Here is a 288,358-nt window from a genome sequence, read left to right on the forward strand (position 1 = left end):
TGTTGAAGGATGAAAAGAGAAGGAAAGATGCAAAGAGGAAGGGAGGGAGGGGAGGAGTGAATGGAGTTGCTCTGCAATGTCTGGGAATGGGAAGCATTGCTCTACTTTGGCCGTTTCAGCACTCTCCTATGCAAGCAGCCATGGCAAAATGCTATAACATAACACAGGGCCGGGCGCGGTGGCTCAAGCCTGTAATCCCAGCACTTTGGGAGGCCGAGACGGGCGGATCACGAGGTCAGGAGATCAAGACCATCCTGGCTAACACAGTGAAACCCCGTCTCTACTAAAAATACAAAAACTAGCCGGGCGAGGTGGCGGGCGCCTGTAGTCCCAGCTACTCGGGAGGCTGAGGCAGGAGAATGGTGTAAACCCGGGAGGCGGAGCTTGCAGTGAGCTGAGATCCGGCCACTGCACTCCAGTCCGGGCACAGAGCGAGACTCCGCCTCAAAAAAAAAAAAAAAAAAACATAACACAAATGCATTTTATACACATAGCTACGAATTATTTTAGCATTAGTTACAAAGTAGTATCTACTGCTGGGGCTCAGAAAATACTACCTCAACAACTTTGAGCAGAAAGAGATTGGGAGGACCTCGGAAGCAAGACAGTCACCCTGACCTTCCCCTACCTTTCTGTGTGAGAGCTGGCCATAAAGAAAAGAAATTCTCTGACCTACCTTCTGTGAAAATAGGTCATAAGACCCTCATTCCAAGGTAGGTTCTGCCCCATACTTTTTTTTTTTTTTAAGACAGGATCACACTTGGCGCTACCACAGCACACTGCAGCCTCGAACTGCCTGCCCCATACTTTAGGGAAAGGAATCCTACACAGAGAGGTCAAGAAGAATCTGAACAGACAGGCCTTTCTGGGTTTCCCCTGCTCGATCTATTACCATTAGATCACACCCTTTTATCCAATCACATTTCTATGCTGCTGTTTATTCTTCATCAAACCTAAGCATAGGAATAAACAGTTTTCCCTGGGTCTTTGGGTCTTCATTTCTGAAGGCTCCTGTGTCACAAAAAACTTTGATAAAGTAAATGTGTTATGCTTTTCCCTTGTTAACCTGTCTTTTGTTATAGGAGTGTCAGCTGTTACCCTTATGGTGAATTAGGAAATGTGTCCCACACTGGTGCCCCTACACCACAGGGTTTCTTTAGACCTTAAGTATGAGAGCCTTATGTAATGTCAAAAGCACTACACAAACATGGTAGCAGTATTAGTAGAGTAGTACCCCTTCTCCATGGAGGATATGTTCCAAGAGTCCCAGTGGATGCTCGAAACCATAGACAGTACTGAATCCTATATAGACCATGTTTTTCCTATACATACATACCTATGAAAAAGTTTAATTTATAAATTAGACATCGTCAGGAAACAACAGGTGCTGGAGAGGATGTAGAGAAATAGGAACACTTTTACACTGTTGGTGGGACTGTAAACTAGTTCAACCATTGTGGAAGACAGTGTGGCAAATCCTCAAGGATCTAGAACTAGAAATACCATTTGACCCAGCCATCCCATTACTGGGTATATACCCAAAGGATTATACATGCTGCCATAAAGACACATGCACACGTATGTTTACTGCGGCACTATTCACAATAGCAAAGACTTGGAACCAACCCAAATGTCCATCAATGACAGACTGGATTAAGAAAATGTGGCACATATACACCATGGAATACTATGCAGCCATAAAAAAGGATGAGTTCATGTCCTTTGTAGGGACATGGATGCAGCTGGAAACCATCATTCTCAGCAAACTGTCGCAAGAACCGCATGTTCTCACTCATAGGTGGGAATTGAACAATGAGATCACTTGGACACAGGAAGGGGAACATCACACACTAAGGCCTATTGTGGGGAGGGGGGAGGAGGGAGGGATAGCATTAGGAGATATACCTAATGTAAATGACGAGTTAATGGGTGCAGCACACCAACATGGCACATGTATACATATGTAACAAACCTGCACGTTGTGCACATGTACCCTAGAACATAAAGTGTAATAAAAAAATTAAATAAATAAATAAATAAATTAGACATAGTAAGAAATTAACAATAACTAATAATAAAATAGAACAATTCTAATAATATTTCAGCATCTCTTCTCCTGCACTGCAGGCCCATTATTAAGCAAAATAAGCGTTGCTTGAATACAACAACTGTGATACTGTGTCAGTCAATCCGTTAACTGAGAGGGCTAAAGCAAATAACAGGCAGGCAGCCAGTTGCATCTGCAGTGTGGATATGCTGGAGAAAGGGGTGATTCACGTCCTGGGAGGGAGACAGCAGGATAATATAAGATTTCATCACACTATTCAGAACAGTGTGCAATTGAAGACCAAAGAATTTATTATTTCTACAATTTTTCATTTAATATTTTCAGACTGCAGTTGATCTCCGATAACACACTGCAGGTAGCAAAACCACACAGAGGGGGAACTACTGTATTGCTGTTTTTGCAGCAGCAATAATAGCTAAGACATAGAGAGTGCTTACAAAAACATGTAGACACAGTTTTAAGTGGTATACATAACTAAATTAGTTCATTTAATCCTTACAACAACCTTACAAAGTGGGTTCTATTTTATCCTTATTTTACATACAGGAAAATGAGGCACAGAGAGAGGTTAACTGCCCAAAGCCACACAATTAGGAAATGGTAGAGTGAGGTTTTAGCCAGTAATCCTAACTCATAAATCTGTGTGCTTCACCTCTGAGTCTCTTGAATATAATATTAGTAATAGAGGAATAGTAATAAGAATCTGATCTGGTAATGCAGTCACGGGCTACAGAATGACATTGCAGTCAATGATGAACCGCATATACAACAATCGTCTCGTAAGATTATAATGGAGCTGAAAAATTCCTATCACCTAGTGATGTCTAGCTGTCATAAAGTTGTAGCACAGTTATTATTTTTACAAATTTAGTGTAGCTTAGGTGTATGGTGTTTCTAAAGTCTATACTAATGTACAGTTATGTCCTAGGCCCTTACATTCACACACCACTCACTCACTGACTCACCCGGTGATATAGTCTGGATGTTTTCCCCTCTAAATCTCATGTTGAATTATAATCCCCAATGTGGGAGGTGAGGCCTGGTGAGACGTGATGGGATCTTAGAGGCAGATCTCTCATGATGTGGTGCTGTCCTCGCAATAGGGAGTGAGTTTTCATGAGATCTCGTTGTTGACAAGTGTGTGGCTGCAGGGAGCCATGGCTCACACCTGCAATCTCAGCACTTTGGAAGGCTGAGTTGGGCAGATGGCTTGAGCTCAGGAGTTTGATACCAGCCTGGGCGACATAGCAATGCCCTGTCTCTACAAAAATAAAACAAAATAGCTGTGCTTGGTGCTGCGTACCTGTAGTCCCAGCTACTCAGGAGACTGAGGTGGGAGGATTACTTGAGCCTGGAAGGTCATGACTTCAGTGAGCCAAGATCATCCCACTGCACTCCAGCCTGGCCAACCAAACAAGACCCTGTCTCAGAATGAATAAATAAAATGTAAAAAACATAAAAAGTGTGTGACACATTTCCCCCCACCCCCCACCACTGTCTCTTGCTCCCACTCTTGCCATATAATACACTGGCTCCCCCTTTGCCTTCCACCATGATTGTAAGCTTCCTGAGGCTTCACCCAAAGTCAAGCAGGTGCCTGGTACCATGCTTCCTGTATAGCCTGCAGAACTGAGAGCCAATTAAACCTCTTTTATTTAAAAAGTATCCAGTCTCAGATTTTTTGGGTTTTGTTTGTTTGTTTGTTTTTAGACAGAGCTTCCCTCTGTTGCCCAGGCTGGAGTGCAGTGGCGTGATCTCAGCTCACTGCAACCTCAGCCTTCTAGGTTTCTGTGATTCTCCTGCCTCAGCCTCCCGAGTAGCTGGGATTACAGGCACATGCAACCACACCTGGCAAATTTTTTGTATTTTTAGTAGAGACAGGGTTTCACCATGTTGGCCAGGCTGGTCTCAAACTCCCTACCTCAGGTGATCCATCTGCCTTGGCTGCCCAAAGTGCTGGGATTACAGCCATGAGCCACCACACCCAGCCTCAGGTATTTCTTTACGGCAATGCAGTAATGGCCTAACACACCCGCCACATTCCAGTCTAGTAAGCTCCATTTATGGTAAGTGCTCTATACAGTTCTAACACTTTTAAACTTTTATATCATATTTTTACTGCACCCTTTCTGTGGTTAGATACACAAACACTTATCATTGTGTTATAATTGCCTATAGTATTCAGTTCAGTGACATACTGTACAAATTTGTAGCCTAGAAGCAATAGGCTATGCCATATAGCCTAGGTGTGTAATGGACTATGCCATCTAAGTTCGTGCAAATACACTCTATGATTGATGTCTGCACGACAAAACCACCTAACAACACATTTCTTGGGATGTATCCCTGTCATTCAGCAAGACATGACTGTATATTAAGTGTATACAGTAGAAATAATTATTATAACCCCATTTTGGATAAATTCTACTTTAAAGTAACAAACATCACTATCATACATTGTAGACACTGATATTATTTTTAGATTCATTTTCACATTTGAGAAACCGACCAGCAAAAAAAATCCTCCTGCAGAATCACTGTTTCTATAGATTAATATTAAAAATGAAACAAAAAATATGAAGACTCTGCACCAACTTGTAACAAGAAAATAATGAATTTAATCCAAGATCTTTATTTTTTTTAAACTGGTTTTTTTTAAGTAGTAAATCCCTTATAACCTTTCAAAGACATTGGATTAAAGGGAGATTTATCTTTTTCTTTAAAAACAGTTTGTATGTAAAAGTTTGGAAATTCCCCAGCTCTGGGTGATAAAAGGTTCAGGTTTACACAAATGTATCATTCTTTGAATGTGAATTAATTATATCAAACATTAAATAATATGAATTTCAAGGTATTTTCTAGGTAAAAATATCAAACCTGCATATTAGCATCTTTGAGACAATTTAGCACCAATCTTTGTTGTATTTGCTATCATTGTTTTCCCTTCAATTAAAATGTTTTCCTATTTTATGATTATTGATTTAGATTTTATCTTCTACAAGGATATTAATTTTAGTTACATGATCTTATATCAAGAATTATAGAGTTTAAGTTACATTAATGTCTTATACCATAAGACATAAAAATTGATCTTTTACAAATTTTTCTTTTGCCAATTGCTGTGTTTCTAATTTCTTTATACACAGCCTTAACTGTTTTTAATAAACCTCAAAAATATCAATATAAACGTTAGAGCCAACACCAAAACTATGACAACAGAGTATGTTTTTCAAAGAATCAATGACTTTGACTAATAGAATAGAAGCAAGAGAATAGAAGCAGCAATTACGAGGTACCTGGAATTGCATTCGATATTTTAATGTATCATCTTATTTCCATGATTCTTGAAGTGTGGCTACTAGTGCACCTACATAATCAGCAGGGTACTTGTTAGAAACAAAAATTCTCAGACCCACCTCAGACTTACTCAATCTGAAATGCTGGAGGTGAAGGCCAGCAATCACAGTTTTAACAAGTCTTGTAACAATCCAATTTAATCTTCACAATGACTCTTTGAAATTAATACTTTCTGCACTTTATAAACAAAAGTTAACCAACATTCCAATGGTACAAAAAGAGAGAGGCAGAGAGAGGGATCCAATTGTATGCTGCCTATAAGGGACACATTTTAGATTTAAAGACACAAACAGGTTAAAAGTAAAAGGATGGACCTGGCACAGTGGCTCGTGCCTGTAATCCCAGCACTTTGGGTGGCCTAGCGGGGTGGATCACCTGAGGTCAGGAATTTGAGACCAGTCTGGCCAACCTGGTGAAATCCCATCTCTATTAAAAATACAAAAAAAAAAAAAAAAAAAATTAGTTGGGTGTGGTGGCACATCCTGGTAATCCCAGCTACTTGGCAGGCTGAGGAAGAATTGCTTTAACCCAGGAGATGGGGGTTGCAGTGGGTGGAGATTGTGCCACTGCACTCCAGCCTGGACAACAGAGTCAAACTGCATTTCAAAAAAAAAAAAAATGAGTAAACGGATGAAAACAATACTATACATGGTATACAATTAATAGCCACAAGAGAGGTGAAGTGGGTATGCTAATACCACACAGAACAGAATTTAAGACAAAAAAGTATTACTAAAGACAAAGAGTAGCATTTATAGTGATTAAAGTATACATTCATCAATTTATAACAGATATAACAATTATATACATCTAACAACTGAGCCCCAAAGTATGCAAATTTAAAGAATTAAAGGGAGAAAGAGACACTTCAAAAGTAATAATGGAGGGCCGGGAGCGGTGGCTCACGCCTGTAATCCCAGCACTTTGGGAGACCGAGGCGGGCGGATCACGAGGTCAGGAGATCAAGACCATCCTGGCGAACACGGTGAAACCCCGTCTCTAATACAAAAAAATTAGCCGGGCATGGTGGCAGGCGCATGTAGTCCCAGCTTCTAGGGAGGCTGAGGCAGGAAAATGGCGTGAACCCGGGAGGTGGCAGAGCTTGCAGTGAGCGGAGATCATGCCACTGCACTCCAGCCTGGGTGACAGTGTGAGACTCCGTCTCAAAAAAAAAAAAAGTAATAATGGAGGATTCAAAATCTCACTCGGCCGGGCGCGGTGGCTCAAGCCTGTAATCCCAGCACTTTGGGAGGCCGAGACGGGCGGATCACGAGGTCAGGAGATCGAGACCATCCTGGCTAATACGGTGAAACCCCGTCTCTACTAAAAATACAAAAACTAGCCGGACGAGGTGGCGGGCGCCTGTAGTCCCAGCTACTCGGGAGGCTGAGGCAGGAGAATGGCGGAAACCCGGGAGGCGGAGCTTGCAGTGAGCTGAGATCTGGCCACTGCACTCCAGTCTGGGCGACAGAGCGAGACTCCGCCTCAAAAAAAAAAAAAAAAAAAATCTCACTCGAAAATGGATAGAGCAACTAGATAGAAAAATCAACATGGATAGAGACAATCAGGATAATACTGCCAACAATCTTGACCTAACATTTACAGCAAACTCCAGCCAACAACAGCAGAATAATGCTCAAGTGTACATGGAACAATTCCCAGGACAGACCATATGTTAGTTCACAAAGCAAGTCTCAGTTAATTTAAAAGAACTGATATCAGCCAGGCACAGTGGCACACACCTGTAGTCCCAGCTACTCAAGAGACTGATGTGGGAGGATGACTTGAGAGCAGAAGTTTGAGGCTGTAGTGCACTGTGATGATAGTGCCGATGAACAGCCATTGCGCTCCAGCCTAGGCAATTCAGCAAGACATCATCTTTAAAAATAAAAATAAGAATAGAAAAAATTGATATCATACAAAATATATTATCTGACTATAAGGGAATTAAATAAGTCAAAAACAGGAGAAAATATGGGAAATCTACAGATATTTAGAAATTTTAAAATGTACCTCTGAATAACCTATGAATCAAAGAAGAAATAACAAGAGAAATTAGAAAATATTTTGAGTTGGATAAAAATGAAAACCTGGGCAGGCATGGTGGCTCTTGCCTGTAATCCCAGCACTTTGAGAGGCTGAGGTGGGAGGATCACTAGAGCCCAGGATTTTGAGACCAGCCCTGGCACATAGTGAGACTTCAACTCCACAAAAAAATTAAAAAATTAGTCAGGCATGGTGGGTTACACCTGTAGTCCCAGCAACTCAGGAGGCTGAGGTGGGAAGATTGTTTGAGCCTGGGAAGGTCAGGCTGCAGTGAGCCATGATCACAAGACTGCACTCTGGCCTGAATAACAGAGTAAGAAGAAAGAAAGAAATCAAAAGATAAAAAAGGAGAGAGAGAGAAAAGAAAGAAAAAAAAAAAAAGAAAGAGAAAGAAAGAAAGAGAGAGAGAGGGAGGGAGGGAGGGAGGGAGGGAGGGGAAGAAAGGAAGAGAGAAAGAAGAAGGAAGGAGGAAGGAAGGAAGGAAGGAAGGAAAAAGAAAGAAAGAAGAAAGGAAGAGAGAAAGAAAGAAAGAGAGAGAGAAAGAAAGAAAAGGAGAAGGAGAAAGAGAAGGAAGGAAGGAAGAAAGGAAGGAAGGAGAAAGGAGGGAGGGAGGGGAAAGAAAGAAGGAAAGAAAGGAAGGAGGGAAGGAAAGCAAGCATTATATATCACAACTTATGAGATCATAATTTAAGTTTATCACAGCTTAAATCAGGAATAACTAAAATGTGTAGAAAAGCTAAATAAACCTAACAAGTGAGCCTGGGAGGTGGAGGTTGCAGTGAGCTGAGATTGCATCACTGCACTCCAGACTGGGAGACAGAGTAACTCTGTCTCAAAAGAAAAAGAAAAAGAAAAGAAAAGAAAGAAAATAAGTAACTTAGAGGAAAGAAAATTTTTGAAAAAAGAAAAATGTTACTAAAATTGACTCAATAGAAAATATTAATATACCCACAGTAAAAAAGAAATTGAATTTGTAGTTTAAAACCGTCCCACAAAAATAAAGCTCAAGCACAGATAACCTCACTGGTGAATTCTACCAGACATTTAAAGAAGAAAGAATATCAATCCCTCATAAAATCTTTCTCAAGACAGAGGAGAAGCTTTTCAACATATTGTATGAAGTCGATATTACTCTGATAGCAAAGCCAGACAAAAATATCACAAGAACAATACAGACCAATATTCTTCATGAATATACACACAAAATCTTCAACAAAATATTAGTGAATCAAATCCAAGAATATACAAAAAAAGAGAATGCACCATGACCAAGTGGTGTTTAAACCCAAATGCAAGATTAGTTTAACATCCAAATATTAATTCATATGATACTTTACTAATTAGAACTAAAAATGCACACACAATCGTCTTAATAAATGCATGAACATCACTTGGCAAAATCCAAGATCCATCCGTGATTTTAAAAGAAGACTATCAACAAATAAGAAATAAAAAGTAACTTCATTGCTCTGATAAAAGAAATCCATGAAAAACCTAAAGCTTTCACCCTACTATACTATAGTGAATGAGGCAAAGATGTCTGCTCTCATCACTCCTATTTATCATTGTACTGGAAATTCTAGCCAGGGTAATCTGTCAAGAAAAAAAAAAAATGAATGAATGAACAAATAAAATACATAAATATTGGGTTAAATCTTTATTTAACCCAATTGGGTTTAAATGCCACCTGGTCATGGTGCAGTATCTTGTTTATATGCATGAGAAAGAAAGAGGTAAAAAAAAACTCTTTATTCGGGCCGGGCGCGGTGGCTCAAGCCTGTAATCCCAGCACTTTGGGAGGCCGAGACGGGCGGATCACGAGGTCAGGAGATCGAGACCATCCTGGCTAACACGGTGAAACCCCATCTCTACTAAAAATACAAAAACTAGCCGGGCAAAGTGGCGGGCGCCTGTAGTCCCAGCTACTCGGGAGGCTGAGGCAGGAGAATGGCGTGAACCCGGGAGGCGGAGCTTGCAGTGAGCTGAGATCTGGCCACTGCACTCCAGTCCGGGCGACAGAGCGAGACTCCGCCTCAAAAAAAACAAAAAAACAAAAAAACAAAAAAACTCTTTATTCATGGGCAATGTAATTGTGTATGTAGAAAATTCCAAAGAATCCACCAACAAAGCTATGAAACCAATAAGTTCAGCAATGTTGCAGGACAAAATTTGAATATACAAAAGTTAATTGTACTTCTAAATATTAGATATGAACCCCGAAATAAATTTTTAAAAAAAATTTCATTCACAGTGGCATAAAAAAAACAAATACTTAAGAATACATTTGGCCAGACATGGTGGCTCACACCTGCAATCCCAGCACTTTGGGAAGCCAAGGCGGGTAGATCACTTGAGGCCAGGAGTTCAAGGCCAGCCTGACCAACATGGCAAAACCCCATCCCTACTAAAAACACAAAAATTAGCCGGGTGTGGTGGTGCTCACCTGGAATCCCAGCAACTCAGGAGGCTGAGGCAGGAGAATCCCTTGAACCCAAGAGGCGGAGGTTGCAGCGAACTGAGATTGTGCCACTGCACTCCAGCCTGGGTGACGGAGACAAACAAAAAAAAAGAATATATTTAACAAAAGACATGAAAGACTTATACAAACAAAATGTAAAATATTGCTGAGAAAAATTAAATATCTACATAAATGGAGAGATATGCCACATTTATCAATTGGAAGACAAGATTATCAACATGGCTATTCTCCTCAAATTGATCTAAATATTCAACACAATCCCTATCAAAATTCCAACAAGCTATTTTACAGACGTTGACAAGCTGATCCCAAATTGTAGGCAAAAATGCAAAGGATTCAGTATAGCAAAATAATCTTGAAAACAAAGCAAAGCTCACACTACCCCATTCCAAAACTCTCTATAAAGCTATTGTAATCCAGGCAATGTGGTTGGCATGCAGAGAGACATTTAGGTTAATTAAATTAAGTTGAGAGTCCAAACATACATATTTTTGGTCTATAGGTTAAAACTAAGACAAATGTGCCACGGCAACTCAATAGGGAAAGGATCATTTTTTTTAACAATTGAAATCTATGTACAAAATAATGCATTTAGACTGCTAACTCACACAATAACACAAAAATTAACTCAAACCTTAGCCCTCAACATAAGACTAATTAAACATAAACTAAAAATTCTTGGAATAAAATATTTTGAGAAAATTTGCATGGCTTTGGGCTGTTCGAATTTTTTTAGATACATCAAGAGCATGATCCATAAGGAAAAAAAAAATGGAGACAGGTTCAAGATGACTGACTAGAAATATTATTTGCCAGTTCTGCTCAGAAATAAGACCCAAAATTACAAACAGATTATCATAATTTGAATAGAATATCAACGAGAGAGTACGAGAACCCAGTGGAGAGCTCATGGGGAAAAATAAACTGAGGCACAAAAAAAGAAGGAAGGGGCCAAGTCGGGCCATCAAACGTTATCTGGAATCCCTGAGGGGCCTGGCATTGGGTGGAAAGGGTAAATGGGAGGCTTTGGGCTCCCCTCACCTCTATGGCAGACTGCTGGTATATAAACTGTAGGAGAGCTCCTCTGCCCTCATGATCCCAGACACCAGTCAGGGCGGTGATTTGGGGACTTTTTAAGGGCATTACACTAGACAGTGATCTTTTGCAGGGGCACTTGCCCTTTCCCCAGACTCGAGTATCTGCAGCAAGCTGCCATTGTAGGGGTGCAGCTATTGGGGGACTGAATTCTGCCCAAGGAACCTCAGCCCTTGTGTTTCCACATCCTGGGAGCTCCCACAGACACTCGCTAGCACTCGCTAGGAGGCCGGTAATGGCACAGTAGTGTCTGCACCCAAGGGAGCTTCAGGGTTCCCAGCCATCTAACCCTCCGTGGAGTGCTACTCCTAATGGAAGGGAAAGTGCACCACACCAATGGGACAGCTCTTGGGACAAAGGAAACCAAAGTGTATGTCTCCCAGTACCCAAAAGCTCCCTGCTTGGGGCTTTGATTGGCAGCTCTCCTTCTGGCAGACACACTCCATGCTGGGCTCTGCAAGTGAGGAATGAAATCCCATTTTACCAGTTGAGCAGCCTCAGTACTTGAGCCTGACATAGAGAAGGAGACTTCTCATCTCTCTCTGCTCACCACTGCTGATGCGACTGTTGCTGCCACCAAGAAACTGGCACCAGCAAGCGGGGAGGCAGCCTGCCTGGGCCTGTGAGGGAAGACTGCATCCCCAGGGGCAATGTGACCTCTGGGCCCAGATTAGCAAGAAAGGCAGAACCCCTTCCTCTCTCTGCACAGAACTGTGAAGGAGAACAGGAGGGCCAAGGAGCTGTGTGTTTGGGACTGTGGGGAAGACTGCACTGCAGCCATTTCCAGCTGGCACAGAGGCCTAGTGTTGAGCCACAAGGTAGGCATCTCCTACAGTTCTGGGCTACATTGCAGCATAGTAATAAACAGCTGTGTCTGACCAAACTGAATATCCAGAGCATCTGGATGGAAACATGACAGGGAAGTAGATTACACTGCTGCATGCTGAGGCCATGGTACTAGGACAGCCCCTATCTGCCCTGCAGAGAGCTCAGCATGTTTCACGAGGGGTCCAATGACTCCTCTGCCACCTTTGTCAGGGTTGGTGCTTGCACCCACCATTGGAGGACCAGAGGGCAGGCCTGCCTGGTCTACCGCTACCCAACTTCATCATCACCTCCCTGAAGATGAGCATGGAGCGCAGGCCACTGTGGTTTCACAGACCAGTCCATTGCCAGAAGCACCAGAGAGCTTCTCCCAGTAAACAAAGATCTCCCCGTTAATAAAGCATAATTCCTACTGCTACTGCTGCAGCTAGCTGTTACCTGCAAGTATCAGTAACTGACCTGGAGGTTGAACTACACAATCCAATACAAAATATGCTGACACAAGTGCACAGTGCTTGGGAATGAGATAAGCTTCTCAAGACCTCTGCAACTCCAGTTCTTCAGGATGTCATGAGCCTGCTCACATGCCTAATACACAACTACTACAACAAACATTTGACAAAGTCACCACACTGAGGCTATCTATAAAGAAGGAATTTATACAGCATTTTGCCACCGAAAGCATCCAGAAGCAAAGCCGAACAACCCCGCTCAAGGTACATTGCAGTCACATACTCAAGGTGAATAAAAAGGAGTTGTGTCCCAATGACAGTAAATTCAAAAATAACAAGAAATGAATTTCTTCAGATGAGAAAGAGCCAGCATAACAATTCTGGAAGTATGAAAAAACAAAGTATAACAGTAACTCTCCAACAGTGCATTCTAACCGAAATGAAAATTTTGTTTTGTTTTATACTTTTTCATTTTTTATATTTCCAAATGAAATTTTGGAAATACAAAATAAAGACTTCAAAATATTTATTTTAAAGATGCTCAGTGATATCCAAGAGAAATCTGAAAACCAATACAAAAAAAAATCAGAAATTCAATTCAGGATATGAATGAGAAAAAGAACTTCTGGAAATGAAAAATTCATAGAAGGAACAACAAAATATAGTTGAAAACTTCAACAATAGTCCAGGTGCAGCGGCTCATGCCTGTAATCCCAACACTTTGGGAGGCTGAGTCAGTGGATCACTTGAGGCCAAGTGTTCAAGACCAGCCTGGCCAACATGGCAAAATCCCATCTCTACTAAAAATACAAAAATAAGCTGAGCATGGTGGCACATGCCTGTAGTCCCAGCTACTTGGGAGGCTGAGGCAGGAGAATCACTTGAACCAAGGAGACAGGGGTTGCAGCAAGCCAAGATCATGTCACTGCACTCCAGCTTGGGTGACAGAGCAAGACTCTCTCTAAATCTAAAAAAAAAAAAAAAGAAAAAAGCTTCAACAGTAGACTAGACCAAGCAGAAGAAAGAATTTCAGAACTTGAAAACAGAGCTTTTCAATTAATTCAGTCAGACAAAAATAAAGCCAAAGAGGATTTTTTAAAATGAACAAAGCTTCCAGGAACAATGAGACTATGTAAAATACCTGAACCCAGAAATCATAGGTATTCCTGAGGGAGAAGAAAGAGCCAAAAATTCGGAAAATCTATTTGAGGATATAATTGAGGAAAACTTCCCTAGTCTAGCAAGAGATATAGACATGAAAATATTTATATCTCTGAGATAAGCCTCAGAGAACTCCAGGAAAATACATTGCAAGAAGGATTTTTCACTATGACATTTAGTCATCAGATTGTCTAAGTTCAACATGAAGGAAAAATTTTTCATATCAGCAAAAGGAGAGCAGCTAATCACCTATAAAGGAAATCCCATCAGACTAACAGTAGACTTCCCAGTAGAAACCCTATAAGCCAGAAAAGATTGAGATTCTATCTCAAAATACTTAAAGAAAAAAACTATCAAGCCCAAATTTCATATCCTACTAGAATAAGCTTCATAAGAGAAGGAGAAATAGTCTCTTCCAAACAAGCAAATACTAAGGGAATTTGTCACCCACTACACCAGTCCTACAAGAAAGGCTCAAAAAGTTCTAAACATGGAAACAAAAGGTCAATAATCACCATCATAAAAACACATGAAAGTATATAACTCACATGTCTTATAGAGCAATTACACAAATGAAGAAAAGAAAGAAATCAAATGGCAACGTGACAGAACACCAAACCACAAAGACAAAACAAACAGAGGAAAAGTAAATAAAGAATTTGCAAAGCAACTAGATAACAATTACCATTATGACAGAGACAAAACTTCACATACCAGTATTAAACTTGAATTTAAATGGATTAACTGCTCTATTTAAAACATTCAGTTTGGCAGAAAGGATATAAAAACATGAATCAACTATAGGTGGCTTTTAAGCAACTCACCTTACTCATAAAGACACCTATAGATTGAAGGTAATGGGATGGGAAAAGATATTCCACACAAATGGAAACCAAAAGTAAGCAGGAGTAGCTATGTTTATATTAGATAAAACATATTTTAAATCAGAAACAGTAAAAAAAAAAAAAAAAGAAGTTCATTATATAATGTTGAAGGGATCAATTCAACAAGAAGACATAGCAATCCTAAGTATGTATTTAGCCAACACTGGAGCACCCAGATTCATAAAACAAATATTACTAGACTATTGCACTTTAGACCAAATGGACCCAATAGACATTTACAGAGCATTCTATCTAACAACTGCAGAATACAAATTCTTCTCATCAGTACACTAAACATTCTCCAAGAAGACTATATATGTTAAGCCACAAAAAAGTTTCAATAAATTTTTAAAAATCAAAATCATATCAAGTATCTTCTCAGATAATAGTGAAAAAAACTAGAAACCAATTGCAAGAGGAACTCTCACAATTATACATACACATGGCAACTAGATTACCTGCTCCTGCACAATCTTTGGGTCAATGACAAAATTAAGACGAATTTAAAAATTTTTTGAAACAAATGAAAATGAAGACACAATATACCAGAAAAATCTGGGGTACAGCAAAAGCAGTGTTAAGAGGAAAGTTTAAAGACTTCAATGCCTGCATTAGAAAATAGATCACAAATTAACAACCTAGTGACACATTTTAAGGAACTAGAAAAACAAGAATAAACCAAGCCCAAAGCTAGCAGAAGAAAAGAAATAACAAAGATCAGAGCAAAACTAAACAAAATGTGGACCAAATATATATATATATACATATATATATACACAAAAGAACAGTAAAATGAAAAAATGGTTCTTTGAAAATATAAAACAAATTGATAGATTGTTAGCTTGACTAACCAAGAAAAGAGAAGATTCAAATCAATCAAAAATGGAAAAGGAGATATTACAACTAACAAAGAAATGTTAAAGATCATCAGAGACTACTATGAACAACTCCATGCTCACAAACTAGAAAACCTAGAAGAAATGGATAAATGCCTAGAAATATACAACCTCCCAAGGTTGAACCAGGAAGAAATAGAAAGCCTGAACAGACCAATAATGTATAGGGAGATTGATTCAATAATAAAAATTCTTACCCCCCCCAAAAAAAACAGGAGCAGATGGATTCACAGCCAAATTCTACCAAACATACAAGTCCTGAGACTTTCCTGAAATTGCTAATCAGCTTAAGGAGTTTTAGGGCTGAAACATGGGGTTTTCTAAATATAAAATCATGTCATCTGCAAACAGGGACAATTCGACTTCCTCTTTTCCTAATTGAATATCCTTTATTTCTTTCTCTTGCCTGATTGCACTGGTCAGAACTTCCAACACTATGTTGGATAGGAGTAGTGAGAGAGGACATCCTACTCTTCTGCTGGTTTTCAAAGGGAATGCTTCCAGTTTTTGCCCATTCAGTATAATATTGGCTGTGGGTTTGTCATAAACAGCTCTTAGTATTTTGAGATGTGTTCCATCAATACCTAGTTTATTGAGCATTTTCAGCATGAAGGGCTGTTGACTTTTGTCGAAGACCTTTTCTGCAACTATTGAGATAATCATGTATTTTTTTGTCATTGGTTCTGTTTATGTCATGGATTATGTTTATTGATTTGTGAATGTTGAACCAGCCTTGCATTCCAGGGATGAAGCCAACTTGATCGTGGTGGATAAGCTTTTTGATGTACTGCTGGATTCAGTTTGCCAGTATTTTATTGAGGATTTTCACATCGATACACAGGGATATTGGTCTAAAACTATCTTTTTTTGTTGTGTCTCTGCCAGGCTTTGGTATCAGGATGATGCTGGCCTCATAAAATGAGTTAGGGAGGATTCCTTCTTTTTCTATTAATTGGAATAGTTTCAGAAGGAATGGTACCAACTCCTCCTTGTATCTCTGGTTGAATTTGGCTGTGAATCTATCTGATCCTGGAATTTTTTGGCTGGTATGCTATTAATTATTGCCTCAATTTCAGAGCCTGTTATTGGTCTATTCAGAGATTCAGCTTGATCCTGGTTGAGTCTTGGGAGGGTGTATGTGTCCAGGAATTTATCCATTTCTTCTAGATTTTCTAGTTTATTGGTGGAGAGGCCAGTGTTTGTTTAGATGCTAGAGAAAAAGAAAACTCTTGTGGCAGTTAGAATATAGTTTATTTTTTTAAGTGTAGTAGTAGTTTGCCTGGCATGGTCTTAGGTCTTGTTTGTAATTTGATGTCTTACAGATACAGAGTACATTCTGTCAGTCTTATCATCTCTATTTTAACAAAGGCAAAATAAAATAGTATCTTGGACCATCACCACTATAGCAAAAGCTTGTCTGTAAAGGATTTTATTTCTCCTTCACTTATGAAACTTAGTTTGGCTGGATATGAAATTCTGGGTTGAAAATTCTTTTCTTTAAGAATGTTGAATATTGGCCCCCACTCTCTTCTGGCTTGGAGAGTTTCTGCCAAGAGATCTGCTGTTAGTCTGATGGGCTTCCCTTTGTGGGTAACCTGACCTTTTTCTCTGGCTGCTCTTAACACTTTTTCCTTTATGTCAATCTTGGTGAATCTGACAATTATGTGTCTTGGGGTTGCTCTTCTCGAGGAGGACCTTTGTGGTGTTCTTTGTATTTCCTGAATTTGAATATTGGCCTGCCTTGCTAGGTTGGGGAAGTTCTCCTGGATAATATCTGGAAGAGTGTTTTCCAACTTGGTTCCATTGTCCCCATCACTTTCAGGTATACCAATAAAATTTAGATTTGGTCTTTTCACATAGTCCCATATTTCTTGGAGGCTTGGTTCATTGTTTCTTTGTTTTTGTTTTTGTATCTTTTTTCTCTAACCTTCTCTTCTCACTTTATTTCATTAATTTGATCTTCAGTCACTGAAACCCTTTCTTCCACTTGATTGAATCAGCTATTGAAGCTTGTGCATGTGTCACAAAGTTCTCGTGCCATGGTTTTCAGCTCCATCAGGTCATTTAAGGTCTTCTCTACACTGTTCATTCTAGTTAGCCATTCGTCTAACCTTTTTTCAGGGTTTTTAGCTTCCTTGTGATGGGTTCGAACATCCTCCTTTAGCTCGAAGAAGTTTGTTATTATTGACCTTCTGAAGCCTACTTCTGTCAGCTCATCAAAGTCATTCTCTGTCCAGCTTTGTTTGGTTGCTAGCAAGGAGCTGCAATCCTTTGAAAGAGAAGAGGCACTCTGGTTTTTAGAATTTTCAGCTTTTCTGCTCTGGTTTCTCCCCATCCTTGTGGTTTTATCTACCTTTGGTCTTTGATGTTGGTGACCTACAGATGGTGTTTTGGTGTAGATGTCCTTTTCATTTATGTCGATGCTATTTCTTTCTGTTTGTTAGTTTTCCTTCTAACAGTCAGGTCCCTCAGCTGCAGGTATGTTGGAGTTTGCTGGAGGTCTACTGTTTGCCTGGGTATCACCAGCAGAGGCTGCAGAACAGCAAATATTGCAGAACAGCAAATACTGCTGCCTGATCCTTCCTTTGGAAGCTTCGTCCCAAAGGGGCACCCACCTATATGAGGTGTCTGTCAGCCCCTACTGGGAGCTATCTCCCAGTTAGCCTACATGGGGGTCAGGCACCCACTTGAGCAGGCAGTCTGTCTGCTCTCAGAGCTCAAATGACATGCTGGGAGAACCACTGCTCTCTTCAGAGCTGTCAGACAGGGACACTTAAGTCTGCAGAAGTTGTCTGCTGCCTTTTGTTCTGCTGTGCCCTGCCCCCAGATGTGGAGTCTATAGAGGCAGTAAGCCTTGCTGAGCTGCAGTGGGCTCTGCCCAGTTCAAGCTTCCCAGCCACTTTGTTTACCTACTCAAGCCTCAGCAATGGCGGATGCTCCTTCCCCAGCCAGGCTGCCATCTGGCAGTTCGATCTCAGACTGCTGCGCTAGCAGTGAGCAAGCCTCCGTGGGCATGGGACCCACCAAGCCCGGCATAGGAGAGGATTTCCTTGTCTACTGGTTGCTAAGGCCTTGGGAAAAGTGCAGTATTTGGGCAGAAGTGTCCTGTTTTTCCAGGTACACTCTGTCACGGCTTCCTTTGGCTAGGAAAGGAAATCCCCTGACACCTTGTACTTCCCAGGTGAGGTGATGCCCCACCCTGCTTCAGCTTACCCTCCGTGGGCTGCACCCATGGCCAACCAGGCCCAGTGAGATGAACCAGGTACCTCAGTTGGAAATGCAGAAATCACCCGTCTTCTGCATTGATCATGCTGGGAGCTGCAGACCAGAGTTATTCCAATTCAGCCATCTTGGAATGGACTCTGTGAATAATATATCCTGTAAAGGATTTCTAATCAATAATTTTTTAAAAGCACTTTTGAAATCCAAAGGCAAAAAGACAAATTACTCAATCTAAAAATAGGCAAAATACTTAGACATTTCACCAAAGAAAATATATAAATGGCCAACGTGATAGGAAATATTAGGTGTCAACTTCATTGGACCAAGGGATGCCTAAATAGGTAGTAAAGTATTGTTTCTGGACGTGTCTGTGAGGGTATTGCTAGAGAAGACTGACATTTCTGTTGGTGGGCTGGGAGAGGAAGACCCACCCTCAATGTGGGTGGGCACACTAGCCATTGCCAGAGTGGCCAGAATAGAACAGGGGGATGATGGTGGGATAAGTTTGCTTGCTGAGTCTTTTGGCTTTCTTTCTTCTTTTCATGCCAAATTGTTGCTTTTGTTCCTCCTGTCTTTGGACATTAAACTCCAGATTCTTGAACCTCTGCACTCTGGGACATGCACCAGCAGCTTTCCAGGCATTATCAGATCTTCAGGCACAGACTGAAGGCTGCACTGTTGGTTTCTCTGATTTTGAGGCTTGTGAACTTGGATTGAGCCACTACCAGCTTGTCTCTTTCCTTGGCTTGCAGATGGCCTATAATGGGACTTCACCTCATGATCATGTGAGCCAATTCTCTCTAATAAACTATTTCTTATGTATACATATATCCCATTCGTTCTGTCCCTCTGGAGAACTCTGACTAAAAGAGATGTTGGTGCCAGGAGTGGTTCTAGAGGAAGAGAATTTTAAGGGTGAAATTCCTTAGTTGGTTTTGTGGTTTCTGGAGTTGGCTCTCTAATCTGATTAGACCTAAAAGTGCTAAGGACTCTACCTTTTTTCTCCTAATTTTACTTTAATTTCTGGGATGCATGTGCAGAACATGCAGGTTTGTTATATAAGTATGCATGTGCCATGGTGGTTTGCTATACCTGTCAACCCATCATGTAGGTTTTAAGCCCCTCATGCATTAGGTTTTTGTCTTAATGCTCTCCCTCCCCTTGCCCCCTACCCCCCAACAGGACCTGGTGTGTGATGCTCCCCTCCCTGTGTCCATGTGTTCTCATTGCTCAACTCCCACTTATGAGTGAGAACATGCAGTGTTTGGCTGTCTGATCCTGTGTTACTCTGCTGAAAATGATGGCTTCCAACTTCATCCACGTCCACGCAAAGGGCATGAACTCATTCTTTTTTATGGCTTCATGGTATTCCATGGTGTATATGTGCCACATTTTCTTTATCCAATCTATCATTGATGGGCATTTAGGTTGGTTTCAAGTCTTTGCTATTGTAAATAGTGCTGCAATAAACATACGTGTTTATATGTCTTTATACTATAATGATTCATAATCCTTTGGGTATACATCCAGTAATGGGATTGCTGGGTCAAATGGTATTTCTGGTTCTAGATCCTTGAGGAATTGCCACACTCTCTTCCACAATGGTTGAACTAATTTACACTCCCACTAATAGTGTAAAAGTGTTCCTATTTCTCCACAGTCTTGCCGGCATTGGTTGTTTCCTGACTTTGTAATAATCACCATTCTAACTGGCATGACATGGTTTCTTATTGTGGTTTTGATTTGCATTTCTCTAATGACCAGGGATGATGAGCTTTTCTTCATATGTTTGTTGGCTGCATAAATGTCTTCTTTTGAGAAGTGTCTGTTCATATTCTTCTCGCACTTTTTGATGGTTTTTTTTTTCTTGTAAATTTGTTTAGGTTCCTTGTAGATTCAGGAAATTAGACCTTCGTCAGATAGGTAGATTGCAAAAATGTTCTCTCATTCTGCAGGCTGCCTGTTCAGTATGATGATAGTTTCTTTTGCTGTGCAGAAGCCTTTTAGTTTGATTAGATCCCATTTGTCAATTTTGGCTTTTGTTGCAATTGCTTTTGGTGTTTTAGTCATGAAGTCTTTGCCCATGTCTATGTCCTGAATGGTATTGCATAGGTTTTCTTCTAGGTATTTTTGGTTTTGGATTTTACATTTAAGTCTTTAATCCTCTTTGAGTTAATTTTTGTATAAGGTATAATTTTGTATACTTTTGTATAAGGTATAAATTTTGTATAAGGTGTAAGGAAGGGGTCCAGTTTCTGTTTTCTGCATATGGTTAGCCAGTTTTACCATCACTATTTACTAAACAGGGAATCCTTTCCCCAATGCTTGTTTTTGTAAGGTTTGTTGAAGATCCGATGGTTGTAGATGTGTAGTGTTATTTCTGAGGCCTATGTTCTGTTCCATTGGTCTATAAATCTGTTTTGGTACCAGTACCATTCTGTTTTGGTTATGCACCCTTGTAGTATAGTTTGAAGTCAAATAGCATGATGCCTCCAGCTTTGTTCTTTTTGCTTAGGATTGTGTTGGCTATACTGGCTCTTTTTTGGCTCTATATGAAATTTAAAGTAATTTTTTCTAATTCTGCAAAGGAAGTCACTGGTACCTTGATGGGAATAGCATTGAATCTATGTATTACTTTGGGAATTATGGCCATTTTCACAATATTGATTCTTCTTGTCCATGAACATGAAATTTTTTATGAGGACAGCATCATCGTGCTACCAAAGCCTGCCAGAGATACAACAAAGAAAAGAAAATTTCAGGCCAATATCCCTGATAAACATAGATGTGGAAATCCTCGATAAAATACTGGCAAACCTAATCCAGCAGCACATCAAAAAGCTTATCCACTACGATCAACTTGGCTTCATCCCTAGGATGCAAGGCTGGTTTAACATACACAAATTAATAAACATAATCCATCACATAAACAGAAACAATGACAAAAACCAAATGATTATCTCAATAGATGCAGAAAAGGCCTTCAATAAAATTCAACATCCCTTCATGTTAAAAACTCTCAATAAACTAGGTATTGATGGAACATATCTCAAAATAATAAGAGCTGTTTATGACAAACCCATAGTCAATATCATACTGAATGGGCAAAAGCTGGAAGCATTCCCTTTGAAAACCGGCACAAGACAAAGATGGCTTTTCTTACCCCTGCTATTCAACATAGTATTGGAGGTTCTGACCAGGGCAATCAGGCAAGAGAATGAAATGAAGCATATTCAAATAGGAAGAAAGGAAGTCAGATTGTCTCTGTTTGCAGATGACATGATTGTATATTTAGAAAACCCCACTGTCTCAGCCCAAAAACTCCTTAAGCTGGTAAGTGTCTTCAGCAAAGTCTCAGGATACAAAATCAACGTGCAAAAATCACAAGCATTCCTATACACCAACAGACAAGCAGGGAGCCAAATCATGAGTGAACACCCATTCACAACTGCTACAAAGAGAATAAAATACCTAGGAATCCAACTTACAAGGGATATGAAGGACCTCTTCAAGGAGAACTACACACCACTGCTCAAGAAAATAAGAGAGGACACAAACAAATGGACAAAAAGGACTCTACTTCTAAGAGTACGTAGAGCACTGATAGTCCTTGGCATGCATTGTTTACAGAGTTATACAAAATAAATGCATTTGATACTCCTGATTCGCCACTACTGAGAGGCAAGGAGTTTAGTGATGCTATACATGGTACCTTTGAATGTTTGCAGAGAACCAAGGAACATAATGAAGTTGGTTGGCTGCTCCTAAGTTTGCTGGACAAAGTGGTGAAAGAAAAAGATGAGCGGGGCGCGTTGGCTCAAGCCTGTAATCCCAGCACTTTGGGAGGCCGAGACGGGCGGATCACGAGGTCAGGAGATCAAGACCATCCTGGCTAACACGGTGAAACCCTGTCTATACTAAAAAATACAAAAAACTAGCCGGGCGAGGTGGCGGGCGCCTGTAATCCCAGCTACTTGGGAGGCTGAGGCAGGAGAATGGCGTGAACCCGGGAGGCGGAGCTTGCAGTGAGCTGAGATCCGGCCACTGCACTCCAGCCCAGGCGACAGAGCGAGACTCCCTCTCAAAAAAAAAAATAAGAAAAGAAAAAGATGAGCTCAGAGATTATATATCCCAGCTCCAGAAGTGCATACTTAACCTCAAATCTTCTAAGATTGCCCTGGGTGAGAGTCTCGTCTTCTGTAGAAAAAGGGCTGAAATTGCTGAAAATAAGACCAAGCTCTATCATGTGAGTGGCTGACATACAATGAAAGGCATACGCTCGGCCGGGCGCGGTGGCTCAAGCCTGTAATCCCAGCACTTTGGGAGGCCGAGGCGGGCGGATCACGAGGTCAGGAGATCAAGACCATCCTGGCTAACACGGTGAAACCCCGTCTCTACTAAAAAAAAATACAAAAAACTAGCCGGGAGAGGTGGTGGGCGCCTGTAGTGCCAGCTACTTGGGAGGCTGAGGCAGGAGAATGGCGTAAACCCGGGAGGCGGAGCTTGCAGTGAGCTGAGATCTGGCCACTGCACTCCAGCCTGAGCGACAGAGCCAGACTCTGTCTCAAAAAAAAAAAAAAAAAAGAAAAAAAGGCACACGTTCAGCCTCACCAGGTGTCTACTGATAAAGTGAGGCTATTGACTCGGAAATAATGGAACCCTACAATGTGAGATGGGGATGTGTGGAAGGACCTTGATGAAGCTGGAGACACTAAGTTCCTGAATTCCAGTGAGTTGTTTTTTTTTCCAGAGGAAACGGCCTTCATCTCCCTCACAACCCACTCCCCTGTGGAGGCAACATCCCCTCCCTCACCCAAGCTGCTATCAGCCTTTCCACCTTTGTCTGAGATTAACCCTGCACTGGCTGAGGCAACAGTGATGGCCTCCCCTGAGGCAGTTGCCAGGCAAGACAATGCTGATTCTCCTCAGGACCCACCCCAACACCTCTCTTTGCTTCTAGACCTGTAACTAGACTCAAGTCCCAGCAGACCCTTAAACATGAGGTACAAAGTGTGACCCATGAGGGGGTGTACTATACTCCAAAATAACTACTTGAGCTTTCTAATTTATATAAGCACAAGCCTGGAGAACAGCTGTGGGAATGGATATTAAAAGTGTGAAATAATGGTGGTAGGAACATAAAGTTGGATCAGACTAGATTTATTGATATGGGCCCACTAGGCAGAGATTCTGCATCTAATGTTGCAGATCAGGGAGTTGTGTTTCTGTTTTTGCTTTGTTTTGAGATGGTGTCTCACTCTGATGCTCAGGCTAGAGTGCAGTGGTGTGATCTTAGCTGATTGCAACCTCCACCTACCAGGATCAAGCGATTCTCCTGCCTCAGCCTCCCAAGTAGCTGGGGTTACAGGTGCCTGCCACAATGCCAAGCTATCTTTTTTTTTTTTTTTAAATTTTTTAGTAGAGCCAGGGTTTCACCATGTTGGCCAGGCTTGTCTCAAACTCCTGACTTCAAATGATCCACTCACCTCACCCTGCGAAAGTGCTGGGATTACAGGCTTGACCCACTGCACCCAGCCAGCTAAGGGAGTTTTAAGAGGTTCTAATAATTTACTTATTGGTTAGTTGAAACGTGGATCAAAAGAAGGCCCACTGTGAGTGAGCTGAAAAATGCCTGATCTCCCTTGGTTTAATGTAGAGGAATGGATCCAAAGGCTTTGGGAGACTGGAATGCTAGAGTGGGTTTTTTGACTTTAGACCTACTCACCCCAAACAGGAAGATTCAGAAGACATACCCTTCACCAATACCTTGTGAAACAGATTTGTGAGGGGAACACCAGCATCTTTAAATGGTTCTGTGATTGCTCTTCTCTGTATGCAAGATCTTACAGTAGAAACCACAGTTACTCAAATGAAAAACTTAAACACAATGGGAATAATTGGATCCCAAGTGGCAGGAGCCAAGAGGTAGCACTCAATCATCAAGGCAACGTGGGAGTAGTTACCGTAATGGAAAGCACAGGCAAAGCCACAATCAGAATATTCTGACCCACGCAGAGCTCTGGTATTGGCTAATTAATCATGGCATTCCTAGAAGTGAAATCGATAAGAAGCCTACTATGTTCTTAATTGATCGGTAAAAAGAAAACTTCCAGGTCAAGTAGACAAAAGTCTAATTTCAATTATAAAAGCAGATAATCGTGGCCTTCAATCAGTTTCCAGACTTGAGCCAGTTTACACACCCAGAACCCCTTGAATGAAGAAGAGGCCAGGTCCCTTTGAGGAAGGACCCCACTCTACTACTGAAAATTTATACTGTTAATGTTTCTTCCATCCTTTCCCAAAGAGACCTCTGGCCTTTCACTAGGGTAACTGTGCACTGGGGAAAGGAGAATAATCATACCTTCGGGAATTACTAGACACTGGCTCTGAACTGACATTGATTCCAGGGGATACTTGGCCTTCCAGTTAGAGTAGGGACTTATGGAGGTCAGGTAATTAATGGCATTTTGGCTCAGGTCTGACTTATAGGGGGTCACAGACCTGTCCTGTGGTCCTTTACCCAGTGCCAGAATTCATAAATAAATAGACATACTTACCAGCTGGCAGAATTCCCACACTGGTTCCCTGACCCGTGGAGTGAGGGCTATTATGGTGAGAAAGGCCAAAGGGAAACCATTATAGCTGCCTCTACCTAGAAAAATAGTAAATAAAACAACAATATTGCATCCCTGAAAGGATTGCACAGACTAGTGCCACCATCAAGGACCTGAAAGATGCAGGGGTGATGATTCCCACCACATCCCCAGTCAACTCTCCTATTTGGCCTGTTCAGAAGACAGATGGATCTTGGAGAATGATAGTGGGTTATTGTAAGCTTAACAAGTGGTGACTACAATTGCAGCTGCTGCACCAAATGTGGTTTCATTGCTTGAGCAAATTAACACATCTCCTGGTACCTGGTATGTAGCATTGATTTGACAAATGCCTTTTTCTCCATTCCTGGCCGGGCGCGGTGGCTCACACCTGTAATCCCAGCAGTTTGGGAGGCCAAGGCGGGTGGACCACGAGGTCAGGAGATTGAGACCATCCTGACTAACATGGTGGAATCCCATCTCTACTAAACAAAATACACAAAAAATTAGTCAGGTGTGGTGGCGGGTGCCTGTAGTCCCAGCTACTCGGGAGGCTGAGGCAGGAGAATGGCATGAACCCAGGAGGCGGAGCTTGTAGTAAGTCGAGAACACACCACTGCACTCTAGCCTGGGCGACACAGCAAGACTCCATCTCAAAAAAAAAAAAAAAAAAACCCAAAGTAGCAACCACTCTGACTTATTGGAGAGACATTTGCATGTCAGGGGATGGGAAATAAACCCGACTAAAATTCAGAGGCCTTCTACCTCTGTGAAATTTCCAGGGTTCCAGTGATGTGGGGAATGTTGAGATAGTCCTTCCAAGGTAAAGGATAAGTTGTTGCATTTGGCCCTTCCTACAACCAAGAAAGAGGCACAGTGCCTAGTGGGTCTATTAGGATTTTGGAGGCAACACATTCCTTATTTGGGTGTGTTACTCCATTCCATTTATCAAGTGACCTGAAAGGCTGCTAGTTTTGAGTGGGGTCCAAAACAGGAGAAGGCTCTGCAAAGGTCCAGGCTGCCGTGCAAGCTGCTCTGCCACTTGGGCCATATGAATCAGCAGATCCAATGGCACTTGAGGTGTCAGTGGCAGATAAGGATGCTGTTTGCAATGTTTGGCAGGCCTCCATAGGTGAACCACAGTGGAGGTCTCTAGGATGTTGGAGCAAAGCCCTGCCATCTTCTGCAGATAACTACTTTCCTTTTGAGAGACAGCTCTTGGCCTGTTACTGGGCTTTAGTGGAAACTGAACGTTTCACTATGGGTCATCAAGTCACCATGCGACCTTAACTGTGTATCACAGCAGCATTCTATCATCAAATGGAAGTGGTATACACGTGATTGGGCTCAAGCAGATCCTGAAGGCACAAGTAAGTTACATGAAGAAGTGGTTCAAATACCCATGGTCCCCACTCCTGCCACCCTGCCTTCTCTCCCCCAGCCTGTGCTGATGGCTTCTTGGGGAATTCCCTATGGCCAGTTGACAGAGGAAGAGAAGACTAGGGCCTGGTTTACAGATGGTTCGGCATGATATGCAGGCACCACCCGAAAGTGGACAGCTGCAGCACTATAGCCCCTTTCTGAGATGTCCCTTAAAAACAATGATGAAGGGAACTCTTGCCAGTGGACAGAACTTCGAGCAGTACACATGGTTGTGCACTTTTCTTGGAAGGAGAAATGGCCAGACATGCATTTATATAAACTCATGTGCTGTAGCCAATGGTTTGGCTGAATGATCAGGAACCTGGAAGAAGCATGATTGCAAATTGATGACAAAGAAATCTGGGGAAGAGGTATGTAAATGGGACTCTCTGAGTGGTCAAAAACTTTGAAAACATTTGTGTCCCATGCTCACCAAAGGGTGACCTCAGCAAAGGAGGATTTTAATAATCAGGTGGATAACCTGCTCTGTGAATACCACTCAGCCTCTTTCCCCAGCCACCCCTATCATTGCCCAATGGGCTCATGTTCAAAGTGGCCATGGTAGCAGGGATGGAGGTCATGCATGAGTGAGAAACATGGACTTCCACTCACCAAGGTTGACCTGGCTATGGCCACCACTGAGTGCCCAATCTGCTAGCAGCAGAGACCAGCACTGAGCCCTTGAAGCAGCACCATTCCTCAGGGTGATCAGCCAGCTACTTGGTGGCAGTTTGATTACACTGGACCTCTTCCATCAAGGAAGGGGCAGCAGTTTGTCCTGACTGGAATAGACACTTATTCCAGATATGGGTTTGCCTTTCCTGCACCCAATGCTTCTACCAAGACTAAAATTCATGGGCTCATTGAATGCCTTATCCACTTCCATGGTATTCCACACAGCATTGCCTCTGACCAAGGCACTTCACAGGCAAAGAAATATGGCAGTAGGCTCATGTTCACAGAATTCACTGGTCTTACTATGTTCCCCATTATCCTGAAGCAGTTAGCTTGATACAGAATGGTGGAATGGCCTTTTGGCATCCCAGTTACAATACCAACTAGTTGACAATACTTTGCAGGGCTGGGGCAAAGTTCTCCCAAAGGCTGTGTATATATGAAAGGGAGTTTATTAGGGAGAATTGGTTCACACAATCACAACGCAAAGTCCCACGATAGGCTATCTGCATGCTGGGGAAGAAAGAAGCCAGTAGTGGCTCAGTCTGAGTCCAAAAGCCTCAAAACCAGGGAAGCTGACAGTGCAGCCATTAGTCTATGGCTGAAGGCCCAAGACCCTTGGCAAACCACTGGTGTAAGTCCAAGAGTTCAAAGGCCAAAGAACCTGGAGTCTGATGTCCAAGGGCAGGAGTAGCAGGAAGAAGCATCCAGCGGGTAAAGTTATCCCACCTTCTTCCTCCTGCTTTGTCTTTGCTGTGCTGGCAACCGATTGGATGGTGCCCACTCACACTGAGGACAGGTCTTCCTCTCCCAGCCCATTGACTCAAATGTCAGTCTCCTCTGGCAACAGCCACACAGACACACCCAGGAACAATACTTTACCAGCCATCTGGGCACCCCTCCATCCAATCAAGTTGACAACTAATATTAACCATCACAGTACTGTTTCTTTCAGAGCCAGGATTCAAGCGTCCAGGAATAAAGGGGTGGAAGTGGAAGTGGCACCACTCACAATTACCCCTAGTGACCTGGCTAGCAAAATGTTTGCTTCCTGTTCCTGCCACATTATGTTCTGCTGGCCTAGAAGTCTTATTTCCAGAGGGAGGAATGCTGCCACCAGGGGACACAACAATGACTCTACTGAACTGGGTAGTTAAGATTGCCCCCTGGCCACCCTCCTCCTACCTCTAAGTATACAGTGTTAATTGTAAGAAGTTAAGGTTAAGAAGGGAGGTACAGTGTTAATTGAGGTGATTGACTCAGACTATTAAGATGAAATCAGTCTACTACTCCACAGTGCAGATAAGGAATACAGAGTATGTCTGGAATACAGGCGATTACTTAGGGCATCTCTTACTGTTACCCTGTCCTGTAACTAAGGTCAATAGAAAACTACAACAACTCCATCCAGGCAAGACTACAAATGGCCCAGACCCTTTGGGAATGAAAGTTTGGGTCACGCCATCAGGTAAAAAATCGTGACCAGGCCAGGCGCGGTGGCTCAAGCCTGTAATCCCAGCACTTTGGAAGGCCGAGACAGGTGGATCACGAGGTCAGGAGATTGAGACCATCCTGGCTAACACGGTGAAACCCCGTCTCTACTAAAAAATACAAAAAATTAGCCGGGTGAGATGGCGGGCGCCTGTAGTCCCAGCTACTCGGGAGGCTGAGGCAGGAGAATGGCGTAAACCCGGGAGGCGAAGCTTGTAGTGAGCCGAGATCGCGCCACTGCACTCCAGCCTGGGCGACAGAGCGAGACTCCGTCTCAAAAAAAAAAAAAAAAAAAAAAAATCGTGACCAGTTTAGGTGCTTGCTGAAGAAAAAGGGAATACAAAAAGGGTAGTAGAAGAAGGTAGTTATCAATCCCCACTATGGCCATGTAACAAGTTACAGACATGAGGACTGACTGTCGAGAGCATTTCCTCCTTATTTCATTAAAAATATGCTTGTGTAGATATACCTGTACTAAGGAAATATCTAAGTACAGGTATACATACCTGTACTAAGAAAAATCCTAATGGTTTCACAGTGAGTGATAGAGGTGGCATTTAAATTCAGGCCCACTTGCTTTCAAATATGTGTTCTCCTTTATGATTACTTAATTGCCTAAAAATAGATCTTTTGGATTTGGAGGTAGCTGAAAGGTAAAATATTTTAGCAAAAGGTACCCTCCAATACAATTAGTTTGTAAGGCTTTTTTCACATTTTCTTGCCGAAATATTTTTCTTTAAAATTGTGATTAGTCAATGATTATTTGCAGGTTATTATCCTTTATTTGCTAACTTTACTAACAGAAAGTCATTAAAATTTTTTAAAATTCAAAATGTAACACATTTTAAAGTGATAGGTTTTCTTTTATTCAACAAAAGTAACAGATCATATCAGCAATCTAGTCATCCTGATTTCTACTCTTTACATTGTCTAGAACTTCTCGGAGTCAGAACATCATAGCTGAAAGTGAGTCACCTTATCCAACACCTGCATATAACAGGATCACCCCCATACTAATTCCACTGAGATTTTTATCTAGCACATTTTTCTACACCTCTAATGATCCTGGCTTAATAACTAAACACAGTAATATATCAGAAAAACACAATTCCTTTACAAAAAAAAAAAAAAAGTTTCCTGTATTTCACAAAGCAGAGCAAAGCAAATTTCTAATCTCACAATTGTGACACTCATTCCAGATGGCCTTTTCCTCCTTTAAAAGCTTTCAAAAGTTCCTTACAGAAAAGTCTTTCCAATGCTTCCCTCCTATACACAGCCTTTGCCTAGCTAAGTCCTAGTCATCACCCTTCTGGTCTTAGTTTAAATGTTACTTTATTTACATATTTGGGTTTGGGTTTTTTTTTTTTTTTTTTTTTTTTTAGTATCATGTGCACACTAGAGGCAACGCACTGCGTTGTGCTGGATTTTGAGGGGTGAGAGAACAAGCATGGACATAATGTTACTTTATTTATATATTTGGGTTTTTGGGTTTTTTTTTTTTGTTTTGGTTCTAAGTACTACGTGCATACTAAAGGCAAGGTATTGCGTTGTGCTGGATTTTGAAGGGTGAGGGAACAAGCATGGATATCTATCCTTTGAAAGCTTCCGGGAAGTGGGGGTAGGGACAGAGAAACATTACAATTTAAAACCTATTTATAACGATATAATTATAATCACTAAAGGGTAAGTACTATGGAGGAAAGGTTCAGATTACAAAGAGAAAGTCAAACTGGGGAATCTAATTTAAAATGAGATGTCTCTGAAGGCCTCTTGGTAAGTGACATTTAAACTGAATCCTGAAGTATAAAGAATAACTATTGTGAAGGGCGAAGAGAAGTGTTGACTAAACCAAAACAGTGAGGAGACACTAAAGCTTGGGAGGGCCAGGAAGTAGCCTAATACGGCTCAAGGACAGTGAGCAAAATGGAGAAAGGCATGGATGAAAGTGAAAAGATGGTCCAGGTGCTCGGTGGCTCACACCTGTAATCCTAGCACTTTGTGAGGCCAAGGGGGGTGTGAATCACTTGAGGTCAAGAGTTTGAGACCAGCCTAACCAACATGGTGAAACCCTGTAACTACTAAAAATACAAAAAAATTAGCCAGGCATGCTGGTGGACACCTGTAATCCCACCTACTCGGGAGGCTGAGGCAGGAGAATTGCTTGAACCTGAGAGGTGGAAGTTGCAGTGAGTTGAGATCACACCATTGCAGTCCAGCCTGGGTGATGGAGCGAGACTCTGTCTCAAAAAAAAGAAGTGAAAAGATAGACCAGGCTTGTAGGCCTCCTTGAGGATATCTAAATTTTATTTTATTTTATTTTATTTTTTTATTTTTATTATTATTTTTTTTTGAGGCGGAGTCTCGCTCTGTCGCCCGGACTGGAGTGCAGTGGCCAGATCTCAGCTCACTGCAAGCTCTGCCTCCCGGGTTTACGCCATTCTCCTGCCTCAGCCTCCCGAGTAGCTGGGACTACAGGTGCCCGCTACCTCGCCCAGCTAGTTTTTGTATTTTTAGTAGAGACGGGGTTTCACCGTGTTAGCCAGGATGGTCTCGATCTCCTGACCTCGTGATCCGCCCGTCTCGGCCTCCCAAAGTGCTGGGATTACAGGCTTGAGCCACCGCGCCCGGCCTAAATTTTATTTTAGTACAATGGTAAGTCTGTGACTGGTTTCAAACTGGTAAATAACAAAATCTGATTTACATTTCAAAAAGATCTCTGCTATTACTGTGTGAAGATTGGATTAGGCCAATTAAATTCAGAATGTTTAATCCCCAGATCCTTTTTTTTTTTTTTCATTTTTCTTTAAGTTCCAGGATACATGTGCAGAATGTGCAGGTTTCTTACATAGGTATACATGTGCCATGGTGGTTTGCTGCACCTATCAACCCGTCATCTAGGTTTTAAGCCCCACATGCATTAGGTTTTTGTCCTAATGCTGTCCCTCCTCTTGCCCCCAACCCCCAGACAGGTCTCAGTGTGTGTTGTTCTCCTCCCTGTGTCCACGTGTTCTCATTGTTCAACTCCCACTTATGAGTGAGAATATACGGTGTTTGGTTTTCTGTTCCTGTGTTACTTTACTAAGAATGATGGCTTCCAGCTTCATCCATGTCCCTGCAAAGGACATGAACTCATTCTTTCTTATGGCTGCACAGTATTCCATGGTGTATATGTGCCACATTTTCTTTATCCAGTCTATCACTGATGTGCATCTGGGTCGGTTCCAAGTCTTTGCTATTGTAAATAGTGCTGCAATAAACATACATGTACACGTGTCTTTATAGTAGAATGATTTATAATCCTTTGGGTAAATACCCAGTAATGGGGTTGTTGGGTCAAATGTTATTTCTGGTTCTAGATCCTTGAGGAATCGCCACACTGTCTTCCACAATGGTTGAACTAATTTACACTCCCACCAACAGTGTAAAAGCATGCCTATTTCTTCACAGCCTCGTGAGAAATGAGAGAATCACTTGAGCTCAGGAATTCGAGACCAGCCTGGTCAACATAGTGAGACACCACCTCTATTTAAAAAAAAAAACAGGGACAGTCTGGATCAGGACACTTTTCCATTAACATCTTTCTGTTGAACCACTGAAGGGACAATATTAACTTTGGGTAGGTGCTGGGGTCTGGTAACATCTTTCTTTCTTCCGAATTTCTGGTGCCCTCTACTATCTCCCACTTGATGGAAAGATAAGTAAACTCTGGATCACTTCCCTCAGGATGACATGGCCTATGATGGCTGTCATGCTAATAAACGTTTTGTTACTGTGGATCACGGTTTTGTTAGTCGTGGGCCCCAGATTTTTTTTTTTTTTTTTTTTTTTTTGAGACGGAGTCTCGCTCTGCCGCCCAGGCTGGAGTGCAGTGGCCGGATCTCAGTTCACTGCAAGCTCCGCCTCCTGGGTTTAGGCCATTCTCCTGCCTCAGCCTCCCGAGTAGCTGGGACTACAGGCGGCTGCCACGTCGCCCGGCTAGTTTTTTTTTTGTATTTTTTAGTAGAGACGGGGTTTCACCATGTTAGCCAGGATGGTCTCGATCTCCTCACCTCGTGATCCGCCCGTTCTCGGCCTCCCAAAGTGCTGGGATTACAGGCTTGAGCGACCACGCCCGGCCCCCAGATTGTTTTTTGAGCATGGAGCAGTATCAACAAGCTGGCATCCTCAGGGCAGTGTCGTTTGGTAGGAGTTCTGACGTCTGTCACCAAAACCAAGGGGCTGCTCCTCAATGATGCATCTCATCCTAGAGTGGGAGATTATTTCTCATTCAATAAACAGTTTCGACATTAACGAGAACACCAGCATCAAAGAGCCACATCAGAAACCAGTATGTGTTAAGAGCCAGTGATTACTAATAATTCAAAATAATTCTGGGAGTAAAAGTAAAACGTGTTTAGTTTTCCATCTCTTCCCTGAAGTCTTACAGGAAGCTTCTTAGTGTTCTGTTTTTGATTTTCTCACATTGAGAGATAAGAATGGGAGAAGAGCAAACATCATCATGTTTATATATCGTTAGAAGAAAGCAGAATTAGAATAATTGAAGATATAAAATATCTACTTTGCATGGGAAAATGTCATGTCTAATATCTGCTTTAAAATAATTCAACAAGAAGGAATAAAAATAAAGTTGATGATTATTGAAATGGGATGTTGGGTTTATGGGAGCTCATTAGACTATTTCCTATTTTTGATGTATTTAACATTTTTTATAATAATAAAAAGCAAAAAAGAATTCATATGGATTGAAGAAGTGAGGAAGAAGACATTCTCTGACACAAATCTGAAAGCATAAATTAGTACAATCTTTTTTTTTTCTTTTTAAGACAGTGTCTCACTTTGTCACCCAGGTTGGAGTGCAGTGGGGTAATCTCGGCTCACCGCGACCTCAACCTCCTGGGTTCAAGCAATGCTCCTGCCTCAGCCTCTCAAGAAGCTGGGAAAACAGTCATATAACACCACACCCTGCTAACTTTTGTATATTTTTTAGAGACAGAGTTTCACCATGTTGCCCAGGCTGGTCTCAAACTCATGAACTCAAGCAATCTGCCTGCCTCAGTCTCCCGAAGTACTAGGATTACAGGCGTGACCCACCATGCCCGGCCTTGCACAATCTTTTAAAAAGTAATGTGGAGGTATCTATTAAAATTTAAAATGTGCATACCTTTTGATTTATCATCCCAGTTGAAATTTAACCCACAGAAATAATAACATTAATATTTATGTATAAGGACATTCACTCTACTATCACAATAGCAAAATATTGGACACATAAATATTTATTAAATAGACCAATAGTTAATAAGACAAAAAAATACCATAGTCATCTTAGTATATACAAGTGTCAGAGGCATCTGAACTAGAGCAACTCCATCATGAATAGGGGCTAGGTACAATGAGGCTGAGACCTCCTGGGCTGCATTCCCAGATGGTTAAGGCGTTCTAAGTCACAGGATGAGATAGGAGGTCGGCAAAAGATACAGGTCAAAAAGACACTGCTGATTAAACAGGTTGCAGTAAATAAGCTGGCTAAAACCCACCAAAACCAAGGCTGCGATGAGAGTGACTCTGTTCATCCTCACTGCTACACTCCCACCAGTGCCATGACACTTTACAAATGCCATGGCAACGTCAAGAAGTTACCCTATATGGTCTAAAAATGGGAAGCTTGAATAACCCACCTCTCGTTTAGCGTATGATAAAGAAATAACCATAAAAATAGACAACCAACAGACTTCAGGGCTTCTCTGCCTATGGAGTAGCCATTCTTTATTCCTTTACTTTCGTAATGAACTTGCTTTCACTTTAGGGACTCTTCCTGAATTATTTCTTGCATGAGATCCAAGAACCCTCTCTTGGGGTCTGGATTGGGACCCGTATCCAATAACACAAGATAATGAGTACACACAAGATGAACATGTATGTACTACATGGCTCATGTTAGATCACTAAACGATGTTTTTAATTGCAAACCAGTATTATTGGCATTATGCATGTGTCCATTATATACCGATGTGTATAACTTCGGGGAAATGTTGAGAAGGATACATATTAAATGTAGAATGGTTAATGAAGTATGGGTTTGCTTTCATACTTTACTGTAAATACTTTGTATTTTTTTAAGTAGTAAGATTACAGGTGGGTTTGTTTGTTTACCCAAGTGCAAAGCTGAGCGATAAACCCAAGCAGCCTGGCTCCAGATGCCTGACTTTTAGCTACTCACTAAACTGCCTTTAACTGGCACAGTATACACAGTGTGAACTTCATATTCTTAGAATTTTATTTTTAAGGGGAGTTGTGCTTATTTTTTTTTTGTCTTTTTTTTTTTTTTCCTTTTTGTGGAGAACGGGGTCTTGCTGTATTACCCAGGCAGGTCTCGAACTCCTGGGCTCAAGCTATCCTCCCGCCTCTGCCTCCCTGAGAGCTGGGATTACAGGCGTGAGCCACCGCGCCCGGCTAGAATTTTATTTTTAAGGGGAGTTGTGCTTATTTTTTTTTGTCTTTTTTTTTTTTTTCCTTTTTGTGGAGAACGGGGTCTTGCTGTATTACCCAGGCAGGTCTCGAACTCCTGGGCTCAAGCTATCCTCCCGCCTCTGCCTCCCTGAGAGCTGGGATTACAGGCGTGAGCCACCGCGCCCGGCTAGAATTTTATTTTTATTTAGTTCTTCATACATGTCTTCATCTCTCCTATCATATTCAGAGTGACTATATGTTTCTGATTCCAAACATCCCTTACCATCCTTGCATCAACAGTGTCTTCTGTTTCATAAAGTATTAATCCATAACATTGCAGGCCCTGTGTATGTCCCTTAGAGATCTATTTACAAAAAAAGAAAGAAAAGAAAGAAAGAAAGGAAGGAAGGAAGGAAGGAAGGAAGGAAGGAAGGAAGGAAGGAAGAGAAAGAAAAGAACAAAAAAAGAAGAGCTACTTAACAGAACTTTAACATAAATCCCTGTAAATTGTGGTGCCCTTGAAATTACAACTTAGTTTGGTCATGTAGTTAAGCCAATTATTTTGAAAATGCTACCAAAATGTTTAGTAAGCAACAACCCCTCTGGCCCCCTTTGCCTGGTTTCTTTGTCACTGTTTGGAGCTTCTGTTTAGAAACACAATAGCCTCTTTGTTACAGAGCCACAGGTAAAAAGTACTCATGCTCAAAGGTGACAGATTCCTTTCAACATTAATCCCAGGATGACCACACCCCACCCTCCAGAAGTTCTTAGTCTATAAAGGTTCTCATGCATATGCCTGTTAAAACCAAGTTCTTTTAGCCTTGTTATTGTCTTTCTTCCCACCTCCTTTGCAACTGCTTTTTCCTTAAGGCATTTTATTTAAGTGGAAACACTAAGTTATATAAGAGAGGCAAGGAACATTTTCTTGCCTAGCCAACTAAAGAAATCTTCTTGAAGTAAATTGAGATAGGATTAGTGAAAAAGGGCAAATCTTCTGCCAAAAAAAGCAAAAAAATTGTTGTTAATATATTACCCAGAATTAATTAGATGGGCAGTTTAGCATCAGCATATTACTAATTTTTTTCCTTACCTCCAGCAGCTTTTAGAAGACTGATTTACCAAGCATATTTTCTGTCCAAGCTTTCTTTCATGGAAAAGTTTGCTTTACCTAGACAAAGCACATGAAAGCAAATTAAAGCACATGTAAGATTAAGGAGGTTCTTGCTTGCTTTCAAAGTATATTTTTAAATTATCCTGGTCTTTTCTATTCAAAAGCTCTGTGCATCAGGCATGTTTACTAACATGAATATGAAAATATTTCTGCTCGTAAACTTCAGTGTAAAACTCCACAGCAGATATGATTAATTTTTTAAGACTGATATTGGTCTTATTTGTAACTTGTAGAATTAACTCTGCACCAATAGAAAACCCCATGCACATCAGTATGCAAATGAAAATGATGGCTATCTTAAAATCTTCCCTAAAAGAAATATGCCCCCAAGTTAGCACATACAGTGATAGATACCATGATGCCCAATAATACGTACCAAGTTCTTTCATCCACTAAAATTATTTAGAATTTTTCCACCCAGGCAAAATGAATAAACAAACTTTTATCTGATCTTCATATTGAATAATTGAGAAAAACTGCCTACCATGGCAGCCATTCCCAATAAGGACTGTGATGATAATTTGACCTCAAAAGAGTACCCCATCGACCCCACTTGTTCCCCATTTGTTCCCCACCTGTTCCCTGGAATGGTCACCATGGAAAACTTTCCACCTCTAACATTGAACAATTCTTCTGTTTTGAAATGATTCCAACTGCTTTGCCCCTTTATGGCCTATCAACTATTGCCAGATGAACTCAATGACCACTCAATAAAATTCTCCCTTGCTTCTAAAATTCCTACTTTAATAAATGCTTGCCAATCAGAGACTTAGTATTTTCTTCACACACTATAAACTCATACTTGTCCAATACCATTGAAAACCTGCTGAAATAAAACATTGCCAAGGGCTTTCTTGCTACAAGTTTATAAACAAATAGACTTTGTTATTTTTGCCTCATGCTTAGTTTTGTCTTTAAACATAATCGTATGTGATAGATATGTTAAACCATCTCCTAAATATCTCTGAATCCATCTTTTTCTCCCCATCCCCACTAATATTCTTTTTACTTTTGAGATGGAGTTTCACTCTTGTTGCCCAGACTGGAGTGCAATCGCGCTATCTCAGCTCACTGCAACCTCCGCATCTTGGGTTGAAGCGATTCTCCTGCCTCAGCCTCCCAAGTGGCTGGGATTACAGTGTAGGAGGACGAGCCGCAGACAAAACTCCTCAGACGCCCAGTTAAGAAGGAAGGACTTCATTTGGCTGGGGGCATCAGCAAGACTCCTGTCTCAAAAGCCGAGCTCCCCGACTGAGCAATTCCTGTCCCTTTTAAGGGCTCACAACTCTAAGGGGATCTGCATGAGAGGTCGTGATCGATTGAGCAAGCAGGGGGTAGGTGACTGGGGGCTGCATGCACGGGTAATTAGATCTGAAAAAACAGGGTAGGGATTTTCACAGTGCTTTTCTATACAATGTCTGCAATCTATAGATAACATAACCAATTAAGTCAGGGGTCGATCTTTAACTACCAGGCCTAGGGTGTGGCACTGGGCTGTCTGCTTGTGGATTTCATTTCTGCCTTTCAGTTTTTACTTTTTCTTTCTTTGGAGGCAGAAATTGGGCATAAGACAATATAAGGGGTGGTCTCCTCCCTTAACAGGCATGCACCACCACACCTAACTAATTTTGTATTTTTGAGTAGAGACAGGGTTTCACCATGTTGATCAGGCTGGTCTCGCACCCTTGACCTCAAGTGACCCACTTGCCTCAGCTTCCCAAAGTGCTGGGATTACAGATGTGAGCCACCGCACCCAACCAGTACTAATATTCTTATTATGCATCATCTAGAATGAGAATTAGTCCAGGAAGTGATCTCTTTGCCTCCAGTGTCCTTGGATTCATCCTTGTCCTGCTGACAAAGTATCACTGGTAGAAAGTAAATGCATTCACACCCTTCTCTAATTTCAATGGCATCCCCAAAGCTAACTAACGTAATAATGCCCAAATGCTTTCCAAAAGGCTTGCAGTAGTAGTAGTAGTAGAATATTCTAATGAAAATAAATTAATACGTGTTAATTTATAATAAGAGTTTCCATTAACCTTGACAAATACTCTGAAAGGTAGAAAGGTTTTGTTATCACAGCTGAGAAATCTAAGATTCAAGGACGCTAAGTGAAATTACCCAAGGTCACTTAGCCAGTAAGTAGCGCATCCAGAATCTAAAACTGCGTTTATCAGACTGCAAAGCCCATGCTTTCCTGAATGCCCTCCCCAATAGCCATACTGAATTCTTTCCATTCTTTCAATAAGCTGTGCTGGCTCATACGTCCTTGTCTCTGTACATGCTTCTATCACTCTCATCTTCTGTGAAACTCTCCCACACCTTCACTCTCCCCAGGCAGGGATGACTGCTTCCTCTCTCTATTGCTGCTTTAGCTGAAACTTGCCTCTTTCATAATCTTCATCACACTTCAATATTATGTAAATAATTCCTTACATGGGCATTTCTCAAAATTGTAAGCTCTTTGAGGACAAGGCGTTCTACTCCATTTCCCAGTTTTACAAAAGTGTTATTCTGACATACCAAATGATATAGAATTTTCAGAGAATGGAAAAAAACTTGATTTTTTTTATATCTCATTAAGGCTCTTCAGCAAAGAAAGGAAACGGAGATGATAATTAGTTATTTCCTCAGTGAGTTAGTTTGAAGACTAAATCAGTGGTTCTAAAACCTGCTGTATACTGAAATTCCCTTAGGAGATTGGGATAATGTGAATCTCCAGATCTTATGCCATATCTTGTGATTCATAAATTGTATATAATTCTTGATTCTATGTGCATGTGGATAGCCAGGGGGATCTACTAAGCAACTAGATTTGGCTACCACAGAATTTAATGTTATAAGCTATATAAACACTCAGTATAATGCCCAGTCCATGGCAAATGCTCAATAAATGTTATAATTTAAATGATAACACCTTACAAATGTCATACTACTTCACAATTTACAAAGTATTCACACAAGAATTATTCCATTTGATCTTCAGAACAATACAAGTGATATGGTTTGGATCTATGTCCTCACCCAAATCTCATGTGGAATTGTAATCCCCAAAGTTGGAGGTGGAGCCCAGTGGGAGGTGACTGGATCATGGGGGCAGATTTTTCCGCTTGGTACTATGTACCAAACTCATGAGCAAGTTCTCATGAGATCTAGGTGTTTAAAAGTGTGTGGCACCTCCTCACCCCACCTTCCTCCTGCTCCAGCCATGTGAAGATGCCTGCTTCCCCTTCACCTTCTGCCATGATTATAAGTTTCCTGAGGTCTCCCCAGAAGCAGAACCTGCTATGCTTCCTATACAGCCTGCAGAACTGTGAGCAAATTAAACCTCTTTTCTTTGTAAATTATGCAGTCTCAGGTATTATTTTATAGCAATTTTTAAATTCTTTTATTTTATAGCAATTTGAGAATGGACTAATACAAGGGTCAGCATTATTCTCTCTCATCCCAAACTATTCAGTAGAATGTAATCACTTAAATGCTGTCTCCTTCTACTGGAATGGAATAGAAAGATGAAGACCTCTTAAAAATAAAACTTTCTTGGGAGGCCGAGACGGGCGGATCACAAGGTCAGGAGATCGAGACCATCCTGGCGAACACAGTGAAACCCCGTCTCTACTAAAAATACAAAAAACTAGCCGGGCGAGGTGGCAGGCGCCTGTAGTCCCACCTACTCGGGAGGCTGAGGCAGGAGAATGGCGGGAACCCAGGAGGCGGAGCTTGCCGTGAGCTGAGATCTGGCCACTGCACTCCAGCCTGGGCGACAGAGCAAGACTCAGCCTCAAAAAAAAAAAAAGAAAAAAAGAAAATAAAATAAAACTTTCTGCCGGGCGCGGTGGCTCAAGCCTGTAATCCCAGCACTTTGGGAGGCCGAGACGGGCGGATCACGAGGTCAGGAGATCGAGACCATCCTGGTTAACACGGTGAAACCCCGTCTCTACTAAAAAATACAAAAAAACTAGCCGGGTGAGGTGGCGGGCGCCTGTAGTCGCAGCCACTCGGGAGGCTGAGGCTGGAGAATGGCCTAAACCAGGATGGCGGAGCTTGCAGTGAGCCGAGATCCAGCCACCACTGCACTCTAGCCTGGGCAACAGAGCAAGACTCCGTCTCAAAGAAGAAAGAAAAAAAAAAAAAAAAAATATATATATATATATATATAAATGAGCCAGGCATGGCGGTGTGTGCCTGTAACTCCCGGCTACTGGGGAGACTGAAGCATGAGAATTAGTTGAACCTGGGAGGTGAAGATTGCAGTGAGCCGAGATCCTGCCACTGCACTCCAGCCTGGGCGACAGTGAGACTCTGTCTCAAAAAAAAAAAATCTTCTTTTTGGGAACATTTTTGATCAAAAGATGGGTGACTATAGAAATAAATTTTGTGTTTCAATGGAAAACTATGCGTCATTTACGGCACATCCTTCCTGGTTATCAGATTCCAGCCTAGTTCATGATCTTTGATGTCTTTTTCAGGTCTCTGTCAATTTCAGATAACTGATAGATATGCAAACTCTGTCTTGTCTGTCAGAGACTTAAGTGACTTCCAACCCTCACCCTGTGAAAAAATCAGTTCTGGTACCTACCCATAAATTGGACTGAATTTGGTTACCTTGCTCAAATAGTTAATCCTTACCAAATTTTTAATTCTTCTGGTTTCCTTCAATATCTGGCTATAGTTCTTCAAACTAATGTTTCCAATTTTTCTTCCTTTTGCCTGACTCAGAGTCATGGAGAACTAAACCTGACTGCCCAATCTCTGGGACTTTAGGCTCCCTTGCAGTTGACCCTTTCCACGGAATCTGAAGAAGTCCCGCGAGTTAAACAATGTTCTGATATAAACTTGGAAGAACCCACCACTGCAGCAACCCATGAGTAAGCTGGATTTCTCCCTGGACAACCCATTGTCTGGACCACTAAGGAATTCCAGTGAATTCCAGGAATTCCTGGGTCAAGCATACCCTTAGATGAGATGCAACCAAGACTGTGGACATCACCAACAGCATTGACAACCTATCTTAAGAGCATGAAATGCAACAAGCAATGCTGTGTACCCAAAAGATTTTCAACAACCTCTTGGAATCCACTGAACTAGTACCCTCAGAGTTCAACTCCTAGTTCTTTACTATAATACAACTTTTTATCCTAACATTTCTCTTTTTCCTTTTAGGCATCCATCTATTGCAATGCCCAAGCCTTTAGGCCTCCAGGATCCTAAAATAATCAACATTTTCTACCACCTCTTAACAGATGGTTTAACCAATTTTCTAGGAAGGATACCAACAATAATCCTTGAGAGACTACTTCTTAGACCCTTCATCAACATTTGGGAAGTTTATAATCAGCTCGAAGTTGTTCAGCAATGAGTGACATTCATTTATCTTGAACAAAAGGACAATTGACAATGTTGAATTTTATCTAAGCCTGTGTACCTGGAAACCCAGACAGTCAGGATCCCTTCTCTGACTCTTTTGTGCTCCAAGAAATGACTAACCACGAACAACTACCCTGCTGTCTGTTGTGTGCTCTTAGTTAAGACCCATTTTGGCCAGGGGTGGTGACCGGTGGATCACTTGAGGTCAGGAGTTCGAGATCAGCCTGGCCAACATGGTGAAACCCTGTCTCTACTGAAAATACAAAAATTAGGCAGGCATGGTGGCACCTGCCTGTAATCCCAGCTACTCGGGAGGCTGAGGCACGAGAATCACTTGAGACTGGGAGGCAGAGGTTGTAGTGAGCCGAGATTACAACACTGCACTCCAGTCTGGGCGACAGAGTGAGACTCTGCCTCAAAAAAAAAAGAAAAAACAAACAAACAAAGAAACAAAAAACAGAGCAAGCAAGCAAACCAAAAAATCCATCTCCATCCTTCCCCAATGACTTCCCTGTTTATTCAACTCTTTAAAATCCTTCCTCAGGCCGGGCACGGTGGCTCACGCCTGTAATCCCAGCACTTTGGGGGGCTGAGGCGGGCGGATCACGAGGTCAGGAGATCGAGACCATCCTGGCTAATATGGTTAAACCCCGTCTCTACTAAAAATACAAAAAATTAACTGAGCATGGTGGGGGGGCGCCTGTAGTCCCAGCTACTGGGGAGGCTGAGGCGGGAGAATGATGTGAATCCAGGAGGCGGAGCTTGCAGTGAGCCGAGATCACGCCACTGCACTCCAGCCTGGGCGACAGAGCGAGACTGTGTCTCAAAAAATAAAAATAAAATAGAAATAAATAAATAAACAAAACCCTACTTATTTAGGGTTCCTCATCAATGAATAATCTCCCAATACAGTCCAAATATAATAATCTCTTTAATTGTCAGGTGCTTCTTGTCTTTCGTGATAGGGTTGATTGCATGCATTGCGATCAAAATTGTGGTAGAGGGAGTCTTGCTCTGTTGCCCAGGCTGGAGTGCAGTGGCACAATCTCAGTTCACTGCAACCTTTGCTTCTCGGGTTCAAGTGATTCTCTTGTCTCAGCCTCTGGAGTAGTTAGGACTACTGGAGTAGCTAGGCACGCGCCACTACGCCTGGCTAATTTTTTGTGTTTTTTGTAGAGACGGGGTTTCTCCATGTTGGCTAGGCTGGTCTGGAATTCCTGAGCTCAAGTGATCTTCCCGCCTCGACTTCCCAAGGTACTGGGATCACAGGTGTGAGCCATCACACCTTGCTGCGGCTTTAAAGAGTAGGAAAATTATAGCTCTGCTTCACAGAAAGGCCACTAGCTTAGAAAATGTTAATTCATCTGTATTAAATTCACATTTTTAAACACTTTTTGGGTTATAGGATCTGTACCAAATAAGGAGGAGTGGCAGTAAAAACACAATATTATGTTTCTAAAATTAAAGTAGACCCTGAGGATCTAAAAAATATATATATCTATACACATATATGTATATTCCCTGAGATTAACAAACAATAACAACAAAAAACCCAAGCACAAACTGGGTGCCAGTGAGTCTCAACTAATTCTGTGCTATGTTGGATAATTGCCTGCTATAAGCTGTTATATTAGACACTATAATTGAAGTTGAATTAATCGATTTTGAGATGTTCAAATTAAATTCCACTAAAAGTCCACTTTGAAGTGGAGCGTTTTGAAGAGCCACCTACAGAGGTAAACAAATATAGTCAGAACCTCTACATGCATTTGATCGCCCCAAGAGTCGCCACACAGACCTTCTTGCCTCATCATTGTAATAAATCTATAAAATAATTCATACTGCCTGCTTTTATTTGGATTTCTGATCACGTGACCATGAACAAAAAAACTCGTATGATTTTGAACTAAATAGTAGACAGCAGATGTGAATCAGAGCCAGATGCAGGTGCTGAGTCTGTGGTTCTAAGGACTGGCACTATTTCATGTCTGATTCCAGTAAGACACACAGTCCAATCCAAACTCCTGTAGATATCCTCTAAGCATTAAGTAAGAAAGAAGCTGTGATCGCTTTACCAAGCTGTAGAAAAACCAGAAACAGGGTGAGCTTGGTGGTGTGCATGTGTCCCAGACACGGGACATGAAATACCGAAATCTGGAAGGCACCAAATGTTATCACCAGCTGCTAGTCACTACTGCCATTGTCTTCGTAAACAACACTAAGGAATGATTTGATAAGTGGGAGGCAGCCTGGAGGTTGTAGAGCCAGTGAGGAGGCAGCCAGTAAGCATTTCAGCTCCACAGAAACTAAACTAGATCTTTGGATTTGAATGAAACAATAATATTATTTGAGAGACATCTAAAAGGTAAATACAAATTTTTAATGTGCCCATTTTTGAACAAGGGCTGGGGTCAAAATTTATGGTAAAATCATTTATACTGCTTGAACAAAGTAAAAGGAAATGTATAGCACAGTATGAGAACACTAAACCATAATGTCAAAAGATGTGAATGGGTCAGTACAACTTTAGTGTGTTAAATGGTGTTTAAAGAGTAGGAAAAGGGGCAGTGTTAATGGATTGAGGCCAGAGAAGCAATCATACAAGAATGAAGAAACCAGATAGGACTCTAAGACTGACAAAGTGCAATGTTAGCCTGTTTGTTCTCATAGTAAGAGGGTAGACTTAGCCTTTTGTGCTCACTTTCTGAATTTTGTGTGTTATGTAGGAATGCTTCTGACCAATTCTTGCAGGGAAGACCTAAGTCTAAATTATACTTTTCAGTTTGTGGAAATGGATGAAGCACTTAGAAAAGAACAAGTATATCAGGTGGTTTTTAAAATTAAAATATATTCTCAAGAGCAAGGAAAATTCATATTGAGATGGTTTTCTCATTTGCATTTAATTACTTCCTATAAAACCTTATAGACTGTAGGAGATTTTTTTAATCATAAAGAGATTTTCTTTTTTTTTTTTTGGAGATGGAGTCTCGCTCTGTCACCCAGCCTGGAGTGCACTGGTGCGATCTCAGATCACTGCAACCTCACCTCTCGGGTTCAAGCGATTCTCCTGCGTCAGCCTCCTGAGTAGCGTGCCACCACACCCGGCTAATTTTTTGTATTTTTAATAGAGACGGGGTTTAACCGTGTTAGCCAGAATGGTCTTGATCTCCTGACCTCGTGATCTGCCTGCCTCGGACTCCCAAAGTGCTGGGATTACAGGTGTGAGCCACTGCGCCCAGCCAATTGTGACCATTTTTAAAACCATTGCCCCAAACAGCATAATTAGTCTGTTATATTTGTCCCTTGCTTAATAAAAATAACTAGTTTGAAAGAGTGAAATATGAAAATATTTATCTTAAAAATCAACCTATAAGGCATTTGGTGTAATAGAACTTTTTTTCCACATCTACCCTTTAAATTCAATATATCTATTAGTATAGTAAATATTGATAAAGTGAGGAATTAAAATATAGTTTAGAGATATTTCAAGTTAATTAGAAAATTAATATCTACTTGTCTTTTGTGGTTTTTTAGTCTATTCTATTGTACCTTATGAAGTTCTGTTTAAATTCTACACAGGTATGGGCCATGCCTGTATTGCTCAGGAGTGTATCTTTAGCATCTAACACAGGATGTGGCACTTAGGCACCTGAAAAATATTTGGTGAATGACTGAATATTTCCAAAAGAGAAAAGAGTAAAAGGATTGCATTTTGAATAACTCTTTGTCTTAGATTATTTGTGTTGGTCAAACAAAATACCCCAGACTGGTAATTTATATGTAAAAGAAATTGATTTCTCACAGTTCTGGAGACTGGGAAATATAAGATCAAGGTGCTGGCAGGTTTGGTGCCTGGTGAGGGCTGCTCTCTTCTTCCATGATGGCAACTTGTTGCTGCATTCTCACATGGCAGAAGGGGTGAAAAAAACAAGGGGGGCAGAAGGGATGAACAGCTCCCTCACACCTTTTACAGGTCACTAATCATTTATGAAGGCTCTGCCTTCTTGACTTATTCACCTAAAGACATCACCTCTTAACGTTATCACACTGTTAATTAAGTTTCAACACAAAAATGTGGGGGACACATTCAGATCATAGCACTCTGAAAGATAGGAATTTTGCCTTTTTCCCTCCCTCCCTCCTTCCCAACCTTCCTCCCAATCTACCTTCCTTCTCTCCTTTTCTCCCTCCCTCCCTCCCTCCCTCTCTTCCTTCCTTCCTCTTCTTTTATCCTTCCTCTCCCTCCTTCCTCCCTGCTTCCTTCCTCTTTTTTGTTTTAAAGGAATATACATTAGGTGATCAGGAATAAAATTAAAATAATTTTGTGAATGAAATTTGTGTCCACCTAATTATAAACTTTGATTAAATTTGTATATCATCTGACAAGTCAGAAACATTTTAGGTATTCCACTCAATGTTAACAGAAGCAGAAACATTAAGAAATGCCAGTCATTCCAAACAGAGGAAATTAGTAGACACATTAACAAAACCAATACACAGTATTTTCTCTCTTTTTTCTCTCTCTCCATATTCTTACTATCTAGTCAGAAGACAGTCAATTGAGGATTTTTTTTTTTCCATTTTGTGTTGCTAAAAAGGAATATCTGAGGCTGGGTAATTTATAAGGAAAAGAGGTTTATTTAGTTTATGGTTCTACAGGTTGTACAAGAAGCGTGGTGCTGTCATCTGCTAGGCTTCTGGTGAGAGCTTTTGTGCTAAGTCAAAACATTGACAAGAGAAGGTCAAAGGCAAAGACGGCATGTGTGAAGAGAAGGTTCAGTTGGAGTTTTCTAATGTCTGAGGGAAGAAAACAACAAATCAAGGAAGGCTTGCAAATCCAATAAGTCTGTGCAAGCATTTGACTATTACTTACACATCTGATAAATTTAAACTCGAGGGTTTACTACTGAATTATTTTAAAATTTGAAATAATGTTCATGAACAAAGAATTTTATAATTTTTGAATTAAAGTTGCAAGTCTAACATCAGTCAAACTTATACATTTCAAATTAAATCCATAAGTCTAACAGCATTTAAATTTATTTAGATGTATTCTTTTAAATATTCCATATTAAATCACAAACTAAATTTTTTGGATTAGCACAGAAGCAATATTGCCTGCCCACTCATTCCCATCTCTGACGTAACTCGTTAGAACTTAGGGACTTTATACAGATACAGTTTCAAAATGGATATTGACACTACTACTTATAGGATTTTCCCCTCAAGCCCCTGTTTAAAATTCATTTTACTGCAATGTGACTTTTTTTTTTTTTTTTTTGAGACAGTTTCACTCTTGTTGCCCAGGCTGGAGTACAATGGTGCGATCTCTGCTCACTGCAACCCCCGCCTCCCAGGTTCAAGTGATTCTCCTGCTTCAGCCTCCCAAGTAACTGGGATTACAGGCACCCACCACCACTCCCAGCTAATTTTTTGTATTTTTAGTAGAGATGGGGTTTCACCATGTTAGCCAGGCTGGTCGTGAACTCCTGACCCCAGGTGATCCACCCGCCTCAACTTCCCAAAGTGCTCGGATTATAGGCGTAAGCCACCATGCCTGGCCTTTTCACACCTTTTAATTGCCATGTTTAAATTGTTGAGATTCTGCACTCCTATCAGAATTACAATGGATTTCTTTACTACCTCATTTGACATGAAACCTATTGTATATCTTTTTTACATGTCTCACTGACTTTCTATGTTCATTTATTGAAAGAGATTACTCAATATATTAGATGTAATTCTTAGTATTACTGCTAGGGTGCCCTGCTGGGACTTCCAGAAGCAAAAATTTGGAAGAATTTGCTCAACTTCAGCTTTCTGAAGTTGCATGAGCAAGCGAGTAGGAATTGCAGAATTTGGCATCACATTTACAGCAGCATCTTTTTCTCATTCTTTTGGTGCTCTTGCTTTTTGCAAAATAAAGGTTTAGTACTCTCTTGGCTGAATGTAGATTTGTATCTTGCCTAAAGATGACTCTTATAACAGTGTTGATTACCCAACCAGCACTCTTTATTTTCTCCTCCTAATGACCAATGGCTCTAAATGCCATTTAAACAAACTAGAGATCTGATTACCCAAAATTGGGAGTGATCATATGCAATGTGCCATTGGAAGAGCAGATGAGTTTTTTTTCAGGCTAAAGAAAGTTTTATTTTATTTTATTTTTTGAGACAGAGTCTTGCTCTTTCGCCCGGGCTGGAGTGCAGTGGCCGGATCTCAGCTCACTGCAAGCTCCGCCTCCCGGGTTTTACGCCATTCTCGTGGTGTTGGCCAGGCTGGTCTCAAACTCCTGGCCTCAAGTGATCTGCCCAGTTCGGCCTCCCAAAGTGCTGGGATTACAGGCATGAGTCACGGCGTCTGACCCCTACCTTTTTTTTTTTTTTTAGACAGGGTCTCACTATGTTGCCCAGGCTGGCCTCAAATTCTTGGACTTAAGTGATCTTCCCAGCTCAGCCTCCTGCTGAGGACTACAGGCATGCACCACCACTGTGCCTGCTAAGATTATAGATTCTTCTTTTTTATTCTTTTTTTTTTTTTTTGAGACAGGCTTTTACACCCAGGCTGGAGTGCCAAGGCATGATCTTGGCTCATTGCAATCTCTGCCTCCTGGGCTCAAGTGATCCTCCCACCTCAGCCTCCCGAGTAGCTGGAACTACAGGCATGCATCACCATGCCCAGCTAATTTTTAAATTTTTTATGGAGACAGGTTTCACCATGTTGCCAGGCCAGTTTCAAACTCCTGGGCTCAAGCAATCCACCTGCCTCGGCCTCCCAAAATAGTAAGATTATTCTTTTTTTTTTTTTTTTTTTTTGAGACGGAGTCTCGCTCTGTCGCCCAGGCTGGAGTGCAGTGGCCGGATCTCAGCTCACTGCAAGCTCTGCCTCCCGGGTTTATGCCATTCTCCTGCCTCAGCCTCCCGAGTAGCTGGGACTACAGGCGCCCGCCACCTCGCCTGGCTAGTTTTTTTTTGTATTTTTTAGTAGAGACGGGGTTTCACCATGTTAGCCAGGATGGTCTCGATCTCCTGACCTCGTGATCCGCCCATCTCGGCCTCCCAAAGTGCTGGGATTACAGGCTTGAGCCACCACGCCCGGCCAATAAGATTATTCTTAATTGCAAAATAAAACTGGTCTAATTAGATTTGACTTGATTATTTATATAGATGTAGTAATAAGAATAACTTATCATTTAGACCTTTCTAAATTTGCTTTACTGAATGTTTTCAATAAGGATTTGAGAATTAGACTTTTAAAGGCTTATTGAAGCTAGAAAGCTAAGCCAAGAAGCTAGATTTCACCTGCAGAGGCTATAAATTTAGGAGAATTCTTCTCTTCTTGGGTTTCCCAAATTATCTTCAGGCTCCTGGGCTTGCTGGGAAATAACTTTTCTCTCTTATCTATAAGGCTAGAATTACTATAAGCCAGAAACCAGGCCAGTTTCTCAAGAGGGCTATGTAAGCACTAGGTCCACAAAGTCAACCTTACTTCCTTAAAAGTGCCTAGTGATATTAATAAAAATAGCATCATTCTCAAATATGATGTTCCAGGCCAAGATCTTGGTTGCATAACCAATACTTCTAGTTATGTCCTTATAACAAGGACGACAGACTCATTTTCAACCTATCCAGATAACTGTATTGCCATTAGAACAAGAATACTCGGGCCGGGCGCGGTGGCTCAAGCCTGTAATCCCAGCACTTTGGGAGGCCGAGACGGGCGGATCACGAGGTCAGGAGATCAAGACCATCCTGGCTAACACAGTGAAACCCTGTCTCCACTAAAAAATACAAAAAAACTAGCCGGGCGAGGTGGCGGGCGCCTGTAGTCCCAGCTACTCGGGAGGCTGAGGCAGGAGAATGGCGTGAACCCGGGAGGCGGAGCTTGCAGTGAGCCGAGATCCGGCCACTGCACTCCAGCCTGGGCGGCAGAGCCAGACTCCGTCTCAAAAAAAAAAAAAAAAAAAAAAAAAAAAAAAAAAAATACTCAGTAACAGTTTCTGAATTTTGGAGTGGTCGAAATGGAAAAAAAGATCATTTATAAATGTTTTTATTTTATTTTATTTTATTTTATTTTATTTTATTTTTTCTGAGACGGAGTCTTGCTCTGTCGCCCAGGCTGGAGTGCAGTGGCCAGATCTCAGCTCACTGCAAGCTCCGCCTCCCGGGTTCACGCCATTCTCCTGCCTCAGCCTCCCGAGTAGCTGGGACTACAGGCACTCGCCTCGTCGCCTGGCTAGTTTTTTTTTGTATTTTTTAGTAGAGACGGGGTTTCACCATATTAGCTAGGATGGTCCCGATCTCCTGACCTCATGATCCACCCGTCTCGGCCTCCCAAAGTGCTGGGATTACAGGCTTGAGCCACCGCGCCCGGCCAATGTTTTTATTTTAAAAAGCAGAGCCTATTAAATTGTTATGAGTTATAGATAGCTTAAGAGAAAAGCAACTGGTTTCTTATATTTCCGAAAACTAGAACATTAAAGCATCAACAATACTCCAAACACAAATCATAATTATCTCTCATCAGTTCACTCCTTTCAGTGTAATTCATTCATTCCAGTGTAATTAATTCCCGTACAAGAATTAATGCCCAGTTTTAGATTAGTAGCCTCATGAGTCCACCTACTTCTTGAGTGGCTTCTGGAAATACCTGAACATTCCTGACTCAGTCTGCTGGTATGGTCTGAAAGTTGTTTAAGTGATACCATCAAAAGTCTGTACCTCAAAACATTTTCCACAGCACATGAGACAGTCCCTCTTTGCTGAAGATGAAATATTTAGGCCTGTAGTTGATTATAAGAGCTTTCAGAGGAGCATTAGAGAAAAACAAAAAATCTGTCTATTGATGTCCAAAGATTAAAAATGATCATGGTTAAATTATTACTGATAATTTTCAAAAGTGGAAGATCTGATGGGTGTTTTTAACAAGAATAGTGCAAGTGAGAAGAACATTTGGGTATTTCTGTGTTATATAAAACAAGATAATAAAGTCAATCCAAAAAAGTATTTTAGACAAAATACAAGCATAATGATGAAGCCTACTTTCCAAAAAGAGTGGCTATTACATTTAATTTATACATATGGATATGCATGATCTTTATGAAGAAAAAACTCCAGATATAATAATCCTGACATATACTATGCCATGACTATGCCAAGCACATATTTAGAATACATCAAGAATATCAAGTAAAAGGATTCTGTAAGTCTAGAGTATGTCCTAATCAGAAGATGCTAGATTCAAATTAAAGAAGTACAGTTGTAGCCAACATTTTTTAAATAACCAAAATTATGACTAACAACACTATACTGCTGCTTTTTTAATATGAGGCAAAGCAGCACCAGGACTCTGATAAACAGAAACATACCACGGACAGTAAAGGCACGGACAATTCTCCAGCAACTTCCCATACAGCTTACAATTTCTGAAATATTTGTATTAATAACATTTTACCGTTTAATCTAGGGAAGACTAATCATAACTTCCTACTTAGCAATTGCCCCACCCCAAGTTCCATTTAGCAACTATGGGCCAAAAATGAATAAGGACTCTGGGGACTCAAAGGTGAGCAAGACACAATTCCTTTCTCCAGAGATTCTTGTCTTACAGTGTAGTGGGGAAAATACACTAATAGGAGTTACAAGAAGCACAGACTAACCACTCTGTGCCCAAACTCAGAGTAGTGAGAAGAATGAGAAAAGGAAAGGTAATGAAGGTGGGTTATGTATGGCTTTTGGAGAAATGATCCCTAAATGATTTTATGTAGTTTGAAGAATGAACAGGAAGAGTCAAAGGGTATCTATGTAGACTTCTCTTAAAAGAGTTTCATGGTGTGAGTAGATAGAAAGGTGATGAAGGTATAGACAAGAGATGACCAAGATCCTTAAAGAGACAGAAATCAAGAACACAATTTAAGAACACTGAAATACAGGCTGGGCACGATGGCTTACACCTGTAATCCCAGCACTTTGGGAGGCCAAAGCAGGTGGATCACTTGAGGTCAGGAGTTCATGACCAGCCTGGCCAATGTGTTGGAACCCCATCTCTATAAAAAATACAAAAATTAGCCGGGTGTCATGTTGGGCGCCTGTAATCCCAACTACTCATGAGGCTGAGGCAGGAGAATCTCTTGAACCCAGGAGGCGGAGGTTGCAGTGAGCAGAGATTGTGCCATTGCACTCCAGTTTGGGTGACAGAACGAGACTCAGTCTCAAAAAAATAAAAATAAAATAAAATAAAAAGTAAAATAAATAAATAATAAAAAGGAACTCTGAAATACAAATGTGAATTTTAATGTAAAGTGATAGGTAAATTCCTCCCTAATAAGTAGAATTTCCCCAATAATGATGTCCTCTGCCAAGTGTGATTCATACAGTAATTAGAGATTTGAAGATTGGCTATAAATGTTTGAAATAGTTGCCAAAGAAAACAGGAATGAAAAGAATAGTGTCCAAAGACTGTAAAAGCACTTTCCATTGGCACTGATCCCCACCATGTATTGTAGAGATAATATTTCTGGAGACGCCAATCAGGTTCCACATTGGAACCTTCTCTAGCAGGGCCACAAAGCCATTGTGTTGAGTGGAGAAGGCAGATTATGGATGAGTAAAGATGTGAGACCTGGAGTGGACTAAAGAGACACAAATCTAAAGAGGAATCAAAAGAGTGGAGGGCTCTGTGCAATTAATAGTAAGAATAATGGGACAGGCTAAAATAGCTGGAAGGATAGGACCACCCCAGCTCCTAATCTGAACCTAAACTATTAAACAACTCATTTGTTATATTAAATCACTTAATCCTTGCATCCACCCTCTAAGATGAAGTGACATATTTTAGAAGCCACAGGATCCCTGATCTTATACAGAAAATATTCTTCCTAGAAATTTTTATTAATTTTTTTTTCTTTTTTGAGATGGAGTCTCACTCTGTCACCCAGGCTAGTGTGCAGTAGCGTGACTCAGCGCACTGCAACCTCCGCCTCCTGGGTTCAAGCGATTCACCTGTCTCAGCCTCCCAAGTAGCTGGGATTACAGGCACCCACCACCACGCCCAGCTAATTTTTGTATTTTTAGTAGAAATGGGTTTTTGCCATGTTGGCCAGTCTGGTCTCGATCTCCTGACCTCAGGTGATCTGCCCACTACAGCCTCCCAAAGTGCTGGGATTACAGGCATGAGCCACCATGTCCGGCCTTATTTTAATTTTGTATTGTAGATGGATCTGCTTCTACAGTAAAGCCTTTTATAGCTAAGGATTAGGGTAATTTACTCAAACATGATTTAAAAAGTTTATTCATTCTCCAGCAAAGTCTTGGTAAAAAAAAGTTTATTCAGTACAACACTGATTAATAAATAAATAAAATGTGGTATAACCAATGAAATATTATTTGGGGATAAAAAATAGTAAAGTACTGATGCATGCTGTAGCATGGAAAAACTTTGGGAAAAAAGCAACACGTGAAGTAAAAGAAGCCAGACACAAAAGGCAACATATATATTCTATTTATATGAAATGTCCAGAACAGGCAAATCTATAGAGACACAAAGTAGATTATGGCACCTAGAGCTAGCGGAGAGAGGGAGGAGAATGAAGAGTGACGAGGTTTCTTTTAGGGGAGAAGAAAATGTTCTACAATTAGATTGTGATGATGGTTGCACAACCTTGTGAATATATTAAAAAATATTGAATTGTACACCTTAAATGTGGAAATTATATGGTATCTGAATTATATCTCAAAGCTGTTTTTTAAAAATTTACTAATTTCATGTTTAAGGGACCTAAAATGTACTAACAACTCAAATCATGATAGTTATTAACAATTTAGTAACCCGCTAGAAAATATTTCAGAACCTGTATCTGTTATTCCAAATAATTGTTATTAGTCATATTACAAGAAGATGGGAAATTGGTCATGTACCTGATTGATAAAGAATATTTATTTAAAAAAAAACTATAGTATTTTGGTATAATGTAGACTGGCCTTTTTTCTTGGAATTGTATTACTGTAGGATTGTCTTATAATTGATTTATTTCATGGTGCTTATACTTCCGTAATTCAAATGATTTAAAACCAATTGTATTGAATTTTGCTCTATACTCATATTTTAATGTGACATTGATATTTTGGTCCTCTATTTGGTCCATACTTACAAAATCATGCAGTTATTGGTATTTTAATTATAAAACATTGCTGAATCATTTCATCAAAGATTAACAAAATTCTTCACCATGGATTGCTAAACATTAAATTCAATGTGTGGCACCCTTACATGTTTGGATAGATTATCTCGTTATTTCTTAAATCGGCCTTACATTCTTCTTAGCAGCCTTTGTTTTTTGTTATTAATTCATTCAACATCTTGTATTGAGTACCTCTTATGTGCCAGGCACTGGGGACATGCAGCGAACAGACACTACCTCTGGGATGTAGGAGTCCAGGAAAGATGTATAATTGAATAAATAATTGCAATAATAGGCATTGTGGCAGCACTTACTAAAGAGCCCTTAACAGGTATAGAAATCAGGCTAAGGCATTTCAAGGAAGGTGATGGCAATGTCAAGACTTGAAAAATGAATAAAAATTAGGAAGGCAATGAATAGGGTAGTTCAAAGGGATAATAAGCATATTAAAAAGTGCAGAAATCAGTGACATAATCAAGCTTCAAAGGTAACGTTCAATAGTTCAGAGTGGTTTAAGAATTGAGTGCAAAGGAGGAGATACGGCTACAGAGAGCTAGACAGGTTTTGAAATGCCTAATAAGCTGATTTAAGGAATTTGGATCGTCTAAGGGGAATGGAAATCTTGAACAGTCTTAAGCTTCAAAACAAGATTAAGACCTGTGTTTTTAGAAAGACTAAATATCTTTAAGTACTCTTCAAATCAAGCAACTTCACAAATCCTTATAATCATGATTCCTATGAACCTCAGCTATTATTTCCAAATATTTGACATTTTTTCCCACTTGAAAAAGAGCTATCCCAAAGGGATAATCTGTCCCTTCCAGTAGCAACCAATCAATTTGCAAGTGGAGGTCCCTTGGCTGAGAGCTTCCAGGTGCGCTAGATCAAGAAGAGTAAGAACAACCATTTTTAAAGCTCCTTTTCATTATGCAATGTTCCCTCTGAAGAGATAATGGTATGTTTGCACTATGAAATATTATGTAATCATTAAAAATAAAGAATTAGAGCTATTGACACAGAAAGGTTTCCAGGAAGCATTTCTGACAAGAAATGCAAAATGCAGAAAAGTGTCTCAGCAATCAATCTTGCAACCATAACATCCCACTATATATGTATGTGTATATTAGCATATGTATTGTACATGTTTATATTTGAGTATGATGAACATTTATCACAGTACCCAAGCTGAGTAAAGTTTCTCATTTCCATTTGTTTTATATGTATGTATAAAATATATATTTATATATCTTTTGTGTATATGTTATATATATATTTTAGATAGGGTCTGGCTCTGTCACCCAAGCTGGAGTGCAGTGTGGTGTAGTCTACACTCACTGCAACCTCTGCTTCCCAGACTCAAGCAGTTCTCCTACCTCAGCCTCCTGAGTAGCTGGAACTTACAGACGTGTGCCAGCACACCCGGCTATTTTTTCTTTTTCTTCTCTTTTCTTTTTTTTTTTTTTTTTTTGAGACAGAGTCTCATTCTCTAGCCCAGGCTGGAGTGCAGTGGCGCAACCTCAGCTCACTGCAACCTCTGACTCCCAGGTTCAAGCTATTCTCGTGCCTCAGCCTCCTGAGTAGCCGGGATTACAGGCACGCACCACAATGTGCAGCCAAATTTTTGTATTTTTAGCAGAGGCGGGGTTTCCCCACGTTGCTCAGGCTGGTCTTGAACTCCTGAGCTCAGAAAATCTGCCTGCCTCGGCCTCCCAAAGTGCTGGGATTACAGGTGTGAGCCACCACACTGGCCCTGTTACATTGTTATATAGAAGCATGTGTAATTGCACAAAGCAAAACAAAAAGAACCCCATCAACCAACTCCCACTAGGAACCTCTGCTTAAACCCAGGTTGCTTAAACCTGGGTTTAAGCAATTCTCCTGCCTCAGCCTCCCGAGTAGCTGGGACTACAGGCGCCCACCACTACACCCAGCTAATTTTTTGTATTTTTAGTAGAGACGGGGTTTCACCGTGTTAGTCAGGATGGCCTCGATCTCCTGACCTCATGATCCGCCCGCCTCAGCCTCCCAGAGTGCTGGGATTACAGGTGTGAACCATCGTGCCCGGCCTAGTCTTGATGTTTAGTGAATACTCATACACACTGAAGTTTTCTCAGTGTTGCAGTTTGGCCTCCCTGGGAAGCTGACTCTGAGTTGGAGGGTGCAGGGAGTTCATTGAGAAATGCTTTGGGAAACAACCACTATGGGATATTCTTGCAGAATTGTGCTGAACTGAAACAAAAGAACATTTATATTCACACAGTAGTCAGTCATCGATGTGGGCTTTCTCCTCCCCACACACTTTCACTTTGCAGACGGCAGGTCTACAATCTTTTGAGGGAGAATGCAGCTGGAATAGGAACAGCAGCCAGAAGGACTTAGTGCTTCAGTCGTGAAGTGAGGAATGAACAGAACATGTATCACAGTATCTACTACAAATCATTAGCATTTTAGAAGGAATAATGATTTAATATACTTATTTATTCTACTTAGTGCTTTTATCTTAAATTCCAACTTGTTTCATATTAATCACATTTATTACTATTATTAAGATTCAGATCATTCTACAGATCTAGTAGTTAAATATATATTGTGGTAGCCAGCCTCCATGGTAGCCCCCAGTGATCTCTGTCTCCCAGTTCTCTCACCTATGTATCGTTCCCACCCACACTGCACTAGGAGTAGTCTGTGTGACCACTGGAATACAGCAGAAGTGATGGCATGTCAGTAATGACGCTCAGTTGTAAAAGACATTGCAGCTTTCATTACTCTCTTTTCAGATCCCTTGTACCGGATGATGATGCTAGCTACGACAGGCAGGCTCACTGTTGAGGACCTGTGGCTTGCTAATAACATTAATAAGTTTGGAAGTCGATCTTCCAGTCCTTCTTGAGTCTGGACATGACTGCAGCCTCAGCCAAAAACTGGAGAACCCCTGATGCAGAACCACACAGCTAAGTCATTCCCAGATTCCTGATTCTCAGAAATGGTGCAAAATAATAAACATTTGTTGCTTTAACCTGCCTGATTTGGTGGGTAACTTGTTGTGTGGCAATTGATAACTAATACATATATATTTTTAATTATTGAAATATTTCTACCAAATTTCTGGAACTCATGAAGGTATAATTTAAACCAGCTAAAATAAATAAAAGAGGATAAACAATGGAGGATAATTAGGATATTAGAACATTTATGACTATCATACATTTTACTTTGCTAGAATCTAGGTACCTGTACAGGCAAAGGAATAGTAAGATTACTGTAGAAACAACATGTATTATATACACCTTTTCTTATGTCCCATATTAACCCAAGATAATTAAGCTGGTTTAAACATCTGAGGGTTTCTCCTTTTTTCCTTTTTTTTAAAATTTTTTAAAAAAGTAATAATCATGTAGAAACTCATCTAGGGCTGACTGTCTTCTAGCTTACAATTTATAGAACACAGAACATCTACTTTTATGATGCTCAACAGTCTTTGGGAATTAGTCTTAACAGGTGTGCTGCAAATGTCTATTTCCAAGACAACAACGATAACTACATCAATTTCAAACAGAAATGTGTTAGAATAGGACTGTATGTCAATATTTGTTGAAAACTTAAAATAATCATGAATCAACAACCAAAAAGACAAGATTTAAAGGAAACGGGCCTAACAGATATTATCTAATACTATTACATAATTTTTCCTAAGTACACTAAAAATTGTATTTTGAGTTTATATCACTTAAAAAATTAATTTTTAAATTATTTGATTATTCTTACATCATTGGAGGACAGACAGTTTTACAGAAACCACAAGGAACATGAAAACAAAAAATGTTTAAGCAACAAACAGAACTATAATAACTTTATAAAACTTGGAATAACTTTAAAGAGTTTGCAACAGAGCCCACCTAAACATAACTTTTTTCAATTTCTAAGAATCATTCAACCTAATGTTTTTATTTACATATGAGTAAATGAAAGTAATAATAATGATAATATTTTACTGAGGGCTCATATATGTCAAGCAAAGCTCCCACCTAAGCATACACCCCCTCTCTTGATCTTTTCAATTTTGCCTTCCTTTTCTTTCCAAAAGCAATGATCACTTTCTAATATACCACATAATCTATATCATTTATTAGTCTAGTGTTAGGTTAAGTAATTTACCTGCTCCCATGGAGCTTGAGCTGGGTTTAGATTCTAGATTTCCTTACACCTATTTGAGCCTATTTGAGACCGTCAACAAATGTGTGCCTACTACGCACCACAACATAATCTATCCATAGGCCAAATTGCTTCTTTTTTTTTGAGACAGAGTGTTGGTCTGTCATGAAATACTCCCGGGTTCAAGCAATTCTGCCTCATCTTCCTGAGTAGCTAGGATTACAGGCGCCTGCCACCATGCCCAGCTAATTTTTGTTTTTTTTAGCAGAGATGGGTTTTCACCATATTGGCCAGGCTGGTCTCAAACTCCTGACCTCAAGTGATCCCCCTGCCTTGGCCTCCCAAAGTGCTGGGATTATAGGCAAGAACCACCGTGCCCTGCCTCCAATTGACCCTATCTTACTGAAAATATAAAAATTTTTAAGGAGAAAAGTGCTTCAGAAATGATTCTAAACTTTTTTTATTTTCTTAAAGAGAGTGTATTTAGAATATGAACCCATATTAATTATTAACTATTTCATGACTAAAATACATATTTTATTGTTTGGCTACTCTAGATATACAGAAATGTGTGAAATACATGCCCCTTTCAGGATTAGTTCTTTTATCTTAAAATGTTATGTTCACAGTTAACTTGTGATTAGGGACTGGAATTCAGGCAGAGTAAAGACCTGTTTGGTTTGTGACTCATACTATATAGATTTTGGGTGGTTTGGTGCCTGTGGCACTTCAGGCCTGTAATGGCAAATCATTGCTGGAATGATGATTTTTTCCCCCTCACTTTTGAAATCCTTCATCAAATGGATAAATACACTTAAATAACATAACTTATGTAAGCTAAATATTGCAAAAATAGATATGGGGTTATGCTGTTAATATGCATTTCCCAGAGTTTTTACAAAAGATTTACATTTAACTAATTACATTTTGATCTCCGTTCTTCCTTACAATTTAATCCCCAAACTCAGCCCCAAATATCAAAGGTGTTTGTATACCAAATTGTTCAAAGTACGTTTATACATTTCCAAATTATTTCTCATTTAATCCAGTTAAATTGTGTAAATTTAAGTCTGAACGCAAGTTATTCATTCCTTCGTTCCCAGAATATTTATAGAGCATCTGTTTCAAAAAGCATTTCAATAGGCTGTCACAGAGCTTAGAGTCTATGGGGGTGACAGAGAATTATACAAGCAATTATGACACAGTGATAAGGACACACAATAGGAAAACACTGTATTCTCTGAACACTGAGAATGGCTGAGGAAGGGCATGAAAGACAATCAGCTGGGTGAAGGTGGGTGGAGAAAAACCACCTTCAAAGAAGAGTGCCGTTCACCTTCAAAGAAGAGAACGGTATATGTTTAAAGGGTGAGAGTGTTGCATGGAAGGAGCAAAAGTTCAGTATGGATGGAGTTGGTTGGGGAGGGTCATAACTGAACATGAGACTAGAGAGAACCCAATTAATTTTCTTCAATACAGAGGCTTCCTGTCTATTTGTCGATGCTTCAAATTCCATTACTTTGCTCACTGGTTTGCTGATGATTCAAACTCGAGCCTTTCATTACATAATTAAAAATTAAATTTAAACTGCAAAGACACATGGTAGAAATAGCTGCTGAAGCATTAATAACAGAGTATGCCTTTAGCTCAGGCATACAGGTGAGTCTAGAAGCTTAAAATTGGGGTGCGAATTTATGAGGGCCAGAACGTTAGCCTTTTATTACTTACACCTTGGACAGATAGATTTCACACTCGTCTTCATCTTCTTTTCAGAAGACACAGAAACATTCATAACTGAATGTCTATGTGCAGATACTGGTTCCAGTTGGAAAGTCTTATCCCACCTTCTTTGTTTGCCCTATTTCAACACATTCTTTCAGGACCCAGCTGAATTACAATCTCCTTAATGAGGCATTCTCAATTTACACAGTTAGTTGTATGCCTTTTGTGCTACCAAAGTACATCATTCATACCTTTGTAATAGCATTTACTTTGTGGTAATATTCTGTTAACAAGTCCATCTCCTTACTTAATGACAAACTCCTTCTCTACAGGGACTAGATCTTATTGTCTTGGTATCCCTAGCACCTAGCATTGTAACTAGCCTATCAGACATAAAACTGCTGGGTGTGGTGATGAGTGCCTCTATTCCCATCTACTCAGGAGGCTGAGGCAGGAGGATCATTGGAGGCCACAGTCTGCTATGATGGAGTCTGTGAATAGTCACTGCACACCAGCCTGGACAACATAGTGAGGCCATGTCTCAGTCAATCTACTGAAACGTAAATCAAATCAGTGGCTAGCAGGGACTGGGGAAGGAGGGGAGAAGACTGATGATAAGACAAGAGGATGATATAGACCCTCTTGATATAGATATATGTCTCAGGGGATATATCTCAGGAGTGATATATCTCAGGGGTGGCAGTGGTTATATGACCATGTATATTTTTCAAAACTTATCAAACTGTTCACCTAAAAAAGGTAAATTTTACTGTATGCATGTTATACACCAAAAAGCATGTATCATAAAAAAAAAAAACTGCATAGGAATAAGGGAATAAACATGAATGAATGAAAGACACAATGAAGCATTTAGCTGAGACTTAATTTCCTTGCTAGGAGTGCTTACTTTTTTTAAAGTAACATCTGAAACCAGGGCAATGCTTAGCACCAACAGAACTTTAATGGTGGGTATTTTAGGTACACCAGTGAGATTTCTGAATACAGGCACTTCTATAAATTCTTTACATTATTCTAATTTGGCTAAGTATAAAAGTTACTGGCCAATATCTATCATTCTGAGACAACTTTGGTATTACTTCTAATACAGTATAAGTCATTTATAATTCACAAAAATAAAGTATTCCTTTTGGTATAGTTAACTCAAAAGTGCTTTTCCAGTAAGTCTCAGAGATATATTAAGAGAAGACAACAAGTGTGCTACAGAAATTTCAAATGAAGCCAAACTCTGAACATGTAGAATTTATAAAATATTTTGGACCTGGTGCGTGGTAGCTCACATCTGTAATCCCAGCACTTTGGGAGGCAGAGGCAGGTGGATCACTCGATCTCAGGAGTTCAAGACCAGCCAACATGTGAAACATCATCTCTACTAAAAATACAAAAATTAGCCTTGCATAGTGATGCATGCCTGTACTCCCAGCTACTAGGGAGATTGAGGCACAAGAATCGCTTGAACCCAGGAGACAGAGGTTCCAGTGAGCCAAGATAGCACCACTGCACTCCAACCTGGGTGAGGGAGTGAGATTCTGTCTCAAAAAAAAAAAGAAAAAAAATTGCATTAATTTTGTGATCTTTTTACATGTGCCTTAAGATGATCTATTTATCAAGTTATCCTTAGACACCTTTAAAACTGTGGTAATCTGACAACAAACTAAACCAATGTTGAGTTAGAGTTGTGATGGGTTACTAACCTGTTTCTCTCTCTCTAAAGACTTAGGTTTAAATTTGTCTTAGGACATAAATTTAAATGTTTACTATTCTAATTTAATCACCAGTGAAATGTGGTGTCTATGCAGGCATGCACATACAGCACCCTCACCTCTCACGAATTTCAATCTCTGCTCAGCGATGTAAGGATATTCCCCTACATAAACATAGTACCATTGTTACACCTAAGCGTATGAACAATAATTCCATAATATCATCTAACATAGAAATGTTATTTAAATTCCTCCAATTGTACCAAAAATGCTTTTTTACATTATAAAAATATTCCTAAAAGAAAAAGTGAAACTTGAGGCCTGTGTCGAGCATCATGGTACATTACCTGAAGCAATGTCTAGCAGTACATATAATTCACAGTTTTTTCATTTCTTCTTCCATAATTTTCTTTTTTTTTTTTTTATTATACTTTAAGTTCTAGGGTACATGTGCATAACGTGCAGGTTTGTTACATATGTATACTTATGCCATGTTGGTGTGCTGCACCCATCAACTTGTTAGCATCCATCAATTCATCATTTATATCATCTATAACTCCCCAATGCAATCCCTCCCTCCTCCCCCCTCCCCATGATAGGCCCCAGTGTGTGATGTTCCCCTTCCCCAGTCCAAGTGATCTCATTGTTCAGTTCCCACCTATGAGTGAGAACATGCGGTGTTTGGTTTTCTCTTCTTGTGATAGTTTGCTAAGAATGATGGTTTCCAGCTGCATCCATGTCCCTACAAAGGACGCAAACTCATCCTTTTTGATGGCTGCATAGTATTCCATGGTGTATATATGCCACATTTTCTTAATCCAGTCTGTCACAGATGGACATTTGGGTTGATTCCAAGTCTTTGCTATTGTGAATAGTGCCGCAATAAACATACGTGTGCATGTGTCTTTGTAGTAGAGTAATTATAATCCTTTGGGTATATACCCAGTAGTGGGATGGCTGGGTCATATGGTACATCTAGTTCTAGATCCTTGAGGAATCGCCATACTGTTTTCCATAATGGTTGAACTAGTTTACAATCCCACCAACAGTGTAAAAGTGTTCCTATTTCTCCACATCCTCTCCAACACCTGTTGTTTCCTGACTTCTTAATGATTGCCATTCTAACTGGTGTGAGATGGTATCTCATTGTGGTTTTGATTTGCATTTCTCTGATGGCGAGTGATGATGAGCATTTTTTCATGTGTCTGTTGGCTGTATGGATGTCTTCTTTTGAGAAATGTCTGTTCATATCCTTTCCCCACTTTTTGATGGGGTTGTTTGTTTTTTTCTTGTATATTTGTTTGAGTTCTTTGTAGATTCTGGATATTAGCCCTTTGTCAGATGAGTAGGTTGCAAAAATTTTCTCCCATTCTGTAGGTTTCTTCTTCCATAATTTTCAAACCCAGCATTTTCTACAGCACCCCGGGGCAGTTGGAAACAGCTTATGTTTATTTTCCAGTCTTAGTTCCACTTCTTTCTTACCAGCTAAAACATGGGCTAAGTTACTGCCATGTAAACTTTCCAAGAGTCAATTTCTTCATTTATAACTGAAGAAATAACATTGTCATGATTACAGTCAGGATTTAATGAAATTATAGATGTCTTTTATAAACTTAATATACTCCATTATTTTATCCTGGATTCTTAGGACATGGACAAATCGATAGCTTTGTTGTAACTAGTCATAGCACAAGCCTGTCTACTGGTAAAATGAAGGGTGAATATGGGGAAATTTCAGAGATTGTTGTAGCTACGTCAACATATATTTATTAAGCACTTACTATACAGAAAGATAGAATAGTAGGCACCTGGGAAACAATAAAATTCCTGCTTTCCTGAACTTATTATAGTAAGTATTTGTGTAAGTATTATCCCTGCTTTACAGTGAGGAGCCAGGGCTGAGGAAAAAAATAAAATATATATGCCAAGTAGTTACTTCATTGGACTCTATTAGGACCATATGTGCAATGTATTTGTAAGTGCCCAGCATAGTTCTTGGTCTTACAAAACTACATTAAGGCCAGGCACAGTGGCTCATGCCTATAATCCCAGGACTGTGGGAGGCTGAGGCAGGTGGATCACCTGAGGTCAGGAGTTTGAGACCAGCCTGGCCAATATGGTGAAACCCTGTCTCTACTAAAAATACAAAAAAAACCAAAATAGCTGGGAGTGGTGGTGGGCATCTGTAACCCCAGCTACTTCGGAGGCTGAGGCAGGAGAATCACTTGAACCTGGGAGGCGGAGGCTGCAGTGAGCTGAGATCTCACCACTGCACTCCAGCCCGGACGACAGAGTGAGACAGGGTGAGACTGGGTTTCAAAAAAAAAAAAAAAAACTACACTAAAACATCATCTAGGGAAAAATTAGTGACCTTCCAAGCAGGTCCTCACCACATGATAACCATGACAGCTTTGTAGTTCTGGAAATCCTGATTGACGGTTGTTATTGTCCAAAGTTTATTTCATCATCTCCCCCAAGGTAGCTCCTCCTCCTCCACTTTTTTATTTCCTATCTCAGGAAAACCATCATCCATCTACATCGCTGTGCATTCCAGAATTCTCCTCTCCTCATAATCAATGCCCCCTATGACATCTCAAACTATCAGCAAATCCCATCAATTCTATTTTAATAATTTGTTTCCAAATTCATCTTCTTCTCTCCATCTCCATTAGCACTGCCCTAGTCTAGATAACTGTCATGTTTCCCTTGGAATATTACAATGATATTCTCTCTCAACTTTGGGTGGCCTTTGGTCTGTCATTTGTTTTTGTTTTTTTCAATAAAATTATTTGAAAAGTTGAAAAATAATATGATTGGCTCCCACATATCTCTCAGATTCACCATTTAACATTTTGCTAAATGTGCTTTATGCCCCTTTTTCTCCATATATACATCTGTAAATTTTTTCCCCTAAACTCTTTGGGTTTTTTTGTGGGGGAGGGTGTTGTTGTGGTGGTGGTGTTTATTTGTTTGTTGAGTCACTCTTCACCCAGGCTGGAATGCAGTGGCGCGATCTCAGCTCACTGCAACTTCCCCCTCCCAGGTTCAAGCAATTCTCAAGCCACAGCCTCCCGTGTAGCTGGGATTACAGGCGCATGCCACCATGCCCAGCTGAATTTTTTGTATTTTTAGTAGAGATGGTATTTCACTGTGTTGACCAGGCTGGTCTCCAACTCCTGACCTCAAATAATCCACCCGCCTTGGCCTCCCAAAGTGCTGGGATTACAGGTGTGAACCACTGCGCCCAGCCCGCTAAACCCTTTGAAAGTAACTTTGGCAATATCTCTACCCCTAAATGTTTCAGCATGAATATCTAGATAAAGACATTCTCTTACATAAGCATAGTACCATCGTTACACCTATGCATATGAACAATAATTCCATAATATCACCAAACATACAAACTATATTTAAATTTATCCAATTGTCCCAAAAATGTTTTTACATTATAAAAATATCCTCCTTCTCCCATGTAGACTCCAGTAAATGTCTACACATGGTGTTTGGTTATTAGATTTCTTTAATGTCTTTTCATTTAGAATAGCCATTGCTTCCAACATTTATTTGTTTATGTTTTTCAAACTTTGCCTTGTTTGACAAGTTCAGTTTAGCTGTCATAAAATGTGCCACATTCTGATTTTGTCTCATTCCTTTCTTTTTCTTTTTGAGACAGATTCTGGCTCCATCGTGCAGGCTGGAGTGCAATGGCACAATCTTGGCTCACTGCAACCTCTGCCTCCTGTGCTCAAGAGATCTTCCAGCTCAGCCTCCCAAGTAGCTGGGACTACAGGCATGCCCAGCTAATTTTTGTAATCTTTTTGTAGAGACAGGGTCTTGCTATGTTGCCCAGGTTGATCTTGAATTCCTCGGCTCAAGCGATCCGACAGCCTCAGCCTCCCAAAGTGCCCAGATTACAGGCATGAGCCACTACACCTGGCCTGATTGCTCCTTTATTATGTTATTTAACTTATACTTATATCTCTTGTATTTCCTGTAGATTGGAAGTAAGGTAGAGACCTAACTAGGTTATTCAAAATATTTTTGGCAAAAATTTTGACAACAGTCAGTACTTCTGTAGTAGTTTGGTAGAGATGCCCTAACAAAGTTCCACAGACTGGGTGGCTTAAACAGCAAAAACTTACTGTCTCACAATTCTGGAGGCCGGAAGCCTAAGATCAAGGGGTTGTCTGGCTTGGCATCTTCTGAGGGCTTCTCTTTGGCTTGTAGATGGAGATCTTCTTCTGGTGGCTTCACATTTCACATGATCTTTCCTCTGGGTAAGTCTGTGCCCTAATTGCCTCCTTTTTTTTTTTCGAGATGGAGTCTTGCTGCATTGCCCAGGCTGGCCTGCAATGGCGTGATCTTGGCTTACTGCAACCTCCACCTCCCGGGTTCAAGTGATTCTCCTGCCTCAGCCTCCCCAGTAGCTGGGACTACAGGTGCATGTCACCATGCCCGTCTAAGTTTTAAATTTTTATTAGACAGGGTTTCACCATGTTGGCCAGGCTGGTCTCAAACTCCTGACCTTAAGTGATTTGCCCACCTTGGCCTCTCAAAGTGTTAGGATTACAGGCATGAGCCACCATGCCCAGCCCCTAATCTCCTCTTCTGATAAGGACACCAATCATATTGAATTAGGGTCTACCCATATGATCTCATTTTTTCTTCATTACCTCTTTAAAGGCACTGCCTCCAAATATAGTCACATTCTGAGGAACTGGGTTAGGACTTCGACATACAGATTTTGGAGACACATACTTCATCCCATAACAACTTGTTGCTGCATTGAATCAGGGGGCATATAATGTCAAATTTGCCAAATCTCTCCATTGTAAGGATTCTCTTCGTAATTAGTAAATCATCTGTGGGATGAAAACTTGAAGACCTTCATGTGACTGTCTTGTTCCCCACCATCCTTTCACCCATGAATTTTGCCATCCATTAATGATCCTTGCCCAAATTATTATTTTAAAGGGGCAAAGCAGTGGTTTGCCAATCATTTCTCTCTACATGTGTTAACTGTCATTTTTTCTGTAAAAAGAGGCCTTCAGTTGTTCTGCATTCCAAATTAATATTTGTACAACATCAGTCAACTTAACTATAGCTGCCTAAAAAACTATTGATATTTTCCCCCGCCCTGAGGATTAAGTACAAACTCCTTTACATAGCCTCTCTCTCTCTTTTTTTTTTTTTTTTACAGATTAGCAGTTTTTTTTTTTAATTCATCCTCCTCCTCTTCTTCCTCCTTGTCCTCTTCATCTTCCTCTTCTACCTCTTTCCAGGCAATTTTAGCAGGACTCTGCACCATCAAACTTTCCTTTATACTTACAGTCAGCAATATCCTTCTCACATACTTCTCCTTCAGCTTGGCTGCCTTAGTGATGTAAGGCTGCTGTCATTTAAGTTATTCCACATCTCACCCAGCTTTTCTTGCCACATCTCCAATAGAGATGCCAAGGTTTGCGGATTTGATCTTGGGGAGGAATTCTGAACAGAATAGGAAGAACCCAGATGGTGGCCTTTGGGAGCATTAGGTTCCTTCTCCTTCTTGCCTCTCTTAGCTGGTCCATAATCCTTCATTTTCTGATCATAGCGTTCTTTATCCACCTTGGCCGTTTCATCGAATTTAGACTTCTCTTTCCCAGACATCGTCTTCCACCTCTCGGAGCACTTCTTGGAAAATTCTGCAAAATTGACAGGGACCTCTGGGTTTTTCTTCTTATGTTCTTCTCTGCACGTCTGCCCAAAGAAGGCAAAAGCAGAGATCTTGCCCTTTGGTTTCTTGGGGCCAAGAAACCAAGAATATATTGTTCGCTAGTCTACATAACCTCTTAAGAACTTCAGCCTCTTCTCTCCTTGTCTCTATTTTACCTTCTTTACTGGTTTACTTCTACTCATCTTTCATAACTCAGCTGTCACTTTTCCCTGGCTTCCACAAAAATTGTAAGAGCGCTCTAGCACTATACTTCCACTATCATAGCATATTTTGTGCTATTTTGTAATTTAAGGTCTTCTCACTGACTGAGCTATCTGAGGAGAGGAATCTCATAAGTCTTGTTTATTCTTACATATCTCAGCATCTCTTATAGTTCTGGGCACAGAGTAGGCCCGGAATAAAGATTAAATTAATTGGCCGGGCGCGGTGGCTCAAGCCTGTAATCCCAGCACTTTGGGAGGCCGAGACGGGCGGATCACGAGGTCAGGAGATCGAGACCATCCTGGCTAATACGGTGAAACCCTGTCTCTACTTAAAAATAAAAAAAAAAAAAACTAGCCGGGCGACGAGGCAGGCGCCTGTAGTCCCAGCTACTCGGGAGGCTGAGGCAGGAGAATGGCGTAAACCCGGGAGGTGGAGCTTGCAGTGAGCTGAGATCCGGCCACTGCACTCCAGCCTGGGTGGCAGAGTGAGACTCCGTCTCAAAAAAAAAAAAAAAAAAAAAGATTAAATTAATTAATGGGAGTTAGGCACCATATACAAATCCATGTACACTGTAATTTATAAGTGATTTATGAAAATTTGCAAGGGTAACTTTTAGTTTTTTAAAAAAGTAAAAAACTTTAGTTTTTAAATTGGCAAAAATTGTATATATTTATGGTATACAACATGATGTTTTGACATATTTATATATTGTGGAATGGCTAATCAAGCTTATTAACATATGCATCACTTCACATATTTAGCATTGCTTTGTGGTAAAAACACTTAAAAATCTACTCTCAACAATTTTCAAGTATACAATATATACAAGGAGAATTTTAATTAAAAGTTTTTTTTTTTTTCACTTTATTTGCTTTCTGGGAGCTTAATTCCTAAGTAAGAAAAAATTCCACTCTAAAAATAAGAATTATTTAGGTAGTCCTAGCTATATGCCAGTCCTGGCCCTAAGCATGAATTATTTCAAATTTAATTCACAGAAATCCTTTAGCATAGGTACTATTTTCCCCATATTACAGATGAGGGAATTGAGAGAATATCACACAGCTAGTAAACAGAAGACATGGGATTTGCACTCAGGTGTCTCTAATTTCATAATGACTTTGTAATTTAGAAATTACTTTTTTTTTTTTTTTTGTGGAGGTGCCAGGGAATGAACGTGGGACCTCACACTGAAATTACTTTCTTAAGAGTTCATTTTCCTCATTATAGCTGACTATAAATGTGTCATTTTATGATCATTTGTGGAAGCCCATGTTTTTGATTCAGTAATACTTCCACCTTCAAGAGAACAGACATGTACAACATAAGGCATTTACACTATTAGCAAATACCTAAGTAGGAACAGTCTAGACAACATACGTTGTGTAAAAAATGTAAAATGTTAACATGTAACTTATTCCCAGAACTGTGATTTGATTACATCTAAGTAGATATGGCAGTAAGAGAATTTTGAATTACGTTTAATGTTTGTGGAATTTTAAATGATTGAAAAAAGAAATAATTTATTTTCTCTTGGAATCTTTTTGTAAAGACCATTTCAAGAAGAAAAAATGTATATGTACAGGATTAGGGTGATTACAGTGATCCTGTTTGAGTTAAATATATTGTGAAACATGACTTTTGCGAAATGACACATACAAGAGGATAATTTTCAAGATAAGAGTTACTACAACAAAGATAAATACCACAAGTAGCCATGTGATGAAATTTGGACATAGATATATGAACTTAATGACTCAAAGTATCAAACATGATCCTGACATTGTGGGTACGTACAACAAAATGGTGACTATAAAGGAAAGGCGTGATGGCTCATGCTCGTAACCCTAGCACTCTGGAAGGCTGAGGTGTGCTCAGGTGTTCAAGACCAACCTGGGCAACATGGCAAAACGCTGTCACTACTAATAATGCAAAAATTAGCTGGGCATGGTGGCATGTACCTGTAGTCCCAGCTACTCAGAAGGCTAAGGCAGGAGAATTGCTTGAACTTGGGAGGCAGAATTGCAGTGAACCTAGCCGAGATCATGCCATTGCACTCCAGCCCGGGCAGCAGAGCAAGACTGCCTCAAAAAAAAAAAGTGACTATATAACATAATGAGGAAACTGAATTGCAAGGCCACTAGAAGAGAAAATGTAAAATCTTGTGTATATGTGAGCATGAACTCAACTTGCCAGTTGAGAGTATCCTGAAAATTTAAGATATGCATAAGCAGAAGAAAGAAGGGATAACATACGATTTAAAAATCAGGTGAAAAAGAGATACAGGCCAGGCACGGTGGCTTATGCCTGTAATCCCAGCACTTTGAGAGGCCAAAGCGGGCGGATCACAAGGTCGGGAGTTTCAGACAAGCCTGGCCAATATGCTGAAACCTTGTCTCTACTAAAAATACAAAAAGAATTAGCTGGGTGTGGTGGCGCATGCCTGTAATCCCAGCTACTCGGGAGGCTGAGGCAGGAGAATTGCTTGAACCTGGGAGGTAGAGGTTGCAGTGAGCCAAGATCACGCCACTGCACCCCAGCCTGGGCGACAGAGCAAGACTCTGTTTCAAAAAAAAAAGAAGAGTTACAATATGGAATTTGTTCTTCAAGTTCTAAAAAATCAAGCATGATGTAATTTATTTAGAATTTAAATCCTACTTTTTTTTAAGAAAACAAATTATGTTAGCAAAACATGGCAGATAGTTACCAAACCAGAAGTATGAAAATTTTCAGTATTTTTCAGTTTCCTAAATTGGTAATGATAGTTGCTAGAAGTTTTAAGTTTAAGAAGGCACATATATGGATGTAATCACCATGAATTCTACCCGAGTTATGAGGATTATGGACATCTTTGTCAGAACTTCTTAATGTGAAACTCACAGAGCACTAGGGTTCCATGAGCCCCCTGAAATTATGTGCCACCTGTCATGTGCATATGCAGTTTTTTGGAAGGGGTTTGTGACTTTTTAAAATCTGGATTCCTAAAACAGGTTTATAACCATGCCCTCTACCTTCCCAAATTAAGAATCATTCCTTAAAGAAGTATTTGCTTACAAATTGGTAATATTTGGCTTACTTTCTTGTCACCAAGGAAGAAAGATTTTTAATTTTATGACTTGGCATCTTGTCTTTTCCATTTTATATTCACGTGTGGGAGATAAGATTAGTTTACACAAGTTTCCATTACCAACTAGGTGTGGTTTACATTTCTAAGATATCAAGTTAAGAAAGGATCCAAGTTTACAAATCTCATTTTTAATCTCTGTTGCTGTTCGTTTTTTTGTTTGGTTTCTTAATCAACTCAGTTCAATTTTGGAAGGGCTGCTGCTTCCTCAAACTGCTTCATGGTTTTATTTTGGTAAGTATGAAGCAAAAAGAAATAACAGTAAAATTCCCACAGTCTTTTCTCCCATTTAAGAAATTTGAGGATTGTATCAAACATTTTCACTGAGCCCATTTAAAACCAACAGGAAATTAAAATGATTTTTGCAGCCATACATAAGTATTTTAATTTAAACGGTGAATTCTGTGGGGCGTGGTGGCCTATAATCCCAACACTTTGTGTGGTTGAGGTGGGAGGATTGCTTGAGTCCAGGAGTTCAAAGCCAACCAGGACAACACAGTGAGACACTATGTCTAGAAAAAAGTACAAAAATTAGCTGGGTGTGGTGGTATGCAACATTAGTCCCAGCTACTCAGGGGGCTGAGATCGGAGGAGCTCCTGAGTCTGGGAAGATCCAGGCTACAGTAAGCCATGATCACTGCACTCCAGCCTGGGTGACAGAGTGAGACCCTGTCTAAAATAATAATAAAAGAAAAGAAAAAGAATAAAAGAAAGGTGAATTCTATCCCAATAGGGACCCTTGAAGCAATATTTTATTCTAACCACATTTGAGTTGCCCTGCTGACAAAATTCTATTTTATGGTCTGTATTCTAGGAAGTTTCTCTTCATGGCCATGTTTAATCCCATAAAGCCCTTTAACAAAAATTAGAAATAATGATGCTTTTTTATCATTCAGTGGCTATTTCTAAAGAAGACATGCCTTTAATCTCATTTACACTCCTGAGAAAGAAGAATTAGACACTATTGTGGGAAATAATTTTTATGCAAAGGAAGATAGAGAAAGTATGAGGACACAAAGTATATTAAAAGATGATTTCTAGACTGAACTACTCAAAACTTGACAAAAAGAGCATAAGATTTTCAGGCAGTTTTTGTGTATGGGGATTTTAAGATAGAAAAAAGAAAACATTTTAATTTTAACTGGAAGAATTGTTACACTCAAGACAAAAATGTAGAAAATATTTGGATATGTTTCAATTATCTAAAACTGCATGACAAACCACTCCCAAAATTTAATGGCTTAGAACAATAGCCATTTTATCCTATCTCATGATTTTGTAAATGCGCCAGGCTTGCTAAGTAATTCCAATTTATACTTTTTTTCTCATTTACTAGTTGGAATACTTTTATCAAGAAACACTTTCCCTTACCTCTTCTTCAATTACCTGGTAAAAGTCTTCAAAGAGTAAAGACAGGATAAAGCTTGATTCTTTCCATCTGTTTATCAGTTTTCATGATAATAAATTGTTTTCCTTTCATCCTCCAAAGTCAACCAGTTTAAAGAAAAAATCAGTAAGAACTCCTGGATTTCAACATATTTGATGGCTTTCAAATCACTGCAATTTTTAATCACATTGAAGCTCAAACTGACCCATCTTTGGCCCATAGGAACCTCAAGTTGACCTCTGAATCCTTTTGACATGATATTAATGGCCTTTGATAATTTCCTTGCTTTTTGGTATAGGAAGATATTTCAGTCTCACCTTGTGCATTTTCCATTGCATACTGTAATCTGCTCTTTTTCCAAGAAGTCCAGGTTTCTGTTAGCAGTAAATGATATTCAAAGAGTATGATCATGGTGCTAGGGCTGTGTACTGGGCTAGTCACTTCCTAGGCCTTTTCAGTGGACAAAGATGGGAAACAAACACATATTGTGTCTGTGTGTATATCAAATCTCATTAAGTTCATATTGATATTTCCAATTTAAATAAAACACCATTCCACTTGCACTCTAGGGTGTGTACTATAACCTCTCTCTATTACATCTCTATTTCCTTTCTTCTACTCTGAGAATTGTGGTTCTCAAAAAAAAAAAAAAAGAAATAATAGAATTAGAATATAATTATTAATTTGCTTTACCCAACAATATACACACACTGGTCTCAGAATAGCAACACTAAATACACTTCAACTGTTTTACTGAAAACCACTTAAACATTTTTTTCATATGTTCCTGTCATTCTTTGCCTTTTAGGAGGTGAACCTTGACAGATCATATAACCATTATAAACTGTACTCTCTTTCTTTTAAACATCATATTATCTTTGTTCTGCAAGTAACTATGTAGTTAATACTCTATACCTATCCTTACAACATTGTCTCTATAGACATTTCGGTTTTGTGAAGCTTATTCTCTGATAGATACCTCAGTAGTACTCATGGAAACAATATCCGCAGAATTTTACCTGATGTTAGTAGTGTGTGCCTTTATATTTGGAAGGCACTTATGCTTGATATAAAATTCTTGAATCACATTTTATTATTTTAAATCCTAGATGTTCAAGAAACTTTTTTATTTTCCTTTAAAATCTAAATTTTAATAGAAATGTCTTAGGGTTGGCCATCGTGTTGATATGCTTAGCTAAATAATGTGTTCTTTAATATATAGTTTTAAATCCTTATAGTTTTCAGGAAATTTTTTTTTGAATTATAGTTTTTAGTGATTCTACTCCTTTGCTTTGGTTTTCTTCTGTAATAACTCCTATTATAATTATATTGGATCTTCTTTATCTTCAATAACTATTTTTTTAAATCTATTTACCTTTCTATTTCTATTTTTCAAGTTTTTTCCCTTTCCACCCTATATTTCTCTAAAGGCGTCATCTGTTATGTTTGCCTGTCTATCTGTTAGGTCTACTTTAATCTCCATTTCTAAAATATATATATATTTTTTCTCTTCCTTTCTTGAGATCTGTCACCTCTTTTCTGAGATTTATGAACTCTGATTTATGTTGTACTTTTGTGACATATATCACTTGAATGGTAGTTTGCCTTACATTTTATTTCTGATTATCCGTATGCCTATACAATGTGACATATATCACTTGAATGGTAGTTTGCCTTACATTTTATTTCTGATTATCCGTATGCTTATACAATGTGACATATATCACTTGAATGGTAGTTTGCCTTACATTTTATTTCTGATTATCCGTATGCTTATACTATTTATCTAGCTATTAATATCATTAATTCACACAACAAATATTCACTGATCCTCTACTATGTGCAGGCATTATAGTCTGAAGTTGAGCCACAGTAGCCAATCACTAGATAAATGAAAGAGAGATAAAAGCTTATTGCTTTATGCAACTAAAATTTTGTAGTTTGTTATGCAACAATAGCTGACTAACACAACATATTTATAATCATTAAGTCATGTGTTTAGTCTCAACAGAATGCTTTTACACCATGAATTCACCATATTGAAATTCTCATTTTGACATTGTCAGCTGGATTTATGTCTTTAGGAATATTTTAAGGAAGATATATTTTCAGGAAATTGAAAGTTTGAATTTTTTTCTTCCACAAATGAGTATTTGTGATCTAGAAAATTATTGAGTCACAATCCTTTTCCCCAAATCCTTATAAATGTTGCATCATTACTTTCTGACATTTAACAAAAAAGCTTTTGCTTGATTTCTTTCCCTTTGTAGGCTGTAGATGTTTTCTGAAAAATGCTTGCAAGACATTTTTTAAATTATTGAAATTAAAACAAATTCTGCAGGATATTTTTATGATATAGTCTCTTTCAATAGATTCTGCCTGGACTTCATTAAGCTCTTTCACCTACAGACTAAATGAAAGCCCATGAACATTTTCTATCACGTTTTTCATTATTTCTTTTTTTTTTGGCATGTGTAGATGAGTATGTATGATTGTTTACACCTATTATTCAAAGGTTCACTCTCACTTCTCTGAATCTTATATTTATCATTTCTTCACATTTCATTGACTTCTTTTTTTTTTTTGAGATGGAATCTCGCTCTGTCACCAAGGCTGGAGTGCAGTGGCATGATATAGTTCACTGCAACCTTTGCCTCCTGGGTTCAAGCAATTCTCCTGCCTCAGCCTCCTGAGTAGCTGGGGCTACAGGCATGTGCCAACACGCCTGGCTAATTCACCGATTTCTTTTTTTTGTTTGTTTGTTTGTTTTTTGTTTTTTTTTTTTTGTTTGTTTGAGACGGAGTCTTGCTCTGCCACCCAGGCTGGAGTGCAGTGGCCAGATCTCAGCTCACTGCAAGCTCCGCCTCCCGGGTTTACGCCATTCTCCTGCCTCAGCCTCCCGAGTAGCTGGGACTACAGGCACCCGCCTCGTCGCCCGGCTAGTTTTTTAAGTAGAGACGGGGTTTCACCGTATTAGCCAGGATGGTCTCGATCTCCTGACCTCGTGATCCGCCCGTCTCGGCCTCCCAAAGTGCTGGGATTACAGGCTTGAGCCACCACGCCCGGCCTAATTCATCGATTTCATCTATTGTCTGCAACAGATCCTTCCTTCATGGCTCTCAGAATAAACTAACTCTACCAACACCTTGATAGTAGACATCTAGCCTCCAGAACCATGAGAAAATAAATTTCTGTTGTTTCAGTCATCCAGGCTGTTACTATATCAGCGCTAGCAAACTAATACATCTCCTTAAACTTCTACTTCACTTTCGAAGAAACCCCCAATCATGAATCATTATAATTCTCCCAGGTCAATAAAGGTTGCAGAAAAATCCTACCCTTAGAACTGGTCAAGAGGGGTCCCTATCCTGGTCTAGTGCTTTAAAGAGCAAAATCTAGTTATTTCCAGCTATGCCCTGCCCTAAAGGAATCTTTGGGGCCAAGAAGACATGTTCATTCAGAACTTGTGCCTTCACTTTTAGACAATAATTTGAGTACCTGGTCCCTAAAATTCTTTGCTCACACAGCCCCAAGAAGTCTAACAGTGACTTTTCCCGAGGTCCTCCCTACAGAGGGCAAACAGTGATTTCAGTATCTATAATCCTAGGGCAAAAATGTAGCCAAAAGGCCCCAAGGTCCAAGAGGTGACAAAGGAGTAGGAGAGCAGTAAGTCTGCCAAATAACATACAAGACAACTTGTTAAATTTGCGTTTCAGATAAACAACAAATAATGTCTTAGTATCAATTCCAAGTATTTCATCAGACAACTTTATACTAAGAATATATTCATCGTTTATTTAAAATTCAAATTTAACTGTACGTCCCTTTTTTAAAAAAACAAATATGGTAACTAGTTGGGGGCCAGAGTTGGGTGTCCATATGCTGGGCATCTATATGCATAAGCACATGGCCCATTATGATATTTCTGATAACATTAGTATCAAATTGAGTATGAAAAGGTAACACTAGGAAGGCAGGATATATGAGCCAACCAGTTCTCTTTCATTAACCCATATTCTGACACAATAGAAATTCTAAATTCAACTTGGCTTCCCTGGTATTTTCAAAATAGGAAGAACATATGTAACTTTTACATTTTGTTAGCTATATTTATAATGTTTGAATATTTAGACATTTTTTATTTATGTGGTTCATTTTCAATCTTGTCCCAGCCATAATGTCAAGAGGTGGTACTGTTGCAGAAAAGCACTCTAAGAGTCAATATTATTGTTAATCACATTTAAAGAATGATGAAACTAAGACTTAGAAAGGTCATTCAGCTAGAGGAGTCCGTTTTCAATCTCAGATCTCTCTAAATAGAATCAAATTGCCTTCATCACCAAAAACAATTTACTACTTATAAGTAAATATATTATTTTTTTCTTTTCTTTTTCTTTCAATCATGGCTCACTGCAGCCTTGATGCCCCCAACCCACCTCCCCCCACCCCCACCGCCAGGCCAACATGGCAAAACCCCATCTCTACAAAAAATGTAAAAATTAGCCAGGCATGGAGACAAGTACCTGTAGTTACAGCTACTAGAGAAGCTGAGATGGGAGGATCACTTGAGCCTGGGAGGTCAACGCCACAGTGAGGCGAGACTGAGCCACTGAACTCCAGCCTGGGTGACACAGTGAGACCCTGTCTCAAAAAAAAAAAAAAAAAAAAAAAGAGAGAGAGAGATGAAGTCTCCCTTTGCTGCCCAGGCTGGTCTTGAACTCCTGGCCACAAGTGATCCTCCCACCTCAGCCTCCCAAAGTGCTAGAATTACAGGTATGAGCCGCTGTGCCTGGCCATAAGTAAATATATTCTGATCATATAATTGAATATGCATGCATAAACGAATGCATTTCATGGGATACTAATGACAGGTATAAAGGAAGTCTTAACTGTTCAGGCTTTGACCTTGAGTTTTATGGGCCCAAACACCAGATTTTATAAATGTGCCCACACTTGATAAAACTGTGGGTATGTGTTGTAAATATACAATTCACAACACTGACTTATGAAACAGACTGCCAATTTAAGTTTACAATGGCTAACGTATCTGGCAGAATGATCATTTGTAGCAATTCCTGTTTATGGGAAATGCCAACCAGAAGATCAAATTATAACTCAGAAAATTGCTTGTCTAATGTTGGAATAAAGGGAGTGTATCTTAGTTGTTTTTTTGAGACAGGGTCTCGCTCTGTCACCCAGGCCAGAGTGCAGTGGTGCAAACATGGCTCACTGCAGCCTCGACCTCCCAGGCTCAGGTGATCCCCCTGCCTCAGCCCCCGAAGTAGCTGGGACTACAGACATGTGCCATCATGCCTGGATAAGTTTGTATTTTTTTTAGAGATGGGGTCTCACTATGTTGCCCAGGCTGGTCCCAAACTCCTGGGTTCAAGCGATCCACCAGCCTTGGCCTCCCAAAGTGCTGAGATTACAGACCTGAGCCACTGCTCTTAGCCCAGGAGTATACTTTTTTTTTTTTTTCCTGAGACGGAGTCTCGCTCTGTTGCCCAGGCTGGAGTGCAGTGGCGCGATCTCGGCTCACTGACAGCTCCGCCTCCCAGGTTCACGCCATTCTCCTGCCTCAGCCTCCCCAGTAGCTGGGACTACAAGCGCCTGCCACCAGCCCGGCTAATTTTTTGTATTTTCGTATTTTTTGTATTTTTAGTTGAGACGGAGTTTCACCGTTTTAGCCAGGATGGCCCCGATCTCCTGACCTCGTGATCCGCCCGCCTCAGCCTCCCAAAATGCTGTGATTACAGGTGTGAGCCACTGCGCCCGGCCAGGAGTATATATTCTTAAGGTAATATTTCCATCAAGATCGGTGAATTATATGCAAAAGAAAGGAAATCAGTATATCGAAATGGTATCTGCATTCTCATGTTTGTTGCAGCACTATTCACAACAGCCAAGATTTGGAAGCAACTTAAGTGTCCATTAACAGGTGAATGAGTAAGAAAAATGAGGTGCATATATGCCATTAAAAAAAAAATGAGATCCTTTCATTTGCAACACGGATGGAACTGGAGGTCATTATATTAAAGGAAATAAGACAGGCACAGAAAAATAAACTTGGTATGTTCTCATTTATTATATTTTGGGAGCTAAAAAATTAAAACAATTGAACGCATGAGAAACAGGGTAGAACAATGGCTGGGAAGGGTAGTGTGGGGCGTGGGAGGGCCTCGGTGGTCGGTGAGCATGGTTAAAGAGTACAAAAATACAGTTAGAATGAATAAGATCTAGTATAGCACAACAGCATGACTATAGTCAACAACAATTTATTGTATTTTTATTTTTATTTTTTGAGACGGAGTCTTGCTCTGTTGCTAGTCTGGAGTGCAGTGAAAAGATCTCGGCTCACTGCAATCTCCGCATCCCAGGTTCAAGCTATTCTCCTGCCTTAGCCGCCCCAGTAGCAGGCGCCCGCCCGCCACTACGCCGGCTAATTTTTTGTATATATTTAGTAGAGACGGGGTTTCATCATGCTGGCCAGGCTGGTCTCGAACTCCTGACCTTGTGATTCGCCTGCCTCAGCCCCCCAAAGTGCTGGGATTACAGCCGTGAGCCACCGTTCCCGGTTTATTGTACATTTTTAAATGACTAAAATAACTGGATTGTTTGAAACACAAAGGGTAAACGCTTGTGATGGATACCCCACTTACCCTGATATGATTATTACACATTGCATGCCTGAATCAACATATCTTATGTACCCCATAAATATGTACCTACTATGTACCCGCAAACATTAAAAATTAAAAAATTTTTTTAAATAAATTAATCAAATTCCACTCTAAGAATAATCAAGCCGAAAGTGAGGAATTACCTCAAATGCTTTGAAGTGGATTCTTATCCCTCACTAATTACCTATACATTTGCAGGTCTCGGTTTCTTTGCTTTGTAAACATAGGCTTCTTATAAGGACTGGGATTATACACTTAAAATGCTTAGCACAATATTATTACTATTATGCTATCTACATTATAGATGAAACACTACAGATTATAATACATACAATATATGCTAACTGTATTATATATGTATTTTGTCATTATGCTATTTACTATTGTTTTATTTGATAACTCTGTAGCTAATTTAACAGGACAAAGGTACAGATCAATCTGGCCCTTACAAGCCTACACAGACGGGTACGAATTACCATGACAACAGCGCGCGCCTAGACATTTTCGGCTCGCGCGTTGTTTGGGAAGAAAAAGCCTAGGCTGCGTGTTGCGTCATCATTACGCGCTCGTAAGGTCTCTCCGTGCTGTTTTGGAAGGTCCCGGCACGGCTACCGTCGGCCCACGCCAGGAATTATTTTTTTATTTTCAACCTTTGTTACATAGCTCTGAGGCTACAAGATCGTAAGTACTGAGGGAAGAAAAAACAAGCGAGCGATTGAACGTTAAAAAGATGCCTTAGCATACCTCTGAACCTCTGAACCTTCCTGTGTGCTCTTAATCCTATCAGCTTCCTCTCAGCTGGGATCGCGCCGCGTCAACTTCCGGGCGGGTGCCCGCCAGCACGGCCTCCGCCGCTCCCCTTCTTTGGCCCCTTTGTGTCCCCGCAGTGTCGAGGCGCGAGCCCTGGCAGGTCCTTTCTCGAGGCAGGGGGCACGGTAGCACAGGGAGCCTCTCTTTGTGGGCGGGCGCGAGGCCCGCTAGGGGGTTATACTGGGGAACGTGCCTGCGGGTGCTGGGGTAAGAGGAGGTTGCACGAGGGTCAGCTCGTGGTTTCAGTAAGGAGGGGCGGGCGGGGGAGGCGGACTAAAGGGAGTGAAAAGCAATGGAAATTTTTAAAAGATACTCTCGTCCACCTTCTAATCGTTGTGGCCTAACAATGAAGCGCAGCCATAATAGTCCTGAGCCACTGGCATGTTTGCGGGCCCTTTATTGCCTTGGGAATAAACTGCTGTGGCATTGTATATTATATTGTTTTCATGGTCTTTTTTCCTTCCTTTATTTTTCCCCTGCAGATAGTTCATTTAAAGCCCCCATCCCTGCAAGGTGGTGGTTTCTATCAATATGAATCTTTTCAACCTGGACCGTTTTCGCTTTGAGAAAAGGAATAAGATTGAGGAAGCGCCCGAAGCAACCCCTCAACCTTCCCAGCCTGGCCCTTCTTCACCAATTTCTCTTAGTGCTGAAGAAGAGAATGCTGAAGGGGAAGTTAGCAGGGCAAACACTCCTGATTCAGATATAACTGAAAAAACAGGTGAGTTACAATGTTGAAATTGATGTAACATCAAGGACAGTTTTTAAAAGATGAAAGGCAGAAGGGATTAACATTTTTATTCTTGATGTCATATATATTGATGCATTGTCCTGCGGTGTGCCCTTTTAAATTCAGCTTTGGGACTGCCATAAGCACCATGTACCCTCAACTGAGCATCCATCCGTTGTTGCTTCACTTTTATATGAGTTCTTGGAATATGGCCCCATGGTGGAAGTTGAAATTAGAATTTAGGTCATCCATAGGTCAGAATGGTTGCTTCTGGAAGAGCCATGTAAGTGATTCAGTTCTATGATAAACTTTGAGGCTATTTGGCCAGACAGTTTCATTCATTCCAGTATTCCCTTAAAATATTGATCATCTGCGAGCTAGACATTGAGCAAGGTGCCTAAAGACAACCTCTGTACACAGGGAAGATCAGATCACATCAAGTTATTGCATCCACCTGACTTCCTGGATGTCCTCAGAATGCAAATGAGTAATTGGTATTCATGGTGAATGGACGTTTTTAACCTCATCAGCAGATTGTCAGAGACAAAAGGATTTGAGGATAAGCCAAAAATTAAGATTTCCACTCGAATCTATGTTCATTGAACAGTTAACTATTAGAGGAATATATTTGAGCTCTTGTTGTATTATAGCCATAGTGATAAGTGCTTCACATTCTGTCATTTAATTTGCACAATAATCCTACAAGATAGGTATTACTGACATTGAGGTTAACGTGAAATGAGATTCAGAGCGGTTATTAGGAACTTGGTAGAGCCTGAACTCAAGTCCTGGCAGTATGATTCCTGAGCATAAACTCAATAGTTACATAGTTTCTTACGAAAGGTGAAAGGAATGTTAGAAGTTGTATTTTAATATTTATTTCAGTAATGTCTTTTTTATGCAAAACTATGTTTCGTAAACAGCTTTTAACCTAAGGTAGACTGAAAGATTGGTAACACCCACGTTTACCCTTGGTATCTTTTTGTTTGCTACTCTTCTCCTTAAATGTAATATCATGATTGTCATCATTGACAGATCCTCTACAAATTATCATTAGAATAACATTTTTAAATACTTTGGTGTCATTGGAACTTGGCGGAATGATTTGGTAGATTGGATTAGGAGTCAGATTTACAAAGGCTTTGTCTAAGTAGTTTTGCATTTAAATGCTATAGAGAACAACTGAAGGATTTTAAGCACCAGGATTTTAAACCCTGTGTCCATTCTTTGAATAGATACTTGACATCCAGGTATTTTCATGCTTTTCCAATGAATATATTCATCTATTTCCTCTGATTAGACAGGGCAGACAGGCCAAGGTTTTTACACGGGATTTTGAGTCCATAGAAGCTTATGCTTTTTCATTTTTGTTAAATATGGGACATTGGACAAGTCACTTGAAGTTTATGATCCACAATTTTTTATTCTCTGAAAGTAAAAGCCATTTATAAACTGGATTTCAGTGGAATGTTTTAGTTATTTATCAGTATTGGTCATGTGAAATCTTTAATTTCCTTTATTGATCAAAAGATATTTTTCTGTTTTAATTTTTTCTTTTTTTTTTTTTTTTGAGGCGGAGTCTGGCTCTGTCGCCTGGACTGGAGTGCAGTGGCCGGATCTCAGCTCACTGCAAGCTCCGCCTCCCGGGTTCCCGCCATTCTCCTGCCTCAGCCTCCCGAGTAGCTGGGACTACAGGCGCCCGCCACCTCGCCCGGCTAGTTTTTGTATTTTTAGTAGAGACGGGGTTTCACCGTGTTAGCCAGGACGGTCTCGATCTCCTGACCTCATGATCCGCCCGTCTCGGCCTCCCAAAGTGCAGGGATTACAGGCTTGAGCCACCGCGCCCGGCCTTTAATTTTTTCTAATGAGACCACTCATTTTCTCTTTATTGGGACTTTTTTCCATACATAAATTCTGCTTAGAAACTGAGATTGCATTAGGAATTACATGGTCAGCCTTGATGGCTTTGGGAAATAAGAAAACTAAGTTTGTTCTAGGAATGTTGAGAATTAATCCTTGTAGGAGTGGAGCACTTTGCTTTAATAAAAGATTGTTGTAAATGATACTATGACCTTTGGAGAATCTTGAAAACTGAGAAGTTTAGATTTTACATAGTAAGTATTAGGTATCCATTGAAGACGTTACAGATTGAATGAGGAAATGATGAAAAAGTTTTGAAAGTCAGTTTAGCAGTAGTGACGAACGAATACACACTGATTGAGGGTAGGGATTGAAGGGAAAGAAATCGTTTAGGCAACTCCCATAATCTGAGGTTAATGATAGCTGTAGAAATGGAGAAGAAGGAGATAACGAGAGATTTCAAAGTAGCTAAGGGCAGGGTTTAGATCCCTGATAGGAATGAGATAAGATGAATGGTAAGATTTTTATGCGGGGTGGCTCAAGCCTGTAATCCCAGCACTTTGGGATACAGAGGTGGGCAGATCACCTGAGGTCAGGAGTTCAAGACCAGCCTGACCAACATGGTAAAACCCCGTCTCTACTAACAATACAAAACTTAGCCAGGCATGGTAGAGCGTGCCTGTAATCCCTGCTGCTTGGGAGGCTGAGGCACAAGAATTGCTTCAACATAGGAGGCAGAGGTTGCAGTGAGCCTAGATTATGCCACTGCACTCCAGCCTGGGGGACAGAGTGAGACTGTATCTCAAAAAAAAAAAAAAAGGAAAATGTCTTTAAGAGTTCAAGTAAGACTCAAAGGTCCCGCCAGGCATGGTGGCTCACCCCTATAATCCCAGCACTTTGGGAGGCCGAGGCGGGCTGATTACCTGAGGTCAGGAGTTCAAGACCAGCCTGACCAACATGGAGAATCCCAGTCTACTAAAAATGCAATATTAGCTGGGCATGGTGGTGCGTGCCTGTAATTCCAGCTACTCGGGAGGCTGAGGCAGGAGAATTGGTTGAACCCTGGAAGCAGAGTTTGCGGTGAGCAGAGATCATGCCATTGTACTCCAGCCTGGGCAACAAGCAAAACTCCGTCTCAAAAACAAAAAAACAAAAACAAAAAAACAAAGTTCCTGCCCCCACGTGCTAATTGAGCATAGGGTCTAGGGGGAACTGAGGAAGCGGGGATTCAGAATTGAGTGTTGGATCTCTGGAAAGTACAGGGTACTGAAGTTAGACTTTAAGGTCGGTACTAGAGATGAAGACTGGTGAATTACGAGTAGGATATGACTATTGACCTTACTTTAACGTGGTAACTTTTCATACTGCCATTTTGGGATAATGCTATGTTAGTTTATTTACAGTAAAGTGTCAGGTCGAACTAAGTTAGCTTACAGGACAGAAATTGTATGTAGTCGAAATTACCTGTAATTACTCTTTTTTGACTAATCCTGTTATTTTATCTAGTGAGTTGACTTCATTTCCTACGACCCTCCTTCAGTTACTGTGCCACCACCACATAGTTTCTTGAATCTGTCAAGCAGGGTCCCATTTTGCTCCTTCCAGTTTGCTCTCTTGCCTGGAAAACTCTTCCTGCTGATATTTGCATATGATTCAGATGCTTTGTTTCATTAAATCTCAGTAAAATGTCACCTTTTTTAGAAGACCTTCTTTGATCACCCTGTGAAATAGTCACCCACCCCAGCCCACCCTACCCCAGCTTTACTGTGATTTTTCTTCATAGTGTTTATCACTAGCTAACCTTTCATTATATAGTTGTGTATCACTAGCTAACATTACATTATATAGTTGTGTCTCCCCTGTTAGAATGTATGATTCATGAGAGCAGGACCTTGTCTGTCATGTTCACCTATTTATCTTCATTGTTCAGGGCAATGACTGGCTTGTAGTAGGCCCTCAAGTGCATTGAAGTAAAGATTATTGCATGATGAGTGGGTTATTAATAGTACTTTATACATTTTTTAAAATTTATTATTTATTTGTTTTTAGACAGTCTCACTGTGTTGCCCAGGCTAGAGTGCAGTGGCAGAATTTCGGCTCGCTGCAACTTCCACCTCCTGGGTTCAAGTGATTCTCATGCCTCAGCTTCCCGAGGAGCTGGGACTACAGGTGCCTGCCGCTATGCTCAGATAATTTTTGTATTTTTTTTTTGAGACGGAGTCTGGCTCTGTCTCCCAGGCTGGAGTGCAGTGGCCGGATCTCAGCTCACTGCAAGCTCCGCCTCCCGGGTTTACGCCATTCTCCTGCCTCAGCCTCCGGAGTAGCTGGGACTACAGGCACCCGCCACTTCGCTCGGCTAGCTTTTTGTATTTTTAGTAGAGATGGGGTTTCACCGTGTTAGCCAGGATGGTCTCGATCTCCTGACCTCGTGATCCGCCCGTCTCGGCCTCCCAAAGTGCTGGGATTACAGGCTTGAGCCACCGCGCCCGGCCAATTTTTGTATTTTTTATAGAGATGGGGTTTCACTGTTGGCCAGGCTAGTGTCAAACTCCTGACCTCAAGCGATCCACGTGCCTTGGCCTTATAGTGCTAGGATTATAGGCATGAGCCACCACGCCCAGCCCTATACATGTTTGTTTATTATTGTTATTTTTTTTGAGATGGAGTCTTGCTCTGTTGTCCAGGCTGGAGTGCAGTGACACGATCTCGGCTCACTGCAACCTCCGCCTCCTGGGTTCAAGCAATTCTCCTGCCTCAGCCTCCCGAATAGCTGTGACTACAGTTGTGCACCACCACACCCGGCTAATTTTTGTATTTTTAGTAGAGACAGGGTTTCACCGTGTTAGCCAGGCTAGTCTTGAACTCCTGACCTCAGGCAATCTGCCTCCTCGCCCCCCCAAAGTGCTGGGATTACAAGCGTGAGCCACCACGCCCGTATTTTAAAATATGACCTTAAAATAGTCCCTTTAGCCATCAAACATTCTTTGGCCATGGTTGCTTGAGGCTTCTTTTGGTACAGGACATCCTCCCTAATGCCCCTCTAAATCCCAACCAGCCTTTGGATTTGAGGGCCTACACTTAACCTCTGCCCCCTGATTTATTTTACTCTTCTTGGTGCCCAAAGTTGTCAATGATTGTTATTTACACATTATTTCTCCTTTTTTTCTTTGACTTTTGGGAGTACAGTGAGTTTGGAGGGATTTGAAATAATGGCAGGTGAAAGGGAAGAGAGATCCTACTATATTTTATGAATAAAGAATAAAAATGAGTGAAGCCTGATCCTCCAAGAGCACCAGGAGAAAATGGTATGTAAATATATAGTTAAAATAGTATGGTGTGATAAAACCATATAATAGGGCAAAATACTAAACAAAGTAGAATCACTATCTATAATTCACAAATGATTAAATTATCCATTCTTCAGGGGAGGATCACAAAAAGTCACAGAGATACGACCTTTGGAGTGGACTCTAAATAATGAAATCATTGTTTACTGGGGGAACAAATGACGAGAGAGTTGAAAATATATGTTGCCTTGAAGAGTCTAATATGTGTATGGAGGGTCGGGGGGATTATAGAACAGGAAGTTTTAGACAATATAGATGAAACCGAAAAGATAGAAGTGTAAACTGTTGGGTTGTGAGGGGCCTTTATATCCTGTATCAGGGAAGATAGATCTTACTCGGTACACATCATAGAGCATTTCATTATGGAAAGGTTATTAGTGAAGCTGTTGAATTAATTGAAGTCTCAATGTAGGGAAATGACTGTAGAGATGACAGAGGAGGCAACTGAGGGGAGTTGTAAATGATATGCATTTGATGATATTAGGTGATCAGTTGAATGTGGAGGATTTACAGATAACTCAAATGTTCCTTGCTTGGACAGCTGGAGGATTGACACCATGGACTGAAGTAAGAGGTGAGTTTAGGAGAAAGATACTAAAAAGTATGCTGTGTTTGCATTGTCCATCCTGTTTTAGTACCGAGGTAGTGGATGGTTGAATATTAGAGTTTAGAGCTCAGAGAGTGGTCTAAACCTTAGAAGTCAACTTGAGGCTCATCATTATGGTAGTTAACAAAAAATGTCCTAAGCAGAGTGTACAATAAAAAACATCATTTGACAATGAGCAAAGGCAGGAAAACCAATGAAAAATTTGGAGGATGACTAGAATAGTCATAGAAAATGATAGTGTCCTGGATACCTAAATACCTAGTTTGGTATTTAGTTGTCCACTAACAAATCCTGTAGAGAAGTCAAGTTAAGTGGGGCCTGATCAGTGACCAGTTTCCTTGGAAATTAAAAGTAACTACCAGCCTTTAACAGTTTCAGTAGAATGGGTGATGAGATAGAGATTATTCATTCAGGAAGAGAGAAATAGGTAACTTGACTGGGAAGCAACGTCAAGAAAAGATGTTTCAGGATTATTGAAAATTGAGCGTTTTTTTGTTTTGTTTTGTTTTTGAGCCAGAGTGTCACTCGTTTCCTTCCTTTTTAAGATGGAATAATATTTCACTGTTTGCCATAGACAAATTTTACATTTTTATGCGGTCAGCTTGTTCATCTTTTTCTGTAAGTCTTCTGCATTCCCCATTACCACACTATAAATATACTCCAGTCGCCCAGGCTGGAGTGGCAGTGTCAGGATCTCAGCTCACTGCAATCTCTGCCTCCCATGTTCACACCATTCTTCTGCCTCAGCCTCCCAAGTAGCTGGGACTGCAGGCGTCCGCCACCACACCCGGCTAATTTTTTTTTTTTTGTATTTTTAGTAGAAACCCAGTTTCACCATGTTAGCCAGGATGGTCTCAATCTCCTGCCCTTGTGATCCGCCCACCTTGGCCTCCTAAAGTGCTGGCATTACAGGCATGAGCCACTGGATCCGGCCGAGCATGAGCCACTGGATCCGGCCGAGCGTGTTTATTAACCAAGAGCAAGAAGCTAGTGGAAAGGGAAGGACTGAGGGAGGGAGGTATCTGAAGAGAGGCATCAAGTGATGGGAACTGAAGAACAGTTGGGCTGTTTAACTGTGCAAAAGAATAAAGACATATTTTACCTGGGGGGAATAATTAAAGGAGATAAAAATAAATGGGTTCATAGATTATTGTGGCATTGGAGGAATGGAGGAAAGTTTTAGTGTATGTTTGATGAATTTATTTTTTTTTGCTGAAATAGATTTAGTCCTCTAGCATGGTTGCCTCTTCAAGGTGGTTGTCCTACTGAAAGTAGCACTTGTTCGTAAGTGAGAGACATTTTTAAAACCATACCAGTCGTCAAAAGGATTTCTTGAGAGTATTACTCTGCCACATACAGATTGTATGATCGTGAGTAAAAAGTCAACTGTTTGGATCTTACTCTCTTTTCCTGGCTATGCTTAGTTTTCTGTATTCCTTGCCCACATTAAAATGGTTATTATCCTTTGAATGATGAAACTGAATGTATCATTTTAGCTTCGTAATTCCATGACCATTGAGCAATACTCAGTCTTTTTGTAGGTATCTGTGGCCAAAATGTGAATCATCGTTAAACCTGTAGATAGTCATTCTGGTTTCTTAATGTCTGTTAATGTTAACTGAAAAGCAATACTTGGTTAAAGGGTTAGTGCTGAATTGTTGTAACAGAAAGTACAATAAGTACTCAAACGTAAGTAGGAATCTTAAGTGCATTTTAAATGTACATTTTTTTGGCTGGGCACAGTGGCTCACGCCTATAGAGTCCCAGTACTTTGGAAGACCAAGGTGGGAGGATTGCTTGAGACCAGGAGTTAAAGACCAGCCTGGGCAACGTAGTGAGACCCTGTCTCTACAAAAAATGAAAAAATTAGCCAGGCATGGTGGTGTGCACCTGTAGTCCTAACTACTTGGGAGGCTGAGACAGGAGAATTGCTTGAGCCCAGGAATTTGAGGTTACAGTGAGCTATGATCACTACACTGCATTCCAGCCCGGGCAACACAGTGAGATTCCCAGAATCTCCCAAAAAGGGGGGTTGGTTGGGACAGGGGGATGTAAGTGTTATTTTAGTCATTGCCACTTCACCCTACAGAAAAATTTCACTGGTTTGTATCAGACTACATCTTGGTTTTCTGATGTCTGCTTTTTCATACCTGTCTAAAATATTGCAAACTTTTATTATCTTTAATAGGCTAATAGGCAGAAGTATGTTATTGTTGCTTTTTCTTTATTTTTAAGGTTAAGTATGTTTTCATAAATTTACTGGCCATTTGGATTTTTTGTGTTTCTTTATGCTTTTCTGTTTTTCTAATAAATGTCTCTTTCTGATAAATTATTTGTAAGTATTTTTTAAATTCCATGTGTCTTAGTCTGTTAGAGCTGCTGTAACTACCATGGACTGGGTAGCTTATAAACAGTAGAAATCTACTCTGACAGTTCTGGAGACTGGGAAGTCCAAAATCAAGGTGCTGCAAGATTAGGTATCTGAGGGCTGTATTCCTAGACCACGATCTTTTTGCTGTAACCCCATGTGGCTGAATGAGTGAGGGATCTCTTGGGCCTCTTTTACAAGGGCACTAATCCCATTCATGAGTACTCTGCCGCCATCACCTAATGGCCCTTCCTCCTTCCAGCAAATGTCACCAGCTAATACCATTACCATAGTAGTTAAGATTTCAATATACCGTTTTGGGGAGTGGGGCACAAACAGACCATAGCACCCCCTTTGTTGTTTGCCTTAGAAAAATTTTACATTTTTATGCGGTCAGCTTGTTCTTCCTTTCCTCTAAGTCTTCTGAATTCCCCATTGCCACACTATAAATATACTCATTCATATTTTCCTCTAGTATGTGTGTTAATTTTAAAAATTGTGATAAAATACACATAAGAAAATTTACCGTCTCAACCATTTTTAAGTGTACAGTTCATTACATTCAGTTCAATACATATACATTGTCATGCAGCCATTCTCCAGAACTCTTTTCATCTTGTGAAACTGAAACTGTATACGCGTTGAGCAACTACTCCCCATTTCTAGATTCCCCCAGCCAGCCCTTGGCAGCCACCGTTTACGTCGTCTTTTTATGAATTTGACTATTCTAAGTATCTCATTAAAGTGGAATCATCACTTAGCGTAATCCATCCGTGTTGTAGCATATATCAGAATTTCCTTCAAGACGGAATAATATTTCACTGTGTGTATATACACATTTTGTTTGTCCATTCATCCATCAGTGGACACTTGGATTGCTTCCACATCTTGGCTGTTGTGAATTGTATTGCAGTGAACATGAATGTGTAAATATATCTTTAAAACCCTGCTTTCAATTCTTTTGGTTGTGTATCCAGAAGTGGTATTGCTGGATCATATGGCAATTCTATTTTTAATTTTTTGCGTAACCTCCATACTGTTTTCCATAGTTGCTCCACCATTTTACATTTCTGCCAACGGTGTAGTGTGTTCCAGTTTCTCCACATCCTCTCCAAACTTGTTATTTTCTGTGTTTTTGATAATAGCGAACATAATGGGCATGAGAAGTTTGTATCTCACTGTGAGTTTTGTGTTGAATTTTAGCTTTAAATCTCATCTGAATTTTATTTCATTATAGGGACTAAAGAAAGGATGATATCGTTTTCTCCTTTGTTCATTATTCACCAGTTACCAGTCAGTTTTTCATTTATTGAAAAATCCTTTTTCTTGCATTACAACGTCATCATTATAGTCTAAAATTCCCATGTCTGTTTGCATCTTTGGGTCTGTTAATCTGTTCCTCTAATCTTAATTTACTAGATTATTTTAATTTGTATGGTGTTATATATTTGATGTATCTTAGATTTTGATGTGTTTTTGTTGTTGTCGTTGTTTTCTCTTTGACCTGAAAGTTGTTTAGAAGCAATTTTTATGGGATTTTGTCCCTCTTTAAAAAATTTCCAACTGACAGAAATTTTGCTTGCATATTTTTATTAACATTTACTTCTAATTTCACTGTTTAGTGACCAGAGAATGTGGTCTGTAGTATTTCTTCTTTGGGGGAAATCAGATTTTCTTTGTGGCCTAATATTAATTTCTGTAAAAATTCAAGGGTGCTTGGAAAGAAGACATAATCTAAGTACAGATTTAATTATATGTCACATAATAGATGAGTTTTATTATATCTTTGTTTTTCAAACTGTGGATCATTAACATTTATTGTGTCATAAGATCAATTTCTTGGGTCCTGACTAAATATGTATAACTACAATTTTTAATGGAGTAGAACAAATAGAAAATTACCAAAGTGTATTGCTTATAGTAAGAACTTCTCACATTTTCTTTTAGTTACACTTGCAAATCTAACAATCTGTGTGCTTAGGATCATAATCTGAAATATGTCCCTTACAGTGGGTTTCAGTCAAAAATGTTTGAAAAACACTGTTCTATATCTTGGTTTTTTTTGTGCTCTTGCTTTATTAAGAGCATGGAGAAAAGTTAATGCCTCGTATTTGACTCTTGACTCTTTGCCTTATATATCCTGCAATGTTTATGCATTTCATTATTAGTATGGAGTTGAGATACGTCAGTTATATTTTTATTGTAGGTATAAAGTCTGTTATTTAGAAGTCCCTCCTTTGGGTTTTACACTTTTGCCTTGTTCAATATTAATTGCATGACTTTCTTTTCCTTTACATTTTAATTAATTTTTTTTTTTTTTGAGACAGAGTCTCACTCTATCCCCCACGCTGGAGTGCAGTGGGGTGATCTCTCTCACTGCAACCCCCACCTGGGCTCAACTGATCCTCCTGCCTCAGCCTCCTGAGAAGCTGGGACCACAGGCATGCACCATGCACAGCTAGTTTTTGTGTTTTTGGTGGACACAGGGTTTCACCATGTTGCCCAGGCTGGTCTCAAACTCCTGACCTCAAGTGATCCACCTGCCTTGGCCTCCCAAAGTGTTGGGATTACTGCACCCAGCCTCCTTTATGTTTCACCCTTTCTTTTGGCTTAAATTTGAAATGGGATTTTTCCCTCATTTCATCTTAGAACGATGTATTAGAAACTACTTTTTAACTTATATTTAGTGTATTACTTTTCTAGAGTATTTCTTAGAGAGTTTGATTCATCTTTTGTTAGGATACTAAAGGTATTTTCCTGTCTACTATGATATGCAAATTAAGACTACAGATTTTATAGTCTATTGTTTTGGTAATAACTCTTTTGAGATGGTGTCTCGCTCCGTCACCCAGGCTGGAGTGTGGTGGTAGGATCATGGCTCACTGCAACCTCTGTCTCCTGGGTTCAAGCAGTTCTCGTGCCTCAGCCTCCCAAGTAGCTGGGATTACAGATGTGCACCACCATGCCTGGCTGATTTTTGTGTTTTCAGTAGAGACAGGGTTTCACCATGTTGACTAGGCTGGTCTCGAACTCCTGCCTCAAGTGGTCTGCCCATGTCGGCCTCCCAAAGTGCTGGAATTACAGGTGTGAGCCACTGTGCCTGGCCATATTTTGGTAATCTTCTAGGAGGGCAAATATATGATGTTTTTTAGTTGGTATTTGAAGGAATTGCCTTGAAAATCAATTGCCATGTGAAGGATTGAACAGGCTAGAGCAATACATGATTTGAATATCAGAAATGGCAGGGATTTATAATTCTGTAGGACAGGTGTAAAGGTTTAGATGTTTTTATTCTATTTTGGAAGATTGCCTTTGTTTATGGATTATCAAATTAATTTAAACTATTTCTATGTGAATTCATAATCTCCCACTAGTGATTTTTTGTTTGAAAGAGGCTTGATCTTGGACCATTGAAAACGTAAAACCAGTGGCAAGCTTGAATGCTTGTTTTATGGTAGACTTAGATACGAGAATGGGTAAAGGGTACTGGATAAACTTGGAATATAAGATTGTCTTCTTTTATGCATACTACTCATACCACTAGTGGGAAATTTCATTTGGAATTACTCCCTAGGGCCATGGAGTCTTCCTGCGTATGCTGATGATGTAGGTTCCCATTACCTTTGGTAATAAGAAATATCTTTAAAACAAGTTAGCCTTTCCTATTGTTTTTATATGAAAGGACAGGCTGTTTTCTCTCCTGTTCATTTAGCATTTTGTGTATTCTCTCATTGCACAAATTACGCTTATAACATAGTTACTCATGTACATGGCTACTTCACTCCTATTTCAAAAGGGCAAGTTGAACTGTAACTTGCAATTGTTTTGCTTTAATATCCCCCACCTCCTGGTACAATGCCTTAAACACAGACCGTATTCAGCATATGTCAGAAGTGAATAGTAGCAAATGTCTTTTCTTTATAACTGTTTCTGCTTTTCCCTGTTCTTTCCTCTGTTTTTGTAGTTTTCTTTTTTGCTTCCTGTCTCCTTTATGGTACTACTTAAAAGTACTTATTTGCTTTAAATTAAAAAGCATCATTGCAGCAGGAATATCTTTTTAGCCATTAGCTCTTAGCTATTTTGCTGTTGCTTACTTCTAAAACTAGTTCAAATAAACAAATCTTGTGTTCAGCACCATTCTAATTCTGATTATTGACTATACCAGTAAGTTGATATATTATAAACAGCTTTTACTGTATCCCATCAGTTTCCTTGTTTTATTTATTTATTTTTATTTTTATGTTTTTGAGACGGAGTCTCGCTCTGTTGCCCAGGCTGGAGTGCAGTGGCGTGATCTCGGCTCGCTGCAACCTCTGTCTCCCAGGTTGAAGCAATTCTCCCACCTCAGCCTCCCGAGTAGCTGGGGCTACAGGCGTGTGCCACCACACTTGGCTAATTTTTGTATTTTTAGTAGAGACAGGGTTTCACCACGCTGGCCAGATTGCTGTCGAACTTCTGACCTCAAGTGATTTGCCTGTCTTGGCCTCCCAAAGTGCTGGGATTACAGGCATGAACCACTGCGCCCGGCCCTCATCAGTTTTCAGAGTGTGGTCTGTGAACTTTTCAGTGTTCCCTGAGGCCTTCTGAGGGTGTCCACAAGGTCAAAACTATTGTCATAATAATATTAAGACACTGCTTGCCTTTTTCACTATATTTATATTTGCATTCATGGTGCGGAAGCAATCATAGGTAAAATTACTGGTGCCTTAGCACCACGGAACAAGGCGAGGCTCTAGACTGTTCTAGTAGTCAGTTTTTCTTAAAATTGTGTAAATGCTGGTTTCACTTAAAGAGTCTTGATGAAGCAGTAAAAATTAGTAATTTTTTAAAATCTCAACTTAAGAGATGTCTTTTTAGTATTTTGTGAAATAAAATGTGAAGTACATATTACTGTATACTGTACAGCAGTGATCTCAAGGGAAGGCATTTGAGCAGTTGCTTTGCACTAACCAGTCACTTTTCTTTCCCAGAACACTGATTCACAAAGTATGGTTATACAAACCTAGGAATTTGGCAGATGTTTTCTCAAAATGAACGAAGTGGTACAAAGAAAACAACACAGTATGTATTGCCAGTGATAAAACCCCAGTTTTCAAAGGAAAGTTTGAATTTTGGAAAACTAGTGTCCACAGCTGTGAGTTTGACAGCTTCCAGATACTTAGACATTTCTGATAAGATCAATGGTGATATTAACGAAAGTAATTTTTTAATATAATATCATGAAATGTATCAACATTTGGAAGATGGAAGATGTGTATTACTCAGTGAACCAGTATGTTCCAAATGACCAAAGCACAGTGTTGGAAAATAATACATGGTTAACGGTTTTAATGTAATAGAATGCAAAATGTTTTTTCTTATGGTTCCTGATTCCACATTGCAACTAACTCTAAGAAATTACCACCTGTCAAGTTTGGGTTTAGTATCAAAGAAAAATATTCACAATAATCTAAAAAGGCTATGAAAATACCCCTCGCTTCTCCGACTACTTTGTGAGGCATAATTTTTTCATAAAATGAAATGAAAATAATGTATTGCAACAGATTAAAGGTAGAAACAGATATAAGAATCCAACCATCTTGTATTAAACCTGAGATTTTGACAAATATAAAATAGTGTCACTCATCTGACTAAATAAATTACTTGTGGTAGGGATATATAGTTTTCATGAAGATACTGTAGGGGAGCCAGAGATCACTTCCAACTCCCCTTTAGCTCTTATGTGGGCTCTTTTGGCTGAATCTAGAAACCAGATCAACACCAGGAGGATTACAAAAGAAAAGCATACCATTTTATTAGGTTTATATGTACATGGAGAGCTACCCGAGAGAAATCAGAACTGACCAAAACAAATGTTTTTTTACTTTTTAGACAAAGAACAATAAATTTGAGAAGAAATGATAGGCCAAAGGGGATCTGGCAATGGGCAGCAAACTTTTAGGGGAGTCACTAGGAGACAAGGGGGGGGTGTAAAACTGGTGGAAGATAAGTGTTACTTTGGTAAATATATTTAATCAGGTCTGTTGCAACCCCGAATTCTCAGTCAGTGGTGATAAGGGCTATAGTTTCCCCTTGGTACGGAGAGGGTACCCCTCCCAGAGGAGCCTCCTTGACTTGCTGCATGCAAGAAGAGACAAGTCAGCTACCCATTTCTGAAACTACAATTTCTCAGGTGTTGTCAATTCATATCAATGGTTTGGCATATTTCGAAATGACATCTTTCATGACTTCAATATATTATGTTAATATGTGAAATGTTTGGTTTTAGATAAATAAATATTTAAACATTCACTTTTAATTTTATTTTCTAGTATGGTAAGTATCAGAAATACAGCTGACTTAAGGAAAAACTATTTGGGACTTAGAGTACGAAGGGGTTCTGAGTTGAAGAAATGTTGTATCATAGCTTTCCCTCACCCTCCCCCCAGCCCAATTATACTATTTCCTCTGTTAATCACTTGCCAAGCAGGCTGTGAGGATGCCACTTGGTTCAGTACAGTCTACATGCTTAATGTATATATTTTGAGAGTATATTATTACATATCTGATAAATGCTAAGTAGTTGAATACATAATGGGAAGTAAGCCAAATTTTATTTTTTTTCTGTATTCTTTTTCTGTTCTGTTAACTAAACACATTAAAGGTTCATTTTAAAAATGGGGGCTGGGCATGGTGGCTCACGCCTGTAATCCCAACATTTCAGGAGGCTGAGGCGGGCAGATCACCTGATGTCAGGAGTTTGACACCAGCCTGGCAAACATGGTGAAACCCTGTCTCTACAAAAAACACAAAAATGAGCCGTGCGTGGTGGCAGGCGCCTGTAATCCCAGCTACTAGGGAGGCCGAAGCAGGAGAATCACTTGAACTCAGGAGGCAGAGATTGCAGTGAGCTGAGATCATGCCACTGCATTCCAGCCTGGGCGACAGAGCAAGACTCCATCTCAAAAAAAATAAAATAAAAATTGGTATGTCTTCACCATGTATTTTGTACTACAGTCTATGTGAGGGAGAAAAACAAAGAATAGGTCAATAAAAAGTCGTGTTCAGAATGTTCTAGTTCTCGTAATCCTCACTAATAAAATGTTAGGCCCCCCCCAACAGGTGAAAAGATTATTCATTTTTGATCTGCAGTCCACTCTACTCCCTCCTGTCTTCATTTTTAATAAAGAGCACGCGGTGGCTCACATCTGTAATCCCAGCACTTTGGGAGGCTGAGGCGGGTGGATCACAAGGTCAGGAGTTTGAGACCAGCCTGGCAAATATGATGAAACTCCATCTCTCCTAAAAATGTAAAAATTAGCTGGGTGTGGCGGCGGGCACCTGTAGTCCCAGCTACTCAGAGGCTGAGGCAGAAGAATCACTTGAGCCCAGGAGGTGGAGATTGCAATGAGCTGAGATCACGCCACTGCAGTCTAGCCTGGACGACAGAGCGAGACTCTGTCTCAAAAATAAATAAATAACCTTTCCAGCCTCTACCCTGGCCACCGCGCATTAGAGAGGCCGAGATGGCCAATGAGATTGCCAAGGCTCAGGTCGCTCGGCCTGGTGGAGACACGATCTTCGGGAAGATCATGCGCAAGGAAATACCAGACAAAATCATTTTTGAGGATGACCGGTGCCTTGCTCTCCACAACATTTCCCCTCAAGCACCAATACATTTTCTGGTGATACCCAAGAAACATATATCTCAGGTTTCTGCAGCAGAAGATGATGATGAAAGTCTTCTTGGACATTTAATGATTATCGGCAAGAAATGTGCTGATCTGGGCCTGAATAAGGGTTATCGAATGGTGGTGAATGAAGGTTCAGTTGGTGGACAGTCTGTCTGTCACGTTCATCTCCATGTTCTTGGAGGTCAGCAGATGCATTGGCCTCCTGGTTAAGCACGTTTTGGGGATAATTTTCTCTTCTCTAGGCAATAATGAAGTTAGGCAAGTTCCAGTATGTTAAATAACACACCTATTTTTGCCTGTGTATGGAGAGATTCAAGAAATAACTTTAAAACCGCATACATAATAGAAGACATCGTTGCATGGCTAAATAAATAAAAATAAAGAGAGTTTTTAAGGAAAACTGGACAATTCATTTTCTTGTAGCTTTTTTTTTTTTTTTAAGACAGAGTTAAGCTCTTGTTGTCCAGGCTGGAGTGCATTGCTGCCATCCTGGCTCACTGTAGTCTCTGCCTCCCGGGTTCAGGCGATTCTCCTGCTTCAGCCTCCCAAGTAGCTGGAACTACAGATGTACGACACCACTCCCGGCTAATTTTTTGTATTTTTTTTCTTTCTTTTTTTTTTTTTTTTTGAGACGGAGTCTTGCTGTGTCGCCCAGGCTGAAGTGCAGTGGCCGGATCTCAGCTCACTGCAACCTCCGCTTCCTGGGTTTAAGCAGTTCTCCTGCCTCAGCCTCCAGAGTAGCTGGGACTACAGGCGCCTGCCACCTCGCCCGGCTAGTTTTTTGTATTTTTTTAGTAGAGACGGGGTTTCACCGTGTTAGCCAGGATGGTCTCGATCTCCTGACCTAGTGATCCACCCGTTTCGGCCTCCCAAAGTGCTGGGATTATAGGCTTGAGCCACTGCGCCCGGCCTTTTTTCTTTATTTTTAAGTAGAGATGAGGTTTCACCACCTTGGCCAAGTTGATCTTGAACTCCTGACCTCAGGTGATCCACCCACCTCGGCCTCCTAAAGTGCTGGGATTACAGGCATGAGCCACCGCACCCAGCATCTCATAGCCTTTCTGAAGTGTCAGAAAGTAGGACTTTATCGTTTAAGTGTTCAATTGACATGCATTAGCTTTAGTTCCCATTTTTGATACAGTAAAGATCTAAATTTTTAGTTATATATATTTTTAGATTTGTGATTATCAGGAACACTTTGTAAAATCAGAGTCTAAAGTACCTCTGTACTTACTATATAGGAGTTTGGACTGTAATTTTGTTACTTTGTATATGATGATTATATGTAGGTTTCTTCATGTTTATCGCAATTAACATGGCTGTGACTTACTCCAATACAGAGTTGTTTGCTCAACTTGCATGCGATGTTTATAAAATTGTTCCTTTGGGAAAAAGTATGATTTGCTTTTTGCTATTGTTCCTAGGACTTCCTTGTAGGAAATAGAGAAATGTTTGTGTTTTGGTTCTCTCCAGAGCAGATAGTAGTTGTGTAATACTTGGTTATTTTTACAGGTTGTGTATCCCTTATCTGAAGTTCTTGGGACCAGAAATGTTTCTCATTTTAGATTTTGGAATATTTGCATATACATAATGAGATTGGGAATGGAACCCAAGTCTAAACACAACTGATTTGTATTTCACATACACCAAATTTGTGCATGAAACGAAGTTTTTACAGCATTTTTGATTATATGAGATCAGATGTGGAGTTTTCCACTCTTGGAGTCATGTCAGTGCTCAAAAGATTTCAGATTTTAGAACATTTTTTATTTCGGGTTTTTGGATCAGGATGTTCGATCTGTATTTACAGATATGGCTCGTGAGCCTCAGTAATGATCGTTATAATTTAGTGTTACAATTCAATGGAGGTGACTAAGAGCTTTAGGGTATAACAGTTCAGACTTTTGGACTTGGATTTCAGATCTACTTTCTCCTGTATGACTTTGGGCAAGTTGCTTTTTCTCTCAGGGTTTATTTCTCTCATGAGGGATATGTGTCCCTCATGATTGTTGTAAGGATTAAATGTTTGTTATATTTGAAGACTTGATAATGACCTACGAGAGAGTTAATGACAGCTATCATTTTTAACCTTTGAACTAAAGATTCAACTGGTTATTGCTTTTTAAAATTAATTTCCCAGACTAGGCACTATGTTTACTTTAATATGATTCCCTTCAATCTGATCCTTTCCTCCTAAAATATGTAAGGGTAAATGGTGGTTTTATTGGGAAAAGGGAAAGTAATATTGGAATTCACCCCTTGGAGAGAAGAGATCTTGGTGCAATACTTTATTGACCTGTTTTGAACAGACAGATGATACCAGTCACACTAGTTTTCTAGAACTTCCATAACAAAATGCTACAGATTCAGCGACTTAAATTTATTTTTCACAATTCTGGAGCTTAGAAGTCCAAGATCAACTTGGCATTGTTTTCTTCTTAGGCTTCTTGGCTTGTAAAGTGATCTCTTGCCTGCCTTGTCTTCAAATGGCCTTTCCTTCTTTTGCATCCCTGGTGTCTTGCTCTGTCGCCCAGGCTGGAGTACAGTGGCCGGATCTCAGCTCACTGCAAGCTCCGCCTCCCAGGTTCACGCCATTCTCCTGCCTCAGCCTCCCGAGCAGCTGGGACTATAGGTGCCCGCCACCATGCCCGGCTAATTTTTCTGTATTTTTCAGTAGAGACGGGGTTTCACCGTGTTAGTCAGGATGGTCTCGATCTCCTGACCTCGTGATCCGCCCGTCTCGGCCTCCCAAAGTGCTGGGATTGCAGGCTTGAGGCACCGCGCCCAGCCTCCCTTTTCTTAAAAGGACGTCAATCATATTGGACTCACAGCTCATCCTGTAGGCCTCATTTTAACGTAATCCTTTTGAGGGTCCAATCTCCAAATACAGTCACAAAGAATAGGGCCCACATGACCTCAATTAAACCTTAATTACCTTTTTAGAGGCCTTATCTCCAAATACAATTACATTTTGAGGTATGGTGATTGGGACTTATGAATGATGGGGAGGAGTACACAGTTCAGCCCATACACCACGTAAACATAAGAGCTAATGTTTATGGGATGCTGGCTATGTGCCAATTACTGAACTAAATGCTTTGCATATATAATCTAATTTTATATGCATATTAACTTTGTGATTATTAGTATCTTTTACAGAGGAGGAAATCAAGGCTTAGAGAACTTAATAAGATGAAGAGCTGGGATTGAAATCTTTTGGGCTATGGTGTTCGTGCTGTCTCAGGCAAAACCTAAGTGCTACAAAATAAAAGCACAAGAGAAAAGGATTAGAATATAAAACACAAACCTGTGTTTATTTTGCAATTTCCAGTGAAGTCTTGTTAGTAAACAACCTGTGAAACAGAAAATTTAACACCAGCCCTGGTTGGCGATTAAGTTTTTTCTTTAAAAAGTGGTGGGAATTTTGGTTTTTAGATTGGAAACAATGAATGAAATGTGAGATTTTAGCACGATTGTAATTAACAACAGATTTATTTTCCAGTTGCTCAAAACATTTTTCTCCTTTTTATTCTCTTGCAGAAGATTCTAGTGTCCCAGAAACTCCAGATAATGAGAGAAAAGCAAGTATATCATATTTCAAAAATCAAAGAGGAATACAGTATATTGATTTGTCTTCTGATAGTGAAGATGTCATTTCCCCAAATTGCTCCAATACAGTTCAAGAGAAAGCATTCAGCAAAGATACAGTGATTATTGTGTAAGCCGATTAATAATTTTATTGTATTTGCATGTGTACGAGATTTTCCAAGGAAAACCCTACCTAATTTGAGATATTTTGGTGACTTCCCCCCCCCTTTTTTTTTTTGTTTTTTTTTTTTTGCCCTGCCTGCCTTTCTTGGCCACATCTTGGTTATTTTCTCTAACTTAAAGACGTGGAGAGGTACAATGTGTGTGTTTTCTGGATAACAGTGATTTTTGGGGGGGGGAGGTGCGGTTAACAGTGATTTTGAGAACAGATACTTAATTTCCTTATTATAGAAGTTTAAAAGAATTATTTAGTACCTTTGATCACATATAACTGCTTTATGATTTATTCTTCAGTCCATGAATCAAGTCATTCTAACATGTTTATTGAAAACACTCTGAGCTAGACACTGTTTTATGATTAGGAATATAACAGTGAACAAACAGTGTCCTTTCTGCCCTCACAGCAGCTTCCTTTCTGCCCTCACACAGCTTATATTCTAGTCAGGTAGAAAAGTAATAAATAAAAGATGTAGTACGTCAAAAGATGAGTATTATGGGCAAAGGGAAGAGGAATAGGGAGCTAGGGTCAGGGAATGGTTTTTTTTTTTTTCTTTTTTTCTAGACATGGGGTCTTGCTGTGTTGACCAGGCTGCTCTTGGACTCCTGGCCTCAAGCACTCATGCCGTCTCGGCCTCCCAAAGTGCTGGGATTACAGGCGTTAGACACTGCACCTGGCTCGAGGGTCAGGCAATGGTTTTTAAAGAGCATGGTCAGAAAAGCCTCAATTGAGAAGACAGTGCTTGATTAAGAAGACAGTGCCAGAACAAAGACATAAAGGGGGTGAGAAAGTGAACCATGTGGGCCGGGCGCGGTGGCTCAAGCCTGTAATCCCAGCACTTTGGGAGGCCGAGACAGGCGGATCACGAGGTCAGGAGATCGAGACCATCCTGGCTAACACGGTGAAACCCCGTCTCTACTAAAAAATACAAAAAACTAGCCGGGCAAGGTGGCAGGTGCCTGTAGTCCCAGCTACTCGGGAGGCTGAGGCAGGAGAATGGCGTAAACCCGGGAGGCGGAGCTTGCAGTGAGCTGAGATCCGGCCACTGCACTCCAGCCTGGGTGACAGAGCGAGACTCCGTCTCAAAAAAAAAAAAAAAAAGTGAACCATGTAGATGTGGGGGAAAGAGTATTCCAGGCATTGGGAATATCATGTTCAGTGACTGTATTATGCCTGGTGTTTTGAGGGAGGGACATGATGCAGAGTGAAGGATCTGAAGTCATATTGTAAAGGATGAGATGAAGGATGGGCTTCATCACATTAGTTCCATAGGCTGTTTGGTTTTTATTCTGACTGAGATGGGAATTCCTGGGAGAATATTGAACAGAGAGGTAAAATTATCTGAGTTAGATGTTTAGAAGGTCTTAATGACTGTAAGGGAGCGGTAGTAAAAGCATAAATATTGTTGTAATAAGCCATCAAAAAATGATGGAGACGTAGATGAGGCTAGTGCCTGTGGGAGGGATAATAAATGGTTAGATTCTGGAATATACTTTTAAGGTGAAGCAAGAGAGGATTTGTTGCTGGGGATCATGTGGATTGGGAGATAAAGGAGTCAAGGGTCATCCTAAGATTTTTGGACTGAGCGTACTGGAAGGATGGAGTTACTAGGTACTCAGATAAAGATGGCTTTCTGGTGTGGGTGGGCAAACACCTTTTGAAGGAAAGTTAGCAATTCATTCTTGAACATGCTGTGATTGAGAACACTCCTAGACATCTGAATAGAGATGTCAAGTAGGTATAATTAGGTTTGGGACATTTGAGTTCTGGGGAGAGATTACATGTCTGAATTTACTAGTTGACAGAGTATTGGTTTGCTATTTAAAGCCATATGATTAGATGAAATCAGTGTAAGGAACACTAGTACAGTATAGCTGAAGAAGGGAAGTCCTCTTGGTTGAAATACTGAGGCTAGGGGAACTCTGGATTTTTAGGGTCAGGGAGATGAGAAGAAACTTGTAGAAGGTTCTAAGAAGGAGCAGCCATTGAGGTAAAAGGCTACACGGTCTTGTAGAAGTTAAGTGAAGATAAAGTGTTGTAAGAAGGAGCAAGAGATCAGGACTGTCTACTTCTGATAAGATGAGGACTTCATCTTAAAATGAACTTTTCACATGAAGCTGTGATAAACATGCCTCATTCTGAAATTTACTCCAAGGTAAAATGTAGGGAAGATCCTGCATGGTTAACCCTGAGGAAAATTGGCATATTTTGGGAAAATTGTAGAAAAGTTGCAAAAAAGTAATGCATTATCAACTCCCACAGTCTTTTCAGAATTACCCATTGATAGCATTTCCCCACAATTGCATTATCACTCTCTTCGTAAACAGCAATTATTACTGAACACTTTGCCTGTAGTATTTTCTCATTTATCTCCTAAAAACAAGGTCATTCATTCACTTGCATATTAACAGTAATATTTCAAACCCAGAAATACCAGTTAACACTAGTACAATACTATTATCTTATACACATTTCATATTTCATTTTGCCAGTTATACCAATAATGTCCTTTAGAGCCTTGCTACTCAAAATACTGATTTATAAATGAGGAATATGTCTTAAAATGCAAATCAGGTGCTGATTCCTTCACCAAGAATATCTTGCAGTGAAAAAAAAAAGACAACTGAACTAAGCAATGTGCTCAGTAACGTAGTTGTTCACGTTCTGTTGCTTGCTCCTTATGTTGTCATGGACAGACTACAGTTGGAGAACTAGCAGTCAGTCCCTGGACCGTATTTTCAGTAGTACTTTGTAGTAATTTTTTTTTTTACATTGGATTTAGTTTGTCATGTCTCTTTAAACTCATTTACTCTGAAACTGTTTCTCAGTCTTTTTTTGTTTCTCAGGATACTGACCCTTGAAGATAATAGGCCAGGCTTTTTTAGGATTTTTCTAAATTTGGATTTAACTAATGTTTCTTCATGGTTAAATTTAGGTTAAGTGGAAAGGATAGCACATACTACTACCTAAATGATCTTGTGTCCTCAGTGTGTCATATCACCCTGAGGCGTGTGTCAGGAGGCACATGATATCCATTTGTCCCATTATTGCTGAACTTTGATGACTCAATTAACATGGCCCCTGCTAGGTTTTGTCTATCAAGTTACCATTTTTCCCTTTGTAATAAGTAAGTTATCTGTGGAGAGATACTTTGAGACTGGGTGATAGTCCTATTCCCTAGCCAGCTTTCACTCAGTAGTTTTAGTATCTATTGATTTTTGCCTGATTAATTTATGATAATGATGGTTGCAAAATGGTGGTATACTAACCAGTGTTCTAGAACTTATACTTGTATTTGATAGTCTGTAAAGAAATGTTCCCTTTTCTCCCCATTTACACATTTATTTATGTGGTACAATAAATATCAAAATGAAATTATAGATGTGTACTTATTCAGTGGTTTATAATTTATTACTGTTATTCTTCATTTTGGTGCACAAATTTCTCAGTTTTGACAGCTGAGGGCCCCTTCAAACAGACTGTTGTGTTTGTGTGAGGGATTCCTATCATTTTCCTTTCTGGAAGAAGGTATTCCAGACTTGTACTTCTCCTACCTCAAGCCTGAAATTAAAATTAGCTATTTCTCCAAGTAGTTCTGGTTCTTTTTAGTAGGAAATGATGCTCGGAAATTGAGAAATTTGTTTTGTGTTCATTCTTTGCTGCTGATGAGGTAGGAATTAATGTCATTGCCCTTTCTGCGGAAGGACGTAGGAAATACTGGGGTGTAGGGGGTTGGAGTTAGGGAGAGAGAGAAGGAAATATGTGAAAATGTGTGTGTGTGTGTGTTTTTTAATCATTTGTTTATAATGATTCTGATAATTCTAATCTGTCACTACAGGGCTTTTCTTTGCCTCTTATTCTGTGTTGTCTTCTGACAGTGAGAACCCTGACTTCTACCAATGTCAGTGTATTTACTAATCTGCTCAGTCATCTAGTATGCATAAAATAGTTTTAGAATAGCTACACCCATACTACTTGACCATTAAGCCCACTAAGTAGAGTTTAAGATTTGTTTATAAGTTTTATTTTTGTCTTTAGATTGAGGGTATACAGTCAGTGCACTTGGATTATTAATTAGTTAATTTAAATGTTTTGTTATTCATTTGAAATACCATTAATTAGTTTGTATTCCTTTTAGGGTTTTTTACCTTGTTCTTTTCTTTTAAATTTTACTTTCAAATTTTTAAAATATGAATAAGATTCCAAAAATAAAAACTTTACAAAGAATGTACTCAAGAAAAGTATCACTCTCTCACTCTCTTTCCTATCCCTTCTCCTTTCAAACCTTAGAACTAATCAGTTTGTTTAGTCTATTGTCATACTTTCGTGTATTTTTTTCTTGTTTCTTACACAAAAGATAGCATACTACATGTGTGTATATTCATTTGTTCTTTATTTACTTAGCATTTATGTATGTATCTCCTGGAAATCATATCAGTTCTAGAAATTTTTACTATTTTTTGCAGCTCCATAGTTCTACATTGTGTGAACGTTCCTTATTTTATTCATTCATTCCCCATGTATGGGCATTTTGGTTATCAGTTTCTTAACCTTGACATTTATTGACATTTGGAGCCAGATAATTCGTTGTTATGAGGCGCTGTCCTGTACATTTAGGATGATTAGTTAAGTATCTCTGACATCACCCCACCAGATGCCAGTAGCATTTCCCTAGTCGAGACAATCAGAAATACCTCCAGACATTGCCAAATATCCTTTTGCAGCAAAACTACCCCCCGCCCAACTTTGAGAACCCACTGATGTAGATGCTAGAAACTCTGGCGGTAGATAAAATCTCCTAGGAAGCATTCATAGACAAGAAAGAACTGAAGACAGAGTCCTAGGCAGCTTCAGCAGTTGAAGGTGAACAAAGGAAGAAGAGTCTGTTAACGAGATTCAGAAGGACAGACTGAAAGGTGAAAGGAAAATTAGAAGTAGTGTTGTAGAATCCTTGAGGTGAGGGTGGGGCCAAATATTCAAAGATATATTTGTCAACAATGTACAGGACAACAAAGGAAAACTTAGGTAAGCTATGAAAAGTTTTTATTCCATTCAGCAGTTTAGAAGACATTATTGTCCTTAGTGAGAGCAGTTTCACTAAGTAGTTGTGCGAAAGAAATAAAAACAGTAAGTTTGACAACTCCATAAGAAAGGAGGTTGAAAATCAGTCTAATAAAATCTGTGAAATAGAGGAGAATTGGCTTTTTTTTTTTTTTTCCTGCTGTGTCCATAGTGCCTGGAAACCCTGGCACATGGAATTAATTTGAATTAATTAATGCAGTTTTGAGCAGATTGCCGGCTGGGGAGGAAGAGCTTATGAAGAGAGAGAAGATTCAGGAGAAAGATAGTAGATAGTTAAAGCAGAGTCTTATAGATGTAGAAGGGACTACTAGAATGCCTTAGCAGTGAGAGGGGACTTTGTCTTTAACAGGAAGGTACTTCTTTATCTTAGACTGGAAAAAAGAGCAAGTTGTCAACTCTGTTGTTCTTACAGGTTTTTTTCTTTTAAAGTTTCAAGCATGTAAGAAAATGAAGTAGTATATAATGAACACCTGTGTACCTTCTACCTGGATTTAACAGTTGTGTTCCATATTTGTTTATTGTGTCATCTATTACTATTTTTACCTGAAGTATTTTAAATTACGGACATCCCAGCATTTCTCCCTTATTACTGATTATGTATCTGCCATCTATCAGTGAACAATTCTCTAGTATCATTTAATTTGCACCTTATGTTCAGATTTCATGTATTTTATAGCTGATTTTTTTTAAAACCAAGACCTAAATTACATTTGGCTATTAGGCTTCAACTGTGTTAATCTAGAATGGGCCACTCCCGTTTTCTATTTCTCTAAAGAGATCAAGTCTTTCCTCAGAAAAAATAGGTTTTTCTTTTTCTTTCCTTTTTTTTTTTTTTTTTTAAGATGGAGTCTTGCTCTGTTGCCCAGGCTGTAGTGCAGTGGTGTGATCTCGGCTCACTGCATCCTCTGCTTCCTGGGTTCAAGCAATTCTCATGTCTCAGCCTCCCTAGTAGCTGGGATTACAAGCACCACCACCCCGCCCAGCTAATTTTTTTAATTTTTAGTGGGTGGAGTTTCGCCATATCGGCCAGGCAGGTCTTGAACTCCAGACCTCAGGTAATCCACCTGCATCGGCCTCCCAAAGTGCTGGGATTACAGGTGTGAGCCACCGCACCCAGCTGGTTTTTCTTTTTCTTCATGACATTATTTTCTATCACTTGTATTTCCTGTAGTCTGGAAGATAAATCCAAGCCATGATGATACTCATGGTCAACATCAATATTTAATACCACATGAGACACGTGAATTTGTTAGATCAGTGAGTCTGATCACTGGGTAAGCCAGAAGAGTAAATATTTTGGGTAAGCCAGAAGAGTAAATATCTTTGAAAGTGGTTATCCAGGGCAGGAATTATAGAGGGATTTCAACCTGAATGCTTTCATTTTCTCAGTCAGCTAAGAGGCAAAGTCAAGTAGGGAGCAGGGAATACAGAGAGGCAAAATGAAAATTCACAGTTGAGTACAACAGGAATGAGAAGTCTAGGTATAATAATGCAAAGGAAATACATGTGATTGTCTTCAAATTTTGAAGGACGGGCATAGTGATGAAGAGGTGTATTTGCCTCGTTACTTTAGAGCAGTTTCTCAGAGCTGATCTCAGGAATTCAACCTAGAAGCTTTTGAAATACATACTCTGGCTAGGCGCAGTGGCTCACACCCGTTAGTCCAGCGCTTTGGAAGGCCAAGGCAGGCGGATAGCTTGAGCCTAGGAGTTTGAGACAAGCCTGGGAAACATGGAGAAACCCTGTCTGTACAAAAAACACAAAAAAGTTAGCGAGGTGTGGTGGCAAGCACCTGTGGTCCTAGCGACTCAGGAGACTGAGGTGGGAGGATTGCTAGAGCCTGGGAGGCAAAGGTTGCCATGAGCCAAGATGGCACAACTGCACAACAGCCTGGGTGACAGGGAGTGGAACCCTGTCTCAAAAAAAAAAAAAAAAAAAAGCCACACATATTCCTGATCTTTGGGAATTTGCTTTTAGATGTTCTTAAGCATCACATATTGTACCATAAAGGACACAACAAAAATAACGTAAGTACATATAGAGAAATTGCATATTCTGGATATGTGTCTAAGAGAGCTATTCAGAAATAGAATTAGCAGCATAGCAAAGTCTGAGTTTGCTGATGTTAGGAATATACCTTAGTATAGACCCATCTTGCTTTCATTCTCTGGTCTCTAGCACTTATATTCATTTGTTACTATTCTAGTTCTGATCTCCAGAATGCCTACCATGTTTGAAAACCAAAATTTCAAAATGAGATTGTTTTGTCTAGGAAATAAATGAGTAAAATTTGACTCAAAATGTCTTTTATAAAGGATAAATATATAAAGTTAAATCGAACAGGAATAAAGTTAGTTGTTGTAGAATAAATCCTCATATGAAATACATGTTCTCTGTTTGCTCAGGAAATGTTTTGTTTCTGGCAGAGATTCCTTTATTGAATGGGACCTTTCTGATTTTAGCAGTTAGATCCTGATCACACCTAGGTAGGCCTGACAATTACTTTATCTTTGTATCCATTCAATCTTCATAATTTCTCAGGAGCAGCATATCTTCGTCTGATATGGAGAGTATTGGTGAAAGAAGATGAGTAGAGGAAGTGGGCTTGCAGTAAATGTGTGCGAATCCTAACAAAATAAATGCTAGAAGTTCGTTTTGTTCTTTTCCATCCCAGCTCAGGGTTGAGATTTTTTGCTGTGTATACTGACGTTGGTAATGTAGGTTTTTCACGTAACTACACTGAAATGGAAAAACAAAGTTCCCTTTCTGACAAGTGTAGATTACAGTTACTATTGAAAAGAACTGCAGATATGTTGTGCTATGTATATACATAGACTGTATAATGAAATAACATTAATGATACATTAAAAATGTTTTTTCCTCCTCTAAAAATATTTTTAGTTCTGAGCCATCCGAAGATGAAGAGTCCCAAGGCCTTCCTACCATGGCACGTAGAAATGATGATATTTCAGAATTGGAAGACCTTTCGGAATTAGAAGATCTTAAAGATGCTAAACTTCAGACTTTGAAGGAACTTTTTCCACAAAGAAGTGACAATGATTTACTTAAGGTTATATTCTCTTATAGTAATTGGTTATTGTAGCTGTAATGAGATAAAATCTCTCCTGCGTCCAGTGCTATAGTTAGTAGTGGATAGTCATTTTTCTAAAGATATCTTATGTTTGAAGATATTAACTATTAAAGGAAGTAAATGCCAGAAATTTATTGAAAGTCTTAACTTTTTGATAGATGAGGTTATTCATTTGTAAATAATGCAGTAACTGTAGCCTTAATAGCAAACATAGGTTGTGAGTTTTTTTGTTTGAGTGTTTCTAAAATGCATAACCTCCCCATTTCCATTAGAAATACACAGAAATGTCAGGAACCACTCCATAAAACTGTGACAAGTGTTTGCAGTGGCATTTAGTGCCCTGAAGCCAGCAATGCTAAACACCCTACGGTACAAAGGACAGTCCTGCGTAACTAAGGATAGTCCTGCCAGTAGCACTCTTGCTGAGAAATACTGATTTAACTACAGAAACAAAGTAAAGGAGTATGGTTGAACTGTAAAGTGATGTTAAGGTATCTCTAATTATAAGAGTAAAAAAAAAATTGACCAATTAAGTTTTAGGTAGAGAATAAATTTCTGAAGATTAATAAACAGTGTATTCCTAGCTCTGTCACTTATTAGTTTGATTATCTTAGGGGAATCATTTAATTGCAGGTCCTTTGTATTTTCCTCTTTGTATCTGTCATCGCTACTACCACTACCAGTTCTCCTCCCCACAATATGAGACTTAGGAGTTAACCATATCTGTATGGACTAGGCAGGTAACTTTTAAGTGGTAACTATAGAGTACATACTCTTTTAGAAAGAGGTAGCTGCTGTCTGGCTCCAGCAGGACATGGCCATGTGAACTATCAGTGATAGCCCATTTTTACTGGATGCTCACATTTTTCAAATAAAGCCATAAGGCTGGATTTTTGTTGAGGGTTAGTCACCACTTTAACAGCTATATTCCTATGCCTAAAATCACCCATTTAAAATGTACAGTTTAGTGGTTTTTACTATATTTAATAATGCAACTGTCACCATAATCTTAGTACATTTCAATGACACCCAAAAGAAACCTTGTATCCATTAGCAGTCACTCCAGTTTCCTCACTCTCCAGTTTTCGTCTCTGTCCCAGCTCCAGGCAACCACCAATCTATTTTTTTTTTTGCCTATTATTGATATTTCATATAAATGGGACCAAATATCTGATATTTTGTGACTGGCTGCTTTTACCTAGTGGAAGAGATTCATCGCTGTTGCAGCATGTACTTTGTTCCTTTTAATGCTAACTAATTTTAAAAAAGATAAAAATAAACATGCAGTTCAAGCCAAACAAAATATGTCTATGAACCATAGGTGGTCCTGTGCCTGCCAGTTTGAACTCTTAAGTGTAGATTACATTATTTTTATTCTATGTTATTTTTGACATGAATCCACTGGATTTTTCCCCCAAACCATTTTGATAACTGTCTTACTATTAGCTAAATGAAACTTTAGTGATATCTTGAGTCGGCATTTTCTCTGACAGCAGTGTTACTTATCTGCTAATGTGATTCTTTTTTTTTTTTTTAATGGAAACAAGTGTAGACCCAAGGGCTAACATATTTTAAAGCAGTAATAAAGATCTTCCAATAGAATAAACATGGAGTATTAAAATATTTAACATAAAGGGCCAAATCTCAGTTTAAAAATACTTTCACTTGATTGCCAATTTTTAATGTAGTTCAAAGAGTTGTTTTTTCTTGTAAAAATATCTTTCTCTGATTTTGTAATTTTATTGGAAAAATAAGATTGATATGCATAATTTCCCTGAACGTTTCATTAATCAGTATCTGAAATTGTGAAATTTAGCATATCACACACTCCAAAGCAGCGCACTCTCTTGAGGTAATCTGTATTTCAAGTGATCCCCTTCAGTTCTAGAGATTTAAAGGTAATGTTTATAAATTACTCAACAAAAGGTTTTAAATCCATATAAAAGAATTCAAGAGGTTGTGAAATAGTTCTAGGCTTGCTAAGAATGTGCTTTGGCTATTTTGAAAATGAAGAGGGGCCAATAGGATATATCTGAGCATCCAAGATTAGGAAAAATTAATGTGGAAGAGAGCACTTTGATTTGAGACTACTTGATTTAATACAAAAGGTACCTTATTTAAAAGTAAGATCTTTTTAAAACAAGTAACTCATTTGAAATATGGGAAGCTATAACAAGAGAAAAATAGGGGATTTTAGTTTCTTCTGAAATCTAAAATTACTGAACAGTGTATTAGAATGATGTCGTGCAAGTAATATATGCATATGTTCTTGAACAATTCAAACAATTCAGAAATGGAGTAAAATTTAAGAACCCTTATCCCATTTATCTTGAGCAGTATTAGATTTTTTTTAAAGAGTAGAATTGTCCTTTTTCTCCTAGAAATTAAAAAATTTAAAAAAATATAAATAGATGTCTGTCAGTCCCGTTTCCCCTTTCTGTCTCCATCTGACACGCACACATACACAAATGTGAGCATGCACACACATGCACAGAGTGCCTGCATGTTAAGTGTTAAGTAGGAAATTTTGTGTAAAACTTTGTAATTAAAATATAAAAAACCTGGAATATACTGTATATATGTGATTATATTTTAATTTTTCCTTTATAGTAAGGATGAGTCAACCTGATACATTGTAAAATACGCTTAAAGTTCAGACCTTTTACGTAAAACAGATTTTCTGAAAATGTATCATAGGACTTAATGAACTTAAACTATGACACACATACTTTCCTAACATGTTTATATTTAGTATATTTGTTTTTGAATATTTCAGTAACAATTCTTAAAGTGCTGATTTAAAACATTAATCTTTTCTCGTTCTGTTAGTTGATTGAATCAACAAGCACTATGGATGGGGCAATTGCTGCTGCCTTGCTGATGTTTGGTGATGCAGGTATGCCTGACTTAATTTTAAGCCTTGTCAATTTGTTGTTACATCGTAATAATAGTACCTTCTCATTAATATTGCTCCACAGTTTATCAAACACTTTTATGAATTCTTATAGGAACCTGTGAGGTATTAATAGTTTCACATTTTTTCCCTAGAAAGGAAAGAAGTTTCTCATTGATAATTTTACTGCTTTTCTACCAAATGTCATAACAGTGAAGTTTTGACAGGATATATTTTCTTTCTTTTTAAAGTGTAATTTCTAGTTGCATTGTGGTTTTATTATAGGTTTACAAATCTTAGTAGGAACATAATGTCTCAGGGAAAGTCGTAGCTGGTAATCAGCATTTCTTTTAGTAAATATTTTTTCATGTTTTGGGGCTTGGGATACAAAAATAAATGTATTTGAATGAGCTTGTAATATAGAAGCATGTCCAATTTTTTAATAAATGCTGTTTTTTTTTTAACTTGCACATACCAAAAAGAAAAGTAAAAATCACCTGACCCTACTAAAAAAGTATTTAAAGTAAATAGTTAAAGCAAACCCACACTTCGTTAACACCCTTAAATTATAACCACCTTTTATGTCATTCTCAGCTTTTTTCCTGCTTATATACACTGGCATACAACACACATACATTAGGTTACAAAATGTAAATATATTGGTTTGCATCTTTTAAAAAATCATTTAATAATTTGTCAGGGATAGCTTCACATTCCTCAGTGACTACCCACAGGATTAGTTTATTAACTGTTTCCCTATTAATTAGCACTTACGTTTTCATTATTGTAGTACTAAAGTAAACGTCCTTATACACAAATAGAACAAAGATTTATGTTATTTATGTAGGCTAAATTTCAAATTAGGATGCTAAAGCAAAGTGTTTGCACATTTTAAATTTTAATATGTATTTCCATGTCCTTTTGTTAAAGGTTATGCCAGTTTATGCTTTTATCAACAGTATGTTTGTGAATGCTCATTTTTTCTAAGTGGATTCTTTCTACTTTTAATTTTTTTTAAGTTTAAAATATGTACAAAAATAGAAAACAGTATGTGTTCCCATGGACCCATCATTCTTCAATAATTATCTACCTAATTTTTCTTCCACTAAGTGGATTGTATTTGAGTAGACGTCTACATAAGATTTTATTTTATCCATATGAAATATTTTAAATCTTTAATTTCCTCCAGTTTGAGCAAGGAGACAGTATTTTGTGGGTGCTACCTACACAAAGTATCAAGATACTTTTTGTCTTCTATTATTAATAGCTGTGTGACCATCAGCAGTGTTGCTGACTCTTCTTTGTTTCCTTAGCAGTAAAATAGTATATAATGCCAAACTCAGAGGTTGTTGTGAAGAACTAACAATGTATACTTCTTATTAAGGTGCCTGGTACATAGTGAGTGCATACCAAGTGTTAGCAGCTATTTGTTTAAGGGTCATCTGATGATTAAAGAAAAGTTACAGGAGAATGTTACATTACTGCGTCCCTAGCACTTATTTTAAAAGCGTCTGAGCTAGGAGTATGCCACTGCACTCCAGCCTGGGTGACAGAGCAAGACCTTGTCTCAAAAAAAAAAAAAAAAAAAAAACCTCCTGAAAAATTATAGGCTCAGTGAACATTTGTTGAGCTGCAAAATGCTTGAGAAGTTTTGCAGTTTCCCATACATTCTTGCTGTCACATTATCTCATTAGTCCATAAACATTTCATTAAAAACAGGTTATGGAATTACTTTATTCCACAGTAGCATCTAATCTGTTTTCTCTTGAGCAATTCATCTTACTCAACTTGTTCATTAATTTCACAAATATTTATTATGCTTCTTTACTAGGTAGCACAGGCTGTGGCTTGGGTACTGAGGCTACATGAGGAAACAAAATGAATACAACCTCTGCCCTCATAGAGTTTACAATCCTCATTAAATTTATTTAACTTCAGCTGAGTTTTTTCTTATTCCTCCATTGTACTTCAGATTATTTCATCTAAAAAAAAATGTTAAGTGGCAAATTACAAGGAAACAAAAATTTAGGATTTTCTTGTTTTTTAATTAAACTTCCATGCTGCATCATGGAAAAGACAGAACAATCTCATCAGACATCTTCATTTTTAGTGTAGTGCACTTTGAGGTAGTATATAGAATGGCAGCTTTGTCTAACCTTGAAGATAAGGTTAATCTTCAATATACTATGTCTTTAAGACAGGAAACTATACTTGCCATTTTAGGACAGTTTTCAACAAAAGACCTTTTCAAATACCTGTAAGTGATCTTTAACAGATCTGCAAATTGTGACAGTTCACATTTTTTTTTTTTTAACCACAAATTGCAGTCTTATAGACAGCTATCAGCCTGCATATTAAACACTAGGGATGTTTTTATTGTGAAGTTTTGTTTTTGAATATGAAATTACAGAAACAAAAAAAATGCATATCCAAAGTTTTTACTCTGCTTCACAAAGTAAGAGTACGAATTTATTGATGTTGTCAGGAGTCTCTCTAGCTGTTCTGTTGTGTTCTTTTTTTTTTTTTTATTTTGAGACAGGACCTCACTCTGTCACCCAGACTGGAGTGCAGTGGTGCAGTCTCAGCTCACTACTTCTGCCTCCCAGGCTGAAGTGATCCTCACACCTCAGCCTTCCAAGTGGCTGGGACGACAGGCATGTACCACCACGCCCAGCTAATTTTTGTTGTTTTAGTAGAGGTGGGGTTTCACCATATTGCCAAGGCTGATCTCAAACTTCTGAGCCCCAGAGATCCGCCCACCTCAGCCTCCCAAAGTGCTGGGATTACAAGCATGAGCTCTGCACCTGGCTTCTGTTCTATTCTTTTTAGGAAAGAATTCAGCATGTCTGGGTGATGTGGCAAAATTATCTGATTTGAAGCTTTTTTTTCAGACTTAAAATATTACATTTAGAATATTGTGGTTAGTATTTGTACTGACAAGAATACTGTGCTTTAAAATGTTAATAACATTCCATTTTATTTTGTAATAGCCATGTTAATGAAATGTTTAAGCTGACATGTATGTATTTCAACTTCATAGTTAGGGCTCTGATACAATTAATGCTGAGATCTTAAACCTTTGTAGTCTTTAGCAGGTGCTTTCATAGTAGCACAGCAATATATCTGACAAATTTGTTCTCTGAAAGCAAAAGTATTTAAGAAATAGGTAAATGTATACAAAATGTATACAAGCATACATAAGTAGCATATGTAGCTCAAGTTTATTGTCTTCCAATCATGACAGTATGCAGATTTCCTGTTACTGCTGTACCCTATGTTATAGTCTCTTGTTTTTACATTAAAAGCATTTGTTGCTTAAGCTCTCTGTATCTCTATCCTCATTTGGGAAATAAAAATGTTACCTACTTTGTAGGTTTGTTTGTAAAAAGTAAATGAAACAATAGTTTATAAAAGACCTTGCGCAAAGCCTGGTACATAGTAGACACAGAAATTACTGGTTTCTGTGATGGTATTCAGATAACTTACACTTGGTGGGGGTCAGCTTTTTTTCACTGCTCAACATTCAGCCACTGGGAAGAAACCCTCCTTCCTAATGTTGCTCTGTAGAATTACTCACTAATTTAGAAATGTGTATTTTTAGATTAAATAATGTGATGAATTATGAATAATGTGATGGTTTAATTTTAGATTAAATAATGTGATGGAAATAGTATTACAGTGATTTCTACTTCTGAAAGACTGCAAAGGATGTTGACTTTTTTTTTTTCAATTCGGTCATATGTAGAACAACAAACACTGGGCCTGATATCAAGAGAACTGTCTAGTAATTCATTATAATACATTTTTGCCTTTGTTTTACATTAAATTGATTTTTTTGCTGTTTCTGTGCAAAGTTTGAGTGTGCTGCTCTGCTTTAAAAGGTGGTGGGCCCAGGAAAAGAAAATTATCTTCTTCTTCAGAGCCATATGAGGAAGATGAATTTAATGATGATCAATCTATAAAAAAGACAAGACTGGATCATGTAAGTTTACATTTGAATTACAGTATCAAAATTGGCTGCTTAACTTTAGAATATATTGAGTTTGTGGATATTAGACCTGAAAATCCACCTAAATGATTTCCTTTCTTTCACAACTAAGGGAATTTATGTCTACATTTAATTTGTGACTGTTTTTGCTTTTTGATTTATCCAGTATGAAGCCTGTTTAAGCACAGACTATTTTGTCAGTATGAAGCCTGTTTAAGCACAGACTATTTTGTGTCTGTGGATATCAGACCTGAAAATTTGTCTAAATGAATCATTCTTTTCTTTCACAGCTAAGCCAGATAATTTATGCTTCTATATAATTTGTGACTGTTTTTGCTTTCTTTTAAATTTATCCAGTATTAATTGCTTATCTCTGCCCTCTTCGTTACATTGGGTTCTCTGAACTGTGTGCGTGTTAATCTCCAAATTTCTCCTTTTTATAAGGACAACAGTCAGATTAGGTCTCGCTCTAATGACCTCATTTTAACTTGAATATCTCACTAATGACCCTGTCTCCAATAAGGTCACATTCTGAGGTACTGGGCAGCAGGACTTCAACATATGAATTTGGAGGGGACACAATTAACCCATAATAGTGGTGTTTCCAGAAGCAGGTAGATAGGGAAGGCAAATTCATACTTAGAGTAGGTTATCTGTTACTGTGTCTTTCATGATGAATTATGAAGGTCTAATCATCCTGCCACCAGACAGTTGACTGAATCTCCCAAGGAATGGTGCTATAATGGGGACTCATTGTTGGCCTCTGTTCCTTGCAGGTTGAGCACTGACCGTAGCAGTAGCCAGATTAATCTTGGTGTAGAAAGTCTTACCTTGTTGACTTGCATGCACAGACTCAAACCCAGTTGCCATGGCCATTTGTAAATGGGCCTATTGAGCAGGCATTCAAGTGGCTGTGGACTTAACTGGTGTTCACAAAATGGGTGATCTTGTGTACCTGATCTTTAAAAATTTTCTCTGCCACATGTGCACCCTTGGCTGAACATTCACATGAACACCGTTATCCTTGTATTCTCTTCTCAGGATACCTTCTTTTTTTTGTTTTGTTTTGTTTTTGAGACAGAGTCTCACTCTGGCGCAGGCTGGAGTACAGTGGTGTGATCTTGGCTCACTGCAGCCTCTACCTCCTGGGTTCAAGCAGTTCTCATGCCTCAGTCTCCCGAGTAGCTGGGATTACAGGCATGCAGCACCATGCCCAGCTATTTTTTTTTTTTTTTTTTTTTGGTAGAGATGGGTTTACCCCATGTCAGCCAGGCTGGTCTCGAACTCCTGACCTCAAGTGATCCACCCACCTAGGCCTCCCAGAGCACTGAGATTACAGGCGTGATCCACCACGCCTGGCTGTATTCTCAGAATAACTTTTATTCTGAGATGTTCAACGATGTACCTCTTCCCCAGACTTCCTGGTTACCAGTTTTTCAGTCTTGTTCTTCTCCTTAGCCTCTGTCCATGATATATTGCTGATCTCTACCCCTGGCCGTCTCTTGATACACAAAATGGGCAACAAGATGTACTGCCCAAAGTTGTACACAGGGCTACTCTCTGAGTTGGGTTTATATTATAGCAGTTGTTCATTTGACTGGTTCTAAAATTACGCAAATCTTTTTAAAGTCAAGCCAGTTCAGGCTGGGTGCAGTGGCTTATGCCTATAATCCCAGCACCTTGGGAGGGCGAGGCAGAAGGATTGTTTGAGCCCAAGAGTTCAAGACCAGCCTGAGCAATATAGTGGGACTCCCGTCTCTGCCAAAAAAAAAAAAAAAAAAGGAAGAAAAAATTTTAATTAGCTGGGCATGCTTACAGGCAGCTGTAATCTCAGCTACTCGGAGGCTGAGGAGGAAGGATTACTTGAGCCCAGAAGGTTGAGGCTTTAGTGAGCCATAATTATGCCACTGCACTCCAGCCTGGGTGACACAGTGAGACCTGTCTCATAACAAACACATGAAGTTTAAAGATTTTTCCCCTCTTTATCAGGTAATAAAGAATTTTATCTTTTTTTTTCCGAGACATAGTCCCACCCTGTCACCCAGGCATGATCTCGGCTCACTGAAACCTCTGCTTCCTGGGTTCAAGTGATTCTCCTGCCTCAGCCTCCCACGTAGCTGGGATTACAGGTGTCCACTACGCTTAGTTAATTTTTGTGTTTTTAGTAGAGACAGAGTTTCACCATATTAGCCAGGCTGATCTCACACTCCTGACCTCAAGTGATCCACTTGCCTTGGCCTCCCAAAGTGCTGGGATTACAGGCGGGAGCCACTGTGCCCAACCTATCGGGTCATAAAGAATTTTTTATAATGCCTCAGGTATTGATTGAAGAAGGGGCGGCAGTGATGCAGAAGCAGGTACCGTGAGAGTCTGAGACACCTGCACGTGCAATTTATTTGTGTCTCTTGAACCTACTGAAGTCCAGTCTCAAGTATACCATTCTACTTGATGAGTTGCTGCTGCCAATGCTAAGGTTTAGGCTGGGTAAATCAGATACCAGATCACATAACAACTCGAGTCTCATGGTCATTTGATGTTCTGTGGTCAACTGTTCTGCTTTCATCAGGATTTATTATCAAGTCAATAGCTATTTCACAAGAATACGTCAGTCATTTTTGTTTTTAAAATGTGAATTTATTCCAGTGTTAATATATTAGAGAACGATTTGAGTATAATCCAAAATTTGCATGTGTTTATGTGCAGTTTTGCCCGTGAGAAATAGTAGGTGATCATAGAAAGTTGCTTCCAGCTGAACCAAGCTACATAGGAATGCATAAAACACACACGTTTCCAGTATCCACTGGCTGCCTCTTTTTACCATGTATATTATCCTGTTAGGTGGTGATGTGCTATTCTTTGACATTTGTGATCTTTTCTATTTGAAAAAAAGCACTCATTCAACATCCCAATCTTATCTAAGCATTCTAGTTCAAAAATGCCACACAGTGCATGCAGAGGGAATGTTTTGAGTATTAAGGAGAAGCTCGAAACAAGAGAACATTTAGAAAGAAATAAGAACATACGATAGATCCCAAGCAAGAGATATAAAGGAATCCACATTATGGACCATCAAAGATAATGCCACAAAAATAAAAGTGTATGTATGGCTGGACCAGGTTCAAGTGCTGGAAAGTCAATAAGAGCAAGGCCTAAAGAAACAGAAGAAAAGGAAAGATTGTCAAATATTTGGATTCAAGACCAAAGGGTGATAAACTAAGGGACAACCTTTCCCATATAGATCTTTGTAATTATATACACAGATCTAAAATAGAAGTCGCTGTACCCTGCATAAGTGGCTCCTTTTAGTGCTAGTAGTGGTTGCTTTAATGATTTCAAACAATGCTATAGTTTCCTAAGCCTTTGGCTGTCGGACATAACCATTAGTGTAGATATGAAAGCTGCAAAAGAGTTTTTCAGCAGTGATACAGAAGTAAATTGAAGAAGGCAGCTGTGCATGGTGTTAAATTCTTGGTTTTGATTAAACAAATAACCTGTTATGAACGCATGCCTTGAATAACACAAATATGAAAGACAGAAAACATGCTCTGGGATTTAAGGCTCCTAAAGGTGACATAACTAATATTCGGCACCAGTGCCAAATAGAGATTTGAAGCTGAAGCTGAAGCCAATAACACCACTCACCAAACTGTGAGCCTTTTAAAAGAAATTGTTAAAGTCAGAATTTGAGGATCATGTCAGGTATAGCGAAATGTATGGATGACTGCCCACATTTGCATTTATATTTTTACTTAGTTCTCTGTTAGAAAGGATGAATGCCCCAAAACATAAAAAAAAAAAAAAAAAAAACTTTAAAAATTCTTATAGTGTATCAAGCTCTCTCTCTCCAAAAGCAGATTTCAACCTATGTCACATTCTTCCTTTTGCCTCCAAAAACTACCTCCCTGATAATAGCCCCTTTTTAAAGGTGTGATAGCAGTGTTTATAGCTTACTATTTTAAAATGAATGTTTAAGATATTAATTGATGTTATCTAAGGCAGGGATGCAGAAGTGGTTATAGAATGTTGGAAGAGGTTTAACATTGCAATGTCATTGTTGAAGCCTGGAGTAATATACCAAGAGTGTTTGTGTTATGTGTGGCAGAAAATTGCCTTTGACTTGATTCTTTATTTTGAAGAATTTGATCCTTCAGAGAAATTTTAAAAGTTTAAAACAAGCTATATTGATCTAAGAAAACAGTTTGGACTTGGAGCAGTCAAAAATGAGGATGTTGAAAAGTTTCTGGGGTCCTATCCCGATGATCTAACTGTAGAAAACATTCAGCAACTTGCCGCTGATGGCTGTATGGATACAGAAGATGATGATGACAGTGATGATGAAAGTCAGAAGTCTGTATGCCATGACATAATACAAGTGATCAGTTGTTTTAAATGCTGTGAAAAAAGTTGGACTGCCTTGAAGATAATGGTTTTACTGCTGAAGATATTAGAATAGTCTTGTATGGCATCTGGACGAATTTGGAACCATACAGGCAGCTTTAAGTGTAAAAGGAGGAGGCCGACAGCACCACAGAAATTTTGTTTATTCTTTATATTTTAAATTAGTACAGCGGACATAACACAAGGACAGTGAGCTACAACCTTCTGTATCTGGTGTTACACATTTCCGTTCATTTTCAGATAACCCATCTTTTACCACTTCACAATAACTCATAAGCTGTAACCCTCCCAATGTCCACAAGCAAACTTCAGCTCATATTTATTGTAGTATTTATGTATTAACTATTTAGTGTGTGTAAAATTGTGGTATCATTTTTATTAGATTTCCTTCTCTTTTTATGTGTCACTGATGAAGTTTTTGACATTGTATCTCTAACAATTTTTCTCCTAACGGCTATAATTTTTACTTTAACAATTTTACATAGTGTAATTTTTGGAAATGCATGTGTCACAGCAAAAGTGACTCTGGTCAATAGAAGAGGACATGATGACCTTTCTTTAAAGCTCTGCAACAATTTTCCCATTGGGGCTTGCCAGAGACTTCATATGATATCCTTATCTGCAACAGATTCTTGGATAATCATTGCATCTGCTGGTGTCATGAAACCCAAATGGCAGAGTACCTTGTATTGCACTCTGGACATGGTACAGAGCCCTCTCTTAACCCAGGCCCCATTCATAACTGACAATCTTTTTTTAAATTTTTTTTGAGATAGAGTCTCCCACTGTTGCCCATGCTGGAGTGCAATGGCATAATCTTGGCTCACCGCAACCTCTGCCTCCTGGGTTCAAGCAATTCTCCCGCCTCAGCCTCCCGAGTAGCTGGGATTACAGGTGCCTGCCACCAAGCCTGGCTAATTTTTTGTATTTTTAGTAGAAACAGTGTTTCACTATGTTGGCCAGGCTGGTCGCAAACTCCTGACTTCGTGATCTACCTGCCTCGGCCTCCCGAAGTGCTAGGATTGCAGGCGTGAGCCACCATGCCCAGCCATAGCTGACAATCTTAAGAGGTATTTTATAAAATCAATCAATCAGTACACACCCGAATGAAGTATATCTTGCCTCCAGTGTGCAGTGAGCTCCCAATGTCCAAACACTCTAAAGAGGCAGATAGGTACAGCCTTTCTTTTCTTAAGAGTGGAGTTTGCGGCCGGGCGCGGTTCCTCAAGCCTGTAATCCCAGCACTTTGGGAGGCCGAGACGGGCAGATCACGAGGTCAGGAGATCGAGACCATCCTGGCTAACACGGTGAAACCCCATCTCTACTAAAAATACAAAAACTAGCCGGGCGAGGTGGCGGGCGCCTGTAGTCCCAGCTACTCGGGTGGCTGAGGCAGGAGAATGGCAGAAACCCGGGAGGCGGAGCTTGCAGTGAGCTGAGATCTGGCCACTGCACTCCAGTCCGGGCGACAGAGTGAGACTCCGCCTCAAAAAAAAAAAAAAAAAAAAAAAGAGTGGAGTTTGCAACATGCTCCAGACTACACTCCCATAAAAGTGGTGGGCCTCAGAGTGAGGATGGTTATTCCTTCACCCTGATATGTGGCATGTACGTATCTGACCAGTACCATTGGAAATACCCACTACCTGTTTGTCAAGTCCAGTCAACATGATATCTTCAGTATAGTGGATCAAGTGATACTCTCTGGACTGTGCAAAACCATCGAAGTCCGTGAGTACTGTATTATTTGAGAGAGCCAGGAAAGTTACTGTAACTCTGAAGACTGAAGGTATATCATTAAACCTGCCAAGGTAAAAACAGATTGCTTCCGTTTGATCTAATTGGGAAAGGAGAAAAAGCAAGTGCTTGATTGATAACTGCATAGCCATATTGATTTGCTCCAGCAAAAATACCACATCCTGTAAAGCAGCTGCAGGTGGAGTTTGATTGTTTATGATACTCTTAAATAATTCTCCCAAGACTCATCTACTTTTTGTATAGGTCAAGGAGGCATCTTACATTGGGATGAAATGGTGATGTCAATATCTGCAGTTCCTTTAGGACTGTAGTACTTGTTTACTATTGTTGTTTTGATTGAGAGGGACAATTCTAGGGACTTGGATTTGGTGTTTCCCGAAATAGTGGCCCATACCTCATGGGTCAGGGAACTAATATAATAGGGGATTTCTGCCAGTGCCAAATATGTCTGTTCCAACTATGATTCTGGAGATGGAAAAATAAGCACTGAGTTGAATCATATCCCTTGGGCCCACTGAGATAGATAGGGGCCCAAACTTTATCAACTAGCTTTTGTAAAGCGTCTGTGTAACCTCCTGTACCACATGAGTATATTCAGCCACCAGGAATTACAGCTGGCAGAAGTGTGGGATCCAAGAGCAAACAGCACATGATAGGCACACCATCTACTAAATACTGTGCTATCATATTCCCAAGAGCTGTTTACTGTTTTCCAAATAATTTTATCGAGGTAAAATTCATGTAGCATTAAATTAACCATTTTAGAGTGAACTATTTAATGCTATTTAGTACATTTACAATGTTGTATACCATCATTCCTGTCTAGTTCCAAATGCTGTCATCACCTCATAGTAGTATGCTATACCCATTAAGCAGTTTCTCCCCATTCCCTCCTCCCCCTAACCCCTGGCAATCACCAATCTGTCTTCAGTCTCTGGATTTACCTATTCAGAACATTTCACATAGGTGGAATTATATAATATGTAACCTTTTATGTCTAGCCTCTTATTTTTTAATTTCAGAAAAATGTGTTTTGTTTTTATGTTTTATGTTTTCATACTTTTATGTATGAAATTGGGGCATATATGCAAGTTTGTTACAGAGGTATATTGTGTGATGCTGAAGTTTGAAGTATGAATGAATCTGTCACCCAGATAGTAAGCATAGTACTCAGTAGGTAGTTTTCCTTAACCCTTCCCCCCACATCCTCCCTCCGCGTTCTTGTGTTCCCCAGTGTCTGTTTTTCTCATTTTTATGAACATGTGTGCCCAATGTTTAGCTCACATTTATAAGTGAGAAATGTGTTAATTGGTTTTCTGATCTCACATTAGCTGGCTTAGGATAATGGTTTCCAGCTATATCCATGTTGCTGTGAAGGACATGATTTTGTTCTTTTTTTATTAGCCTCTTACATAGCATAATGCTTTCAAATATACTACAATTTTCATTCATGTTGTAATATGTATCAGTACTTCATTCTTTTTTCATGACTTAGTAATATTCCATTTTATGTGTTTACCACAATTTATTTGATTCCTAAACTGAAGTTTACAAAACACTTACGTAGTGAAAAAGCAGTGGTCTAGAGTTAGATACTTGCATCTGTTCACTCCTCAGCTGATTGTTGTCCATCTGTGAGCTTTAAAATACTGTTCTTGGAATTTCAGTGTGCCTGGGCTGTAAAGGTGGCAGGCAGTATGAATTTCTGAGGATTTTGAAATGTTTTCTCCAGATGTGTTTCACCAATATGTCTTATTCCTCTGCTCAAAATCCTGTTGCTTCTGAAGAAAAGACTAACCTTAGGCTTTATTCCGTGTTAGCTCTGGTTTAACTCTTCATCCTTGTAACCTATCTACATTCTGTGCACTGGAGCCCAAGTGGGCTACTTAACTATTATGAAACACATGCAGTTTTCTTTAGTGCAAATATCCATAGCAGTTTACTGGTCTCTGTTTTATGAAATTTTATTTTACTCCATTGTGCAGAAGAGGTATCAGAATTTAGTTATTTCTATCTAAGGTATTGAAAGAGAAAAAAGCAATTCAGTTGTTGGATAATAAAGGAGGTTGAAGAAGAAGACTGTATTTTTCTCCATCTTGTGTGTATTGCATGTGGTACAGTTCTAAGCAAAGTAGATAAATGCTTTTTGATTGACTAGAATTTTTCCTATGCGTGAACACAAGGAGTCTTTTCTTTTTGCTTAAATGTGGGCTTTAACCTTTTTCTTCAAGCGAAGTTAAGTGACAGAGAAGAAGGAAAAGTGAGACTATAGCCGCAATTCTCATATTAATCTGTTTGGTTTAGACATTATTTAGTTCCACTTAAATTCCTTTTATCGTTGTTTCAGTTTTATATTGTGACTGAGTAATTAATATTTAAGCCATTCTGTGAATCTAGAGTGAACTAAAAGTAAACTTCTCAGAATTTGAAATTTTTAGGTGGGTATATAATAGTGAACATAGATGAGATACTTTTGTATCCTTTTAAAATTTACCATTGTCTTGGAGAAGATATCAGTATACTTGAATTATATTGAGTTAATTTGAGGATCATTCTAGCTTTTAGCAGATTTATCTCGTTTTAAGCACTGAGAATAAAGTTTGAGTTACTGGATATGCAGTCAGAGTCTTTCAGTGATCTTAAGTTAGCAGTATTTTTTATCCTTAAAGACATACATTTGTTAATGTTCACAGAAACAAAAAGAAACATTTTGGATTCTTCTGATTGATTGTGATAATTTTCAGATCAAGTCAAAATACAATTATAATTGCCTGAAGACCATTGTTATTGATTTCTCTTAAATTTTTTTCTTTTTTTCTCCCCATTAGGGAGAGGAATCAAATGAGTCTGCAGAATCTAGCAGTAATTGGGAAAAGCAGGAAAGTATTGTATTGAAATTGCAAAAGGAATTTCCCAATTTTGATAAACAGGTGAGTAGTCGTGTATGAAAATTTAATCAGTGTGTACTAAGTGTTTTTATTATAAAATAGTGTTAGAGTTCAACCACATAAAAGCTTAGGGTGAGTTTTGCATTCTTCTAATTAAATGTTCTCCTTTTATCAATGTTATAAAGTATTTTCATGCTGTTTATTTATGTTGTTTACCTTGTTTACTATAGTATCTATACTGTATCCTAAGTCATTAAAAAATAACCGTAATAAAAATTGTGAACTCATTTATAACATGTAAGTCATCTAGAAAATCATCTGTAACCCTGCTCTATCAAGTAACTGCCTAGTTTTTTTCATGTTCTCATTCTTGAAATGTCTTATAAGAATTTAAAAAGTATTCCATTTCAGTGTCTTAATATTTCATAAGCTTTCTTCTACTTCCCAGATAGTAAGAATATTTTCAGAGTCATTAAAGACTCATGCCACACATGGTGTTGCTAAAAGGCCCTCTGTTTAATCCCATGATCATATATAGAAGCACATATTTGTTTACCATTTAGAGTACATTTACACTTGCATTGATTTGAGTATATATGCTCAGATAGTACATCTACTAAATTCTGATGAGCTGAATGCAAAATCTTGTTGCCATATTGGTTCGTTACCTATGTTGAAACTACATGTTTTGAAGTTGGCAGTTTGTAAAAGCCTAGCTGCATATTGAAATTTCATTTTAATTGAGCAAACACTTCTTGATCCTCTAGTGTTCACAGTACTTCATAGTGAGAGTTAGAAATGCAATAAAAATGACAAGTTTTCTTTCCTTTGAAGACTATTGTGTATTTGTGGAGGTGAAATTACACAGAAAGCATTTGTAAAGGAGCGTAAAAACAAGTGCAAAATAATCAGATATGAGTTCTCTGTTTTCAGGTGATTAACTTATTTTTAAAAGAGCATAGACATTTTCTTCAAGTTGCTAATTTGAGATTTTTAACAAAAAGATAAATGACTTATTTCTAGGAACTAAGAGAAGTACTCAAGGAACATGAATGGATGTACACAGAAGCTTTAGAATCTCTAAAAGTGTTTGCAGAAGACCAAGGTAATTATTCTGTGTCATAGAAAATACATACTTCTCATTATAGTCTATATTTTGGTATATAAGAAAATGGTATATAAGAAAACCTATTAGCTGTTAATCAGAGGGTGGGATTGCAAAAGATGTTGAAAGTAATGATACAAAAACATTCTTTAACAACCAGTTTTTAAATGTTTTGACCTACCTGCCTGTTCTTTATCGTAGTGTAAAACAAAACAATAAATATCTTTCTATTTGTTCAGTCTTTCTTGATAGTTAAGACTACTTTTAAACTGCCATGTTTTATTTAGTGTAAAAGAAACTTTTTAAGAACTGTCAGGATGGATCTTGTGATTGGTGGTATCATGTCATTACTGTAATATAGTTGTCTTAGACTATACTTGCACAGATATTAAAAGCACTAGCATCAAAAACTTAAGGATATCATAGGCATGAACGCGTTTTGGAACACTCTTAATTCTAGGAACCAAATGATAGAGGAGAGGTGGTAAGGAAGAGTTGAGTCATACATGTTTAGTAACATACCTAAGGAAGAATCAAATAGACTAGCTCTTCATAATTGCAAAGCCAGTTTTAAAAGCCCAGCATGGTAGCTTTAGGTGTTTTGGATTTTTTTTTTTTTTAAATAAATTGTTTTAAAAGAAAGGCTATACCACCAATGCTCTTGATGCCACAGAAAATGATTTTCTGTGGCAAAAAGAAAGCCACCAAATCTAAGTTTGAAAAATGAGTCAAAAGAGCCATGTTATGAATGTGAAAAGATTTGAGGAATACTTTAGCCAACTTATTTTGCTTATTTTTTTGTAAATGCACAAAAATAAAGGTATGATAGTCTGTGTAAGTCTAATAGCTTTCTGAGTAAGTAAAAATTTCTGAATAAAGTATTGTATTATAGATTGGTACATGTTTTCTCACTGGTACATAAAATAATGGTGTACCTTCATTCACAGGCATCTTAGAATTCTGTAAACTGATAGTGATAAAGTAGTGGGGCTTTTTGGTAATACCATATTTGCATGTTTTTTTTTTTTTTTTTTTTTTGAGATGGAGTCTCGCTCTGTCACCCAGGCTGGAGTGTAATGACACAATCTCGGCTCACTGCAACCTCCACCTCCTGGATGCATGTGATTCTCTGGCCTCAGCCTCCTGAGTAGCTGGGATTACAGGCATGCAACACCATGCCTGGCTAATTTTTATATTTTTAGTAGAGACGGGGTTTCACCTTGTTGGTCAGGCTGGTCTCGAACTCCTGACCTTGTGATCTGACCACCTCAGCCTCCCAAAGTGCTGGGATTACAGGCGTGAGCCACCATGCCCAGACTATTTGAATAATTTTTTAAGTAACGATGAAACTTAGACTATTGAAGATAGTATTGGAAAATTATGGATAGTTGAAACATACACACTTTTTATTAGTAAGCTTTATAGTCGTGTAGCATTGTTCTGCTATATTCAATGTTGGCATAGTTGAGTGGGGCTGCTAGGAATATCTGAGACATGATACAGATATGCAGCTGCCATTTATGTTCTCAGGACTTTTGTTAGAAAAGAGAAATTTATATTTAATTCATTTAAAAAACAAGTTATCGCCTGCTTTTGAAACTAATTGTTTAACTTCAAATTCTACTTAAGTATTTTTAAAATGTATCCAATTTAACAATAAATTGTGGTTGAATTCTTCTGTATTCAAAAGGAATAGGTAAATGTTTTAAGTTTTTATTTGAAATCTTTATATTTATGTATTTCTAATTTAGTTACTGTTTTGTCTTTTATATGCAGATATGCAGTATGCATCACAAAGTGAGGTTCCAAATGGAAAAGAAGTTTCTTCAAGAAGTCAAAATTACCCTAAAAATGCAACTAAAACAAAACTAAAACAGAAATTTTCAATGAAAGCACAAAATGGCTTTAACAAGAAACGTAAAAAAAATGTATTTAATCCAAAGAGAGTTGTTGAAGACTCTGAATATGATTCAGGTTCTGATGTCGGTAGTTCATTAGATGAGGACTATAGTAGTGGTGAAGAAGTGATGGAGGATGGCTATAAAGGTAAAATTCTTCACTTCCTTCAAGATGCTTCAATTGGTGAACTTACTTTGATTCCTCAGTGTTCTCAGAAAAAGGCTCAGAAGATAACAGAGCTCCGGCCCTTTAATAGTTGGGAGACTCTGGTAAGGCTTTATTCTTTTTTTCCCCTGTATGTGTGTGTGTATTTAATTCACAGTACCGGTTATAGTCAAGTTGTCTTCAGCCCAGGGAAGCATAGATGGGTGGCCTTATCCTGTGTAAAGTCAAACATTACTTTCATGGTAAGCCAATAGTATTTCAAATAGTGTCATATGACCTAATTTTGAATGAATTAAGGGGTGATTTTCCTGAAAAAACCCAAGCTGATTGGCTGGGAATACTGTCACTCATTCTTTTGCATAGAAACTTGGTTCATTTCACTGCAGAAGAAGAAATTAGAGCTTACATTTAGGAAGGAGTTGTTTGCTAGCCTGTTCTGATCTGTTACTGCTGAGACACCATGCAGAAAGCAAGAATGTGGCAGAAATTTTACTACAACTACTTGAAGAGCAATAGCAACGGCCAGGGGAGCTCCATGATTCAAAATGCCAGCCTAAGTGTTTTATGCTTCACAAAAGAAGCAATTGTTTATATTCTTTTTTTCGTCTAAAAGTGACAGCTCAATCTCTAACATGTTTTTCTTGGTTAAACAACGCGGCCATTTTATGGAGTGTAGCAGGCTGCAGCGTTTTTAATTGGAAAGATAGAAAAATTTCTGGAAGCCTAGAATTCAAGCGTTAGGTGAAGGGAAGGCATAAGCACTGGTAAGTACACTTTGTATGATCATTTTCTGGAATTTGACTTTCTATAAACAGGTTTTATCCAGAATACCTGCATTTTGAGTTTTAGGAATACCAATAGTCATCAAATCTTATTCATACAGATAAATGTAAGAACTCTTAAATTTTGCTTCAACTCTTGTGTGGGCTTTTATGGCAGGAATTATATATAGGCCTGTTGTAAAAGCAATATGGATGATTTTTTACAGCTTTAAAAGATGCATCAACTCTTGATGCTTTATAAAATTTTTTAGGAAGTTTTATTCCCTAAATTAGGGAGCAAAGTTGCTTTTGTGATTAATTTTATACTTGTAACAAATCTAAATGAGCATTAAATCCCTCAATAAGTGTCTCAAAGTGGCAGTAGGGGAGAGTCCCTGAACAATGGTTGTAAATGCATTTTTTTAAATTAAAATATTTGAGAAATACAGAAACAACATTAATAATATTCCGTAGCTTTAAAAAATAATAATAAAACCATTTGTTTTGCCTGAAGCCTTTGCTTTTCCAGAGAACATCTGTCAAAGCAGGCCCTTTCAAAACTTGTTTGACTTTGCCTGAGTGATTTATTTGTTAAAGTATTTGCTGAAGGGCTTTCTTGTTCTTCTTTTCTTCCTTTTCTTCTTTCTTTTAATCTTTAATGGTCTCCTATGTTGTTGCAGAATTGGGTTGCTCAGGCTTGTTGGGATTCTAATTTATTTAATAAGATATGCAATTATCTGCACTAGTTTGTTTAGTTGCTATAACTACTTGCCCGAATATCTTATAGTAAAAGTAAATTATACAATTTTACCAGAGGTGTATGTGCCAGATGTTTTTAAAAAATATTCGCAACTTAACATGTAGAAATCTTATTTCCCCTACTAATTAATCAGCAGTTTAAATTAGTCTTGACATGAATTTGGAGATTATGCATTACTTGCTTAAACCTCCTAACATCTTGCCCCTTTCTAAAAGTTGAACATAAGCACTATATTGTTTGTTCTAACCATCTGTCCAAATGTGAAATATTTTATGTAACAGTCTAAACATATCTGAAAAGTAAACTTTCTACTTGAATTCAGTGAGTACAGTGCTTTGCCTCCTTAGCAGAGTAGGGGAATGAGCTTTTTCAAATTAATAGTTTAAATTAGCAAGTAAATATGTATATGCTTTAAATTTTAATTTGCTTAGAACTTTGAGCTTCTACTTGAGAAATCTTTAGAATTTTAAATGTGACTTATTTATAGGGTACTTTTTTAGCCCAAACCCTACCGTAGAGCAAATTTAATATCTTAATAAAATTATCAAAACAAAAGTCAATATTATGAATATTTTAGTTAAAAGCTATATAATTTGCTTCTTTCCTGTTGATCAGTGAGGTTTTATAATGTACCTCTAAACAACTTCAAAAGGAAACAAAAGCCAGAAAAATTGTTTTGTGTTGGTAGCTGCCATATTTAGAAATTTCTTTGAGAATTCGTTGAGGTTTTAATCATATTGCTCAGTCATATTTTAGTGAAAATTACAAGGTATTAAATATATTAAGAACAACCTGCTAACAAGTAGTCTTCTCTTTCTTGAAATCATTGTTTAATCTTATTTAGTCTTAAGAATTGGAGAATTTCTATTTACAAACTGTGAAATTCATAAATATTTCATTAAAAAATGCATACTTGAGCCCATGAATAAAGTACATATATACAATAGTAATTTTTGTTAAAAGTGAGGTTTCTTTACCATTGGTGATTATTAAATGATTAAATGTAATTAGTATTTCATTGTCTTATAAAAGTAATTTGAATGTGAAAATTATGTTAGTTGTGCCTTTTAAAACAACGTTTGAAAAGTTGTAGATCATTGAGTTGTTTTCAAGGTAGTAGATATATAAATGTAATATAAGTGTAATAGATATGATATATAAAATGTAAGTATAATATACTTATTAATATCACCTACTTGGTAATCTAATTACAGTAATTTTAAATCTAGAGGTTACTACCTTTCTATACTGTTATGACTTATTTGTCAGATAATTAATGCTTTTTGAAACTAAAACACTCCAGATATTCTAGTCACCCTCATTTTACATGAGGAAAGTTTGATTTTTTTTTTTAAATTATATTACCTAAGAGGATATTTATGCTTGTAGCTTTATAATCATTTTTTTCTATGACCCAAAATTTAAATATTGTTTTTAAATTTTTCTTCATAATTTTTTCCATTTTACTTACAATTTTTCTGCATGACAACAGTAATGTAGGTGCCCATTGTGAGAAAACCTCATCATTAAATCAAGTAGGCTTCAGAAATATAGCAAGCCAAAAATGTCATTAGTTTAAAAACTTGTACTTTTATTGTGTTAAAATTGGAATTTTTATTGCCAAATTTCACACAGTTGATGGCATCAGTTCACCATCCACTTACTGGATTTTTGTCTAGCCTTGCACACAGTAGGGTAGGGAATATTATTATGTCTGTGAAAAACCTAACTCTGTTGCATCTTTATATGTTAATCAGATTGGTAACGTTTTTATGCTGACCAATGCAATATGCATCAGTAACTCAACCTGAAAACTTTTATATATGCATCTACTTTGTTAACATTTAGATCAGTGTAGATCCAGTCTTCCTTGGCTAATAACCAAGCAACTCAGGTTTAGTTCATGTCAAACACTGTGCTCCTCATTGTGTTACTCTCATCTACTAGACTGTGGATTTTCTTTTTTGGTTTTTGTTTTGTTTTGTTTTGAGACAGAGTTTCGCTCTTGTCGCTCAGGCTGGAGTGCAATGGCGTGATCTCAGCTCACTGCAACCTCCACCTCCCAGGTTTAAGCATTTCTGCTGCCTCAGCCTCCCTAGTAGCTGAGATTACAGGTGCCCGCCACCACACCTGGCTGATTTTTGTATTTGTAGTAGAGATGGAGTTTCACCATGTTGGCCGGGCTGGGCTAGAACTGCTGACCTTAGGTGATCCACCTGTTGCGGCCTCTCCAAGTGCTGAGATTACAGGCGTGAGCCACCACACCCGACCCTTTGCTTTGTTTTAACTGGTGATTTCTGTAAAATACTTGGCCTAAATTGGCCACTTAAAGCATGGTAATAGGTATTTCTTCTTTCTGGATAAGGTGGCACCAGTGAATTTTTTTGTAAGATTACTATATATTCAGGCTTTGTTTTAATTTGTATGTTTGATAATTGTATTAAAACTACAAGTGCATTTTGAGTACTTTGTAGGCTGCTGCCAGGTATTTATAATAATGAATAAGCTTAGGACTCTCTCCTCAGGGCTGTCTTTTGGTAAGTGGGGATTTAATAATTTGAAAATTAAATCTACTTTTAAACAGTTTCCCCCTTCCCATGGAAATTCAAAAATATCTGTACAGTAAGAGTGACACACTGTGGCAAGAGAGGGATACTTCAGATGCTGACTGTTTGAAAGAAAAAAGTCTTTTGAATAGTCACTCGAGTTTTTAAAGAAGAGATCATGATCAGGGCCATATTGATGAGTTTTTTTTCATGTAATTATTTAGGAAGTAGCAGTTAGCTTTTTTACTTTCTTCCTTCTGAAAAGAGATTTATCATTTTTTGAAAACGATTTGTTTTACCTAAAATTGAAACAGTATGTGCGGAAATGAAAAAGTAAAGTTTACCCCAAATTCTACCAAAGATACCTACCATTTAAGATATTTTGAGCATCATCTGTTCATGTATACATTTGTATACTTCATACCATGTAAGCAGGATCATCTTTTCTGTGCTTTTCAATAACTTCAGATTTACTACTAGATCCCACATTTATAGGGTACTTTGTATTTCTTAAATCTATTTTGGGGGAAAGTTAGGTAACTTACAGGATTAAGTGATTTTTGTGTTTCAAAAACAGTAACATGGTGGCAGTGTTCTTACAAACCCTTCTTTAAGTGAGAGCCCCTCTTTCCCCCTCCCCAAATTAATGAAGATATTAACTATTGGATTTCTTTTTTTTTTTTTGAGGCTGAGTCTCGCTCTGTCACCCAGGCTGGAGTGCAGTGGCCAGATCTCAGCTCACGGCAAGCTCCGCCTCCCGGGTTCCCGCCATTCTCCTGCCTCAGCCTCCCGAGTAGCTGGGACTACAGGCGCCCGCCACCTCGCCCGGCTAGTTTTTTTTGTATTTTTAGTAGAGACGGGGTTTCACTGTGTTCGCCAGGATGGTCTCGATCTCCTGACCTTGTGATCCGCCCGTCTCGGCCTCCCAAAGTGCTGGGATTACAGGCTTGAGCCACCGCGCCCGGCCGGATTTCTTTCCTTTCTGTTAATGTTTATACTTTTATTATTTACACATACACTTAGATTAACAAATAATTCTATAGGCTTGTTCTCCCCCCCAAAAAAATCTGTATCCACCCTTTTCCCCAGCCTGTTGCCCGCAGTGCAGATAACTTCTTTCATGACTTTTTGTCTGATTGTTCTGATCACCTCCATATCTTTATGTAATATAATTATAATGTACTTTTTGTCATTTTGTCTAAAATAACTTAACGTTATAGACAATAGGATTTAGCTCTCGCTGTCTACCTCACTTCACATACCCATTTTCTGTTCCCCAGTTCTATTAATATATGTTAACATGGTGATTTTGAAGATCATTTTTAGTGTCTGCATTGTTAAGACTATGCATATTCCTTTCATAGATGAACCATGTAGTAGTATACTACATGTTTTGTTTTTCTCATTTTTTTCTAGTTATTATTTGTCTTGGTTTTTCTGTTTATTTTCTTATGTACTTGTCATTATGTCAACTCTAAAATCTTTTCCAGTTGCCTAAATTTCCTGTCAGATTTTTTTTTTCTTTTTCTTTTTCTTTTTTCTGGCAGTCTCGCTCTGTCACCCAGGCTAGAGTGCAGTGATGAGATCTCAGCTCACTGCAATCTCCGCCTCCCAGGTTCAAGTGATTCTCCTGCCTCACCTTCCTGAGTAGTTGGGATTACAGACGTCTACCACCACGTCCGGCTAATTTTTGTATTTTTAGTAGAGACGGAGTAGTTTCACCATGTTGGCCAGGCTGATCTTGAACTCCTGACCTCAAGTGATCCGCTCACCTCCACTTCCCAGGGTGCTGGGATTACAGGCATGAGCCACTGCACCTGGGCCTCAGATTTTAGACACCTCTGGTAATCTGTCAGTTTCATCTGTTTTAGAAAATCAGGAATTTTATCACCTGCTCCGATTTGGACTAGTTACACTGTAGGCCAGCTTATCAGTTGTGTCCTTAGGATTTCATTTTCCTGACATCCTGGAGAATCCTTTAGTCTCTCTCATTTTGAGTCTCTTGTTTCTGAATTCAGTGCATGCCACTTTTTTTATTCCATTGGTTTTGTAAGTGCATACTAGGTGATAGGTGAATAATATAGTGAAGCTAGATGACCTGATTTTGAATTCATGTCTGCCATTTTCTAACAGCTTACATATCTGTAAGCAAACATCTGTAAGTGGGGTGTAATTATAGTGCCTATCTGTGGGAAAGTCTAAAAATGAAATGCCATCAGTTGCCTGGCTCTTTAAAAACATTAGCGTCAGATATTCACAATAATTTGCACTGCAAATGTTGTATGTATTATTAATGAAATACTGAGAAACTGTTGTTTTCTGTTTGTCCACTATCTAAGTTCTAGCCATATTGAATCGAACTTTTTAAAATCAAACCATTCTTCTTTTTTTTTTGTTAAATCTCCATGCGCACCCTATAGCTTTTTAAATCAGATTTATGGCCGGGCTAAGTGTTTTAGCCTCCCTTGTGATAGTTTGACAAAGCTCATTCCACTGGGCTATGAGCAGTGGTATGTTACGACTTTTGGAAAGTGTTGTTTCTTCCTGCCAATAGAAGGGTCGGTATGATGGTGGATGTTGAGGTTATTGAAGCAACAGAGTTAAAAGAATCCTTAATTTTGGAACCAACATACCAAATCTGAATCAATTCCTCAGGTCTTTATTTACATGAGAGATTAATAACTTTCTTTTATTTAAACCCCTCATATTTTGGGTTTACTGTCACAACTGAATCAAATCATAGTAAATTCATCATTCAATTAAACTTTTTCCTTTGAAAAACTGTCTACTTCTGTTTTACATTTGTGATTAATGAGTTGTTATTAGATAGATCTAAATTCTAAATCAGCAACAGTCATTTTGATCATCTCTAAAGTTGGTTTACTTGTGTGGGAGGGAAGAGGTAGGGAGTGTTAGGAAGTCCTAAGGAGTTGTTCTGAAATTTCAACTTCAAAATAGCCAAAAAGTGAAGTTCAGTTAAAAAATCTCATAACCAACCCTTGACTTTTAAAGCATCCTGAAGTAAGAATGACCTTGCACTCCCCTTCATTACCTCCCCCATTTTGTTTTTACAAGAAATTTAAGCACACAGTGTTATAGTATAATGAACCCCTATGTGTTTCTTCCATACTCTTGTCCACTTCCTTCCATCATATTATGTTGAAGCACATCTCAGATGTCATTTTATCCTTACAATTTTAAATATGTATCTCCTGAAGAAACCATAACATTCTCATATCTAATAAAAATCAATACTTTCTTAATATCAAAATATTCAAAATTCAAATTTCCAGTTATCTCATAAATGCCATAGTATTGGTTTATTTGTTTTATAGTTTGTTAGTTTGAATTAGGATCCAATAAGGTCCACTAACTGAGATTGCTTGATAGGTCTTTTAAGTCTTTTAAATCTGTAGGTTCCTCATCCCCTACTCTCTCCCCTTCTCTTTTTCCAGTTTTTGGTAAAGAAACTGGGTCATTTGTTCTATAACTCCCGTCTAAACTTTTCTGATTATACCTCCCCAGTATAGTTTAACATGTTCCACTGGACTAGTACTTTCTGTAAAATGATAATTAGAGGGTTAAATGCACCCACCAATATTATTACATAGTTAGTGATGTGTTCTTTCATCAGAAGACAGTAGTATCTGATTGTTACTTTTTGTAACATTACCAGCTGTTGATGCTACATGTCTGGATCCATAATTCATTAGCCATTGCAAAATTAATACTTTTTATTATTTTTTTATTTTATTTTGAGACAGTCTCTTGCTCCGTCACTCAGGCTGGAGTGCAGTGGCGTGATCTTGGCTCACTGAAACCTCTGCCTCCCGGGTTCAAGAAGTTCTTGTGCCTCAGCTTCCCGAATAGCTGGGATTACAGTTGTGCACCACCACACCCACTTAATTTTTGTATTTTAGTAGAGGCAGGGTTTCACTGTGTTGGTGTTGAACTCCTGGAGCCCCAAGTGATCCACCCACCTTGGCCCCCAAAGTGCTGGGATTACAGGTGTGAGGCATCATGCCGGCCTGCAAAAATAATATTTTAATACTGTTATTGCTACTTCTTTAGGAACTATCTATAAAAGAACTTCCTTATATCTACCACTCTAAATGTTGCTGTTCATATACAGAATTCAGAATAAGTGTTTATTCTTTCCTTTAATTTTCCAGCTCTCAAAATAATGATTGGTCACCCCCACCTTTTAACCCTTTCTTGTGGCTTCCAAATGACCATAATTACTTTATGCCCTTAAAAAATAAGTAAAAGAGAGAAATTTTTTTTAATAAATAAAAAGACATCAAACTTAAATGTGTAAATGGGACCACTTAAGTGAATTTGTGATTTATGTCTGCTGTAATTTTTTTATACTAGGAAGTTTCAGCTATGAAGGAAATTTTATATTTCAGAAAGCTGTTCAGTGGCAGAAAATAATATCATGATTATATTATTTTATAATAAAATGATTTTTATATTACAAAAATCATAAGATTAGATCACAATATACTAATTTTTTTCAGAGTTACCGCTTGTATAACAAGCTTTTGAAAATATTTGAGGAATAGTAGTATATTCTTTTTTAAGTGAAAAGGAAGTGAAACCTGTAATTGCTTTATAAAGATTCAGTGTGCTTCAGCTTCACTTCGAATATATTCACTTAGTGTAACCTAACATTGGTTTTCGTAAAAATGGTTATGTGACTTACATGTTAGGAATCTTTACATTTTACTTTTTATCTGTTTCTCAGAAAATATTGACTGTTACTTTATCACTAAACTCATACTACTTAGGCACTAACCTTCTGCAATACAGTAACATCTTTAGATTTCTACTGAATTATGAATATGTAATTAGATGAGTATTTACCTCTCCGTGTGCTTCTGGCACATATCTTCAAAGCGTAACTATTGTGAATAAAATTACACATTTATAACCACTGTGAATTAGCTACATATTTAATTACTCAGAACTGTCCATGAGAAATACTATAGAAATTATTTACCATGTGGTGTATTTTATACAAATTCATTATAATCAGTGAAAGATTAAGTAAGTCTGTTTGTTTGTTTGTTTGTTTGTTTTTGAGACAAGGTCTCTATCACCCAGGCTGGAGTGCAGTGGCGTCTTGGCTCATGGCAGCCTCTGACTCCCAGGCTCAAGCCATCGTCCCACCTCAGCCTCCTGAGTAGCTGGGACCACAGGCATGTGCCACCACTCCTGGCTAATTTTTGTATTTTTGGTAGAGACGGAGTTCTGCCATGTTGCCAGGGTGGTCTTAAAATCCTGGGCTCAAACCATACTCCTGCCTTGGCCTCCCAACGTGCTGTGATTATATGAGCCACTGCACCCGGCCAGTTTATTGTTTTTTGTCAGTTAAAACTTACACTTTCCTTTTTGAAATTATTTCTTCCTTGGCTTCTCTGATACCACATCCTACATTTCTTCTTGCTCTTTCTGTCTATTTTAAAACGCTTTTAAATGTTGATGTTCTTCAAGGTTTTGCTTTCAGTTTTCTAATCTTGAATTTCATGTGCTTTTCCTTAGGTAATCTCATCAGCATCTTTGACTTTGATGGTCACCTGTGTGGCATCTTTTTCTCCAGGTTATATCTCCTCCCTAAGATATAGATCTTTATTTAACCACTGTCTCTCTCTCCAAAATTTGGTAGCTATCCCAACTTTAATATATCCAGAAAGAGGCTTCTCTTGCCAACTTGGTAAATTTTAATCTCAATAGATGGTACTACTAATCTGTTAGCGTTGAAGCCAGAAGTCTGGGAGTTAGGCTTAACTCTTTTCACTCATCTCCCTACACGTAATGGATTCTACCTCCTAAAGATCATGAATCTATCAGTTTCTCCGTGTCTAACACAGGCCACTATTGTCTCTCAACTCAAAGCCACCTTAATAGTTTTTTGCTGTCAAACCTCCTTCACATTACTCTCATAGAGTTCTTTCTAAACAGGAACTCTCTAAAACCCTTCAGTAGCTTTTTAATGCCCATAAGTTCAGTTTAGAACTCATCAAAATGATTCATACCCTTACTGCCTTCCTGTTCAGACTTGTCTGTTGCTTCTCTAGGTTCTGACATGTGAATTTATCTTTCCATTAAAACAGTTCTTTTATTATTTCTAGCTTCTTACTCCATAAGGAATTCCTAGGTCTTAGATTTTATTAGTCTTTTTGTGATGAGTGCCCATGAACTTTTGTTATTTCCCTTGTTTATACCAGTGGTTATGCTTGAAATTGTTAACTTGTGTTTCCCAATGATCATAGACCACAAGGACAGGAGCTGTGTCTTATCTCCCAGATAATTCAACAGTTAGAGTAATATGTGTTAAAAAAAAAAAAAAAAAGAAGAAGAAGAAGAAGAAGAACTTAATAAATGGTAGTTGGTTACAGAAAAAAGTGTTTATTTTGAACTTTTAAGATCTTAAATTGGCCGGGCGCGGTGACTCAAGCCTGTAATCCCAGCACTTTGGGAGGCCGAGACGGGCGGATCACGAGGTCAGGAGATCGAGACCATCCTGGCTAACATGGTGAAACCCCGTCTCTACTAAAAAATACAAAAAACTAGCCGGGCGACATGGCGGGCGCCTGTAGTCCCAGCTGCTTGGGAGGCTGAGGCAGGAGAATGGCGTAAACCCAGGAGGCGGAGCTTGCAGTGAGCTGAGACCCGGCCACTGCACTCCAGCCTGGGCGGCAGAGCGAGACTCCGTCTCAAAAAAAAAAAAAAAAAAAAAAAAGATCTTAAATTATTTTATTTAGGGAGGTACTAGTTACAGTGAAAAGAGCATGGACTTTTTCTCTTACCCAGCTTTGTGATGTTAGAAATTGAACCTTAGTTTTTTCATCTAGATTTGGTAGACTACTCTTGGTGGTAGTTATGAGGATTTAATGAGTTACTGAATAAAAGGTATCTAATAGTTCCTAGCACCTAAATGGCACATAATGTATGTTCATTCCTTATTTCCTGGTTAATTTGTTGGGTTTCTCTCACATGTACATATATTACACACACATACTACAATCAGCATGAGATTGGTTTTTTGGCCTCTAATTTTTGGTTGCATTGAAAAATAAAAGTAGTTTAACTAAAAGTTCTAGTTAGAACCTCCTTAAGACACTGATTCTTATCTATACTGCTGCTTATGTATAGATCTTTCCCCGGAAAAGCACAAAGTAGGGGGAGTGGGAGATCACATTGTGATTATGAATGTTGTCCCTGTGGAAAATGTAGAGTAGTGTGCAAATAAACTTAGTATTTTACAGTGCCATTTTTGAAGTGCTAAGAATAGATTGGATATTTTGTATATTTCCAAATTATTCTGGGATAAATATGGAAAATGTATATTGTTATAAACTGTTTTATTAAATTATCTTAGTATATCCTGAAAGCACTTAATTACTATTGCTTGAGCTTTTCGCTCAACTTAGAAATACTGTGATTACTTAGAGTTGTTAATGTGATTCTTGTTATAACTTGGAAAAATATGCTAAATAGGATGACATGAATAAAAATCATGTGTGGTATTTTCCTAATAGATGGTTTTATTTTAGTTTCCTATATTTAGTTCTGGCTTATGGGATTTTCATTTTTGCCCCAGATATTTCAGATAGCTTTTGGGCTTTCTCATCCTTTCCACTAAAAATATTTTTTGTCATGTTTTTTAGGATATATATTTTCAGCTATCTATCTGAAAAATTCTAATTCTGATATAGCTTTTACATATGAATTATTCAGTGCCTCCTTTTGAAAAGTAAATACAACTGTGTTTTGAAAGAAGTTCTGTGAGTTTTCACAGAGAACTGTTTGTAGTGTTATGTTGAAACTGGTTTTTAAAAACCTTATCTAATTATTGAATTGGTCATAGTTAACTTTTGATTCATGTAATATCTCTGCATGTAATAGTCTCTGTTTAGAAGTAAAATATCAAGTGACAAATAATTGGAGTTTTGAAAACTTGAAGGGCTCCACTTTGATAGATGTGGAAAAATATCTTTTAAGAAGATTAATCTTAATATGTAATAGTGATAGGAAATGACACATAGAGGTAAGAGATCAGATTTGCAGTGACTACATTTGATACTATTACCTTTGGTATTAAGGAAAAATGAATTTAAGGTTTTGAAATGTTTTTTTTTTGTTGTTTTTTTTTTTTTGAGGCGGAGTCTCGCTCTGTCGCCCGGACTGGAGTGCAGTGGCCGGATCTCAGCTCACTGCAAGCTCCGCCTCCCGGGTTTCCGCCATTCTCCTGCCTCAGCCTCCCAAGTAGCTGGGACTACAGGCGCCCGCCACCTCGCCCGGCTAGTTTTTGTATTTTTAGTAGAGATGGGGTTTCACCGTGTTAGCCAGGATGGTCTCGATCTCCTGACCTCGTGATCCGCCCGTCTCGGCCTCCCAAAGTGCTGGGATTACAGGCTTGAGCCACCGCGCCCAGCCTGAAATGTTTTTAAAACCTTCATAGGAGATAGTAACAATTACTTGCTAGCGTTTCTCCTATAAGAGAATAGCTGTGAGGGCAAAGTAACGAGTTTGGGATTATGCATTTTTTGAGGTAAGATATATTTTATTTTAACATAATGAGTTTGATATGTGACAGTAGAATATAAAAGTGAAACATGTAGCAATTCAAATATAAACATGAAGAATCAGATTCTCTTAGTAGTTGACTATAAGCTCATTAAGTAAAGGTTTAAATTATCAAGCTTGTTTTCCTCATACAGAAATCAGGATTGCCTTTCTCTTTCCTAGATCTGAACTATTCAATTATTTTTCTTTTTATGCCATAGTTCACAAAGATGTCCAAAACTAATGGCTTATCAGAAGATTTGATATGGCACTGTAAAACACTGATCCAAGAAAGAGATGTAGTTATAAGGCTTATGAACAAATGTGAAGACATTTCAAATAAATTGACCAAACAAGTTACCATGCTTACTGGAAATGGAGGTGGATGGAACATAGAACAACCTTCTATTCTAAACCAAAGGTAATCTTTGTTGAATATATTTATTCATATTTTATCTCAATTGTATAAAATATCTGAACTTACTTATTTCTGTATCATGCCTAGAAAGATATGGCAACTAGTGGTAGGAGAGAATCCCCAGATTTTCTGTAATGGCACATAAGTGGACTATGAACTGTTTTTCATTCATTTCCCCCACCCCCAAGTAGGGTATTTTATTCTATCATATCATTATAAATTAAAGGGGGGGATGGTATGATGCTATATGACCAGTGTCTTTTTTTGCCTGATAACAGATAATTGTTTATATAATCACAGAAAATGAAAAAGTGGTTTTAGCTGTTTCTATACACAAATTTGATGTCCTAAAAAAAGTCAGCTGCTTAATTGCATCAGTGTAAAAATTGCTTTCCTATCCCATTTTCTTTTTAATCATAAATAAAATGAAATGATATCCCATACTGTGATGAAATGTTTTAAATGCTTTGATAAGGCCAGCTTTTTAAATCTCCTTTTGGGGTAGAAATACATTCGTAAGGGAAAGGACAGATGATTAAATAGACCATATAAGTCTACATGTTTCCCCAGTTTGCTACTTTCAATAAAATACTTGCTAGAATTCATGCAAAAAAAAAAAAAAAAAATACCGTCTAGTGGCCAGTACATATTAAAATGGTTTTCATAATTGTGATCACCCACATTTTGCATGTTGTTGGTGGATTGGGGTGGGGGAAATTGTGTTGAATTTCCTTTAAAAGTTTGTATATTTTTAAGTAATTTGGAGACTCAGAACTGTTCAGAATACTTCCCCTTTTTAAAAAATAATATAAAACTTAATAGTACGATGTTTATAGTGGCAAAACCATGGAAACAAATGGAGTTCCTAAAATTAGGGAATAATTGAAATGAATTATGGTATATCCATGCTTTGTAATGTTACACAACTTTCAAAATGAGTTACATCTGTTCAGAGTATTTCTGATAGGTTAAGATTAGCAGTAGGATCTCATTAAAATTAATTGCCTTAGTTGCTGATTTTATTTACTTCTGATATTTTTCTAAGTTAATGATCAAAGCATATTTGCTGATCATTGGTTAATAATTTAAAATGAAGGTATGGAAAAAAAAAAAACAAGATGATTACTGGCCTTTAATAGTAAGCTACAATCTTTTCTGTGCCCTTCTAGGGTGCTATGGGATGATGTAGGGAAACGTGATGCAGTTTCCACAAAGAAGCTCTTTTCTCTGTTGCATAGAAAGAACTATATCAGCAAATTTCATCTCCTAAAAGTGTAGTTGGAGCTGCTGCTTCTTGTTCTCCAGCATTGGATATGGGGAGTTCTTCACTCTACAAGACTTACCCAGTTGAGTCTACTTTATCATAATTTGGATTTTTAAAAATCAAGTGCTTTATTGCATCACTTAAAAAATTTCTCTCTCAAAACCACATTCACAAAGTCCTGTTACTTGTAAATAGTTTGATCAGGTAATAAACTATCCTCCATTAGACTGAGGATTTTTTAAATGAAATACTTAATAGATGAGAAAAATAGTTGTTGTTTTTTTTAAGTGCTTGTTGGATCTTATCCAAAGTACAACTTCTAAAACCTGTATAGATAGTCTCTTTAGAGTTTATTTAAGTGCACTTTTAGGGGTTACAATTTGTTATCTTAATTTTTGTTCTTCAGCCAGGATAAGAGTTGCATAAGCAATTTTTACTTGGTGTACTGGCCAGGCATTGTGGGTACTTAGTATGTACACATTGAAAGTTGTTTCCTTGCTTTAGTAAAGGATTTATTAGCACAGGGGAAAATATTAGACTACCCTGATGAATAACCTATCATGCTTGCATTTTTCTCAAAACAGAACATATTCTTTGTAACAAAGTTTATTTTGCTACAGACTGTTACAAATTTATGTGAATTGTAGAAGAAAGTTTGCCTTTTAGAAATATAGATATTCCAGAATTCCTCGTGAAAAATAAAATCTCTGTAGGGAAAAGTTAGTTTTCACATGTACTTCAAAAGCATTACATTCATAATCTTTATTTTAAAATGTCAAAATTTAAATTGCTTAAAATAGGGAAAAGAAAAAAATCCTTAGTATTTCTCTTGTTTTATTCTTACTATAAACTTAGCCATCTCTAAAACTCTAGTTAATTAATCCATAATTTATCAGCCTTAAACTAAAAAGATTTCTCACATGTTCAAAATACAATATATTTAATCATATGTGTCTTGCCTTTTGAGCTAAATCTGCCAAGGTTCTTCTGATCTTGTTCATCCTGAACTTGAGAGCATGGTTCCTACCCTGTTCTTACACAGGAGCTCTGAGACCATTTGACAGTAATGCGAATGCAAATTAACACTGCAGATGTGGTTTCAGTAACTCAAAAGTAGTAGGATGTAAACATTTTAGTTTGAACATTTTTCTGTCAGTACAAACATGTTGTGGTAGTATTTGCAGCAGCCATGTCATACTTACAGGACATAAACTTTTGGTTCGACAGCATCCCTAACCTGTTTTCTATGAACTACTTTAAACAAGTCTCTCTAGCTCTGTATTTCTGTATTTTAAACTCAAATTTAGCACATCATATGTACCCCTGTTGTTTCTATTTTATGCCTTTCTCACCTTTGAAAATAATTTTGAAACTAGTTTCTCTGGCAGATTTAAACCCAGTTGAATTTTCAGACTGTGAAGAAATCATAGTTACTCTAGAGGGAATTGTGTTTGTTTTTTTCCCCTAACAAAACAATAACTTCAAAATAGCCTGTTGCCTCATTTTCTTTCATCATCTCAGAAAATCTTTAAATCACTTTTTTCCTTAGTGAGAGATAAAAAATCTTCAGTTCAGAGATATTTTAGTACTCTGTTGAGAAGAAAGCACTTATTCAGAAGACCTGGGCAAATCCTTTTGTTCTTACCAGTAAATTGGTGGTTCAGATTTATATTCAGTCATGAAAATTCTTAGAAAACTGTGAAGCGTCAAAATAAATGGGAAGTATGATTATATAGCATCTAAATAGTAGAACCAACTAGAAAAGAATATAGGTATCCTATTTTTAAATGTTATAATAAATGGGTTCAGAGTCTATCAAAATTGCATTTTCTTTGGTCCTTTCACATGCTGAGAAAGGATCTGGAATTGGCAGCAGTTCCATGATAGTAAGCAACAAAGCTACTTGTAATTTAGACAAATCTAACAGAACAGCAAACATATATATACATTAATACTTTATATTTTTATAACGTATTTCAATATAATAAAACCATTTCATGCCCTGATCAAAACACCTTACCATCATTTCTTTGTGATTTTGAATAAAGCAATTTTATTTACATTTTAAAAATGTGTGTAGTTTTTTAGATTTCATCATCACTTTTTAAAATTTCATGTTATAGTGAGTATTTTGACTCATTATAAATAGACTCTTTTCTCAATATATGTTAGTGATGAAGAATTTCAATAATTTTTGTTTATTAAGATTATTTCTTGGCCATTTGTGATAGGTCATATGTTGAGATGGCATGTGGGCCCTCGGCTGCATTTATAAGTGATGTATGTCTGCCTTATCTAGTTTCATTAGTCGTAAATTGTGAGCCTTATGTGAATAGGATGACTAAAGCATTGGGAAGGATGCATTAAAATAATGGAGAACTCAGTGTTGTGTAGACTGTAGGATAGGTGGGTCAGGATGAAAGAGAATTTTTTCATTTCTGCTATTTACTGGTTAAGTGCTGAGCTCTGGATCACACCTGGATTGGATACTGGCACTACCATTGCAGATACAGATTTGGTTAGCTGCATGACCTTGAGCAGGTTATTTAACTTCTGTGAGCCCCAGTGAACGTCTCATCTGTAAAATGCAGATAATTAATATTTCCTATTTTTAATATGGATTAAATGAAATAATAATGTATATAAAGCCCATAGCATAGTCTGAAATATGGTAAATATTCCAGTTTTAGCATTTATTCTCACCATTATAGTAGAAAGAATTCTTTTGGACCTGGAAATTAAAATATCTATGATAACATGTTATGTTTATTATAGTTTTATAATTAATATAAAACTATTGATTGGGAAAGCAAAAGACTTTTTATAAAAATTCAGCAAAAGAATTATAAAGACCTTTGAAATACTGCTTTTCCTCCTGTCCATACTTTTAATTGTATTAAATGAGAAATGTTTTATAAGTTGCATACCCCACAGTTAAAATATAGATTCTGATTTAAGATGGACATCATTCAAACTACCTGTTCTTCACTCAGTTCTAATTATGTCTTGATTTCAGAGTTTGATCTTTTAACAATGTATTATACTATAGCTATGTCCAGACCCTTCCCTGTGTGCAAACAGGATATATGCAAGAGGAAATTAAGGGGACAGGATACAAGCTGGAGAATGGGAGGCATGGCCTTGTCCTATGTTTTCGCATTAATGCAAGGTGTTCTAGTGAATATGAGAATAGGTTTTGGAGTGAGATCAACATCCTGCTTTAAAATCTTAGCCTTAACACTTTCTAGCTATGCAACCTCAGGCAAATTAAGTTTTTTTAATCTGTTAAAGTGATGATAGTAACTACTTCATGGGATTTTTAAAGGGTTAAATGAGGTGATGTTTGAAAAATGATATCTGTGCCTATGAATAATAGATGTTCAATAAATGGTAACTGTTAATAGTTTTTAACCATTCGAACTATTGTTTTCATTCCTTTTTTTTTTTTTTTTTTTTTTTTTTTGGTAATTGAGACAGGGTCTGGCTCTGTCACCCAGGCTGAAGTGCAATGGCATGATCTCAGCTCACTATAACTTCTGCCTCCCAGGCTCAGGCTCAAGTGATCCTTCCACCTCAGTCTCTCCTAAGTAGCTAAGTAGCTGAGACTACAAGCATACATCACCATGCCCAGCTAATTTTTTTTGTATTTTTGGTAGAGACATTTTGTCGTGTTGTCCAGGCTGGTCTCGAACTCCTGAGCTCAAGCAATCTGCCCACCACAGCCTGGCAAAGTGCTAGGATTACAGGCGTGAGCCACTGTTTTCATTCCTTATAACTCTGCCATATTACCTTCCAGACAATTCATTCTCAGGGATTAGTCTGTTTTTGTTTCCAAATTAAGGTTTTTGACACTTGCATGCTACTTTCTACTCACTGATGTTCACTGTCCTTAAAACATCAGTGAACATCAGTGAGTAGAAAGTAGCATGCAAGTGTCAAAACAAATAATTTTGCTAAACATGTGCTGTGTACATTTGTACAATAGTATGCACATAATACACACATACATGCGTGCTCCAGAATTATACATACCACTGATATTAGGAGTGATTGGCACACATTCAGAAAGTGTTTATTAAACCTACCTGGCCACAGTAGCAAATTATGTTTGTGTTTTTTTTGTCTAATACTTTTAAGTTTTTTAATGTGCTAAAAATCAAATCAACACAATTCAATTTTCTAGTATAAGTACTAGCTTAGGAATATATTATCATACTTAATATTTTAATCATTTATGGAATTAATTTGGAGGTACTATATTATGACCAAATGTGGAAATGCTTGATTCTTCTTGCCAGAAGAAATAAATAAGAATAGAGAGTAAAGTTTGGGAAGATCTGAAAAATCATTTATGTCTTGGGTTCATTTTTTTTAAGTAGGTGTACATTGCGTCTAACAGTTAAAAGGTAAGATTAGACCTAGCCATTTTAGTTTTTATGTGCATTGTAATAACTAATAGAAAACTAACAGAAATATAAATGTGTAATATTTGGTAACTCTCTCTTTACCAGTTTGTCACTCAAGCCCTATCAGAAGGTTGGTTTGAATTGGCTGGCATTGGTACATAAACATGGACTTAATGGCATTTTGGCAGATGAAATGGTAAGTGTACTTTATTTCTAGGATTTGTTGTTCAAAATGTCATTGAAAGGTATTCTTGCTGTCATTTAAACATGAAATTTTTCTTGCTACTGTAGTTAACTCCTGCCAGCTCAGTATCTTATATTTTATCTCATCTTTGTTTTTGATAGAGTTAGTTCTACCCTCCTAACTCCTCCCCAAGATGAAGATAGATTTATTGTCTTTCTGATTATCAAATTAGTAAATACATGTTAGAAACATAAAAATACAAATTAAAAAATCAAAATCAAAGTCACCTATAATTCCACCACTTAAACAAGAACTAGTTTGGTGTCTTCTAGATACTGCCTTCTGCAGATGTTGTGTATGTACATGTGTATGCACTTACATATGTGTTATGTGCTTTTTCTACAGCTGCCTTTAAATTTTTAACTTAGATCCCTGTCCTTGTCAATGAATAAATCCACATATATCAGCAACATCATTTCAGCTATTTTATTTTTATTAGAGGTCACTCCGAGTCTCTGTTCTTTCTCAAATCACATTTCCTTAAAGCTAAGCTCACAAAGTTTATTATAGCCAGTAGTCCAGGTGTTGTCATGTGGAAACTTGACCTTTAATCTAACATCTCTATTCCTTCAGCTATACTTTTTTGAAGTATATGTTTAAAATGTTCAGCAAAGAAAATGTTACACTGTGCGTTGGATTCCTAAAATAAAAATTAACACAGATAATGATATTTGTTCCCTGTTTAGCCTCTAGAAAAGTAATCTTTAGCATTGTAAGATATTTTCCCATACGTATTTCATACTGTCATTGAAACAAAGATAACTGTTTATCTAATAGAAAAGTGAATAATATACACAGGATTTCAAAATAATTACAGAAATTACAGAATATATAGCATTTCAGTTGTGTGACTGCACTTGGAAATCAGACCTGGGTTTGGGGTCCCCAGCTTTGCCTTTCAGGAGCTATCTGATCCTTGCCAATTGACCTAATCTCAAAACTAATAATAAAATATAGATAGTTTTTATCATAAGATTGCATTTGCTATCAAATGAGGTATATATTGTGTGAAACTATTTTTGTAACCTCCAAAGCACAGCACAAGATTCATAAGTTGGTAGCTTAGTGAGCTAGCATTGCCATAACAAAATACCCCAGACTGAGTGGCTTAAACAACAGAAATTTGTTCTTCACAATCCTGGAGATAGACAGTCCAAGATCAATGTATTTATTGGTAGCTTGGATTTCTCCTGAGTCCTCTCTTTGACTTGAAGACAGCCATTTTCTTACTCTGTCCTTATGTGGTTCTTTCTGTGTATGTACACATGCCTGGTATTTCTTCTTACAAGGACAGTCATATTGGGTTCAGGCCCCACACTTATGAACTCATTTAGCCTTAATTTCCCCCTGAAAAGCCCTGTCTCTAAATACAGTGACATTGGGAGTTATGACTTCAACATATGTATTGTCAGTGGGATGTTTTTGTTTTTGTTTTTTTTTTAATTGCCATGTGGGATGGTAGTCCATGGTATAAATACACTGCAATTTGTTGATCTTCTGTTGGATATGGGTATTTAGGTTATTTCTTTTCTTTTTTTCTTTTCTTTTTTTTTCTTTTTTCTTTTCTTTTTTCTTTCTTTCTTCTTTCTTTTTAGGCAGGGACTTGCTCTGTCGCCTAGGCTGGAGTGCAGTGGTGTGCTGTCAGCTCACTGCAGCTTTGACCTCTTGAGCTTAGGCAATCCACCCACCTCAGCACTCCCAAGTATCTGGGGTCACAGACATTCACCACCATGCCTGGCTAATTTTGTAATTTTTGTAGAGATGGAGTTTTGCCATGTTGCTCAGGCTTGTCTCGAACTCCTGGGCTCAAGTGATCCACCCTCCTCAGTCTCCCCAAGTTCTGGGATTACAGGCACGCACCATGGCACCCAACCTGTTTTGGTTATTTCCAGTGTTTGGCTATTACGATAAAACTATGAACATTCTACCCAAGTCCTTTTGCCAACATTAGCTCTCATATCTCATGATTATATTCTTAAGGGTAGAATTGCCAGGATAGATTAGGCATATGTTTCCTCCATTTAGTCATGGGACATTGCCCTCAAACCATTCAGTGGATATTAAACTTTCAGTGTGTATAAACAATAACCAAAATTACATCCTTTCCTCGCAATGCAAAAGTCTTCCATATTAATGTGTATTGTATATGAACTAGCAGTGAAGATCTGTCCATCCTGCTCAGTAAAGTAAGTTATAGCATCATTTGGAGACTATGATCAATTCTGTCATTTGAGAACTAAGAACGTAGTAGAAATTCCTTTAGAGTTGCATTATGGGAAATCAAAAGTGAATACAGCGTAGAAGTATTGCTTTTTCTTTTGTATTTTTATGTATTTATTTTTTGTTTGTTTTAAAATTTTATATATTGTCTTTTAAACTTTTTAGGGCCTAGGAAAAACTATTCAAGCCATTGCATTTCTGGCATACCTCTATCAGGAGGGTAATAATGGTCCTCATTTGATCGTTGTTCCAGCTTCAACTATAGGTTTGTAATACTGGAGACAACTGTATTTAATGTTATCGTGTTTTATATAGGTAGAAGAGAGTGTGTGTAAGGTTGTGTGTTGGAGGGGTAATGTGGTTTCAGTTGTGTGACTGAAACAAAAGTTTGTAGAGATGAATATTAATTTTATGGTCTCCTTATACTTTTCTGCTTTGTTTATATATGTGCTTGATTATATTGGCAGTCTTTTAAAAAGAAAATAACTCAAATGTAAGTCAGTTTTAAAATTATAGACCAAGTGCCATTTATATTGGTTTCATAATACTTTTAGTTACTTTTTAAAATGACTAAGAGAAAATGAGCGCTTTTATTGGATGAAGGTATGTAATTAATTCCTACTCATATAACTGTTCCATTCTTTCTCAATTTGTTGGATGCAGAAGTTACAGTAAGAGAATATTTGCACATGGGAATGTAACAAAACCCCTTCTCTTTAAATTGGAGTTTAATAATCAACTGTAAATATATTTGGTCCTCTGCCCTTCATTTTGATACCTCACAAAACTTCAAGATCATTTTACATAAGTTTCATAAGGAGTAATATTATAAAGTGTCTGTGATAAAAACAATCATCATGATATTTATATTTTAATTTTTAATTTTTATTTATATATTTTTAAGACAGTCTCACTCTGTCACCCAGGCTGGAGTGTAGTGGTGCAATCTTGGCTCACTGCAACCTCCGCCTCTCAGGTTCTCGTGCCTCAGCCTCCCAAGTAACTGGGATTACAGGCGCCCACCACCATGCCTGGCTAATTTTGTATTTTAGTGGGGTTGGGGTTTCACCATGTTGGCCAGGCTGGTCTCAAACTCCTGACCTCAGGTGATCCACCCACCTCAGCTTCCCAAAGTGTTGGGATTACAAACGTGAGCCACCTTGCCCGGACAGTATTTGCATTTTATAAAAGACTAATTTCTAAGTAGCACTTGTCAAAGTTTAGTGTTCATTTAACCGTGTGAACATACCCTGTTGTAGCAGATGCAAATAATATTTCTTCTGTTCCATAGATAACTGGTTAAGGGAAGTTAATTTATGGTGCCCTACTTTGAAGGTGCTCTGTTACTATGGTAAGAATATGTCATTCTGCTTTTTTAACTTTGGAAATAAAAAATAAAGTACAGCACAATAAATACAGTCAAAATGTGTTCATTGTTTTTAAACTCTAGGTTCTCAAGAAGAACGTAAACAAATTAGATTTAACATTCATAGTAGATATGAAGATTACAATGTAATTGTGACCACGTAAGTACTGAGAAATTTGGGGAGGGTGGATATTTATGCAGCCCCCAAATTTAAAAAAGAAATTGTAGTAGTACTATGTAGGAAAGTTTATGCTGTTAACTGTGATACAAAAGTAATAGAATGGCTTATGTTGAGGTGTTACAGTGGTATAGGAAGCTTTTGTAGTGCATCACCTCATTAATGGTGACGATAAAAAGGTTTTGCCTACTTATTGAAAAAAGTCGTCTTGTAGTAATTTCTCAGTAAGCTTAAAGTAAAATTTGAGATATCCCGCCAAAATTATTTATATTTTCAACTTACAAATAAGTATCAATAATAAATACAATGAAATTTCATGTTCTCAGTGAAAAATTTGAGTTAGGGCAGAAATAAAAATGAAAAATAAAACCTTGGATAAGTTGACTACTACTGGGTAATAATTGATGTAAATATCTTGCACAGAACTTAATGCTCTTGTGTCACATTTATTATTTGATTTATTTATAGTTCTATTTTAACTGTAGTTATTATTTCTCACTACTGGCTCCTTGTGTAGGAGTCTGTCCTTAAAAATTCATGCAGAATTTTGTTTTTTCTTAATAAAACAGGCTCCATATGCAGTCTCAAGCTGCTAGCTATGAACTATTATTTATTGGATCTACTCTGCTAGTTTTATAACATATTATTAGGTTTTAAAGAGAAACATGTTTTAGCTTCATGTTCTTTTTTGTGCTTATTAAAGTATAATACTTCATGGAGCAGATTACTTATAAATTATACCCAAATTGACCTCCTCCCTGATATGTAGAAGTTGTCCGATTGTAACATTAACATTTTCTTTTTTTTTTTTCTTTTTTTGAGACTGAGTCTTGCTCTGTCACCCAGGCTGGAGTGCAGTGGCACGATCTCGGCTCACTGCAACCTCCACCTCCCAGGTTCACGCCATTCTCCTGCCTCAGCCTCCCGAGTAGCTGGGACTACAGGCACCCGCCACCATTCCCAGCTAATTTTTTATATTTTTAGTAGAGATGGGGTTTCACTGTATTAGCTGGGATGGTCTCAATCTCCTGACCTTGTGATCCACCCACCTCAGCCTCCCAAAGTGCTGGGATTACAGGCGTGAGCCACCGCTCCCGGCCTTTTAACATTTTCTTTCAGTTATGTATTGCAGCTTTCATAACTTGGTTACAATATACATCAATAATTATTAAATACAAATACATCAGTATTTATTTGAGTATCACCGTGTCTAGTGCTGTGCTTTAAGTACTGGCTGTTAGAAATGCGTGAATAAAAAATGATTTTATAAGACATTAAATCTCACTAGACTCCAAGCTCTTAAAAGTATAACTTTAGAGATGTTTTTTCTTTTGGTGACAGATATAACTGTGCGATCAGCAGTTCTGATGACCGTAGTCTGTTTCGACGGCTGAAACTTAATTACGCTATTTTTGATGAGGGCCATATGCTGAAGAATATGGGCTCCATTCGCTACCAGCACCTTATGACAATTAATGTAAGAGAATGTTTGTAAAGTTTTCCAAATTACCATAAAATTTTAGATTACATAATTTAATATATGTAGTATTCTTTATTAGCAGAATACGTATTATGTAATTATGTAGTATTCTGTGTTAGCAAGTTTTTTCTGTAAAAGGGCAGATAATGGCCTCTGTCACATATTCTTTGATTTTGTTTTTTAACAACCCTTTAAAAAATGAAAAAAAATTCTTAGGTCATAATTTACCTGTTCTATATGTTAAACTTTATAAATAATCTTTCATCACCTCATAAAGGTGATATGAGGACACAAGTTACCTACTTATAAAATAAGACCAGTGGTTTTCATATTCATTGCTATTGATATTAGCAGACATCAATTATCTAAATTACTAATCGTTTATCACAGAATGTTAAGTTATTAATATTGGTTATAATTTATCTCTCCTCCCTTCACCTTTCACTGGGGAGGGTAGACATGAAAGGAGTGGCTCTTTAAAAAAAAGCTAATATAAATTTTACCTTCATTCACAGGCAAATAACCGTTTGCTGCTCACAGGCACACCTGTACAGAATAATCTGTTAGAACTCATGTCGCTGTTGAATTTTGTTATGCCACACATGTTTAGTAGTAGCACCAGTGAAATACGAAGAATGTTTTCCTCTAAGACAGTAAGCATAAATACATATTTTCTCCAAAATATATTATTTGTGTTTTATCTGGGCCATTCTTCTTTTAGGTCTCTTTTGTTTTCATAGTGCATATGCTCTATGAAATAACTTTAAGTAGGTGATAACTCTATATTTGGATCGGGTTGGAAGTCAGCCATAATTTAATGGAGAAAAAAAAAAAATAGCGATTTCCCTAATTGATGGCCAGAAGTCTTGGTTAATATCCTAATTTTCTGAAAGATGACAATTTTAAATTGATGAAGAGCTTAGATATATAATATGTGAGGAAAATTTGATCATTACATCATCTGTATCAAAATTGGCTACGTAAATTAGTAACATTCTTTTATGGGTAAACTATAAAACTAGACAAAGCTAGAATATCCAGAAAATGCCTGTGCTGAGAAATATATTTTGAAATAAATGTTCGTAAAACCAAAGTCACAACTAAAAGCGACAGTAAAGAAATCCTCTTCACAAGAAAAGTTTCGTTACTTCTTTATTGTTTAGGAAAAGTAAGGTATAGTCTTCAAGGACTCCCACATTTTTCAGTACCACAGTGTTTACACTGATTCTTGGCTCTCTTCCACATCACTAATCTTTTGCAAGAATTTTCTGTGATATTCATCCACTGCAAATTAACTTCCTTTTTAACATTTACTAATTTGAATTCCCTCCCACTTAATGTACAGTGTTTTAAATGGCCTAGCAGATTTTATGAACTACTTTCTATTTTTAGTTCATAATATATGGAGGACTCCTTCACATCCTAGAACAAAATTCTACCTCTTAATTCTCCAAAATCACCAGTTTTGGCTAGGTACTATTCCCCATTTTTAGACCACGTGATTTGCAACAGCCTGCGCTAGCTTCATTTTGGGGCCATTTTCCACAAAGAAATAAAGAGTTTTCTACCCCCCACACTCCTCCTCACCCACACTTAGACACATTTTTAAATGAGCGTTATCTAGGTAATCCGTTCATAACTCATCAGTTGATGACTTCTGAACACCAATCTAGTACAGTTCAAATTGATTACTTCAGTAGAGTACATAATTATTTATCATGAAACTTCAAATATGGAGCTTCAAGAAGTACATGGCAGCCCAGAATTCAGATGTGAAGTTCTATCTAGAATGAATCATGTTTCTACAGAAAACAATTCAGACTCTACTGAGGGAGATTTTTATGTTGTGTAATAATACTGTTATTGCAATAATTTAAATGAATAATTCCTAAAAGGATATGTTTTTATTTTGCTCAGAAATCAGCAGATGAGCAAAGTATATACGAAAAGGAGAGAATAGCACATGCAAAACAAATTATAAAGCCATTTATTCTCAGAAGAGTAAAAGAAGAGGTAATGCTTATCTACATGTTTTTTATTTTTATTGTCTTTAAAACTTACATTTTCCTCTTTACTAGAACGATTATCTTAAACTGTTTTTTCTTTCTCAGGTTCTCAAGCAGTTACCCCCGAAGAAAGATCGGATTGAGTTGTGTGCAATGTCGGAGAAGCAGGAGCAACTCTATTTGGGTCTTTTCAACAGATTGAAAAAATCTATCAATAACTTGGGTATAATCTGATTTTCACTGTTTTATGTGAAAAAGAATCTTATACTGGGGCTGCATTTTGATTAATTATATAATGATATTTGTGCATTTTTAAAAATTATCTGGAATTTGAGGAAGTAATTTAAAAACTGAGTTGTTAGTTTCAACAAACAGTTATCCACTTGGTTTTAGTTTTTACTGTGTTCTCTTTGGGTCACAGAGAAAAACACAGAAATGTGCAATGTCATGATGCAGTTGAGGAAAATGGCCAATCATCCTTTATTACATCGCCAATATTACACAGCTGAAAAACTCAAGGAAATGTCTCAGCTTATGCTAAAGGTAAGGATTTCGTATTATGTTAACACTAAGCTATAATAAGAGGTTAAGTTGGTAGGCTATAAGATTGGTGAACCCAATGGGCATACTGAACCTTTAACTATGTATTTAGGAAAAACTTTTTGTTTTGAGACCAGGTCTAGGATTAAGTTCAAGATGATTTAGGGGACATAAGAACAAAGAAGGACTGATAACCTACATCATAGGTCAGCAGACTATGGCCTTATGGCAGTGACTGTTTTTATAAACAAGGGTTTACTATAACACAGTCATGCCTGTTTTTGTTTTTCTGGGACTGCTTTCTCACTGCAGGGGCAGAGTTGAGTACTTGCCGTACAGGTCATTTTTCCTACAAAGCCTAATATATGATCTGACCCTTTACAGGAACAGTTTGCTAACTCCTAGTCTAGACTTCCATAATGCACTTCTTTTTCATTTTATTTCTTCTTTATAGTTGTAGCAATTACTGTTTATTTTTGCCTGTTTCTTCTTTAACATTTTATCCTTATTTATCCCTACTGATCTTTGTGTTGAAAGCAACTCATTTTCTTTCTTTTCTTTTCTTTTTTTTTTTTTTGAGATAGACTTTTGCTTTTGTCGCCCAGGCTGGAGTACGATGGCACGATCTCTGCTCACTGCAGCCTCCACCTCCCAGGTTCAAGTGATTGTCCTGCCTCAGCCTCCTGAGTGGCTGGGATTACAGGCGCCCGCCACTACGCCCAGCTGATTTTTTGTAGTTTTAGTAGAGACGGGGTTTTACCATGTTGGCCAGGCTGGTCTCAAACTCCTGACCTAGGTGATTTACCCACCTTGGCCTCCCAAAGTGCTGGGATTATAGGCGTGAGCTACTGCGCCCCGTCAACCCATTTTCTTTTTTAAATTTTTTTTATATTATTTTAAACTTATGGAGAATTTCAAACATTTATAAAAGTAGAATTGCATAATGAAACTGTCTGCCCATATGTTACTTCACCCCTTTGAAAGTTACCATTTGATAATGACACCACTCTTGTTTCATCTATACCCCAGACTTCTCCCCAGGGTTATTTTGAACCAAATTCTAGGCATTATTTAATCTGTAAATATTTTAGTATATTATCTCTAAAACAGTAAGGAATTCCCCCCTTTATTATACCTAAAAGATTAACATTAATTTTCCTTACACTAAAAGGTTCTATGATTTAAGTATTTTATCAGGTGTTAATTTTATTAAATTTTTCTGATCATATTATAAATTATTTTTATTTTGAAGTGTACTGTGTTCTGTTTTGTTTTAAGGAACCTACACATTGTGAGGCTAACCCTGACCTGATCTTTGAAGATATGGAAGTTATGACAGACTTTGAATTACATGTACTTTGTAAACAATATCGACACATTAATAACTTTCAGTTAGACATGGACTTGATTTTAGATTCTGGAAAATTTCGAGTTTTAGGATGCATCTTGTCTGAATTGAAACAGAAGGTATTAAAGAAGAATGGTGTTTTCTTTTGTATTTTCTCAATTAAACTTCTTAAAGCAATTCTGGCACACTGACTTGCTTGAATTAGTGTGTGTCTGTTCTGCATTCTTCCAGGACTTAGTATTTTTAACATTTTCTTGACATATTTTCTTGATTACCTCCTTTCCTCTGTTGAACCTCAGACAAAAACAATAGAAAGTTAGTAGACTGTATCTGTATTGATGTTTTGAAAAAATCTTAATTGTCATTATTTCATAGGTGATAATCTGTATGTGTGCTTCAAAATCAGTTTTTAAAGACACCATTTGTTAAATAGTTATTTAAGTAATACTGCCGTTTATGTGTGAAATAGCCTAAATTTGTAAAATCACAGTCCGGATGGGACACACATATGCAATTGTTCATATTTTCTGACATTTTTCTTACGAAAAGGAAGTAATTTAACTGTTCTTAAAATCAAAACTGAGAGCTAGCTTTTAGCCCTGAAGTTTAGAGGTTAAAGCAGTATATTCATATATAGGCTACAATAAGATGTATATCTTCAGTATTACTGATTTCTATTAAAGAAGCCAGTTGATCATAGAGAATTTTCTGCAAATTTATCGACATAAGTAACACTTCTAATTGTTTAGACCTGTCAAGGCTTTGAGTCGTAAAACAGTTTTTTCTGTTTCTAATTCATATATCTATTTTCACAGGGTGATAGAGTTGTATTATTTAGCCAATTTACCATGATGCTGGATATCTTAGAGGTTCTGTTAAAACATCATCAGCATAGGTACCTCAGATTAGACGGAAAGACTCAGATTTCTGAAAGGTTGGTATAATTCATGTTCAAAAAAACCACTCATTTATTATTGTTAGAATTTTAAATGTCTAGAGTACTTGATGGAATTTTGTTGTTTTTATGTTTGATTACTTCAAATCATTGCCTTAAAATGAGTAATTTCAATGGTCAGGCATGGTGACTCGCGCCTGTAATCCCAACACTTTGGGAGGCCGATGAGAGTGGATTGCTTGGGCTCAGGAGTTCAAGACTATCCTGAACAACATGACAAAACCCTGTCTCTACTAAAAATACCAATAACAACAACAGCAACAAAAAATAGCTAGGTGTGGTGGTGCATGCCTGTGGTCCCAACTGGGGAGGCTGGGGTGGGAGGATTGTTTGAGCCCTGTGGGCAGAGGTTACAGTGAGCCAAGATCACACCACTGCACTGCAGCCTGGGTGACAGAGTGGGACCCTGTCTCAATAAATAAATAAATAATTTTCTTTTAATTTTTCTGTCTGAATTGCATACAAATACCTTTTGAAACAGCTATTAGAATTATATTTTTTATGATTTTCACCTTTAAAATTTTTTCAAAGTCTAAAACACCTTATCTTTCATCAAGATTGTTTAAAAATCTTTCATATTCTATGAGTAAAGTTTTTTTAATTCCCAAAGGTTGTAAACATTGACCTTAGTAAACAAGGGATTGTCTTAATAAGGAAGGAATTGTGTAGTATGTTTAAATTGAATTATATATTTTGGTTTTTTTTTTTCTGTTGTCCAGAGTGGTTTTTTTTTTCCTCCAGCATTAGACTAAAGGTAAAAATAATGTTGTGTTTTGTTTTTTTTTAAAGAGGAGAATCCACTGATAGAATGATACACTGATCGTGAGGTCCTTGATTCATCAGGAATGTTGTCTGCCAGTAGGAGCTGATATACTTCTGAGCAGGTTAAAGATTGAAAAGCCATACACAGAATTTAGCTAAGCCACAAGTTAAAAAAGGACAAAATAGTCATTTAGGAATTAATTGAATCTGAATAGTTGAATTGAAGTAAGAGTTGTTAGGGGTAGCAATATCGTAGAAAAGAAGTTGGTGAATTGAGGAGGCTCTTCAATGATATAGCCAGAGGAGAAGTAACTGCAATACCAAGGGATGTATATACATCTTCCGGTGTCCTTTTCATGTGATAATGATTGTTTTCCATTTTAATTACGTTACACAACTTTTTAGTGAGATTTAACCTAATTTGTTTATCTTACAGGATTCATCTAATTGATGAGTTTAATACCGATATGGATATCTTTGTGTTTCTGCTATCAACAAAAGCTGGTGGATTAGGAATAAATCTGACTTCAGCAAATGTTGTTATACTTCACGATATTGACTGTAATCCTTACAATGACAAACAAGCAGAAGATAGATGTCATAGAGTAGGCCAGACTAAGTAAGTGTTTTTAGTTGAAATGTATTTTTAATTCAGTGCCACTTTAATTTGTGGTAGACCATTAGAATATAGTGTTGGATATCCTGCTTTAGTTTGTATTTTTTCAGCAAAGCATGGCTGCATATGTATTTTATGCCAGCAGTGTTAAACATCGACTGCACTGAGTAACCCTTTCATTTTCTAGTAATTAAAACCATCCACTCGCATTCCAAATAGTTCTGCAGTTCATGAAGTATTAACAATTGTCTACCCCTTTGAAAAAGATGAGTAATTGAAAAGACTTGCTTATTAGACTAGTTTAAGACCCAGACAAACTTGGTAATATACAAACTACTGCTGGGCTGTCCCGTTACCCTTTAGGAAGTAAACTGAGTTGTAAATTATTTTAGATGAATGGTAATTTTGACATTGGTCACAGCACCGTAAAGAGGTGAAGATAGTCGGGTGCGGTGGCTCACATACTTTAGGAGGCCAAGGTAGGTGGATCATGAGATCAGGAGATCGAGGCCATCCTGGCTAACACGGTGAAACCCTGTCTCTACTAAAAATACAAAAAAAGCAAAATTAGCCAGGCGTGGTAGTAGGCACCTGTAGTCCCAGCTACTTGGGAGGCTGAGGCAGGAATGATGTGAACCCAGGAGGCGGAGCTTGCAGTGAGCCAAGATCGCCGACAGTGCGAGACTCCGACTCAAAAAAAAAAAAAAAGAGGTAAAGATAGTTACAACTCTGCTTACATAAATAAAGATCAGACAGTGTCCTCTTTGTGAAGTATTTTAATATATGTCCAAAAGGTATTGGTATGTTCATTTATAGACTAAATACCAGTACTTATCGTGAAACTTTGTATCTGACTACACTGCCTTAAGTGTACAGAGACACTGGCTCACGCCGGTAATTGCAGCACTTTGGGGAGGCTAAGGCGGGCAGATCACAAGATCAGGAGTTCGAGACCAGCCTGACCAACATGGTGAAACCCCGTCTCTACTAAAAATACAAAAATTAACCGGGCTTGGTGGCATGCGACTATAATCCGAGTTACTCAGGAGGCTGAGACAGGAGAATCACTTGAACCCAGGAGAGTTTGCAATGAGCCAAGATTGCACCACTGCATTCCAGCCTGGGCAACCGAGCGAGACTCCATCTCAAAAGAAAGTAATTTCCATCTGAACACAGAAGTGTTTGTTGTAATGTAGTTTTATGTGTGTGTGTGTGTGTTTGTACACACACGTATGTTTTGTTTTTGAGACAGAGCCTCACTCTGTCACCCGGGCTGGAATGCAGTGGCACCATCTCTGGTCACTGCAACCTCTATCTCCTGGGTTCAAGCAATTCCCATGCCTTAGCCTCCCAACCAGCTAGGATTACAGGTGTGTGACACCACACCCAGCTAATTTTCGTATTTCTCTTTCTTTTTTTTTTTTAAGTGGAGATCAGATTTTGCCGTGTTGGCCAAGCTGATCTCGAACTGCTGGCCTCAACAGTCCACCCGCCTCAGCCTTCCAAAGTGCTGGGATTAGAGATGTGAGTCACTGTGCCCAGCCAGTAATTTACTTTAAATACAAATATCTTTTTCTTTTCTTGCATCTTTAGGAGTGTCTAAAAGTTAAATATTCAGAAAATGTCAGTCTCAAATGGCTTAAATAAAAGAATTTAAGGATATGTTTGTCATAATTTTCAAGGTATTCTTTTTGAACTCTTAAATATAGTTTACATATATCCAAATAACTATATTTAGTAACCAATGGACATATTTTGTATTTTTTTTTTAGAGAAGTACTAGTTATAAAACTAATAAGCCAAGGGACGATTGAAGAATCCATGCTAAAAATTAACCAACAGAAATTGAAACTAGAACAGGATATGACTACAGTAGATGAAGGTAAGTTTTTTGTAAGCAGAAACTTCAGTATTTATTTATATGACCATACATCTAATTAGTGCAAGAATGACAAAGACATTTTTGTGACAAAGATGGCTAAAGTCCTTAACTAGCTTACAGTTTAGGGATGATGTGTGATGTGGGAGAAGGTAAGCATATTTACTTCAAAAATACTAAAATAATTTTTTAAAAGTTTCTTAAGCTCAAAATTTTTATTTTTGTATATGTTTTTGAAAAGAATATGTTCAGAACTCAGAAATGAAAGAACAGATACCTCCTAGTCACCCAACTTCCCCATAGAGGTGACAAGTGTTAGCCTTTCGTTTTTGTGTGTGTGTGACCAGTTATTTTATGTGTGTAGAAATAAACACGTATTCTTTCTTTTATGGGAGTAAGGGTGCATGTCAACTTACGATACACTCTTCTGCACCTTTTCTTATTAAATGTTAAATTAATTGGAAATAAGCAAGTTTTTTCATTCTAATAAATAAGGATATTCCTAATATTGATAATGGTTCATTTCAATTTAGCAAATTTCTGTTCATGACAGATACTGTTATGTCTGTGTTATATTAGGCACTCTGTACTATAAAAGTCAATACACTTTAATCTGTCTACAGCGAGAGAGAAATGCATATGATCAAATAATTGTTTTTCTTACATAACATTTATTTCAGGGTGCTATGGAAGCTTGGGGAGGCGGGCAGTAGAGAAAGTTTGAGTAAGAAGCAACTGAGATCTTTAAGAATAGGGATAAGTAGGGTGATCATAAGTTAAACAATTAACACTAATTACTAGGCTTTTGGTGCATGTGGCAACTTGCCAGTTTCAGGTTGTCCAGTAAATACAGTAAAGTGAATGCGTAAGGCAGATTCTCTTTGGGCAATGTTTTCCTTATTATTTTGCTAGGGCAGCTTTTAGAATTTAGTAAAGCATTTAAGTTCTTTTTTAGCAATACTAGCAAATATCCAGATATATGGATTTTATTCTAACAATAAGTTTCTAAATATAGTAGAACCATAATAGTTGATAAAATTAACTATTAGTCTTTTCTTATGGGCTAGTTCATTTCCTCAGAGGTAAATTTTTCAACCTCCTGTGAAGTGAAGAGAGGTGGGGAGGGGTGGTATGAGCCACTGGCCCTGAGAAGTGAAGGAGGGAGGTTTGTTCTCATATTTAAATATTAACAGTTAATCTGCCTGTGTTCAGCAGCCTCTCTGTTCTCTACTATGACAAGTCCAGTGTTCCTCAAACTCAGTTCTCCAAAGAGAATAAACCTTCAGTTTTATACATCTGGGGCAAATGGCTGGCTTTCTTGGGCAAACTGTAGTCATCTTACCTGTTCAAGCTGATTATAGCTTCATGTTTCCCATTTACCCCCATGTCCTGAGCTTTGAGGGTAGAAGGGTAAGGATTCTTGGTATGAAGGAGCCTTGCATTTCCCACCTGCAGACACTTAAGCTTTTACTTTATTGTGCGAAAATCAGTTTCCATGCTTTCATTTATTGTTTTCTTTCAAAATTTGTGAACAACTCCCTCTCTGCTGTTGTCTTTTTCGCCTATTCTTTCTCCTTTGTCTAATCCCCTTACACTTTTTTCTCCCATCGTATTTTAATGGTATTACGGATGATGGGAACAGAGGTGATGTGTATATTGAATCATTTTCAGTCATAATTAATGTAAATTATTTGTATTTGTATAAATTTGGTCAGTCTAAAATTTTGCCTGTTATGTTCACCTGCATTGTCTATTAAAAGAGCAGTGTATTTTTAGCTATGCTGTCAAGCCAATAGCTTTGAAATGTTTAGTTATGAAGAATCCTGCCCTCTCCTTACCACTGTCCTTACCACTTTTCCTAGAAGTTTTCCTCTGTCTTGTTAAAGCTGTTTATATGTTTTTTTCCCAGTATGTATTTTATTTGCTAGACTAAGGATGTGTAATGGTGTCTTATTTACTCATTTAGCTGTAATCATTTGTCTTCAGCTATGTCCCTAGTTTCATTTAGGTAATTTTGACACTGAACTAATGACAATACGTGTATGCCCTTCTTTCCATCTCTCACAATGAGGTCCATTTCCTCTGTACACAAAAAGTGTATTTGTAATTGAGTATGTATTGCTTTTTGTTAACAATCTGTTTGCCCCCCTTACGTGAAAGTACGAAAGGTAAAGACCATGATTCTCTCAAATATGCTTATCAGATTTTTGTGTTTCTAGAACTTGCCTTAGTGGTTATCAAAGTAGCAACAGCAGGAGCAGCATCTCCTAAGAAATTGGCAATTTGAAATGCAAATTCCCAGGCCCCATTGTATACCTACTTGGTCATAAACTCTGGCGGTGAGACCTAATAATATTTGGTTTAACAAGCTGTCCAGGTGATTCTGAGAAAGCTAAAATCAGAGAGCCACTGCTTTAAAATAAAGATTGTGTTTGGGTTTTTTTCATTAACTTCCCTTAATGTGATTATTTGTATTAATACATTTTTTACCTTTTTGAACTTTTAAAAATATATATATTACCACAATCATGACTACATACTTTTTGAATTTTTTTATTACAGAAATAGTCATACAAAAATGAAAGCAGTAGCTGGGTATGTGGTTCATGCTTATAATGCCAGCACTTGGGGAGACAGGCAGGAAGATCGTTTGAGCCCAGGAGTTCAAAACCAGCCTGGGCAACATAGCAAGACTCTCTCTCTCACTCTCTCTCTCTCTCTCTATATATATATATATAATTTTTTTAATTGTTGAAAGTATAGTATGAATGAAAAATACAGTGATTTAACAGCTGTGACATTTACAGTGTTTGTTTTTTCTGCTTTTTTCCCATTGATCCTTAATAAAGTCAATTACAAGCATGGCAAGTTATTTTCAATATCACAGCATATTCCTCTAAGTTGGTACAATACCATTATAGTATCTAATAAAATAAATAGTAATTTTCAGATGTTATCATATATTGTTCTTATCTAGATTTCTCTCATTTGTCCCCTTAATGTCTTTTATAACTTTCCTTAAAACACCAGGGTCCAAAGTTCACACACAGCATTTTATTGTATTCTATCTATCTTTAAGTTTAAAAGAATCTCCTTATTCTTTTCCTTCTTTCCTTTTCTCCCTGCATTCTTCCTAACATGGTATCAGTTTATTTAGTAATTTATGAAGTGTCAATTTGGATTTTATGGGCTATTTTCAAGTCTATGGATGAGCTTGGAAGCAAGGATGTCCGTGAACTCCCTAAGAGTTGATGGACTATTTTATATTCCTGTGTGTGTGTGTGTGTGTGTGTGTGTGTGTGTGTGTGTAACAGAGAAAAGAAGAGTAGATAAAAGTACTCATGATTTTAAATTATAACTGAGGTGTATACTTGTGAGAGAGGGGAGGAAGAGAGAAGTGGTTAGTTTTGCTACATTTCAGCCAATCTAATTTATAAAATTATTCATAGTTACAGATCTATCACAGATCAGCAGATATTTGTGAATTGCCAGCTGTTCTGTTGCACTAACTGGTAAATTAATAAATCAACTCATCTCAAAATATTCTGAGTGCTGAATTGAATTAATCAGGGATGGCTAGATTATCTGCCACTGTGACACAAAGGGATTTAGAAAATCTCAAATAATTCCTGTAAGTACTTATAAATATGGGGCCTCATTTAATTAAAATATAGGGCAAACTGGATAAACAAGGTAATTTAAAGTGGCTAATTTAATCATCAGCTGGTATGGTGTGCTCAGAATGCTGTTTATATGTATACAGTGTGGGTCTGAGTCAGTGGTTCTATCTGTAGATGAAAAATAAGAATATAGATTAAATAAGTTTTGGTTGGTTTAGGTTTGGCTTTGTTGTCTTTATTTTCCCTACTCTGTTTCTTACATAAATGTTTTTTATTTAGCAAATGTGAGAAGTACCAAGAATTATATATGATCCAGTGTATTACTGTGTATCTTTATATAGCTTTATAAAATTGGAAACATAACCTTAGATTGCTATGTTGGCAGTATGAACAGGAACAGAGAGGAAATAGCCCTAATCTAAGTAGAGATTAGGAAAGGTTTCTAACGGATGACACTGAAGCAAAGTAGCCCTTGAAAGATGAGTAAGAATTCACCAAAGAAAAAAAAATTGAGACAATGTTTTATAAAATAAAATACTTCTATAAAGCTTTTAATACTACTTTCTGACCTACAGGCGATGAAGGGAGTATGCCAGCAGATATAGCCACATTACTAAAAACATCAATGGGCCTGTGAAATAAGAACTGTGAACTCTCAATTGATGAGGAAATATCAACTTGGTGCACTCAAGGACATTTACATTATGATGACCATGGGGTTTATGAACATTTATAACTTTTTATAATTTCCATATTACATTTCTCATAGTATGGACAACTTTTTGCCACTAACTGAATTCTCCAAATACTCACACATGAAATTTCAAAAAAGAAGCCACAAATAATGTAGTCCTGAAGATGTTGAATAATCATTTTACAAAGCAGTTTTCTGAATGGGGATTAGTTGGTGATTGTTTGTAACAAATATGCTAATGCTTTAGAAATGTCAGTATTTTTGTAATTATTTCTACCTCCAAATATATATATATTGTCTTTCACTGGATAATGTGTGTAGATTTTTACATGTGCCTTATTTGACAATGCTTATGTCTTGTTTTTGCTTGTCTCATTTGAAGTTCTTTTTTATTATGTTAAAGAATGCAGCTGTATAGATTATATAGCTTTCATTTTATTGCTATTTGAAGCAGATGTTCACCAATGTCAGCAAGAACTCAACCTGAATTTAAAGGTGGCATTCCATATACTAACATCCCCCAGGTCCTCTCAAGTACTTCTGCTGAAACAAATTTGTTTGGCTAGGCACTAAGTTGTTTTCCAGTGAATAGTAACTAAAGAAGCCCTTACCTTGCTCCATGGATTAATTCCTTCTGTTCATTTTCCAACTGCACTAATAGTGCATATTACTCTGCCTAATCTTGTGCATGTTTTTATTGATTTCCCTCTCCCGGCTTTTGCTTCTCTTGAAACTGTTGCCCAGTCACTTCTGCTCCAATTCTCTTCCTCTCTAAATAGTAGTTTATTACTGCCACATCTCCATGCATCAGCAAAATGTTGGTGACATTTTTCTAGCCTGGCAGAACAGATTACTTAAAGCTATTTCACTTCAAAGCAGACTGAATGTGACTTCATCTAAAGGCAGCATTAGGTACTGCATGGAAATAGATCATTAACTTGAAACGCTTATCAAAATATATTTTACCAGTTTCCAGAATTTCCAGTACAGGACCGCCTGAAGAGAGAGCCATTGTTCAATTCCAATTCAGTGTGAGTGACAAAGTGAAATTTAGAAGTGAAGTTGTCTATTTGATATTTAACTCTTTATTAAATCTTTCTTTAAATTTCTGCCTGTCAGTCTATATTGCTGTTTTTATTATACTTCAGTTTCTTTGTATAACTTGTGAGTTCCATGTGTTTTGTTTTTGTTATGTAAATATCATTATAAATAAACTTATTTATAAATCAAAGATTTGTTAATTTTTGGAAATCATACCTTTCAAAGCATCCTAACTTGCTAAGATGCTAAGGTAATACGACCCTCTGGATTTAGAAGGCAAGTAAAACTCTTAAACAGTGATTATTTAGATATTAAAGACTCTGAGCACTCATGGCATAACCCCAGTCTTGATGGTATATTGAACAGACTGAATATAATTTACCATTACAGGGCTAAAAGGAGTCTTCATGTGTTAATACTACCTCCTTGTACATCACCGTACCCAAATCAGTTATTCAAATTGTTAGGAATTTTACCTTTTAAAATCTCATAATGGATTTCTCATAAGTTTTCTGTATTAATGTATTTTCAATGATAGACTGTTTCTTTTTTTGTTGTTATTGTTGTTGTTGTTCTATCCATACTTTTATCTCTAATGAAATGTAGTTGGGTTCTTCCTGTAATGCGCTATTATGTCTTGGGCTTAATAAAAATATTTGTGATCATAAGTTGTATTTTCACACCCTTTTTAACAGTTTCTAACCCTCCTCTTACCCTTAAAAATATATAATCTTGGGCACAAGTGAGATTATCTTATATGCTTAATATTGCCTGTTTGTCAGTAAATTGGAACGTATTACTTAGGATGTATTCTCATTGGTTCCTTCATTGGACTGATGTCAGTAAATACTGTAACCCATTATCACTGCAGAGCAAATGAAGCAAGAGTTGGAGTAATATCGTGACCAACTGAAGCATTTTTTTAATGCAGGCTACATGAGACATGCCTTATGCATGGGACCCCCATAGACTTTTAACTTTATGCCAGTAGATACTTATTTTGAAACATTACTGCTATTCCTAACAGTTGTATTATGATGTAGTGGAGAGACGGGGGTAGACGGGGGTATGAGGAGATTTGGTTTCCATTTGTGTGACCTTATGTGTGATACTTCACAGTCCATAAATTTAAGGAAGTCTTTTAACTCCTCAAAAATGTATTTTTGAAATAATAAATTCAATATGCAGTTCACTTTCTGCTTGACTTCACTCTCGCTTAGCCACCCTCTCTTTGTATAGAAGCAAGGAGACATTTCACTTGGATACACAGTGGGATAATGGAATGTGTTGTCCTTCAGTGCAAAAAGATTACCTAAAGGTTATGATAATGCCAAATATTTCCTTATGAAACTTGCTGTGGTTATACTTTATATTTGAATTGTGATTTGTATCAATATGTAGGACTGATTCTCTTATTTTGAATTTTCATAATTTTGTATAAGCATTGGATTATCACTTAGTTCTGTCTTCATTAAAACTTGATGGGGAAATTTAGCTGTGCAGAAGAGTGAAGAAAAGTGAACTACTTTCATTATCTAGAACATTATTTGCATTTCTTTTGTTAAAGGTAACATTTTTTCTTTAGATTGCCTGGATTACATGTTGGAGGGCTTTGAATGAGATTCACATACAACCTATTATCATTTACTTACAGCCACTAATAACAAGAAAATTTGATCCAAAGAATCAAGGAACTTAGAAAATACACTTTGTTTTTATGTGTAATCCTTAATAATTTATATTTTTCTTGTAGTTGTTTTCAGGCTGGAGTGCAGTGGTACGATCTCAGCTCACTGCAACATCTGCCTTCCAGTTCAAGTGATTCTCCTGTCTCAGCCTCCTGAGTAGCTGGGATTACAGGCGCCCACCACCACACCTAGCTTATTTTTGTATTTTTAGTAGAGACAGGGTTTCACCATGTTGACCAAGTTGGTCTCAAACTCCTGACCTCAAGTGATCTGCCCGTCTCAGCCTCCCAAAGTACTGGGATTACAGGCATGAGCCACTGTGCCTGGCCTAAAGTATTAAATAACTTTTTTTTCAATTTCATAAAACATTGAGAGGAAGGAAACACCTTAAATAAGACCATACCTATCTGGGCTTTTCTTTTCCTCTTCTTTCTCCCCCACATCCTCATCTCTTTTTTGATTTCTTAATTGTGAATAAAGCTTCTGTAAATATATGTGGATAGGTTTTTATGTGGACATGTTTTCAGGTCCTTGAGATAAATATCAAGGAGCACAATTGCTGGATTGTCTGGTAAGCGTATGTTTAGTTTTGTAAGAAACTGTCACTGTCTTCCAAGGTAGCCGTACCATTTGTATTCTCATCAGCAACAGATGAGAGTTACCCTTGCTCCCCATCCTCATCAGCGTTTGGTGTTACCTGCTGTTTTGGATTTCTGCCATTTTGACAATCGTATAGTGGTATCTTGTTTTAATTTGCAGCTCCCTAATGACATTTTGTTGGGCACTTCTTCATATGCTTATTGCTACCTGTATCTTTGTTGAGGTGTCTGTTGAGGTCTTTTGCCCATTTTTGATCAGTTTGTTTGTCTTATTGTTGAGTTTTATGAGTTCTTTGTATAATTTTGGATAACAGTTTTTTATCAGATACGTGTTTTACAAGTATTTTCTTCAAGTCTGTGGCTTGTCTGGCTTGTCTTCTCATTCTCTTGATCTCTGGGATATCTACATTTTTCTCATCACAACAACTTTATTCATGTCAGTAAATTCATCTTTACAAGTTTCTCTGGCTGCATATCTAGAGCCTCTTGAGCCGTGTCAGATTCCCACAGTCAACTCTTTCCTCTATAGCTCCCTTTATGTTCAGTTGAATTTCATTCCAGGATTATCAGTTTTTGTTCCTTTGCTGCACTTTCATCTTTGTTGAGAGTTCCCTCTTTTGATTCTTCATTTTTATAAAATGTCAAAGGGATTTATCACTGGGCCACAAGCAGGCAATAGCAATACAACTACACACTTTGCTGTCTATGCAGGAATAAGAGATGTGCAGTGACCTCTGGCAGTCTTTGAAAGAAGTGACTGGTCATTGGTCATGATGTACATAGGTTATTTACACAGGGATATGTGGACTGGAGAGCTATGAGCAAAGTTTGTGTTTTATGCAATTACAGGTAATTGTGGTAGCTGAAGTCCAAACCATTTTGGGGAAGGGGAAGAATGGTGTTGCTAAACCATATGACTGCAATTCGTGCATGTTAGAACCTGTGCAAAGCAAGGTCTGCCTGTATTACATACTATTTTTCCGCCATTGTAAATGATGCGAAGCTATTCTGAAAGAAGAAGATACTGCAGAAAGATTTGTGTTTGTGTTTTCCTTTTTAAAAATCAGAATATGGCTAAAGTGGAAATCTTGGTGGAGTTGGGAAGGGAGCATATGGATTATCTGGCAGGCTGATGTACCTGCCTTATCTGGTGAGAGAGATGCCCCGAGAACAAGAAACTTGAAGGCAACGTGGATCAGCTAGAGTTTGGTTTGGGGTCTTCGTTTTATCCAGTTAGCGATGGCAGGAATGGCTTGGACTTTCTTCCGTAAAGTCACCAGCCTTGGATGGATGTCCAACAGGTCAGGTTTAAAGACCAAAAGCGTGGTACTGCAAATCTCCCAGTAGAAATCTGCCCAAGTCACCTAATTTAAAGGAAACAAGCTTTTCATTTGAACATAGAAAGTATAGCTGTATCCACATTCCAAAATTAAAATTAGTTTATCTAAAAGATTCAAAACAATCTTGTTATTACAAAAGTAGAATGTGTATATGATAGAAGTTCAGAAAATTACTGATAATACCATACTCCAACACTCAGGTTACTACTATTAAACATTTTCGTGTTTAAGATATTTTTCCATGCTGATAGATGTTGTTTTACTAACATGAGATCTTAATGGTACATACTCTTAACCTTGTCTAGTCTCCATCTCTCTGTGACAATGCATTTTCCTTATCCAATAACCAATACGTATTTTTCCATCTGTTCTAAAAATGCCCTTTACAGGACAAAGCAGGATCTATTCCAGGTCTATGCATTTCATCTGGTTATGTCCATTAACTCTTCAAAACAGTACCCTTTTTTTCACATCACCAAATTATTGAAGATTTCACTCTAGTCCTACAGAAAGTTCTATCTTCAGGACTTTTGTATTTCATCTTACCTTGTTCCTTTGTACTACATAGTATAAAGGAAGGGGCGCAGGTTTTTCCTAGAAGGTATATAGTTTCAAGTGAAATATTTGTGGCTAAAATACATTGTATCACATAAAAAGAATATATGGGTGTCTAACCATTAGGGTATGCCAAGATTGGCCACTGGATTAGTGATGACAGCCTGGTCCTACCATTGTACAGTTGTATGTTTTTACCTTTGTGATTAGAAACCAATCTGTATGCTGTTACTTTGGCTCCATATGATTATCAAAGAGTGAAGTTTAAATGTGGACTACTCTTTCATCTTTTTTTACAGAATTTAATAAAGCTGATTGCTAGTGTTTCAGGAACTTACTAAACATCTGTCAGCCAAGAGAAGCTACTGGCTGGAAGATTCAGAATTCAGAATAAATCCAGAATTTTTTCAACTATTTATCAAGCACCTACTCTGTGCCATGCCCAGGTTTAGGTGCTGGAGAGCAAGGTAGGATGCAAGCCCTTTCTCTGATGTAGCTTTTATATTTTAGAAGGGACAATCAAATATGCAAAACGATGGGGGTTATGAAAAAAAGTGAAGTCGTGATGGACTGTGACATGGTCAGGGAAGACTTTCAAGAGGTGACACATAAGCCCAGGATTAAATATAAAAAAGGATTGAGACCTGCAGTGATCAATCTGGGGATTAAGCGTTCCAGATACGGGGAAGAGCATAAAGACCCTTAGGTGGGAGTGTGAGTTAAGTCTGAGGAACACACGCACCAGTGTGTTTGGAGCACTGTGAAGAAAGGAGAGAGTGCTCAGAGATGAGATCAGAACATCATTTACAAAGGAATTTTAATAGAAAATGAAAAATAAATTCTTAGAAATTATTCATTAAATAGGGCAGGGAGAAGAGCATTTTAGGAAAGGCTATGAGGGGAGTCAGAAGAAATGAAGGGGTATGTGAAGAGGTTGAAAGTTGAGAAAAAGATGTGGCAAGTTTACTTCTGTATCACCTAGAAGGGCTGAACAGGGCAGACAGCAGAGTGTCAGCCTGCTACAAAAAAGCAGTCTTATCTCCCAGAATGCAATCTCCCTGAAGGCAGGGACCGCCACTTGCCACAACTTGTAAATCAGGTTTAGATTGGATTTTTTGTCAAGACTACTCCTAGGTGGTAGTGTGCCTAGTATCTGGTTGTCTAACTTTTTTGTGATTATCGATGGTCCATGCCTACGCCAATTAATTTTTCTGGGGTTGGAAAGTGGTGATAGTTTCTATCAGTCTTTCTTATCAACTGGCATACTTTCATGAAGAGAAACTTTTTCCAGTTGAGATATAAAATGCTTCATAATTTATCCTGATATAAAATACATATGAGTTTATATTGTTAGCTGTAGTTCAAGTTCAGGAATCGGATATTTACTTGACCTTACTCACCTTACATCTCTATCTCCTTTCTCCCACATTGAAGATCCTGGTTCTCAGTGACATCAACACAATTTATTTTTGTACCCACAATATAAGTATAATAATACCAGAAAAAAAATACCAATAGTTTCTAGTACCACCAACAATATGATTACTGAAAATAGTATATGATTTTTTGTTGTTCTAAGAGATATCTGTCTTAGATGTATATTTAAATTAGTGTGTTTTACAAATGATACTTCTTGAAATAGTTATTCTCTAATAGAGTACATTTGTATTCTGTGTGTTCTCTATGCATCTCTTTTGCACAGTTAGGTTCATTTACTTCACTTTGATTTTTAGGATAGCTTTTTAAGTTTTTGCTGCTAATATATAATTATATAAAATACGATTCCAAAGTCAAATCTATTTTTTAAAAAGGTTTATTTAAAGGAGTTTAACCTTTGTTCTTGCTGTAAATTCTATTCCCTCCCTATAGGTAACTTTTTTTCAATAAGTTTTCATAGTTTTTTGGTTTGTCTTTTTATTCGCTTGAATTTTTTAAGATACAAAACATACTCACAGAGTTACCAATAAGCCACTCTTTCCCCCCTAAATACGTGTCCAAGTCTTGCATCAGATGAGGCGCATTATACGTGAGCAGCTCATTGAACATCTGCTCCTAGGAGAAGGAGAAAATATCACTTTAAGAATAATGAGAAGAAAAGTAACATGATCTGAGGAGGAAGTAGATTTCTCCATCTTTATTCTCCCACATGAATTCAAGAAGAAAGAGAAGTAGCTAGATTTTTTATTCAATTTTATGACGTGGAGATTTAGGTCTGATTCTCTATAGATGTGAGTCATCTCTTCATTGCTCATGGATTAAAAAAAAAATAGTTTTGTGTCACCAGTTCTTACAGTTTCTTTGTGTATAATGACTAAATACCCACAGTCTTATTTTTTCTTAAATTTATTAAAGCAAAATGATTCTATCGTCTTTTTAGATTTCTAAAATTTCCCTCTTTCTTAACCTAGCTTTTTTAAAGCTAAATAATGTAACTGAAGGTAAAGAAACTTACTTTATTTCGTAAGGCTAGACTCTACTAGGTTGGCAGTTCTTCATTTCACTATTGCGTTTATAATGAATCATGATCTTGGGCCTTTATGTATTTTCTCATTGGACTACTATTGTGCCTTATTATCAGATTTGTCTATCTTGAATATCATCTACAAAATGCATCATCCAGTTATCCCCTCTCAATATATAAACTAATATTATTTAAAAATTAACATCCTTAGGGAAATATATATAAAACATCCGTTTTTTAAATTGTCATTATTTTTCTACTTGAAGCTCTGAAGACCAAATAATTTACTCAAGGCCTCTTTTTTGATAAGAGATGTTTGTTTATATATAAGAATTCTGCCGGTTTGAGTCTTGGTTATGAAATAGAAGCCAAACTCAAAAATATAAAATGTATATATCATTTATTAACATGTCTAAATGATGTATAATAAAATCCGGCCTTTAGTAAGATAAGTCAGCTAGTGGATACCACACCAATTTGCTGATTTACTTGCTGTTATGATTATGACTTAGCCAGATGATATATACTACCACAACATAATGCCTTATATTTGTAAAGTACAATTTGCAAAAGCATCCTTACATACAGGTTGAGCCTCCCTAGTCCAAAAATCCAAAATGCTCCAAAATCCAAAACGTTTTGAGCATGGGCATGATGCCCAAAGGAATGCTCAGGGGAGCATCTCAGATGTCAGCTCTCCAGATTCAGTATGCTCAACCAGTAAGTATAATGCAAATATTCCAAAATCTGAAGAAAACCCCAAGTCTGAAATACTTCTGGTCCCAAGAATTTCAGATAAGGGATACTCAACATGTACTTAGATATGTTTGCCACATTTAAAAACCGAAGCTTATAAAGCTTGTCATTATTTTGACTTTATGTACTTTCCCTTGTTCTGTAAAGTGCTCTGTGGTCAGTATGTTCATAGTTTTAACAAAAACATAAGGTATGAGTCTTTCTGCTGCTTACACAGAATTTGTAATCCCAGTGAAGGGCAGTGAGTCGAGAACCATGTGGTGCTTGCCACAGGTCTGCTCACCTCAGTTGGCATCGGTCAGAAAGGCAATGGCCAAACTGATTGTTGGACAACTTTCCAAAAACTCCTGTGTGCACTCCTGGGAAATTCTGTTCTTCTAACATGCATTTCCAGAGCTTCAGGTACACCAATGTTTGTGTATATGCAGAGTCAAAACTATTATATCTGTGCTATTGACTTCTCCTTGAGCCCAGATTCTCTTTATAAGTTTGGTGAATTATTTCAGTCTAATGAAATATAAATTAATAAACAGTATAATTAGTATTTAAGTTTCATTTTAAAGTACAATCAACCAAAATAATATAGAGGATAAGATTTGATTACACTTTTTTTTTCCCAGATATATTTTAAAAAATACATTTCCTGATCCATCCTAGACAGCCACTCCTATACTTGATGGATTCAGAAATTTCTAGCCTCCCTTTTCAGAGAGTTACAAAGGAGGTTTTTTCACCCTGAGAAATTGTTGCTATGAAAGTCTAACAAATGGCTTTTAGGGAGGTTCGCATATTTCTCAAAAGCATTTTTATATATGCACTACCAAAATTATTTTGTGTTGGAACCAGAACATCAGAATATCCTCAGGCCTTCTCATTCTTCTTCCCCATCCTGTTTTTTAGATGAAGAAATGGAAACACAGATCCATTAAATAACCGAAGTAACACTAATGATAAGTTCAAGGATTGTCATGGTGACCAATATCCAAGGACATCTTTTGTTTTTCTTTCTTTAAATTGGAAATGGAATTTTTAGTAATAAATACTGTAACATTGTGTATATTTGGTAGATTTTTAAGGCACGTGTGACAAGAATATATTCACTATCCATCTTAGGTGCATCAATATTCTGCCTTTGAAATGTTCACCTGACCACCAGATGGCAGCAATGCAGCCCACTACCAACAGTCTAAGAAATGAAATACAGAATGGTGCATTTTTCATGATATTATTAGCCAAATCCTGCTTGTTAGATAGTCTGTAGCTATCAGCAATGTTTCTGCAACGTGTTCTGCCTTTGTATGATTTAATCATGAACTTGGATTGCTATGTCCTTTGAAATTGTTTTTTGAAATATAAGAGAGTTGTTATTCTAATGCAAAGGTAGAGTGTTACTCTTATCACAAATGTTCGAAGAATATTTTCCTCTGGGAGGTGGCCTCTGTTATGGAACCTCAGCCACAGAAAGAAAATAGAAAAGTAGAGAAGAGCAAACTGATAAATTGATAGACTGCACATCAGGGGAGTCTTTGGTACATGGAACAAAAATCTTTAGACACTTCTAAATTGGAGAGTATCTGTTTCTACATTTATAATGATATATAAAATTCAGATGCCATGTCTGACAAATAGTGAAAACAACACGAAAGTATATAACTATTAATTATAATAGTTAATATTTATTTAACACTTCTTACCTAGCCATAGGCACATATGCTAACATTTAATCCTGCCAACATACTTCAAAGTAGAGCCTGTTATGTCCCCACTTTGCAAAGAGTTTGAACTATAAATAGGGAGTTAAGTGACAGCTAGTAAGAAGGGAATCAGGATTTAAGCCTGGCAGTTTGACTCCAGAGCCTAAATGTACTTACGTCAAAAAGTTGTATTTCTATCATCAAAGCTGAGCTTTATTATTTCCTGGCTAGGCCTATATATATATATGTGTGTGTGTGCAGACCCTACGCACCTTACATTTATATCATGGAGTCAGTCAATGTAAATACTTTTGTGTCCAGATATCTCTATTCAAATCAGAAGGTGCTAATTAAATAGTATTTATAATAAATGCTAAGTAGATAGTATCTGCTTAAATATGTGCTTAAGTAAATTGATAAGACTGCCTGCCATTTGTGCTGTGGCTTTCGGCTATAGGCTTTAGCTTTAACATGTACATAAATATTCATGCACAGCTGTTTTGAACAGCTGCTTGCACTGTGGTATTATACCCAGTGATTAAGAACCTGGGGTTTGAGTCAGTGACAATTTGAATTCCTTCTGCACCACTTCTGGCTGAACAATTTTGGGTAAGTTGTTTACGCTACATGAAACTCTGTTCTCTTACCTGGAAGATGAGGATAACAACAGTTTCATTCTAAAGGGATGCTTAAATTCGTTACTTTAAGCAATTGTATATCTAGGTGATGAGACTATGGGATCTAAATTCAGCTGTCTGGGCTCAGTTCTCAGTTCTGTCAGTTGTGTGACTTTGGGCAGCTTTGTAACTTCCGTTTCTCAGTGTCTTCATCTGGAAAGTGAGCATGACAATAAAAAGCGCTTATCTTGAAGGAGGAGAAGGAGGGCTGACTGAGATAACACAGGGAAAGAGATGAGAGTAACACAGGCATATGGTGTGCATTTGATGAGTGTGGTTCTGATCACTTATTCAACAAGTGTGTAATGCCTACTACATAAAAGGCACTGTGATGGCAGTGGGGGATCAGTTGAATAATACAGACATGATTCCTGCCCCCGATGCATACAGCTTGAGGAGACAAGCAACAAACGAGTAAATATATTTTAAAATAGAGACGGTAATGACTGTCCTAAAGGAAACCACTAGAAGCTGTAATAAAGATGTCTATTTAGAATTCTGCATAAAGATGAATAATTTGACAAATATATATCATTTGACTTTCATCTCTAAACCACAGTAATGTTTTTAAAAAGATAGATCTCACAAGGAAGTGGAAAGAGAGGAGATGAGAGCAAACAAAATTTGAAGCTAGTAAGCAGATGGGTGAATGGCACCTGCAAAAAGAAAGCCAAGAACCAATCCCATCAACAACACGAATTCCCTAAATGTCTCAGGAAATGACCGGATATGTCTAGAACTGGGGTTAAGGAGGTTTGGGAGGGCATAAAATGAGGACTGGTGGAAAACTATTAAGCGGTTTTAGCATGGGATGTTCTTCATTTTACGTTGCTAGACAGCTGTCCCTTCCCCATTCTTAGCAGCAAACAGCCTAAGAATTTTTATAAATTTAGAAGCACAATATCAGAAATTTAGAACTCAAGGACTGATAAAGTTGAGAAATGCTTTCTAAAAGTAATGCAGAAAAGCAAAGAGATGGGAAACAGGAAAAGAGCCAACATCTGAATTATTGGAATTCTACTATAATGGAACAAAGAAAATAAAGGGGGAGGAAATCATTAAAGGGGAGGAAAAAATTAAAGGAAATTTCCTCGAACTAAAAGGACATGGGTCCCGGGTTGAATGGACTCATCAAGGAAGCAGCACAATGGATGAAAACAAGATCATAACAAGACTCATCATTGCAAAATTTTAGAACTCTAAGGGCACGTGTTTTATAATCTTTCAGAGTGGAAAAAAAAAACAGGTCACATACGAAAGGTCAGTAATTAAATTGGATGCAAACTTCTCAACAGCCTTTCAAATACTAATGAAAAATTACTTTTATCAGAATTCTACACCCAGCCCAACTATAAAACAGGTTTGAGAATAAAATAAAAACATCTTTAGACGAATAAGGCCCCCAAAGCCTCAAACTTTTATTTCCTATGCCCAGTAAGCTCTTAGAGGATTGTTCCACAAAAACAAGGAAAGAAAACAGGAGAATGAACCCAGGAAACGATAAAAAAAAAAAAAAAAAATCCAGGGTAACAATAAAGATCTCAGGATGACATCTGTGACCAAGTATCTAGGACAACCATACCAGAGTGAAGCAGTGTGACTCACAAGATAGACATATCCATACCATCTGTCATAGTCATATCTGCTGTCATCAAACCTTCACTTTAACTTTTGGAATATTAGAGGATGTGCCCCCAAATAAACAATGGAGTAAACAAAGGAAGAAGGCAGCATCCAGGAACAGGACTCCAGCTCCACAGAATGGCATCCCTGGAATGACAGCAAAGGGAATTCCAATGATGACAGCTGTGCAGAAAACCTAGAGAACTCCGCAAAGAATGGAAGCCTCCTAGACGGAGCTCTCCAAGAAATATTGGAAATAACAGATGAACTGATATTACGTTGATCTTGTGGAAAATCGTATTGGCAGGCTATTGGATACTGTGGAAAGTCAGCAATAAAAGTAAAAAGAAGCAAAAGAAAGCAATTACTAATTTTGAGGAAGAAAAGTGAGAAAGGAAATATAAAAGCATACTACAGTGCACAGTTCTGCGCGTTATTTGCATAGCATACTAATCAGAGAATATTAATTTAACCAAAAGATTTTCACATCACAATATTGGGAGCTTGGTGAAAGGGAAGCAGAGAGGATGACTATGTAAGAGAAAAATTGTTATTACAGGTTGAGATCCCTTATCCAACATGCTTGGGAACAGAATAGTCTTGAATTCCAGATTTTTTCAGATTTTGGAATATTTGAATATACATAATGAGATATCTTGGGGATGGGACCTAATCTAAATACAAAATTCATTTATATTTTATTTACACCTTATACACATAGACTGAAGGTAATTTTATACGGTATTTTCAATAATTTTGCACATTTGCCAAAGTTTGTGTTAAGTACTTACATGGGGAATTTTCCACTGGTGCTGTCATCTTGGTGCTTAAAACGTTTTGGAGTTTGGGGCATTTTGGATTTCAGATTTGCAGGTTAGGAATGCTTAACCTGTACTATCATAAGTCCTTAGAAATAATTTACAATTGGTCAATCAGAAGAAGTCATATTTACATATCCTATAGAAATATGGAAATGTGTAAATCCTAAAGAAACTGTTAAACAAATTTTTTAAAGGGTTGCATCTGAGGAGGAGTTAATGTGAAGGGGTACAATAGGGAATTGCTGTACTTTATTTTAAACTTTTAAAATATAATTTGATATTTTAAAACTATACATATTGTTTTGATATAAGGAACTTTCTAAGGCACCTAACAATGTCTGACAGGTGGTATGTGATTAATACTAGGAATAGCAAATGGATCACATTACTTTCACGTCTTGCTTTTTCTCTGCCCAAGGAAAACATGACATGAAATCGTCCAGTGTGTCCACAATAGCATCAACTTGACATTGTTCCATTTCTGTGTTTCCAGCCAAATCTATGGAATAGAGAGAGGCCCATCAATATGTTTAATGTACTATATTAAGTTTATTTTTAACAGATAGTATATTCATATGGTTGAAAATTCAAAAGAGCATAAAACAATATCCAGTGAAGACTAGCTTCCATCCACCACATTTTGCTCCCTTACCTACCTACCTTACTAGTAGCCACTTTAATTAGTATTCTTACATTATTTCTTTATGAAAATACAAGCAAATAAAAACATATATCCCACTAGATATGCTTCCTCATCCCATGTCCCCTACATATCTTTCTTTACAAGTACCCAAAGGGTGTACTTGCTCTTTTTTTTTTCTGGCTACATGAGATTTCTTGAGGTAGATGTGCCACAATTTATTTAACTAGCCTCAACTGATTAGGTTTGTTTCCAGTCTTTTGTTAATATAAGCAACACTACAAGAAATAACCTGTACCTACATTATAATTCACTTTGTATAAATAATTATTTATTTTTGCAGACAGTTTTTGTCAGGAGCATTTGTTTTCTGACTGGAGACTAAAAATTTTAAATAATAGAGGGTTTTTTTTTTTCTTTTGTTTGTTAATCATTATTTTTGGAAATAAATCATTGATCTTCCTAAAAATTTTCTCAATGGTGCCAATTTAAAATGCTTCTGTGTAGAAGCCTTCTAAAATGGATTGCTTTTGTAAAACTTTATAAATTTATTAAAAATTAAGAAACTGTATACTGACAGTGGATGAATTGGATGTAAATTATACCTCAATAAAGGTGTTAAAATCAAAAGAAAATTCTTGAGTGATTTAGAGTTCCTCTGTAAACTGTATTTTTGTGTGTGTAATATTCAAAGGTTGATTATTCTTCTTTCTGACCTTGAATAGTCTTCAGAATTCTTCACTCATTTTCATCCCTACTTTGACTTCCACCTCAAAGCTTCAGCTAAAACTTCGTGGAGGTGACTCCTTATTCAATATTTTTAGTCCTAAACCACAGGCTCATTTTTTCAGCATCCTTTTGTATATATCTCTGATTACTCTTTTGGCACCTGAACATTCTTCTACAAATCCTCAAATGCAGTCATCACACCATTTCTCAAACCAGCTCTCCTTTTTTTTTTACCCAACAAATGATTACAGGCCTCAACTGTGACTCGGCCCCAAGTAGGGGCTGTATATAGTAGCATTGAATAGGAGAGGTAAAATCCTTGCCTGAATGGCACTTATGGTCAACTGGAAAAGGCAGACATTGAGGAGGGTATTGAAAGTTGAAAAAAGTATTTTAAACAGAAAAGAGAAGGAAATGGAAGAGAAGAGGAGGAGAAGGAGGACGTAGCAGTACATAGTGCATTGAGAATGGCAAACTCTGTCTATGCTATACCTCTCCTGGTTAAATAGACTGCCTTCCACATGGCAACATCTATCTACTGTCTCTAAGATGATTCTACATCCACCAATTTTTCATATTTTTCTTGGTCTCTCTTCTTTGCCATCTGGATCATTTCACTTATCTCCTAATGTGCTTCCCTGCAGTAGCCACAAATACAAAGTAACCACAATAATCTTCCCAAAATGCATAGCAGTAGTTATGCTGCTTTTCTAGATAAAAACCTACAATTACGTAAGAAAAAGTCAATACTCTAGATCTTTCTAATCAAATCCAATCCATTCTAAGCATTTCTCTAATTCTCTTCCACCTGCAAATTTGAAGTTCATTCTTCTTCTCATGCCATTTTCTCTCTACTTAGAATGTTCTAGCCCAGAGATTCTCGAAGTGTGATCCATGGACCACCTGCATCATCTGGGAAATTGTTGAGAATGCAAATTCTTGGGCCCCACCCAAGGTCTACTGACTCAAAAGTTGCACAAAGTATATTTTAATGAGGATCCAGGTGACCCTGATGCACATAAAGTTTGAAAAGCACTGCCTAGGTCCAAATCTTCCTCTTGAAATTCTAGCTATCTTTGAGCCTAAACCTAAATGTCATTTTCACTTTAAGGCCTACTTTCCCTGGTCATGAATAATTTCCATTTCTTCTAAACTTTCAAAATAACTTTATTTGTTGAAACATGTTAGTGTAACACAAACCTTTGTATTTTTAAAATACACCATTTCATTCCAAAATGAGGTCTAGTGTTCATGGCCCATTTTATTTGTGAGCTAACTATGTATGTGTCTATGACTTGGATCATAGCAGTGGCAATGCTCGTGGGGAGATAGGTTTGAGAGAATGGTGATTCTACAGATTGATTGAAAGAAAGGAGTTTTAAAAGAAGCCAAAGGTAGCCTTTGGCTCAAAAAGGCTGTGAGAATAGTATGAGGGAAGAGAGAAGCAGACAATGGAGCATAGGATGGGAGAAAGCGTGTCAGGCAAAAGCAAGAACAGTTTCTATTGTTGCTCTTCTAATATCGTGGGTGCGGGCACTAATGCAACAATCCAGAAGCCAACTATCCCCTTCAAGCTTCCTCAGATGGCACTGAGTGGAAGCAAAGAAACTCCCTTTCTATTTTTTTCAGCATGATTAGGATGAAGGACATTACTGACTATATAATTTTAATAGTCTAAGAAATTTCAACTTCCATATGCCAAATGTATTTTCTGCTAAGTAATTTTCTCTGATAACTTATAATATGCATACTAGCAAAAGTTTAGAATGAAACATACCTGTCCAATTTTTTAACTAAACTCCAACAAAGGCTTGGAGAGCAAACAGATACAAGGCAGGAAAAGCAGGAGGCAATATAAAATAAAATTGTCTAATTGTCTAGGGAACTCATGGAAAGTTAAACTGATACAGGTGGTATATTTATACTTTTCTCTATTATTTAATTCCATTCTTATTTGTACTATAGTGTGCTATGCCAAACTCATTTAATGCATATTGAATATATATCGTGTTTGTTTCAGTTATCAAAAATCTTAAGCACTTATTGTGTTTATTACATGTTTATTACATGTTACCTGTGTTTTTAGTCAAATATCTTGCTATTGCTAGGCTCTGGTGAAGGATAAGTCCATCAACTTCCAAAATGGGGATTTTTCCAAATGGGAGAGCTTAAAATAAAATGAGCAAATAATTAACTTCATAACAAAACCAAAAGTTATATTACTTCCATTTTTACTGATAATTGTGAAAACAAAGCATGATTTTATGAAATCATGAAATTTTAAAATATTTTTAAAGGAACACTTGACAACCTGTAATGGAATATTTACATTTTATAAGTTTGTTTAAGTTGTTAGAAAACCTGATTTAAAGTTAGTGACAGAACTGGTTCTTAAACCCAGGTTTATAGTGACACCATATGCTATACTGTATTTTACATGCTTAATATTAAAAAAAATTCTTTTAAAGCTTCATTATTTTTTGTAGCCTCAATTGCAGATTATTAAAATCATAGTCTGAGGATTATGAAGAGTTTGATTTACATATTGAGTTATGGTAAGAACTTAGCCATAGCCTTTTTAAAATTAATACATAATAATTGCACATACTATGGGGTACATGATACATGCACACAATGTAATGATCAAGAGATTTTTTATTTCTTATTTAATTTCTTCATTGACCCAGTGAACATTCAGGACCATGTTGTTTAATTTCCATATATTTGTATAGTTTCCAAAGTTCTTTTTATTATTGATTTCTAGTTTTATTCCATTGTGGTCTGAGAAAATACTTGATATAATTTCAATTTTTAAAAATTTATTGAGATGTGTTTTGTGGCTTAACATATGGCCTATCCTGTGTGCTGCTAAGAAGAATGAGGATTCTGTAGCTTATGGATAAAAAAATATATTTTTTTGAGATGGAGTCTCTCTCTGTCACTGAGGCTGGAGTGCAGTGGTGCGATCTCGGCTCACTGCAACTGGGCTGGAGTCTCTCGCTCTGTCACTGAGGCTGGAGTGCAGTGGTGCGATCTCGGCTCACCACCTGCCAGGTTCAAGTGATTCTCCTGCCTCAGCCTCCTGAGTAGCTGGGACTACAGGTGTGTGCCACCACACCCAGATAAGTTTTGTATTTTTAGTAGAGATGGGGTTTTGCTATGTTAGCCAGGCTGGTCTCGAATTCTTGACCTCAAGTGATCCACCTACCTCGGCCTCCCAAAGTACTAGGATCACAGGCGTGAGCAACCACTCCCAGCCTATGGATGAAATGTTCTGTAAATGTCTGTTAGTTCCATTTGGTCTGTAGCACAGATTCAGCCCAATGTTTCTTTGTTGGTTTTCTGGCTAGATTATCTGTCCGGTGCTGACAGGGGAGTGTTGACATCCCCAGCTCTTATTATGTTAGGATCTATCTCTAACTTTAGTTTTAACAATATTTGCTTCATATATTTAGGTGCACATATACTTACAATTGTTATATCCTCTTGCTGAATTGACCACTTTATTATTATATAATGACTTTGTATTTTTTTCCTTTTTAAATTAAAGTCTATTTTGTCTGCTATAAATATTGCTACTCCTGCATGCTTTTGGTTTCTGTTTGTATGGAATTTTTTTTCCCATTCCTTCATTTTTACTCTATGTGTGTCTTTTTCAGGTGAAAGGAGTTAATTGTAGGGAGCAGATAGCTGGCTTTTATTTTGTTTTGTTTTTTATTCAGCCACTTTGTATATTTTTAACTGAGGAATTTAAATCATTTATATTCATTGATAGATGAGGGCTTACTCCTGTCATTTTGTGAATCGTTTTCTGATTGTTTTGTATACTTTTTTTCTTTATTCCTCTCATTATTTATCTTTGTGATTTAGTGGTTATCTATAGTAATAACTTTTGATTTATTTCTCTTTCTCATTTATGTATCTGCTCTACCAGTTAGTTTTATACTTTCATGTATTTTCATGATGGTAGATATCATCCTTTCACTTCCAGATGTAGGGCTTCCTTAAGCATTTCTTGTAGGGCCAGTCTAGGGCCAGTCTATTGGTGATACGTTTCCTCAGAAAAACTATTTCTCTCTCTCTTTTTTTTTTTTTTTATTATACCTTAAGTTCTAGGGTATATGTGCACAATGTGCAGGTTTGTTACATATGTATACAAGTGCCATGTTGGTGTGCTGCACCCATTAACTCGTCATTTACATTAGGTATTTCTCCTAATGCTATCCCTCCCCCCTGCCCCCACCCCAAGACAGGCCCCGGTGTGTGATGTTCCCCATCCTGTGTCCACGTGTTTTCATTGTTCAGTTCCCACCTATGAGTGAGAACATGCGGTGTTTGGTTTTCTGTCCTTGCAATAGCTTGCTCAGAATGATGGTTTCCATCTTCACCCATGTCCCTACAAAGGACACGAACTCATCCTTTTTTATGGCTGCATAGTATTCTATGGTGTATCTGTGCCACATTTTCTTAATCCAGTCTATCATTGGTGGACATTTGGGTTGGTTCCAAGTCTTTGCTATTGTGAATAGTGCCGCAATAAACATAGGTGTGCCTGTGTCTTTATAGTAGCATAATTTATAATCCTTTGGGTATATACTCAGTAACGGGATGGCTGGGTCAAACGGTATTTCTAGTTCTAGATCCTTGAGGAATCATCACACTCTCTTCCACAATGGTTGAACTAGTTTACAGTCCCACCAACAGTGTAAAAGCGTTCCTATTTCTCCACATCCTCTCCAGCACTTGTTGTTTCCTGACTTTTTAATGATCGCCATTCTAACTGGTGTAAGATTGTATCTCATTGTGGTTTGGATTTGCATTTCTCTGATGACCAGTGATGATGAGCATTTTTACATGTGTCTGTTGGCTGCATAAATGTCTTCTTTTGAGAAGTGTCTGTTCATATCCTTTTCCCACTTTTTGATGGGTTGTTTGATTTTTTCTTGTAAATTTGTTTAAGTTATTTGTAGATTCTGGATATTAGCCCTTTGTCAGATGGGTAGATTGCAAAACTTTTCTCCCATTCTGTAGGTTGCCTGTTCACTCTGATGGTAGTTTCTTTTGCTGTGCAGAAGCTCTTTAGTTTAATTAGATCCGAGTTGTCAATTTTGGCTTTTGTTGCCATTGCTTTTGTTGTTTTCGTCATGAAGTCCTTTTTGCCCATGCCTATGTCCTGTATGGTATTGCCTAAGTTTTCTTTTAGGGTTTTTATGGTTTTAGATCTAACATTTAAGTCTTTAATCCATTTTGAATCAATTTTTGTATAAGGTGTCAGGATTGGATCCAGTTTCAGCTTTCTACATACGGTTAGCCAGTTTTCCCAGCACCATTTATTAAATAGGGAATCCTTGTCCTATTGCTTGTTTTTGTCAGGTTTGTCAAAGATCAGATGGTTGTAGATGTGTGGTGTTATTACTGAGGGCTCTGTTCTGTTCTGTTGGTCTATCTCTCAGTTTTGGTACCAGTACCATGCTATTTTGGTTACTGTAGCCTTGTAGTATAGTGTGAAGTCAAGTAGCGTGATGCCTCCAGCTTTGTTCTTTTGGCTTAGGATTGTCTTAGCAATGCGGGCTCTTTTTTGGTTCCATATGAACTTTAAAGTAGTTTTTTCCAATTCTGTGAAGAAAGTCATTGGTAGCTTGATGGGGATGGCATTGAATCTATAAATTACCTTGGGCAGTATGGCCATTTTCACGATATTGATTCTTCCTATCCATGAGCATGGAATGTTCTTCTATTTGTTTGTGTCCTCTTTTATTTCATTGAGCAGTGGTTTGTAGTTCTCTTTGAAGAGGTCCTTCACATCCCTTGTAAGTTGGATTCCTAGGTATTTTATTCTCTTTGTAGCAATTGTAAATGGGAGTTCACTCATGATTTGGCTGTTTGTCTATTACTGGTGTATAGGAATGCTTGTGGTTTTTGCACATTGATTTTGTATCCTGAGATTTGCTGAAGTTGCTTATCAGCTTAAGGAGATTTTGGACTGAGACGATGGGGTTTTCTAAATATACAATCATGTCATCTGCAAACAGGGACAATTTAACTTCCTCTTTTCCTAATTGAATACCCTTTCTTTCTTTCTCTTGCCTGATTGCCCTGGCAAGAACTTCCAACACTATGTTGAATAGGAGTGGTGAGAGAGGGCAACCCTGTCTCACGCCAGTTTTCAAAGGGAATGCTTCCAGTTTTTGCCCATTCAGTATGATATTGGTTGTGGGCTTTTCATAAATAGCTCTTAGTATTTTGAGATACATTCCATCAATACATAGTTTATTGAGAGTTTTTAGCATAAAGGGCTGTTGAATTTTGTCAAAGGTATTTTCTGCATATATGAGATAATCATGTGGTTTTTGCCTTTGGTTGTGTTTATGTGATGGATTACGTTTATTGATTCACGTATGTTGAACCAGCCTTGCATCCCAGGGTTGAAGCCCACTTGATCTTGGTGGATAAGCTTTTTGATGTGCTGCTGGATTCCATTTGCAAGTATTTTATTGAGGATTTTCACATCTGTGTTCATCAGGGATATTGGTCTAAAATTCTCTTTTTTTGTTGTGTCTCTGCCAGGCTTTAGCATCAGGATGATACTGGCCTTATAAAGTGAGTTAGGGAGGATTCCCTCTTTTTCTATTGATTGGAATAGTTTTGGAAGGAATGGTACCAGCTCTTCTTTGTATCTCTGGTAGAATTCGGCTATGAATATATCTGGTCCTGGACTTTTTTGATTGGTAGGCTATTAATTATTGCCTCAATTTCAGAGCCTGTTACTGGTCTATTCAGGGATTCAACTTCTTCCTAGTTTAGTCTTGGGAGGGTGTATTGTCCAGGAATTTATCCATTTCTTCTAGATGTTCTAGTTTATTTGTGTAGAGGTGTTTATAGTATTCTCTGGTGGTAGTTTGTATTTCGGTGGGATCAGTGGTGATATCCTCTTTATCACTTTTTATTGAGTCTATTTGATTCTTCTCTCTTTTCTTCTTTATTAGTCTTGCTAGTGGTCTATCAATTTTGTTGATCTTTTCAAAAAAACCAGCTCCTGGATTCATTGATTTTTTGAAGGCTTTTTTGTTTCTCTATCTCCTTCAGTTCTAACTATTTCTTGCCTTCTGCTAGCTTTTGAATTTGTTTGCTCTTGCTTCTCTAGTTCTTTTAATTGTGATGTTAAGGTGTTGATTTTAGATTTTTCCCGCTTTCTCTTGTGGGCATTTAGTGCTATGAATTTCCCTCTACACACTGCTTTAAATGTGTCCCAGAGATTCTGGTATGTTGTGTCTTTGTTCTCATTGGTTTCAAATAACATCTTTATTTCTGCCTTCATTTCGTTATTTAGCCAGTAGTCATTCAGGAGTAGGTTGTTCCGTTTCCATGTAGTTGTGCGGTTTTTGAGTGAGTTTCTTAATCCTGAGTTCTAATTTGAGTGCACTGTGGTCTGAGAGTTTGTTGTGATTTCTATTCTTTTGCATTTGCTGAGGAGTGCTTTACTTCCAACTATGTGGTCAGTTTTGGAGTAAGTGCAATGTGGTGCTGAGAAGAATGTATATTCTGTTGAATTGGAGTGGAGAGTTCTGTAGATGTCTATTAGGTCCACTTGGTGCAGAGCTGAGTTCAAGTCCTGGATATCCTTGTTAGCCTTCTGTCTCATTGACCTAATATAGACAGTGGGTTGTTAAAGTCTCCCATTATTATTGTGTGGGGGTCTAAGTCTCTTTGTAGGTTCTAAGGACTTGCTTTATGAATCTGGGTGCTCCTGTATTGGGTGCATTTATATTTAGGATAGTTAGCTCTTCTTGTAGAATTGATCCCTTTACCATTATGTTATTTCCTTCTTTGTATTTTTTGATCTTTGTTGGTTTAAAGTCTGTTTTATCAGAGACTAGAATGCAACACCCCTGATTTTTTTTTTATTTCCATTTGCTTGGTAGTTCTTCCTCTATCCCTTTATTTTGAGCCTACGTGTGTCTCTGCATGTGAGATGGGTCTCCTGAATACAGCACACTGATGGGTCCTAACACTTTATCCAATTTGCCAGTCTGTGTCTTTTATTTGGGGCATTTATCCCGTTTACATTTAAAGTTAATATTGTTATATGTGAATTTGATCCTGCCATTATGATGTTAGCTGGTTCTTTTGCCTGTTAGTTGATGCAGTTTCTTCCTAGCATCAATGGTCTTTACAATTTGGCATGTTTTTGCAGTGGCTGGTACTGGTTGATCCTTTCTGTGTTTAGTGCTTCCTTCAGGAGCTCTTGTAAGGCAGACCTGGTGGTGATAAAGTCTCTCAGCATTTGCTTGTCTGTAAAGGATTTTATTTCTCCTTCACTTATGAAGTTTAGTTTGGCTGGACATGAACTTCTGAGTTGAAAATTCTTTAAGAATGTTGAATATTGGCCCCCACTCTCTTCTGGCTTGTAGAGTTTCTGCCGAGAGATCTGCTGTTAGTCTGATGGGCTTCCCTTTGTGCGTAACCCAACCTTTCCCTCTGACTGCCCTTAACATTTTTTCCTTCGTTTCAACCTTTGTGAATCTGACAATTTTGTGTCTTGAGGTTGCTCTTCTTGAGGAGTATCTTTGTGGTATTCTCTGTATTTCCTGAATTTGAATGTTGGCTTGTCTTGCTAGGTTGAGGAAGTTCTCCTGGATAATATCCTGAAGAGTATTTTCCAGCTTGGTTCCATTCTCCCTGTCACTTTCAGGTACACCAATCAAATGTAGATTTGGTCTTTTCACACAGTCCCATATTTCTTGGAGGCTTTGTTCATTTCTTTTTACTCTTTTTTTTCTCTAAACTTCTCTTCTCGCTTCATTTTATTAATTTGATCTTCAATCACTGATAACCTTTCTTCCACTTTATCAAACTGGCTACTGAAGCTTGTGCATGTGTCACATAGTTCCCATGCCACAGTTTTCAGTTCCATCAGGTCATTTAATGTCTTCTCTACACTGTTTATTCTAGTTAGCCATTTGTCTAATCTTTTTTCAAGGTTTTTAGCTTCCTTGCTATGAGTTCGAACATCCTCCTTTAGCTCGGAGAAGTTTGTTACTACCAACCTTCTGAAGCCTACTTCTGTCAACTCGTCAAAGCCATTCTCCATCGAGCTTTGTTCTGTTGCTGGCAAGGAGCTGGAATCCTTTGGAGGAGAAGAGGCTCTCTGGTTTTTAGAATTTTCAGCCTTTTTGCTCTGGTTTCTCCCCATCTTTTGGTTTTATCTACCTTTGGTCTTTGATGATGGTGACCTACAGATGGGGTTTTGGTGTGGATGTCCTTTTTGTTGATGTTAATGCTCTTCCTTTCTGTTTATTAGTTTTCCTTCTAACAGTCAGGACCCTCAGCTGCAGGTCTGTTAGGGTTTCCTGGAGGTCCACTCCAGACCCTGTTTGCCTGGGTATCACCAGTGGAGGCTGCAGAACAGCAAACATTGCAGAACAGCAAATATTGCTGCCTGATCCTTCCTCTGGAGGCTTCATCTCAGAGGGGCACCAGCCTGTATGAGGCGTCAGTCGGCCCCTACTGGGAGGTGTCTCCCCGTTAGGCTACACAGGGGTCAGGGACCCACCTGAGAAGGCAGTCTGTCCATTCTCAGAGCTCAAACACCATGCTGGGAGAACCACTGCTCTCCAGAGCTGTCACACAGGGATGTTTAAGTCTGCAGAAGTTTCTGCTGCCTTTTGTTCAGTTATGCACTGCCTCCAGAGGTAGAGTCTACACAGGCAGGCAGGCCTCCCTGAGCTGTGGTGGGCTCCACCCAGTTTGAGCTTCCTGGCCACTTTGTTTACCTACTCAAGCCTCAGCAATGGCAGACGCCCCTCCCCTAGCCAGGCTGCCACCTCACAGTTCGATCTTGGACTGCTGTGCTAGCAATGAGCAAGGCTCCGTGGGCATGGGACCCGCTGAGCCAGGCACGGGATATAATCTCCTGGTGGGCCGTTTGCTAAGACCACTGGAAAAGCACAGTATTTGGGTGACAGTGTCCCGATTTTCCAGATACAGTCTGTCATGGTTTCCCTTGGCTAGGAAAGGGAAATCCCCTGACCCCATGCACTTCCTGGGTGAGGCACTGCCCTGCCCTACTTTGGCTCACCCTCCGTGGGCTGCACCTACTGTCCAACCAGTCCCAATGAGATGAACCAGGTACCTCAGTTGGAAATGCAGAAATCACCTGTCTTCTGCGTCAATCACGCTAGGAGCTGCAGACCAGAACTGTTCCCCTTTGGCCATCTTGGCACAGATCTCTCCTTCATTTTTGAAGGATAGTTTTGCTGGTCATAGTATTCTTAGTTGGCAGGTTTTTTTTTTTTTTTTTTCTTTCAGCACTTTGAACATATCATTCCATTCTCTCCTGGCCTCTAAGATTTCTGCTGAGAAATCTACTGTTAGTCTGATGGGGATTCCTTTACATATGACTTGATACTTTTCTCTTGCTATTTTTGGAATTCTCTTTGTCCTTGAGTTTTTACAGTTTGTCTTTCATGTTTAATGACTTTAATGTTAAATCTTACCTAAGCTTCATGTACCTGGATGTCTAAATCTCTTGCTAGACTTGGGAAGTTTTAATTATCATTTGGTTAATTGGTTTTCTATGTCTTCGTCCATCTCTTCTCCTTCTGGAATTCCCCAAATCCCAAAATTCAAACATTTGGTTGCTTTATGGTGTCCCAAATGATGTAATGCAGGCTTTCTTCCATTTTATTTTTTTTCTTGAGTATGACTGGGTTATTTCAAAAGACCTGTCTTCAAGTTCAGAATTTCTTCTGCTTGATCTAGTCTGCTGTTGATGCTCTAGTTGTATTTTTTTTTTAATTTCATTCACTGAATTCTTTAGCTCCAGAATTCTGTTTGGATATTTCTTATAATATCTATCTGTTTTTTAAAATTTCTTAATCAGGTCATTGTCTTCCTGATTTCTTTGTGTTATCCTTATTCTTTTGTATCTCACTGAGTTTCTTTAATACCATTATTATCAATTCTTTTTTTAGGCATTTTATGTATTTCCTTTTTTATGGAATTGGTTACTGGAGAATTATTGTGTTCCTTTGGAGATGTCTTGTTTCCTTCCTTTTTCATATTTCTTGTATCTTTATGTTGGTTTCTGTGCATCTGGTATGATAGTCACTCCTTTCGATTTTATGGATTGATTTTTGTAGGGAAAGCCTTTTTCCTATAGATGTGTCTATAGTGCTGGTTGAGTAGGGTACTTTAGCTTTGATTCTGAGTGTGTGCAATAATGTAGTCTTCATATGATTTCTTCAGCTATAGTCAGTGTCAGTGGTGTCTGTGAGTTTCTCAGTGGCTTAGGCTGTAGTTATTAGTGGAGGCTGTGGTGAGGCTTTGCTAGGGAGGGCAATGCCAAGTGGACTGGTCCTTAGGCACCAGTGGCTACAGTGGGCTGGGTGTGTGGATTCCTAGGCCCCTGAATGGGATGCACTGGTACCAGCAGTGCTGGACAAGGCAGATCCAGCCCCCTAGACAATGCATGTGAGTCCCAGTGATAGTGGCAAGCAGAACAGGCCTGACCTCAGGCCCCTGGATAATGTGCAGAAGCACTGGTGGTGGCTGGTGGAGAAGGTTGATCCTCAGGCCACTGGACAATGCATTCAGGAATTGGCAGCAGCAGTGACAGAGGGGATGGGCCTGTCCTCAAGTCTCCTGATAGTGCATGTTTGCACCGGTGGCAGCAGGCAGGGCACATTGTTCCCCAGACCCCTGGATAATGTGCTTGGGTGCCAGTGGCAGTGGTCGTGGGAGGAGTGGGCTGGTCCTCAGGCCCCCAGATGGTGCATGTAAGTGCTAGTGGTGATGGATGGGGCAGTACTATCCTCAGGTCCTGGAATGGCATATCGGTGAGCTGGTCCCCAGGCTTCAGAAAGGCACATGCAGGTACATTGTGGCCCTGATGTTAGAGTAGGCATATTTGCTGTCTGTGGCAACAGCCCCAGGCAGGCAGCTCTCAGACTCTGGAGAGTGCATGCTTTAGCTTCCTATGTTACAGCAGCAGCCTCTCTGATATGCAACACTGTCCATTCCCCCAGGTTTAGGACACCACATGGGCTAAAGTGCTGGAGACCCAGCCACAACACTGAGTGAAGCCAGCATTGCAGTGCTGCAGCCCTCTGGGTGGTTGTAGGGGGATGTCAGCATGGCTCCAAGGATGTGGAGATTCAGGGGCTTTTGCGTTCCAGGGCAAAATATAGTCTGGTGGGGACTGGGTTCTCCAAGTGGCACCATGCTGCAGTTACTTGGGTCTCAGGGGGTGTGTAGGACACAGCACAAACTTTCTCTCTGGAAAAATGTTCTCACACGGACTCCAGGCACTCCCTACCCTAGTCTCAGGGCCCATAAGGCCCAAGGGGGCTCTCCCATGACTAGAATTGCAGGAGTCTGTGGAGTAAATGTGGACCACTGGGGATATCTCTCTTACCTTTTCCCAACAATGGGGAGGCCCTCCTGGCTTCGAGCTGATTCCAGCCAACTCAGCAGCTTCACTTCCTTTTCTTTCTGTGCCTCAGAAGTTTCCTATCACTTCCCAGCTGAATTCCAGTCTTCTCTCTTAGATGCTGTATTAGATGTGCGGTTATTTATTTGCTATTTTGATCCTTCTTTGAGGAAGTGAGTGTCAGGTACCTCTAGTCATTAATTTTGAAGCCCCGCTTCATTTTGATGATGGACTATTTGAAATGTATAGCAAGGCAGCAAGCATTTTTGCACAAATATCGGACAGACTGATAGCAGATACCATATTAATATTTTATCTGTAAATCCTACTGTTTTCTTATCTAAACCTATTATATTTTTGTCACAAAGGAATATATGTTTATTATAGAAAAATTATAAACTGATAAAAATAATTCAGTCACATAGTTTTAACCATTTTAATATTTTAATTGATTTCCCATGTATATTTTAAAACAAATTATAATGCATATAATCTTTTGTAAATCATTTTTCATTTCACAATGTCTTTTAAACATCTTTCTAAATCAATGAAACATCATTTTTTTAATGACTACATAATACTTTGCCATGTGTATTGATCACAACTTTCCCAACCAGTGCCTTAGTTTCAGACACAAAATTATTTTAAAAGAGAGAAAATAATAAATTGAAATCACGCTCTGATGACCCTCACACAACTACTAGAATAAACTATGTGTATCTCCTTCGAGTGTCTTTCATATGCACACCTAAATAAATAAAAGAGAATCATACTTCACATGTGGAATAAAAATACCTCTAAGTACTTACCTTCAAGTATTGAGTGTGCCAACTACTATTTTCGGTGCCTGAGATACTTCAGTGAGCAAAACAAAGTCTCAAATGAAATTGAAGTGAGTTGGGATGCCTTATTTGAAGCAAAATATGTGAACAAGAAGGAACCAAAATGCCTATTTTTTTTTGGCAGGGAGGGTTTTTTTTTTGTGCTAGGCATTGTACTAAATATTCAGCATGCCCATTAGGTCTTCTTTCACTTACAACAACCCTATGAAGTAGGTGATAACTATCTCATTTTATAAATGAGGGGATGAAGTTAAGAGGTTATATAAATTGCCCCGGTCACACACCTGGTAAAAGTAGGCTTCACACTGAGGTCACTTGGAACCCTTGTTCAGCTGTTTTCTTAGTTCTATGAGCCATGTTTTGAGAAAGATATTAAAAATCAGAGCAAGCTCAGAGAATAGTCTCCAAGTTAGTGAGAGGTTTGAAAATCTTATTTTTTTGAGGATTGGTTGAAGAACCTTGGCACTATTCACCTGGAGGAAATAAAACTAGCTAAGTGGAACAAAACCACCTCAAATCGGACAGAACTATCAAATAGAAGAAAAATTTGACTTATTCTGACTACCTCTAAAATGTGAAACTAGAATCAAAGGGTAGTAGAATAAAGGGCAGATGAGGAATAATTTTGTTTGCTTTAGAGCGATTGACAATGGAATGTGTTTGCTTATGAGATAGTGAGCTTTTAGCTACTGGAAGTGTTCAAACCAACCCTGGGATAACTGCCCACAACTGGAACATTGGGCTGCATCTAACAGGAAGACATTTAAGAAGACAAATGCTAAGTCCTTCATTTGATCCCAGAAAAAAAAAAAAAAAAAATCCCAGTGTTGTTGGAGGTGTCAATAGGAGTATTCTAAAGCTTAAAAACCATTAAGGAATTTTGTTACACTAAATATGAGGCCTCAATGTGATGTGGCTGGCAAAGTATCTACTGTGATCTTGGTAGAATGTCTTACAACGATGTCTAGTCTTGTGACAGGGATGATGGTCCCATTTTGCTCTGTGCTGTTCTTGTACCTTAAACACTGTGTTCTCCATAGGTATCACACATTAAATGGCAGATGTACAGTAACAAGAACTTATTTGGAGGACATCTACTTGAGTGGTGAAGAAATGCAAATCAGGGAATATAAATGAGCACTCAAGGAAGAAAAGAGAATTGTCCTTTGGACCTGGATGTGATTGTAGATCTCAGATAGTCCAGAGAAAATGGCATCTAAATCAAGAAGTAGAGTCAGGCGTGGGAAAGTTGAAGTAAAATTCACAATGATGACCAGAGAAACTAACAAGGAAGTTCCAAAATTTGTTATCTAGGTAGAGGTATGAATGCATGAATTAAATGGGACCCAATTACAAATTCTGCCAAAGACCTTTATCTTCACTCAGAACATTTGTATTAAACTGACCACTCAGCAATAGCTTTTTTTCCATGATGTCTTTAAAGAAACTAGGTTTCTTTAACTATTTGATTGTAAAAGAAGGAGTAATCTGTTTCTCCATGGATTAAAATTATAAGTCCAAGACCAATCTGTGAAAGCTATAAGGAGACAGATTTCAACTTTGTATAAGGAACAGTCTTTCAAAATTAGTCTCCCTTCTATTTTCTGTTCTCCCTTTCCAGAATTTTATTTGAAAGTTGGACCTCCTAAACTGAGCTTCAAGTTTCCTTTTTTTCTTCTTTTATTTTTCATTTATTCATCCTATTTTTGTGCTTTCTGGAAAAATATCTTTATTTTTTGTCATTTTATTGATGTGTTTGCATCATATTTTTAATTTTCAAGAACTGTTTGTCTCTGAACATTTCTTTTGACAGCACCCTGTTGTTAAAAGAAAAACTTCAGCCGAATTAAATTTAAAGGAGTTTAACTAAGCAATGAACGATTTGCAAATTGGGAAGTCCCCAGAATCACAGCAGATTCATAGAGGCTCCAGGGGATGCCTCATGATCAGAACAAATTTATAGACAAAAAAAAAAAAAAGTGACATACAAAAATTGGAAGTGAGGTACAGAAACAACTGGATTGGTTACAGCCCACAGTTTGCCTTATTTGAACACAGTCTGAACACTCAGGAGTATATGAGTGCTTGAAGTGTGGCTGCTGGGATTGGCCAAGACTCAGCTCTTCTTTTAGATGCATATTCCTAAGTTAGGTTTTAATCTTGTCTACATATTAAGTTAGGTTACAGTTCATCTACAAGGACTCAAATATAGTAGTACAAAGTCCTTCTCAGGTCATATTTAGTTTGCTATTACGGTGTTCTTGTTTCATGTATAGAGTATCTTCTCTTATTTCTCTGAGGATTTTTAAAAATGTTTGAAGTGGTTTTTTTTTTTCTTGCTAAATCATCTTGGTTTCCTCAGAGTTGCTTTTTTTCCTGCTTCTTTGTTTAGGTATGTGTTATGTTAGATTTTTCTCAAATATCTATTGATTTTTGATTGCCATTTATGTTTTAAAAAGCAAAGAAATAAAAACTACCTGTAAGCTCAGCATGCATGGGAGGGGCTTGCCAACAGATTGGGCTGGGCTGTTTCATTAAGAAACTCTCATTTGTTCATTAGCTTGGGCTGATCAGCTTCCCCAGAGAGAATTTCTCCAATTTCTGCTTGAGGAATATTAGCCTGGTTGTAGCATTCTGATTGTAGAGCAGGGGAAAGGTGCTATGGATCTCACCATTTAGTTTCTAGACTTCCATTGAATCCCACCTTTATTATAAAATTGTGTCCTCAGACATGTCTGTTGTCCCAGAAGCCTCTGGTCTATCCTCCCCTGAGAGTAACCTCCATGCTTATTCTAGGGAGGAGAAGGGATATGGTGGTCACAGTGCTTCTTCACATTGATAGAGGCAGGAGGCAGAGAAATTCTAGGTACACAACAGCAGGTCCCCAGGGAAACCCCATCTTCAAGCCAAAAAGCCTGAAACCTGTGACCCAGCATGAGAAAATCTATTCCTGTTTGCCTGCTGTCTTCTGATTGGTTCTTTCTGAATAATGCTTTTTTACCAATTGAATGTTGCCTTTTCCAAAACTACCTACGGCCCACCCCGCCCCACAATCCTCTGCCTATAAATACCCCAGACTCAGTTAGTAGAGGAAAAAGAAGCGGCTCAGCTGGAGAGAGTTGACTTGACTTCAGAGAGATGGCTGGACTTCGGAGGAGAAAGGACTTGACTTCAGGGGAAGACTACCTGCCTACTCTGTCCTCTCTCCAGCTCCCCTCTCTGCTGAGAGCCATTTCCTTCACTTAATAAAATTTTCCACCTTCACCATCCTTCAAGTGTCTGGACGACAACGTTCTTCTTGGACACTGGACAACAGCTCAGGACCCACCAAGTACAGGGACCCAAAAAAGGCTGTCACACTGGCCCTTTGCCTTTGCTGGTGGAGGGCAGCTACCCCATGCGACGAGGCAAGAGGCCCACTGAGCTGATACCATACTGCTGTCCATGGATGGCAGGGCTAAGAGAGCATTGTAACATGCATTCTGGAGCTTCAGGGGTCGCAGGTACCCCAACCTGGGTGCCACTGCAGGGCCCGTGCAGAGCTTGCTCCTGCCAGTGCCCAAAGTGCTCAGCTGGATCCCATGCTCGCTCACTCACATGCTCCCTCCCACAAGGGATTGAGTGCAGTGGGTGAAGTAAATGGGGCACCCCAGCACAAGTCCGACAAAGGAGTCAAGAAAAACTCTCCATCAACGTTTTTCCACTCGGTCCTCTGTCAGTGCAACTTTTAGAGTTATCTGCTACACAAATTCATGAGCCTTTTTCTGTATCTCTGTGATTTAGCTTGCCTTCTCCTCCTCGAGGTTTACGCTTGAACTTTGGGCCTACTAAGTTACCTTACCATTCTTTGGCCTGCTTTTTAGCTTCCAGAATTGTGTGCTATCATATCTACATTCAAGCTTTATTTCTTTGTCTTTATGGACTTTGGCCCTTTTTAAAAGTACTTCAATGTTATTAAAGGAGAGAAAAAGCATTTTAAAGAGAGAAAATGTAAACTCGTGTGTGCAATTTACCAAATTTGTCCAGGAGAACATTTTAATACAAGTATCCAATGATGGAATGTGTTGACTGGAGATTTTCTAGGTTCTATCAGAGGGAGTGTCATAGCAGGTTTCAAGCACCAGAGAGCACTGCTCAATTGGACAGCAGATGAGACCAAATAACATTTGTAATAGAAACTGCTCCTTAGTAGTACCTATTCTTTCCTTCCTTCTTAGAGTAATAAAACTCTGGATTTTTAGCTGTGCAAATGATTATCCACAATTAAATCAGCATCTCTCAATTTTCCTTGGAGTGATATGTGACCATTGGGCTTACCAAGTGACATAGGCAACTTTCTAGTCATGCTGTTAAAAGGGATGTGTCCCCTCCCTCTTTCATATTTTCTCTGAGCCACAATGTGGAAGGAGCGTGAGCTATCTCACACTGTGTAAATAAGACACCAAGGGGTGGCAGATCAACAAGAAACCTAATCTTTGACAACTATATGGAGCAAAATCATGATACCCACTTGGGGTTTTGTGTAAATGAAATTTCTGTCCTTTTTAAGATAATTTTTACATTGTGTCTTTGTCTATTAAAACATTTGAAACTACATTCTAACCATCATGAACTTTAAGATTCCTTTCCACTCTGAAAATCTATGGAAATATTAAGAAAATACAGAAATTCCACTTTCAATAACAATGAAAAGTTCACACAGAATAGGGAATGAGGCACTCAGTGAACTTACATCTCAAAGCTAATGGGTAAAATTTGTTACATGTGATATCTGCACCTTTCTATCCATCTTGGTCTAATTAATTCGTGGATAAAAGTAATGTTCACCTATTATATATTCACCATCTTAAAATCCCATGTGCAAATTCTGATATCAGAAGAAACATGTGGATATTAATGGTAAAGTGTCGTGATAATAAGAAATAAGATACGCTATCTCACCAGAGAAGAGGCCTCTGCTAAGAAAAGGAATGGTGATAAGGGCAATGACTTTTAAGGAGCTCGTGCTTCCAAAGGCTGTGGCAGTTTATTGTTAATACGCCTGTCATCCTAGTCTTGTTGTTTTGGCATTGTCTAGTGCAAATAGCTTGAGCTTGGTATTAAACTGACGTGGGTTTGAAACTCAGTTCTACTTGCTAGGGTCGTGAAACTGGAAAAATAATCTAAACTCTGTGCATTTCATCTGTCCCAGTGATGAAATAGAAAAAAAAAAGTCTCACGTTTATTTCAGCTCGTCTTCTCATCTGATAAAGCTTTTTACTGGTTTACCTTTATATTCTCTTTCTGTAAGGTTTGTGTTTTCACCTCTAATAGGAAATTTGCTCGATCACACAGCATTTAATTAGTTTGTCTGAACTGCTGCTTCTCAATTTAAAGCTACATGAGCTTCGAAAACCTTGATTTTTTTTTCATTTCCCTGAGGAAAAACAAAAGGTCCTGAAACCATATTTTTCCTACATTTATTATTTGTGCTACTTACTTGATTTGATTTCAGGCCAGTCAGCTTGTTCTATTCTGTGATCTTCATACTGTATGTCCAAATAAGCAAATATGTAACGAATAATTTCTGCTCTCCCCCTCATATTAAAATAAGTGAGTTTGTAGTTTGGCATGGTGCAATTCTGGAAAAAGAAAAAGGGAGGGATTATTTTTAGAGCCCTCTAGAGATGTCTCAATATTTTTCTTCAGAATTTCTTGGAAAACTTTATGGCATCTCTTGAGATAACTGGAGACATTAGAGGATATTTCAAAACCAAAATTATAAATCACTATCTAATTACATATGGGGAAACTTGGTTGAAATCAGATCATGAATCTCTCTCTGTCTCTCGGCACTAGTTAGAACATTACAGTGAAATAACCAAATTCAAACTTTATTTATAAAAATATTCAGATTAAGTGGGTAGCTACACACCAACCTTCAGAGCATGGAGCAAAAAAACTTCCCACTTTAAGATGATTCTGCCCTGCTTTCAGTCACTGGTAATGTGTAATATTTGATATTTTGCCTGTTTTGTTTGCTCTTGTGACACAGCTCAGAGTTTATGAGGACATCTGGGTAAGGACAGCCAAGGGCTGGGCCCACACAAGAGGAATGTGAGTGCCGTGCCAACCTGTCTTTGCCTCTCTTTCCTCACCTGTGGCTTTCCCTCTAGGCATCCAAGGCCTAGGGAAACACTGCTCTCTGGTTCCCTCTGACTGCATCCATGCTACTGGGTTTTACTGGGTTACTTGCACCACAAAAACACACCCCATCTCGAAACCTCTGCTGACAATCTTCCTTCATTCCCTCTGTAGAGGAAGAAGGCCAACTATTCTTACATTTCAAAACATCTGCTAATACCAGCTAATTCAGTCATTATAATCTTATGGGTTTTCAGTGATTTGTATCTTCATTTTCATTGTTTATAAATGGTTAGTGACTTTAAGCACTTGTAGTGGAATATATTTTAATTTTGTAAGATCAAACAACTGAGAAAGAAATGTTTTCATTTGAAATTCAATTCTTTGAATTTGGCCTTTGGCCAGTTAAAATCTCCCTGAATTTCAAACACCACTTTTGATAAATAGTGATATTAACATGGATTTGTAAATTAATGAGGTAATGCATATAAGGTACGTAGCACAATGGCAAACTTAATCATTAGCATTAGTAATGACTTTGATCTCATTCTGTAGTCAATAATAAACACTATGAATACAGCACACTAAAGATAATAATTATGGTAACTAAATGAATAAAAGTGTATAAAGATGATTATTTATTTAAAGTTGTGAGTTTAAATAGTTTATTCCCCACTAAGAAAGTTTTTAAAGAATATTAATGGAATACTAATTAGATAAAAAGGAAAGTTGGGCTCAAGCCTCAAAACAAAGTTTCATCAAAAATCACATCACAGACCAGGCGCAGCAGCTCATGTCTGTAATCCCAGCACTTTGGGAGGCTAAGGCAGGAGGATCACCTGGAGGCAGGAGGATCACCTGAAGCCAGGAGTTCGAGACGAACCTGGCCAACATGTCTCTACTAAAAGTACAAAAATTGGCCAGGTGTGGTGGTGCGTGCCTGTAATCCCAGCTACTCAGGAGGCTGGGGCAGGAGAATTGCTCGAACCCCAGAGACAGAGGTTGCAGTGAGCCAAGATCACGCTACTGCCCTCCAGGCTGGGCAGCAGAGTGAGACTCCATCTCAAAAAATAAAAATAAATCACATCACATAAAAGGTTAAACGCAAATCATAAAAATCCAGGTTGCCAAGTCCTGACTTCAAGTTTATATATTCCTGGAGTCTAGTGGGAAGGGGATGACCTGGAAATAACTGTTTCGTTGCCTATCTAGAAGCTCCTAGGTTCAGGAAGTGAGGGTGATGGTAATTCCTAGCAAAACCATTTTTTCTGGCCCTGGTTTCTGTGTCCAGATGTTGTGGAGTGAAGCTGGTGCTCCTTGCTAAAACGAGAGAGGTACTACTGCCAATCATTCCTGCCCAGTTTGCATCAGCCAGTCTAGTCTACACCCAACTGAGATGTAGAACTCACCACATGTATAGATATGTGGGGAAATGTCCTTGAAAGAGACAAGAACTGACTAAACTAATAAGAATTCCATGATTTACAGCCACAGATTTCTTTGGGGGAAAAATATACATATAAAGGAGTTCAAATTTGGGATACTAAATGAAGTGCCCATCAGAACAATGGAACGGTTTTCCAGGTTACTTAGAAATGTTGAGCTTAGAAATAAATAAGGAAAAGGTCTAAGAGCACCAAAATAGTTAATAAAAAATGTAATAATTAAGAGATTATTCTTATCCAGGAAAATCATAATTGTTATAATTCCTGGACCTATTTGTTTTAAATATCAGAACAATTTTTAAAAACCTACAGAGTGGAAAAAGTGTGGTTATTAGTTGCAGTTTCTATTTGGTGTTTCGTTTCATTTTGTTTGGTTTTGTTGCGGCACATTCTCACTCTATCCCCCAGCCTGGAGTGCAGTGGCTCAATCTTGGCTCACTGAAACCTCTGCCTCCTGGATGCAAGCAATTATCTGGCCTCAGCCTCCTGAGTAGCTGGGATTACAGGCATACACCATCATGCCTGGCTAATTTTTCTATTTCTGGTACAGACGGGGTTTCACTTATGTTGGCCAGACTGGTCTCAGGTTCGTCTCCCAGCCTCAGGTGATCCACCCCCCTTGGCCTCCCAAAGTGCTGGGATTACAGGCGTGAGCCACTGTGCCCAGCCTGCAGCTTCTATTTGAAAAGCATTCTATATAAAATTGTTTATTGGTGTTGTTGGCATAGTCAATGTTTCCACAGCATGAAGAAATTATATTTTCTCCCTACAACATTAAAAGTTATCAGCATTACGCAGGGCGCCATGGCTCACGCCTGTAATCCCAGCACTTTGGGAGGCCAAGGCAGGCGGTTCACAAGGTCAGGAGTTTGAGACCAGCTTGGCCAAAATGGTAAAACCCCAGCTCCACTAAAAATACAGAAATGAGCTGGGGGTGGTGGCGGGCGTCTGTAATCCCAGCTACTCAGGAGGCTGAGGCAGGAGAATCGCTGAAACCAGGGAGGCAGAGGTTGCAGTGAGCCAAGATCGTGCCATTGCACTCCAGCCTGGGGAACAGGCAAGACTCCATCTCAAAAAAAGAAAAAAAAGTTAACAGCATTAAACGTTAGACATATAACTTTTTCTCATTCGCTCAACTACCACATGGATATCAGTGTCCACCTGATGAATTCTGCATGAAAACAAAGTGATTGTTTTTTATTGTTGTTAATTTTCAAGATCATGCTGTTTTATATCGTATTTGACTCAAGTAAAGAAGACATTTAAAAATTCTCAGCATAGGTTGGTAACTATCTATATTTCTCTGCAAAAATATCTTGAAGTCTAAGATTTGGCAGAGGCCCAATAGCAGCTAACAGATGCTTATCTTGCCTTTTAAAATATTCTTTCAACAGTTGTAACTCATTAATGAAGCTGTACTTTTTACATGACATTTCTGTAGTTATTTGCATGATTATATTTTCTGTTTGTCTCAGGAATACAAGGTGTTATATCAGAACATCCATCTGTATAATAAACTACATTAAAAGAGAAAAACCAGGCTGGGTGCAGTGGCTCACATCTCTAATCCCAGCACTTTGGGAGGCCGAAACAGGCAGATCACTTGAGGTCAGGAGGTTGAGACCAGCCTGGCCAACATGGTGAAACCCTGTCTCTATAAAAAATATATACAAATTAGCTAGGTGTGGTGGCGTGAGCCTATAATTCCAGCTACTCAGGTGGCTAAGGCACGAGAATTGCTTGAACCTGGGAGGCAGAGGTTGCAGTGAGCCAAGATCGCACCACTTTACTCCAGCCTGGGTGACAGAGTGAGACTCTCTCAAAAAAAAAGAAAGAGAATTATCATAAAACATACTATCATCTCAATAGATACTAAATGCTTTTAAAAAGCATTTATAACATTATCACTCATTTGTGATCAAAACTCAGCAAAATGAAAAAAAAACAAAATAAAATACCTGTTAGCAAACTAGTAATAGAATACTTCCTTAACCGTATAAAGAGTCTCTACTGAAAACTTACAGCAAACATCATACAAACTAGTAATAGAATACTTCCTTAACCGTATAAAGAGTCTCTACTGAAAACTTACAGCAAACATCATACATAATGGTGAATCAATGAAAGCATTTTCTTTAATGTCAGGAATAACAAGAATCCCACTATAACATCTACTATTCAGCATAATGCTGGACAGCCTAGCTAATTCAATAATGTAAGACAATAATAAATAACATTTGTAAGTTGTAGGAAGGGAGCAACACAGCTATCCATTTGCAATCAAAATTATTGTCTATATTTAAAATTCAAGAGATTCTACAGATAAACTGGATCCTAGATTTCAAATGGAAATGCTAAGGACCAAAATAGCCAAGACAAACAAAAAAAGAGAACGGAAGAGGAAGACCTGATGTACCAGAGAGCAAGACTTAGATAAAAAGCCTTGTAATGCAATATTTGTTCAGAGGTGCATTGTCTTAAAACAGAACCTCACATATAGGACAGACATGACATAGAGTGAGGACATAAAGAAACTAGACTAAAATGGTTCTGAAACAATAGAGAGAAAATGAGCATAATTAGACCCCAACTTTCTATCGTACACAGAAATAACATCTAGGTTATCTTGGTATGATTTGACTAGCATAGCAAAACTCCAATATCATTCTGGTCCCATGTTTCCTGGTAGCTTCATTTCTGAACCCTTCCACTGTCATTAGTATTAAGAATCTCATGTAGAGAAAACTGCATGTTTCCTGAAATGATACAGAAGCATGAAGTTTGAAAGCTGATAGTGTTTGAAGATCTTTACATCTAAAGATCTTTGCATCTAAAATTAACCACTGACTTCCTTACACCCCAAAGTATATCGTGTAAAGTTACTAATTCAGCAGATAGATAAAAAGCTCATTTAGAATTCTGTTTGAAAAATAACCTATACGGTTTCTCAAAGAACACATACATAAATGACTAATAAATACCCTGGATAGAAACTTACATATATAAACTCATATGAACACAGCTATCCAGTGCAGAAGATTTAACTTTTAATATTAATATATGCATTAGGAAATAAGCTATTTTACATGGGAATTAACAGTGTTTTCTAAAGTACTATCTTGGGTACTTCCTTTCCTTCCTGTAGCCTTTTTTAACTTTATATAATGCTTGATATGGTTTGGCTATATCCCCACCAGAATCTCATCTTGAATTGTAGCTCCCATAATTCCCACGAGTCATGGGAGGGACCTGGTGGGAGATAATTGAATCATGGAGGCGGTTTCCCCCCCGTACTGACTTCATGGTAGTAAGTCAGTCTCACGAGATCTGATGATTTTATAAGAGATTCCCCCTTTAACTTGGCTCTGGTTCCTTCTTGCCTGCCGCCATGTGAGACATCCCTTCCTCTTCTGCCACGATGGTGAGGCCTCGCCAGCCATGTGGAACTGTAGTGCAGTGGCGCAATCTAGGCTCACTGAAATCCCCGCCTCCTGAGTTCAATCGATTATCCTGCCTCAGCCCCTCAAGTAGCTAGGATTATAGGCGTGTGCCACTACATACAGCTAATTCTTGTATTTTATTTTTTAGTGGAGATGGGATTTCACCATGTTGGCCAGGATGGTCTTGATCATCTGACCTCGTGATCCGCCTGCCTGGGCCTCCCAAAGTGGTGGGATTACAGGCGTGAGCCACTGTGCCCGGTCTAAACCTTTTCTTTCTTTCTTTCTTTTCTTTTTTCTTGTTTTTTGTTTTTGTTTTTTTTGAGATGGAGTCTCGCTCTGTCGCCCAGGCTGGAATGCAGTGGCGCGATCTCAGCTCACTGCAGCCTCCGCTTCCCAGGTTCCAAGCAATTCTCCTGCCTCAGCCACCGGAGTAGCTGGGATTACAGCAGCCCACCACCGCGCCCAGCTAATTTTTTCTTTTTCTTTTTCTTTCTTTTCTTTTTTTTTTTTTTTTTTTTTTTTTTTTTGAGAAGGAGTCTTGCTCTGTCGCGCAGGCTAGAGGGCAGTGGCGCGATCTCGGCTCACTGCCGCCTCCCCCTTCCGGGTTCAAGCGGTTCTGCTGCCTCAGCCTCCCCAGTAGCTGGGATTACAAGCGCCCACCACTACACCGGGCTAATTTTTGTGTTTTTAGTAGAGACGTGGTTTCGCCATGTTGGCCAGGACCTCCTGACTTCAGGTGATCCGCCAGCCTCCCAAAATGTTGGGATTACAGGCATGAGCCACCGCGCCCAGCCAAACCTTTTTTTCTTTATCAATTACGCAGTCTCAGGTATGTCTTTATCAGCAGCGTGAAAACTAATACAATGCTGATTTATTTCACCTGATTAATTCATTCTCAGAGGCAATTTTAACATAATCATTGAAAAAATTACAAACTTTTATAATAAAACAATTTAACAATATACTATTCTGTATATTGCTGTAAAAGCACAGTAAAAAATTGTCTCAAAAATTCTAGTTTCTGTGCCAGAAAGATGACAACAATCCAATTTCAACTCTCTGACAACACAGGCTAATCAATATCCACTGCCTATACTAAACATCTTAGTAAAGACTTCAGCCAAAATATCTTTAGTTCAAAAAAGAGAACTTTTGAAATAATTTTGTTGGTTAGAAAACTTACAAATAAGGAATTCAGTATTAGCCATTCTACAATTCAGTACAAAATGTTAGCCAACTTAAGCTCTTACTCTTAAATAAGAAACATCAATAATTCAAACATATTTGGGCAATCCAGACAGGTTTTTACATGCTTAGTAATTGTGCAGTAATCTGATTTTGAGGTATAAAAACAAAGATTACTTGTGAATTTGCTATAGCTCTTCTTTGAGTGTAAGATGTAGATCTTAACTTGCCCAGTAATAAACTTATACAAAATGTAATGCCCTAGAGCATGTTTACACTCCCATTATATAGATCTTGGTGTTCTGAAATGTAAAAATTGGATTCAGATGGCAATCATGTGAGATACTGTTGTCCACATGGGAACTTCTTGCATATACTGACATTAAATAATGGCTTTTTATTACCCCTAACATTTGTGGTAAAGAATGTTAATTTCCCTCATTTCACAGTGTCCCTGGGCATTTCAAGTTCAGTTCTGGAAAAGTTGCCAGGTTGGAGTTAAATTATAGGACAATAGAGAAATAGAAGAATTATTGTTGACTGAGTAAGATATTGATTTCCATCAAGCACTGGATGTTTAACTTTGAATTAGCAAGCTGAGAGCTCTTTTTTTTTTTTTTATCAAATATCAACTAAATATCATTTTAAGTGACTGTTTCACATTAAAGCCAAAGCAAGAGGAATCACTGAAATAGCCTTTGGGAGCTGTGAGTTGAAATTCCTGGCCTGGGGTAAATCCCTTCAACTATCTCTGAAGCCAAATGATGATAGAATGCAATTCTTATCAAAACATGGAGATGTTTCAACAAAATGTGCCTTGAAATAATAGAAAATATTACCAGTAAAATTCTTAAACTTTAAACAAAAGGAAAGAAAGTGAAGAGCCATAAGATAAAATTCTCTGTTCCATCAATCCAAGTGATTGAAGAATCACTTGGGAAAATTCTGGAAGTAGTCACAAACCCTGATTAAGACAGGATTTTTCCTCTAGCATTGATTATATTTTCTATGTTCAAATCCACTTGAAGAGGTCTTTTAAAATCTCCTGTACCTATATTTCTCTTAAAAATGACTATTTGATTTTCACATATTCACATATATGGAGAGGCTCTGGGTAAGACAAGGTCCGAGTGAGCACAATCATGAAAATAACTCACAAGAGAGTTACTCAGTCACAAACAGGGTATGAGAATAATAAAAACCCTAATGTAAAGAGTAAAGCATATCTCATTTCTTATCTATGTGGAGTTCAATAATATTACTTACCTGTGTTGTGTCTCTCAGGAGTCTGTCGTGTCCTGTATCCCTGGGTATGTGACTGCACCTTGAGTTTATATGATGAGTAAGTGATAATCACAAACCAACGAGAGGACAGGCAACTTCCTTCCCCGTAACGCTCTTCCTTCTTTTCTTAGATAAAACACGCATGCCAGGCAGTTGAAGCCTGCAAAGACTGCTGGTTATACAGGATATCTGGGTATAACTAACCCAGCACATTTGCATACAAGGTAAAGTCAAAGTTATAGCTACATATGTATGCCCACTGTTACATGTTCACTTAGTTTTAGTCTTACACCATAGGCTCCTGGAGAATAAGAAAACCTGAATGCAATGAAGTCATCTTTGCAGATGTGCACATGACTTGCTTCCCTATTTTAGAAACAGCCTCTCCTGTACCTGCTGTATGTTCCTTCAAGGCAGTGTCTAACAATGTCGTGTATTTCATTTGTTTGCTTTTGGTTTCTCCCAGCAGAATGTGAGCTCTGTAAAGGCAGGGACTTCACTGTCTTGTTCACTATTGTCTCCTCAGTTCTAAGAGGAGTGCCAGGCACGTCATGACCACTAATATACATCTGATGATAGACTGACCCTAATTTATAGTTCACATTTTTGCAAGGACTGTAAATTTGCATTACTGCTGGTTTATTTCATTTACTCTCATTTCTCAGAAAAGCCGAAGTGTTTAAAGTAAACCTGGTGTAGAAGTTTCCAATTCATCTTGTTTGTGGTCCTTTTACAATTTAGTAACAAATGCCTAGACATTTTAGAAATTTATTTTTTCACTTCTTAGTAAAGGGATTATTTTCATCTATAATATTAGGATAGCTCAGTGAAAAGATCCAACAAAATGCCTGCCTAGGCCTTACTGAGCCTGAGGATTGTCCATGAAACATTTCAATGACTGACTGGCTTTCAACTTCCAGATAATTCTCCCACAGGCAACAATAGCAACCTATCAATCATGTAATATTTCTTATTTCTAAAGTGCTTTTAATTTTGCAAAATATGTCTACATCCACTTAGTATAAACATCAGAAATGAAAGTAAATATAAATACTGGTCTGTAAAAAGTTAGAGAAGACACAGTGTAGCCCTTTACCCACCAAAAAACGATAGATGTGTGTCAAAATCAAATGCAAATGGGATGGGAGTGGGAGTTATACAAAATTAACACAATGTATTTATTATCTTTGACAACTTTAACTTACATTTTTTAAAAAATCATTTTATCTTCACCTCAATGATTTTTAATCTCTATTTTTATAAATGAGGAAACTGAGACATAGGGAAATTAGGTAAATTGCCTGCAAATTTTTGATGGGACAAGCTAGGATTAAAACCTAGGCCTTCTGATGACACATTTAATATTTTTCCTTACATAATGCTGCCTATATATAATATGAGGCTGCTTCAGTTAAAAAAAAGTATACAAAAAATAGCACTTTTCTCATTTTGTATTACAATTTTCTCTTTTACGACCAGTTGTTTTGGCTGGAGGAAAGCAGAGCAACACATCATAGATTGGGGAAGGAGCAGCCACTTGATCCTTGGTCACCAATCAACAGAGGCTGCTCTAGAGGCATCCATTGTCCTTGTGTGCATGGCCTCCACTCCAGGAGCTCTCTGCAGCTCCTGTAGCATTCTCATTTTGCTACCTTCTTGCCCCAGTGTGGCAGTTTAATCACAACGCTGCCTGAGATTCCACCTGCCAAGTACCCAACAGAGCCACTTCTTCTCTGTGGTCTTGCCACCTCCCTGGAGGCACAAGAGGGTCCCAGGGCTCCTTTATTCTTGGGAAGCACAGCTTTCCCATCCTCTCGTCTCTTCTCCCAGCCCAGGTGGGGATGCCCTAACTCTCCTAGTCTTCCACCAGCTGTGGGACTTTGGGCAGGTAACTTAATCTCTCTGTGCCTAAGCTCCTTCACCTTTAGATGGAGAGTCATTCTACAATAAATACTTATTTGTTCCTAATATTTGCCAGGTATTGTTCTGAATGCTAGAGATATAGCAGTAAATGAGGCCGGGCGCGGTGGCTCACTCCTGTAATCTCAGCACTTTGGGAGGCCGAGGCGGGTGGATCACGAGGTCGGGAGATGGAGACCATCCTGGCCAACATGGTGAAACCCCGTCTCTACTAAAAATACAAAAATTAGCTGGTTGTGGTGGCACATGCCTGGAATCCCAGCTACGCGGGAGGCTGAGGCAGGAGTATTGCTTAAACCCAGGAGGTGGAGGTTGCAGTGAGCCGAGATCACGCCACTAACACTCCAGCCTGGTGACAGAGCGAGACTCTGTCTCAAAATTACATAAATAAATAAATAGAGATACAGCAGTAAATAAAATCAGACAAAAACAAATCTTCATGGAGCATTCTAACATTAGTAATAACTCCCTCATAGGCTTTTAGAGAATTAAATGAGTACACAGATACGTGCTTCCAAGTGTGTCTAATCCATAGTTAGGGATCCATGAGTGAGATCAATTGTTAATGTTATTCGCAGTTCACCTGAGGGGAAGATCATTTCCCTTCAACAATCTATGCTCAGGAATTCTTTCCTTTTCTGTGGTTAGGTTTTGGACACTAACAGCAGGAAAAGAAGTAGCTGTCAGGCAACTTTTATTTTTCACCCCGCTTCATCTTCTCCTGAGGAGATGAGCATGGAGCCAAGTGTCTACTGGAATAGGGAGGAGGAAAAGGGCAAGGGCAAAGTGAAAACCCCTCACAGATTGTTACCTCTCAGTTCCCTGCTCTCCAGGGCAGTGACTTCTTCATGCCACATACCCTTCAGGATCATGTTGTGCATCCAGACTGGACTGCATGAGAAATACCCGTGAATAAATGTGTCAAGTTGTATGATCATGTCCACACAGTTATTGGAAGGCCTATTATAATTTAATGACTATGTCTTCATTTTCTCCAGGGCTTTCTAGTTGGAAAACTTTTAATCCTGTGGTATTGAATTAGCAAATTCCTAACTGCTGTTAAAAATCCAACATTAAATCATAGTCCATTTCTGTCCTTGTTTTCTTTATTTGCCCACCTGTGTAGTAATGTGACTATACAAGATAGTGATTAAAGAGTTTCATCCTGGAATCATGACCACTTAGAGGAATCTCAGTTCCATTATTTGCAAGCTCTGGGACTTTAGGCAGCTCCCTTAGTTTCCTTATCTGTAAAATGGTGATGATAAAAATCATTCTACTCAGAGTTGAAAGGATTCAACGAGTTTGTGCATTTAAGTCACTTAGTGCCTTGCTTAGCAAGCAGTTGCTCGATAAGTAATGGAAAAATACATACCATTTTTTAAAAGTAGCCCACATATTTGTTCCTCTTTATTTATTTTGGTAAAAGAGAAGTGTTCAAACAAACCTATTTCTCCTTTTCTAGCTAGTCTGTTGATGGGGGAGGAAGTGTCCAGGAGAAGCATACAAAACTTCCTTTGCTCAGCTTCTAGAGTGGTTTGGTTTACTTTTGTGTATTTTATCTAATAAAACAGTTTTCCTTTTTATAGTTAGTTATGTGAAAAACTAGAAACATGTTAAACTGACTTATTTAAACCTGGGGTTGAAAAGACAGGAAATAAAGAATATGTTTTTTTGCTTCTAACCTCCTTGAGTAATTGAAACATGCCTGCAAATATTTTAGTGTCTGTGTTTTCCCAGATTTCAATAATGATAATGCTATTTTTCTTGTCTGCCTCTTCAGATACTGTGAAGAATGATATGGTAATTATATCCAAGATTATGAGCAAATCTTTCACTACCTAGCCTTTTGGCTAAAAGAGGATTCCCATATGTAGGCAAATAATAGTAATATAAATAGCTAAAATTCATTAAGTATTTCCTGTGGGCCAGGCATTGAACCAAGCACTTGCCTACATTGCATTGAATGCCTACAAAACAACATCACAAATGGTGCATGCACCCTTGAGTGTAGTTGCATAACTGACTAGGTCTTGTCATGAAAGCATTTATAGATAGAAAATTCCTCAGACATTTGAATCTCATTCACAAGAGTTTGTATTTTTTCTGTCAAGAATGAAGAAAATAAGCATTAAGTTAATTTCTTTTTCAAGATTTTTCCAGAATCAATTAACGTCACCTCTGTATCATTACAACTTGTACTGTAGGAGGAAGGACTGTGCAGTAAGTCCCACCTCTGCCTGTGCCCTGTCCTGTGGCCCCCAAAAGAGTCATATCTCCTCTCTGAACCTCAGTTCTTGGAAAATAAAAGAGATATCCTGGTGACCTCTGAAGTCACTTCCTACTCTAATATTTCATGACATAATTTTCCCCCTGAAGACATTTCTCTGTCTTACATGATAATTGAATGAAACTAAGTCCAAAAAGGCACAGAACTTATGAGCTGAGAGTTACAGGTGCACAAGTTATCTTTGTCCCCAAGTCTAGCAAGAAAGGCGAGACTCTCAGATCAAAGGAAGGCCACCCATTCTGATAATCCCAGGTCACAGGACGGACTTACTATTTATAGGTACTAAGACAATGCAAACAAAAGTGTAATTTAGAGAGTTTTTTTGTTTTGTTTTGCTTTTTTTGTTTTTTGTTTTTTTTTTTTTTGTTTTTTTTTTGTTTTTTTTGTCGAGATTAAAGTGTCTTCCTAGCAGTTATCAAGAAGAGGCAACCAAAATGTACCTATTAAAGGAATTCGTATATTTGGAATTTTCTTATATTTCAAAAACAGATTAATCTGAAGAGGTGTGTTTTCCTCATGAAGTCTAGAAAAAGGAAATTTTGGAGAATAAGAAGGTGTCAGAAAATTTCTAGGGCTCCACAGAGGGCTAATAATAGCAAACACAGACATTTGCATTTATTGGGTACCTGGTACTCACTCAAGATTTTAGTGCCAAGGTCTCAAACCTAGCAAGCAGAAGATCCAATATTTGAACCTAATAGTCAGTCTTCAGAGTCTTTGCGATTAATTACTGCATGAGATTGCCTCCAAAATATAGATTACTAGAGTGAAAGAAAAGAAACAGGTTACAATCATTTGCTGACATTTTCTTGGGATTATCCAACTTTCCTTAGCCTAACTGTCCATGTCAAGCAAATTTAAGATCTAAATTCTTTCTCCTAAGGAAGCTTTTGTTCACCATTTTATTCTGAAAGTTGGTTTTGCATCATTCTGAGCAAACTATCGCAAAGACAGAAAACCAAACACTGCATGTTCTTCCTCATAGGTGGGAATTGAACAATGAGAACACTTGGACACAGGAAGGGGAACATCACACACCGGGGCCTGTCTTGGGGTGGGGGAATGGGGGAGGGATAGCATTAGGAGATATACCTAATGTAAATGACGAGTTAATGGGTGCAGCATACCAACATGGCACATGTATACATATGTAACAAACCTGCACGTTGTACACATGTACCCTAGAACTTAAAGTATTAAAAAAAAAAAAAAAGTTGGCCGGGCGCGGTGGCTCAAGCCTGTAATCCCAGCACTTTGGGAGGCCGAGACGGGCGGATCACGAGGTCAGGAGATCGAGACCATCCTGGCTAACACGGTGAAACCCCGTCTCTACTAAAAAATGCAAAAAAATTAGCTGGGCATGGTGGCAGGCGCCTGTAGTCCCAGCTGCTTGGGAGGCTGAGGCAGGAGAATGGCGTGAACCTGGGAGGTGGAGCTTGCAGTGAGCTGAGATCCGGCCATTGCACTCCAGCCTGGGCGACAGAGCAAGACTCCGTCTCAAAAAAAAAAAAAAAAAAAAAAAAGTTGGCTTTGCATGCCTTCGTATCAAACACAGAATTTCTGGAAGAATACTTTCAGATTGACCTGTGATACAAAGAAAGAAAGCTACTTAAAAGAAAGAAAATCGGCTGGGCGCGGTGGCTCAAGCCTGTAATCCCAGCACTTTGGGAGGCCGAGACGGGCGGATCACGAGGTCAGGAGATCGAGACCATCCTGGCTAACACGGTGAAACCCCGTCTCTACTAAAAATACAAAAACTAGCCGGGCGAGGTGGCGGGCGCCTGTAGTCCCAGCTACTCGGGAGGCTGAGGCAGGAGAATGGCGGAAACCCGGGAGGCGGAGCTTGCAGTGAGCTGAGATCTGGCCACTGCACTCCAGTCTGGGCGACAGAGCGAGACTCCGCCTCAAAAAAAAAAAAAAAGAAAGAAAGAAAATCAAGAAATCTTGGTTTCTAATGACACAGCTCACATTTGCTGCACTGTTCCTAGGGAAAGGAGAATTCTATAGTGAAAGGAGAATTTTAAGAGATGACTGCAGTAATTAAATGAAGCTTCAATCCTTACAACACAAACTTATACAAGAATACAAAAAAAATATAGCTATGTAAGGAAAGGAAAAACTGTTCATCTGAACCAACGTAGCAAGAAATTTTGTTCGGAAAACAATGAGCAAAATTATGCTAAAGATATTTTTCTGGCCTCCAAGATACAATTTTACTATGTATACTTTGGCTCTTCATAAAGTGAGCCATTGAGAGAGAAAATAACAGCTGTTTCTAAAACTCTACGATCCAATCCATGAAAGGCTAGAAATGGTCTATTTTCTAGCAGTATGTACATTTTGTTGGTGTTTATAGTTAAATAACTCATGGGAAGCTACAGGCCTCAATTACAATATATCATCAAAATTTGGAGACAAGATCCAGAATTGCCACTAGGTCTGCGATTTGGAAGAACTTATATAAATGGTAAAATTTGTCCCCTGTGGACATCAACTGAAAGATGATGTGTAAATGTGATTCTGAAAACTTGAATGTTTCCTACATTTTAGCACAGACTCTATGACTCATGTAACAAATGTCGGACACATGGTTTTGAGATCACAGCATCTTTTGTTTAATGACTTTAGATGGATTTGACCATTTGGCTCTTCCCTTTCTGGCTGCAGGCATTTTATTGAAAAGGCAGGCTTTCTTTTCTTTAAACAGATAGAAATTCATGTGAAACTGTATGTCACATTGACTTCATGCTCAAGTGCTACTGTGTTTCTGTAAAAGTTCAGAATAAAATATTTGACTTTTATATTATTTCTTTAGATGCAGTGGTAATCTCACATCAAGTTTAAAATTTCTATTTGTTTCTGTTTTATAACAGCAGATTACAAATACATATGTTCTGAACTATACCAAAGTCTTTTTAGTTACACAGCTTAAGCAAGATGATATTCTGATACAAATTAGCTACCAAAGTGAAGTGACTGTTCGTGACTCATTTTTCCAGTCTTAGCAAATGGAAAGTATTACATTCTTTTCAAAACATCAAAGTCAAAGGCATCTTTTAACACCCCACAAATGTCAAAAAGTAAAGTTTGAGCTTAAGCTGATTGAGTATTTAGTTTTAGTTCTCATTCTTTGGATCATATTTACAAAGCCCTGTTTATAAACAAGAAATAAAATTATACAGCAATTTTCCTGAAAAATATGCTTTTTAAAAATAAATATTTTAAAATGTTCTGTTGTTATCTTAAGAGCTATATAGTGGAAGTACACAAATTAAATGTATGTATTGATCTCTGGAAACAAGTCACAATTCTTATATATTTTACTTGAAGTTTTAAAGGTTTTTTCTCTTTTGTATTATTCATATCAAGTTTAAGATTTTTTTCTCTTTTGTATTATTCATATCAAGTTTAAATCCTATTGTTTAAATTTCCAAACTTGCTCTTTTCAAAGCATCTGATTAAGCATGACATATTAGCAATACATCTTACTCTCATTTCCTTCCCCAAGATCCATGAAAGATCAGTAAAATTATACAAAAGGTATAGTAAACAAGGACAAAGAGAAAGGGTATAAAAGCATGTAAGAAACATTAAAAAAAAAAAAAGAAAGCCTGGGTGCAGTGGCTCACACCCGTAATCCCAGCACTTTGGGAGGCCAAGGCAGGCAGATCACCTGAGGTCAGGAGTTCAAGAACAGCCTGGGCAACATGGTGAAATCCCGTCTCTACAAAAAATACAAAAACTAGCCGGGCATGGTGGCAAGTACCTGCAATCCCAGCTACCCAGGAGGCTGAGGCTAGAGAATTGCTTGAACCCGGGAGGTGGAGATTTCAGTGAGCCAAGATCACACCATTGCACTCCGGCCTGGCCGACAGAACTAGACTCTGTCTCAAAAAACAAAACAAAACAAACAAACAAACAAAACCCTTTATCTGACAGGAAGCAAGTGGAGGAGTGGCAGTTGAATGGACTGCATAGTCAAAGTTATGAGCTAAGTTTAGGGCAGACACACTGAAGGGAACAATGCCATCCCAAGCACCTTTGAAGGATCCATGAAATACCTGGGCCCCAAAATCCACATACGTGAATTTGATGTTTGAGGTCAAAAATGAAAAGATTAGTTAAAAGTCAGCATAGAAGGCAGTAGAACCTGGTTTCCCTACCTCTTCTCACCCACTGCTGCCCACCAACCAATCCCTTGGTCATAAAAAGAAAAGGAATAAGAGAATCTTCAGGAAGCAGAGAAAATACAGGCTCTAAGATAAAAATTAAAGTATCAGTCATTCATGCCATTTGAAAAACAATGACTGTTGGCATCAGACCAAATTCCCATCAGACTCCACTCCAAAGCTCACTAAAGAATGCATTCGCCTCTGGCTCGGATAATGAACCATGGAAGGTAAGAGAGGACTTCCAAGGTTTCTGTCAACTCGGATTTTTATAGACATCTCTACCTGCTGTTTCCAGTTCATTTTTGCTTGGAAAAACTTTGCCAAAAAAAGACTTATAAATTCTTCACAATCACAATTGCAATAAGAATTGCAATTATTTTCATACTGAGAAAGTAAATGGAAAGCATTGTATGGATGAATAGTCTGATTTTTGAAGATTTTCTTATTTGAGAACATTGCAGTGAATTCAAATATTTGGTGTGCTTATTTCATAGTCATGATTGCTGTGGGGCTATTTAAGGCATGCAGCAAATCTGTAATGCAGATATTATTAGACCCAGTTTTACAGATGAAGAAATTAAGGCTTAGAGTGATTAACTTAGGCAGAGTCATACAACTGTGAAGTAGCAGCATTAGTGATCAAACTCAGTTCTGTTAATCACAATTATCCCAAAATTCTTCACAAAGTTTTGGTCCACCACAATTCTGCACCAAGGGGAGATTCTCTAGGGTAAAGAAGTAAGTGTCAAGGAAACTTTCCTACAAGTTTAGAACTTCCAGTTATTTGAGTGTTTATTAGATTGATGAACTTGAAATTTAAAGGCTGGGAAAAACACTTTCAAATATTACTTTTTTTTCTAAAACTGCAAGTACACAAAATCAAATTTAGAAATACAAATGAAACTGAATGACGTGGGTCAAACTTATCAAGTGTTTCTTATCTTGTTTCCATTAGTCATTTTCTCTGACACTTATTCTCTCTGCCTAATGTGGTCTGGACTCATCTGTCTGATAAAAGTTTTGCCCTGGGCCGGGCGCGGTGGCTCAAGCCTGTAATCCCAGCACTTTGGGAGGCCGAGACGGGCGGATCACGAGGTCAGGAGATCGAGACCATCCTGGCTAATACAGTGAAACTCTGTCTCTACTTAAAAATACAAAAAACTAGCCGGGCGACGAGGCGGGCGCCTGTAGTCCCAGCTACTCGGGAGGCTGAGGCAGGAGAATGGCGTAAACCCGGGAGGCGGAGCTTGCAGTGAGCTGAGATCCGGCCACTGCACTCCAGCCTGGGTGGCAGAGCAAGACTCCGTCTCAAAAAAAAAAAAAAAAAAAAAAACTTTTGCCCTGGTTAATATTTGGTCCAAGACGAATTAATATGATTTCTATTCATATAAATATTAGCTGAATATTTGTTGAATTCTGTGTCACCCTTTGTCAGGTAGCCCAAAGAGCAGTTTGCGTATTCACATTTTGATTTTAAGTTCCCATTTTCTTTATATGTAACAGTCGGGCAGAATCACCCCTCAGGACAGTTGGCTGAAGTGGGGAGTGGGGAATTGGGTAGAATGGGTAGAAGGATCAATTTGTGGGAAGATCTGGAAGAAAAAACCTTACAGCAAGTCTTTTGCCCATTTGCCATGTCCAGCATTTTTAGGCAAGTTAAATAAAATGAAAAGTGTATCAAGAACAGCATTAAAGAGGAGAAAAGGTGTGAACAGCAAAATCCTTTGTGAGGATACTGTACTAATGGGCTAGGGATAGTGCCGTCTGATCATCTCTTTATGCCTAAACTGGGGAGGGGTGAGCTCTTGAACCTGTTCCATCCTCAATAGTCTGTAACACCAATGCCAGCTGCCCCACCAAGTGCCTGCCCAACTGGGAGGATCTTCACAATTCTGAGCCTGGGCTGACCATCCCAATTCATTATTTATTAGAAAATGCCTGAAAATGCTCTGCATCAACGCTGCATGTGTTTTCTTCCAGTGCAGTTTCATAAGATCTGCTAAAGAAACTCCCGACAAAGTGTGCTAGGTCCAAAGGTTTACGATCTATGTTCAAAATGCTGTAAAATTCAACCTTTTTAAAGGTCTGCAATGAAATCCAGAGAATATGTTAAAATGAATTGCCTGATGACCTTCCTCTTTTCATTTTTTTCCAGCTTTATCTTTCTGTTTCTATCTCACATTCTCCTTTCTGTAGAGACAGTTTTTAATGCTTCACAGCAAAAACACATTTTAGTCCTGAAAAAGAATTTATTATGTTGGTTGTAAATCTGTTACTTTATTGGTAAGTTTAGTCTACTATGCACTACAAAATTTGTGATTACATGCAACAGATGAAATGATTGATTTAGCTCTGCCATGTATATAATAGTGATGTTCAGGAAAAAGCAAGAGAACAAAGAACTTTCCTCAATTTGGTCATTTTTTTCCCCAAAGTAAATACCTTTGTACATCTTTGTACATACGTCTTTACACAATCACTTTTGTTGTCAATTCCTAGAATTGCTGAGTAATTGGCTATATGCATTTTTAAATGGTAGTACCTATTGTCAGATTGATATCCAGAAAGATTGCACACATTATTCTCTAGCCAATGAGCTGATGTGAATCATTTTATTATTTTCCAATCTCATGGGTTTAAAAGTGTCTCACAATATTTTATATTGGCATTTCTTTGATTACAGATAAGACTGAACATCCTATGTTTCTTTGTTTTTATATGTATACTTTTGTGAATGTCCTGCTAATGACCTGGAGTATTTTTTCTATTGCGGTTTTCAACTTTTTTTCTTATAGATATTATAGGCAAGCCAGAGAATATATATTCTATATATTTACCCATCCTTGCTGTGGCTTCTCAGTAGGAAGAGTGTATTTTCTCATCATTTGGCTGGAAACTTGGCCAGGCGATTTGCTGTGTCCAGAGTATAATACTAGATGTGATACAACCAGAGGCTTTAATTGTACTTTCACAGTTTGGATTTTCCTCTCCCACTCCTGTGATGTGACATAAGAAGGGCATTCTTGTAAGAAGCCATCCCAGCTGCCCTGTAGACTTGTGAATGAGGACACTGAAATGTTTGTTGTTATAAGCCACTGAGAATTTGTTATGCAGCATTACGGCAGCAATATAATGCTGCGAAATTTTCCTCTAAACATCAGTGTGCTCCTGTCAACTTACAAAAAGAGGAGACAATTTAAAATAAAAGAAAGAAAGAAAAAGAAAATAACCTAGAGAAAAAATATACTGCTCTTTTTCAAGGAAAGAGGTATACTAAGAACACTTTGCCCACAAATAGTTGCTAAGGTTGGCAAAAGAAATAGCAGCTTCCACTGTGTATCAGCCAGTGTAGCAGAGTGTTCTAGGAGGCAAAGTCAGAATAGCCATTTCTTCATGAAATACTTAATGGTCATTGTATTAGGTCAGGGTTCTCCAGAAAAACAGAACCAATAGATATAGAACAAACAGAACCAATGTGCACAGATATAGAAAGAGGTTTATTTTAAGGAATTGGTTTGCATGACTGTGGAAGGTGGTAAGTCCAGGAGACCCACAAGAGCCAATGTTGTGGTTCCTGTTTAAGAGCAATGTGCTGTAGAGCCAGGAAGAGCCCATGTTGCAGGTGAAGTCTGGAGACCATCTGCTGGAGTGTTCCCTCTTGCTCAGGAAAGGCTGGTCTTTTTGTTACACTGAGGCCTTCAGCTGATTAGATAAAGCCCAACCATATTATGGAGGGCAATCTGCTTTGCTCAAAGTACACCAATTTAAATGTTAATCTTATCTAGAAGCATCCTCACAGAAACAGCTAAAATACTGTTTGGGCACCCTGTGGCCCAGTCAAGTTGACACATAAATTAACTACAACAGTCATTTTGAGATAATTGTTGACCATAAGGCTAAACTTGGAATTTTGAGGTCAACCTGAATCCAGTGTAACCAGGGTACGTGGCAAGATAAGCCTGATATAAGGACACCGAAGCCATGGACAATCTCCAAAGAATCATGGAGAGAGATAGGATCAGTCAGAGTCCAATCAGGAGACCGTGACCACACCAGTTATTTTAACCAAGAAAACTTAAGAAAAGGAAATACTAAATAGGTATTGGAGGACTAAAAATTTAAAAGAGCACCTTTAAATACCATGGAAGTTAGCATACACAGGAAGCAACTCACCACTCCTGGCTTAGACGAACAAAGGGAAAGAAGTTGACATTATTTAAACTTATAAGCTTGAAGGAGATGCCCCATGCTGCGAAGCTCAGACCCGTGAGGACCGGCCCATGAGGCTGGGACACACACCTCTGAGGAGAGACACAGGTCAACTGCTGATAGTGTCCCTGAGGGGGCACAGTGAGGCTCGTTCTACAAGGGTTGGAAGAACTGAGAGCTGAGATCAAGGGCTGCTACTAGAATGAACTGCCTCTTACAGAGTGAAGAAGTGTTGCTAGGGTGACGCTTGAGACTGGGAGGTATAGCAAACGAACAGGGATAAACAGGAAACAGCAATTCCCTTCTTCCTCTTCCAGCCTTGACATCTCCCTGCAGTGTCTTCTACTGACAAAAGCCTAATAGACAGATAGCCGGCCAAGGAGAAATGTGATTGGCAGATCTCCAAAGTGGGGTGCATGCACCCAGGGAGTGCAAAAGATAGTCCACTAGGAAATGAGAATAAATCCATTTCCATTGTATTTCTTATCTAAAAGAATAGGAAAAAAAATCAAGCTTTATTCATATATAAAATGCAGATTGATAAGCCTCCTTGGGAACATTAAGACCATGGAAAATAAAAATAAAGAAAACAGCCAAGAGAAAGCAAAACAAAACAGAAGGTAGGAAACTGGTCTCAGTCAAATGCAATGTTTACATATGTAGTGACAAGGAAGAGGAATTAATAGCAGTAACTAAGAACTTTTTGCACAAAGAAGACATGTTTATACTAGTGGACACTAAATAAAATAAATTAGAGTCTTTGAATTACGTTTTGGATTTGAGAATCTTATGTATTACCCCAGGCTCAAATTTGCTAGTTATTTCTCTAATGTGGCATAAGCATCTGCAATATTAACAGTTAATTAAAAGTTCAAGGATAGGCCAGGCGCAATGGCTGACAGCTGTAATCCCAGCACTTCAGGAGGCTGAGGTGGGCGGATCACTTGAGGTCAGGAGTTCGAGACCAGCCTGACCAACATGGCGAAACTCCATCTCTACTAAAAATACAAAAATTACCCAGTCTTGGTGGTGCACGCCTGTAGTCCCAGCTACTCGGAAGGCTGAGGCAAGAGAATCGCTTGAACCCGGGAGGCAGAGATTGCAGTGAGCCGAGATCGCACCATTGCACTACAGCCTGGGCGTCGCAGCGAGATTCCGTCTGAAAAACAAAAAAGCTTCAAGGATAACAGAGAGAAAGATAATTGGCTGCTAAGGATGGAGGAAAGTCTTCCCAATAGAATAATGCCTTTGAGGTAAGTTAGTATTCATCAGGGCCAGAGTTCTAGCAATGATCGTTGGTAGATGAACCTGAAGAGCAAGCAGAGGTCAGACCATAGCAAGTCTCCCATGGCATGATGGAAAGAAAGAAACCTTTGGAAACTACATGTAAACTTTTCTCCTTGAGAATTCTGTCAGTTGCTAATACCATGCTCTACCCACTATTTCGTATATATGTATAGAGAACCAAGCCTTAACTTGATGTTTAAACACAGTCATAGGAACAGTGCATTCCAACTAAGTCTCAACTCTCTAATTTTAGAGTTTAGATATAATCAACTTGATAAACTTTACTGAGCAACAACTATATAACACTTAAGCCAAAACTTGGAAGATGAGAAGGTGTGGGGAAGAAGAAAAGCATTCAGGCAGAAGGAAGGTTCAACTAAAGGTACAAAAGTAAGAGTGAAGAAGACATTCCAATCTCTACGTAAAGCAGTGATCCTGGTGGGAGGCAGGTGCAGTCTGAGCCTAACCCACTAGACTGAACCTCCTGGAGTTTGTGCCCCAGGCAGTGAGCAATCACTGAAGGATTTTAAGTAAGGAAGTAATAGGAGTACATTTCTGTTTGTGAACGATCGGGCTGACCAATACGAATGAGAGAAAGAAAAGAACCATGAAAAGAAAGCAGTGAAGTTGCACTAAGACATCATAAAAGGTTAAATGGAATTATCGAGCCTCTTCCGTAACATGCCTACAGTAACAGCACAAGCAAAGTGTTTGTTTTTTAAGTTTTCATTAGGCAGTTGTTTCAGGGAGGACCCTGTTCAACAGCAACCTCAAATTACACAGACTTCAGAAAAAAAATAAAAAAAGAATTGTATTGGGTATAGAAATGGCTGCCTGATCTTATGCTGTTATCACCAGCTTCATCCCTTGGTTCTGCTTATATGAAGTTAGTGCCATTCCCAGGTTCCTCCTCATGGCTTCCAGCTACTCCCAGATTACCCCTTGTGGTTGAAAACATCTGAGCAGGTGCAAGCCCAAAGGTCTTTTTCCACCAAATCCAGCAGAATAGAAGGTTTCTTTTCCCAGAGGCCTGGCAAATGTCGTCTGGTATCTCACTGGCTGACTGCAAGGCCAGTTTATCATTAGGCACATAAAGGCTCAGTGCCTAGGGCCTGCAATATTTTCAGGAGCCCATGAAAATGTTTTAATTTCTTTTAAAATCAGATGAAAAAACACTTCTAGTTCAAGGAAAATGTTTTATTAACAATATCAATATATTTATCTTTATATCAGTTCTATTTAAAATATGATTTTTAATTTTTTGTATGGAGGAAGGTGTCCACATAGGCAAAAGTACCCAGGGCCCACAAAAGCCCTACCTTGCTCCTGGGTGACTGGGTTATGTGCTCATCTCTGAACCGATCACTGAGTCCTGAGTGGCGGTGGAGGGTATGGTGATCAGGGAAAACCAGTAAAGACACACTCCAAATCTAAAGATCCATCCTATGCCAACCACTTGGCTGGGAATGGGGGTTGTGGTTTTAGGATGCTGTTTCTAGACAGCAGAGGACATTGGACAGCAAATAATAGATGCCTAACATGCGGGGATATGGGTTTTGCCTTCTGATAACACAGGGACTTGTACACATTTTTTATGCTCTTGGCATTGTGTATGATGCTTCCCACTATAGGTGTTTTGTAGTTCTCTTAGTAAATCCAAGTTTTTAATGTCCAGTCTTTGAAAAAAGAAATGTCCTAGTCACAGTTTTAGTGATTATCTGATTTCAAACCCATTAGATGAGAAAGAAATGCCCTTTTAGTTTATCATAAATTTTTATTTTAAGAAACAGATTCTTGCTATGTTGCCCAGGCTGGACTTGAACTCCTGTGCTCAAGTGATCCTCTCACTTCAGCATCCCAAGTAACTGTGACTCTAGGTGCATGCCACCATGCCCAGTTTATCATAAAATTAATTCTAATTAAAGAAAATAGTGGGTCTTATTATTTTCTCAACAATCTAGCATCCACTTTCCCCATTCCACTGGGTTCTAATGGGGCTTTCCATCACATTGCTCTACCTTCCCAAACACAGAGATGGATATGTGACTTATGCAAAGTCCATCTGAGTTCTAACTATTCTATCAATGATAATTATGATTCATTTAATGAAAACAAATTGCTCTACAACTTGATGGGGTATCTCAGCAGATCCCAAGCTAGGATTCAGTGTCTGGTTGTAGGCATTGGGTCAATGAGTCAGTCCTTCATCTAAGATATTGACTTGAATTATTTCATAAGCATGGAAGGAGAACATTTTTGTACCAGTCTATCAGTGAGTGAAAGAGAAGGGATGGGAAGACAAAGAATACACAGGTTTGTATTCTCCTTGCCTGGCCCCAAAACTAGATTTGCAGTGTGGCAGGAAGCAGAGAAAGGGGCTCTTTTCATAAACAACTTTGTGAGTACTGTTTTTGATATCTGTGTCAAAGTGTAGCACTGAGTTGGGATGAGGAGAGGATTCTATTTCTTGTACCATTTGCCATCCCAAGATTTCTCAGTTGCAGAAGCATCAGGACACGCACCCTTGTTGAAGGCAGCAACATTTCCCCATTCTCACATTGTTTAGCTAAGGCAGTGATCATGAGGAGACACTCCCTCAGGGTGCTTGTAGGTAACAGGCAGCAGCAACAAGGAAGGCAAATCAGGAGAACCAGACCAGACTTGTTCTTACACACATGTCAGACATACTCTGGGGATGTTACAAAAGAAACTGAAGATTTTGGAAAAGGGATGCTAATAACTGTCAGTCAAGAAGGTGAGCACAGAGCCTGTTAAATTTTGAAAAATTAATGTTAACATGACCTCATTTGTACCTTCATGCTGTTGTAAACAAAGGATGTGTGTGCATGTTGGAGGGGATGGTTGTGGGGAACTGGTGGGGTGGGATGTTCTTTCAGTCTAGAACTATTTCTTGAGTACCTTCTATTTGCCTGGCACTATTCCAGAAATCAATCGTGCACAAAATAAACAAAGTTCCTTCCTTCAAAGCTTACACACCTAAGAAGTCTCTGTGAAGTAGAAACAACATGGAGCTTGGTTTTCCCTGATGTTCTAGAGTTCTGTGGGTGTTACACTCCATGTCATTTATGGATTATCAGCCTCTACGGAACTAACTTCTAAGTCAGATTCAGTATCAAGGTAATCTCACTAACCCTCTAGCCAACTCAGTAAAATTGTAATGCCTGTCCCAAGCTAGACTCAAAACATAAAGCTTTACTCCAAATTCAAGTAGTCATCCATTAGCTCTATTAATTCTATGTCTAACATTTGGAGGCCAGTGGTCTGGAAATGAAATGTATGGTTATTTAGCTTGGTTAGAGAGACAGGGACTGAATTCTTAGCCTCAAACCATTGGTTTTCTTTCTTTCAACTTTTTCAAGATATATCTTTAAAAAATGGGATCACTGTGGCAATAGATCCAAAAATTATTTGATGAAGTGGAATATTGATCATTCAGGTGCCTAAGTACTGACACTATTTTTTAATTTTTACACTGTTTCATGCTGAATGGAAATGAAATCTAAGGTAACCTTATACTCGTTGGGACTGCCTTAAGCCTTATGTGCAGTAGGGCTATTTATTAGTGATCCCAAGCAGAGAATTAAAAAACAAACAGCAAAGCATCCATTTGAACAAACTGAACTCATATGGTAAACTCAGATACACATTCTTTAAAGGAACTGTGAAGTAATCAAGAGTTTCTTCCAAAAGACATTTATAAGGAATCAAATGGGAAAAAGCCAAATGTGTATATATTCTACTCATCCTTTGGGATAGTGAAAAAGATCTGAAAATGGATAGTGATGATGGCTACACAGCAGTTTGAATGTACACAGTGTAATGCCCCTAAACTATACACTTAGAAATGGTTAAGAAAGTAAATTTTGTGTTGTGTATATTTTATCACAATAAAAATATTTGGGAAAAAAAAACCCTATACATTCTGAGTTAAACCAGAACTTAAAAATATTCTCCCAATTGAGCTTGAACTTTCATCATATGTTATTGGGTATGAGCCTTGAGTGACTACCACACCAGTGATTCTTTAGCTCCTGCCAAAATCTTTCTGAATGTATTTGGCTTAGTTTTAAATAATAACATTTATTGGATACAGAAAATATAACTCATGTCCTTTCTGATTCATTGAAATAAATAAATAAGTAAACATACTGTCCAAACTGAGCTCAGTTTTGAATTAAAAGGCATTATTGTAAGCTCAAAGAAAAATGCCTATCGTCTTTCTAGCATACGTGTTCAACACTTGTATTTGTATTTGCCAGTTATTCCCCCAGAGATGTCATATGACTGCTTTTAAGTTGAAAAATGTTGGACTGCTTTATCTGATGTCCAAACCTTACAAAATATGTTTGTATGGAAAACTAAGTAATGGTTCAATGTCCATCTTCAAGCCAAAGTATGTGCACAGCTCAAATGATGTTCAATTTTAGACCATTGGGATCAATGAGTAATACAGAGTTGATGGTCCTAAGATCCTGGAGATTATTGTCAAGTATCTTAACTAGGATTCTTAAGCCAAGTGGCTAAGTGCTTTTAACGTAAATCTGACCTAGGTTTTCATCCATCACAGAATCAGGATATTGTTTTCCATGTGGTTTTGGTGTGTCGTGAGACAGGCTATTATGCAGTGACTCTATGCATAATTACTGAATTTTTTTGTTTCATTCTGTTGAATTTTTATTTAAATAATTTTCTGTTATGAACAATTTAATTCTAGTTGGTTACTGGTATTTTATTAATTTAAATATACGTTTAAATCTGATCTGTGTAAAATGATCACTATTCAACTAAATTCCAAAGGCTTGTAACAAAAGTAATGTTTCAATTCCTGGTCAGTGATACTTAAGGGTTTGGGTTGTTTTCAAAGAAAAATCTCATCATCTTCTCCTGTATAGTCATATATATAAGTAGAGGCACCCTATGTAGAATACCACCATTAATGCTAAGGATTCTAGTTAATCTTTCAATCAATTATTACTGAATGATCTCCAATCAAATATGTCAATTCTTAAGAACATCATTGACTTTTTCTTTTGAGTTAATACAGTGGCCCTATTTTGTGGTTTGATTAAATTACTGTCTTTTATTACCTCTTAACAACACTCTTAGCTAGCATAACTTACTGGCACTAGGCATTGTTCTAAGTATTTCATATTAATAAATACATTTAATTTTCATGACTGCACTATGGGGTTATGTATTATTACTGTTACTACTACTATTATTCTTATTTGATAAATATTATTATATATTATTATTACCACTACTATTATTTTTTACTTTTTTTATTATTACTACTATTATTCCCACTTGATAAGTAAGAAAACTGAGGATTAGAACTTGCTCACAATTATACAACTAATAATAAAAGAATATGAACTTGAACCCAAGCAGTCTGTCTTTAAAATCATTGCTCTTAATCCTTACACTATAATCCAGGCACATCCTCATAAATTTCCTACCTGTATCCAGCTTCCTCTCTTGGCATTTGCCTCTTAACACCTTGTGTTCATATATTACAAAACTCATAGTTGTTTTTGTTTTGTTTTGTTTTGAACCTTTCCAATACTTGCTTAGGGAAAATTATATGGTAGAGGGCAGAAAGGTGTTTCTGATTAACTTGCTTTGCTTCTGGGTCATGGTCTCCTTGTAGATTATGACTTGCAGCCAATAAGGATTGCTGAAGTGACTTTGTCAAATGGAAATCAGTGTTTGCAGAAACGCAACAGAATAAAAGATATCACAAATATATTTTTAAATGTTCTCTATGGAACTACTTAGATTCCATATAAAGATAATCTAGGTAAGACCTGCAATAAAAAAAAGAAAAGCTGAGATTCAGCATCATTCATACTTTGTCTATGATGGAACTAAGAGCTGAGTTGATTGCAAAGCTGAAAGCAGAGGCTACCTCTCCTGACTCCCTATTTAATGCTCCTTCTTCTTGCCTGAAGAGCTAATAGTCTAATAATGGGTGCATGGAAGTGAAAAGACAGTTATACAACTGGGAATGTGGTAGAGGTGAGCATAGAATGGAAAATAAATATATAGAGACTAGAAAATATTTCCCAAAGGTGGAGATACAAACTTCAGAATTGACTAGGTAAAGGGGAAAAGGGAATGTTCCATGTAGTGAAAGCAGCATATTTTAAAATCCCAAGTCTGTGAGTGTAGAGGAACTGTTCAGAGATTGCAAACAACCCAAGATGTCTGGGTAAGCTGGAAAATGGGAAAGGGGAGACTGGATATAGATAGGAGAAAACAAATATGCCTATTATGCCATACTGAGGAATTAAAATTTTAGCCAATCTTTTATGGATGACACTGGAGGATTTTATACAAAAAAAAGTGTCACTATTAGATTTGCATTTTAGAAAGAATGCTCTGTAAAAGAATGTATTGGACTCTGGGGTGGGAAGAGAGCTCTATAAAGACTAAAGACGGGGTGCAAAGAGACAAGAGGAAACTTGCAATGCAAAGGAGAGGAAAGAGCAAATCCCAGAGACAGTAAGAAAACGGTGACATTATAAAAAACACATGCCTTAGGTATCTGTTGCACAACACCAAGACAAAAAAAAAAAAAAAAAGCCAAGTGAAGAGCCCACTACGAGGTTCACCATAAGGTAATCGTGAGAAATTCAAGCGGAAATATCTAATTGATATATGGTTCTGTGCATCTGGTGCTCAGAAAAAAATTCAAAGGCAAAATAGAAATGTGGTCATTATCAATCATTTGTTTGAACAACATCTAGTAAGCATTTACAAAGTGCCGGTATTGTGATTGGCTCTGCGAATTCAGAGGTGAATCAAGTCAGATCTTATTCTTGTGTCTGTTTGTACCTTACAGAGGAAGCGAGGAACCTATGAAGAGTTAAGGGAAGGAAAGAATTTTCGGTTTGACCACACATCGTGTCCAGAGCACAGTGCTATAGCCAGTTGTCTCTGGGAAAGGTAATCCTATGCAGTGCTCTGCAGTTATAGTCTCAGTGCCTTTGAAAAAATAATTTGCATAAATAATGAATTGCTGTATCACAATTCAATTAAGTTTCCTTTGGCATTTGACCCTGATGAACAACACATTGATTGGCAAGTTTATCAAAACCATTGTCTCAGAAATAATAATAGTAGCTGACATTTACTGACTACATTTGCTACATTTATTGACTACCTTGTCTACTACCTTTAAGATACTTTTCTCAGTATTTCAAGTGTATTTTCTCATTGACTCCTCCCAACAACCCCATAAGGTTGGTACTATTATAATCTCTATTTTATAAATAAGAGAATCCAAACACAGAAAGAATAGGTGACTTGTCCAAGTGCACTGGTTAGAAAATGACCGACCTAAAATTCAGGCCTGCAGATTCACTCCAGGTCCCGTGTCTCCTTAGAGAAAAAACAAGAGTAAGTGGCGATAGGAAAGATAATAAAATGCTACTTTTTCATCATCAGTTGTGCATTAATGTTAAATTGTCTTATTTTGCTCTGCTATAAAATTCATAAGAAGTTAATTTTTTTCAGAAAAACCTTTAATTTGGAATTATTTAATGGATTGAGAATCATTGGTATTTTTTGTGCCAGGGAGTAAAATATCTTCTTGATTTCCTTGATTGTGTTTGCTTTTCTTCATTCTCAGCCTACCAAAATATTTAATGACTAAGAATGTGACCACCCTCAGTGTTACCATGTAAACAGGCTTAGTCAAACTGAGAACTCTTTTTCTGGCTCCTTTATCTTTTATCTAAAAAAAAAAAAAAAAGTCAAACTAGTCTCATTTCCTTTTAGTATCTTTTTTTCTCTTATCTCTTTAATTCTTCCATCAATTACAGCTTTTATTCCAGAGGAAAAAATATAGACACCCTCAGCAAGAAACTCAGGGTGTCAACACTGTTGGTGATAAAAGTGATACAACCTTGCGTTTCCTGGTTGGGCTGCTCAGAGAAAAAGTACATAACAACGTGGGAAAAGGTCCAGGATTGTCATGTTGAATCTGCATGTACTTACCTAACTATAATGCTGTGAAGACACATAACTGTAAATTTGTCCTAGTCTCCTGACTTTTTCTATTTTTTGTTTTTAGACAAAGTCTGTCTCTGTCGCCCAGACTGGAGTGCAGTGGTACCATCATAGTTCATTGTAACTCAAACTCCTGGGCTCAAGCAGTCTCCCAAGCACTGGGATTACTGGTGTGAGCCACCACACACAACCTCTCCTGATTTTTATGTCCTCAAAAGAAATAAATAGGAATCATAAATTGTGTGAATGAATATGAACCATATCACAGAGAAACAAGCTCCAAAATTGGTAAATTTTCTTCTACAAGTTTCCCTCTCTTAGTTTAGACCACAGCACACTGGCTGTAGCAATTATAATCTCAAAACAAAATTAAATTCAATTAATTATTATGTACCATGTTCCATGTCTGCTGGTAAACATTCTTTTAAAGTTATGTTTGAACACTAGTTCGACTTTTTTGGGTCATGATTAAGAAACAGGTTTTTTTTTTTTTAATATAAATTGTTTTGGATAATGATTTTTAAAGCAAGGTTAAGAAAGCCAATTCACTGGCATGCCATAACTAATGGTAATTTTAATTGAACTGACAATCAGACTTCAGGTTTGATGGAAATTGCCATCAAACTGTATTTGAGGACACAGAAAAGGAAGCTGTCCTGAATATTAAGTCAGATTATTAGAGACTGGTCTTCTTCACCCCACTCGTGCTCTTTCTTATTTATCTTGATTTTTACAATTAAATTAATCTTTCCAAATAGCAAAATAATTATGTTATTCTTTGGCTCAAAACCTTTCGTAGCTCTTTATTGCATACAGAAAAGGAATCCAGTTGATTACAGCAGTGGTCTCCAAACTTGTTAAAAAATCAGCCATGACTAAACAAAGTAAGGAAAAAGAAAGCATGCAAATATGTATTGCCTCTGTGTAAAATCATATATTACTATAATTATCTAATATCTAGTATGATATCTAGTATAATTATTGCTGAGCACAGACCTTATTGCTAACGATAGTAGATTAAATTCATCTCTCAAATGGCCTTCTTGATTGACTAATTTTATTAGACTACTTCCTCTCATATTCAATTAGATTATCATTTGCTTTTTATCTCTTAACATAGCTGGTCAAAGATGGGCAGGAAGAAAGTCAGCTTCGTAATTTCCTTGTTGTCTGTCTGTGCTTGCATTTTTAATATTTTCCATTTATGGCTCCTTTGCAGAGATCTTTTCATGTGTTGTCCATTTATGATTGTTTAAAACATATTGTATAATCAGTTCACATAAGCAGGCGTACAGTACGCAGCAGGTGAAGACTTTAAGGTCTGATAAGATATCCAGTCCTAACCTCTGTTTCCAGAAATATGGCAGTCTGATGTTCAGAAAAATTATTCCTAGTAGGAAGCACTGAACAATATTGTATAAAATACTTTTCAAAAAGAATTCTTGATTAATAGTGGCAGAGGAATTAAAGAACCCTTCAGAGATTAGAAACAATAAGAACATGGTGAGTCATGTTTTTAAAATTTTTGTGAGTACAATAGTAGGTGTATGTATTTATGGGGTACCTGAGATATTTTGATACAGGTATACAATGCATAATAATTACATCAGGGGAAATGGGGTATCTATCACCTCAGGCATTTATCCTTTTTTCTTTTGGATTACTTTGTTTTGGTGTTAAGATTCAAAAACTCCTTTAAAATAAGCTTTCCAACACTGTAATTTGTGAGAGTGAGCCTTACATTCTTGTCTTTAGTATCACTTCCTTCATGATTTTGCATTTTATATATATATTTATATTGGATCCTTTCCTCAAAATTATTTTATGATGAGAAGACTTCTATTTTCCTTGTACAATGGTTGTTGGCAGGATTGAGTTCCCCTTGAGCTGTTGGACTGAGGGCATCAGGTACTTGTTGGCTGCCCTCAGTTTCTTGTAATATGGGTCCTTCCACGGGGTAACAGGGTAGCTCACATAGCTGGTTCACAGGACTGATTTTTGGTACTTATGAAAGTGTTTTTTGGGTGGATAGTTTTCCAATTTGGTGTTCCTGTAGGGGGAACAATTGCTGGAGGCTTCTATTTGGCCATCATTCTGTGCCTCCTCATTCATCCTTTCTTTGAGGTTACAAACAGCCAATTATACACATAACTAAAAGTTTAGTTAAAATAACTGAATTTTGAAATGTACTATAAATTATTGTTGACTTTCATTACCTTGTTGTGCTATTAATACTAGATCTTTTTTATTCTAACTATATTTTTGTATCTGCTAACTATCTCCCCTTCCTCCTCCACCTCCACTACCCTTCCCAGCTTCTGGTAACCATCATTATACTTTCTATCTCCATGAATTCAATTGTTTTACTTTTTTTCTTAAAGCTCCCACAAATAAGTGAGAATATACAAAGTGTGTCTTTCTGTGACTGGCTTATTTCACTTAACATAATGACTTCCAGTTCCATCCATGTTGTTACAAATAACAGGATCTCATTCTTTTTTATAACTGAATAGTGTTCTGTTATGTATACATGTGCCACATTTTCTTTATCCATTCATTTGTTGATAGACACTAAGGCTGCTTTCAAATCTTGGCAATTATGAATAGTGCTGCAATAAACATGAGAGTGAAGATAATCTCTTCAATACACTGGTTTCCTTTCTTTTAGGTATATACTTAGCAGTGGGTTGTTGGTTCAAACAGTAGTTGCATTTTTAGTTTTTTGAGGAAAGCTCCAAACTGTTCTCCAAGTGGTTGTACAAATTTACATTGTCGCCAGCAGTATACAAGTATTTCCTTTTCTCCATATCCTTGCCAGCATTTGTCATTTTTTGTCTTTTGGATAAAAGCCATTTTAACTAGGGTAAGATGATATCTCATTGTAGTTTTAACTTGCATTTCTCTAATGATGAGTGATTTGAGCACCTTTTCATATACCTTTTTGCCATTTGTATGTTTTCTTTTGAGAAATGTCTGTTCAAGTCTTTTGCCCATTTTAAATCAGATTATTATCTTTTTTCCTATAGAGTTATTTGAGTCCCTCAGGTACTCTGGTTATTAATCCTTTGTCAGATGGATAGTTTGCAAATGCTTTTTCCCAATTTGTGGGTTGTCTCCTTGTTGATTGTTTCCTTTGCTGTGCAGAAGCTTTTTAACTTGATGTGATCCCATTTGTCCATTTTTGCTTTGTTGCCTGTGCTGTCTTGGTATTCCTCAATAAAATTTTGCCCAGTCCAATGTTTTAGAGAATTTTCCCCAATGCTTTCTTTTAGTAGTTTCACTGTGCAAGATCTTTAATCCATTTTGATATGATTTTTGTATATGGCAAGAGATAGAGGTCTAGTTTCATTCTTATGCATATGGGTATCCAGTTTTCCCAGAACCACATATTGAAGAGATTGCCATTTCCCCAATGTATATTCTTGACATCTTTGTTGAAAATGAGTTCTCTGTAGATGTATGAATTGATTTCTGGGTTCTCTCTTCTGTTCCATTGGTTTATGTGTGTGTGTGTTTATGCCAGTACAATACTGTTTTGGTTATTGTAACTCTGTAGTATAATTTGAAGTCAGGTAATGTGATTCCTCTGGTTTTGTTATTTTTGGTATATTAACATCAGGCACTGTGATCACTCACCTGATTTTTGGTTCTGAAGAAGGTGCTCTTTTGTGTTAATAGTTGCTCAATTTGGTGTTCCTGCAGGGGGCAGGGTATGATCGCTGAAGGCTTCTATTCAGCTGTCTTGCTCTACTGGGCTTTAATGGACCACTAATAACACCAAGAGACAAAACTGGGGTCCTGACCAGAATACAAGTTTGGGATAGAGATCTTGGCATAAAGTCAGTACACTTAAAGGACAGTATCTATATTCGGTGAAATAAGAAAAAATAATGGTCCTCACAGACAAAGATAGTTGCCACATTCTGGGAAGATTAAAAAAAAAGAAAATTTATCCTAATAATTTGTAATCACAAGTCTGCCCTCATATGGGTTTGTTGCCTAAATTCATAATATTTTGCCCCTCCCCCAAAAAACACAATAAAAAATTTAAAGTAATTCCAGATTGTAGCGTTCTCTGAAGAAAGGTACATTAAACTTAAATAACAAATAATTCTCCCAAAGTTCCAAGGAAAATATCAACTCATAAGAAAAAATTATTAAATAAAAATTAAAGTAAGACACCATGAGTGAAAATCAACTGAAACAACAGGCTACTATATTAAAATCTTTAAAATTAAAAATGTTAGAATTGTTAACAAAGGAAAATATGAAATAAGTGTGTTTAGTATATTTAAAAATATAATATAATCCATTGAAAGTATGATGAAAGAGCAAACTATTATCAAAATTTATTAAATAAATTTGTAAAAATTATCAAAAGAAGTGTCAAAAATGAAAAATATAATAATTGACATTAGCAAATCAATGTTTTGGTTAAATTGCAGATTGGAAATGACTGAAAGAGAATTAATAAATTGGAAGTAAGCAGAGCTAAAGAAATTATAACAAATGTAATCTAGGGACTCAAGGATCTAGGAGATATGAAAGAACAAGATCAGAACCGTATGGAATAGATAGAGAAAATCATACCTGCATCTAATTGAAGTTCAACAAAGAGAAAGATACTGGGAGAGAAAATTTAAAGAGATAATGGCTGAAAATTTTCCAGAAATGATGACAGAAATCAATCCTCAGATTCAGAAGGCTAACTAATCTAACAAAGAATAAATGAAAAGAAATATACATGTTATACTATAGAGAAATTTCAAAGCATCAAAAGGAAGATCTTAAGAGTAGCCAGAGAAAAGATACAGATCATATTAAAATACAGATCAACTGAGTTTTCAACTGCAATAATAGAAATCCAATCACAGTGAAATAACATCTAGATGTTGTCAACCAGGTTGACAAGTACTCTATCCTTAAGCAGCACTTGGAAATTTGGAGTGTCTTTCTTGTCACAATGACTGGAGTGTGACTGGAAAGTTACATTTCTTTGTGCCTCAATTTTCGTATCATTATGAGAGTAATAGTATTTACCTCATAAGATTGTTGTGAAGATTACATGAGGTAAATATATAGAAAGCATTCATAACAGTGCTTGACACAGTGAAAGTACTTGTAATGAAAAGAGGAAACCAAGAATTGCCTGACCCAAATTTCTAAGAAAATCCCTCATTGGAAAACACTGGAAACCTATCCAACTTCTTACACAACTCCCACTATTTTTCTCCATCTCACTTCATCACACCCTGTCCTCCAGTCACTCTTACTTTTTATCCAACAAATTTAGTTAAACAATGCCTAGTAGGTGCCAGGAGCCATTCTTTGCATTGTTTTGTGATTATATAGGTTTAAACTTCACAAGGGCAAATGTAGCAGAGACTGGCTAGATATTCACTAATTTCATTTTCTCTTCCTGTTCGCATGAGATGATTACATTCCTCAGCCTCCCTTGCACTTGTGGTAGAGCTACACAACTGGGTTCTGGTTAGTGGAATGGTAGAAATCGTGCACTCCACTTCCAGGCCTGGCCACAAAACATCACGTGCTATCATTTCCTTAAGTGCTCTTTTTACTTATGAGCCTGTTAAGTGTGAAGTATCCAAGGGTGGACTTCTAGGAGACCAGAAGCTCTGAATCAGCATATCCAAAACACCTAATAAGACTTTGACATAAGCAAGAAATAAACCATTTTTATATTGAGCTGCTGAAAATTGTAATATGCTGATGAATGCAGCATAATTATTTCGTTTAAACATTGTAAACCTAGAACCCAGCACAGTGGCTAGTATATAGTAGATCTCTGTAAATATTTGTTAAGATAATAAAAGAAAGGAAAGAAAGAAAAATGAAAGAAGGGAGGGAGGAAGGAAGGAGAGAATCCACTAATAAACTTAACCATTCCTTATTTTATGTGAAGTGATCACGCTAACCTATCTACATCTCTAGTTTTACCAGTCGTGCCCTCCGTTTTGATAAGGAAGACTCCCTCCTCTGCCTCCTATTTATCTTCTTTAACTTATACATTGTAAGAAAATACAACACCACTTTTGTCTTTCCACCATCTTGGATCCTGGGGAGGCCTGCTGGGAATAGGACTTCTAAAAGGAAATATGTCTGGAAGGCTGTTGTCCAAGCCATTTTGCGGGCTATAAGCGGGGTCGCCGGAACCAAAGGGAGCACACAGTTCTTCTTAAAATTGAAGGTGTTTATTCCTGAGATGAAGCAGAATTCTATTTGAGCAAGAGATGCGCTTATGTATATAAAGCAAAGAACAACACAGTGACTCCTGATGGCAAACCAAACAAAACCAGAGTAATCTGGGGAAAGGTTACTCCGGCCCACGGAAACAGTGGCATGGTTCGTGCCAAATTCCAAAGCAACCTTCTTGCTAAGGCTATTGGACACAGAATCTGAGTGATGCTGGACCCCTCAAGTGGATTTGTGAGAAGAAAGAAGGAAGGAAGGAAAGGAAGGAAGGAAGGAAGGAAGGAAGGAAGGAAGGAAGGAAGGAAGGGAGGGAGGGAGGAAGGGAGGGGAGAGAAAGAGAAAGAAAGAAAGAAAGAAAGAAAGAAAGAGAAAGAAAGAAAGAAAGAAAGACAAGAAAGAGGAAGGAAGGAGAAAGAGAGGAAAGAAGGAAAGAAGGAAGGAAGGAAGGAAGGAAGAAGGAAAGGAGGGGAGAATACAAGACCATTTTAGTGATAATGTTGGTATTCCTCATAATGGATTAAAGTAAGAGCGTCTATTCAAAATTGTTCCTCAGACATTTCTTTTTCCAGAAAGGAAAGCCATCCTGAGCATTTCACCTTTGAAGCTAGAGTGGAAGTGATGCAGTCGAATAAGCTGGAGGCTCTGGATGGGGCAGGAGATACTACACTAGTACTGAGACCCTGCAGATAAGATGAGCCCAGTAGTGGAATGGAAAGGACAAGCAGAGCTTTCAGAGGGTCACCTTCCCTTCCTTGCTTGTCCTCAGCCATCTCTTCCCACAGACTCTCCACTGAAGTACTACTGGGGAAATGGGTGTGAGGAATCTGAGCTAGCAAAAGGGTAGGAATGGGGATGGAGGAAGAAGAGGAAGTGAGGTCTCAAGATCAGCAGCTGGAAGGAAATGAGAATCTCAGTGCTCAGCACCAGCAATTTTTCCTGTGTAAGGGCTATTCGTAAATTTAGCTTAAAGACTTTTTAGGCTGTCTAATGTATGTCTCAATGTTAACTTAATTCCAATACACACCATTAGGTGATCTCTAGTTAATTTTTACAATTAAAATTGTTCCTAAGGTTTTACAAAAGGGAAAATAAACCAAACACTTCAATTTATATTAAACCTGTCCACATTTGAAAACCACACATGTATTGTTTCATTTATTATTATTTTTCTTGTATTTCTCCAAGATTCCTTTGGAAATAATCACTGTTGTAAACTCGCTGATGTATCCAGGGAGACAGTTAGAAGCCTAGTTTCAAACATATGGCAAAGTAAATACATAAAAATATTTGGAAATGAATTTTTCCAACCATAAACATTCTTACTAATGCTTGGGAAAGCACAAAAGAAACTTTTATAGCTCTCTGGTGGTGATTTGATTTAAGACAAGAAAATTCTGGTAATCGTTTTTCTCCTCTGTACTTTATAACTTTTGTTCTTTCTTATAAAGGAAAACATTTTTGTGGGACTATAGCTTAAACTGAAGAAATGCCTATTTTTATATATCGTATCACTCAAGCCCATTTATATTCTGACTTTTTAAGGTGTCCCAGCACCAGAGTAATGTATAATTTTCTTTGGAACTCTTGACAAAATATTCTAATTCACAAGTCTTTAAACACTTCAAAAAGATTATATTTTCATAAATTTCATATTGTCTCTTTCCTGAAACGACAACTTCAGTTTAGGGAAATTTCCACACAGCTTTGGGAATTACCAGTTTATAAGAAGCCTATGTGTTCACTACCACATTTTGAATATATAGGGATGGTTTCCTTGGAATCCTCCCGGGAACCCCAGTTTCAGAATCATGAATATAGAGGACATACTTCAAGAGTAACCAGTGAAGAATGGGACTTTCTTGATGCAAGATAATACAAGAAGGTGTGAAGGAACTGGATTAGAATAGTGACTTTCAATCTCTAGCCCACCTGACTATAAGGGGTATGCTACCTTTATTCAGAATTTAAAAAGTATTTGCAAATATAGATTAAATAATGCTATTATTTCTGGAGGTATTCTTAAAAGTTGTAAAATATCAAAGTGTTGCTGAACTCATGGTAGCTCTTGCTACTATCTGTTCTCCATCAGTTACTTTCAAGTAGAATATTGGTTTGATATCAAGTAGCTATGGTTTGAATACGTATGTCCCTTCAAAATCCACATTGAAACAATCCCTATTGTGGTGGTATTAAGAGGTGAGGCCTTTTGGAAAGTGATAAAATAACAATGAATGGAATTATTGCCCTTATAAAAGAGGCTTCAGAGAGCCAACCGACCCTTCTATCTCTTTTACCATGTAAGAACACTGTGAGAGGCACCATCCTGTAAGCAGACAGGGAGCCATGACCAGGCACCAAATCTGCTGGCCCCTTGATCTTAGACTTCCCAGCTTCCAGAACTGTGAGACATAAATTTCAATTATAAATTACCCAGTCTAAGGTATTTTATTATAGCAGCAGGAACAGACTCAGACAAATGTGTATTAGCCCCATTACTAAAACACAACCAGAGGAGGAGTTGGTTTAGCTGAGAACAGAGGTGTCCTGGGAGGTAAATAAATCTCTATTTCAATGGAAACAAATGGCCTTCCCTAGATGTTTCCCATTTATCAATGAGAGTTGTCATCCTTTCCTTCTACTGCCAATATATCTTGTTAATAGCTACAGAAGTATGTACTGTGCTTAGTTACAGGTTGTTGTTTTCATTGACTGGAGGCACTACTACACTTGGATAGACTTCTCTGATGACAATTGTCTGCATGGTTCAAATAATAAATAACCTTGCTGCAAACCCTGTCCTGGGCTCCACCAACCTGCTAGAATATCCAGGTGCCTCAGTTTGTACTAACGCATTTGTTGGTGTTTGCTTGAATTGTGTTTGAAGACTATAGATACCCTTAGTTACCAGGCTTTCCTGCAAGACTTAATCTGTCTCATCACCTGCTACAGACGGAACTTGGGCCTATTCTACTCCAGTGGGAGGGTTTATTGCCATCCCTAGATTTACTGTTCCAGCTAGTCAAGTGCCATACAGCATCATAAACTATAAGAATGGGCACCAAATGGAAATGTTCTCTAAAAGGTAATACAGTTCTTTGTTTAGAAAAAGAATGTTCCTTCCTTTCCAGAGAGTTCCAAACTGCTTTTTCTTCAATGTGCCCTCTACCTTAATTGAACTAAACTTTCATCTTGAATATTGTGAGCCATGATAGGTTTTATTTCCAGATAGGATGTTAATGAACCAGATTGTGTTAAATTTTCAACTCTTTGTCAGTAGTCTCCACACTAGGACGCATGAAGACTTCTCATAGGGCATGTGAACATGGAAAGTTTTAAGGGAATCAAGTTTCTTTTCTTAACTTTTATATGTTCGCTTCCTTGAAACTGATCTGCCTGAGAATATGACTGTGTTCAAAGAGTCTGCCAATTTTCCTCTTCCACCCTCCCTTTCACTATATAAAAGTGAGGTGAACAGCCCAGCCATCCTGAATTTAATATGTACATTATGCCAGGGTGTTAAAATCTCTGGGAGTGCCAAAATAGAAGAAGTTCAAAATATTGCTGTCCATGAAGCCTCATTTAAGTAAGTCACCATAAATCCACAGTAGAACTTTATATATATTCCCTCCCTTACACATGTTTCTGTGCATAGTGTTAGAAATGGGGTGTTTTGGCCCATGTTGGAATGTTCTGCATTTAGACATATCATAGAGTAGGAACAGCAAGAGGGATGACTGTTTTTGTTTAATGATAATTTCTTTTCTCTCCCCTAATTATGGGCAAGGAAAATGTGTTTCATCTGAAACAGAAAGCAATAAAAACATCCAGGCATAGTGGTTCACATCTGTAATCTCAACACTTTGGGAGGCCAACACAGGCAGATCATTTGAAACCAGGAGATTGGGACCATCCTGGGCAACGTGGCGAAATCTTGTCTCTATAAAAATTAGCTAGGTGTGGTGGCACACAGCTGTAGTCCCAGCTACTCAGAAGGCTGAGGCAGGAGGATCACTTGAGCCTGAGAGGTGGAGCTTGCAGTAAGCTGAAATCACATCACTGCACTTTAACCTGGGCAACAGAGTGAGACCTTGTCTCAACAACAACAACAACAACAAAAAGACAATGAAAACAAAGCAAACAGAATGTCAGAAATGTATACAAAATGAAATGCCACCACAGCACCTTATTTTATCCAGTCAGCAAATTCAGTTTTTTGAACTCCTCTTCTCCAATGATCTTTTTCTTCATCCTACCTCAGCCATCAACTTCCAGGATTATCGATTATATTTTATTATGCCTTGTCGTTTACAATAACTGCAACACCTCCAGAGTCTCTCACCACCACAGGTACTCACCCATAAAGAAATGTAACCGTATCTTCCATTCCCTCCTGTTAGTAAAGATAAATATTATGCTCTGATCAAAATCCAATTTCTCCATGTGGGTACAGGTCTCAACCTTTCTCTGCTCAGGAAAGAGTGAGCTATGATCACACCACTGCACTCCAGCCTGGGTGACAGAGCAAGACCTCATCTCTTTAAAACATTGTAAAGAACTGAGAATAGCATTCCCACTCTTTTCTATATCATCAATGTTCCCCTCTACCAATTATTTGCTATCAGTATCAAAACATGCTGTCATTTTTCCTGTGTTAGGAATATCCTCTTAACCTCACTTCCTCAGAAAACTACAATCCCTTTTTGTTCTCATTTCTAACAAGATTCCTCAAAAGAATCATCTATACATCTATACTTGCTTTCCCTAATTCCTTTTTTTTTTTTTTAAAGACAGAGTCTCACTCTGTTGCCCAGGCTGGAGTGCAGTGACGCAATCTTGGCTTGCTGCAACCTCTGTCTCCCGGGTTCAAGCAATTCTCCTGCCTCAGACTCCTGAGTAACTGGGATTACAGGTGCACACCATCACACCCAGCAAATTTTTGTATTTTTAGTAGAGACAGGGTTTTGCTATGTTGGCCAGGTGAACTCCTGACCTTAAATGATCCACATGCCTTGGCCTCCCAAAGTGCTGGGATTACAGGCATGTACCACTGTGCCCAGCCCTCTTCTCCCATTCTCTTTAACTCATTGTGTGCTACAAAATTAGGTTTTCACTCAACACGTCACAGTTACTAAACCCAATGACCAATTTTGTCTTAGAGGATTTAATTTGGTTGATTAATCTTTCCTCCTTAATATAGATTTTCCATTCGACTAAACTCTTCATTTTCTTTCTCCCTCACTGGTCTATTTTTCAGGTCCCTATTTTTTTCTTCCTCTTCAATCCAACCTGAATATGTTGACCTGCCACATGACTCAGTCCTTCATGTCTTCCCTACAGCCAATCCATTTGTGATCTCATCCAATCTCATCACCTTAAATAACATAGTCCATATGCGAATGACTCTCAAATGTATATTTCCGGCCCAGTCCACTCTCCTGAACTTCAGACTTATTATATATTTTATTTTATACACACACACACACACATTTATAAAAGCCCTCAGTCATCTTTTATCCTTTCTTTCTCTCACGTTGCACATCAAATGCATCTAGAAATCATGTGACCCACCTTCAAAAAAATTGATAATCAGACCACTTCTCATCAGTCTCTTCTGAGATATTGTCATTTTCTCACTTGAATTATTCGATAAGCTCCTTAGAGGTCTCCCTACTTCCACCCTTGCATCCATACAGTCTATTCTCAAAGCAACCAGAATGATCCTTTCAAAATGTAGTTCAGATCATGTTATTTATCTGTTTAAAATCCTCGAGGGCCCCCTCCTCCATTCTACTCAGAGTTAAAACCAAAGTCTTTACAGTGGTGCTCAGGGCCCTGCATCATCTGGACTCCCAATATCTCTCTGACCTCCTCTTCTGCTCTCCCATCCCTTACCACACTGCAGACACACTGGCAGCCCTGAACATGCAAGGTGAGCTTCCACATTAGGGCCTTTGCATTGTCAGTTCCCTCTGTCTGGAATAGTCTTCTCCCACTCGCCTCATCCCCTCCCCTCTGTTAAGGCATTGCTCAGGTCTTATTAATACTACAAACCACCTAAACCTCTCCCCCTGCCTTTGCATTCTTGACTTCCTTTTTCCTATTCTACTTTTTCCTTTTGCCATAGCACATATCACCTTCTAATATACTATTTAATTTAATTTAATTTAATTTAATTATTATGCTTATGATCTGTTCCTTCTTACTAGACTGTAAGCTTGTTAAAGTCTGGATCTTGATTTTTTTTTTTTTGTTTACTGATGTATTCCAAGAATGTAGAATAACACCTGTCTATAGAGGGTGCATTGGAAATATTTGTCAAATAAATAAATGAAAATTCCTTTAGGGAATAGGCAAGCAAATAAGTTTGAAAACTGCTACTAGGAATGATTTCCAAATTTCATAAGGGAACTACAAGTTCAAGTGAGACATGTCTAAATGAAAATCTTCTAACGGCAAATTTTGGTTTTGATTTTTTAAATTTAACAATATTCAAATTGGAAACTATTTTAAGTCATTTTTTTGAAAGGTATTTCTGAATGAACACTCAAAGATGCAGACTATTTTTTTGTTCAGAGCAATGAGGAACTATCGTCTAATTCATAACCAATTTAAAATAGAACATTTTCTGTGTGTCAGCTTTCAGAAGAGAATGGAGAACTACATTGTGGAGTTTTATACTATGAGGTTATATAAATATATATGTATATATATATTTGTATTTTTAATCAAGAATTGATTTATTAGGTTGAGCATGCTGGCTCATGCCTGTAATCCCAGCACTTTGGGAGGGCGAGGTGAGCAGATCACTTGAGTCCAGGAGTTTGAGACCAGCCTAGGCACCATGGTGTAACCTGGTTTCTGTAAAAAATACAAAAGTTAGCCAGGTGTGGTGGCAGGCACCTGTAGTCCTCAGGGGACTGAGGTGGAAGGATCACTTGAGCCTGGGAGGTCAAGGCTGTAGTGAGTCAAGATTGTGCCACTGTATTCCAGCCTGAGTGACAGAGTGAGAAACTCTGTCTCCAAAAAGAAAAAAAAAAGAAAGAAAGAAAGAAAAAAGAAAAAAAAGAATTTACTTTATTGCTTTAGCTTTTTTTTTTTTTTTTTTTTTTTTTTGAGACAGAGTCTCGCTCTGTCACCCAGGCTGGAATGCAGTGGCTGGATCTCGGCTCACTGCAAGCTCCGCCTCCCGGGTTTACGCTGTTCTCCTGCCTCAGCCTCCCGAGTAGCTGGGACTACAGGTGGCCGCCACCTCGCCCGGCTAGTTTTTTGTATTTTTTTAGTAGAGACGGGGTTTCACTGTGTTTGCCAGGATAGTCTCGATCTCCTGACCTCGTGATCCACCCGTCTCGGCCTCCCAAAGGGCTGGGATTACAGGCTTGAGCCACCGCGCCCGGCCTGCCTTAGCTTTTTAAATGCCAATCCTGATAAAGTATTTTTCATTAACTTAAAATTTTGTCAGTCAAGAGCCAATGCACTACCTTTTTTTAAAAAGGAAAACTTCCCTCCAAATAACTAAATTGAATCATTAGAAAATCAACTAGAAAACACCTTAGGAACAGTAAAATAAGACACAGCATGGCTCTGAGAAACAAAGCATCCTGTGAGATAAACCTAACTTTTTTGGAGACCAGAATGACAGAACTGATTAGAATAGATATGGCTTATCTTACCTTGAATTAGGATCACTACAGGAATGAAAACCATGACCCCAGAAATATTACAGTTTAGCATGTTTGTGGCAGCCCCTTCTTTCAGTCAGTTTCTGATCAAGACTATAAACAAATTTTCCACACATATCGCTTTTTGTGGTGATAGGAAAATTTTTTGGTGGCGATAGCTCATGGCCATCGTTTGGAGGCATGCAAAAGAAGGAGTGAGATACACCTGCCAAACTATGCTGCGGAGCAAGCTAGCATACACTAAACCAGGTGACACAGCTCACACTGAGCCATTTCTGATCTTTCTACAATGGCAAAGCAAATGATGCTACAGGAACAAACTCAGTGCAGCTGTAATGCAAATCAACACTGCTCACAGACTGTGTATGTGTGTTGCCCCTAAAGATTGCCTAAGCTAATGTTATTGCTCAGTGGAAATATTTTCCTAGGAAAAAGAAGCAGTCATCAAAGGTAACATTGACATGGAAGCCCAATGTTTTCTGGGATCTATGTTGAATAAGCTGTTTTTTTTCATATTGTATTTGATAATCACATGAATGGAATGTAGAGCATATAAATTAAAATCATAGGTCATTTCAAATAGAAGAATAAGATATTTGCACTCTGCAATGGATATTTGGCTTAGTCAGAAAAAATGGAATTCAGTTTAATTCAATTCAGCAATAAGATTTATGTTCCTAAAGTGACACAAACACAGAAGAAGAAGAAAATGCACATATTTAAGTTGAAGAATGTGTGACTTAGCTGTGAAAAAAACAGCATGAAGAATACAGATAATGATATATTAGAAATACATCATATTATTTAAAGGTGGATATAATATATGTAGCAGAGAAAAGAAATTACTCTCAACTCTGGTACAAATATCGAAGTGTCTTGTACATCATTTATGAGAAACATGAAAAACATATAATTTTCAGGTGTGAATTAAAATGATTAAGAGTTTGAAAATAGGTGATATGGAGACAGGCTGAATGAATGGGACTATTATCCAGTAAAAGAGAACACTGTGGGATGACCTCAGCCATCTAATTTATGAAGAGATATTATGCAGATGGTTCCCAGCTGTTCTCCATCTCTCCACTGAGGACTAAACCCAAGGAAACGTATCTAAACTTTGACTTCTGGGATTTAAGTTAAATATGAAGAATAGTTTCCTGACAGCAAGGGTTGCAATACACTGAACAAATTCCTGAGAGGCAATGTAGAATCTCCTCCGCTGGTTATCTCTTAAGAACATAAAGTGCTTTACCATCTGCTGGCAATGAGCTCACCCTAGAGCTGCAGAGTAACAGAGGGCTATAACTCAAATAGGCTATAACTCCAGATCTTGTCTTTATGAGTCAATAAGTATGATCAAATGTAATATTTCCACCCAAATAGATTTCCATGGTGGTGATTGTGTTTTTGTGTTTATTTTTATTTATTTATTTTTGAGAAATAAAGTCTTAGTGATTGAGAATTTTACTCACTTCCACACATTTTTCTTCTGAAGGTTAAAACAATACTCATAGTTCATTTTAAAATATATGTAGCTCATTTTTACTGGTCTCTAAAAGTAGTACAGCTTTGTAGGATTTTTAGGCATAATTAAATATTGCTTTATTCTTCACTCAAAAGATGTTATGGGAGCCGCAGTTTTTGCCTCAGTATTTTCTTATCCTCCTAAAGCTAGAGTACTATTTCTAGGACACCTGGATCAGTATATTTTCATAGGGTGAAAATATTTCAACTGCCAATAACAGCTAGGCTTGAGACTGACTCCCAGCAATAAGAACCACAGTGCCTTATCCTCAGTTTGCATTTATTTAAGCCTTTATTTTTCTCTTGAAAGCACAGAAGATAAAACATATCTTACGTCCCTAAGCATAAGAATTTAGCTCTTTGCGTCTGCTTCTTATCTGAGTAAATCAGGCAAGGTAAGTAAGTATGAAGCTTATTGTTCACACATATGTAAACTGAAAAAAGTAATAAACATTTTATGTTCAATTCTAAATTTTCTAAGAAGGCAATATATATTGGCTACAGTTGTTACTGTTTTTTTTTTTTTTTGTAATCAAAATCGACCAAAGTAGTTATAGTTTTTATGAGTGAGTTTTTATATAATCTATGACACTAATAAGGGACTTATTTGCTTATGCAAAAACGTCATGTTTAATGTTGGCTATAAGAACTTCCCATACCTATTACTTTATTAATGACCTTGAGAACTTAATAAGTTGCCATTTTATAAAATATTTTCCAAATCAATAATTTGCCTAAGGTCACACAGTCATGGGAGAAGTCAGAACTAGATCTCAGGAACTCTATGGATAGAAGTTTTCCCAGAACTCCTCGTCTCAGGGAATGCATTTGCTACCCATCAGAATTTACAAAATGAATGCTTGCCTCTTTCTCCTCCCTTGCTCTTCCTTTCCCTTCCCTTCCAATCAGAAGACTATAGCATCGTTCTGTGCTAATCCTACTAAAGATACCTAAATTTAATCATGAGGAAACACTTTTTTTAAAATGAAGTACATTTTACGAAATAAATGGCCGTAATATTCAAAAGCATCAAAGTCATAAAAGTAAAAAAGGGATTGGGAGTAGTTTCAGATTAAAACATCCTAAAGAGACATAACAATCAAATGCAACATGTGTTTCTGGGCTGCAATTTTTCACTACAAATGATGTTATTAAAATATTTTGATGTCTTAAGGAGGAAAGACGTTCTTAGTGGATATGAATACATCTGGCACCAAAGTATACATTAGTAATACTTCCTCAGAGGTACCTAAACTCCCTTGTCATATGTCAATGGTAGAAGTCAGAATTTAACACGATGTCTCTAATCTCTGATATTCATTCTTTTTGAGAATATGTATATAAGTGAACAACCTTGGATGATATAAATAGTGTCTCTTCCAGAGCAAAGAGTAGGCATGCCTTCTGTTCACTATAAAAGATTAAGATTCACTAAGCTCAGGGCCCCTTTCCTATAACAAAACTCACTGCATGAACAGGTGCCATCCGGCTCTGTTTGAGTTGCCAGTTCCCTGGGAATTCGGTCTCAGGGAACTGACACCAAAAATGCTCATTCTCTGGCTATTGCAATTGGTGAGTAATAAACTGTCTTTCATCTCTGACCCAGGAGTCTTGTGTCTTCCGTCAGCATCTATGAAACTATGGTAGGTTAACCTGTTAACTTGCAAGTGGAATAAATCTCATATCTTTTGCAATTCGTGACAGTTCATTCCTTCACTAGTTTTATTTGAAATGATATGCTGATATCCAGTACCATATAGATTAATTTATAAACTTAGCTACTACCAACCATGCCATGTAAAATAACAGGGGAAAGGAAAAAGTGAAGTAAAAATGTAATTGGTTACATATACATATGACATACATGAGGCAAGATGAAATATAACCATTACAATCCTCATTCTGTAGCTGACCAAAGGCCAAAATTTATAGCTTGTTTCTCCAATATCCCTTTTACAGTCCCCTTTTCCCTTGGTTGCACTTCAGAAGTTCTGAGTTCTTTACTTATCTAATGTGATGACTAAATAATACATTATGCTTTATTTATGCAATGAAATACATGTCTCAAAATGGAAGAAACTCACATACATAAATGTTGATAAAGTAACAAAAGAAGGCACATAGGGTGGTATCACTTACGCTAAACAATATATGTTTAGGGATTTCATATATACGTATATTACATATATAATATATAGCAAAACTATAATGACAAAAAGAAGGTGCAAAAATTATAAACATGAAAAGTAGAACAATATTACCTCTGAGAAAAAAGAAAATATGTTCATTGGCTGGGTACGGTGGCTCACGTCAGTAATCCCAGCACGACTGTAATTCCCACCTTGGGAAACTGAGGTGGGTGGATCACCTGAGGTCAGGTGTTCAAGACCAGTCTGCTTAACATGGTGAAACCCCATTTCTACTAAAAATATAAAAAATTAGCCGGGTGTGGTGGTGGGTACCTGTAGTCACAGCTACTTGGCAGGTTGAGGCAGGAGAATCACTTGAATTCAGGAGGCAGAGGTTGCAGTGAGCCGAGATCACACCATTGCACTCCAGCCTGGGAAACAAGAGTGAAAAATTTGTCAAAAAAAAAAAAAAAAGAAGAAGGAAGGAAGGAAAGAAAGAGAGAGAGAGAGAAGAAAGAAAGAGAGAAAGAAAGAAAGAAAGAAAGAAAGAAAGAAAGAAAGAAAGAGAGAGAAAGAAAGAGAAAGAAAAGCTCACACATTTACACATTCAAGAGTTAGATAATCTTCTATTTGTTGGGCTGGGTGGCATATACAGATATTTGTTTTATTAATATTTTATGATATGTATATTTGTTGGACATAGAAGCGATATTCAAAGCCTTTCTAACCTAGCCACAGAAAATCAGTGTAAAACAGCACAAGGCATCCTTGGAGATATTGTGGATTCAGTTCCAGACCACCACAATAAAACAAATATTGCAAAAAAGCTAGTCATATTAATTTTTTATTTCCCAGCACATGCAAAAATTATGTTTACACATAATGAGAATACAACTTACATAGAGAACTAGAATTAAAATTGGAGCCTGAAGGTGGGACTGAATTGCTTCAATCTCATGACAAAACTTGAATGGATGAGGAGTTGCTTCTTATGGGTTAACAAAGTGGTTTCTTGAGATGGAATCTACTGGTGAAGATGCTGTGAACATTGTTGAAATGACAATGAAGGATTTAGAATATTCCATGAACTTTACATACACTTGAATGTATATTTACAGTATACTCACTGAGTATCTGGTAGTCTATTTAGTGTGCAATAGTCTTATGTATAAAGAAGTATATATACCTTAATTTTAAAAATACCTTATTTTTTAAAAATGCTGATGATAATCTAAATCTGCAGTTAGATTTTGCTGGTGGAAGGTCTTGCCTCCATGTTGATGGCTGCTGACTGATCAGGGTGGTGGTCGCTGAAGGTTGGGGAGGCTGTGGCAATTACTGAAAAATAAGACAATAATGAAGTTTGCTTCATCCATTAACTCTTCCTTTCACAAAGAATTTCTCTGTAGTACGTGATACTGATGAATAGCGTTTTACCCACAGTAGAACTTCTTTCAAAATTGAAGTACATCCTCTCAAACCCTGATACTGCTTTCTTAACTAAGTTTATGTCATATTCTAAATCCTTTGTTGTCATTTCAACAATGTTCACAGCATCTTCACCAGGAGTAGTTTCCATCTCAAGAAACCACTTTGCTGATGCATAAGAAGCAACTCGTCATCCATTCAAATTTTAGTACGGGATTGCAATCAGTTACATCTTCAGGCTCCACTTCTAATTCTAGTTCTCTTGCTATTTCCATCCCATAGGCAGCTACTTCCTCCACTGAAGCATTTCACCCCTCAAAGTCATTTATGAAGGTTGGCATCGACTTCTTCCAAACTCCTGTTCATGTTGATATTTTGACCATTTCCCACGAATTGTGAATACTCTTAATGGGATCTAGAATGGTGAATCTTTTCCAGAAGGTTTTCAATTTACTTTGTCCAGATCCATCAGAGGAATTGCTATCTATGACAGCTATAGCTTCTGAAATGTTTTTCTTATTTAATAACACTTGAAAACTGAAATTCCTCCTTGGTCCATGGACTGCAGAATGCATGTTGTGTTGGAAGAATGACAACAATATTCATCTCCTTGTAAATCTTCATCAGAGCTCTTGAGTGACCAGGTACATTATCAATGAGCAGTAATATTTTGACAAGTATCTTTTTTTTCTGAGTAATACGTCTCAACAATGGGCTTAAAATATTCCATAAACCATGCTGTAAACAGATGTGCTGTCATCCAGGCTTTGTTGTTTCATTTACAGTGCACAGGCAGAGTAGATTTAGCATAATTCTAAGAGCTCTAGGATTTTGAGAATGATGAATGAACATTGGCTTCAACATAAAGTCACAAGCTGCATTAGCCCCTAACAAGAGAGTCAGCCTGTCCTTTGAAGTTTGAAAGGAGTCCTAGATGGCATCTTCTTCCAATGTAACTGTTTTGTCCACATTGAAAATCTGTTGTTTAGCCACTTTCGTTCTTTATCTTAGCTAGGTCTTGTGGACAACTTCTTGCAGCTTCTCCATCAGCACTTGCTGTTTAGCCTTGTACTTTTATGTTATGGAGACAACTTCTTTCCTTAAACCTCATGAACCAACCTTTGCTAGCTTCCAACTCTTCTTCTGCAGTTTTCTCACCTCTTTCAGCCTTCACAGAATTGAAGAGAGTTAGGGTCTTGCTCCGCATGAGGCTTTGGCTTAAGGGAATGTTGTGGCTGCTTTAATCTTCTATCCAGACCACTCAAACTTTTTCTCTATCAGCAATAAGACTGCTTCACTTTCGTATCATTCATGTGTTCACTGGGGTAGCACTTTTAGTTTCTTTCAAGAACTTTCCCTTTGCATTCACAACTTGGCTTTTTGGCACAAGAGGCCTGGCTTTCAGCCTTTTGACATGCCTACTTCACTAAGCTTATTTCTAGCCTTTAACTTAAAGTGAGGGGCACTGCTGGATGTGGCAATTCACGCCTGGAATCCCAGCATTTTAGAAGACCAAGGCAGGAGAATCATTTGAAACAAGAAGTTTGAGAACAGCTTGGGCAACAAAGTGAAACCCTGTGTCTACAAAAAGTTTAAAAATTCACCAAGGGTGATAGTGTGAACCTATAATCCTGGCTACTTGGGAGCCTGTGGCGGGAGGATTGCTTGAACCCAGGATTTCAAGGTTATAGTGAGCCATGATTGTACCACTGAACTCCAGTCTAGGCAACAGAGCAAGACTCTGACTCCATAAAAATAAATTTAAAAATAAAGTAAAAGGCATGTGACTCTTCCTTTCAGTTGAACACTTAGAGGCTATTGTTATTAACTGGTCTAATTTTAATATTGTTGTGTCTCAGAGAACAGGGAGGCCCAAGGATAGCGAGAGAGATGGAAAAGGCTAGTTGGTAGAGCAGTGAGAACACACACAACATTTATTGATTAAGTTCACTATCTTATAAGGGCACAGTTCATGGCACCCTTAAACGATTCCAGTGGTAATATTAGAGATCACTGATCACAGATCACCAGAACAGATGTAACAATAATTTAGAAATATTACAAGAATTAAACAGAGGCATGGAGTGAGGACATACTCTTGGAAAACTAGTGCCAATAGACTTGCTTGACACAGGGTTGCCACAAACCTTCAGTTTGTGAGAAACGCAACATCTATGAAGGTCAATAAAGCAAAGCTCACTAAAATGAGATATGTGTGTAGTCCTTTTAAATGTTCCTACCATTTTTCCTCCTCTTATCTTTTTGGCTATGTTAATTAAAAAAACACACACATATTATAGATCTGAAGTTCATTTGAAATCTTGAAAGAATTGCTTTAGTTTTTTATTGATTTGCTTCTTCATGGATATCTCTTCTTCTCTGGATAGTAAATAGCTTTCCTGTAGTAACTATTAAAGTATAAAAAGAATAAGTAGTAGGGACCAGGACCTGGGCCCAAATCTTAGATTGTAGATCTCATGATTTGCATTTTTGTTGTTTCATTTTCCCTTTTTGACGCAGAGCCACCTGCTGGCAAGAGGATGTTAATTTTGAATATATTTTAGCATGCAATTGGGTTCAAGTGCACAGGAAAAGTAGCACTGATGAGGCTGCACCTCAAAATGGCTTGTAGATTTTACCCATAGTAAGACTGCTAATGATATTAAAAATGTTAAAATGTACCGTGTAGTTGGGGAAGGATTTTTTTTTTAAGGTGAGCTTTCTCAAAGATCAAATTAAAATGTTGATAAGAAAATCTCATTAAAAGCAAAGAAGTTGAAGACACAGTGGAGAGGAGGGAGAATCCATTATCTAAGGTTCTTTAAAGGCAAGAGTAGGAGAATTCCTGCACAAAGGTGGAAAACAGGTGAAGACAAGAGAAGGGGATTCTCCGCAGATGCACCAGGTTAGAATGAGAAGAGATAAGCAGAAGATGGTGAGGTAGTGGGAAGTTGATTTTATCTGGGTTGAAAGGGAAAATGGGATAAGAGTCTAAGGCATAAAGTAGAGCACAGAAAATGTAAAATAGTCCAGCAAGTAAGAAAGCAACTTGCTTAGGGAAACACACTAGGGTTTTAGGGCCATGGTGAAAGTCCAGCTGAAGTTGATGATGGTAAATTTCCAGTATTATTGAATGGATATGCCCTATTTTGTGATTTTTTTCCAAAATTGGTCTGTTATCCAGGTTAAGATATACAAAAATGAAAGAGTGGAGGTGACACTGCATTCGTTTTTGCTAAACAGGAGAGATAAGACAGTTTATGGCACTGACAAAATTATTCTTAGAATTATGGACCATGAACTATAAACTTAGTAGGAAGCTAATTAAACATAGGGAGAGGATATAGAAATGGGGACTGGACCGTCATTGAAGGATTGTCAAGGTGGCAATAGTTAAAGAATCAATCCAGAAAAATGAGACATTATGGTAAGAGTGCTCAATGTCAAAGCCATTTACTTGGAATATTGATAATTTTGTTCTTTTTCATTAAAAGATGTAGAATTTGACCAGGGGAAGAGATAACTGAGAGTAGAAAAGGCCATAAAAGGTGAATTTGGTAAGAAAATGAGAAATCAGAGAATCGAAAGGACACTGTGGATATTGAAACCACCCACAATGATGGCAGGAATTAGAGCAGGGAAAAGACTCTGAATCAAGTGCAAAGCTTTTGACAAGCAAAGAAAAGTAATCAAATGATAGATGACAATGACAAACAAAATTAGCAGGTCACAGAGGTAAAATGGAATAAGCCTTAAAGAAATAGGATTCCTTTTCACAAGAGATTGGGTGGGTCATGATCTGAAAGATGTAATGAGAAGCAGAAAGTTTTCTAATCTTGCATCTAGATAGCAAAGTCTCTGAGGTTTGAAAGAATCGCATCCACCACTCCACTGGGCTGCTGGAGAGTACCAGCCCTGCAGTAAGGCAAGTGAGGGGCTCCTTGGAGAGAGGAGTTTGTGCTGCTGATAAAGGAGCAGTTCCAGGGCTCTTCAGCTGGGGAGGTGGGAAGTGGGGATGGAATGGAGGGCAAATAATTTAGCTTCAATAATATACTTTATTCGTCTTAGTCGAATAGTCTTCCTCTTTCCTAAAGGATCTTTTCAAATTGAAGAACTAAGTTGAGGCTACTTCTATTAAATATTCAGTTACTGAGGCCAGGCGTGGTAGCTTACACCTGTAATCCCAGCACTTTGGGAGGCCAAGGTGGGCAGATCACTTGAGGTCAGGAGTTCAAGATCAGCCCAGTCAACAATGGCAAAACCTCATCTCTACTAAAAATACAAAAATGGGGCCGGGCGCGGTGGCTCACACCTGTAATCCCAGCACTTTAGGAGGCCGAGACGGGCGGATCACGAGGTCAGGAGATCGAGACCATCCTGGCTAACACGGTGAAACCCCGTCTCTACTAAAAATACAAAAAAATTAGCCAGGCGTGGTGGCGGGCACCTGTAGTCTCAGCTACTGGGGAGGCTGAGGCAGGAGAATGGCGTAAACCCGGGAGGCGGAGCTTGCAGTGAGCCAGGATCTCGCCAGTGCACTCCAGCCTGGGCGACAGAGCGAGACTCTGTCTCAAAAATAAAAATAAAAAAATAAAATAAAAACACAAAAATAAGCCAGGCGTAGTGGCCGGTGCCTGTAATCCCAGTTACTCAGGAGGCTGAGGCAGGAGAATCACTTGAACACGGGAGGCGGAGGTTGCAGTGAGCCGAGATAAAATAAATAAATCTCAAATAAATAAATAAATATTCAGTTACTGAAATAATAATAAGTTGATTGGTAAAATAAGAATGTATTCTCTCTAAAAACTAGTTAGTTCCTACTAAACAATGGGCATAATTATTATCTCAAAGATTGATAATGATGCAATGGAATCATATATGTGTACACATGTGGCATATATATATAATATGTGTATGTATACACATACAATATCATTAAAAATAATTGACATTGTTTTTAAAAATAAGTACATATAATAAAATATAGAATAAATAGAAAAAATCAGGACAAGACAAATAGGATAGTAAGATGAAGGTAAGGGTGAAGGGGATATGCTGGAAATCATAAGTTTTTACACAAATGCTGGAATTAAACCACAAATTTTTTGATCGCCTGGAATGAAATATGATGAATTTAATACTCAGTATTCATGAAATTAAAATATTCTGGTTGCTTAGCAGAAGTACAACTTTTCTTAGCACTGATAATAAAAATGTCTTTCATGGGCCCTCATTAAATGAGATTCTCATGTAGTTAAGATGTTCAAAATATCCTGAGAATAAAATGCCATAACACAAACACTTAACCTATATCATGTGACCATTATATGAGGATTTATGAATACAAGTCAAGTTTCTGTCACCAGATAAAAGCAGTACCTTGTTTTTGAGGTTCAAGCCTTTAGACTGACTTTTCCCAATTGCAGGCAAGTGGATTTTAGCTTTTCAGTCAAAATAATTATTTAGCTTTGAGAAAGAAAGCAAAAAAAAAAAAACAAATAAAATAATGGCGGGGGTATGAGGGAGAGTGAAATCAATACAATAAGTTGAAAAGTTTCTTATAAGATTTGATTCTTTGAAAATGTGTTGCAATTTAAAACTAGCAAGTATCATCTCCAGATTGATCTATAGTTCCAACACTTCCAACCAAAATCTCAACAGGCTGTTTTGGAGAAATGTACAAGGTGATTCTAAAATCTAGATGAAAAAGCAAAATATCTAGAAAATCCAAGACAATTTTGAAAGTGAAGAAAGTGGTCAATTGATTTTTGATAAAGATGCCAAGGATTTCGATAGGAAAACAAATCTTTTCAACAAATATTAACAACAGGATATCAGCATGGAAAAAAAATAAACCTCGACCTTTACCTAACATTCTATTAAAAAATTAACTCAAAAAATTAATTAATTCAAAAAACTAAACCACAACAATTTTGGGAGAAAACCCTGAGGTTAGGCAAAGATTTGTTAAGATGCGCAGACACCCAACCCTCACACACACACACCACCCCCACGACACACACACAGAGACAAACAACCAAAAAAAGAAAATCGTATTTCATAAAATGTAAATACTTCTAGTCACTTCTGAAAGATTGTTCAGAGATGAAAAGGCAAACCACAGACCGAGGGGAAATATTTGCATAATATATATTTAGCAAAGAATTTGTGCTCAGAATATATAAAGAACTTTAATAACTCAATAACAGGACAAACAACTCATTTTTTTAAATGGGTAGTTAATCAGAATAGGCATTTCACAAAAGAAAATACAAATGTCCACAAAGCGCTAGAAAAGGTTATCAACATCATTAGTCACTAAAGAAATGCACATTTAAACTACAAACACCCGCTACAATGATTATACTTCAAAAGACTATGAAGTGTTGGTAAGGAAGTGAAACAACTGGAACCCTAATACAGTGCTGATGAGAATGCAAAATGGTAACAGTCAATTTGGAAACCAGTTTGGCAGATTTTTTGAAAGTTAAACATAACATTTGCAATGCAACCGAGAAATTCCACTCCTAGGCATCTACCCAAGAGAAATGAAAACAGGTCCACCCAAAAACTTCTACATGAATGTTCATAGCAGCATCATCAACAATATCCAAAAAAGGGAAATAACCTAAATGTATTCATCAACTGCCAAATGGAAGAACAAAAATTATGGTACATTATATAATAAGTTACTACCCAGCAATAAGAAAGAACAAACTACTGTCATACACAACAACATGGATGAATCTCGGAAACTTTATGCTGAGGAAAAAAACCCAGACCAAAAGAAGTACACACCATATGATTCCATTTATATGAAATTCTAGAAAAGGTAAACCTCCAGTGGACAGAAAGTCAATCCATATTTGCTCGGGTCTGAGAGTGGGGACAGGGAACTCTTGGGTGTAAAGGAAATATTCTAAATTTTTATTGTATCAGTAGTTACATGAGTATATAGTTGCCAAAACTCATCAAACTCTTCTTAAAATAGAGGTAAATAATGTTTGGGTAGGCTGTACAAAAAAAGTGGGCAGCATAGGGTAATACAGTACTCTTGGTTTAAAATTATATATTATCAAGCATAATTACTCTTAGGTATTTATTTTACTTTGACTCCTATTTTATAAAAGGTATCTAAGCACCTACTGGCAAACTTTGGTTGATCCATATATTTTCGTTTGTTTATTTAGGAATTGTATTTGAGGTTGACATAAAATTAATTGCTTTAGACATGAAAATTTTCCAAAGTACCCATTGAATTTACAGACTCAGTGATTCCTGGACCACATTTGTTGTTATTATCGATTCCAGTACAAAACCTGATATCCCTCTCTGCCTTTAGGCCCCACATGATCGCAATATTTCATTTTGCCAAAGAGAAACTTGAACTGGAAGTGAATTGACTTGCATAGAAGTCACTTCATCTTCCATGAGGCTTTCCTTAATCACTCTGGCTAAGAACGATCTCTTTGGATTTCTATAGTTTAGTTCTTAAAATATTACCCAAGATATTTTCATCTCATAATTTTCAATGACATTATGTGTAATGTGCATTGTTCTTCCCATTAAATTGAAAAGAACAAGACTAACATTTCATGAGTGCTGTACAAAGTCAGATTGTGCTGGGTGCATGATCTCACTTCAGTCCTCACTAGTCGGTGCCTGCCGGGACCCGTGTGAGTATCGCCTAATGCTGACTCTCCACCACGACACTCCCATACATTGGAAATCCTCTGTCACTATGCTCTCCCACATGTGTGTCACCTCAACCTGAATTGTCTAATGTTGTTGATTGCTTACTAGATCTCCTTTTCAGAACCTCTTTCTAAATCAGGTTCCTCGGATGCTCACTTTGGAACCCATCCACCTGCCTTTTCTTGTTGTGGTAACAGACTAGCTTTTGAGGTAAGAGAACAGAGGGATTGTGTGATACATTCGTGTGTGTATGTGTGTGTGTGTGTGTCTACATCTTAGCATACCATCTTGCACATAGTAAGGAAGTGCTCAACACAGTAAATAAATAAACTTTAATTTTTAAGGAAATGCCTTGGCTAAAGACATTTTATTCCTGACTTAAGAAAAACCTTGCATAAATATTCCTGCTATTTTCCAATTACATAAAAGTCACAAAATATAAAATTCTACGGTTTTTATCTACAGTATGCTCAATTGTGAATACTTAGAAAATCATACAGAAATATATAGAAATATCACCACAATTGAATTTATAGAAATGCTGCTTTACATTGTTATTAGAAAAAAAATTGAGAGTCAGAAACTTAAAAGTTTATCTCTAGTTATATAAGATTAGATAGGTCATTTAACATTTCTGACTCTGTCTCCTTATTGTAAAATAGAACTAACATCACCTGCTTGTATCAATAGAATTGTTCAAATCAAAGGGCAAAACATAATTTGCAAACTGTAACATGGAACATAAATGTAAGGCACTTGGAGGAAGAGCAATGCTAACAAGCATTTTCTAAAATTTATGTGTTTAGAGCATTAACAAGCTGTTTCACTAGCAGAAAAGATTAAATATGAATAAGTATGAATTCATGGTAATTAACAACCTAAAAATGCAATGAGAAAAGAAATCAAGTAAAGAAAATATACACATACCTACAATGCTAGAATTGTTTTAATTTTTTTTCTTTTCATCTCCAGACATACATGCTTAGAACCTTCATTTCTTCCACAAATATTTATGGAACAGCTATGATTTGGAAATTCTAATCATTTATAGTTTGCCTGTCATTCTCACTAACATTATATATATAATATATTATATATGTCATTAAATATATATGTATATTTAATGAAAGTATATTATAACCATGTGGCTGCACGACATCCAAAGCTTAATCGTCATAAAACCATAAAATGCTTTTGTTTGGGACATTACATTAGTTATTCAGTCCTGTGGTTTGTGATTGGTAGCAAAATAAATATAAATCAATATCAGACACCCTCACTTGCAGCTCTTTGGACCATGTTGTTATGGTTATAGTTTTCTTTAGTGTTATTAGCTCCAAGTCTTCATTATGAGGCACTAAAAACTTTCATTCTTGGCCTGGAGCAGTGGCTCACGCCTGTAATCCTAGCACTTTAGGAGGCCAAGGTGGGCAGATTGCTTGAGCTCATGAGTTCAAGACCAGTCTGAGCAACATGGTGAAACTTCATCTCTATTTTTAAAAGTAAAGGAAATAATCATTTTTTTTATTTAAAAAAACTTCAGGATGATCATGGCAGATGGGAGGCAGGACTAGATTGCAGCTCTGACTCAGACAGACAGAGCAGCATGCAGATGCTCGCATTGAGAACTTTAGCTCCAGAATGACTGCAAGAAAAAAAACAGGAATCCCGAGAAAACCCACAGACCCTCTGAAGGAAGTGGACTTCTCCTGCAGGACCCAGGAGACATGCCAAATACAGTGCTGGTATCCACAGCTGAGAGACGGTTCACGTCACAGGACTCTGTGCAAACAACCACTAGTACCAGCCTGGAGCCAGGAAGACTCGCTGGGTGGCTAGACCAAGAAGAGAGATAAAAATCACTGCAGCTTGGCTTACAGGAGGCCAAATCCATAGGAAAAGGAGGAGAGTACCACATCAAGGGAGGGAACACCCCATGGGACAAAAGAATCTAAGCAATAGCCTTCAGCCCTATACCTTCCCTCTGACAGAGCCTATCCAAACGAGAAGGAACCAGGAAACCAACCCTGGTAATACGACAAAACAAGGTTCTTTAACACCCCTCAAAAATCACACTAGTTCACCAGCAATGGATCCAAACCAAGAAGAAATAACCGATTTACTTGAAAAAGAATTCAAGAAGTTAGTTATTAAACTAATTAGGGAGGCACCAGAGAAAGGCGAAGCCCAGTGCAAGGAAATTCGAAAAACAATACAAGAAGCAAAGGGAGAAATAGTCAAGGAAATAGATAGCATAAAGAAAAACAGCCTGGATGCAGTGGCTCATTCCTGCAATCCTAACACTTTGGGAGGCCGAGGTGGGTGAATCACCTGAGGTCAGGGATTTGAGAACAGCCTGGCCAACATGACAAAACCCAGTCTCTACCAAGGATACAAAAATTAGCCAGGTGTTGTGGCGCACGGTTGTACTCCCAGCTACTCAGGAAGCTGAGGCAGGAGAATCACTTGAACCCAGGAGGTCGAGGTTGCAGTGCACTCCAGCCTGGGCGACAGAGCAAGACTCCATCTCAAAAAAGGAAAAACAATAAAAAAAAGAAGAAGAAACAATAAAAACTTCAGGAAACATTGGACACACTTAAAGAAATGCAAAATGCTCTAGAAGTCTCAGCAATAGAATTGAACAAATAGAAGAAAGAAATTCAGAGCTGTTGTTTGTGATTGGTATCAAAATAAATATAAATCAATATTTACATTTGACAAAGTCTTTCAAAACAAGGTCTTTGAATTAAGCCAATCCAACAAACACAAAGGAAAACGAATAAGAAAATATGAACAAACCCTCCAAGGAATCTGGGATTATGTTAAACAACCAAACCTAAGAATAATTAGCATTCCTGAGGAAGAAGAGAAATATAAAAGTCTGGAAAACATATTTGGGGGAATAATTGAGGAAAATTTCCCTGGCCTTGCTAGAGACCTAGACATCCAAATACAAGAAGCACAAAGAATATCTGGGAAATTCATCACAAAAAGACCATCACCTAGGCACATTATCATGTTATCTAAAGTTAAGACAAAGGAAAGAATCTTAGGAGCTGTGACACAAAAGCACCAGGTAACCTATAAAGGAAAATCTATCAAATTAACAGCAACCAAGTGGAGTGTCAAATCAAGAACTCAATCCCTTTTACAATAGCTGAAAGAAAAAAAAATACGCGAATAGGAACAGCTCCAGTCTCCAACTCCCAGCGCGAGCTACACAGAAGACCGGTGATTTCTGCATTTTCCACTGAGGTACTGGGGTCATCTCTCTAGGGAGTGCCGGACAATCGGTGCTGGTCAGCTGCTGCAGCCTGACCAGCGTGAGCTGAAGCAGGGCGAGGCATCGCCTCACCTGGAAGCGCAAGGGGGAAGGAAATCCGTTTTCCTAGCCAGGGGGACTGAGACACACAACACCTGGAAAATCGGATAACTCCCACCCCAATACTGTGCTTTAAGGAAACAGGCACACCAGGAGAATATATCCCACACCTGGCCGGGAGGGTCCCACGCCCACGGAGCCTCCCTCACTGCTAACACAGCCGTCTGCGGCTATCTATCCGCAAGGCAGCAGCGAGGCTGGGGGAGGGGCGCCCGCCATTGCTGAGGCTTAAGTAGGTAAGCAAAGTCGCTGGGAAGCTCGAACTGGGTGGAGCTCACAGCAGCTCAAGGAAACCTGCCTGTCTCTGTAGACTCCACCTCTGGGGACAGCCCACAGCTGAGGTCCAATAGGGAAGCAGCGGGGGCGGTGCAGAGGCGAACGACTCTGTCTGACAGCTTTGGGGAGAGCCGTGGATCTCCTAACGCGGAGGTTGAGATCCGAGAACGGACAGACTGCCTGCTCAGGTGGGTCCCTGACCCCTGAGTAGCCTAGCTGGGAGACATCCCCCACTAGGGGCAGTCTGACACCCCACACCTCACAGGGTGGAGTCACCCCTGAGAGGAAACTTCCAAAGAAAGAATCAGACAGGTACACTCGCTGTTCAGCAATATTCTATCTTCGGCAACCTCTGCTGCTGATACCCAGGCAAACAGGGTCTGGAGTGGACCTCAAGCAATCTCCAACAGACCAACAGACAGTCCTTCTGACTGTCAGACGGAAAACTATCAAACAGGAAGGACACCTATACCAAAACCCCATCAGTACGTCACCATCATCAAAGACCAGAGACAGATAAAACCACAAAGATGGGGAAGAAGCAGGGCAGAAAGCTGGAAATTCAAAAAATAAGAGCGCATCTCCCCCTGCAAAGGAGCGCAGCCCATCGCCAGCAACGGATCAAAGCTGGTCAGAGAATGACTTTGACGAGATGAGAGAAGAAGGCTTCAGTCCATCAAACCTCTCAGAGCTAAAGGAGGAATTACGTACCCAGCGCAAAGAAACTAAAAATCTTGAAAAAAAAGTGGAAGAATTGACAGCTAGACTAATTAATGCAGAGAAGATCATAAACGAAATGACAGAGATGAAAACCATGACACGAGAAATATGTGACAAATGCACAAGCTTCAGTAACCGACTTGATCAACTGGAAGAAAGAGTATCAGCGATTGAGGATCAAATGAATGAAATGAAGCGAGAAGAGAAACCAAAAGAAAAAAGAAGAAAAAGAAATGAACAAAGCCTGCAAGAAGTATGGATTATGTAAAAAGACCAAATCTACGTCTGATTGGGGTGCCTGAAAGTGAGGGGGAAAATGGAACCAAGTTGGAAAACACTCTTCAGGATATCATCCAGGAGAACTTCCCCAACCTAGTAGGGCAGGCCAACATTCAAATTCAGGAAATACAGAGAACGCCACAAAGATACTCCTCCAGAAGAGCAACTCCAAGACACATAATTGCCAGATTCACCAAAGTTGAAATGAAGGAAAAAATCTTAAGGCAGCCAGAGAGAAAGGTCGGGTTACCCACAAAGGGAAGCCCATCAGAATAACAGCAGACCTCTCGGCAGAAACTCTACAAGCCAGAGAGAGTAGGGGCCAATATTCAACGTTCTTAAAGAAAAGAATTTTCAACCCAGAATTTCATATCCAGCCAAACTAAGCTTCATCAGTGAAGGAGAAATAAAATCCTTTACAGATAAGCAAATACTTAGAGATTTTGTCACCACCAGGCCTGCCTTACAAGAGACCCTGAAGGAAGCCCTAAACATGGAAAGGAACAACCGGTACCAGCCATTGCAAAAACATGCCAAAATGTAAAGACCATCGAGGCTAGGAAGAAACTGCATCAACTAATGAGCAAAATAACCAGTTAATATCATAATGACAGGATCAAGTTCACACATAACAATATTAACCTTAAATGTAAATGGACTAAATGCTCCAATTAAAAGACACAGACTGGCAAACTGGATAAGAGTCAAGACCCATCAGTCTGCTGTATTCAGGAGACCCATCTCACATGCAGAGACATACATAGGCTCAAAATAAAGGGATGGAGGAGGATCTACCAAGCAAATGGAGAACAATAAAAAGCAGGGGTTGCAATCCTAGTCTCTGATAAAACAGACTTCAAACCATCAAAGATCAAAAGAGACAAAGAAGGCCATTACAAAATGCTAAAGGGATCAATTCAACAGGAAGAGCTAACTCTCCTAAATATATATGCACCCAATACAGGAGCACCCAGATTCATAAAGCAAGTCCTTAGAGACCTACAAAGAGACTTAGACTCCCATACAATAATAATGGGAGACTTCAACACTCCACTGTCAACATTAGACAGATCAACGAGACAGAAAGTTAACAAGGATATCCAGGAATTGAACTCATCTCTGCACCAAGCGGACCTAATAGACATCTATAGAACTCTCCACCCCAAATCAACAGAATATACATTCTTCTCAGCACCACATCACACTTATTCCAAAATTGACCACATAATTGGAAGTAAAGCACTCCTCAGCAAATGTACAAGAACAGAAATTATAACAAACTGTCTCTCAGACCACAGTGCAATCAAACTAGAACTCAGGACTAAGAAACTCAATCAAAACCGCTCAACTACATGGAAACTGAACAACCTGCTCCTGAATGACTACTGGGTACATAACGAAATGAAAGCAGAAATAAAGATGTTCTTTGAAACCAATGAGAACAAAGATACAACATACCAGAATCTCTGGGACACATTTAAAGCAGTGTGTAGAGGGAAATTTATAGCACTAAATGCCCACAAGAGAAAGCAGGAAAGATCTAAAATTGACACTCTAACATCACAATTAAAAGAACTAGAGAGGCAAGAGCAAACACATTCAAAAGCTAGCAGAAGGCAAGAAATAACTAAGATCAGAGCAGAACTGAAGGAGATAGAGACACAAAAACACTCCAAAAAATCAATGAATCCAGGAGTTGGTTTTTTGAAAAGATCAACAAAATTGACAGACCACTAGCTGGACTAATAAGAAGAAAAGAGAGAGGAATCAAATAGACGCAATAAAAAATGATAAAGGGGATATCACCACCGACCCCACAGAAATACAAACAACCATCAGAGAATACTATAAATGCCTCTATGCAAATCAACTAGAAAATCTAGAAGAAATGGATAATTTCCTGGACACTTACACTCTCCCAAGACTAAACCAGGAAGAAGTTGAATCCCTGAATAGACCAATAGCAGGCTCTGAAATTGAGGCAACAATTAATAGCCTACCCACCAAAAAAAGTCCAGGACCAGATGGATTCACAGCTGAATTCTACCAGAGGTACAAGGAGGAGCTGGTACCATTCCTTCTGAAACTATTCCAATCAATAGAAAAAGAGGGAATCCTCCCTAACTCATTTTATGAGGCCAACATCATCCTGATACCAAAGCCTGGCAGAGACACAACAAAAAAAGAGAATTTTAGACCAATATCCCTGATGAACATCGATGCAAAAATCCTCAATAAAATACTGGCAAACCGGATTCAGCAGCACATCAAAAAGCTTATCCACCATGATCAAGTGGGCTTCATCCCTGGGATGCAAGGCTGGTTCAACATTCGCAAATCAATAAACGTAATCCAGCATATAAACAGAACCAAAGACAAGAACCACATGATTATCTCAATAGATGCAGAAAAGGCTTTTGACAAAATTCAACAGCCCTTTATGCTAAAAACGCTCAATAAATTCGGTATTGATGGAACGTACCTCAAAATAATAAGAGCTATTTATGACAAACCCACAGCTAATATCATACTGAATGGGCACAAACTGGAAAAATTCCTTTGAAAACTGGCACAAGACAGGGATGCCCTCTCTCACCACTCCTATTCAACATAGTGTTGGAAGTTCTGGCTAGGGCAATCAGGCAAGAGAAAGAAATCAAGGGTATCCAGTTAGGAAAAGAAGAAGTCAAATTGTCCCTGTTTGCAGATGACATGATTGTACATTTAGAAAACCCCATTGTCTCAGCCCAAAATCTCCTTAAGCTGATAAGCAACTTCAGCAAAGTCTCAGGATATAAAATTAATGTGCAAAAATCACAAGCATTCTTATACACCAGTAACAGACAAGCAGAGAGCCAAATCAGGAATCAACTTCCATTCACAATTGCTTCAAAGAGAATAAAATACCTAGGAATCCAGCTTACAAGGGATGTAAAGGACCTCTTCAAGGAGAACTACAAACCACTGCTCAGTGAAATGAAAGAGGACACAAACAAATGGAAGAACATACCATGCTCATGGATAGGAAGAATCAATATCGTGAAAATGGCCATACTGCCCAAGGTGATTTACAGATTCAATGCCATCCCCATCAAGCTACCAATGACTTTCTTCACAGAATTGGAAAAAACGGCTTTAAAGTTCATATGGAACCAAAAAAGAGCCCGCATTGCCAAGACAATCCTAAGTCAAAAGGACAAAGCTGGAGGCGTCACGCTACCTGACTTCAAACTATACTACAAGGCTACAGTAACCAAAACAGCATGGTACTGGTACCACAATAGAGATATAGACCAATGGAACAGAACAGAGTCCTCAGAAATAATACCACACATCTACAGCCATCTGATCTTTGACAAACCTGAGAGAAACAAGAAATGGGGAAAGGATTCCCTATTTAATAAATGGTGCTGGGAAAATTGGCTAGCCATAAGTAGAAAGCTGAAACTGGATCCTTTCCTTACCCCTTATACGAAAATTAATTCAAGATGGATTAGAGACTTAAATGTTAGACCTAATACCATAAAAACCCTAGAAGAAAATCTAGGTAGTACCATTCAGGACATAGGCATGGGCAAGGACTTCATGTCTAAAACACCAAAAGCAATGGCAGCAAAAGCAAAAATTGACACATGGGATCTAATTAAACTAAAGAGCTTTTGCACAGCTAAAGAAACTACCATGAGAGTGAACAGGCAACCTACAGAATGGGAGAAAATTTTTGCAACCTACTCATCTGACAAAGGGCTAATATCCAGAATCTACAAAGAACTCAAACAAATATACAAGAAAAAAACAAACAACCCCATCAAAAAGTGGGGAAAGGATATGAACAGACATTTCTCAAAAGAAGACATCCATACAGCCAACAGACACATGAAAAAATGCTCATCATCACTCGCCATCAGAGAAATGCAAATCAAAACCACAATGAGATACCATCTCACACCAGTTAGAATGGCAATCATTAAGAAGTCAGGAAACAACAGGTGTTGGAGAGGATGTGGAGAAATAGGAACACTTTTACACTGTTGGTGGGATTGTAAACTAGTTCAACCATTATGGAAAAGAGTATGGCGATTCCTCAAGGATCTCGAACTAGATGTACCATATGACCCAGCCATCCCACTACTGGGTATATACCCAAAGGATTATAAATTACTCTACTACAAAGACACATGCACACGTATGTTTATTGCGGCACTATTCACAATAGCAAAGACTTGGAATCAACCCAAATGTCCATCTGTGACAGACTGGATTAAGAAAATGTGGCACATATACACCATGGAATACTATGCAGCCATCAAAAGGATGAGTTTGCGTCCTTTGTAGGGACATGGATGCAGCTGGAAACCATCATTCTTAGCAAAGTATCACAAGAAGAGAAAACCAACACCGCATGTTCTCACTCATAGGTGGGAACTGAACAATGAGATCACTTGGACTGGGGAAGGGGAACATCACACACTGGGGCCTATCATGGGGAGGGGGGAGGAGGGAGGGATTGCATTGGGGAGTTATACATGATATAAACGTCATGCACATGTACCCTAGAACTTAAAGTATAATAAAAAAAAAAAAAAAAAAAAATACTTAGTAATGTACCTAACAAAGGAGGTGAAAAACCTCTACAAGGAAATCTACAAGACACTACTGAAAGAAATCATAGATGACACAAACAAATGGAAATACATCCCATGCTCATGAATGGGTAGAATCAATAGTGTAAGAATGACCATACTGCCAAAAGCAATCTACAAATCTGATGCAATTCCCATCAAAGAACCACCATCATTCTTCACAGAACTAGAAGAAACAATTCTAAAATTCATATGGAACCAAAAAAAAAAAAAAGCCCACATAGCCAAACAAGACTAAGCAAAAAGAACAAGTCTGGAGGCATCACACTACCTGATTTCAAACTATACTGTAAGGCCATAGTCACCAAAACAGAATGGTACTAGTATAAAAACAGACACACACACCAATGGAACAGAATAGAGAACCCAGAAATAAACCCAAATGCTTACAGCCAACTGATCTTCAACAAAGCAAACAAAAATATAAAATGGTGAAAGGACACCCTTTTCAACAAATGGTGCTGGGATAATTGGCTAGCCACATGTAGAAGAATGAAACTGGATCCTCGTCTCTCACCTTATACAAAAATCAGCTCAAGATGGATTAAGGACTTAAATCTAAGACCTGAAACTATACAAATTCTAGAAGATAACATTGGAAAATCCCTTCTAGACATTGGCATAGGCAAGGATTTTATGACCCCGAACCAAAAAGCAAATGCAATAAAAACAAAGATAAATAGCTGGAACTTAATTAAACTAAAGAGCTCTTGCACAGCAAAAGGAACAGTCAGCAGAGTAAACAGACAACCCACAGAGTGGGAGAAAAATCTTCACTATCTATTCATCTCACAAAGGACTAGCATCCAGAATCTACAACAAACTCAAACAAATAGTAAGAAAAAAACAATCCCATCAAAAAATGGGCTAAGGATATGAATAGACAATTCTCAAAAGAAGATATACAGATGGCCCAACAAACATATGAAAAAATGCTCTACATTACTAATAATCAGGGAAATGCTTATCAAAACCACAATGAAATATCAACTTACTCCTGCAAGAAAGGCCATAATCAAAAAATTTTAAAATAGTAGATGTTGGTGTGGATGCGATGATCAGGGAGCACTCCTACACTGATGTTGGGAATGTAAACTAGTACAGCCACTATGGAAAACAGTAGAAGAACTGAAAGTAGAACCACCATTTGATCCAACAATCCCACTCCACTACTGGGTATCTACCCAGAGGAAAAGAAGTCATTATACAAAAAAAAGATACTTGTACACACACGTTTATAGCAGCATACTTCGCAATTACAAAATCATGGAACCAACCCAAAAGCCCATCAGTCAACCAGTGGATAAAGAAACTGCAATATATATATATATATGATGGAACACTACTCAACCATAAGAAGAATGAATAAATGGCATTTGCAGTGACCTGGGTGAGATTGGAGACTATTATTCTTTTTATTTATTTTTATTTTTATTTTTTGAGAGCGTCTCGCTCTGTCACCCAGGCTGGAGTGCAATGGCACAATCTCAGCTCACTGCAACTTCTGCCTCCCAGGTTCAAGTGATTCTTCCACCTCAGCCTCCTGAGTAGCTGAGATTACAGGCACCCGTCATCATGCCCAGCTAAGTTTTGTACTTTTGTAGAGACGGGGTTGCACCATGTTGGCCAGGCTGTTCTTGAACTTCTGACCTCAGGTGATCCACCCACCTCAGCCTCCCAAAGTGCTGGGATTACAGGCATGAGCCAACATGCCCAGTCAGAGACTATTATTCTAAGTTAAGTAACTCAGGAATGGAAAACTAACCACCGTATGTTCTCATTGATATGTGGGAGCTAAGCTATAAGGATGCAAAGACATAAGAATGATACAATGGACTTTGGGGACTTGTGGGGAAGGGTGGGAGTGGGGTGAGGGATAAGAGACTACAAATAGGGTGGAGTGTATACTGCTGGGGTGATGGGTGTACCAAAATTTCACAAATCACCACTAAAGAACTTACTCAAGTAACCAAATACCACCTGTATCCCAATAACCTATGGAAAAATTTTAAAATTAAGTAAAAATAAACTTTATTCTTACACTTAGGTTTTTAAAGATTCCCTTAAGATGTCTAAATATCCAAATATTATCTATATTTTAACTAAGATTTAGTCGGGAAAATATATTAAATGGTGTTTGTATTTTGAGACACAATTGATAAAGAAAGTTATTTTTCCAAAATATTATTTGGATTCATGCTTTGAACAAAGTTTTCTGTATTAAAACAGTAAAGATTTAGGACTTACAATAGTATTTAACATCATTTAAAATCTACAATTTTTCATTTCTGATTTTGGTTATAGTTGGAGAGAAGAAAATATAAAAACAGCTATTGAAGTTTAGTTTTTCCATATTACTTGGACAACATGAGGCATATAATTATAACTTTGGATATATTATAGTCCATTTTCAGAATCTGTCAGATATTATTCTGCCATGTGAAGTAAAATCACTCATAAAAATATTCAAGCCACAATGTTTTCTATGACAAAAGATGGAGCTGACATCTTGCTGTAATCTTACCTAGCATACGCAATATTACATGTAATATTTTGGATAGAAGGCACAGAAATAAAGTTTCCTCATGTTCTAGGCATTATGTTCTTTGATGAAGATCCTCTTGTTCCTCAAAGTTAAGCCTCATTAGAAGATACTCTATCCTGGTTTGAACCCTTGCTGTCTGTTCTGCATCTCTGGTAACTTGTCCCAATCATCCAGTGCGGTATTGGCAAATGAACACAATTACCCTTCTCAACACATCATGGCTTTTGCAGAGAATAGTTCTTGTCTAATCAGTCATATTCTTGGAACCAAAGAAGATGCAGGTGTTTTCCGGGAATTATGCCTTTAAGCAGATTTATTTTTTCAAGAAACTGAATTATATTTCTCTTTTGGAAGCTTGCTCACAAAATAAAACTCATGAGTCCTCTTTTTATTTTCAAAACAAAGGTTTACATTTCCATGAGTTAGTATTGATTTAAAACATTTTATCTAAATGGAAGTAATGGAATATTTTTCTAACTCATATCTGTACATATCTCTATCGAAGTTAACAGCTTGGTTTCTTCTTCAAAATTTAAACCTTTTGTAGAAAACCTATTCCAAGAGAAAAAACAGAAATTTTGGAAGAATATAACAAAATTACAGAAAGATAATACAAACTCCACTTGGTGAGTTCTAGGTACAATAAGATGAACATGATATAAGAAAGTAGAAAGAGTAGGCTGGGCGTGGTGGCTCACACCGTAATCCCAGCACTTCGGTATGCTCAGGCGGGTGGACCACGTGAAGTCAGGAGTTCGAGACCAGCCTGGCCAACATGATGAAACCCCATCTCTACTAAAAACATAAAAATTAGTCGATCATAGTGGTGCACACCTGTAATCCCCAGGTACGCAGGAGGCTGAGGCAGAGAGCTTGATCCTGGGAGGCAGAGGTTGCAGTGAATGCCAAGATCGAAATTGAGCCACTGCATTCCAGCCTGGGTGACAAAGTGAGACTCTGTCCTATTTCTAGGAAGAGTCATTCATTGTTCCTCACATATTTAAATTTCAAAATGCAGGCAATCTGTATTACTAGAATTTTTATTTTAGTAATGAGAAAACAAAAATACCTTAAAACTTAAAATCACAGACATACACACAAATAAATAAATAAATAAATAAATAAATAAATAAATAAATAAATATTTTTTGAGATGGAGTCTCACTCTGTAGCCCAGGCTGGAGTGCAGTGGTGTGATGTCAGCTCACCACAAGCTCCGCCTCCCAGGTTCACACCATTCTCCCGCCTCAGCCTCCTGAGTAGCTAGGACTACAGGCCCCTACCACCATGCCTGGCTAATTTTTTTTTTTTTTTTTTAGTAGAGACGGGGTTTCACCATGTGTTAGCCAGGATGGTCTCAATCCCCTGACCTCGTGATCTGCCCGCCTCAGCCACCCAAAGTGCTGGTATTACAGGCGTGAGCCACCACTCCCGGCTACAAAAATGATATTTGTTAAACAAAGACTTCTTGAGAATATATACTAAATTTAAACAAAAATACTAAAGGTTATTATTGAACTAACATTGTAACACATATTATTTTGCAAGAAATTGTTGACTTTCAAAAAATTAATTTTTTAGATTGTAAGGTTAGTACATGTGTATTGCAGAAAGTTTAGCAAGAAAGAAGATAAGAGATGTTCAAGTAGGGGTCAAGGGGAAAGGGAATGCCCTGCAAGTCTAGGGAAGCAATATCTTCAAGGCCTAGGCCATTAATAAGCATGAAGGTAATCCTTGGTGTGCATATTACTTAATCCCATCTGATATCAAGATTGGTGACACTGGCTTCAATTGACTTCCTTGGCACCTTAAGTTTCCTCATGTCTCTTTAGACATTCCCTCTCAGTTTGTTTTGTAGGTTCATCTTGTGTATTAGGCCATTCTTGCACTGCTGTAAAGAAATACCTGAGACTGGGTAATTTATAAGAAAAGAGGCTTAATTGGCTCATGGTTCTGCAGACTGTACAGGAAGCACAACGTTGGTATCTGCTTCTGGGGAGGCCTCAGGATGCTTACAATCATGGCAGAAGGTGAAGGGGGAGCCAGTGTCTCACATGGTGGGAGCAGGAGCAAGAGACAGATAGCAAGGTACCACATACTTTTAAGCAGTCCGATCCCTTGAAAAGGCATTCTCTATTGTGAGGATGGCACCAAGAGAATGGTGCTAAAGCATTCATGAAAAATTCACCCCTATGATGCAATCACTTCCCACTGGGTCCCACCTCCAACACTAGAAATTACAATTCAACATGAGATTTGGGTGGAGGCACAGATTCAAACTATATCATCTTATTCAACTCGTTATTTTAATGTTGGTCTCTTTTGTGGTTATGTTTTAGGCCTTCTTTTCATTCTGCCCATCCTCCTGGATTGTTTGTTTGTTTTGCTTTGAGACGGAGTCTTGGTCTGTCACCCAGGCTGGAGTGCAGTGGCACAATCTTGGCTCACTGAAACCTCTGCCCCCTGGGCACAAGCCTCCCCAATAGCTGGGATTATAGGCGTGTACCACCAGGCCTGGCTAATTTTTGTATTTTTAATAGAGATAAGGTTTTACCTTGTTGGCCAGGTTGGTCTCGAACTCCTGACCTCAAGTGATCCACCCACCTTGGTCTCTCAAAGTACTGGGATTACAGGCTTGAGCCACCATGTCCGGCCTTCTGGATGGTTTTATTCATGCTCGGGATTTTAGTTACAATCTATATGCTGATGACTTTCAGATCTTTTTCTGGAATCTGAATTTCTCTCCAGTGTGCCATATCCATGTATACAAAATAAATCTCGCCACCATCCACTAGTTGGCCTGGAAGAAATTTCGGCATCATCTTTCACTCTTCTCTCTCTCTCTTTCCCCAGTAATTGCCTGGTCTTTTAGAGTTCACTTTCCAAATCTCTCTCAAGTCTGTCAACTTCTCTCAATCTCTCAATTTAAATCTCCAGCATTCTTTCTGGGATCATTGCCACAGCTTCTTAGCTATACACCTATCAGTATATCCCTTCTCTGATGTATTTCCAAAGGCAGAAAGAGTGATTTGTATACATCCACTCCCTACTTAAAAATCTGCAGTGGCTCCTCATGGTTCCCAGGGTAAAGCTCCAAATCCTAGTGAGGATGAGCATTGCCTTCAATACTTGACATCTCCAACCTCATCTCTTCTCACACCACCCCAGTCTCTAGGCTCACATCTAACCTTTGGGGTCTTGTTTTCTCTAACCTTTGGGGTCTTGCTTTCTCTAACCTTTGGGGTCTTGTTTATGCTCATGTCTCTCACCAAAATATTTTCCACCTTTCTTTTGCCCCCTCTTCCCTCCTCCATTCCTGATCTTGAACTTCTAACTCCTACTTATCCTTCAGCTCTTAGCTCATATATTACTTTCACTGGAAAGTTTCCTGGGCCCAAAGATTGAATTGTATGTCTCTCGTATATGCTTCCATAGCACCTTGCACTTAATGTCATCCTAGAACTGATCATACTCCTGTACTGGGTTTATTATAACTCTCTACACACTTGTTTGTAGTCTACACAAGATATAAAATGCTGCACAGGAGTAAGGATTGTGTCTTTTTTACTGTAACTTCTCTAGTAAATGCCTAGCATATGGCACATAATAAATATTTGTTATATGAATGAATGAATGAATGGTAAAATTCAGAGATCAGCATGACCTTTTAAAAACGTATAATCAATTGAAATGAAAGAATCTATATTCTTTCACTTAAAGGATGGCATTCTAAGCCTGGTAATAGGTGAACAAATTTAGACAGGATGATAAATTAACTCTTTCTTCTTTTCTTTTTATTTGTTAAAACTAAAAAACAAAATTTTAGAGATGGCTCTTGCTATGCTGCCCAGGCTGGAGGGCAGTGCTATTCACAGGTGTGATCATAAGTCACTATAACCTCAAACTCCTGAGCCCGCTATCTCAACCTCCCAAGTAGCTAGGATTACAGGTGTGCACTGCCATGTCTAGTCTCTTTCTTCTTAAGTAATGGTAAAATGTTAAAATTAAATCGTTAATGATTGAGGCTGCATCGAGGGTAGAGGGGAAGTTCCCTGAATAACAACAAGAAGATAATAAACTTCACTTATTTCGAGTTTTGCAATTATTTAGAAGTTCTTATTTAGTATGTAAGAGAAGATAATTTGCCTTTGCCAGTTTTAAGTACATATATAGTCGATTAATAGAAACGGGTTAACAAAGGAAATAGGAAAGTTAATAAAGAGCCCACTCCTCATTCTTGGCCTGGAGCTTCAGAGTTGAATTTAAACGCTAACTAACATAAGCCCCATCTGTCATTTCTGGTCATCGCCTCAGTTCTATAAATAGGAAGAAACCGGGACATACCTCATTACTTCCAACCAGCAACTGGATGAAGTGCTAAGGAATAACACTGAACCAGGGACAGTTAAGTGCGTGGGCCCCTGGGCTCTGCTGGAAAGAGTAAGATCTACATTAAAATAACAAGCATTGCAATTTAGTTCTTTTATTTATACAAGGGGGAAAACTGCAAAATCATATAAGAAATTAAATTTTTGAGCATTTCAAGAGAAACATTTTCCTCCTCTACCCCAGTTCCAGTTACAGGGTAAATATTTTTTAAATCAAAATGGGAAACACTATTTTTTTCTTAAGAGAGTTTTCTTTGTATACTTAATCATAGCTTATTCTTATCAGAGCTACATACTTTGGACTTGTCTACGTTAAGAGAGTTTTCATGCAAGTGTGTTCTGATTATGATTTTGATAACTGATGCTGAGTAATGATTACAGCACTTTCAAAGCTGTTTGTTTGCCTTTGCGTTCAACACAAGGCGTAGATAGAAAAGGAACAGGAAGGTTTTATCTGATCTGGCTATATTTTGCATCAGCAACTGAAAGCATAGCATACTTTTAAAGAAAGTACCATTTTAACTAGAATTTTCTCTCCCTGACCTTCATTTAACCAATAATTTTATTACTGGGCTATACATTTATCCATTTTCCCCCCAAATTGTGTCAACTGTGGTGAAGCTTAATATTTCTGTCCTTTAATTCAATTTTTATATTTAAGAATATTTGGAAATAGACTACTATTTCTGAGTACAGAATACACAAAATTAATTCATCCTTTAAATCTGTACTTCCTGCTAGAATCAATACTTTGAAAAAGATGTTTAAATCAATGCCTAAAACACTTAACATAACCATTCATCCTCTTATGGCATTTGAAACTGAGCATTTGCCTAATTTCAAATTGTTTCGCTTGTTTTCGTTGTCTATTTTAATAAAATAGTATTTTTAACAGCTTGTAATTAAAGTTCCTGTAAAAAAGAAAATGTTCCTCTTGAAATAGTAAATATCTCAAATTAGTCTGTAGCATTCCAGAGTTTTTACAGAAAATGGTGTTTTCTTATTTGTACACAAATACAATAGTAATGAAGTCAGAGAATGTCAGATACGTTTTAAGTGAGGACACTGCTATATTCCAGAGGATCCCATAACTCAGTCAGCAGAGAAAAGTGCTCGTAACAAAGGAGATCACTGAATGGTTTAAATTTAAATTTTGGGTCTCCTACCCCAGGTGAAAAAAAATTGCAGCACCATTTGCCTCATCTTTTATCACTTACTAATTGCCGAGTAGATAGCTCTCCACTGCAGTGAGACATCATTTTAGAGCAGAATAGTAGGTCAATACTGCACTATTTTTTGAGACAGAGTCTCATTCTGTCATCCATGCTGGAGTGCAGTGGCTCAATCTCGGCTCACCACAAGATCCTCCCACCTCAGCCCCACGGGCACGCGCCACAAGGCCCAGCTACATTTTGTATATTTTGCAGAGACGGGGTTTTGCCATGTTGCCCAAACTGGTCTCAGATTCCTGAACTCCAGTGATCTGCCCACCTCGGCCTCCCAACGCGGTGAGATTACAGGGGTGAGCCGCTGCACGTGGCCTAACACTACATTATTTCTAAGAATAATATTGGAAATCACTTATTCTTAGAATCTACTTGTAAATGTTTCATGTGTTAGAAAATCTGATAAGCCTAAAGATTCCCACATTGATTGCTGGCCACTCAGTCTACAGCACTCAGTGAACACTTCCCTTGCTTTTTCCTCCCTAACACTCCACAGTGAACTGAAGAGTAAATGCTTTCAGTTAAAGAATGATGACAGTGGAGTTGATGGAGTAACTGGCAACTCATTCTTGGTGTCCAATAGACCTTTCGTTTTGAACAACAGTGACCTAGATCTTTTATAAATGAAATGCTTAAATTACTTGGTGAGTAGTGACTCTTAACGTTTTTTTTTTCTTTTTCTTTTAAATAAAAATTCCAAATAACACTGAGAAGGTACAAGAATAGCACAATTCATCTTTTACCTTTTACTTAAGATTCACCAAATTCTTTTTTTTTTTTTTTTTTTTTTTGAGGCGGAGTCTCGCTCTGTCGCCCGGACTGGAGTGCAGTGGCCAGATCTCAGCTCACTGCAAGCTCCGCCTCCCGGGTTTCCGCCATTCTCCTGCCTCAGCCTCCCGAGTAGCTGGGACTACAGGCGCCCGCCACCTCGCCCGGCTAGTTTTTGTATTTTTAGTAGAGACGGGGTTTCACCGTGTTAGCCAGGATGGTCTCGATCTCCTGACCTCTTGATCCGCCCGTCTCGGCCTCCCAAAGTGCTGGGATTACAGGCTTGAGCCACCGCGCCCGGCCAAGATTCACCAAATTCTTAATATTTCATTATAACTGTTCTTTCTCTTTCCTCTCTCCATATATATATGTATGTATATGTACATATATATGCACTTAGTAGTAGTAAATTTAGTATGGTATCTTCTTGAATCTTTCTTTCACATCATAATGGTATAATTACAAAATTCAAGAAATTTGACACCAATGAATTACTATTATCTAATACGCATCCCACATTCAGATCTTGCCAATTGTCTCAGTATTGTTCTTTATGCCAACTTCTTAAAAATTGGAGGTCCAATCCAGGATATGCATGTCATAAATTCTATATCTTTTTAAAGAAAAAAAATTATCTTTTTTTGTTTTTGGCTTTTCTTTTTTAATATTTTAGGTTCAGAGGTACATGTACAGGTTTGTTAGATAGTCAAACTCGTGTCATGGGAGTTTATTGTACAGATTACTTCATCATATACTAAGTCTAGTACCCAATAATTATTTTTTCTGCTCCTCTCCCTCCTCCAACCCTTCATCCTCAAGTAGGCCTAGGTGTCTGTTGTTTCCCTCTTTGTGTCCATGTGTTCTCATCTTTTAGCTACCACTTTTAAGTGAGAACATGTGGTATTTGGTTTTCTGTTCCTGCATTAGTTTGTTAAAGATAATGTCCTCCAGCTCCATCCATGTTCCTACAAAGGACATGATCTTGTTCTTTTTTATGGCTGCATAGTATTCCATGGTGTATTATGTACCACATTTTCATCATCAAATCTGCCATTGATGGGCATTTAGATTGATTCAATGTCTTTTCTATTGTGAATAGTGTTGCAATGAACATACGTGTGCATGCGTCTTTATGGTGGAACAATTAATATCGTTTGGGTACATACCCAGTAATGAGATTGCTGGGTTGAATGGTAGTTCTGTTTTTAGTTCTTTGAGGAATTGCCACACTGCTTCCTACAATGATTGAACTAATCTACACTTCCACCAATAGTGTATAAGCATCTCCTTTTCTCTGCAACTTTGCCAGCATCTGTTATTTTGTTTTGACTTTTTAGTAATAGCCATCCTGACTGGTGTGAGCAGGCATCTCATTGTGGTTTTGATTTGCAATTCCCTAATGATCAGTGATACTGAGCTTTTTTTCATATGCTTGTTGGCCGCATGTATGTTTTCTTTTGAAAAGTACCTGTTCATGTCCTTTGCCCTCTTCAAAAATATTTATCTTATCTAAAATTAGAAAACGCAGGTGATGGCCAGCCACGGTGGCTCACACCTGTAATCCCAGCACTTTGGGAGGTCAAGGTGACCAGATTAACTTAGGCTTAGGAGTTTGAGACCACTCTGGGCAACACAGTGAAACCCCATCTCTACAAATAAAAATAAAAATAACTAGCCAGGTGTGGTGGTGTGTGCCTGTGATCCCAGCTACTCAGGAGGCTGAGGTGGCAGAATCGCTTGAGCTCGGGAGGTGGAGATTACAGTGAGCTGAGATCATGCCACTACACTCCAGCCTAGGCAATAGAGTGAGACCCTGTCTTAAAAAAAAAGAAAAAAAGAAAGAAAAGAAAAGAAAAGAAAAGAAAGAAAGAAAAGAAAGAAAAGAAAAGAAAAGAAAAGAAAAGAAAAGAAAGAAAGAAGGAAGGGAAGGGAAGGGAAGGGAGAAAAGAAAAAAAAGAAAAGAAAATTCAGGTGATATTATGTGTAAAGATTGTTAATCTAATCCTCATGGTACCAAGAAAACAATATTAAAATTATTATTTATCAAATACCAATTTGATACATAATTTATCAGACGTCAATTGTGAACCTAGCACTGTCTAAAATCCTGAAATTTTAGAAAAGATGTCACAGTTCTTATCCTCAAATTTCACACAGTATAGAAGCTGAAGCAGATCTAATACCCCAACAAAAACCGGTTAATAAATAACCGTTACATTAGTTATATTTTGCTGCAAAATAAGCCACTCTTAAACTTAGGACTTCAGACAACATTTATTTTTCTAGCTAGCAATTCTATGAGTTAGCAATGCCAGCTGGCAATGTCACTTGGCCAGTTCTGCTGGTCTTTCCTGGGCTCAGACATTCAGCTGCATCTGCTGGTTCGGTTGGCTGTGGGTTAGTGCTTCTAGAACAACCCCACTCACGTCTGGCAATTGATGCTGGCTCTTGGTTAGTATTGGCCCTGAACTGGGAGACAGAGATGACCCGGGCTACATGTTTTCATCAGTTTTTCCATTTAAATGTCTTAGGGTTCTCACAAGAAGCAAGAGAAGGCAAGCCCCAGTGCATAATACTTTTTCAGGTTTTTTGGTATCACATTTGATTGTTGTTTCTTTGGCCAAATTATGTCAAATAGTCAAGAGTCATTATAGGAGGATCTAGGCAAGTTCATGGATACAAGGAGGCTTGCATAAATTGTGGCCGTGACTGCAACAAAACACTCTAAAAGTATAACATTTGACTAGAACGAGATTGATGCGCAGTGTCATGGAATAGGCATTGTTTTGTAGTTATATCTTACTAAAAAATCAAGTATTAAAAATTATGGTATAGTCAAAATAGGCTATAGAGATTATGAGACAAAATTATTATGACTATAATAGCTTAAGAAGGGCCTGAGGGAAACAATGACATGTAACGGCTCTCCAAGAATAGTCAGGAATTTGATGCATGAAGAGGAATCTCTGGACAGAGGTTTAGAAGTGAGTAGTTAAGGGATACAACCTGAGAAAAGACAGACACTGGCAAAGAACACGACAGGTGTGGGATAGTGAAGGAACAAACTTAGAGTAGATAGCCCACCAGAAATTCTAGAAAATAAGACGAAATAAGTAAAATCACCATCAATTATGAATGAGAACATTTAAAGGTCAGACATAAATTCAAATGATACTTTCATGATATCAAGAATATTTTAGGAAGAATCATTTAGGATCAGAATTAAAGCTGGATGAGGGCAGAGATGAGCAGTGAAAACCAGATATACATTTAATACAGTAATCCAAATTGAAGTAGGAACATTGGACATAGGGGGACTGGGACAAATATACGAAACATATTACATGAGAGGAATGGAAAGAAACAAATTCAAGACACATTACACATAGAAAATGATGAAACTTTAGGCCGGGCGCGGTGGCTCACGCCTGTAATCCCAGCACTTCGGGAGTCCGAGGCGGGCGGATCACGAGGTCAGAAGATCGAGACCATTCTGCCCAACACAGTGAAACCCCGTCTCTACTAAAAATACAAAAAAATTGGCCCGGCGTGGTGACGGGCACCCGTAGTCCCAGCTACTCCGGAGGCTGAGACAGGTGAATGGCGTGAACCCGGGAGGCGGAGCTTGCAGTGAGCAGAGAGATCGCGCCACTGCACTCCATCCTGGGCGACAGAGCGAGACTCCGCCTCAAAAAAAAAAAAAAAACTGAAACTTTAAAATGATAGATTTAGGTTGGCGCTTTTGCGCGCGGAAAGATGGAACAGGCTACCAAGTCCGTGCTGTTTGTGTGTCTGGGTAACATTTGTCGATCACCCATTGCAGAAGCAGTTTTCAGGAAACTTGTAACTGATCAAAACATCTCAGAGAATTGGAGGGTAGACAGCGCGGCGACATCCGGGTATGAGATAGGGAACGCCCCTGACTACCGAGGGCAGAACTGCATGAAGAGGCACGGCGTTCCCATGAGCCACGTTGCCCAGCAGATTACCAAAGAAGATTTTGCCACGTTTGATTATATACTATGTATGGATGAAAGCAATCTGAGAGATTTGAATAGAAAAAGTAATCAAGTTAAAACCTGCAAAGCTAAAATTGAACTACTTGGGAGCTATGATCCACAAAAACAACTTATTATTGAAGATCCCTATTATGGGAATGACTCTGACTTTGAGACGGTGTACCAGCAATGTGTCAGGTTCTTGGAGAAGGCCCACTGAGGCAGGTTCATGCCCTGCTGTGGCCAGCCTGACTAGACCCCACTCTGAGGTCCTGCATTCTCAGTCAGTGTGTAATCATGTTCCAGAACCCAAAGGCCCAGCTCTTTGTTCAGTTGACTTACTGTTTCTTACTTTAAAAAATATTGTAGATGGAAATCAGTTATGTTTGGCAGAAGAATCAATAAAATTATTTGATTCTGACAGTTTATGGGATATATTAAGCATTCTTAGACTAGTTGAACATCTCACTTTGCCCCAATTACAAAAATAGTAGAACAACTTTGGGAGGCCGAGACGGGCGGATCACGAGGTCAGGAGATCGAGACCATCCTGGCTAATATGGTGAAACCCCGTCTCTACTAAAAAATACAAAAACCCAGCCGGGCGAGGTGGCGGGCGCCTGTAGTCCCAGCTACTCGGGAGGCTGAGGCAGGAGAATGGCGTGAACCCGGGAGGCGGAGCTTGCAGTGAGCTGAGATCTGGCCACTGCACTCCAGCCCAGGCGACAGAGCGAGACTCTGTCTCAAAAAAAAAAAAAAGTAGAACAAGCAACATAAAACATAATGAAGGAAAACCTCACTTGAAGGCCCAGGTCAGCATCTAAGCCCGCTGACACTTACATAGTCAAGTCTACCTCTTCAGTAGGTTTGTGTGGATGGCCTGATGGAGGGCAGGTGCCCTCTGCTCCCTGTGCTACCTCTCTCTTCCCCAGGGCCTTTTATGGATTGATAGTAGCCCTCTCCATAGGAGCTCACAGTCTAGATTAGAAGTGTTTTAATTTATACACACCCATAGTGCACACTTGTATATTGAAAAGATGGGGAAGAGAGAAACATTTATGGAAACAGTCGTTAGCACCTTCAACACTTCGTGATTTTTGTCGAGTTTACTTCATGAGGAGGTCAGCTCATTTGCTCCCATCTGAACCACTTTGCCTCTGAAACTTAATTATATCCAGAAAGAAGGACGCTTGTATGCTAGTCTAACTACGGTCACTTGAGGAATATGACTGTTTTTATATGCACATGTAACCCAAATGTCCAATATAAATTGGCTTATTTTTAAAAATAATTTTAAAAGTTGGGAAAAGCTTTATTATTTGCATGCTTAAATATTAAGTATTCTTCATCAGCATTTAATAAATGTATAGGCAGATATAGGTAATTTCTGTGTATTTTGAGATAATGTCGAAATCACGAATATTTCAAAATAAACTGGGGAGTTATAAAAATACAACTAGAGATATATAAAAAAAAAATAATGATAGATTTAGACTCAATACCTGTTTCCTCCCACATCCCATTTCTCTTTACAGCACAGTCTTTCATATATTTGAAAAGAGCTAAAGCATCACTATATCTTTAGTATTTTAGAAGTAATTTCCCCAGTTTAAGTATTCTCCATATGGCGTCCCACATTTCCTGCTGCTGAATACTATGTAGTTTGTCGATATCATTAAACTCTGATGACCAGAATAGAGAACAGTATTTCACATGTGTCTCACCAGGGTAGAGTACAGCACTGATCTAAATACCATACTTATATTAATGCGGGCAATGTCTACATTGAATTTTTTCCCTGTAATATCACACAATCAGTTCATATTTATCCTATAAAATCAACTAACTTCCTCAGAAACTTTATGAGGTCTTTCAAAGTCAGATCATATTTTAAGTCAGTTTACCTTTAAATATTTTTCCCAGTCCAGGCTCTAAAAATATTTAAAATTAAGTGTGTGTGTGTGTGTGTGTGTATATATATATATATATATATTTTTTTTTTTTTAAAAAAAGACTCACTCTAGACATGGGCAAAATGTTTTAAATGTTTAGGGATATTTTGAAATCTGTTAGAGTGACTTGTTTTAGGATTCTCTTGCCGCCATTACGCAGCCCTGTTGTATGTGGATACGCAAAGGAATGTGGTATTTAGCACAACGATGCTCTTTCACTTATACGATGAGAATTTACTGATCTTGGTTATAGAAACAATTCTAAAACCTCTATTCCTGTTCCTAGCATACACTTCACCCTTACAGATCAAAGACTTTGAAGTCATAAGATATAAATCGACTGGAAATCCAGACATTTTTCTGGACACTCATGTACATGACAGCAGGCTCGTTAATAATTAGGTCATTACACTGACAATTAGTCATGTAATGTCATTTTAATAACATGGAAAATAAATTAAACCTATCAGTGACAGCTTAACCACCTTTCATCTTCTTACAAGCAAGGTAATAAGTAAATATGACAGTTTAAGAACCGGTGTAAATAAGGGACATGGCTCAGACAGGAATCTTCTCCTCCCCCTTTGCCATCCTCCCTCATCACATACACCTATGCTAGTTTTATTTAACACCGTAACTCCTCTCACATTATGATTTTCTTTTTTAAAACTTGCAGCTGAAAGTACTGAAAATCATCCCAATAACCAGTGAGTCAAGCATGTAAGATCAAATGATTATTTTTCTATTAAATAAGATATAATTACTGGCCAGGCACAGCAGCTCATGCCTGTAATTCCAGCACTTTGGGAGGCCGAGGTGGCAAGATTGCTTGAGGCCTACAGTTCAAGACCAGCCTGGGCAACATAGCGAGACCCCATCTCTACAAATGTTTTAAAAATTAGCTAGATGTGGTGGCACGTGTCTGTAGCCCTATCTACTCAGGAGGCTGAGGTGGGAGGATCACTTGTTACCCTGGGAGGTCGAGGCTGCAGAGAGCCAAGATCATGCCACTGCACTCCAGCCTGGGTGACAGAATGAGACTCTGTCTCAATATATATATATAATTACTCTTTGACCTTGATGGGAAAATATGTACCATAAATTTTATCTTTGAACTTATCATCACCTATATTGCAGGCTTCTTTGGGAGTAAGAACTAGAACTATCTTACTACCTTTTATATTTTGTTAAATGTAAAAATTTTGTATAGCAACGAACACAACCCACCAATATACAAAAATACAATGAGAGTATGTGCCTTTTAACAAAGGAGATGAAAGCCTTTTGTGATATGAAGATGAGATTGGCAATAGATGGTAAACTTTATAAAAAAAAAAAATAAGTAAAAGAGGCAACTTCTCAGGGATATGCTGAAGTACCTGAGGTGAAAAGTAGAAAGGACACCACTAGAGGGTGGTAGCCTCCTCGCTTGCCATAACTAGCTTCTCTTACGCGAAACTTCCTATACCTAAAGTTGTTCAGTATTTCGTCCAGCTAATACTTGATTATTTTCTTCCTCCCACAACAAATATCTGTTATGTTGTTTCACTAACCTTACAATCTCAGTGATTCAGAGGTATAATATAATGCCTAGGAGTGTGAGCTTGAATAGAACATTTAGAATCTATTGTATTTTTATTGCTGTTTTGGCCAAATAACTTTGAAACAAGCTGACACCTGAGATTTGGGAGAGATGTCATTTCTCACACCAAGTACTATGCACACAAGTAAAGTTAATCTGTGGCCTGGCAAACACTAGTTAAGATTGCTTCTTCTCAAGTCACACTTTGCCCTTTATCTTAGCACACAGGCAGCTGCGACAAGAGAGCCCCTTTGCCCAAAATAGCTTTCCAGCAGCCTGTCATTTTACCCGAATCCATTAAGACAGTGGTTCCCAACCTTTCAAAATGAGGACCCTTTACAAACAAAGTTTCACAGACATCTATGTGATAATTCTTGAGCTCTTAAAATTGGAGGTTAATATATCTATAACATCAAAAAGATAGTATAAAAAAGATACTGTAATTTCAGTAACACCTTTTAATGAATTAGTATTGTATTAACCACAACAGCATATATGTAAAAGATAGATAGAAGTACAAATATACAAAATAAAGTATTTAGCCAGTTAACAGTTGAGGCTCATTGCCTAAGCAGGTTCATGAACCCCTGATGTAAACTCATGGGCTACCCTTTACGTACCGCACAAGGCCTGGGGTGTGCAAAGAGGGAATGGTTGAATTTGTGTATTATCCCACCAGACCTCCAGTTTTAAGATGGAACCATCCTATTTTCTCATTTGACTTTTTAAAAATAATCTCACTAACTCTCAGAAATGGAAAATGTGTATCTTTCTGCATGCAATTAAGAAAGACCACAGTTTCTGGCATTCGTCAGTTAACAAACCTATGTTTGTGTGTAGCTGCTTACATAGGATCTTTTTGTGAAGATTTACCAGGGTTCACGTTTTTAAAATATCCAGGAAAGTTTGATCTCTCAAAGACGTCAATTCTACATACAGTGTGTCAGTATGACCTGAGAAAATTTCTCTGGTGTCCTAATGAGTACGTAACATGCATTCTTTAGCTTGAATTTCCTGCAAGTTTTGACATCATAGATTAAATATCTCCTGGCATACTGAAAGAGTATCTGGAGTCATGTAGCTCTGAAGAGAGCCAAGATTCCATAGCTCATGTTAGCTGACAGTGAAACTCCACCACTTAATTCTGGGAAAAGTCAAATTCTATCTTGTACCAAAGTCACTTACTGTACATTCTGCTCCTGCTTCTCATTGGAAGTGATCAACTGAAGGACAAAATTTTAATTAAATAAAATAAAATGATTATGTGTTTTATTTAATTAAACATTCATGCTAGTTTAACTATTATCAAGGTAAGCTTAAATATAATAGGATCCTATACAATACTAAACTGAAGAAAATAAACTTACTCAAAAGACATCATTCAATTCCTATGTCAGTTGAGAAGCCATCATTTAAGATAGGGAAAATTAATTATACTTTTCTATGTGTTGCTACTTTTCCATAAAATAGAAGTGATTGTTCTTATCCTTGTTAAATATATATATTCTTGTCAAATACAGAAGAGGGGTCTATGAGTCAAAGGCTGACAGAGAGATATAGAAGCTTGTCTGGAACCTACACCAATGCTTCCCATCTTTTTAGGTACAAGGTCCTCTTTTGAACATGCTAACTCCACAGTCTTTCACACTGGCAAGTCTGGTTTACATATGTATCTGTGGGCCCTCCGCAGTAAGTAGAATTCTCTGGAATTTGGAGGCCAGAGTTGGGAAGTGCTGATCTGGACTAACCTTCATTATCTGAGGTCTGGAGAAATTAAGTGATTTGCACAAAATTACACAATTAACTAGGGTAAGCTACAGTTAAACTACAAGTCTCTTCAAGCTCTGTCTCATAGAATTTCTACCACCCTCTAAATTGTAGATGAAAGTACACAGAGTCACAGAAAGAAGATTCTTATGCTAATCCAGAGCACTGTATTTTCAGGCAAATTTTTCAGCTAAGTGCTGAGAGTGCTACTACACTTTAGATCTGGAAATGCTGAAGGGTGCTCAGGAAACTTATAAATAGAATGGTTACAGAGAGTTTGATGTCAGCCTCAGGACATAAATAATGTTTAGCAGGTGTCAAATCAAGGCTTGGTTCTGTCTGACATTTTCATCAGTGACCTAGATAAGACATTGGCAATCTATGGAGCTAAAGTCTCTCAAAATAATTTTACATTTTAGGAAGCCTTCCGCTGTCTCCTGCCCACAACCTGCCACTCCTTCTCTTCTCCCATAATCGAGCCCCATGCCATTCCCACAGCTCAACTGATCTCAATGAGAAGTTAGATTATTTAATTAATTTACTACTAAGTTGTCAGTGACTAAAGTAACAGTCTTTCAAAACATCTTAGAGGCCTTTAATTTTTAAAAATTAGTCTATTTATCCAAAATAATAATACTCTTTAGTGGGTGACACATGTATCTCTCTGCTGACTGGACTATTTCTTCCTGCCAAGCATGACCATAACTCCTCTAAATTCATTTTTTTATTTTTTATTTTTTTATTATTATTATACTTTAAGTTCTAGGGTACATGTGCATAACATGCAGGTTTGTTACATATGTATACTTGTGCCATGTTGGTGTGCTGCACACATCAACTTGTCAGCACCCATCAACTCGTCATTTACATCAGGTATAACTCCCAATGCAATCCCTCCCCTCTCCCCATGATAGGCCCTGGTGTGTGATGTTCCCCTTCCCGAGTCCAAGTGATCTCATTGTTCAGTTCCCACCTATGAGTGAGAACATGCGGTGTTTGGTTTTCTCTTCTTGTGATAGTTTGCTGAGAATGATGGTTTCCAGCTGCATCCATGTCCCTACAAAGGACGCAAACTCATCCTTTTTTATGGCTGCATGGTATTCCATGGTGTATATGTGCCACATTTTCTTAATCCAGTCTGTCACAGATGGACATTTGGGTTGATTCCAAGTCTTTGCTATGGTGAATAGTGCCGCAATAAACATACGTGTGCATGTGTCTTTATAGCAGCATGATTTATAATCCTTTGGGTATCTACCCAGTAATGGGATGGCTGGGTCTTATGGTACTTCTAGTTCTAGCTCCTTGAGGAATCGCCATACTGTTTTCCATAATGGTTGAACTAGTTTACAATCCCATCAACAGTGTAAAAGTGTTCCTATTTCTCCACATCCTCTCCAACACCTGTTGTTTCCTGACTTTTAATGATTGCCATTCTAACTGGTGTGAGATGGTATCTCATTGTGGTTTTGATTTGCATTTCTCTGATGGCCAGTGATGACGAGCAGTTTTTCATGTATCTGTTGGCTGTATGCATGTCTTCTTTTGAGAAATGTCTGTTCATATCCTTTCCCCACTTTTTGATGGGGTTGTTTGTTTTTTTCTTGTATATTTGTTTGAGTTCTTTGTAGGTTCTGGATGTTAGCCCTTTGTCAGATGAGTAGATTACAAAAATTTTCTCCTATTCTGTAGGTTGCTTGTTCACTCTGATGGTAGTTTCTTTTGCTGTGCAGAAGCTCTTTAGTTTAATTAGATCCCATTTGCCAATTTTGGCTTTTGTTGCCTCTGCTTTTGGTGTTTTAGACATGAAGTCCTTGCCCATGCCTATGTCCTGAATGGTATTCCCTAGGTTTTCTTCTAGGGTTTTTATGGTATTAGGTCTAACATTTAAGTCTCTAATCCATCTTGAATTAATTTTCGTATAAGGAGTAAGGAAAGGATCCAGTTTCAGCTTTCTACTTATGGCTAGCCAATTTTCCCAGCACCATTTATTAAATCGGGAATCCTTTCCCCATTTCTTGTTTTTGTCAGGTTTGTCAAAGATCAGATGGCTGTAGATGTGTGGTATTATTTCTGAGGACTCTGTTCTGTTCCATTGGTCTATATCTCTGTTTTGGTACCAGTACCATGCTGTTTTAGTTACTGTAGCCTTGTAGTATAGTTTGGAGTCAGGTAGTGTGATGCCTCCAGCTTTGTTCTTTTGACTTAGGATTGTCTTGGCAATGTGGGCTCTTTTTTGGTTGCATATGAACTTTAAAGCAGTTTTTTCCAATTCTGTGATGAAACTCATTGGTAGCTTGATGGGGATGGCATTGAATCTATAAATTACCTTGGGCAGTAGGGCCATTTTCACGATATTGATTCTTCCTATCCATGAGCATGGTATGTTCTTCTATTTGTTTGTGTCCTCTTTCATTTCACTGAGCAGTGGTTTGTAGTTCTCCTTGAAGAGGTCCTTTACATCCCTTGTAAGTTGGATTCCTAGGTATTTTATTCTCTTTGAAGCAATTGTGAATGGAAGTTCATTCATGATTTGGCTTTCTGTTTGTCTGTTACTGGTGTATAAGAATGCTTGTGATTTTTGCACATTAATTTTATATCCTGAGACTTTGCTGAAGTTTCTTATCAGCTTAAGGAGATTTTGGGCTGAGACAATGGGGTTTTCTAAATATACAATCATGTCATCTGCAAACAGGGACAATTTGACTTCTTCTTTTCCTAACTGAATACCCTTGATTTCTCTCTCTTGCCTGATTGCCCTGGCAAGAACTTCCAACACTATGTTGAATAGGAGTGGTGAGAGAGGGCATCCCTGTCTTGTGCCAGTTTTCAAAGGGAATTTTTCCAGTTTTTGCCCATTCAGTATGATATTGGCTGTGGGTTTGTCATAATCATTTTTTTTAATTCTTGAAAATGTTGAAAGGATGGCATTTTTTTCTACCTGAAACTGAACTAAACCTCTGAACTTTTCTCAATATGATGATTCAGACAGCTACTAGCAATTAATCAGTGAAGATCAGTTGGCACTTGCCATGAAACTTAATTTGCCATTTCTGATGTATGTGATATAAATACATTCCTGTTTAGAGGTACAGAATAGTATTTTATAACCTTTCAAAAACACCCCCCATAGCTCATTTTATTCGAAAAAGATACGGTTACACTTCTTTTTGTTGTTGTTGCTCTCCACTTCTTGCATATAAACCATGCTAAAGCTTGCAGAAAAAGAAGATGTCTAAAACTTCAATTTTATCAAAGTGACGGCAAATCCTTCCCTGAGGATCACTTAGATATAACAGTTATTTCTGGAAGTAATAAAAATGCCTGCAGTGGCATGGAATTTTGTAAAGTGGAATTCTAGCTATAGGTAGTGTATTCTTAATGAATGTACCACTACATTTTAAAAAATAAAAATGACACCAATTGGACAGAAACCCACAAGGTCTTACAAATGAGGCTACTTAGAAACAGCCATGAGTATCTGACAGGTCAGGAAAGTAGACTGTCTCATACAGACTTTGCTGTTAAAAATACTCCAGTGATGTGTTTTTATAGGCAGGCAAGGGAAAATGTCCATAAATAGCTCTGGAAAGTTTAGCCAAGAATTTAAGTTGCCAGTAAAAATATTAAATTGACCATCAATAGAAATATGTCAAATTTAGTGAATACTTAAAAAGGCAAAAATGAGAAGAAACAGAATTATAGCAATATTTACATTTGTAGAACTATTTTCTCTTTGCTATATTCTGTATTTTTCTAATATTTCAGTGTTTCTTTCTCTATTTTCATATCCTATGATTTTCTTCATCCCAATTTATATTTTCATTCATCATTGATTTAAATGCTTTATTTCTTTTTTGTTCCTGAAGATGGATTTCTTTTAACCTTATTCCGGAAACTTTCCCAACTGAATTTCAAATCATCGTTGCTTAACAGTCCATTTCTTTTCAAGGGATGGAGAGTTACTTTTCAACGAGTGTGAGGGGTTGGGAGGGAAAACTTCACCTTTCCAACACTGGAAATTCGAATCAGTAAGATGTCCTTCATCCCGATACATGCTTTCTTGGGTGTTTACTGTCGGCACTCAACCGTGAACTATGACTTGGCAGCTGTAGTCTCTAATCCTAACTCAGGTTTGTGAAGTTTCACAATTTTTTCCCTAGAGAACAGCCAATGCTGAGCTGGCGCAATACCACGGAGCACAGACCTTTGAGGAGCACACTATTGGCATCCATATAAGGAATACAGGGGCCGGGCGCGGTGGCTCAAGCCTGTAATCCCAGCACTTTGGGAGGCCGAGACGGGCGGATCACGAGGTCAGGAGATCAAGACCATCCTGGCTAACGCGGTGAAACCCCGTCTCTACTAAAAAACGAAGAAAAACTAGCCGGGCGAGGTGGCGGGCGCCTGTAGTCCCAGCTACACGGGAGGCTGAGGCAGGAGAATGGCGTAAACCCGGGAGGCGGAGCTTGCAGTGAGCTGAGATCCGGCCACTGCACTCCAGCCTGGGCGACAGAGCGAGACTCTGTCTCAAAAAAAAAAAAAAAAAAGGAATACAGGACTTAGCCATGGCAGCCCAGGGCAGCAGGAGGAGTGCACCCAGCTCTTCGTAATTCCATGCAACCACGCAAGTGAGTTCGAGGCTGTCCAGCCCTCCCTGATTACCTTCTCCCGCATTAGTTTGAGAAGGAGGCCTTGGACAGCATATACACTAAAATTTGAACAATGCAGAGAAGATTAACATGAAGTCTAAATTAAAAAAATAAAAGTAAATAAGTAAATAAAAGAAAGGAAAAAAACAGATGTTGGTCGGCAATATTTCAGAATGATGGTCTGATTCATGGTAACTTCCAACTTATTAATAAAGAATAAATATTTTCTTGAAAAACCAATTCAATGGACAGTTACTTAACTAGTTATACATTTTAAAATTGAAAAGCTTCTTAAATCAAAGTCTTAATATGTTTCAACTCTCTCCTCTGATGAATTTAGAAGAGTCACTGTAACTCTTAAGCTATGCCTGAGTCGGAATTCAGAAGCAGGATCAGGGCTTAGCTTGAATCATTTGTCTAGGCTTTTTGATTTGGGAAAGCCATTTCATTTTTATTTCCTTTAGACATAGAAAATGTTTTCCCCTGTGTTAAAGTGGACATTTTTGTCCTCACTAATATTTTTCTTTTCTTCTACTTTTATTTATTTATTTATTTATTTTGAGACAAAGTCACCCAGGCTGGTGTGCAATGATGTGATCTTGGCTCACTGCAATCTCCACCTCCAGTGTTCAAGTGATTCTCCTGCCTCAGCCTCCCGAGTAGCTGGGATTACAGGTGTGTAATCTGTTAATATTTGTATTTTTAGTAGAGACAGGATTTCACCATGTTGGCCAGGCTGGTCTCAAACTCCTGACCTCAAGTGATCTGCCCACCTCAGCCTCCCAAAGTGTTGGAATTACAGGCCTGAGCCATCATGCCCACCCTAATATCATTTTTAATATTGTAAACTTGTCAGTTCTCTCTTATATTCCAATTTTCTTCATGCCTCTACTCTCATTGTTTCTTGCCAGTTACCACAGTAGGGGTAATCTTATCTAGTAATTGTAGATAATACATTAAATTTTAATGTTAAAAACATTCTTCTTAAAATTCTCAACAAATGACCTGTGTTATTACTTCTGATACTCCGCCACTGAAAGCTACAAAAGAGGCTAAGTGTCTACAAAAGCCCGCCTTTCCTGTTTTCCTCAGTTATTGCAATTCCAAATTTTTACTGGGAATTTTAATGTAAACAAGTTTGCAATGATTTTCATACCATCCTCGAAACCTCTGAGTCTCACAAATATCTCTAGGGTTATGTAGAGGTAGGTAGAATGATCACACATGGATTGAATTTGTTTTCCCCATTTCCTCTATAGCCTAACTTAACATGACTGAGGTTCAAGGACATGGAAAATTAACCTTACAGTTTGGAAACACAGATCGTGTGACATAGACTCAATTTAAGAAGGTCGTTTCATGACTCACTGATAATTATTTCAGGACAGATTTGATAATTGAGAGTGAGCCATGTTAGTCTTCACAACAAAGTAAGAAAAAGTTACTGCTTTGCTTTTGGAAGAGCATATTCATCTTATGTAGGCAACGGGAAGGAAAATGGTGAGGCTCTTCAGGATTGCTTATTTTTTTATGTTTGCCTTTGGCAAGTATATCATAGGTTAATAAAGCCTTTTGGAATTTTGATTTTTGAAACACTAACACACATAAACTTAAAAGCACTACCAGTTGATTAGAAGGTGGCACTTGTGGGTGTGAATGCTGCCTGTTTCACATGCAAACTGCGTCCGGCAAACAATACTGGGAACAGAGCCAAGAAATGTCATTTTTGTCACTTCGTACTTCCATAATAAGTCTTCATCCCCAAATGCTTTCCCCTGTTCTTTCTGCTGACTAATCCACCCACTCAAAATCTTTCCTGTTTACACTGTAAAAGAATGGTATTTTTAAAACCTTTACCTCTTTAGCAAAAGCACCCAACATAAAGACTTTCTCACAGACACACGTAATAAATATCATTTTGAAAATCTTTTAAAATAGATATCCCTTTATGAACTTTACAGATCATGCAAAGGAATAAGTCAAAGCTAAACCCAGCAACTTCACTCTCCCTTCCAAATATGTTACCATCAGAAAACACTAGAATCTGAGTGCAAGACTGAAACTGAAAGATTCTACCTTATTTAGCATGCATGTTAGTCCTCTAATATGTAGAATCAATATCAACTCTTCAGAAAGATCTGTCCTGATTTGGCACAACATTTGACTTTTCTTAGCTTGTGAAATTGATCCTCTCCCTAACCTAGATTGTTAAACCTGATAGAAGACATTATTAGGCATGAGCAACAGTTTATTTATGAAACCTGAATAAAAAATAGACATTTACTCACACAGTAGGTGACAATCCATGGCCATTTCCCTCATGTAAACAAACTGCTCTCAACCAAATCCAGAAACCTCTTTTAATGATAGTTCGTGCAAAAGGCCAACTAAAGTTTATTTTACTTTCTTGCCTTTGTTGGAATTTTAGAAAACATAGTATCTTTTTAAAAAAGATTTTATGTAGCTCTCCATAAATCAGAACTGTTCGGCCATCTCTTCAGCGGCATAGCACTGAAGCAATTATAGTGTTTTCACTTTTCTCTACCGAGGGAACATTCTCATCCTGTGGTTTCAGAGAACATTTAGAAAGATAATCAAACAAATCTGCTTATCTTCTTTTCTGCCTC

General features: G+C 38.2%; 3 protein-coding genes, 2 long non-coding RNA genes and 1 pseudogene across 8 annotated transcripts; 4 read left to right on the top strand and 2 right to left on the bottom strand.

The window, feature by feature from the left end:
- Window positions 1-32,717: 32,717 nt before the first annotated feature.
- LOC117085685 lies at window positions 32,718-79,406 on the bottom strand. Its single transcript, XR_004438051.1, has 3 exons — window positions 79,283-79,406; window positions 36,207-36,284; window positions 32,718-32,909 (listed from the first exon to the last, which is right to left on the bottom strand). It is a non-coding gene; the product is annotated as an uncharacterized LOC117085685 (long non-coding RNA).
- On the top strand, window positions 79,094-165,306 carry SMARCAD1 (SWI/SNF-related, matrix-associated actin-dependent regulator of chromatin, subfamily a, containing DEAD/H box 1). 4 transcript variants are annotated; one of them, XM_033214835.1, is made up of 24 exons: window positions 79,094-79,219; window positions 79,831-80,069; window positions 99,474-99,651; window positions 107,683-107,851; window positions 110,702-110,768; window positions 114,647-114,747; window positions 123,735-123,836; window positions 124,818-124,899; window positions 126,676-127,067; window positions 139,823-140,022; window positions 145,795-145,885; window positions 148,319-148,418; window positions 149,445-149,504; window positions 149,604-149,679; window positions 151,039-151,174; window positions 151,693-151,830; window positions 153,095-153,190; window positions 153,289-153,406; window positions 153,605-153,726; window positions 155,002-155,190; window positions 155,887-156,005; window positions 157,225-157,407; window positions 159,177-159,286; window positions 163,479-164,828. In XM_033214835.1, the coding sequence occupies exons 2-24, from the start codon at window positions 79,880-79,882 to the stop codon at window positions 163,538-163,540; spliced, it is 3,081 nt and encodes a 1,026-aa protein (XP_033070726.1). In that variant the 5' UTR covers window positions 79,094-79,219; window positions 79,831-79,879; the 3' UTR covers window positions 163,541-164,828. The 4 variants fall into 4 exon arrangements, with proteins under 4 accessions (XP_033070726.1, XP_033070725.1, XP_033070727.1 ...); XM_033214834.1 differs by lacking the exon at window positions 79,094-79,219 and adding an exon at window positions 79,335-79,555 and having other exon boundaries at window positions 163,479-165,306; XM_033214836.1 differs by lacking the exon at window positions 79,094-79,219 and adding an exon at window positions 79,346-79,448.
- Window positions 95,674-96,311, top strand: LOC117085684 (histidine triad nucleotide-binding protein 1-like). Its single transcript, XM_033214838.1, has one exon. It carries the CDS (start codon window positions 95,766-95,768, stop codon window positions 96,141-96,143), a length of 378 nt encoding a protein of 125 aa, XP_033070729.1. The 5' UTR covers window positions 95,674-95,765; the 3' UTR covers window positions 96,144-96,311.
- Window positions 165,307-167,947: 2,641 nt separating the features above from the next.
- HPGDS (hematopoietic prostaglandin D synthase) lies at window positions 167,948-205,121 on the bottom strand. The gene is made up of 6 exons (XM_033214839.1): window positions 204,956-205,121; window positions 196,973-197,114; window positions 180,296-180,388; window positions 177,242-177,351; window positions 170,774-170,872; window positions 167,948-168,289 (listed from the first exon to the last, which is right to left on the bottom strand). The coding sequence occupies exons 2-6, from the start codon at window positions 197,103-197,105 to the stop codon at window positions 168,125-168,127; spliced, it is 600 nt and encodes a 199-aa protein (XP_033070730.1). The 5' UTR covers window positions 197,106-197,114; window positions 204,956-205,121; the 3' UTR covers window positions 167,948-168,124.
- Window positions 205,122-231,686: 26,565 nt separating this feature from the next.
- LOC117084917 lies at window positions 231,687-234,349 on the top strand (annotated as a pseudogene).
- Window positions 234,350-259,186: 24,837 nt separating this feature from the next.
- On the top strand, window positions 259,187-275,975 carry LOC117085687. The gene is made up of 3 exons (XR_004438052.1): window positions 259,187-259,197; window positions 259,904-259,905; window positions 275,762-275,975. It is a non-coding gene; the product is annotated as an uncharacterized LOC117085687 (long non-coding RNA).
- Window positions 275,976-288,358: the final 12,383 nt, after the last annotated feature.

Source organism: Trachypithecus francoisi, unplaced genomic scaffold, assembly GCF_009764315.1.
Source record: "Trachypithecus francoisi isolate TF-2019V2 unplaced genomic scaffold, Tfra_2.0 Lachesis_group1, whole genome shotgun sequence".
Classification (NCBI taxonomy): Eukaryota; Metazoa; Chordata; class Mammalia; order Primates; family Cercopithecidae; genus Trachypithecus; species Trachypithecus francoisi.

Bases quoted from the DNA above. Each gene is read 5' to 3' on its own strand.
- SMARCAD1 (XM_033214835.1), top strand. From the start codon at position 79,880: ATGAATCTTTTCAACCTGGACCGTTTTCGCTTTGAGAAAAGGAATAAG. The intron at 80,070-99,473 runs GTGAGTTACAAT...ATTCTCTTGCAG, and splicing joins AGATATAACTGAAAAAACAG to AAGATTCTAGTGTCCCAGAA. The intron at 149,505-149,603 runs GTAAGAATATGT...TTTAAACTCTAG, and splicing joins GAAGGTGCTCTGTTACTATG to GTTCTCAAGAAGAACGTAAA.
- LOC117085684 (XM_033214838.1), top strand. From the start codon at position 95,766: ATGGCCAATGAGATTGCCAAGGCTCAGGTCGCTCGGCCTGGTGGAGAC.
- HPGDS (XM_033214839.1), bottom strand. From the start codon at position 197,105: ATGCCAAACTACAAACTCACTTATTTTAATATGAGGGGGAGAGCAGAA. The intron at 177,352-180,295 runs GTAACATGTAAT...TCTATTCCATAG, and splicing joins ATATTTGACTAAAAACACAG to ATTTGGCTGGAAACACAGAA. The intron at 170,873-177,241 runs GTAATGTGATCC...TCCTTCTCCTAG, and splicing joins AGAAAAAGCAAGACGTGAAA to GAGCAGATGTTCAATGAGCT.